Here is a 288,358-nt window from a genome sequence, read left to right on the forward strand (position 1 = left end):
CATTTCTTTTATCATTTCTTCTTTTATCTGGGATATTATTTCGAGTTTGAATTTCTTTAAAGCTTCCTGGAGTTGCTTGTCAACTTCAGTAGCTATTGTGTCTGATATATGAGGAGGATGGGATATATTTTCTTCTAAATACATTCCTCCTAGGGTTTCCTGAGATGGGCTGGAGGTTTGAGGTTGTAATTTGGTCTTTCGTTTTGTCATTTTCCTATATTTCTGTGTTTCAAGTGTTATTTGAAAGCTTCCTCAGGATCTGTTGAAAATCCCCTTCTATGTTTGCAGCTACTGAGACTCTGGCACCACTCTACCCCAGGCCATTGGGCCTGTAGAACCAATGGCCTTCCTCTGCTTGTTCAGAACTCTGCGGTTCCAGACAAGCTGGGCCTCAGGGACACTGTGCGCCCACCTGCCCCTTGGTAGATCCACAGCTCTTGAATCGCAGCCGGGTTAGGGTACTCACCACAGGTCGCAGTGCCTCAGGAGCCTGTGATCCCTCTCTGCTTGCAGAGATATCCACAGTCCTCCAGACAAAGGAAGGGCCTTCTGCGGGCACTCCGGATCCGCCCAGCTCCTCCTCTGCACGCAGATGGCTAAGCGCGGCTGGGCTCAGGGGATAGTGTAGGCCCGCCCACCCCGTGAGCTCCGCAGACCTCCAGGTGTAGCCGGGATGGGGAGGCGGCTGTAGTGGCCTCTAACCCACTGCTCCACTTCACTGCACCCAGAAGCCTGGGGGGTCCGGAACAGTCTGAGATTTGGGCAGACTGTGCTGGCCACTCACCACAGGCCGAGGTGCCTCAGGAACCTGCGATCCCTCCCTGCTTGCAGAAATATTCACTCCTCCAGACAAAGGAAGGGGCTTCTGCAAGCACTCCGGATCCGCCCAGCTCCTCCTCTGCACGCCGATGGCTAGGTGCGGCTGGGCACAGGCCGAGGTGCCTCAGGAACCGGGATCCCTCCCTGCTTGCAGAAGTATTCACTCCTCCAGACAAAGGAAGGGGCTTCTGCAGGCACTCCGGATCCGCCCAGCTCCTCCTCTGCACGCCGATGGCTAGGCGTGGCTGGGCACAGGCCGAGGTGCCTCAGGAACTGGGATCCCTCCCTGCTTGCAGAAGTATTCACTCCTCCAGACAAAGGAAGGGGCTTCTGCAAGCACTCCGGATCCGCCCAGCTCCTCCTCTGCACGCTGATGGCTAGGCGCGGCTGGGCACAGGCCGAGGTGCCTCAGGAACCGGGATCCCTCCCTGCTTGCAGAAATATTCACTCCTCCAGACAAAGGAAGGGGCTTCTCTATAGTTTGTTTTCAAAATGTGCACCTAGGTCTTTCTCTGAGAGCATAGTGTTACCGGAGGTGGCCACTAGGAGGCAAGCAAGAATGGGATGTCATGGCCCCACGTGGTGATGCACACCTGTAATTCTAGCACTGGGGAGGCTGAGGCAGGAGGATCACTGTGAATTCAAGGCCAATCTAGTCTACATAAAGGAGATCAAGGCCAACCTGAACTACACAGTGAGATTTTGTCTCAAAGAGAAAAAAAAGAAAGGAAGAAAGAAAGAAAAAAGGAAAGGGCAGTGTAGATAGAGAAAGTCTAGGTGCTGCACTGGAAAAAGGGGACGAGAAAGAGGGAGAGGGGAAGGCAGGCAGCACAGGCTCCCAGCGAGCACCAGGCAGCAGAGCCTTATGGGTAAGGGAGGTTGAAATAGTCTTGCTGCTGCAGTCCAGGCTCTGGTATTATCTGTGGTTGGTGAGTCTGTGTGCAGTCAAAACTTTCAACCTGTCCACGGATGAGGTCTGCCTCCAACAGATCCCTTATCATACCCCTCTTCTGAGCTGGGTTATTGGCAGCCTGACCCAAGATGCTGCTGCCTGTTGCCTTGAATATCCCCCATTCTGGCTAGACAGCAAGTGGGCATCAGGGGGTTTTGCCCACCAGTAATTCCCTGACCCTGGGATAACAGCACCTGACTTTGCCTGCCCTCTGGGTGCAGTCTTCTAGGAATTGGGTGACAGTATCCCCCACAACCCGTACCAGGGCTGGTGTGGGACTCAGCCTGGCAGCCTGTTTCCTGGGGACCAGAACCTTGAGTAAAACTAAGTGACACAATAGAGTTGTCACTAATCATTCCTGACAGTAACATCCCATGGAAGACAGTGCGTCATGTGGTTCTTGATGCCCATTTCTCAGAACTGTCTTGCTTCCTGACTTACTTGTGACCTGGTTGTTCAGCATTTGTTTTCTGAGACTTACCTGTCTCTAGAGCCTTCAAACAACTTCCTTAAAAAAAAAGCACCAGGTGTGTGTGTGTGTGTGTGTGTGTGTGTGTGTGTGTGTGTGTCCAAACATGTTAGCTGAGCGTGGAGGTACACACCTATGATCTTAGTACTCTTAGAGGCTCAGGCAAGAGGACCGCAAATTTGAGCCCAGCCTAGGAAATGTAGTGCTTTAGTGAAAGCCTGTCTCAAAATGAAACAGTAAAAAAAGGGTCTGTGACATCAGTATGAAGGCTCTGGATTCAATTCCCAGTGCCAAGAAGAAGCAACGGTAAACTGGGCACAGTGGCAAAGTATCTGCAGTCCTAGCACTCTGAGAAGCTAATGAAGTGCACAAATTGGAGACCAGCCTGGACAATTTAGTGACACTCTGTCTCGAGATTTAAAAAGTGCTAGGAATGTAGCTTTGATCCTAATCCTCAATACTGCTAAAAAATAAAAAACAAAAACCATCATCTGACTTCCTTAACACATGCAATGTTTATGATTTTAGGTACCAGTTAAAAATAAATGTCTTAAAAATAACCAATAATCTATAAATTCTATGAAGAAAAAAACGTCAGAATTTGTTTTGGTTCCTCATAACTACAGAAGGCTAAAGCAGATGGGCTTGGGCTCAAGCCAAGAAGGTGACACATGGAAAGAAAACTCGTGTGGGCCTGAAAATGAGTCTGAAGCTATCTGCACATGGGCAGATGGTGAAGTGGCCCATGAGGTGAGAACTACTGGTCCCCAGGAGTATTCAGTAGGAGCCAGCAGGGCAGGGACAGTTCCTCTCCTCCTCTAGGAGGGTGCAAGACCTGGACAAGCTGAAGCCCTGTCCTTGAAGAGGGGCTGGGACGGGGGGAGTCTGGCACTGCCATGAAAGGAGGGGTGCTGTCTCACTGTGTCACTCTGTAAGCTCTCTTCTGCTCTTGCTGGCATGCTGGGCATTGCTAGAGGAGACTCTGTGTATTCTCCTTCGGTTCTGTGGTAGGGCCTTCTCCGGATGGGAAGGGACTTCCTGGAGGTGGAGGCATCCAGGGGAGTCTAGCAAGATGTGCTGGAAGAAGTTAGCTACTCTGACAAGGGCAGGCGGGGGGCCTGGAGGGGACCAGAGTATGAGGGAGCCTCAGCTGGGAAAGAGCCTCAGCTGTCAGGGCAAAGGCACCATTGAAGGTTTTCCAAGAAGCAGGTGACAAAATGAGATTTGTATTTTAAAAGATGACCATGGACAAAGATTGTGGGGCAGAGAGAGGCTGGAATATGAGTCAGGTCAGGAGTTGGACAGAATGGTCCAAGACAGGTGAGAGGCACTGGGCTGTCATAGGACAGGGTAAGGACAGATGGCGAGCTCCTAGGGCAGTCTCATCCCCAGGCTAGGGGCGGGCTGGGGAACCAGCCCTTGTCAAAGGAGCCATCTGGCCATGGCTGCAGAGCCTTGGTAGCTGGCTACCCTGTCTAGGGCCTTTGATGCCACTTAGTTAGGACAGGCAGACCTGCCTGAACACCAGACTCACAGGGACTCCCTGACAGCTCCAAAAACCACTGGGCTCATTCCCATCAGGGAGTCAAATTTTAAGAAGTCGAAATCGATCTTCCAGGGGCCATTGTTCGTGTGTAGACAACAGGTCTCTCTCCACTCATTAAGGGCCTTGGAGCTAAACGTCCACAGAGAACAGCAAGGGAGAAGGAGGAAATGGTGGTATGGGCCTGGGAGGGAGACTGCGGGACATTTAGTTACACTCTGAGCAAGGTGCCAGCGAGGACCGTCCTGACCCTTGATGGGAACACTGTCTGCCTGTCTCCGTGCCTGCTTCCCGCCCCAGGAGGATGAACTATCAAATTCTTTCTTTGGCTTTGGTCTCCATTTCTCCTTGTTTGGAGCCGCTTACATCAGCTAACACCTTTTTGTACTACAGCTATTCATTTATTTTCCACACACTGTAAAGGTCAAGGGTATAAAAGTTGAGCAATGGATTTACATGTCACAGGGCAGAGTCCATTCTAAGAGCTCCAAAGTGCTATAACATTCCTATTGATAAAAAAATGTTTATGGATATTTTTAAACTAGGTTTATTTAACGCATGCATGGCTTGGAAAGAAACACTAAAACATTATTTCTGCAATAAGTCAGTGGCAGGCAAAAGAGCAAATGATAGAGAAGGGAGAGATTGTTCCAGGATGAAAGAGATCTGAGAGCTTCACATGCTCTCGATATGCAACATGAAGGGTTCTTTCAAGTCCAATTCAGACATGCCAGTCATAAACCAAAAATGTTAGCCAAGCATAGTGGTGCCTGCAATCCCAGCACTCAGGAGGCTGAGGCAGGAGGATTACTGCAGATTCAAGGCCAGCCTCAACTGCATAGTGAGTTCGAGGCCAGTCTGAACTGTACAGTGAGACCCTGTCTCAGAAAAACCAAAGCAAAACAAAAAATCCAAAAATGTTTTTGGAAACAGCTCTTGAGAACATTGTATTAAATTATGTCAAAGAACAACTGAATTATACAGTGTGATAGAGATAATATCCATATAGAAATAAAGGCTAAACAAGGTATGGTGGTGCACACCTGTAACTCAGAACTTGGAGCCTGGAGCAGGAGGATCATTGGAAGCTTGAGCCCAGTGAGTTAAAGGCCAGTTGAAAATGCTATGGCAAACGGAAATACTGAAACAACATCCAGAATTTGGAGGCAGATTTATTTTATGTCGATGGGCATTGATTGGGATCATTCCCAAAATAGCAGGCCCCAAAGGTCTAGGGAGGGAGGTTTTCATGGAGTTCAAAGGGGAAGTACAGAGGCAGAGTCCTTGGCTGTCCTTGACTGGTTCTTGCAATATGCATCATAGTGACAGTCATTTCTAGGAGACAGTAGTAACAGGAACTGTAACAGGAACTATTACCTAGGCAAGTATCACACTGGCTGGGGGCATTGTACGCTACAAAATACATAGGGAGATCCTGTCGAGAGAGACAGAGAGGCAGAGAGAGACACGCTAAACTATGTAGGGGTAAGATGATTCAACACTATGACATCTGGAACTTGTCTAAAAGACTTTTCTAAGAGAGGAAAACAAATCTTTGGCCATATTTTGATTATTGGTGAGTCTAAATGATGAGTATATGGGGGCTCATTGTATTGGTTCTTCTATTTTGCATATTCTCTCTCTCTGGTCTTGTGTTTCTGTATTGCCTGGGCTGGTCTCATACTCATGGGCACAAGAGACTCTCTTGCCTTAGCTTTCCGAGTGCCTGGGGGCTACAGGCATGCAATGCACATAGGTTGAAAATTTATATATATATATATATATATATATATATATATATTTTTTTTTTTTTTTTTTTTTTTTGGTGGTGGTGGTGGTGGTGGTGCTGGGGATCAATCTTGCATGTGCTAGGCAAGTGCTGTACCACTCAACTACACCCCAGCCCATCTATTTTGTATATTTTTGAAGATGCTCATAAACATAAAAAATTAAGAGGGATCAGATAGTATCAAAAATAAAAACTAAAAATTTTTTTGTCATTTTTGAGATAGGGTCTCGCTATACAATGCAGGCTGGCCTTGAGCTCACTTTGTAATCCAGGCGGGTCTCAAATTCTCAACAAGCCTCCTGTCTCAGCCTCCTGAGAAAAAGTAAATATTTATATTTACTTGCCATATAATTTTATTCTGTCATCTTTCGGGGACAAGAGAAATTTGTTTTCAGGTTGGGAGTAAGAACTTGTTGGGGCTAATTTTTCTTTTCTTTGAATCTGATTTTTTTGAGACAGTGTCTCGGTACATAGTTCAGAATGGCCTTGAACACACTATGTAGCCCCGGCTGGCCTCAGACTTGCAGTGATCCCCCTGCCTCAGCCTCTCAGGTGCTGAGATGACAGGTGTGTGCCACAGCTCTTGGCTTGATGTTAATTTTTCAACAAAGCTTTGTAAAAGATTGAGGACTCTGTGAAGTATGAGGCACTTGTGAGATTTTAGTGACTTCTTTCTTTTTTCCTGCTCTTTCTTTCTTTCTTTCTTTCTTTCTTTCTCTCTTTCTCTCTTTCTCTCTTTCTCTCTTTCTCTCTTTCTCTCTTCTTTATCCTCTTCTTCCTCTCCTCCTTCTTCTCCTTTGGTACTGAGAATTAAACCCAGGACCTTTGCACTGAGCTACATCTCCAACATTTTATATAGGAAGGTTTCACTAAATTGCTAAGTTCCCCAGGCTGGGCTTGAACTTGTAATTCTCCTGCCTCAGCCTCCCAGAGTTCTGAGATTTACAGGCATGTGCCACCACATCTAGCTAGAGACTAGGAAATTTTCAAGACAAAAATGAACATTTGGTCATCAGTCATCAGTCAACAGCTCCACCCACCGAGGGGGGCAGCAGAGAGCAAGAGTCCGAAGTCGGTTTCAGAGGCAGACACACTGGAGTCACTTCCTGTCTTCAGTCCTACATTTGCCACAGGACCTTTGAGAAATTGCTTACCTTCTGTTTTCTCTTCTCTACATGGAAATGATAATAACTAACTTGTACATGAAGTTCTATAAGTAGAGCTATTTCTGTGTCTTTTTTTATTTGTTTGTTTTGAGACAGGATCTTGCTATGTAGTTCAGGCTTGAACTCACAGGAATCCTCCTGCCTCAGCCTCCTGAGTGCTGAGATTAGTGGTGCGAACTGCCACACTGCTGAGCTATTTCTGTGCTCAGCATACAGTATTTACTAATCATTAATTACTATTCTTACTGCATTTGGGTCACTGATACCTTTCTTTCTTTCTTTCTTTGGAGACAGTCTCGCTATGTACTTCAGGCTGGCCTCTACCTTGTGGTGTCTACCTCCCCACAGCTGGGATTACAGGTGTGTGCCACTACACCCAGTTCACTAATATTTCTTTATCATTAATATTTTTGAATATGACTTTTGTAGTTCCCTGAAAAGTATTTACATAGGAAACAGGGAGAGGAAATTGCATTATGCAGAAGGCGGATGCTTGCTTACACAGGGGTCACCCAGGCTCTCTGTGCTTACATTTCTGTCGCTGACCTGTTTTAGGATCTGTGATGGAGAGAGATCCTTGCAACTCACAGGGAGCATGCTCAGAGTATTTATTTGGAAAGCAACCCAAGCATGTACTTTGAAAACAGAGGAAGTAAAGAAAATACCAATTTATAAAGAAAGTCAAACATTTTGAAAACAGGAATTATAGGGAACAAGTGAAGTATACATCTGAAAGGAGATTGAGAGACACACTCAGGAAGAGCGGGGTCGCAGTACTGGTCACTGTCCTTCATTCCGAGGACGTGCGGCATAATGTGCTCCGATTTGGAGAAGCTCACCTCCTCTTTGAGGACACACAGTCCATGAATTGATGTTTTCATTGCCCTGGAAGTAAAGACCTTATAAGGATGAGGGATGTGGTGAGAAGTGGCTACAGGTAACTGGACACAAGAAGCCACTAGCTAAAGTTGCAAAAAAATATCAAGAATCAGAAATACCAGCTGAGAGTGGTGGTGCATGGCTGGAATTCCAGCTACCCTGGAGGCTGACACAGGAGGATCATTAAGTTTGACACAAGTCCGGGCAGTTTAGTGAGACACTGTCTCAAAAAAATCTTTTAAAAGGGCTAGGGATGTGGTTCAGAGGCAAAATGAGGCTAGGCATCAAAGAGGCCATAGGTTCCATCCTCAGCCCTGCAGGAAGGGAAAAAAGAGGAAAGAATCAGGATCCTGTAAGAAGCTGGGTACAGTAATGCACACTTGTAATCCCAGTATTTGGGAGCCTGAGGCAGGAGGATCACAAGTTTGAGGCCTATTTGAGCTATACAGTGAGTTAAGGCCAACCAGGAGAACACAGTGAGGCCATGATTCAAAATAAAAAAGAATCCTGCAAAAATTCCCCACTGGAAAAAGCTAGGCATGATGGGTCACGCCTGTAATCCCAGTATTTGGGAGGCTGTGTAGCACAAAATGCCTTCCCCCATCACTGTACTTCACTTTCTGTTGTCCAGGTGACGTCCAGTTTACTTCAGTTCCTGTTACTTCTAGTTCCTAGCAACGGCTGGTCACTATGATGCACACTGTAAGAACCAATCACTAACTGTCGAACACTGAGCTTCTGTAACTCCCCACTTACAAACTCCACAGAAGTCCGAGACTATCAGAGATCAAAGCCTAACACTTTTTCTTTTTGAGATCAGAACCATGGATGTTAAATAAATCTGTCTCCAAATCCTGTCCGACATATTGGCAATTCTATTTGCTGGTGCAGCTGAGGCAGGAGGACCGCCATGAGTTTGAGGCCAACCTTAGCTACATAAGTGAATTCAAGGCCAGTCTTACATGGTGAGACCCAGTCTCAAAAAAAAAAAAAAAAAAAAAAAATCCCCATTGGTGTCCACTTGCCCATGTCCCAGCGTGTCCCAGCAGTTTTGAGGTGACAAGTTTTGACCACTGAAAAACATCCTATTTCTTCCTATTTTGGACCCACTCTTCTATATGCAGCCCCACCATTCTTCAGGGGTTCTTAAATGGCTCTTTGCCTCACTGTTGAACCCAAAGTCACTCACACTCAGTGCCACATGCAGTCTATTGCCTGTGCCCAAACTCAGGGGGTCTCAGGTGCCCCATGACGGAAGAGGGAGAATGAGCCCCTTGGAAAAGCAGCAGTCATCAGCCAAATGTCAGAATAAAGCTGAAGCTGTGGGAAGGCCCTGGCCTGAGTGTGGCTGCTGGAAGGTGTCCCAGGGCCGCCGCCTCTGCCAGGTGAGGGAGTGAGAAGGGTCACCTGCTGGGAGCAGCAGGGGCAGCTGGCTCCTGGCCAGGTTAAGGTGGGGAAGCAGCGTCCCCAGCTGCCGGCCACCTGACCATGAGGTGGGGCAGTTGGCCTCCTGCCTTCTCCAGTCCCCTGCTGGACTTTAGCCCAGGCATGTTTTGCAGAGGTGGCTCTGGTCACCTGTCCCTCACGGCCGCAGCTTCCTTCTGCGACAGGAACTAACTTCACACGCAGTGTGTAGCACCTTGCCTGTCAGACTCCCCAGAGGGCACCCCATCAAGGCCATGGACCCCCTTCCCTCAGTCCGGAGGGCCTCCTGATCCTTACCTATTAGGATGTGATCTGACTTGTCTTCCTCCCTTCCCTCCCCAGCTGATACTTCCAGAGTGCCCACTGCTGACCTCTAATGGCCAGCATTTTCCTGGACCTTTCTGTAGGATCCAGCCACTTTTTGCTGGCAAATTTGTTCCTTTTGGCTTCTTCACTCTCTTCTAAATAGGGCACTGTGTGTACACCTGTAATCCCAGCTACTTTGGAGGCTGGGGCAGGAGGACCTCTAGTCTATGGGCTATGTGTCTGTAAAATATAGACAGTGGAAAGTGTGGAGGCTTTGGAGTCAGACAGACATGGGCTCGAATACTGGATCTATTGTTATCTGTGTGTCTTTGGCAAGTTACATAACCTTTCTGGTATCCTCATGCATAAGCCAGGAATAACAATGCTTATCTGATTGAGTTATAAGCAGGATAAGAGAGCATATATGTAAATTGGCTGGGATACAGCAGTTCTCCAAAAGGAAACTGACTATGATTTAATCAGCACTACTGATGTCTACGAAAAGATCATTTATGGTTAGCATAGGCAATGGGGTATGTGAACTTTCTGCTTGGGAAGCAGACAGTGACACAGAGAGATGCGTAGGTAAAATGCAAAGCCTGTTAAATTCAATCCTGGCTTGGCAAACAAACCAACTCAAATGAGCTAAGCACTCCTTCAGCTTAATGCAGGCTGAAGATACTTTTGCTATTTTGCTTTTATTTCCGAGTTCTTGCTATGGAGACCCTGTCTTGTGGCCACAGGACTCAGGTGTGACATCCTGGACTTTCAGGAGGCTCACGGATAAGTTTTCTGCCCTCATCCCCCCATACACTTGAGTACCCGGTGCCCTGGCTTTCTGATCCTTCCAAGCAGGAAGCAAACAGCCTCACTGTGCATACAGGGCTCTCTTGGGTGATCAGGGTCCTCGGGCCCAGGATGCATCAGGCTCAGCTAAGCTCACAGGAAAGCAAGCAACAGAGGGACCCAGGCTTCATGCTAGCAGTTGCGGCCACTTGACGAAGCCACACAGAAACTTTTCCGTGAGTGGGCAGTGGCTGGAGGGGCACATCTTGCTGGGAACTGTGCCATCTACAGGGAATAAAGTTGTCCCTATCCGAGGTTCTTTCTGCCTCAGCCCTTTGAGGAAAGGTGGCAATCTCTGAGCTTATTGCTGTCCTCTGTGACTCCCCTCCTGCAGAGGTCAGTGGGGTCCTCTGCACAGCGCTGAGCTGACCCCACCCCATGCCTAGCATCCCTGATGGGTCGTACTCACTCGAGCGGCCTTCCTCAGGTCCAGGTGCTAGTCCTTCACCACCTTGCACACATAGCTGTGGTTCTTGGTCACATTCCACTTCTATGTGGGAGCTGACCTCCTCCAAAGGACCCTGGATGGGCAGATCTCACACAGCGGGCCCTGCATCACCCTCATGAGGAGGTTCCTGCACACATCTGCGGCACCAGAGTGTGGCAGCATCTCCTCTTGGTCTTCACCACTGTCCAGCACCTCTGGCTTCTAAACCTCCCAGGGCATCCAGCCTCCTGCTTGGGTTTGTCCAGCAGGGAAGCAGGAGTAGGCACCTCAGAGTTTCATCATGAAACAAGAACTCACCAAACTGCCCAGGCTGGTCTTAGACTTGCGATCCTTCTGATTCAGCCTCCAGAGCAGCTGGGCTGACAGGCACACCTGCCACCCCTGGGGAGAATGTGGTTTAATTTCCATGTCTTTGTGCAATTCCCCAGGCTCTTCTTATTACAGGTTTCTGTTTATTCCACTGTGGTTGGAGAAGGCACGTGCTGCAATTTCAATTTGTTTGTTTGAGAAGGTCCAGGTCCCGGGGAGAGTGTGTGTTCTGTGGCCGCTGGCAGGAACATACTCTGAATGCGTGCTGGGCCCTTTTGGTGGACATCACAGATTAACTTGTGCTTCCTGGTGCCCAGTTTTCTGGTTGAATAATCTGTCCATTGGTGACACTGGGTGTAGAGACCTGTGACTGTCATTGCGTTACAGCCCACCTGGCTTTCATGTTAGACCTGATAAAGTTGCTGCCAATAATCAGGTGTCCTGGTGTTGGGTGCACGTAGATTCAGAACTGTTGTTTGCTCTTGTTGAATTGATTTCTTTATGATTAGACACCGACCTTTCTTTGTCTATTTTACAGGGTTTGATTTGAATTCCATTTTATCTGATATATTTATAGTGCTGTTCATTTTGGTTTCTGGAGGCAGGATGTATCTTCTTTCATTTTGCCTATCCCCAATTTTTTCTGAAGTTTTCTGAGACCATCATTAAATAACCTTTAAATTAGGAGGGACTCTAGGCATGGTGGCACATGCCTATAATCCCAGCACTTGGGAGGCTGAGGCAGGATGATCGTTGCAAGTTCGAGACCAGCCTGGGCTACAAAAGAGTTCAAGGCCAGCCTGAACTTCATAGTAAGGCCCTGTTTCAAAAAATAAAAATTAAAGTCAAAAAATAAAATTAAAATAAAAAATGTGGAAGGGATAGGGATCAGGGTATGTGAGCATCACCAGCAAGGAGAGTGCTACTCGCAGTATCATAGCGCTTCAGTCCCTAGAGAAGGTCCTCGGTGTGGTGCTCCTCGAGCCTGGAAGAAATGCTTTTCCCACACCAAGCCGTCCTCTCTCCGTTCGGCTCTGGTTGTAGCTCACCTTGCTCCTCTCTGATCATTTTTCACTTCCCACCACTGGGAGGGGGCAGCACTAGATGGGTGCTGTGGCAGCGGCCATCTGTGAACAGAGACACTGTTTTCTAAGAGCCTTCTGGCTGAGGACAGTGGTACATGCCAATCATTCCAGCTACACAGGAGGCTGAGGCAGGAGGATTACAAGTTCAAGGCCAACCTGGGTTATTGAGTGAGACTCATTAAAAAAAATAAAGAAAAAAATTTAAAGGGGTGGGGATGTAGCTCAGAGAAAGAGCAATTGGCAGGCATCCAGGAAGCCCTGGGTTCCATTCCCGGCAATGCCAAAAAGAGAAAGAAAATAGCTTTTTAATATGTACCTAATCTTTGGTTTTTGTTGTTGTTGTTCTGTTTTTTATTTTTTGAAACAGAGTCTTGTTATGTGGTTCAGTATGCCCTTGAATTCACTATATAGTCCAGGCAAGCCTTGATCTCACAGCAATCTTCCTGTCTCAGCTTCCTGAGTGCTGGGATTCCAGGCATGTGCTACCATACCTGGCTGCATTTTTGAAATATTATGCTTGCTACTTATGTTGAGTTTATTGGGATGTAATCCTATAAGTCAAGGAACATACACACACATGCTAGTTAAGGTTGAATTATGTATACTCTCTTTACTTCTTGTTTTGGTCATATGAAAGCTTATAAAAGATTAATCCTTCCACCATAAAATTATAAAAACTGAACCAAATGTCCTCAAAATCACTGGCAGAACCCTGATACAGGCAGGACTTGGAGGCCTGCAACCCATGAAGAAGAGGGCACACGTGAGACAATGGGAGCCCGAAGATGATGGAATGGTATCTTCAGAAGGCTGAAGGGGACAAACTCTGGCAGCCTAAAACGTCATACCCATCAAAAATATCTCTCAGCCGGGCCTGGGGATTTAGGTCAGCAGCATAAGCATCTGCCTTGCAAGCAGGAGGTCGTGAGTTCGATCCCCGGTACCAATAAAAAGTTAGGAAAAAAAGTTAAAAAAAATATCTCTGAGCACTGGTGAAATAAAACTATCCTCAGACAGAAGTCAAGATAATATGTTTCCAAAAGATCTACACTGCAAGATAAAAGAAATTTACTCTTTATGCCAAAGAAAAATGATCCTCTATGGTAGCAGAGAAGCAAGAGGAATAAAGAGCACTGGAAAAAAAAAAAAAAAAAAAAACCCAAAGAGGCGACTGGCTGTGGTGGCACATGCTTTAATGCTAGCCACTCAGGAGGCTGATGCAGGTGGATCACAGGTTTGAGACCACCTTGAAGTCAACTGACCGGACTTGTGTGCTCTTAAACCAATTTAATACTTCATCTTATTGCATGCCAAGTCAGGGTTATGGGATGCAGAGATGAAGAACTTTGTCTCTTCCTCAAGTCTGGAGGCAGCATATGGGTAGGGCTTGGGAGGAGACAAACCTGGGAACACAGACTTATAAATACATTAAGTATAAAACCAGGGTTAAGTGTCTGAGCACCGTGCTGAGAAAACATACACAGGGCAATGACTGATCCCATACAGGAGTAAGTAAGACACAGCGGTGGTCTTAAAGGATGAAAAGGCACTGAGAAGTCCGGGCAAGGCAGGGAGAGTGTTCCTGGCAAGGGCAATAACACCTACCGAGGCCTGGGGTACTGAAAGCACTAGAACAGGTGTAGGAAAAATAAAACCTATATTCAAAGTGGCAAGGTCCATTCCTTCGTCACTCCAGCTATAACTGCATTATCTGGAAAAATTATTATCATAAAGTCATGGGAGGCCAGGCCTGGTAACACACTCCTGTAATCTCAGGACTCAGTACACATTTCAGTGCAGGAGCATTGTGAGTTCAAATTCAGCCTGAACTCTGTTGTAAGGCCCTGTTTCAAAGAACAGAACAAACACCGACTCCCCAAAAAACATTATAAATAAACAAACAAACAAACAAATTGAGATGGGATGGGGTATACACCTGTAACCCTAGCATTCTGGGATTCTGGGAGGCTGAGGCAGGAGGACTGCAAGTTTGAAGCCAGCCTGGGTTACACAGTGAGCTTTGGGCCAGGTTGGATGACACGGTGAGACCCCGAGGATTCTTTTAGGTGATGGCTATACGGTGTCAAGTGATCATGTTCATCATAGAGAATTTGTCCCTTACATGATATATCTTGCTTCTTCTTTTCCTATTCTGCTCCTGTCCCTTTACCATAGGGCGTTTCCCTGTACTTCTCACTTCCTTAGTTAGAGACTCTTCCTCAGTTAGAGACCCGGGTGTGGCACTGGAGCATGTAAGGCTCTCGATGTGAGCATTTGTCTCACGGTAGCCTCACCAGCTTTGTGCTTTCTTTTTCTTTTCTTTTTTTTTTTTTTTTTTTTTTCCTTTGGTCTTTTTGAGACAGGGTCTCACTATGCAGTTCAGGGTGGTCTCGAACTCGCAACGATCCTCCTGCCTCAGCCTCCCGAGTGCTAGGATTACAGGCGTGAGCCACCACACCCGGCTGTGCTCTCTTGTTTAAAGTGAAATTTGTGTATGTTGACCACATAGAACACACCCAAAGGCCTGGCGCCTCCTTCCTTCTTCAGGTGCTGAAAGAAGCCCATTCCCGTGTGCTTCTCGCAGACCTCTGGCTGCTTGGCCTTTAATCAATGGTTTGATAGAGGAAGAGGAACCAAGGTTGAAACTACACAAAGTCAAAAGATTTAAGCCTCCCCCCGCCTTTTTTTTTTTTATACAGGAGATGGAACCCGGGCTTTCCCACTGAGCTACATGTCCAGCTACCCCTCCCTTCCCATTTTTTCCCCAGACAAGGTTTTGTTAAGTTACCCCAGCAGGCTTTAAACTTGCAATCCCCTTCCTGAGTCTCATGAATGCTAGCATTACAGGAATGTGCTACATTTCTGAAGGAATCAAAGAAACCTAGCTCTCCCTTAGGTAATTCATTGTTCCCTCTGATCCTCAATCTCCCTGTCTTTTAATTGGGTGGATAATTTACACCTTCCGGGTATAGATTCTTGGACTCTGTATTTTGCACTGTGGCTTGTCAGGGCTCCAGTAGGAAAAGCCCTTCTTCTTGGGGTGAAGTGTACCAACTCAGCCAAGTCTGAGCATCTACTGTGTGGGCACCATTCCATATGCTGGGGATACAAGTCCTGAAAAAATCCAAGCTCCTGTGACATGACTTCTACTAAAGGGAGAGAGAGAACAAAGAGACAAAGCCAGACTAGGTGTGTAGCTCCATGGACAGTGTTTGCCTAACAGGATGAGGTCCTGGGTTCAGTACTGGAAAAGAAACAAGTTCTAAGAATTCAGATAGTAAACAATACTATGGAAAAAGCCAAAATGGATAAGAGGTTAGGGAGTACCAGGAGATGAGGGGAGTCTGTTATATATCAGAGTCAGGTGACATTTTGGCAGACCTGAAGGGAGTGAGGGAACCAGCCAGGTAGTTACCCATCTGGTAGAAGAACATTCCAGATACGCGGAGGGGTGAGTACAGAGACTGCCAGACAGGAGGGTGCTGAAAGTGGAGGCAGCGGTGTGGCCAGTGGCACAGGTGATCATGGGCTGGCATAACGATCCCGAGACAGGAGGTCAGGGCATGGCAAGATGGCTGAGAAAGCAGGCATGACCTATTAATTACAAGATCCCAGAACACAGGCCCACAACCATCCCCAGAGCCCTGCACATAGGTCTCTCCTGAAAACCCAAGTAGGTTTTCAACAGGACGGCCTAGAGCTGACATCAGCCTGAGGAGTGGGGTTCCACCATATATACATGTTCTCTTGGGTTTCCTTGAGATGTGGACAGGATACAGGACAGATGCCAAGGGGGGCTTGCTTTGGTGGCCTTCCTCACAGCAGCCACCCTGTGTCCTTAGGGTGCACTTATCTTGCTTTTTCCTCCTTTCCTCGGCCCAAGTTCACTCTGCAGAGCCAGTTTCCCTCTCATTCTTCACTTTTACTTTTTTGAATAAATTTTGTCACCATTTCTTGCTCATTTTGTTCAGTTTTTTGAGATGAAAAGAACCTGGAATCCAACTCCAGAAGGAGATGTGAACACCATAAAACTTGGTAACGTTTACTTAGTGAGCTGCTTTTCAAAGGAGCTACCCAGTAACAACTTGGCTTTCTTTCTCCCACTGAAATAGAAATCACTGGATGGTCTGAGCGGAACAGACCAGTCAGTGCCACTGGAGCTGTGCTCAACGAATGAGAGGTCTTTGGTTAGGTGGGCATCGTGGATTTTGGCCCTGGCATGAACCACAACCTCTACCACTCCTAACAGAGGGACTGTGGCTTCTCTAGTCTTAGTTCTTTATTTGGGAAATAATTCCAATGTTTTACCAGGGCACGCCTTCCTCCTGCAGCTAATGTAACAGGCCGAGCTTCACGTGGGCGGGCAAAGAGAATGTTCAGAAGCTTGGATGTTTAAGGTGAAATTGCCTATTTCCCAATAGCCACAGGGTGTGGGTACCAACACCTATGTATTCTAAGCCTCAGATGCTTCTGACTCAGGAGAGATGAGGATGGCCAATGAGTACTGATAAATCCAGAGACAGCCTCAGGTCGGTGGCCAAAAATGGAGCCACCTTGAGCCCTAAAAGTCTAGCCTGTGGATCCCACTCCATACAGGTCAGCTCCTGACATCTATCCATTAGGCTGCCCTGTTAGTTCTCAGGGAAGGCCTTTCTGGAGCTCTATTAGATTCTTTTGAGCACCCCTTAAGGGCACTACTCTTGTTCTTAAAGCATTTGGCACAATTTGAATAATTTTCCATCAATTAGTAGGAATCTCTGATTGTCACTCTTCCAGCAGTCTAGGAACTACCAGGCCTGGTGAAGGCTTTGTTTATTTCCTTCAGTGTTGTGTTCCAGGTACTTAAGGGTCACTCAGTCAATGTGTTGAATCAGTGAATTAATAAATGACAGGAGAGTAAGGTAGGTACTGCCCTCCACTTCTCCTCCCACTCTGCTCCTCCAAGGGAACTGCAGTCCAATCCCAGGTCCCAAAGGAAAGGACATTGGAGTGACAGCAAGAACAATAGCACTTTCAACCTACCAGACCCTATTCTTTCTAAACCCTCTGTGAGGCAAGTTGTTTTGTTTTTTGGTTTGTTTTTGTTTTTGTTTTTTTCAAAAACAACTCAAGGAGGCACATGGAGAGAAGCGGCAGAGCCCAGGTATTCCAGCTCCAAGGGGCCAGCCTGAGGCTGCCAAACTCGAGAGGGTTCTTCCAGCTCTGGCTCACTTCCACATCTGTGGATATAGTGGCTAACTTCTAGGATTGTGCAAGATTAATGCACCAGTCCCGGCACTCGGGAGGCCAAGAGGATCACCTTGAGTTTGAGGCTGATCTGGGAACAGTGAGTTCAGGGTCAGCCTCAACTAGGCAGTGAGAACCCACCTCAAGCAAACAAAGATTAACATATGAAAAGGACTTAAATTCTGTGCACTGCACATAATGTTACCTGGAAGTCAGGTCCTTTGACACCTCCTTGCTCAGTTCTTTGTGCTTTTGTGAGAGTTAAGACACATGGGCTGTGTGGTGTGAACAGGTAGGTAGGTAGGGTTTACTGTCAATCAGCTACAGAGAGATTTAAGCTTTAACCAAGAAGGCAAGCATGTAAGCATTTGGGTATCTTTTTATGTACATGAGTTACTCCTGGTGATGTTTATCAATGTTTTTCTTAGAAGTTACTTTAAAATAGTAAAATCTCTTCCTTGTTCTTTTCAGATGATCAGTGTTTCCTTTGGGGTTTTAATCTTGTAAGAAATTTATAAAAGAAAAGGTTCTAAACTAAATCAGATCTCACTGGGCATGATGGTGCATACCTATAATCCCAGCATTTGGAAGGCTGAGGCAAGAGGATCGCCATGAGTTTGAGGTCAGCCTGGGCTACATAGTGAGTTCAAGGCCAGCCTGAACTACACAGTAAGTCCCTGCCTCAAAAAACCAAAATAAATAAGTCCATAAAAATTAATTAATTAATTAAATAGAATCAGGCCTCAGCCTTTTTTTTTTTTTTTTTTTGGTACCAAGGATTAAACTCACAACCGTGCCTTGATAGGCAGGCACTTGTGCTGCTGAGCCAAACCTCTGGGTCCCAAATTGGGTTTTTAAAGAATGCTTTCCATTCTGATACCGCTGGGTCCTAAGCTACGGGGATCACGCCTAATCCCAGCGTTGTATTCTGCGGATTGGAAACAGATCACTAGGTGGCCAGGTACACATCGAATGTACACAATTGTGCACCATGGAGTCATTTTGGGTCTGAGACCTAACAAATCATTATAAATGCATTGAACCAGATCTATTTTTTAATTTAACTATAACTGGCAAAGCATGCTATTATTTGGACCTCTTTTCTCCTTCAGCACCGCTGATGTCCACCTGCCTACAAGCAGTATCAGTAATGTTAATTATTGATACTCCTGTCAAGCGGTTTCTCCGTGCACGGTACAGGTGAGGCCATCCTGCAGGCAGCCCAGAGTTACCGGGCTCCAAACTGAGTCGCACCCTGCCGGGAGCAAGCAGGATGAGAGTCTCGGAGACTGAGGTCCCACGCCCCGCCCCGCCCAACTTTAAAAAGCGAGGCCGGTCTCGGGCGCAGGCGCACATTGCACAGGCCCAGGCCTCGGGCCGCCGGTTCAGGGCAGTTGCTCACTCGCCGACCTCGCCTGCACATGGAGGGGCGTGCGACGCCCCCGACCGAGGCCCGCGCCCTCCCCAAGGCGCCCGTGCTGTTCCGCGGCCCCGTGGAGCCGCTCGTCTTCCTCGCTAACTTTGCTCTCGTCCTGCAGGGCCCGCTCACCACGCAGTACTTGTGGCACCGCTTCAGCACTGACCTGGGGTACAATGGCACACGCGATCGGGGGGACTGTGGCAACCACACTGCGAACCCCATCCAGCAGGTACCCAGTCTAGCCGCAGAGCGCGCCCGGCAGAGGACCGGCCTGGGCTGGAGCGCGGGGGAGGGGCGCGAGGGGCGGGACCCACTAAAAGGTGGGGAGCCGTGGAAGGGGGTTTGCGGTTGCATGGTGGGCGGAGCCGGAGCTCAGGGGTCTGTGGGAAAACCGTGGTCTGTGGACGCGGAGAAAGTCTGGCCTTCCAGGTTAATAAAAGTAGGGAAAGGAAAAGGAAAAAAAAGTAGGGAAAGATTGGTAAAAAGAGCGAGGTCCATTTCCCATTGCCCTCGAGTCCCATTTTTAAGCACTTTATGGAGCATCTCTGAGGTTTAAGGCTCCAAAGAAAGTCCCCAGCCCTGCAGCTCCCAGAACGGCACTGTTTGTAGGAGACGCAGGCACCTAGGTAGGCGCTGCACCCTGGTTACAACGCGTCTCCGCAGGAAGTGGAGACCCTCACCTCCCACTGGACCCTCTACATGAACATTGGCGGCTTCCTGGTGGATCTCTTCTCGTCCACTCTGCTGGGCGCCTGGAGTGACTGCGTGGGCCGCCGGCCAGTACTGGTGCTCACCTCGCTGGGCCTGCTGCTCCAGGTCGTAGTATCTATCTTTGTGGTACAGCTGGAGCTCCACGTTGGCTTCTTCGTGCTGGGCCGCATCCTTTGTGGCCTCTTCGGTGACTTCAATGGCCTCCTGGCTGCTAGCTTTGCCTCTGTGGCAGATGTCACCACTCCCCGCAACCGCACCATCCGAATAGCCATCCTGGAAGCCTGCATCGGAGTGGCTGGCATGCTGGCCAGCCTCCTCGGAGGCCACTGGCTGAGGGCCCAGGGTTATGCCAACCCCTTCTGGCTGGCCTTGGCCTTGTTGATAGTCATGAGTCTGTATGGAGCATTCTGCTTTGGTGAGACCGTGAAGGAGCCGAGGTCTACCCGGCTCTTCACTCTCCGCCACCATCTATCCATTGTCCAGCTCTATGTGAATCCAGCCCCAGAGAAGTCCAGGAAGCATATAGCTTTGTACTCACTGGCCATCTTCCTGGTGATCACTGTGCACTTCGGGGCCCAGGATATCTTGACCCTCTATGAGCTGAGCACACCCCTCTGCTGGGACTCCAAGCTGGTTGGCTATGGTTCTGCAGCCCAGCAGCTCCCCTACCTCACCAGCTTGCTGGGCCTCCGACTTCTGCAGTGTTGCCTGGCCGACACCTGGGTGGCTGAGATTGGCCTGGCCTTCAACGCCCTGGGGATGGTTGTCTTTGCGTTTGCTACCATCACACCGCTCATGTTCACAGGTAAAGTGTGGGCTCAGGGGCAGCTTGTGCTAGGGACAATAGTTGAAAACTAAGGGCAACCACTTACTGCCCTCAAATGTGGTTCAAGCCTGTGTCTTTGGAAACGTAGTTATGCCCAGCCTGCAATGGAGGACACACAAACAGGAAAGCCCAGAATAATGCTACCCTTAATATGTGGAAAGTATAGGTCTTCAACAGCCAAAGTACTTAATGCATTTATCAACCATAAATATTAGTAATATAGAGCAAAAGACAAAAGCATGGCTCATACACTAATTGCTTCACCCCTTGGCCTCTCATAGCCTGGTCATGGTGTTCTTAACAAAGTCCATGCCATTAATGCATTGATAAGAATTATAGGACCTACCTCAAATCATGGTCAGCTTCCTTGGGTTTTTTTTAAAGAGTCCGTCTTCTCAGACCACAGATACGAAATTCCTGCTTGCTAATTTCCTCTCCACCACTACCTCCTCCTCTTCTTCTCCTCCCCTCCACTCTCCTTCCCTTGTCCTCTTTTTTTGTGTGGGAAAGGAGGCTGGCCAGGAGATAAAGAAGTTAACATCTTTAAAGGAATATTTTACTTTAATAAAACCCTCAGATCTTTGGTATACAAAGTTGGCGGTTAAATGATCACAGATTTCTTAACTCAGCTGCTTCTCTGATAGTGAAGGGGCGAGGTGCCTTTCACTCATGGATGCTGCCATTGCTCATAGGAATCTTGACAAAGTGGAATTTGGGGGTATCCCTACCCTTGAAAGGGCCCTGGTGTGCCTCATCAGATACCCACTTTGCAAGATCCACTGTCTCTAGGAATTTGAAATTTTGTCTAGGAGACAGCAGTCACATGGGGAGAGGAATAGTTCTGAGAAACCAGGTATGCCTGTAAATAACTAAAGGGAGAGGGAAAATATATTTATTATCTTCTTACTAAACCATGCTCTTCATAGATGTTGTTCCTTAACCTTGTGTAAAAGATTGCTGTAACAAATTATGACCAACTTGGAGACTTAAAATAGCAGAAGCTTATTTTCTCCAAGTTCTGGAAACCAAAAGATCAAAGTCATACTGGGCTGAAATCAAGTTGTTGACAGCGTGATGCTCCCTCCAGAGATGCCAGGAGAGAATGTGTTTCCCTTTTCCAGCTTCCTGGGCCTGCTAGCACCCCTTGACTCATGGCCACATCAGCAGTCTCTGCCTCTGTGGTCACCTTGTCTTCTTCTCTTTGTGCCTCTTCTATTCTGTCTGCACCAAATCTTCCTCTATTTTCCTCTTATAAGGATATGCATAGCTGCATTTAGGGCTCACCCTAAGAATCCAGAATAATCTTTGTTTCTCAGGGATCCTAACTTTAATCACATTTGCAAGATCCATTTTTCTAATAAGGCATCAGCCTTAAGAACCTGATATCTCTGAGGGGCACTATCCAGCCTCCTATAATACAGAACCATCCTGCAATGAAGGTTTTATTGTCTTCCTTTCACAGACTGGGATCAGGTTCAGGGAGGTAAATTACCCAAGGCCATGCACATTGTAAGCAATAGTATCAGATTTTGAACTTGGGACCAGCTTCAAAACTCATGTGTGTTTTCTGGATCCTGCTATCTCTCTATTAAATGCTAAGTGGGTAGGTGATACCTGTGGTGGACCTAAGAGGTCTTCTGACAAGAAAGCTATTGATAGCCAGGCGTGGTGGCACATGCCTGTAATCCCAGCGCTCAGGAGGCTGAGGCAAGAGGATCACTTCAAGTTCAAGGCTAGCCTGAACTGCACAGTGAGATGTGTTTCAAAAAAAAAAAAAAAAGTAAGCCATTGGTAGCAACCAGCACTCATTCATGAAAGACAGCAGAGAGCTGAGTCTGAAGAAGGGCAGTCTCCGTTCCACTTTGATCACAGTCTCTTGCCACCCAGCGAGTTGCTGGGTCTAACCTGAGTTCCACGTCCTCTCACTAGGTACTCCTCTCCCTAACCCTATTTTATGGAGAGTTTTCCTTTCTCCACAGGATATGGCCTGCTCTTCCTGTCTTTGGTCATCACACCCATCATCCGGGCCAAGCTCTCCAAGCTGGTGGGCCACTCCGAGCAGGGTGAGTGTCAGGATCTCTTCAGCTGGTTCCTCGTGCCCAGTGTGGCCTGAACTGGGCAGATGGGCAGCCGTGGCTGGAGACCCCCCTCCCTTCCTCCCTTCCACCAGGGAGGAGAATGTGACCAAGACAGATGCGCATCTGTTTAATTAGCCAGGGCTGGCAGAGGATTACACTGCTTCAGACTTTGAGACCACAGAGCTGGGGTTTGCAGCTAGCTGAGCAGGATTGTGTGCTTTCTGGATAACGAGCATTTACTCTCTCCAGACCTGAGCTTTTCTATCTGTTAAGTGAGTGTGACTCCCGGGTTCCCTGCTTCATGAGGGTCAGAGTGTAGTCCAGGGGAAAGGAACAGCCTTGTGACATGGTTTCCTTGCCCCCAGCTGACAGGTGAAGAAACAGAGACCCACGATGTTAATGGACTGACTCATCCAGGGTCACTCAGAAAATGACAGAGCTGGGAGGCAAACCCAAGTCTGTTCTTAAGAGCAGTGGGTCTTAGGAGCTGGGTTTTGGTCCTGGTTCCCCTTCCTTGTCTAGGATGAGTAATTATCTTTGATGATGTCAACAGATGTTTTCAGTTCTGACTGAGTTTAATCTCAATTTCTATTAGGCTGGTGCTCATGCCCGCATAATTAAAAACAGCGCTTCAGACCTCTAGGTCTTTGTCCTGCAGTCTGAATGCAGCTCCCCTGGAAGAAGGATCTGATAACAACAGAAAGCCTGGTGCCATACACAGCCCACCATGGGCTCTGATGTGCTCAGACCACAAGGGCCTTGATTCACTCTAGCTTTTTTCCCAACACTTTTCACTGTGCACAGGGATGCCAAGGGCAACAGGAGAGACAAATGCCCGTTACTAACATGGCCATGCGCAGGAGGCCACCCTGTGATAGGTGCTGTACCTGTGAGCTTCAGGCTGGACAATCTTTGAGCTAGCTTTTGGCCTTATTTCACAGCAGAAGGAACAGAACCCAGGAGGATAAACTGCCCTTCAGGGTACACACAGCAGTGAGCATTAGAAATGAGAAGCAAACTAGTACTTCATCCCAAACGGGGAATGATTCCAAAGATAAAAACTCCACAAGCGCCATTTCTTGTCGGCTTTCACTAGAAGACGTAACTTAGACTTACTGTGGATTTAACAGCAGCCATTTATTTAGCAGCCCCTCTGTCCCAGGTCCTTTTTGTGCAAGACTTCATGAATCTGTCACGCGGGGGAGGGAGGTGAGATTTAGGTTGGGCGACTTGCCCTGGGTCACACAGTTGAGAGAGGGTGGCGCCGGGATTTGAGCCGGGGTCTTTTAAACTCCAGAGTGTGGCATTTCTTTCTTCACAGGTGCTCTCTTTTCTGCTGTGGCCTGTGTGAATAGCTTGGCCATGCTGACGGCCTCTGGCATCTTCAATTCGCTGTACCCAGCCACTCGGAACTTCATGAAGGGGTTCCCCTTCCTCCTGGGAGCTGGCCTCCTCTTCATCCCAGCCATCCTCATTGGGTAATACTGGGCCCTCAACCTGTGTTTGTAACAGAGCCCTTTATCCTGAAGGTTCCCTCTGCCTCCCAGCTGGAAATGGCAGCTTCATTCTGGGGCCTTTCTCGGGGTGCCCGGTCCCAGGCTGACTCCCCTCTCACAGCTGCCTCGCCCTCCAGGATAGTTCCACAAGGGCAAGGTGGCAGGCAGGAACATTTGGCAAATGCTGCCCCTCAGGGCCATTTTCCTTGCATCTTAGCCCCTTTCATCCTCCCCTGTCCCATTTCACAGATGGAAATATGGTAAAATCTCAGAAAACATCCTCAGCCACTTGTGACCAGGCCACGGGCCAGTCTGGCCCCCTGACTTTCCAAGAGGGTGGTATACTAGGAATCGAACTCAGCACCTTGTGTTTGCCAAGCAGGCATTGTACCACTGAGTTACATCTCTGGTCTTGACTTTTTCCTGATAGTCTGAAGAGTTATTTCCAGAGCTATCTCGACCTCTCAGCTTGGGGAGGTGGGACCCCTTCGCCCCTATCAATCCTATGTCAGTTCTCTGGACAGCGGTTTAGGGTTCCTCCAGGTCAATTCTGTACCCTCTCTCTGGTCTCTCACAGGATACTGGAAAGGATTAATCCTCACCCTGAATTCCAGCAGTTTCCTCATCGTCCCTGATGTGCCTGGGCCTGAGGAGCAGAGTGAGCTCGGCCTGACTGCAAATCCACCTTGAGATCCCAGCCTCTGTAGCACCTGCCCCTCCCCTTGAAAGACAGGGACCGTCTGGGACAGATGTGTTCACCATCTGAGAGAGGACAGGTCTTGTTGGAGGTGATACTTCAGGGCCCAGGTGAAGCATGAGGGCTGGCATCTCTCCAGCCCACACTGCAAAGTATGTGACACTAGTCCCCTCATGACTGGTAAATCTGCTGTCCCATAAGTGCTGGCCACAGTGGGGTAGGAGGCTGTGGGAGGACCTGGCAGTCCCTGGAAGGAGAATGCGCCTGTCACTGTGATTGGAAATTGATCCTGATTATGAACTGCCCACCCCTGGGTTTAACACTGCCAGTCATCACAATAAATCAGTTGAGTCATGCTGAAAATAACCTTCTGGTTATTTTCAGGCACTAGGCTTGGGGTCGTCTCTTTTCTGCTACTGGTCTGCCTGACAAGGGTCAGATACCTGCAGCCAGCTTGGGCAGGTGCCCCTAAACTGCCTGTGAGAGTGGCCCTGCGGATGTCCTGCTGGCTCATCTGACTTTTCTCAACCCTTGAGCTATGTGGGAGGCCACCAGGCTTGCATCATGCCAGAAGCATGGGGCAAGTGGCTATGGTGGCACATTCCTGTGGCCCCACAGGCTCTGCAAGAGGACTGCTTGAGCCCAGGAGCTCAAAAACAGCCTGGAGCAAGAGCTTGTGTCCAAACACAAAAACAGAAATGAGCTGGGGACAGGGCCTTGGCTGTCTGTTCCTGAGGATCAGTCCGACACAGTCCCTGGAGCTACCAATACCGGTCTTCCTGGCCACACCAGCCCACGAAGCTCCGATTTTGCTGCCGATCAGCCCTCAGATAACTCCATTGCTGAGCATCGCAGCAGAGCCATACACTGTTACTCTGGAGATCAGTGGAAACCCAGGAGCCAGTTTCTCCTATAACCAACCCATGGTCCCAGATTCCCAGAGTGAGGAGCCCATTCTTAGGAAGGTTGGAAGCTGAAAGACAGAATCTTACTCATAGTAAGGCACTGGCTTTGACAAAGGCTTTAAGCCCCCCAAGCAGACCCAATTCAGGGGTTGCTCAGCTCTTCAAACCAGAAGTGCCCATGGCAACTTGGCCCTGTCTTTCCCTTTTTTCTCTCTCACCTGTCCTGCAAGCTGGTTTCCTGACTGGATATCATACAAATGAAATGGGGGTAGCCCAGGGCCAGCTGCGCCCTCCACAGCTTGGACCCCTATTTCCAGACTCTTCCCACACTGTCCCTCTGTGGCTGGGAGATCTGAGTAGACAGGGCTTCCTCTAACCCAGCCACCATCAGGCCATGAGGTGAGGAGGGCAAAGATTCTGAGCTGGCCTCTGGCCAGCCTTGAGCAAGCCCCTCTAGGAAGGGCTGGGCCAGCAGTGCCAGGAGCTGTCTGATCTTGGGGCCCCCATCTGGTGGGACACGGTAGGAAGCAAACTTGGCAGATTCTCTGAGATCTTTCCACCCCATACAATCTAGAGTGAGAGGCCTGTCTTCTTGGACCTGGTTAAGGATGAATGAACTGTGGCTGGACTTTTGGACTCTGAATGCCCCTGAGGAGTTTGTGGCCCTTGGGAAAGGGAAGGTGAGGTGGGGTAGGGACCTCGCTGACTTAGCCCCAGTCTGGGGACAGCAGCTGTGCCCAGGCAACTGTACCTCTGGAGAAGGATCAGTCCTGAGGGGCTGTGTTTGGTAAGGGCAGCATCAAGCTAATGGTTTTGTCTTGGCTACAAGTGATAAATGTTGGCAAGAGGGCTGCCACCCATGAGCACATTGGCCCGGGTGGGCTGGAGGATGGGCTCTGCTTATCCTGGGGGACATGCAGGAAAGAGGTCGGCCAGATGGCCAGACAGTGGAGTGGACATCAATGGGGAGTATACTGGACAAAAGAAAACCCAGGAGCTTCTCTCAATACTACCTGTGGGGCCCTCCATGGGGAGTGGGCTGATTGAGGACAGAAGAAAACTTGCCCTGGGGATGCTCATCCACTCTATTGTGATTAACTGTATTCTGTGGGGGCAGCATCCAGGACAGAGCCTCTCCCTGCGCTGGCACACCTGTGGTAGAGGGCGAACTGCGCATGCTCAGAGCCACAGCCAGGCCGGCATGGAGGCGAAAGATGGGGTGTTTAGCAGGGAGGGAGATGGAAGGAAGATGCCCCAAGCCTGTATGAGACCTTCTGACCATGTGGCCCTAAAATCAAGGCACACCCCGGCATACTCCACATCTAAGATATTTGGGGTCAGTGCCAGCCTCAAGGTCCCCTCAGAGGAGAGCAACGCAGCAGGAACAGCCAGCTCCACCAGCCGGGCTGCTGGAGAGAGAGCACTTTTCCCCTTTGTGCTCCAGTGCAGGGAAGGGCACAGGGAATCTCTCATGTCATTTCTGTTTATTCCTGGGCTTTTGGCTGAAACCTGTCCCAAAGCCAGAATCTCTGAGGCAAGGAACAAACCATGGTCCTGCCTGGGGCACATCCCTCAGGATGAGACTCAGAGGACAGCAGGTTCACCAGTGACTGAGTGCTGGGAGGCCTGGGCCTGGATCCTGGGATTGCGTCTATGGCTTTGAGAACTGGGCTCACTCAGCCTTTTTCTTATCCATAAAGTAGGAACAACCATACTGACTAGGGTGGCTTTGATGATCAGACCCTCATCCCAGTTCTTGGGAAATGACAAGGATTCCGGAGGGACCTGCTGCTCGGTGTCATCAGCTCTCTTGGGAATCAGAAATGCCGACTCTCAGGCCCCACATGGTTTCTCCTAAACTGAATTTTACCAGGAGTCCCCAAGGATTTGAATGCACTTTATATCTGGCAAAACTGCCCTGCAGCAAAATCCTCCCCTTCCTGATGGCGACTCTCCCCACGGAACCCTAGTTTTCCCCAGGCTATTGGTGCTGCCAGGAGGCTGCCTGGTCCCTCTCTTTTCTGAGCAAGTGAGTAGGACGCTCTGGGAGTGTGAGGAGCTAGGGAAGCCAGCAGGCCCGGCCGGGCAGGAGCCTTAGGCATAGCACCAAGGCATGTGATAAGGTGGGCTTGAGACTGGCCTCCCTGCCCAATCCCAAGAGGTTCCTAGGCCGTGGACCAGCCAGAAGGCCAGCTCAGCCCAACCTTGCATCTGGATATGGCAAAGAAGGCTGTCCCCAGAGGAAGGCTGGGAGGAGCACTGAGTGTGACACAAGGCCACAAGGCAGCAGGAAACGGTGAGCCAGGGACAAGGACTGGCTGAGTGTGACTCTCATTCCTGCTGCCTCCGGAGCCCAGGCCCTTACTTGGACAGTGAGGCCCAGGCGCAGGAGGACTGGGCATTGCCCACATCCTACCTGTCGGAAGGTGCTGGGTTTCACCCTTCTCAGACCAGCTGCACTCTGGGTAGGAGACAAGACCTGCAGCAACCCACCCCCCACCTTCTGTGGGACTCAGTTGTGAGAGTGGAAGACAGGGAACCTAATGGCAGGGCCAGAGGGAGGAGACGGCCTCTCCATCCCCACACTTGGCTTCCCTCCCTTTCCACACACGGAAAGGGATAGGTTTAATGCGGGCCAGGAGAGTGGGGACATCGAGAGCTGTCCCAAGCTGTCCTGAGAAGGGCCCTGTCTCAGCCCAGACTGGCCAGGTGTACCTTCAGGAGGACATGGGAGTCACAGCAGCACTTGGGACCTGGGGACTGGTTAAGGTGGGCCCATGGGTGCAGCCCCTTCCAAACTAGTATCAGAGCCTGCAGAGGAGTCTCGGGAGGAGCGGCCCTGCAGGAAGCGGATGATCTTCTCAATGGTGGCCTCTTGGTACTCGTGGGACCACCTGTAGGCAGAGAGACCAAGTGGGTCAGAAGGCTGGGCAGAGGAAGCTGGCGTGATTGTACCCCTGTCCCTTGTCCCCAGGGCCTTGGGACTCACTTGATGCCATTGAAGGTGAGCACAGCCTGCATGTCCTCGGGCAGAGTCTGGGGCTCAGGCCACTCGAAGCCATCAATGATGGGCACAATATTCTTGCCACAGCTTAAAGCAGTAACAATCTCCTGGAGAGAGAAGAGACCTCTGTCTTAGGGACCCTAGGATCAGGGAGGTACTTGGCCTCTAGCCAGAGGAAGGTATTGGTCTTAAATGCACCTTGGTGTCTCTTTCACATGTTGTAAGAAAATCTTAGGGGCTGGGTGTGGTAGCACACACTATAATCCCGGCTCTTTGAGAAGCTGAGGCAGAAGTGTTGAAAGTTCGAGCCCAACCTGGGCAATTTAGCAATGAAGCCCTGTCTCAAAATAAAAAGTAAAGAAGGGCTGGGGATGTAGCTCAGAGAGAAGGACCTGGGTTCAATCCCCAGGTCTGCAAAAACAATAATAAACTTTGATGTTTGCCCTGGAGTAGAGCTGGAATAGAGCTGGTCCCGAGCTCCTAAAACCACTGGAGTCTCCTGAGTGATGAGGGCTTTGTGCTAATGACAGGACTCCCGGCCAGGGCTGAGTGAGTAGGAGTGGTGGTTCTGAGGGCTGCAGGATGTTGGCTGCTCACCAAGAGCTCAAGGCATGATTTGAGGATTGAGGCTTTTCTGCCACAGCCCACAGCCTCTAATGGGCTCCCAAAGTCTCTGTTTTCTAACATATAAAGTAGAGTTAATGAGAGTTCCCGGTGCATGGGATAACTGTAATAGTCCAGGGCCAGTGATCAGGGTAGTGCTTAGCATACAATGGATACCTCCTGCCTGGCAAGTGCGAGGTCCTGAGTTCGATCCCTGGTACTTAAAAAAATGGGGCTGGGGATTTAGCTCAGCGGCATAAGTGCCCGCCTTGCAAGCAGGCAGTCGTGAGTTTGATCCCTGGTACCGATAAAAAAGAAAAAGACAGAAAAAAAAAAAGGATACCTAAGAAATAGATGTGTTATTTCCTTTTCTGTGAAGTGGGAACAATAAAACCTGCACAGTTGTTCTGAGGATCTTGCTTATTAATATGTACTCTGGTAAGTGCCTATTGAATCATGTTTTTAAGGGCGATCACGGGGATGGGACTTTCTGGAGTGCAGTTCATTTGTGGTTTTCGATATTGATTGCCCGCTAAATGTGGCTTCAGGGAAAGGAGTACTGAAACCAGAAGCCATTAGGCACTAAAAACAACCAAAGAAAGATGACGGAGCCTTTGGGACTGGTCCAAAGGGAAGGCTGCCACCTCCCTGCCTGCTTCCTCCCTCCTCTCCAGCTGCTGGGATAGTGGGTGCCAAACACCCTTGTGGAGGCGGGGAAGAAGTCTGCATGACTTCATCCCCGACTGGCTTCCTCTCCATTTTACAGATGATGGGGAAAAGGCCAGAAGGGAAGGGAGGGACTTCCCCCAGGTCACATGATCACCCATCCAAAGAGGGGCCAGGCCTCCAGTTCAAGCCTTTAGAGGCCAAAACTAGGACCACTTTAGGCCTGGATGAATTCCCACCTTGCTGTGATTAATTTGGGAACCTTTAGACATTTGCTTCTTTTGGAAGTCCACAGATCCAAAAGCAGCACAGAGAATGGGCAAGAAAGGGCAATGACTTATTCAAGATCACTCAGCTGCATGGAGTGGTGGTGCATGCCTGTAAGCCCCGCACTTGGGAGGCTGAGGCAGGAGGATGGTGTGAGTTGCAGGCCAGCCTGGACTCTACAGCAAAACCCTGTCTTGAAAAAAAACAAAAACAGTTTAAAAAAAAAAATCACTCAGCTGGCTGTGAACAAAAATTTGATTAAGGTCAAGTCTTCATACCCTGTAAACCTAAAAGACATGGATCAGAACCATGCATGTGCTTAACCATCACTTCAGTTATGCTATAAGCTGAATCCAACCCCGTCTTACCTCCCACGATCCCAGATCTGTGCCATGGAACACAGCCTGGGTTTGTGGACACAGCGTGAGCTTTGGATCAGATAGGCAGGGATGGAATCCCAGCTTTTCTGTTTACACTAGCAGCGTGGGTGTGCAAACGTTATGCTACTTTGCGCTTCACTGCCATCTGTGTGATAAAAAGTAGTAACAACGATGCATGTAGGTGGTGGCACCTTCTCGTCCCTGGGATTCTTTCGCTTATGCCTTCTCTTCCACTTCCTCTGTGCCCAGTTTGCTGAGGGGTAGCAGTACTGGGGACTGAAGGAGCCTTTGCAGTGAGGTCCATCCCTAACCCATTTTTTATTTTGGGACAGGGTTTTATTAAGTTTCCCAGGCTGAGATGGAATTTGTGATCCTCCTGCCTCAGCTTCCCAGAATGCTAAGATGACAGGTATGTATCATCCCACCGGGTTGCAGCTGTGGCTACATACTTATTTCATCCTTCCCTGCTTTCTCCCTTCTGTATATTCCCTTAAAAAGTAAGAGGTTTACCTACCTGGATTAGCATGTGTGCCAACTCATATATGGTAATCCCTGTAGCACACTCGTATGTGTGGTGTGTGTGCGTGTAAGAGATAGGGTCTCTCCTTGGCTCAAGTGATCTTCCCTTCCTAGCTTCCCAGTAGTTGGTGGAGGAGGCAGTCATTGATAAAATGCTCACCTAGCCTGCGTAAGGTTGGATTCAATCCCCAGAACCACAGATAAACCAACAAATGACCATGAACCAAGTAGCTGAGACCATGGGAATGCAATGTGTGGCTTGATTCATCGTGGGCATATTCGTGTCTCCTTAGCTGCTTGAGGACAAGGACCTCATTGCAAAGGACCACAGCCTCCCTCAGCTCCAACCCCACTTCTTAGTGACTGATTAATGACTAACCATTAATCAGGTGGATCCATTTATCCATCTGTCCTGTAAGTATTCTAGATTCCTACCATGTGGCATGCAATGAAGGTGCAATTTAGCTCAGAGGCCTAAGCGTCTGCCTCGCAAGTACTAGATCGTGAGTTCGATCCCCAGTACCAAAAAAAAAAAAAAAAAAAAAAAAAAAAAAAAAAAAAAAACTAAAAAAACAGATGCGGAGGGATAATAATTATGTTAGTAATAATAGTTATCATTATTGAGCAGTTATCATGTGCTGGGTATTTTAAACACTTCTCGATTTAGCTCTATTGTAACAATATCCTAGGGAGTTCACTCCTATCATTATCTGTATTTTCCAGTAACAACAGAGTTTCTTGGGGCTAACTTGCCCAAGGCCAGAATCAGGATTCAAACTTACAGAGCTTTGTTCATTCTTCTGCTCCCTCCCTCCCCTCTTGCTCTTTTGGCTTTTCCTGTTCTTGCTCTCCTGGTTCTGGGAATCAAACCCAAGGGATGTTCTACCACTGAGCTATTTTGCTAAATTGCTTAGGCTGACTCAAACTTGCAATTTTCCAGCCTCAGCCTCCTAGAATGCTGGGATTACATGCACATGCTGGCATACTCTGCTGTTTTATGCTCTTTTTAAAAATTTATTTTATTGACAAAAAAAAAAAAGAAAGAAAAACCAAACACAGTAAAAATGTGTTATAAACAACTGTACTAACATAGGGGCTGGGGATTTAGCTCAGCGGCATAAGCACCTGCCTTGCAAGCAGGCAGTCGTGAGTTCAATCCCTGGTACCGATTTAAAAAAAAAAATTTTATTTTATTTTTTTGAGACAGGGTCTTGCTAGGTAGGTGAGGCTGGTCTCAAACTTGTAGCAATTTTCCTGCTTCAGCCTCCCCAGTGCTGGAATTACAGGCATATGCCACCATGCCCCACTTGTTTTGTGCTTTTAACAACTACATTATACTGTTTGATTATTTTTCAAATCATTTTTATCTCAGTCTGATATCATAATAATCCTACAAGGTGAATAGGGTAGGTAAGTTATTCCTATTTCACAGAAGAGAAAACTGAGGCTCTGAGTACCTAGTGGCTTGCTAAAGTGCTATTCCAGTCAAGGTTGTGGCTCTCGACTTCTAGCTGGTTCAAGGATGTGCAGACAAGAAGGGATGGAAGGATGACCCTGCCCCTGGGCTGCAGGCCAGCACTTGGAGTGCAGAGGACAGGTCAGCACCTACCTTGTGCACCCAGTCCTTGCAATCGTGGTCCTGCATGCACTTGTCCAGGGCCCCAGCCGACAGCACCAGCACGAAGTTTCGAGCACCCATGACACTCTGGATAAGCTTGTCCTCAAACTTGCCGGCTTCCAGCTTCTCCACATCGATGAAGACACTGAAGCCATGCAGCTGCAGGTGCACCTTAAGGAGGCTGCAGAGAAGGCCTTGTGGCACCACAGTGGCCGCGTGCCAAGGCCTCACGCCGCCCACCTGCCCCTCTTTACCTGGCCAGCTGAGAGCCTGAGTTCCTTCTGTAGCTGATGAAGACATCTGGGGTGTCCCCGCCAAGCTTGCCGCTGGTACATGGCAGCGGAGAGTGGAGCATTTCTGAGGCCAATGAGAAGCAGTGTGGTGAGGGAGCCCCTCCCCACCACTCCCCAGCTTCCAGCCTGGGCAGGCAAGGTGGCTTGCTTCAGAAAGGGCCACTGAAGTGGAGACACAGGACCTATCGGAAGGATGGCTCTAGCCTCTGCTGAGTCCCTCTCACAGGCACGTAATGGGATTTAGTGACAATGACATGTCCCTCCAGCCTTGCCCTCTCTCACCCACTGCAGACTTATGAAGCCAGCTGCCCTTGGGCCCGACATGCTCAACACAGCCCAGAGCATCCCAGTGCCCCCTCCTCCCATTTTCCACCAGAAACCTCCGTGCCAGCTCAGGCACGGAGCTAGTCCTTCTCTCAGTCCTGCAGAAGCTGGGAGGTTGGTAGTCACATGGTGGTAAAATTGGGGCCCATCCTTTCTTACGAAGCCCGTGCTGTGTGCCAGGCACAGTTCTCAGTGCTTGGGAAACAGTGGGATCTCTGCCCTAGTAGAGCTGACATCGTCTGTGGATTCCACTACTAGATACCCTAGGCCCCGGCCCCAGGGCCTTCCATGCAGGTCTCCATGCCAGCTTCCTTGATGGCTTCCCCAAAGCCAGCTAGGATTGCACACTGTGTACCACTTGCCACACCACCAGGGGGATTGTTCTAAAACCCAAATTTGAGAAGTCATTACCTCAATTGAAAAATTCCTTGGAGCTGGGTGTGGTGGCACACACCTACAATCCCAGTTACTCAGGAGGCTGAGGCAGGAGGATCACCTCAAATTTGAGGCCAGCCTGGGCTACATAGTGAGTTCAAGGCCAGCCTGGACTGCATAGTAAGCCCTGACTCCAAAAAGACCCAAAAAACAAACAAACAAATGAAGAACAGAAACAACAACAAAAACCAAAACTGCCAGGAGAAGCTATTTTTCCTTAGGACCTTCCTGTTTTTGTTGGTATTTTCTGGCACTACCATACCCCCAGCCTTTTCATTTATTTATTTTTTAGACACAGTCTGGCTTTAAACACTAAGTTACCCAGGCCAGGCTTGAACTTGCAATCCTCCTGCCTCAGCTATCCAGAGTGCTGGGATTAGAGGTATGCACCATCATATCTAACCTTTCTCCAGTTTTTAAAAAATGAAGGGGCTGAGGATTTAGCTCAGCAGCACAAGCCCCTGCCTGGCAAGCACAAGGTTGTAAGTTTGATCCCCAGTACCATAAATAAATAAATAAATAAATAAATATGAAACCTTGGAGTTGAATTGGAAGCTGCAATATAAAAAAGTTCTGGGTATGGAAGCACACACCGTAATCCCAACACTTGGGAGGCTGAGGCAGGAGGACTGCTGAGGTGGGAGGAATCCTGAGTGCTGAGATTACAGGGGTGTACCACCATGCCCAGCATCTCATGTTTTTTTTCAAACAAGATCTCACTGGCCTCAAACTCACAGTGATCCTGCTTCAGCCTCTCAAATGCTGGGATTACACATATGTACCACCACACTCGGTCACCTTGTGGGTTTTATTGACTCTGAGAAATGAATTTGAAATCTTCAATTTTTTCTTTTTTTTTTTTTGGTACTGGGAATCAAACTCACCACTTCATGCTTGCCAGGCAGGTGCCTGTACCACTGAGCTAAATCCTTGGTCCTTTAAAATCTTTAAATTTTAATTTTTTCACTTTTAGAATGCCAACGATGGAAATGTTCTATATTGATTTTGGTGGAGCTTATACAGGATTGTTTTTCAAAGCTCAAACTAGATGTGATTATGCTTATCACGTGCCTCTTTTATTCTTTAAAAGGTTTTGTTGCTACTTTCTTTTTCTTTGTAAAAAGGTCTTGCCACTTAGTTCACGCTGGCCTAGACTCACTTTGTAACCCAGAGTGGCCTCAAATTTGCAGCAATCCTCTTGCCTCCTGAGTGCTGGGATTATAGGCGTGTGTCACCACACCCGGTTTCTTCTTCTTTTTTTTTTTTAATCTTTTTGAGAGAGGGTCTTAATAAGCAGTTCAGGGTGGCCTTGAACTCACTTTGTAGCTCAGGTTGGTCTTGAATTTGCAATGATCCTCCTGCCTCAGTCACCTGAGTGCTGGGATTACAGGAGTGCACCACCATGCCTGGCTTCTTTAAAAGGTTTTTAACCCTGATTTTAAAAAATCTTAGCACTCACTGTACAGAATGCTTGTAGATATGATTTATTTATTTATTTATTTATTTATTTATTTATTTATTTGGAAGTGGTGATGGTGCTGGGGATTGAACTCAAGGCTATTCTACCCTGGGCTACATCCCAGCTCACTTTAAAAATTTATTTTGAGGGCTGGACATTTAGCTCAGTGGCATAGGTGCCTGCCTTGCAAGCATGCAGTCAATGAGTTCGATCCCCTGTACCAAAGCCAAGGAAAAAATTTATTTTGAAACAAGATCATGCTAAATTGTCTAGTCCATCCTGCAATTTGCAATCCTGCAGCCTCAATCTCCAGAGTAACTGGGATTACAGACATGCACCACCTTGCCTAGCTGAGATAATATTTGACAAACACCAGTTAAATAGTAATTAGTAAATGAAAACAAGTTGGTAAATACAGAGGGCCGCTAGAACCCTGGTCTCCACTGTAAAGCACCTGCGGAAACCATGCTTTGTAAACTGTTGGCTACTAGGGTAGGTCCCTTGGGTGCCCACCCATACCCTGTGTCTGAAGCTCCGTGCACTCTGCTGCCCCTACATTTGCACAAGCTGCCCCTTCTGACTTGGTTCCCCTCCCTGACATCCCCACCCCATACATTTCTCCAGACCTGGTGAGGCATCCCTTCTCCTTGCAATCTAGATCTGGGTGGGCAAGGTGAGCAGTGCTTCCTCCTCCAGTCTCCCTCTGGACACCTGGGCATGCTTCCTGTGAGGGCTGGCTGCCGCTTGCATACTTCCACTTAGTCACCCCACTTCAGACTGGGGACTTCTCCAGGGCAGAATGCACCTACTGCCCTGGCTGACCCAGCAGGGCTCCCTCTCTCCCTTTTACTCCTTGTAGGGTGGGTCTGGGTTGGGGTCCCGGAGGCGCAGGCTGACCTCGGGCAGCGGAGAGGATGCGAGAGCGGTGCACACCCAGGCGGATGCCACAGTCCTCCAGCAGCTGCTGCTCGGACACGCGGTGCAGCAGAGAGCGGTCCAGGCCACAGCTGACCAGGCCATAGGTGTACTGCCGGAAGCGCGGGTCCAAGCTGCCCAGCCAGTCAGCCAGGTTGCTGCGATCACAGGTAGCATAGTTGGCGAAAGTCTTGAGCTCTGTGAGCTCCCTAAAGAACCTGCATCGAAGGAGAAGACGCTCAGGTCCTGACTGAGGACTGCCTGGTAGCAGAGGGATGGGCAGACCTGGCGGGGTCGAGTTCGTACCTCTTGCGGATAATGCCCGATTTCATCCCCAGGTCAGTTTGCAGTTCCTCCTCCGTGAGCCGCAGAAGCAGATCTCCATCTACCTGCTGCTCCTGGGGAAGGGGTCAGGAGTTGAAGGACTCCCTTCTGCACACATGCAAGGGGAGGGAACTGGAGGTGGCAGTGCAGGGGCGGCGGGCCCCAGGGCAGAGGTGAGGGACTCCGAAGGTGGCTCAGGACAGGCTTTCCACCCCTAAAAGTCTAGCGGGCGCGCAGGCTCTCAAGGGACCCAGCTGTCTGTGCCCAAGGCGCCGGTGCCAGCTTGCAGCCCTGGAGGACCGGGTGCGCTGCTCTAAATCTGGAAGGCGGCCCCTAGCGGCTTTACCCGGAAGCTCTCGCAGTACTGGGAGAAGCCGATTTGCTGCAGCCAGGTCTGGACCTCCGCCTCTTTCCAGCTGGCCACGCAGGGCTGGATGCGCCGCGGCACTTCTTCACCCAGCAAGCGCAGGGCGCGCTTGGCCAATGCCGACGTGGTGCCGTTGGTGGAATAGGACACGAGGCGTTTCAGGCTCTGGATGGCACCGATGTCGCTGAACACCTGCGGAGAGGGCGGCGAGAAGACTTCTATGGTCCACCAGCCAGCCAGCGGCTGCAAACCTCCCCTCACTAGCCTTGCAGCCATCCACTAATCATTCAGTCCTGTAGATTCTCCCTCCTGAAGCAAAGGCCATTCTGACCAGGTCCCCTTCACCCGCCCCGGCATCTGCCCTGGGATAAAGTCTGAGCTCTGACTATGTGGCCAGGCTGAATAACACAGACCCCCTCTGCTCAAATCACACACCCACCAAGGCTCTCGAAACTCTGGGTCTCCACCTCTAGTGTTCCTGAACTCTGTAAATCTTCCACCCTGCTCTTGGGAATCTTCCTTACCTATCGGACTAGCATTTCCTGTGTGCAGCTCTGATTCCTCCACGGCTTGACTCATACTTTCAATTAGGACCTGGGCCACACTTTGAAGGCAACTAGTTGATATGGCAAATTTCACCAGACTGCAAGCTGAGGGCCTCTTTAGTCACCATTGGAGCCCTGTGCCTGGCCCAATGAAGGACATGGAGCAGGAGTTCAGCATCTTTTTTTTTTTTTTTTTTTTTTCCTTTTTATCGGTACCAAGGATCGAACTCACGACTGCCTACTTGCAAAGCAGGCACTTATGCCGCTGAGCTAAATCTCCAGCCCCAGGGGTTCAGCATCTTTGTTAAACTGCCCTCGCTTGGTCCTGGTGGGAAAGGGGCAACAAAGCCATTGCCCAGGTCCAATTCTGGTGGTCTTCACTCCCTAAAGTCCCTTCTCCCAAAGCAGAACGATGTGCAAGAAGGAAAGGCTTGTCATGGCCCAGTTCTGGGGCACAGAGAGATGAATCAGAAGTGCTTAAAATATTGGACGTTGGAAGACACAGACTCTTGGGATGAGTGGTGATCACCTGGGAGATACACTCCTCTGGGTATCCCCACATGACAACTGTAGTATAAACAGCTGTGCCAAAGACTGTGCACCCCTCCTGTGCATCAGGGCCCCCCAGAGGAATGCAGAAGAGAGGATAATGTTAGAGGGATAATATTGAATCTTTAGAATTTAAAAAAAAAAAACCCTATCACCTTTTAGTAATGAAATTATCACTAGTCACTGCTACCGTGGTTCAACTGCTTTGACTTTCCAGAGCATAAACATAAAACCAGGGCTGGAAAGGTTGCTTAGTGGCAGAGCACTTCACTTGCTACAGCATATGCAGGTCCAGGGTTCCATCCCCAGGACTGCCACAAAAATAACAATAAAAATAAACCATGAATCCAGGTGGCAAAGTTCATACAGCAATTTAAAGCCTGTGAGTTAGACCCTGGCCCCAGGGATCCTTTGGGGCGCAGGAGTGTTATTTGGCTGACACTGATATCCCAGATGTCTGCCTCTGTCACCATTTCCTTTCCAGGCTCCAGACCCAAGTGATTAAACTGGTCACTGAAAGTTTCCAACTGGGCATCTCTCAATCACTTCAAACTGAGTCCCACTGAACTCAGCCCCCTCCCCTGGCCTACTCCTTAGCCGGTTTACCTGATCCAGGGTTGTCTAGGTTCATAGCCAGGAGTCACCCTCACGTTCTTGCTCACCTTCTCCTGGTCCTAAGGCCACTAGGTAAATCTATCTTCTTGAATCTGTCTGCTTCCCCCTGTCACCGCCAACACAGTCAGCCTCTCTCAGTTCCCTGTTCCTGAAGTTAGCTCCCATCCCATCCCCCTGCCCCTGGTCTCGTCCTTGCCAGCCCCCTTTCTATACAACAGCCAGGGTGATCTTCGTAAAACACAGGTGTCCCCTTGCTTATAAGGCTTTGTGTCTTCCGCTTGACTCCAGAGGCCAAGACTAAAGTTTGGGTCTTGCCTTTGAGTTCTGAATGACTTTTCTAGCTTCACCAGTTTTTATGTGTACCTCAAGGCCCAGTTCAATATCGCTTTCTCTGGGAAGCCTTGCCAGAGCTCTCTAGACTTAGACCTAGCCTAGGTGACACCCCACCTTGGTCTTGCCCTGCAGGCTTTTGATAGCAGCCTCCACACAGAGGTAGAAAGCCCCGATGCACTGAGCCTCCAAGCGCGACGAGTCGAGCAGCGGCACGAGGTGCTGCAGATCGTCAGGCCCGCGGCCCTGGCTTGTGTCGCTGGCGTCCACCAGGCAACGGGCGAAGCGACCCGGATCCAGCGAGGCCACGAGCGGCTCCACCAGCGCCAGCGTGCCCGAACGCTCCACTTCGCGCTCCACCTCTTTGTTGGTGGCCAACACCGCCACCGCGAGGCAGGCGTGCAGCCTCAGCAGCTCGTCCTCCTTGGAGAAGGCGAGCGGGAAGAGCCACTCGGCGGCGCGCTTCTCCACCATGCGCCTCTGCGCCGCCTGGCCGCCGTGCAGTGCGCAGTTGGCCAGCGCCAGCGCGCAGTGGCGCAGGAGCGCCGGGTCCGTGCGGCGGCACCAGTACAGCACCGCGTCCAGGCCGCCGGCCGCCACCAGCCGCTGGCACGTCTCCTCTGAATGCTTGAACATGTGCTCTAGGATCCCTGCCACACTCCGCGCCAGTTCCACCGGCTCGCGCTCCTTCGCCAGGTTCAAAACCACGCCCAGTCCGATGCGCGCCACACGGTCCCTGCCAGGAGAAAGAGGAAGGGACCGCAGAGTTGCGGGCAGGGGAGCTTGGTTTGCTCGGTGGGAGCCTAGTCACTTAACCTCTCTGGGCCGCTGGAGTGTCACATGAAACTAAGGGAAAAGCATTATTCTCCTTGTCTCCCCCTCGGGCCTGGCCACACGTCTTCTCTGATTTTAAAGATGTAGAAGTCCTGGCCACAGCTGTTTCCTCCATCACTTCCTCTCCTTGAGAAGCACAGTGCTTCCGGCTCTGGCCCCCACGCTGCCCCAGCCTGGTTCCCTTTTTGTTGTTTTCCAACTATGGGACCGTGGGCACCTGCCTTTATCCTTTGTGTTTAGTTTCTGCATCTCATAATTAGGAATATAACAATACCTACCTGGCAGGATTATTATCAGGATTAATAAAATAATTCATAAAGAGTACTTGGCATAGTACTTGTCACATAGTAAAAGCTCAGTATTATCCAATATCTGATCACCCTCAGTTTTGCCTTCAAACTCTTTTCTCACTCAAAGTTCCATGACTGTGACCCTCATTCAACAGGTATTTCTTGAGGACCTACTGTGTGCTGTGCTCTGTGTTAAGGAGCCTGATGTTATACAGCGACTAAACCTGACTGGAGCAAGTGTGATGGCACATCCAACACTCTAGAGGCTGAGGCACGAGGGTTACCATGACTTTGAGGCCAGTCTGAGCTACAGGGTGATTTCAAGACTAGCCGAGAATACACAGCAAGACCCTGTCTTTAAAAAAACAAAACAAAATAAAACGCAACACAACAAGTCTCACTGGACCTTACCCTCTGTGAATCAGAGGCAACACTAAGCCAGTAACTAAACAGTGAACAAGGTAATGGCGCTCTGGCCACGATGTTAGCCAGAGTGCATGATGTAATGCATGCCTGGTGGATCGACAGCGCTAAGCAGGTGACAGCTGGGAGTCCAGTGTCTGGGAAAAGAGCGTAACTGGGGAAGAGAAGAGCCAGGGACCAGGGCCCTGAGGCTAATGAGGTGGCATGTTGAGTGGTGGGGTGGGAAAGGGCAGCCAGAGATGATGCAATGTCTAATCCTAGCCAGGAAAAACAGAAAATTAGCAAGGGATTCATACAGAGATTATATAAATAAGTGTTCAAATTAAGAAGAAAAAGGGAGTGAATTCAATATAAAATGAGCAAAGAACATACACTGGCAACTTAAATGAAGCTGTGTGCTTTTTTGGGGGGTTGGTTTTTGATGCTGAGGATGGAACCCAGGCACAGGTGTAAGGACAGCATCCTTATACCTCTCTCCTGCCCAGTCTGTCTACGTATTCTCTCTCCACTATGACTGGTCTTGAACTTGCTGTGATCCTCTTGCCTCAGCCTCCCATGTCTGAGATAGGTGTGCCACCATGCTCAGCTTAATCCCCCACCCCGTACTAGGCATTAAGCCCAGGCCTTTAATTACATTGCCAGCCCTTTTAAATTAGTTAATTAATTAATTTATTTTGAAGTCATTAAATTGCCCACATTTGGGCTGGATGTGGTGGCACATGTCTGTAATCTCAGCACTGGAGAGACTGAGGCAAGAGGATTGCTATGAGCTAAAGGCCAGCCTGGGCTACAAAGTGAGTTTAAAGCCATACTGAATTACAAAGTGTGACCCTGTCTCAAAAAAAAATGCCCACACACAGCTCAACGCTGCAATCCCCTTCCCTCAGTCTCCTGAGTAGCTGAGATTACATTATGTGCCACTGCACCCAGCTACTCTTTTGGAAATCCAAAATGCGAGCAAGCAAGAAAATAAACACTTTAACCCATCAGCAATTACAGAAATAAACACTAAAACAACAGCTACTGCTTTACCCCTGTTAGATGGGCAAAGTCAGATATTAGGTAATACAGAGGGTTGGCAAGGTATAGGGTTACAAATGCCCCAAGCACTGTGGGTGGAGGTGAATGCTGGGGCCATCAATATGGAGACAATACAGAAGGAATCTCTCCAAAGAGAGTGTCACACACAGGGCCCCTGCACAGTATATTCCCCCACTGGTTTTTTAGGGTATGAAGAAGTTGAAGGCCATCATCAAGTCTAAGAGAGCAGAGATAACATGGAGAAGAGCCCACTAAAGGACTTTGGAGCAGTAACAAGAGACTGAGTAGATGACAATACTGCAACATGAAGAATCTTAAAAACCTAACACTGAGTAAGAAAAAGCAACAGAATGTGCTGTATAACACAGCACTGTTTGTGTAAATTAAAAGCACCTGCACACAAAGCAGGGTGAAAGATTTTACCAAACCACAGACTAGAAGCATGCACATGAAATGTGTTGTATGATTGCCCGTGGGGCTAGGTCAGAGGATGGCGGAGGCCCTAGCTGAGAAGAGAAAGGGTGACTGCATGCACATACAGATCTATGCACAAGCTTGGAGGGGGCAGAGAGTGGTACCCTTGGGAAGCTGCCTGTGTGCCCATGTGGCGAGGCAGAGGATGCATGCTAGTTGTGATAGCTGTTCATTCAGCTCCCAGTTCTGTGGTCTGAGATACTGTGGGTCTGATGAAGTGGATACATACAGGTGAAGATCTGGGTCCAAACCCTAACTCCCAAGGAGGAATGGTTAGATAGGTAGATAGATATAGGTAGGTAGATAGATAGATAGAGTCCACCAAAAATATGTATACACACTTCAGCAGTTTGCTGTGCTAATAAATGTCTAGAACCTTGTGTTTTTCTGATTTAGTTAGTGATGCTTCTCAGTAACTCTTAACCAAGCCAGATGCACACTTTGAGCACCTCATATACATAGCTCCTGGCACACAGGAGGCTGAGGCAGGAGGGTTATCGTGAGTTTGTGTCAGTCTGGGCTATACAGTAATTCAAGGCTTGTGTCACAAGATTTATCTTAAAAAAAAAAAGTGCTTGTAAGTGCCTACACAGGCTCTGAAAGGATACATAAGAAACTTGTAAATGGGAAGGGGACCAAGGGATGGAAGGAGGGGAACAGAAAGGAGAGGGCGGGAGAGGGGGAGTAAAAACAATTAAAACGTGTTATGTGCATGTTCCAACTCCACAATGTGAATGCAATCATTATGTACCTCAAACATGTATTAATAAAAATAAAAAAGAAGTAAATAGAAAAGGAATCTACTTCAGTGATTTTCCTCCAAAGAAGGGGTCTGGCTGGGGAGAAATTTTGGCTGCATGCCCTTTTTGTATGCCTTTGCACTTTTTGAATTCACATGCAAGTCTCCTGTTTTTACGTTTTAGAAGGCTTGTCTCTTCCCTCTAGTCATTACATGTGACTGAGGAAGGCTTTTACCCTCTCTGAGGATGCATGCATTACATGGTCCTGATGAGGGTGGGTTGTGGACTTACAGAGCTGGCAGCCAGAGGCACCCTTACTGATGTTTTGGAGCCAAGTTTGGAGTCCCTGCCACGTTGGACTTATCCTGGTAGCTGAAGGGTGAAGGAAACTTGATCTATACTCCTGGCCAATGGGTGCAGCAGCCCACTAGGAAGAAAAGAGCTATGGCTGGGCATGGCGGGGCCCCACCTATAACCCCAGCACTGAGGCAGGAGGATCACCATGAGTTTAAGGCCAGCCTGCACTACATAGTGAGATCCTGTCTCAGAAAGATGGAAGGAAGGAAGGAAGGAAGGAAGGAAGGAAGGAAGGAAGGAAGGAAGGTAAGAGAGAGAGAGAGAGAGAGAGAGAGACAGACAGACAGACAGACAGAGAGACAGAGAAGAGCTCTGAGGAGATGGACGCCCATATAGAAGAACCTTCTTCAAGAGGAGGTGGGGGCGTGGGAGTTGACTGGTTGAAGAGGAAAAAGGTTTCATAAACACAAACTGTCATTGCATCACTCTTCTTATCTCGTTCCCAGCCCTGTTCAGGGCCATCTAGGGGCGGGACAGAGATCCTGAGAACCTTGGGAAGGATTTTGATCTTTGAGGTAACGGGCTTCGCTCTGTCCTTGGTGCTGAAGCGATACGCAGGCATATGTGTTTTTCTGGTTTAGTTAGTGATGCTTCTCAGTAACTCTTAACCAAGGACCGCCACTTGCAGCCTTCAGAAATACTAATAATGTTTGCATCTTGCAGCCCTCCTCTTCTTATGGTGCTGGTTGTACCCACTCTCAAGGTTCTAGTTACAGCTGCCCCATCTTATATTTCATAAGGGGGCACCTGCTAGACCTGGGCCTCACCACACTTAGTGAGCACCCACTCCATCTGCTTGCCCTCCAGATTCATGGAGATCAGGGTCCCTGATATTGAATGGTAGGTCAGTGACCTGCTAAACAATCAGAACTCTATCTTGGTCTCCCACCCTTACTTCATTCATGCATTTTTTGAGAGTTGTATCATTTCTACTAAGAACCAAGTGTTTTTCCTGTCTCACTTTCTTTTTAAGATGGCAAGGAAAACCATTCCCATAACTCTCATGAGGGCTGCATCAGCTGTAAGTGACTCTTCCAAAGCTCTTCTAATCTTGAGGAACCTAGGAATTCAGGGAGAGACTAGACTGAGACTTCCTGGTCTGCTCCGGCATCAGGAAAGAGGAAAACGAGTCCTCGGGGGTCCGGATCCTCCAGGGGGTTACCAAGAGGCACGCAAAGACTGCTGTTTGACCCCACTTATTGCATTTGGTGCTATGTGGGAAAGGGGAAGAAGATGCACACTTTGGCCCCTGCCTAACTCGGCACCTCAATTTCCTCTGCCCCTTCTCATTCATTCCAGCAGACTTTCTGTCTCGATCAGCAGCTGCAGAATGAATCACGTCTAATCAGGAGAGAAGGCACTCAGCCACATGGGGCAGAGAACTATGGGTTTGCAGGCCATCGGCTGTAGGATACTATCTCAGTCCATAGAACCAGGGGCAGCTCCTGTCCTATGACTTCATTCTTCCGTTTCCTGTCCCCATTCCTTACCCCACTAGTCCTGGCAGTGATCCTCCTTGCACTATTAGTTATCTTTGTGACACGTGTGACGCTGAGCAAGTCACTAAACTTTCTCAAGTCTCAAGTTTACTTCATTTGTAAAATACACGTGCTGATACCTAATAGAGGGGGTAGCTCAATGGGAGATGCAATGGGGTTAAGGCAAAGACCTAGTGCGAGGCACGCGGGAGACCTGGACACTCGATTGCCCTTATGGTCCCACACCACCGGGCGTCTCCCCCCGCCCCACCCCGGCCCGGTGCTCTCACCGGTTCTCGGCCACCAGGATCTGCTCCAGCAGGCGCGCGGCCTGCACACGCGTCTCCAGCTCTGGCGCCTGCAGCAGCCGCAACAGTAGGTCGAGGCCGCCGTCCAGGCGGATGGCGTCACACAGACCCTGGGCCACCTCGCGGCCCACGGCCGGGAGCAGCCAGGCCTCCTCCACCAGCTGGAAGACCTCAGCGAGGCCTGCGCCCACGGCCCGCGCGGCGCCAGCCTGCTTCAGCCCCGACAGCGCCTGCTGCAGCTCCGGCAGCGCCCGCTCCAGGGCGCTCTGCACCTCGGCCCCCGCCCCGGGCGACACCTCGCGGGGCCCGCGGCCGCCCGTGGCCCACCATGGACCCGCGCCACCGCCCCCATCCGACCTGGGCACCGTCAGCCTCTCGCCGCCGGCCCGTGGTGCCGACATGGTGAAGAAGCGGCACAGCTTGTAGGCGGAGAGGAGCAGCGTCAGGACCATGGGCGCGGGGCTGCGGGGGACATTCCCCGCCTGGAGGGGCGGGGCCGGGCGGAGACCCGACCGGGGAGAAGCGGCAGCGGAGAGCGGGCGGCCGGGAAGGGAGCGCGCGGAGCGGGGTGCAGAAGACTGCACCGCAAGGAGGCGGCCTGAAGTTGGAGGAGGGGGAGCCCTGGTTCAAGGGCAGCCGCTGGGGAAGGGAATGCGAGCCCAGATTCAGGAAACGGGCGAAAGGCGGGATGGGAAGGCGAAGGAAGCATCCAGACGCGGGAGAGAAGGCAGCGGAACAAAGCACGGTTCTAACCCGGGCTGGGCTGGGTGGAGAGATGCGGGGCGGCAGCCACGCCCCAGAGCTGAGTCTGGAGCGGAGGCCCCGCCTCTGGTCTCCAGGGACTCCGCCCCTCCGGTGCACAGCCCTGCCTCTACCCCTTCGCGAGCCACGCCCACACCCGGGCGCCCTCCCTACCCCTGTCCTGCTCTGGTTGTGGAAGAAGAGGGCGGAAAGAGGAAAGCCGCCGAGTGTGCCTTCCCCCTCCTAGTGGTTAAAGCAATGGTAGTAATTCCATAGACTTTTATGGTTTGTTTTTGCTTTTTCTGTCATAGTAGGGATGAAACTCAGGGCCTCACCATGCTAGACAAGCACTCCGCCACTAAACTACATCCCTAGCCTTTGTACAAAATTTTTTTTTTTTTTTTGAGACAGGGTCTCACTATGTAGTTCAAGCTGGCCTGGTCCTGAGCTCACTTTGTAGCCCAGGTCAGCTTCGAACTCACAGCAATTCTCCTGCCTCAACTTCTGGAATGCTGGGATTAGAGGCATGCATCACAACACCTGGCTCCCTGTGCAACTCCTGAGGACATTTTATGCATGATTTTCAGTTAAGCCTCACAACACTCCTGTGGGGTAGGATTGTTATCCATTTTACAGATGAGATTACTGAAACCCACAAAAAAGAGAATGTTAAAGGCATACTCTTCTTTGAGGACAGAAGAGGAAAACAGTTTAAAACTCAAGATCACAAGCATTAGGTGGTGGGAAGGCTTTAGAAGCCTGTAGAGGTCTGAAAATAAAATTTTAATGCAAAAATCAGGTGTTCTGTGCCAATGGGCATGTTCTGGGTAAACAGATGATACTTCTCAGAAAACTAAAAGTGTGCTAAGTAAACTCACTCTCCACAGAGCAGCAAACTGACGATGGGCCAGGAACAGTGAATCAGTGGAGGTTTCAGGAATCTAATCTGGTCTAGTGTGATCGGTTTTGATGTTTCCTGTGCCTTGAAGACCATTTTAGAGAGACTGATGCACTCACAAAGATACAAATGAAACTCTGTATTTTTACAATAAAAAAAAATTCTCCAGAGATCGTAATCTCTCCCACTGTGGGTGAGAATCTGGCCAGAGATGGGCCTAATCAAACAAACCATGGATCAATAACCATTTATGGGAAGAAATTTAAAGCTACCCTGGACATTTTGTCTGGTCCAGCTCATGTAATCTTTCAACACCTCATGAGGCAAAGTATTATAGTCCTGCTTTACAGAAAAGAGACCCAGGACCCAGAGAGGTGAAAAAGTTTGTCCAGTGAGTGACAGCATGAATCTTCTGCTGTATTTTACGGAATTCTTGTCTTGATGACCTGATGACCTAGAGTTTAGCAAGCGTTCTGTTTCTGAGCTCTCCCAGGTCCAGGGTTCTGGGAATGTGATCCTTTGAAGCAGCAGCCTCTGGAGCCAGGAAACTGGGGGCTGGTTTGAGGTTAAGCAAACAGAACAACAGAAAAGGTCGCTCTTCCTTTCCAGTTCCCTCCCACCCTATCTGACCTTGTCTTTTCTCCAGCAAGAGAGCACAGATTTCAGGAGCTCAGAGCCCAGCTACCCAGGCCCTCAGCTCGAGGTCCTGTCATGGCACACCGGAGGCCTCTTCTCCTGCTGGCCCTGCTGGCATGGGTTGCTCTGGCCGACCAAGGTGCAGGAGGGGATTGGTGGCAATGAGGGGTGGGCGAGGGTGACCCGGGCTTGGCTGCATCAACTAACATTCCCTCTCCATAGAGTCATGCAAGGGGCGCTGCACAGAAGGTTTCAATGCTGACAGGAAGTGTCAGTGTGATGAGCTGTGCTCTTACTACAAGAGCTGCTGCAGTGACTACATAGCAGAGTGCAATCCCAAAGGTGTGTTCTGAGCCCAGGGGTGAGGGCCTGGGAGCCCCTCTGCTGTGGGAGACTCACTACTGCCCACTCTGCCCGCAGTGACTCGAGGAGATGTATTCACTCAGCCGGAAGACGACTACAGGTTCTATGATTATCACGAGACCAAGTACAACACGAAAGACCTCACACAGACGGAGAGTCCCTCCAGGAGTTCTGACTTGCGCACCTCACCTGAGGCAACTTCTGAGCCAGGACCTATCCTGAAGCCTACAAAAGAGGCTCCTGTATTTGAAGCAAGCAACCCTACATCTGATGTGGTGACTTCAGGGGCTGAGACCACTGGTCAAGTAATCCTGGCGTCCCCAGCAGAGGAGGAGCTATGCAGCGGAAAGCCCTTTGATGCCTTCACTAACCTCAAGAATGGTTCCATCTTTGCTTTCCGAGGTGACTCCAAGAGCAGGTCCTGGAGGGGTGGGGGTCTACCACAGGAGCACCTCTCCCTCACACAGCTTCCCCCGCTCTAGGACAGTACTTCTATGAGCTAGATGAAACAGCAGTGAGGCCTGGGTACCCCAAGCTCATCCGGGATGTCTGGGGCATTGAGGGCCCCATTGATGCTGCCTTCACCCGCATCAACTGTCAAGGGAAGACCTACCTCTTCAAGGTGCCAAACCTGGGGGCTGAGGGGCAGGGCAGCGGGCAACTGTGGAGGGCTTGGGAGCTGGTACACCAAGGCTGTGGTGGGCAGGAAGGTCAGAGCCAGAGCACTGTGGAACCTGCCCAGTGCTCTGAGGACAAAGTAGGATGACACTCCAGGTTCTTGCTAGTAAGCCTGGAGCTGGAGACAACTGCCTAAGGTCCGGTCCCCTGCCTGTGTACCCAACCATGGCTGGTCATGTCTACATTTCACCTCCTCACTCCGTTTCATCTTCCCTGCCTCTTAGGGTAGCCAGTACTGGAGGTTTGATGATGGTGTCCTGGACCCAGATTTCCCACGAAACATCTCTGATGGCTTCATCGGCATCCCGGACAATGTGGATGCAACCTTGGCGCTCCCTGCCCACAGCTACAGTGGCCGGGAGCGGGTCTACTTCTTCAAAGGTACCCAGGGGGTGGGAAGAGAATGTGTAGATACAGTAGTGGAGGGACTTGGTTTCCTCCCATGATTCCTTGGGGACAGGTCCCAGCATACATGCCCTGCCCTGCACTGGGGGCTTCTAGCTTCAGCAGCTCCTGGGCCCTCCAGCCTTGCTTAGGCCCACCCGTTCCCCGGATTTCCCCAGGGAAACAGTACTGGGAGTATGAGTTCCAGCACCAGCCCAGCCAGGAGGAGTGCGAAGGCAGTTCCCTGTCGGCTGTGTTTGAACACTTTGCCCTGCTGCAGCGGAACAGCTGGGAGGACATCTTTGAGTTGCTTTTCTGGGGCAGACCCTCTGGTAAGGGAAGCAGGCAAGCCTTGCTTCTGCCTCAGGAGGGCTGGAACCCCCCGGGCAGAGATGGGTCTGGGCTGCCTGGAGGGGGTTGTGATGGTTGGGCTATCGATCAAGAACTGTTTGCTCAGACTGGACTTTGCTTTTGTTAACCTTTGTGGGGAGGCTTGGATCCACTTGGACCCCTCAGTTTGGACTTTGCCTAGCACAGCCAGCAGGGGGAGGGACTGTGGCCGAGAGGCTACTGTGCTCTGGGGTCTGGGGAGATGTCTTGGACATGGTGAAGGGAGGACACAGGAAAGAACATTGAATGTGGAACTGGGCTCTGTACCATTTTGTTGTGGCAAGGCGTCGCCCATGAGCTCCAAAGGCTCCGTTGGAGAGGGCAGGGCCTGGGCTCTTAAAGTCCCCCCCCCCCCCAACCTCTTCTCTGCCACAGGTGTTGTCCAAGAGCCCCGGTTCATCAGCCGGGACTGGCACGGTGTGCCCGGGAAGGTGGATGCTGTCATGCCTGGCCACATCTACGTCTCAGGCTCTGTGCTCCAGCCTCCCCCGGCCAAGAAGCAAAAGTTTAAACATCGCAGCCGCAAACGCTACCGCTCACGTGGTAGCCGCGGCCGCAGCCGCAGCCGCAGCAGCCGCCAGAGCTCCCCAAGGCAGTCCCGTTCTCTGTTCCTGTCCTTCTTCTCCAGTGAAGAGACAGGGCCAGTAACCTACAACTATGACGACTCCGACATGAGCTGGCTTGTGCCTGCGGCCTGCGAGCCCATTCAGAGCGTCTATTTCTTCTCGGGAGGTGGGAGCCTCTGCCTCCCCCGCAGCTGGTCTGGCCTTCCCCGCTAGCCTTGGTCCTCATGGTCTGACCACATTCCGCAAGCAGTGGCCCAGGAGGCTAGGCCAGGAGCCTAACTCCATGGCAGCTGCGTTGTAGACGGTCATTTTCCCTTCGGGGGGGGGGGTCTCCTTTCTCAGGCCAAGGGCAGGCAGGTTCAGGTTGGATCTTACACACCCCTCCTTCTCTTTCAGACAAGTACTACCGAGTTAACCTTCGCACACGCCGAGTGGACACTGTGAACCCTCCCTACCCACGCCCCATTGCCCAGTACTGGCTGGGGTGCCCACCCCCAGGCCACAAGTAGAAGTTAGAGCCCACACAGTTGGGACTCCATAGCTCCCCCCTTCGTCTTGCTCCTCCCAGCCTAATAAAAATCCTTTGGCCCTGAGTTTGAGACTTCTTACTGTGTTGACTGGGGTAGTCAGACCCCTGCCTGGGTAAAGGAGGGGAAGTAGGCTGTAAGGGCAGTTTGAGGGGAGAAAGACGGAAGGATCTTGCTGTGTCCATCCCCTGCTGGGCTCAGGCAGTGGAACAGCTGGTTAGACATCTCTGATGAGTTGCTTTTCATGGGTAGATCCTCCGATATGGGAGGAGGGCAAATCTTACTTTTGTTTCAGGAGGGCTGGAACCCCTAGATAGAGGTAGGGTCTGGCTGTCTGAATGGGGTTATGACTATGAACTGGAAAAGCTGGGCTTTGGGAGGACCTCGTGAGAGCGACCCTTTGTCCTGAGCCTAGCAGCCTCCAATACCCGACTAGCGGCTAAGTAGCCACTCAAAACACTGATGATGGCATATGCTACCTCTTTCCTAGTGAGATTTGCTTTGCCCCTGAAATTGACTAGGGTCTTGATGGAGAGATGGGGTAAGAAATCATAGGGTTCTTGTTCAGTTTTTCTTCCTAGCCTGAGTCTGGAATCCAGTTAGCTCCTAAGCACTTGAGGGACCAGCTGCCACTCTCCTTCTAAACTACCCCTTCGTGGGCCCTTTTCTGAGCTCTCTGTCCTTGGTTTCAGGCTGAAGTCTGGAGAGATACAGCACGACAGGACTGAAAGAAAATTCACATGTAGCCCCTGAGCAAAGCAGCCCAAAAGGCTTCCCAAAGATGAGAACTGTGTAAACTATCTTTCTTAATCCCCCAATGGTGCCTGTGGGATGTCCTCTAGTTTTAGGTTTCTGGACCTCAGGAAGCCCATCTGGACTCTTGAGTGACCAGAGTTGGTTAGATGCAAGCAAAGATCCAGAGCAGCCCCAAAGGCAATCTGGTAGTGACATCTGTTGCCTAGCTGTGCTGAGAGCTGGTGGCTCCTGCCCATCTGCCGCCTCTATTATTATTCTTATCCTGTCTAGCTAGCTTCACTGGCCAGTCTTAGGGTTGTGGTATAGAACTTCACACACTCTCCTCTGAAAGCACCAGGACCAGGGCATTAAAGGCTCCAGAGAGGGCATTCAAAGATCTGGAGCACTGGAAATATTTCTGTGGCTTCCTGGAAGGGGTTTTCAGGATGTTTAGGAGAGCACAAACCGGCTGCCAGAGGCTGAGGTTTGAGCTGGAGACTTGGGCACCAGCTCCCTGGGTGGAGCGCAAAAGGGGCGGGGACATTCAAATTTACCTTACCGACCGCGCTGTCAGCCTTGATCCTGTCCTTGGCCTCCCCTTTTCCCCTGAACTTCTCTGATTTGCTTCAGCTGGACTCTTAATCCTCTCCTGGGGGCGGGACTAGCCACTCAGCAGCATAAAGCCCTCAGCAGATGGGTGTGGTGTGGGCACAACCTGGGCATGGCCCTCTGGCTCCTTGCCCTCTAACCACCCCCATGGCCAGCCCCGTGGAGGCATCTGCAGCAGGTGACCTAGTGGGGAGAGGGTGGGCAGGGCAAGGAGGGGGCAAAGTTTGGTGGGGAAGGCTGGAGAGGTTGGGTGTAAGCTTGTAGGATCTGTAGAAAGCTCTGAGGCTAGGTGGAGGTGCTTACAATGAAGTCCTGGCTTCACTCCCAGCCCCCACAGACCATGCCAGTGAGTTGGGTCCACACCGGAGAAAAAGGATCACCTTCAGTGTTGGGCAGCTGCTGGAGTTGGAGCGGGTGTTTGCAGCATGGCCCTATCCTGACATCGGCACTCGAGAGCACCTGGCCCGAGTCACCTGCCTGCCCGAGGCCAAGATACAGGTGAGCTGCGACTCCCTCAGGACAGGGTACTCTCAGCCAACTCTGAGCTTGACCTGAGCCTGGCCTTCTCAGCATCCCACCTGCAGGCTGTTTTCCTTGGCGCAGGGGAGGGGTGGTGGGAGCCAGAATAGACGCTTTTGCCTTCCCTACCAGGTGTGGTTCCAGAACCGCAGAGCCAAGAGAATCAAGCACAGGAAACCAGGAGGACTTCATTCCAGGCCTGAGTGTCCCCAGAACTGCTGTTTTCTTCCAGATGCCCCCCAGCAGCCTGGTGCGCCCCAAATGGTGGGCCAGCCTCTACCTGTCACTGGCACAGTTCACTGTGCCTCGCAGTGTCTGCAGGCTTCCTGTAAAGCTCCCATCTGGGGTCTAGGGCAGGGCTGGCCAGGGGCTAAAGTTGCAGCCCAACGGGGACCAGCTGGGGTTCAAGGAGTCCACCCTTCCTTGGAGCGAGCCATTCCTCAGACCTCCCTGGGCAGCCTGTCTGACCTTCTTTATACCTCAGCCATTGTCACCAATATGGATCACTCTTAACCCCGAGGCAGAATTTGTAAGATTCCCTCCTCCTGTAACTCACCCCACCCCGTTTATGCGAAGTTCTCCTAATGCGCATTTAGCCCACTTCCACTGGCCTCCAGGCCAGCCCAAATGCAGGTCACCTGTGGTGACTGGGGCCTCTGCAGCTGCCCCGCACCCTGATCTTCCCTGGGGGTAGGTGCCCACCATCTTGGTAGGTTATGTTACCCCCTCAACTGCTACATCTGATTCCCAATTCTCATCCCAAGGGAACTTCCTATTCAAAAAGTTTGATGAGGGCCATTTAGGTGGGCCAGTTTGATGAGGGCCATTTAGGCAGGCAGTTTGATGAGAGCCATTTAGGCCATTACCTAACTAGCTGCTGAGTGAGTGGCCGAAGGGAGTGCTGCTCCAAATCTGAATTGCTGGGGATCTGTTTTACAGTTTGGGGCCCTTTCCTGACCTGCCACCTGGACAAATTAATCAGTACAGATCTGAAAGACAGTGATACGAAAGCAATAAAGTAGAAACAGGAGCTGGGGCTTAGGGTGATTTAATTTTCACAAAGATCGCATTGGCTGTTCTCTGATGTAGGCCTGCGGGGACCTGGCAGATTTGGGGTGGAGGGGGTAGAGTAACAATGGATTTTGGTATCCTCATCTGTAATACCAACTAATCTCTAAATAAAATCCAACTCTGTACCTTAATCTGGATTGTTGTGTACTGCAAATGAATGGGGACAAGGGCCATTTGCCTTGGAAATTTATCTCCATCACCTAATCCCTAAATAGGGCCAGGTTCCATACAGACTGGGTGGGAGGTTTTACAGAGGCTTCTGCTGGGATTAAATGGGAGGATGGTTAATTGAAGGTTTTAGGGCTCTGTTAGACCCTGTGGGTAGAAGCCTCTGCTGATACCCTGTCCTAGTCCCAGTGTTTCCAGATGCCTCCACCTCTGGGGTAGCTCTGCTTTGGGGAGAAAAGCAGTTTGTGATCAGTCTGTGCTTGGATTCAAACACTATCTCTGTGACACAAGTAGAAACTCTGAAACTTACTGAGCTTGAAAGGCAGGATGGTAATACTTTCTCCCTATTTTAGAAATATTTTAAAATTGGTCATGAGTCGTGCACATCTTTAATCCTAGCACTTGGGAGGCTGAGGCAGCATGATGGCTATGAGTTTGAGGCCAGCCTGAGCTACACAGTAAGTTCAAAGTCAGCCTGTACTATATGAGGCCCTGTCTCAAAACAAACCCCACCCCCAAAGTAGAAATTTTTTATGTATACTGGCATATTGTAAAATTCAATAAATGCTAGTTCTCTCCACTGCTCCAGCCAGGAAGCTGATGAGGCCTCAGACTTCTCATTCCTCTGATCTCCTGCCAAGCACTTTCTGGACCCAGGGTGTACAGGAGAAAGCATGGTAAATGCAGAGGAAGTGGCTAAGGCAGAATTTCCTTCTCTGTGCAAACAGGACACCTGATTCCTAAACACAACTCTGCCCCTGCAGTTGGAACCTTCCTCACACAGTGGCTATTTGGTCACTACTAGACAGGAGCCAGGTCTTTTGCCCCTTTATCACCAGACGCTAGTAGTGCCACATCCACCGTAAGGACTCAATGCCATAGAGGCCTGTGGGCTTGTGAGGAAGGAGCCGAGTCCAGTGGGAGACTCCATCCTAATCAATGGTGAGAGGGGATAAATTTCAATTTCATTATGAGATTGCTCCTCCCCAGGGCTGGAATCTGCTTGAGATTCTGATAAACTTAAAATGTCTTTCACATTTGGAACTCCTTCTTACCTAATATCAAGTGTTCAGGCTAGGGTGTGTGGAAGCTTGGGGCCACATGGCAGTGGAGCCCAGAGTTCAGACATGGGAACAGCCGCAAATCCCCACAAGGCTGCCCTGTGGTGTTCCACCCAGTCCTCTGCCATTCAGGCTATCAGGACACTGTAAAATGCCACTCACATTTTCTCCCAGCTGACGCTTCTCTCAACCAATGGAAACTGGCAAATTTTGTTAAGAAAATGTTTATTGAGCTGGTGAGTGTATAATTTATTTTTTTGGTACCAGGGACCAACTCCCGACCTGCTACTGAGCTAAATCCCTGGCGAGTGTGTAATTTATAAAAACAGAACAGCTTTGGAAAAAACAAAGACTACAGGACTATGTCAAGTGCATGAATACAATGAAGAGGAAGACAACTCTACAGTCAGCAGATGCTGCACAAGTCTTAGAAGTATGGAAATCTCTGTGCTTTGTACTATCACCAACTTCAAATAAGAATACAACTGGACACAATAAATATTTATTGGATAAGTGACTGAGGCTGACACCTTTTAAAGTGTCTTAAATAGGCAAATTCTGTCATCACACCACTTAGGTTCTCAGAAGTTTAATATTACACAGAGACATCCAGACAAGGTAGGAGGCTTTGGGTAAACTTAACAGAAGGCTCACAGCTGGTTATTTGATCCCTCTGGGTCTTTTCTGCCTTCTGGAAAAGGGGGTTAATACCATTTCCCTGTCTAAAAGACCATCCTGTACAAAGCTGGTTTTCTCTTACTGGGTATCTGTGCTCTAATCAGTTCTCCTTCCAGGACACACTGCAGAGATGAAGGCTTTTTCTTTCTTGGTGGCTTCTGCTCTCAATTACCACCGTGCTCCAAGGCATGAGCATTAGGCCAGGTTCGAGGCAGCATGGTCTTACTTTTGGGGAGGCCTGGATTCCATTTATTCCTGATGGAAAAAGCCCAGTTTTGGCAGTGCTCAGAATGGACTGGGCAATGGGTTCAGGAAAAGATACCGAGAGACCAGTTCTTTTAGTTTAAAATAAGTATCATCTGTATCTCCTCCATTACTTTTTCTGGAAATTTACAGAAGACAGGACTCCTCATAGAAACAGCAGGTGGCTGGTTTGGTCCTCTAACTAAAGCTGAGTAAAAGAAGTCTCACAGGATCACTGATTGGCAGCTGGAAGCCTGATGATCCCAAAACCTTCTGCAGACTCTGATGAAGCATCCGTCACAGCTCTCCCAGTTCGCCTTCCACTGCCCGTACCATGACATACAGTTCGGCGAGACCCACCACTGAGGCCACAATCACTGCAGCCAGCACACGCTGGGCAAGAAGAGAAGCAAGCCTGGGTGATACAGAACTCCCAAACCAGCCCCTAAATTGGGGGGAAGGGATCCTGGATTCTCTTGGGGTTACTACCCACTCCAAAAATGCTGAAGGGCTCAAATGTTCTCCTTGTTCACTGCATAAATATGCGCTCAATTTCCTACCTATGCAAGGTGCTTTCAATACATTCTCCCTTTTTCACTGACACCCCCACCTGCAGCACTTTGCCTGCCCAATGTCTGTCTACTCACTGAGGCCATTTCTGTGAAGATGTACTGGCTTCCAAGGTAAGTACAGACAAACGCAGCTGCCACCGTCACAATGAAGTTGAAGATGGTGATGACCAGAGCCTTCACTGATCTAACTTTGGGGAGAAGCCCAGAAGAAAAATCTTTAGGTCAGCATTCTCCAGCAAGCTCTCTTACTTCAATCAATCGAGTTGCCTTAAAAGAATGTGTCTGAATAGCTTGGCCTCTAGCCCAGGATGCTGGGATGGGAAGGAATGTCACAACCCATCTCGGGGAGAGGCGTTAGCAGCCTGGTTTCCTAGTATCTTACCTTGCTTTCCCAAGTCATTGAGAGTCCCACCATGCCGAGAATTCTGGGTAAAAGCAGATGCAAAAGCAGGTAATGTCAGAGTAGACGCAGCTCAAGGGTAACCCAGAGAGGTCCCATTTATTGGTCTGGGCTCAGTTCTCTCTATTCCTTAATAAACTCTGCATTCTCCACGGATTCCTTTGTCTAGAATCAGTCTGCCTCTTTTCTGCACCATAAAACAAGCATTCCAGAGAAGACATAGGTTCCTAATAACCATATGTTGTTGTTCTGGTTCAGGGCAGAGGCACATGAGCAAAAAAGTAAGGAGTTATGTTATAAAAAAATACACCAAGGCTCAGCCCTACAACTTCAATGTTTTAAGACTTAATCGTCCTATAAGTCAATAGTCTCAGAGAATGAGTTGGGAATTACATTTAGTTTGTAAGTGGCACAGAGCTCCTAGAGTAGTATACAGAATGGTCCCAGAATAGTATACAAACCAAGTTCTTATGTTGTTTTTTCCTCTATACTTTTTTCTAGGACAGGGCCCTGTTTTTAGGGGTAATCAGTCCATGTTCTTAAAAGCAGACTTTTACCTGACAGGTGACATTGCGAGTGATCCGTTTATATTCTTCATTGGCCAGATGTATCTTAATCTTCTCCAGTCGGGCAACTAACTCTGGGTTCTAGCACAAAAGAATCACATGAAAAGAACATTCTTCTACACACTTCTTACTAGAAAGTATGTCATAGTCATTGATTCCAAGGGGCATAGAGACCCATGTGCTTGCCAGTCATACCTCCACTGCTTTGGATTGTTAAATTATTCTTTTTTTTCCTTCTTCTTGGTACCCAGGATTGAATTCATCACCTCGCTTTTGCCAGGCGGGCACTTATACCACTAAGCTATATCCCTATCCCTGGCCTCCACTGCTTTGGAAACTGACTTTTGGATATAAGTTGCCCAAAGCTGTCAGATACAGAAAGTCCTCTCATCCTAGAGCCTGAAGATTTAAAACAAATTTTCAAGCCCAAAGACTGATTAATAAATTTGATGTACAACTCAATCAATAACCACTCTCACAAATATATCCTTTACTTACCCGAGGAGGCTTCACAACCTCTGGAAGATAGAGTTCACTGCCTTCTAAAAGCTCATGAAGATACAGTGTGGAACCTGGGGGAAAAAAATGTTTCCACATAGTAACCCACTGAACTGAGGTTGAAAGATTAAGATCAATAAAGGGTTTATCAAAATAAAACCAGACCATCTCTATGTAAACCTATCCCAAGGATGATTTTCAAACTGGGGAAAATTCTACCTGTTTTCTAATGCTGCAGTGACTTTAACTGTCACTTTACCCTACCAAAGTGACCACCACCAACACCTAATACTTTGCTTTTGGCTTAGGTCATAGTGATGGTAAATACTAGATGAGATCATCTCTTTCTTTTCTTTTTTTTTTGGTCTTTTTCGTTTTTATCGGTGCCAGGGATCGAACTCACGACTGCCTGCTTGCAAGGCAGGCACTTATGCCGCTGAGCTAAATCCCCAGCCCCCAAGATCATCTCTTTTTAAGGTTCTTTTTAGTTCTAGTAGTTGGGTCTACTTTGCACTTTTGGCTGGGCTATGCAAATCCTGGCAAAACATTTTACTGCAGGTTTTTCTTTCTTTCTTTTAAGATAAGAAAACTGAAGCTCAGGGAAAAGAAATGACTTCTTCAAGGGTAATTACCGGAAAGATCTAAGATTAGTACTGATACACTACTTCTACTTCAGATCTTTCAAGTTAGATTTTGTCACGCTGTCTTAGACATTATTGAGATGGAAAGAAACCCAAATTCACAAACAGGGCTAACTCAGTAGCTAAGCTGCTTCCTACTGTGGTGAAAAAAGGAAGAAACTGAACTTGGTAGAGGTGATTAGGTTGGAACCTCAGCTTTCTTGAGGATCAAGTGGGCAAAACAAGACTCGGGAAAGTCTGCACAACGCAAGTAAATTTTGTCATCCCGACAAACGAGTCGAGAAAGGAGTGGGTGGTCCTGGGATTTGTGAAGAGATTTTTGGGTTGGCCGCATGAGTACACCGCAGGCATGGAAGCGGGATGAAAATTTCTCAGAAGAGAGCAGATCTGGAAACAAAGAGGCGATCTCGCAAATGAGATGGTCTCACCTCTTTCTCTGAGATGCTGGTGCAGCTCTCGGATCAGACGGAAGGAAACCAAGCGTCGAGGGCCATCGGGGCCATCAGCATTCGTGTGCTTCTTTCCCAGCGCGGCCTCGAGCTCGGCCCGCAGCTTCCGGGGCAGCTTCTCTGATTCCAGCTCCCCGCCAGGCCTCAGAGCGCGTACCAGCCGTTCACCTACTACTAACGAAGACGCCATATCTAGCCCGCTCTAGGATCACGTGATTCCCCAAACTCGGACTTCCGGGTGTGCGCCGGAAGTAGCTCAGGGTTGGGGGCGGTGCGAGGCAGGGCACGGGGCCAAGGGGGCGGGGACGCGACGCTGGGCAGTGTGGGGCGGGGGCGGGGCGCCGCCCGGCCGCGGGTCGGGCCCTGTGTCAGCAGCCGGGCGGGCGCTCGGTCCGGACATGGCCGCTTGTGTGGCCCGGCGGGCCCTGGCCGTGGGCAGCCGCTGGTGGTCCCGGCCGCTGACTGCTGCCCGAGGATCAAGGCCGCTCTGTGCCGCAGGGGGAGCACCGGCCTTCCCATCTGCGACGACTACGACTGCGCAGAGGCACCTCTCGTCGCGGTGAGACACGGAGCGAGGGGGCGCGGGGACCGGGCCAGGAGTCGGGGATCGCGTTCGTGGCCAGTAAGGAGGGTAGGAGGCCGGGTCGTCCGAGGGTGACAGTAGTTGGACCTGGGAGAGAGTCCCGAGCAGGGAGCAGACGTGCTGTGCCGGGGACATGTGCCAGCAGCAGGGCAGGGAGCGCGGCCCAGAGCTTGGCCGTGCAGGGCAGCCTTGGCTAGCAAGGCTCCCAGCTCGGGTCCCCAGCTCCGCTGTTAGTGGGCAGCCTTTTTAGTGCAGCCCGAGAGCTTTTTTTTTTTTTTGTTTTTTTGTCTTTTTCCTTTTTATTGGTACCGGGGATCGAACTCACGACTGCCAGCTTGCAAGGCAGGCGCTTATGCCGCTGAGCTAAATCCCCAGCCCCTGCCCCCGAGAGCTTTTGACTTCAGCCTCCAGCGCTTGTTGGGTCACGGCCTCCCTTATAAAGATGTTAGAGGTAGGAAACAAGTCGACTTGAGTGTGGGCCCTTTTGGGTCCCAGATTTCTCTATGTGACCTGGAGAAAGGGATTTGAGTCACGATGTTGGTGTGAACAGTGCCACTGGGCATGGGACAGATGGATCAGGCTGGGGCCAGTGGATCAAGTTTGCACTTCCAAAACAGAATAACAGTGCTTTGAAAGGCTCCTAGAAAGAACAGCGCTGTTTGGAGAGGTAACTGACAGAGCTGAAGTTACAGAGGCTGAGATAATACAGTTACTGATATTTGGGAGAGGTAATAGTCATCTACAATTTAAGGCCCTTAAGAAAACTAATGTAAACCTGAACAGAACTATATGGAGAGGCTGCAGGACTCAGTGGAATGCATGGAATACAGTAGAGAATCTGTTAAGATGTTTAGGTTCTTGAGGGCAGGTTAAGAATAATAGTTTGGAGGGAGGTAGACTTGGAATTACGGTACAGATCAGGAATTTTTTGCTCATATCTTTTACACCAGGCTCTGAGGACAGCACAGGCATCGCTCCCAGGGAACTTCTAATATCTGTTGTTGATAAGACAGGGACATAAATAACTGAAATACAGAGTGAGAAAGATGTTTTAATTGCTGTCAGAGGCCAGGATAGTGGGTTAAAGAAGAAATGGTGAAAAGGGTATGAGGGCATAAGAGGAGTACCGAGGAAAGAGAACAGAAACTGTGAGTTGGGAGCAGTCAGATCTGTTACTGGGAGATTTGGAAGGTTTCCACCAAGCAGCAGCCTGTGAGTGCCCTCAAAGGAGAAAAGGCAGCTGTTTTGTGCTATTGTGGCTTAGCAGGTCCCTCACCTGCTTCAGCTGGCCACACTGCCCCAAACCTCTCTGCTGTCATTGTCCCGGCTCATGAATATCCTCCGAGATTGTTTTTCTGATGGATAAGAATCATTATCCCCTTAGGAATGGGTGTGGTGGTGCCCTACCCGTAATCTCACCACTTGGGATACTGAGGCAGGAGGGTCACTGGGAGTTTAAGTCCAACCTGAGCTCCATGGTGAGTTCAAGGCCAGCCTGATCTATATAATGAGACGGTTGGGGATGGGGTGGGTAATCATTACCCATTCAGCTTTTCTTTTGCTTATTTTTTCCCTCCTAATCAGAAACCGAGCAGAGGGCAAAGTGTTGGAGACAGTTGGTGTGTTTGAGGTACCAAAACAGAATGGGAAATACGAGACCGGGCAGGTAAGTGTTGGGCCCAGTTAGCCTTCATTTTCAAGTCAGCTTTTGAACAGAGTCACATTTGGTGACAACTCTTGAGTGGGATTTTCTGAATATTTTTCTGAGTATTCCTTTTTCTTTTTTGGGTGATGCTGAGAATTGAACCCATGAACATACAGTACTAGGCAAGTGCTGTACCACTGAGCCACATTCTTGCCACCATTCCATCTTAATATTTAGTACTGGGTAAAAATCAAGGTTTCTGTTTCCCTGGATTTTAATGCATTTAATGTATCAGTGGGTTCTCTTTCCAAGTTAGTGTAGAGAGAAACTGTTTACTTGTTAGTGTAGAGAAGAGAAAATGAAGTTGCTGAAGACTCCCTCTCATGTCCTAGATGGTGTGAAGGCAGAGGAGAGAATGTTCTGAAAAGCAAACCTTTGATGTTTCCTTAGCAAACTGATTACAGTGTGGTAGGCTCTAGAGATAAGCCTTTTTCTGTTAGCTTTGTTCCAGGTCCACTGGGATAGATTCAGGCCCTTTGTATTTAGGGAAGACTCTTTGTTTATTCAGTTTTGTTGAATTCGTATGATGGACCAGACAGTATGTATTAAGGCAAAGAGCAGGTAGACTTGGTTTGGGCTTCATGGAGTTGATATTCTAAAAAGGGATTAATACCATGTCAGTGGCTCTCTGATGTGGAGGAGTGGGATGAATATAGTCAGCCAGGTGAACAGGGCATGTAGTGTTCCAAAGTTTGTTTGGAGATCAAGAGCAAAGGTGGCAGGACCTTGCGCTGAAGTCTCAGCGTGCACTGCTTCACGGTCAGGTCTCACTTGGCTGGATAGACCAGACTGTGGACTTACGGAGGCCTCTCTTTCCACCTAGCTTTTTCTTCATAGTATTTTTGGCTACCGAGGTGTGGTCCTGTTTCCCTGGCAAGCCAGACTGTATGACCGGGATGTGGCTTCTGCAGCTTCAGAAAAGTAAGTCCTTACTATTAGGCCCACAGTGGCCTCAGGAGGCGGCACAGCCTATCACAGATACACGAAATTAGGGTCTCCCGGGGGACAGTAGCATCCTCCTGGGTCTTAGAACCAGGCTCAGAGCACTTCTTTGGCACTGATGTCCATGCAGACAAAGGGCTAAGTGCGAGGGACAATTTTAAGCCAGTGGGTCCCTTTAGGTCTCCTAAGTACCCCAGTGGACATTGAGGGCTTAGTCATCTTGGTTTCTTGATGATTTAGTTGAAATCTTTCACTTAATCATCATCACTGGAGTATATTAGAAAAAGAAAAGGAGTATCTCCATTAAATGGTTGGGATGTGAGAGTGGAACTGTACTTTGTGTGCTGGGGGACTGGATGGCAGTTGGATTGTCTCAACATGGGCCCCTTCCGAGAGGCACCTAGAGGGTAAGGCAGAAGATGGCTCACAGCCCCCGGCCTCTGCTGTTTCCCTGAGCCAGCTGTCTGGCTGGGTGTTGCTGATCAGGTGCCCGTGGTATGAAGTGTCACGAATCAGCCGGTTTAGGGGAGGGAGTAAGGCACAGCTTCCACTCCTTTCAGGGTGGTCTTAGGTTTCTCTTAACCCACAGAACAGAGAATCCTGCTGGCCACGGCTCCAAGGAGGTGAAAGGCAAAACGCACACTTACTATCAGGTGCTGATTGATGCCCGAGACTGTCCGCATATAGTAAGTAAGCAAGATGGCTGGGCTGGGGATTTCCTCCATGGAAAACCAGTGGGGTCTTAGTCCTGGGCCACAGGGTTTCAGGACTGGACAGTAGCCAGGAAAGCCACTGATGTTCTTTATACCTTAGTCTCAGAGATCTCAGACAGAAGCTGTGACCTTCTTGGCTAACCATGATGACAGCCGGGCCCTCTATGCCATTCCAGGTGAGGAGTTAGCATCTGAATGATGCCTTTGAGGCAGGGGACTGGTGTGTACCTGGGAGAGGATTCTGATGTCCTGTCACTTGGAGGAAGAGGTTAATGTTTCTTTTCTTCCTGTTCTTCCTTTTCTCCTGTGTGTGAGCCCTACTCTTCACTGTCTGCAGGCCTGGACTATGTGAGCCATGAAGACATCCTCCCCTACACCTCCACCGACCAGGTTCCCATCCAGCATGAGCTCTTTGAAAGATTTCTTCTGTATGACCAGACAAAAGGTAACTGTGTCACAAGGGAGGCAGGAATGGCAGGCCCTTCCTTCCAGGAGAGGCCTGCAGAAGTAGTTTCACAGTTGTCTAGCTGTCTTTCCAGAACCTTTGCAGCTTCTTGTTAACTGACAGAGATAGAAACTCAGGCTTGGGAATGATGAGCAGTGACTCAGAAGTTGCTAGGTAGCAGCAGCTGGAGGGAAAAACCAGGGCCATTAAAATGGACTTGCAGTCCATGTTCCTTCCTATGGGATTGTACTGATCCTCAGAGGTTACCCTTGTACTGCTCTGTGCCTTCTTCCAGCCTTGCTTTGTTTGTTTGAGGAAGTGTCTTGCTATGTAGTTCAGGCTGGCCTTACACTCATGGCAATCCTCCTGCCTCAGCCTCCTGAGTGCTGGGATTATAGGCGTGCACCATCAGGCGGGGTCGCAACCTTGGCTTTGCTTTGTGTGTGTCCTGTTTACCAGGGCCACCACTGGGAAAGGGTTTCTAGGAGGGGCAGTTGGAGTACAGCACCCTGAGCTCTGGCTTGGGCTGACCTGTTGGCACTTGTTCCAGCACCCCCTTTTGTGGCTCGGGAAACACTACGGGCCTGGCAAGAGAAGAATCACCCCTGGCTAGAGCTGTCTGATGTCCACAGGGAGACAACTGAGAACATCCGAGTCACTGTCATCCCTTTCTACATGGGCATGCGGGTATGTGTCCTGCCTGTGCCTCTTCCTGCAGGGCTGGGCCTGAAATTCTGGGTCATATCCCCAGGGTGAGTCCTGGAGAGGTGTAAATCTGAGTGTGTCCAAGGGCTCCTGTGTTGGGTAGGGTTGAGTAGTTTAGCAGTGGTTCACACCAGGACCCACAGGTCCCAGGAAGGAGTCCTCTACCCCTGCTCTTCTTCATTTCCTTGGGCTCAGAAGGAGCCTTGCCTTGCTTGGGAAGAACGTCCGCATACTTGCCTAAAATAGCGTGGGGTCATCGTCACACTTTTTATATGGCAGCCACATTGCCCCGCCTCACTCTTAAGCCAGGCCTGAGGGGACAAACACAAATGGACACTAGGCCTGCTTTCCATGCACTCATGGTTAAGGGAGAGGTCAGGCTCCACACAGTACTGCAGTGAGATACTGGGAGGGTGGAGGAAGACGGGGCCCTAGCAGCCACCGTGGGGCCAGCACTGGCAGGGAGAGAAGGTAGCACATGGTGAGAGAGGAGGGACTTATGGCAGGTTGCGTTTGGCTTCCAGCTCAGTTGGCAGTCTGGACAGGACAGGGAGGACTGAGACCAGGAGTGCTTGTGGAGGGTGCACCCTGGGGGTTGTCGGTAATAGTCCATCACCCCCCACCCCCACCCCCACAGATGTCCGCAGCACAGTCCTGCCTTTGCAGCCTTCCTGGAATGCTTGGGCTTCTCTGAGACATGTCAGTGGACAGACTTGGTCTTGCCTTGCTGGGCTTAAACTCTGTGTTTTTCTTCCCCCAGGAAGCCCAGAATTCCCACGTCTACTGGGTGAGTGTTTTCCTGAGGACACGGCAGTGCTCAGGGGTGCCTCGGGTCAGGCGGGGGAGGTGGGGGCCGGTGTACCACAGCACCAGCCTTTATTGCCTCTGCTCTACAGACTGTAGGTGGGCACCACAGGGTCTGTTTGCTGTGAATGTGGACTCTCCCCTTCTCTCACAGTGGCGCTACTGTATCCGCCTGGAGAACCTGGACAGTGATGTGGTACAGCTCCGGGAGCGGCACTGGAGGATATTTAGTCTCTCAGGCACCTTGGAGACCGTGCGAGGCCGAGGGGTGGTGGGCAGGGTGAGTATCACTGGCCTGGCCCTACCCAGAGACCTGAGGGGCTCCATGTGGTTTTCTTCCTCTCCTGTAGTTACAGACAGAGACTCACTATTGAACACACTGGGTTGTCTTGGGCTAGAAATCTACAGCATCCCTGAGACACAGGTTGCCTGCAGCATATTTCACAGAAGAGAGTGACTGAGAAGTTACTTGATGAACCTACAGTCTCTTTGCTGTAGTGACAGGGCTGAGATTTCAGTCCAAGTGAGTCTGAAGTCCAAGCTCGTATACTTTTGGTTGAGCAGTGTATACACTCCTTTGCTGATTATTGATTTATTTATTGTCTTTTTGAGACAGGGTTTCACTATGCAGTTTAGGCTGGCCTTGAACTTGCAGTGATCCTCCTGCCTCAGCCTCCTGAGTGCTTGAATTAATAGGAATGCACCACCATGCTGTGTTTCTTTTGCTGGTGCTTAAAGAGATGCAATTTTGTCTCCCTGCCTACCTTCCCCTGTTGTCTGAGAAATAAGGTCGCAAGAAGTATTAGTGTTAGGGCCCATATCTGTGAGCATTTATCCATGGTTTTTTTTTTTGGTCTTTTTAAGACAGGGTCTCACTATGTAGCTCACTGGCCTTGAGCTCACTTTGTAGCTCAGGCTGGTCTTGAACTTGTGACAGTCCTCCTGCCTCAGTCTCCTGAGTGCTGGGATTTACAGGTGTGAACCACCACACCCAGTTTATGAAGTAGCCTTTTTTTTTTTGGTATCAGGGATCAAACTTTTGACCTTGTGCTTGCCAGGCAGGCAGCTAAATCCCTGGCCTAAACATTCTGGGTTTTTTTTTGTACTGGGGATTGAACTCATGGCCTTGTGTTTTCCAGACAGGTGCTTATGCCGCTGAGCTAAATCCCCAGCCTATCCATGTTGACTGGCATGAACAGTGAGTCAGAGTAAGGATTGCAGTTACATAGCCTGGCTTCTCATTCCAGCTGTGTGCTCACTGCGTAACTTTGGGCAAAGAGATCATATGTAAGTCACTTATGATCTCCAGGAGAATTAGCCAGCAGCAGTTTACAGAGTACCCGCTGAGGTGCTTAGCTTTTAGCTGTCATGTGTAGGTACTGAAAGTGCAAGAGGTAGGCCTTGTGCTCAGCATCCCTGCTTAGTGTCCTCAGTCAGTCAGACTGAGATCACCTTTCCAGAGGCACAACAGAAGGCCAAGCCAATGACCATGGTGTAGGAGGCGGTGCTGGGGGATTGTCACTGTGGAATGCCTGCCGTGGTTGTCACTTGGCTGGCCTGCAGTCACTGATGATGAACTGGCCTCTAACTACAAGAAATGTGTCCGTGGAGCTTGGCCTGACCCATCTTGCTTGAATCCTTACAGGAGCCAGTGTTGTCCAAAGAGCAGCCTGCATTCCAGTATAGCAGCCACGTCTCCCTGCAGGCCTCCAGTGGCCACATGTGGTAAGTGGACATGTGTGGGGGTAGGCACCACTCAACCCCATGGACAGAGCTTGAGGTCAGAAAACTGAGAGCTTGTGGTGCATGCAGAGCCAGTGGTTAGCTCTGGGCCAAATCGTGTCTGAGTTGGAACTGCATCTGCTACCCCCAATGTTGTGTGGGACTTGCCTGTTTTTTTATGACTGCCTGTTCCAGGTTCCCTATGATGTGGACTGAGGACCTAGGTCTAGGACAGTGATGGGGAACCTTTTAGAGCTCTCAGTGATACACACAGCCCACTGCAAGACGAATGCCACAGGTTCACCACCACCGGCCTAGGGGTTTGATGCTACACCGAGTTGCTCATGCAGGTTTTCCAAGTGTTTCAGACTTCACCCTCAGAGTGCAGTTAGATAGCTCATGCAGTATGCATTGAGGGCTAAAATCTGAACAGCTGTGATTCTTCTTTTCATGTAGGCCTAAGAAGGGTTGTTGGGTCTCTGGACCAGTCATCCTATCAGGAGTTAGCAGAAGGGAGCCTAGGCCTACCTCATCTTGCTAGGGCTCTGGAGCTGAGGCCACGGGCCCACTGCAATCCTCAGCCCCCACGGTGTCTAAGCCAGCTTCTCTGACCCCCAGGGGCACGTTCCGCTTTGAGAGACCTGATGGCTCCCACTTTGATGTCCGGATCCCACCTTTCTCCTTGGAAAGCAATAAAGATGAGAAGACACCACCCTCAGGCCTTCACTGGTAGGCCGGCTGAGGCCTCGGGTGCCTAGGCTTGGCCCCTCAGAAGATCCGTTGTAAACCCACAATTGCTGCAAAACTCTTTTCTCCCCTATCATGGCCCAAATGGGTCTCTTCATCCTTTGTGCATTTGATTGTGGGGCTGTTTTTTGGGGAGTGTAGTATGTTTTTTTCAGAAGACCCATGTAGGACTCCTTTAAAGCTGGCTGGCTTCCTCCTAAGCCTGCCGGCACTACGTTCCTGTAAACCTTTCATCAAGGAACTGTTCAGCAGCCACAGGCCTGGAGGAGTTTTCTGACCTGTCACAAGTTGTCTGGAACATGAAGTTTGGTTAATAAACCAGCGCACGCTTGGCTACCCTCACAGTTTCCGCTCAGGCTCCCTTTCTGACCCAGTGCGGGCCCTCAATTGCTTCCCATGCAGTCACTTCCAGGGAGCCGCCTTCTCTGCCAGGGTTTGTCTTTCTTTCAGCCTGGAGGCTGGGTGGACATGTGCAGGCCCTTGCACCTCCTGCCACCAAGTGGGTGCTGCACTGGACTCTGGTTCTTTTTTTTGCCTCTGTGGAATAGAAGTGGTGGCCAGTAACAGGGCTGGAGTGGCTTAGCTCTTAGCATTGACCAAGCACTAGCACCTCTGGCCTTGCCAGGATGGGGATGAGAGAGGAGTGAGGTCAGCCGGTTGGCTTTCCAGGCACCTTGGGTTTGCCTGCTGTGCATTCCACCGAGATGCAGGAAATCGGTTAAGGAGAAGCTTAAGGTATGGACAGTGACCAAGCCGGGCCACTTTAAGAGCTTCTCTCAGGCCTCCAAGAACCAGAGACAAATCAGGCAACATTTTGCCCCATTTAGGATTCCTTCTCTCCTGCCACTGCAGTGACTCTTAAGAGGTAGTTTCATTCTTGAATTAATATTAAAATTGCAGTTCCAACTCTCGTGTAGTTCTTATGACCTAGCTGGAACAGGAAGTCATATGGGAACCGAATGTGAGAATTGAACCCGCAGCTCTGAGCTCTGAGCCACTGTGCACATGTAAACACGGCTGTGGACCATCGCAGTATAACAGTTTTATTACAAGTTAGTGTTCACTTCCCTCAGACTATGAACAAAGGATTGCAGTTATGTGACAAAAGAAAAGTTCTCTCCTGCCAGGATTTGTGCCATCCTTTAGGCAGACTATGGTCACACATCAAACTCAACAAAAACAAGCACTGGTCTGTGTTAACAGCAAGCTTCCAGTTTTCTCAGACACCAACAAGCAAGTCTGGCCTTAATCCATTCTTTTGTTTCTCCCTTGCTTGGCTGATGTTCAAAAATTCACACTGCCAAGAGCTGTTTTCTTGAATGGGGCTAAGAAATCCCCCAAACTGTCTGATTAAAGAAGCCAAGATCATGTCAGTTCAGTGTTAGTGTTTTCCTTAAGATCTTGGAGATAACAGAAAACAAAAATGCCCAGACCAACTACTGTGCTTTCTCAAGATTAAAAGTAGGTATCACTGCTGTGGCAGAGGCCTGAATGACAAAGACTAATTAGCAGGTGAGGGGGTGCGGAGGCTGAAGGACAAGCATGAAAATACCTGGGGGAGCTGGGAGTTTATTAAAGGGCTTGATTAGGGCCACTGAGAAAATAAGTGTGTTGGCCTGAGGCTGAGGCATGCCAGTCTCTAGTAAAGCCACAAAGCCAAAGCCTGAATCTGGCCAAAGAAATGGATTGTCATTTTAACTCCAGTGAGGGCTGGAAGACTGGTAGCTGGTTATTAACACCTGGCCTGAGAGCTATTTATACATTCAAGAGTGTGACTAACAAGAAATGCCTGGTTAGTAAGTCACATTTGCCTTGCCCATCCTGTCATTTGGGCCCTTGTCAGTGTCCAGTGCTGGGGCTAGTGTTTTTCCAGAGGCCCTGCGATCTGCTGTGAGCAGCCACTTAGCAGTTTTAGGGATGGGCGAGTCTGGCAGCCGTGTTCCTTCCTGAGAGTGTGAGACTGGCCATGGTCACACTGCTCCCTCCCTGACAGCATTCCTCTGCAGAGAATACGCTGTCTGCTGGGAGCCAGGCCAAGCAAGGGGGCAAAACCGAAGTCCTGAGGGGGAATGCACTCTGGCTGGCATGCGGCATCCCACGGCCAGATGACCTAGCAAGTGGAATGAAGGTCTTCAAGGGGCATAGGTTGTTATGGTTCCTTTGCCCAGAGACTCACCATTGAGCACAACCACCTTCCCTAGCCAGGATTTAAACAAGTAAATAGCACGGGTGTCAGGGAGGGCAGACATATGGACAAGCCTCGGCCACTTGTACCCATGCCAGCACTGTGCGGGGTTCACAGGTTTATGGCCTTCCTGGTGCCTAGCTCCACACCTGTTACCAGCCTCTGGCATTATGGCCTGAGAGGACAGCATCCTGGAGGACCAGAATCCAAAGGTGCAATCCTGTTGGTCCCTGCAAGCTATGGGAGTGAGATGTCTCCTCACAGAATGCTGTTCACACCACAGGTCCCAACTTTTACATTCTTCCTTCCTTGATGCTCTTGGCTGGCCAGGCTGGCAAAGCTCAACTGCCTGGTTTTGAGGATTTTTTTTTTTTTAACTCTTTTTTTAATTTTTTTTTTCTTTTTCTCGGTACCAGGTATCAAACTCATGACCTCCTGCTTGCAAGGCAGGTGCTTACGTTGCTGAGCTAAATCCCCAGCCCCGAGGATTTTTTTTATTGCTTCCTCTTTATCCCCTCCCTCAGACTAATTCTGCTAGAGGAGATTAGGATCATAAAGACATCGGTCAGGGTAAATGACAAACCTCCTGAATATCAGTACAAAGTGCTTCAAAGACAGATCCCAAAGGTATCAAGACGGCCTGAAGGCTCTGGCTTCTCCAGGGCCCTTGCACTCTGAGGGGTAGCAGAAATGTCTAGGCCCTTTATTAGATTTAAAACTGTTAATTTCCTAAACTATTTAAAAAAATCATCAAACCTGTGCTTAGACACCTTAGGAAAAAAGAAGCCTCCATTCTGCTAAAGTCTGGGCTTCCACAGCACCAAAAGCCACCTTGCCGCCTAGAATAAAGCTTCTGGTGGGCCTCAACTGAGAAGGGGGCACTGAGCAAAGGGCTAAGGGAATGTTCTTGGCGGGAGGAGGGGGGGCAGACCGTCTACCCCAGAGCAGAAGCAGCTCCTCGTGTAGAAAGAGAGATCTGGAAGTGCCTGGGGCCAGGACAAGCCACGGCCCCTCGCTGCCTAGGCCCTCTGACCGCCCAGCATGGCCCATCATGCCTTCAGGTGCTGCAGCAAGACAGCCAGCAGCAGTGTGGGGTGGCAGCTGGGGTGGGCCTCCCTAGGGTCTTGTCAGTCACGATGGGCTGACTGGTGGCCAAGCTGCCGGTCGTCGTAAGTGCTGTAGCGCTTGACGTGGATGCGGCGCACTCGGTCCCGCAGTTCGAAGGTCTCCTCATCCTCACTAGGGGAGGCCTGGCTCCGGCTGCGGCTCGTGGCTTCCAGCAGAGAGTTGTCAGGGACTCGAGGAGTCTCGTAGAGCAGGACATTGAGCGTCTCCTCATAGATCCGGGCCTCTGGGAACTCCACCTGGGGTGAGGGTGTGGGGCCAGGTGAGGTCTCACCTCAGTGAGGCGCAGTGTCAGGGGTTGGCCCTGTGCTGCTGTGTAAGGAGAGCGACAGATGGCAGTCTCCCGAGGGAAGTGGGTCTGGAGGAGGTGTGAGGAGATTTCAGGCCTAAGGGTACCGAAGGGGAACACCAGCCTCGCGGGGCACTGCCTTCCAGGTGTCCAGGCAGTGGGCTTTCGTCTAAACACTCCCGTTTACTAGGGAGGGAACTTGGGGCTAAGGTTTCAGGGCTGCAGTTCCTGGATGTCAAGTGATGGTTAACAGCTATCTCTTCACCAAACGCCTGACATGCAGTGACCAACCCAATAAACCCGAAACACACACCTATAATCCCTGCTGTCTGGGAGGCTGATGAAGGAACCTGTAGATCAACACCAGCCGGGGCAGTGGCTCCGATCCCTGTTTTTATTTGTCTATCTTTGCAGTACTTTGGATTGAGTCCAGGGTGTCCTCACTGAGCTACAACCCCCCCGTTAGGTTTTATGTTGCACCTGGCTATTCCATTTCCTTTTACTGCTTACCTCGCCCCCTGTCGAAGAGAAACAGGACGGCAGTGAAGGCCTCAGAGTTATACTAGCAACCTTGCTGCGCCACAGGGAGCTTTTGTGCCCTCATCTAGCAGAGGAGAAGGGCGGCTCTGGCCTGCCAGCCTTGCAGGTATGCTGTGAGCGGTCGAGGGAGCTCACGCACAGGAAGACACTTAGAAATCTGACAGGACACACACTACCACTGCCACACCTCAGCAGCCCTGAGCCCTGACCCCACTGACGTGACTGGGAGCCTGTGCTAAGTTTCTCGCTCCTCCCCTTCTCTGCTGATCCCACTGCCAAAGCCTGCATGGGGAGCAGGCTCCCCACCTGTCAGCAGTCCTTCCTCAGCCTCAGCAGACTCCCACACAACTAGAGGCCTGCAGCAACCTGGGGGCCAAGACCATGCTGCTCGGGCCTCGATATCCTTAGCCCTTCACACCCACTCGGCCTCCCCAGGTGGACTGCAACTTGCCCAGGCCCTCAGGGGAGACAGCGCCTCTGGCCAGGACCCCTGCTTGCTTCCTGGTAGAAAAGGGCTGCTTTTGTAGAAATTGTCACCTGTGAAATGTCTGGTAACTGCAGGAGCTAAGGTGACTGATCAGGCGTGGAACAGCATTCTAACTCCAAAGCTCGGTGATGTCCCCCACGCCACACTGCTTTTCTAAGCACTGTCTCATTTCCAAATCTCTGTTAAATTCATGCTCTCATTCCGCTGTTTGCAAACAAGGAAACTGAGGAGAACACCACAGAGCAAGGTTGGGAAAGAGAACAGAATGTGAGGCCTTTTTGGGATCTTGTGGGAAGGGCTCAGCTGGGCAGCATGGTGCTGTGCACCAGGGCTCTGGCTGCTGTCCTGCCCCTGAGCAGAACAAGGCCACATACCTTGGTCTGCTTCTTCTCTGTGGCATACACGATGGAGGTACAGCACACCTCTGCCAGCTTACGGCCCTGGCCATAAAAGGACCAGCAGCAGATTTCGTCACCAATGACATCCTTGATGAAGAGCACTCGGCCATTGAAGCGCAGGGACAGCTTATCAAATAGCTCGATGTTTTTCAACAAGTGGTCATCGGAGTTGCTGAAAAACCCAGCGGGCCTGGAATGAGGTTCTGGCACGAGGGGGCGCTGCTGGGGCAGGATGGCTCTCCCCTCCCCACTATGCCCATCACCCTGAAGTCAAGTCAATGAAGACAAGTCAGGAGGGCGAGGGGCAGGGAGATACAGGGTTATGGGGCACCCTTGGAATCTGAGTGTCTGAGGAAAAGGGACTGAGCTGGTTCTAAGTTGTGTTAGAGAGAAGTGAGGGAAGAGTAGCCTCTCCATAAGCTGGAGGATGAGTCACACTGCTCCCTCAGTAGGTGGTGTTCTTCCCTTGGGGGTGACCCTGGCAATGTGCCGGCCTACGGGGACCATGGAGAGAGTGTAAGACTTGTGTATCTAAGGGTGGCCACAGGGAAAGTCAGTACAAGAGTCCAGAAGGTTTAGGGGGACTCCTGGCCCACTGGCTTCCCAACACCCTCCTCCCCTTGGTAAGCATAATCCTGACATGACACGTGTGAAGGGAGCAGTTCTTGTCCCATTGCTGATACTCCACAGGGCCCCGGGCCAAATCCCAAAAGCCTCTGTGCAATCCCCTTCTCCTCCCTCCTCTTCCCCTTAGCATAAGCGAGTCTAAGACCCAGATGCCATCCACACCAGGAGTATGAGCGGCTTCCCTCGGGCCTGTGGCCAGCCAGCCGCTTAGCCTCTCGACTGCTGCCCCCTGGGCAGGCCCCGCCCTACCTGGTGTAGGAGTACTTGTTGTTGCTTCTGTTGTACAGCAGCTTCACCACAGGCTGTGGAGGGGGAAGACAGTGAGCACCAGCCCCAGGCCCTGGCAGCCCCAGGCCGCCGCCCTCCGAGCTCCCAGTACCTTGGTGGAGGATTCGATGAGCCTGTCCTCCTCCCTCAGGGACGTGATGATGGGGATGTTGCACACAGGCTGATAGGAGTCCTTCTTGTCCTGGGTGGTACCCACACACAGAGCGGAGAGCTCAGCCAGGCACCCACAGCGCCCCTCTGCCTTAGCTACCCCCTACTTGGTAAGGACAGACAGACAGAGTTCGTGAAGCACCTGGTAACAGACACTGCCTGTTAGCAAGTGGAGGCGCCTGTCTAGGAAATCTGAAGTCTGCGCATCCGGGCACATGACTGAGGTAGGGCCTGTTCACCATGCTGAGTGGGACACCTGGCTACCAGCTTGCTGGACCACAGCCACACCTACTGTCCTAGCGGGTGTGGGCCCATCAGCCTCACTGCCAGCACAAGGAAGGGGGGGGGTAGCTCCCTATGCATGAGGCCCCTCCACCCCTGCCCCCGTACCTGCAGGGCCGTCTGGCACATGTTCACCAGCCCCTGAATGAGGTAATACTTTGCTTCAGCCATCAACTCCTTGATCTCTTGCCGGTTTTGAGGGAGGGTGATGGTGTCATCCCGGAGGTAACTCAGAATGGTGCCAAAGTGCTTTCCACATCGGTCTATAAGGATCCAGCCTGGAGTCAGGGATTCAGACAGGCCCCGCAGAGTTACTGTTTGCCTCGGAAGCAGGCAAAGGGCACCTGATCAGGCAGGTGGTGGGCAGCAAGGGATATACAGCCCAGGTCCAAGGTGACAGACACAGAAAGGACCTAGGGTCCATGGCTGCCTTCATCCTTCCTCCCTGCACGCAAGAGCTGTGTGCCTCGGGAGACGCAGGCCCATGAAGGTCTGACTCAGGAGCTGCAGCCCACCCTGGTGACCCAGAGACCACCAGCCCTTAGCATTCTCCCCTCTGCTCAGACTCAAGTGACAGCTTGGAGACTTCAGGCTCGAGGTGGCAAACTTATGGCACACACAGGCCGTGTCACTGAAAGTCCTAAAAGCTTTGCCATCACTGCAAGTCTAGTCCGATATGAATATTTAAAAGGTATGAAGCTAGGCATAGTGGCACGTGCCTGTAATTCCAGCATTCTGGGAGGCTGAGGCAGAAGGATTTCAAATTCAAGCCCAAAGCCTGGGGATACAGCTAAGCCTGAAGACCCTAGGTTCACTCTATCCATCTGTACCATCACAAAAAACAAACAAAGCAATAACCAAACAAAAAACAAATGGCTCTTCTCTCTAGAAAATAGATAAGCATATGACACTCTATGCGTATATACATATGTATTTTGGTACCGGGAGTCGAACTCAGGACCTTGCACTTGCCTGGCAGGCGCCGTGTCACTGAGCTATACTCCCGGCCCATCCTAGGTATCGTTCAAAGGACTCTGAGGCTCCTAAGGACAGGCGAAGAAGTTTTACACTCTGTCAAGGGGAAAGGTGAATCTGGACTCCAGATCCAGCAGGCCTAACCCAGTCCTGAAGTCACTTCTTCAGGGCCCTCTCTGCTCCCGCCCTGTCCTCCGTGCCCCGATGCCTCACCTTCCTTGTCAGTCAGCACCTCCATGCGCCCGCTGAACATGGCCTTCAGCATGGTGTCGTGCCGCGTGAGCGCCCGCACGGTGGTGTAGTACAGGGAGCCGCCCACGTTGAGCTGCACATACTTGTTGCCCAGCCCTCCTCCTTTGAAGTTGCTTAGCTTGGGCTTGGCCCCTGAGGTGGGGCACAAACAGGTGTCCCCAGACATCTCCCGCTGCAGGTAGATCACCACACGACAGGAGGTGGGCTTGGAAGGCTCCACTGTGGTGGAAGTGGTCACAGGTGAGGCCAGAGCCTCATACTCTCAACTCTGGGAGCAAGAGGAAAAATAGAAGTCAGCGGAACAGCGACCTCAAATGGCAGGATGACAGCAGTGGGAGCTCTGGCTGCAGTGACCCCTCTTTAAGGAGCCCAGCACTCCCAGCAGGCTCAGTCCCTAGGCACCCAGAAGAAAGGCTCTGCAGCTGTTCCCTTTTCTGCAGCAGGAGCACGGTCTCCCAGAGCCCTGCCGTGGTTACATCACCAGCTTGAGACTCCGCTCAAAACTGGGCGGCGGAGAACAGGCAAACTCTGGAATGAGGCAGAGAGGGGCTGGCGAACAGCTCACTGCAGAGACCTACACTTAGACCACAGCCCAACTAAGGGAGTCCAGCGTGCCTAGGGCCTCCCAGGAGCCAGCAGGACAGGATGCGCTTCCTTCCTCAAGACTACAGCCCAGAGGCAGCCTGGCCAGGGCTTAGTTAGCATTAGGGGAGGGAGCCGGGCTTCAGGAAGGAAAGAGAGTGTGGTTCTTGGAGGATGGAGCCAGACAGCTTGCAGGCAGCTGGCCAGTGTGCTTGGCAGAGGTTACCTGGGCACCCACTGGCTTTCCTGGCCTTTTCCTTTCTTGGCACCAGCCTTGCCCCCTGGTTCCTGAAATTGTCACCAGTTTTCAAGGCAAAATAACTACAGAATGGTTATTTTTGCTTCTTTTTCCAAGAGGGAGCCTAGCCCTATCTTCTCCTCTCTTCCCTCCCACTGAGAATGGGAGAAAGGACCAGAAAGACCAGATGACAAATATAAAAAAGGTTATGTGAAATTTGTGTGTGGGGGGGGCAGTACTGGGGATTTAATCTAGGGTCTCTGTACTGAGCCACATCTTCACCCCTTAAAAATAAAAAAAATTTTTTTTTCTTATATTTTGAGATGAAGTCTTGCTAAATCACTAAGTTGCCCAGGGTAGGTGTCAACTTCCAATCCTCTTGCCTCAGCCCTCTGGAGTGTTGGGATTATGAGAGAGTGCCACCATGCACAGCACAGGAATTAACAGGGTAATAGTGCACAGCTTTCTTGTAAGTGGCCTGAGGTAATATGGGAAGATAGTTTGCTGCTCTTGACCTAGAAAAACTCACAATATCATGCAAATCAAAGACAGTCAAATCTTCTTGCTCACTTTAAGAACACCTGAAACTGCCCAGGCCATCAAAGCTACGCATATCCGAAAGCCACCAAGTATATGAAGGATGTCACTTTAAAGAAGCAACTCCATGGAGCTGGTGGGTGTGCCCGGGCCAAACAATGGGGCCAGACAGGGTCAGTGGCCCAGACAGAGCGCTGAATGTTTGCTGCACATGCTTAAAAATGCAGAGTAATGCTGAACTTGGGGTTTAGCTGTAGATTCTCTGGTCACTGAACATATCCTAGTGAACATGGTACATAAGACACGCTGAGTACTTAAAGAGCTCATGGTTGCATTAACCCATTGGAGCACTGTCCCTGCCACACTGAGACCATCCTGACTGAAAAGGAACAAAACCAGTGAAGGAAGTTGTGCAGAAGAAAAAGCCCACAATAAAGTAAGCAAGAAAAAACTTATAGCATGGAAATGAATTAAGCATGAAACAAATGCAAATAAAAATTTAAAATAAATTCACAGAACCAAGAGATGAGGAAGTCTCTCTCACAAGTTACATCTTAGCCACACCCCACCACCTTGTCATTTATATTATTCTAGGTCCCAGAACTGTGGGTTCAACCAATAGTAGGCTGCAAGTATTTGAAACAAGCCAGGATGTGGCGCATGTCTATAATTTCAGCACTGGGAAGCTGAGAAGGTGGAGCATTCATGGATGTTGGTATCTGTAGAGGTTCTTAAAGCAATATTGTAAGACAAACATTTATTTTGGCTATCTAAAGAATCACTGAGGGGCTGGGGATGTAGCTCAGCAGCATAAGCACCTGCTGCTGGCAAGTGTGAAGTCCTGAGTTTGATCGCCAGTAGCAAAAAAAAAAAAAAAAAACCCAAAAGCCCCCACTAAAACTCAATGAAGAAAAACCTACAACAGTTACCATTCACTGCATGCTTGCTGTAAACCAAGTATAAACCAAGTCTAAACATTTAGTATATGACTTATTTGACTCATTTAGCAGTAGAACTACAGAATGCCTACTATGTTAAACAAGTGGGCATCAGTGGGGAATCATGCAAAGATGCTGTCCTTGTCTTAAAGAACATCACAAAGCTGGGCATGGTGGTGCCTATAATTCTAGCTCTTACGAGGCTGAGGCAGGAAGACTGCTCTGTGTTCAAGGTCATAGAGGAATACATAGTGAGATGCTGTGACAAGGGGAAAAAAACCAAGAACCAAAAACAAACAGACAAAATCCCCAAAGGACATTAGTGCCAGGCACTGGGAACAAAGAACAAATACAAAGAGTCATTTTCCTCATTCTAGAGGAAGGAAACAAGCTAGGTATGATGGTGTATGTCTGTAATTCCAACACTCTGGAGGCTGAGGGAGAAGGTCTGAAGTTAACTCGAGGCTAGCCTGAAGTACATAGTAAGATTATGGCTCAAAAAAAAAAATACATATATATATATATTTGGAAGCAAGCAGACAATTGTGAAAGGTGTAAGCTGATAAATGCAATGAAGAGAACAGTGATAAGAAGAGTGATTAGGAACAGGTGGTAATTTAGAGAGAGGGACAGGAAAAGCCTCTGGGAAGGTGGCACATTGGTATTCCAGGTGGAAGAGTAAGTACAAACCTTCTGTTCCAAGTTTTAGGAGCAGAAATAAGAACATGACTCCTAGTGTGGAGAAAGCAGGGGACAGGTAGTTTGATGCAAAGCTGGGGAAACCAGGCTGTAGATGACAGTAAAGAGTTTGGTAGGCTGAGGCAGGAGGATCACTGAGTTCAGCCTCCTGAGTGCTGGAATTACATTTGCCACTGCCCCTCAGCATTGGGTTTTTTATTAATTGTGATATAATTGCAATATAGTATGAAGAATCAACTGCCAGGCTTCAAGCAGTGATGTGGTCTGATTTCTTTATATTTAGCAAAGGTAACTGTGGCTAAGTAAGGAAGGGACTGTAAAGATGCATGAGAAGAAATGGGAAGGTCAGAGGAAGTGGTGGTTCTGGGAAAAAATGACACAGGCTCAGACCAGAGCAGTGGTAATGGAGACAGGGGAAAAACAAGTCAAATTGCCTCATTTCACACTCATAACATCAGAATTTCCAGCTGCTCATAATCTAAGCGCAAGTTGGAGGCATAGCACTGGTTTCCCCAAGTTTACTGCTCTCTGCTCCTCAACAGTGCCAGGTACATTTTAAGCTTTCAACATGTCAGTTTATCAGACTAAATTGTTCCTGAAGAGATTTATACAGAGCTGAGTGTGGTGGCATACACCTGTGATTTTAGTAATCTGGGAGGCTGAGGCAGGAAGATTGAAAGTTCCGGCTCAGCCTGGGCTATTCAAGAGATTTAGTGGGACTCCCCTTGCCCCCCGCTTCTTTTTTTTTTTTTTTTTTTTTTTAAGACAGTGTCTAGCTAAATAATTCAGGCCCATCTTGAACTCAATATGGTAGCCCAGATGGCTTTAAACTCAGGCAATCAGCTTCAAAAGTGACTTATCCCTTACCCTGCTTGAAGGTAAATTTCCCCTCAAGTCTTTAGTGCAGTAGCACTGTATTTTTTGATTGTTTTTTTTTTATACACTGGGGATCGAACTCACCATCTTGCACCCACTAGGCCGGCAGCTTATACCGTTGAGCTAAATCCCCAGCCTCCTGTTTTGTTTTTTGAGACAGTTTTGTTCTGTAGTTCAGGCTAACCTTGAACTCATTATGTAGCCCAGGCTGCCTTGAACTTGCAGTGAACCTCCTGCAATGCATGCACCACCACACCTGGCCGTTCAATTTCAAAATGAAAAAATATTAAAGGATTGGGGATCTTGTTCAGTGCAAAGGTCCTAAGGTCAATTTCTAGTGAGACACACACATTCACACTGCACATGCACATACATATTTAGGTAGGTCCCTGGGAAGAATGCTCAACAAGGGCCGGAGCTAGTCCTGTGCCTTTAGTGGTTTGTCCAGGAGACAAGAAACTACCCAATGACTAACCTATACTAGAATGGTATGAGGTCACCTGACCTTCTTTGCCCACCCTAGAGGAGTATGTCTAATTCTGAACAAGTTTTAGCAGACTAAATATCCCATAAGAAGATATTTCTGTGTTCAGTTCCAGTTTCCCTAAGATCAAAGAGAGCACACATACAGCTGGACCTGGTGGCGACTGGTCAAGGCCAGCCTGAGCAACTTAGTGAGACACTGTGTCAAAATAAAAGCCGAAAAGGGCTGGGCATACAACTCACTGGTAGACCTCCCCCTAGGTTCAATCCCCAATATCACAAAAAACCAAAATCCAAACCCCAAACCGCACGCCCCCAAAAGCAATACACACTCTCTTGCCAAGTCAAAGGAACTCAGCGGAAGGCTTGCCAAGACAAATCCTGAACTAATCTATTCTTTTCCTACAAAGCAATTGCTTTAAACCCCGGGTGACGTAAGGGCTGATTCCATTCAGACCAATGGGTTTCAGGAATCCCGTGGCAGGTGACGCCCCAGAAAGTAATTCCAGCGAGAATGAAGTTTCCACCAGTAGCCTCAGCGCTCTTCCTTCCGGACTCTGTGTGTGGCTATTTGGGGATGCTAGGGCTGGGGGCGGGTCCGTGTTTCACGCAGAGAAGCCAATGGGGACCCAAGCAGAACAAAAGACAAATAACTGCGGCGGTGGAAGGAGGTGAGGTCCTAAAGGGAAATGGATCCACAAATCCGTCAAATAATGGGGAGCGGCGGGTGAAAGGGAGTTCTTGGCTAAAGACCGCGGGGCCGAGCAGAAATCTTGCGGTGAATCTTAGGCTTCATCCAAAGGGTCTTGAGGATACTCAGCAACAACCAATCTCTCTGGTGGCCAGTGTAGGCTCCTTTCCAGCCCGCAGCCGTCTCTCACAAAACCAACATCAACTGACACTCACCCCTCAGTGGAAGATTTAAAATCTCCACCTTCCCTACCTTGTCCCGTGGCTTTTGCCCAGGTCCCGGCATGGGGTTCGAACACCTCTTTCCCTACGGCGGCTGTAGGTAGCTCTCACCGTCCCGGGGGCTCTTCTGCTTTCAGCTGAGTGGCAAGGGGACTCCGTACCGCCCCAGGCCCGTGGCCACCTGCCCGCTCGCGATCCCGGACTGTGAGCTCATATCCTGCGCCCGCCGACTCCTCCCGGCGGAGAGGCCAGCCCTGCCTACGCTGGAAACTGAGACTACAAGGCCCGTCATGCATAATACTTTTTCTGCGGGCGGAGACAGAATGCCCAGTTCCCCACCCCCACCCCGCCCCTCTTTACGACAAGGCAACTACTTCCGGAGACCTTGTTGGCGCAAAGGTCTCTGGGTCTTGTAGGCAGCTCCTGGACTCTGTTTCCCAATAGGCTCTGTGGGATGGGCGGGGGTAAGTGCTTCCGGTGTCTGGCGTGAAGTTGTGGGTAAACAGGTCCTGTAGCCGTGGCAGCTGCCGAGGCGGGCGGGTTGGCTGCAGCGTACAGGAGAGAGGAGCTGTGTGCCCACAACAGCAGCAGTTACTGGGTCGACAGGTAGGCCGTGACTTCGGGTCGGAGGATGCGGGCAGATTAGGGGCGAAGGGGATGAAGACAGGCTCCCGCTCTGTAAAGGCAAACCCAGGTCAAAAGAAACGTGAACGTTTTCCCTACGAAATTCTTAGGGAGTGGTTTCAAACCCAGTTTAGTTAAGCTTGGTGCGTTGATGTTCGCAACGATCTTATGAGGAAACTGCTGCTCGGGTAATACAAGGGGATAAGCACCAGCAATTGGGCTTCCGCCTTTTCTAACTTTTGCCAGGTGGATCCATCCCATGGATGGATCTTGTTCGTAGTGCCTAGCATGGATCTGGGAGAACCGAGGCACCAAAAGCGTGTCTATGCCTCGGGAGCTCAGTTCTGGATCCCCGCGCCCACTATTTTCCAGTGCTCAGTCACGTGGGTGGTGGGGAGTTGGGAAAGTCTCGAAGTCTTCTCCTGTGAACCTCTGTTTACATACCTCTTCCATCTTACTCATCTCGTTAAACTATGCTCTCCCGCCATACACTTGGTCCAAGCCAGATTTCTGGGAATCATGCCTCATTCTCTTGTTTACTCACCTCCAAACCCCCACGTTGTCATTCCATCACTAACCATACCAACTCAACTCAGAAAACGTCTCAACTCGGAACACTTGTTTTCACTTGCAAGTCTGTTAATGGCTTCCTGTTTTCACAGTCATTCATTCTGCATTTATTGAGTGCCAGTTATGTGCAGGTAGCCTGCAAGGTGCTAGGGTTGCAGTGAGGAATCAGGTAGTTGCTCTTTTGTTCCATCCAGTATAATCTCTAGGCCAAGACAGAGTGATCTTTTAAGCTGATAGTTACTCTGCTGAGAACCCACCAGCTGCCATTCCTGTTATAAATCCAAACTCATCTGGATGTGATGGTGTGTGCCTGTAATCTTAGCACTCTGGGAGGCTGAAGCAGGAAGTTTGCAAGTTCAAGTCCAACCTAGGTAACTTAGTGAGAGATCATGTCTCAAAAAAGAAAAAAAGGGCTAGGGATGTGGCTTAGTAGTAGAGCCACTGCCTTGCACATAAGGCCCTGGGTTCAGTCCCCAACACCCTTGCCCCCAAATGTCTGAGGATGTAGCTTACTGTTGAGGCTTTTGAAGCCCTATATGATCCAACTCTAGCTTTCCTCTCTGGCTTCATCCTGTTTCTCTCTCCATTTGATCACACTAGCCTTTAAGCTCTTGGGCAGATTTCCTCTAGCCTCAGACTCTTCCCACGATTTTCTTTCAGCGTAGAATATCTCCTTCTGCTGTCACTTAAACTTCTGGACATCCTTTATGTCTTTATTCAAACATCACTTACTTGTTTTGTTTTTTAAGATGGGGTCTTGCTATGTTTCAGTATGGTCTTGACCTCACTGGGTAGCCCAGGTTGGCCCTGAACTTCTGTTGATCTAGCCTCTTGAGTGCTGGGATTACAGGCATGTACCACCATGTCCAACCAAGCATCACTTTTTTTTGGGGGGGGGGTACTGGGGATCGAACTCACAACTGCTTGCTTGCAAGGCAGGTGCTTATGCCCCTGAGTTAAATCCCCAGCCCCAAGCATCACTTTTGTAGGTCTTTGTTGATACTCCTCTGTTGTATGAGTTTTGTTGTCATGCTGCATATTCACATAGCATCAGATGCTTTTCCACATCTTATCATCACAGTGGCTGTTTGTTTACTGTCTTTCTAGAGGCATTTTCTTCACTGCACTACCAGAGCAGGGACTCATTTGAAGGGAAGCAGTGGAAGTTGAAGCAGTGTTTCTTCCAGAATTGAGGCATCCTTTGGACCAGGAATGAAGGGCCAAAGACTTGGGGAGGCAGAAGATATCTTTGTTGGTTCTCTGTTGCCTGAGATAAAAATCTATACACCTTACCTTGGTTCACAGATTCTTTGATCTGGCCCCAATCCATTTTTCTAGCACCATTCTTTTTCCTTCCGTTCTTTGGCAGGACAGGCCCTTTCAGTGACACTGGGCTCAGGTCCATGGTGTTTTCTCTGCTAGGCACGCCTTTACCTGGCCTCCTTACTTGGTACGTTCTTGCTGGTACTTCATTCCTTTTTGTTTTCTGATAAGAGACCCAACTTGCATTCCTAATTCCAGAAACTGTACAGTATATTCTGGCATATATTTTAGCTAATATTACGTTAATTTTTTGTGATTTGTTTTTTAACCATAATTTTTTTGCTCTTGTTTTTTACATTTTAGTTTCTTTTTTAGTCTTTTGAAAACAGGTCTCACTCTGTAGTTCACATTGGCCTTGAACTTGCAATGTAGCCCAAACTGCCCTTGAGCTCATGGTGATCCTCCTGCCTCAGCCTCTTAAGTGTTGGGATCACATGAATATGCCTGCACCTCTGGACAGTTTTTTTTTTTTTTTTTTTTTAAGGAAAATGTATTGGAGAAAAGGAATAGAGAACAGTAATGGGGGAATGGGGAATAGGAATAGCTCCTGAGACAACAGGGGTCCTGAATGGGTTGCCACATCTGGCTTATATTTACCTCTGAGTTTTACTTCATCCAAGTTTTCTTTTGTTTTTTGTGTTATTCCAGTGCAAACCTGTTTGTGTCCTTTTGGGTACATAACTGGGGATTATAAACATGCTTCTAGTTCACAACTTAGGCCAGATGCCACTCACTTAACTGCTTTGTCCTCTTCCTGCTCTCCTTTGATGTTTCTGAAAAAGCATTTAACGCAGCGTATTTTTCAGCTTACATGTCTATCTTCCTCCAGCTGAACTATGTGCTCCTACGGGGCGGGCATCATGTGGCATTCATCTCTGTACCCCCAGCATCTAGCAGTCCTGGCATGTAGTAGGCACTCAAGAAATGTGTGTTGAATGAAGGATGTCTGTGCCAAGCAACTGGACTTTACTCTTTCCCGACCCTTGCTCCTATGACACACCTCCTCCTGACTGCCACTGTCACCCCTTCAGAGCAGAACTTCCCTAGGGAACCTCGGAGGGAAACAGGTGAGGCTGAGAGGTGGAGACAGAGGGAAAACAGGGGCCTTGGAACTTGTGGGGTTTGGGTGTTGGTGTCTGGGGGAAGGCATGGCCTGGGCTGGAGACATGTCCTTGGGTGATGGGAAATGACTGGGTGTTCGGACTGTTTTCTTTGCAGCCATGGCCAAAGACATCCTGGGTGAAGCTGGGTTGCACTTTGATGAGCTGAATAAGCTGCGAGTGTTGGACCCAGAGGTTACGCAGCAGACCATAGAGCTCAAGGAAGAGTGCAAGGACTTTGTGGACAGTGAGTACCTTTGCAGGAGACAGGACATCACTCATCTTTGATCACTTCCAGCTGCTCCACCCCAGCTCCTGCCTGCAGCTCTTAGCCTTGGCAGAATGCAGCTGCTGACTCCATGGAGGTTGAGCCTGACCTGAATTCCGTCCCCTCTTCTGATGCCCTCAATAGCCCCACATTGAGCCAACATTGGAACAGGAGGGGTTTTTAGATGTGCTATCTACAATTTTTTTCCCTATTTTTTTGCTCAAAAACCTTCAACTTCATGGGGCAGAACCAGTGGTTGGGGGCAGGATATGCAGTTAGGTATTTTGACTTGACTTCTTGGTGGAAATGGTGCTCTTAGGGCAGATTCTCCATTATTTGGAGTTAGACGTAATAAAGTTTCTGAAGCACCTCACCAAACTTAGTGGAGTTTGGGCTAGAAATCTCCAAGAAGTTGCCTGGCCCACAGGTATAAGATCAGTGTCAGTGGATAGAGCTGGATCTAGCTAGAATAAGTGATTCTGAGCCTTTTGGGGCTCCCTGGGCAGTGGAGTTTGAGAGGTTGCTTGGATTCCACTGCCAATCTTCTGTGATTGCTATGTAGATGCTAGATCTTAGGCTCCCCCAATAAAGTGGGGTTCCAGCCTACCAAGGTCATTAAAAATGTGAATGAACACCTGGCACTCAAATGCTAGGTGCTCTTTACTTTGGTTACAGGTGGAAAGTTCCCACCCCCACCGACACCTGTTGTGTTGTGTCCATGGCTACTTGAGGCCACATGTTCTGAGACAGTCCTTTGGGAACTCTTTTTGTGCTTCGTGTGGGAGGGAGGGTGGGTTAGGGTATGTCAGAACGGATCCACCTGGAGCCTGAGGTAACAGCAGGTGGCTGGCTTGGTGGTGGTTCAGGGTCCAGATATACTTGGTCCAGCTCTGGGTACCTGGCCACCTGCTGTAGGTTCACACTGAGCAGGGGAAACTTAAGCCAGAAGGCACCAGACTCTTTTGCTATAAACTAGAAGGGGCAATTAGCTCTACTCTCTTTGCATCAAGGGAATGCTAAAGATGAGAAAATAATTTATTTTTTGTTCTTTCTTTCCTCAAAAGAAATTGGCCAGTTTCAGAAAATAGTTGGTGGGCTAATTGAGCTTGTTGACCAACTGGCAAAAGAAGCAGAAAATGAGAAGATGAAGGTAAGATCAGCATGTCATCTATCTTGGCCTGGGACCTCTCAATTTGCTTATGGGTTCTCTTATTTGATTAAAACAAGATCTTCACTATTTCTGGTCCAGTTTACCTGCTGATCTCATAGGCCAGTCTACTTTGTCATTACTTTCTTTGACCTTCACATCAGCATGGATGGGTGGTTTTCTCCTTTCACAGTTGGAGAAAGGCTTGCATGGTGTAGATGTCTGGAGGAAGCATACAGAGCTGAATGTTGCTACACTGTAGGCCACTGAGTACTTGCAAGCATGGCTCTGGGAGTTCTGCTGGACCTCACTTGAGTTGCAGGCCAGTTCTCATCAAACACTTTGGGAGCAGTAGGTTAATCTTTCTGATTAAGCCCAAACGCCATGGGGCAGCACCTTCTTTGCCCCTCTGGAGACTGACATAACTCTGAAACAGCCCTTCTCCACTTTGAGGACTTCCTGCTGTTGGTGGGTTTAACACATTGTCAGTGGCTTGGACTACTGGTGATAGTACTGGTGATGACTGTATCATCAGGTCGCTTGACCACTGGTGGTACAACTGGATCTGATCACTTTTATCAGTCTTTTCACTAATAAAATTAATCAAAAGCCGCCTGATGCATGTATCACACCAGTGGTTCAAGTTGCCTGGCAGCAGGACATGGATTATGGCCCCTTTGTGACTGTGTTAATGAGGCCATGACCTTCTCTGGAAATACTGTTTCTTAGGCCATTGGTGCTCGGAACTTGCTCAAATCTATAGCAAAGCAGAGAGAAGCCCAACAACAGCAACTTCAAGCCCTAATAGCAGAAAAGAAAATGCAGCTGGAAAGGTAAGTCATATTGTAAACCTGGTTTACTCCACTAAATTCTGCTTTTCCTTGAATGATCACCTCATCTTATTCTTCATCATTTTCTGAGGAATAGCATCTCACTTACCTGATTTGGAGATTTTAAAAATAAATTTGATCTCAAGGAAAACTGGCTAACATCAAACACCTTCTAATAGTACTTTAAGCACGAAAGTTGAAATAGCAAGGGCCCACAGCTGCCTAGCCCTCCACAAGAGGCCCCTTCCCAGGGCTGCAGATTTCTCACGAGCGGCCCTGGGAAGGACTTTACCTGTCTCATTTCTCTTTCTTATCTTCACTAACTTCACCCTGAACTCATACCATTTCTTGCAATCATTTAAACCTCTATATTCTTTTGTAGAAGAATTAAGCCTGTGGTTTATTGCATCCTTTTCAGGGCTTCAACAATTTTGTTTTTCAGGTATCGAGTTGAATATGAAGCTTTGTGTAAAGTAGAAGCAGAACAAAATGAATTTATTGACCAATTTATTTTTCAGAAATGAACTGAAAATTTCATTTTTATAGCAGGAAGGCAAAAAAAAAAAAAAAAAAAAAAAAGTCCCTCCAAACCAAAAAACCGCTACCATTCCAGTGACCTGACTGATGACCTAAGTGTGTAATGAGGCGGTGTGTAAGGAGCGCAGCCCCAAAAGGCAGTAATACAAATCTGGGGGAGCTGGTATTAAGTTTTATCAGTGCTCAGCACTGCTGGTGGCCACACAGGGCAGGTCCTCACCTCTTGTATTCTTAGTATGAACTAAGCGGCCTGTAACCTTGCTCTTTTTTGTAAATTCACAATACTTTGGAAGGAAAAGCAATAAATTATTGTTTTCAAATCGTTTGATTTACCTTTCTTCCCCAGTGCCTTGCCATATGCTTAACCCCTTGTGATAGGACCCTGGATGGTCTAGCCCCTGTTCTACAAAACAAACCAGGCAGTGGCTGCAGCTATCTTTATTTAGACCAGACACACACAGATCACAGACACTATACCAACAGTCAGAGCAGTGTGGGTTCTAAGCACAAAGGGCAACACAGAATTGATGGGAACCTGCTGTTTTCCATCTTTGCAGGTAGGTCTGTTATTGGGTGCACTGGACTGACAAGACAGGAAGGACAGGACTGTATTAACAAGAGCAAAGTTATCCTTTAGGAAGCATACTTCCAGGTCAAGCTTGACATGCCACACTTTAAAGAGGATTATCTCAGGTGGTCTCTAAAAATAGGGAAGGCTAAGATTTTGAAATAAGACTACAAGTGACTACTACAAGTACAAAAAAAAAAAAAATTCTTGGGATGACCAGTTTAAGCCAGAAACAAAAACACTTTCCAGATGAACCTATTTCTGACTGAAAGTCACACAAGGGCAACCTTAAGGCTTAAACCTCTTGCATATTTCACTTTTTCCCCAGGGCTAGGAAGTAGAGAAGAAAAAAGTGAAATTTTTAATGACCATTAAAGATACATAGTTTCTAATTTTTTCATGAAAACTTGGGGAAAAAAAAAAAGATCCATAGTTTCTACTTTTAAAGTAGCCTGAAGCATTCCATTATTCATTTGGTTGACTAGTGATATCTATAGAGAATTGCAGTCAAGGGCTTAGTCATGGCTGCTGGCTCTGTAACAACTGAGAATGTGGCAAGCAGGCCATGTTTTATAGGTTACCAAGTCTGTGTTCTGGTCCTGCCTTTGTTCCTCCTGCACTGGATCTTAGGTACCACATTCCTGTAATATGGCCCACATACCCCCACCCTTGCTAAGTGGACATGACTCTTGTGCCACCTTGCTCTCAAGTATTGTTGCTCGTGTTTTCAAATGCCACTGAAGCCATGAGTTCCAAATAGTTTTTCTGTATTGAGTCTGAAAGATGCCCATATAAGGCACCTCTCTCCTTGGCCAGCAGTTATTTCCTCATTTTTTCTTTCTTTTATCCTCATGATTGTAGTAGGGGTTCCGCAACATGAAGACCAGCAGTGTAAGAGGGATGAGAAAGTAGGGAGCATAGATGCTTATGAGGGTGAGTCGTTCACTGAAAGTGTGAGGTCCTCGTCCTTTGAAACGACTAGTTTTGGAGAAATCGTCACATAGAAAGGAGGCAAGTATTGGAATTAAAGTTGTCATAGTGTGAACTGAGTAGATGATGGCGGGGGTACGGATCCACCTGCAGCTTCCTGCAGAGAGGGAGAGAAGATGGCTGTGTTCATGGATCATCTGGGACATCTCTACCCTGCCCTCCTCAATTGAGTCACTACCCCCTGCAGGCAGAAACTCAGAACAAACAGAAAACTGGATTTCTGCCGGTTAGCATGCAAACTTACATAGCAGCTGGGATCCTAGCTCACTGCCAAAGAACTGAGGAAGAATAATAACTTGGAAAAACCATCTGGCAGTAAAACTGTCGCCACCAGTGTGGCCTAAAATGTAAGCAAAGGGGAATCGCTGGCAGCATCTGTCTGTGAAGTAATCATATGTGGGCATGGATCCAATAACTTGCAGATGCCAGTGTGGGATCAGTATTTCCAGCTGTAGGAACTTGGTTACCCAAGTACAGAGGTATGGCCACTTTTTTTTATTCTTTTTTGGTCTTTTTCCTTTTTATTGGTACCGGGGATTGAACTCATGACTGCCTGCTTGCAAGGCAGGCGCTTATGCCGCTGAGCTAAATCCCTAGCCCCGGTATGGCCACTTTTATAAACATACTAAATAGCCAGGTGTGGTGTGCATGCCTGTAATCCTAGTACTTGGGAAGTTAAGGCAGGAGGATCACTGAGTTCAAGCCCAGGCTGGGCTTCACAGTGAACCTGGCCAGCTTAAACTACGCAGTGAGACCTGGTCTCCAAAAAAAAAAAAGTTTAATGTATGTGAACATTAAAAATATTTAAATGAGAAACCTTTTAGGGATTAGCTTGATGCTACTGCTTATAAATCAATAGGATATCATCCAAAGCAGGAGAATAAAGCCAATAATAAATTCTGTGTGTTGGGGGAGGAGGGATAAGGGAGTAAGCTCTTCTTTTACATGGCCGCTGGTTTCATGTGTATGAGACTGCAGACATTTGAGGCAGCTGTGCAGCCTGGCTGACCAGGGCATCAGCCTGAACCACACTGCTGTCTCTTTACTGAGTCCTATGGCACGCTCAAGCAAACTCCAGGAACTCCTTTTTCCTTTGGAGATACTTTCCCAAAAGATTTGTGAGAATGGGGGTCTTCCCACCATATACCAACCTTTGAAGAAGGCATATGCTGCAATGGGAAAGAACGGCAGCTGAAACAGCAGCTCACAAAACAGAAATGATGTAAACCACAAGGGGGGGTCTTCCATCAGGTAGTCTTTGAACTCTGCAGAATACCACTTCAGCAGACTTCTAACCTGAAAAAAAGACAATGAGCCCTGTAAATCACAGCGGCCTGGCTAGGACAAGCTCAGCAGCTCCTGAAGACACCCAGACCAAAAAAAGACACCCCCAGACAGTCCTCACTGGCTTTTGTGATCAAGCCAGATAGTCACTGAATAGAAACTCACTAGCTCTAATTCAAATGTTACTTTCAGTATGAAGTTTTCTTCAACTCTTTCAGTCCCTTCTTTGCACTACCTGGCATTTGTTCACAACTCCTCAACACAGATGCAGGAGTGTTGCTCACTGTCGAGAACAATGATAAGTATCTAGCACTTAGGCATTCTGATGTTTGCTGAATGAATGGATGTGCCATATCTGCCAACATCATTTTTTGTAAGGAAATGACAAGTATGAAAAGCATCCTGACATTTTCCCTTTGACAGCAATTGTATAACTCCAAAGATCATATTCCCTCAGATAGAAAAATACATTGAATTTCCTATTTTTGGTGAGGAGAAGGTGGTGATTAAAGGGATGGTAAATCTAACTTCTGTGGATATGTAGCTTATTTTTTACTTCTATCAGTATATATTAGTTGTACTTCCATCCATGCCTACTACATATATTAGTCATAATTAATCACCCCTGCCTGGGCATCTTGTGACGATGTAAATGTTGGACTTTGACTCCAACTTGTGAATGAGTTATTCATTAGTCTTTTTCTTTGTTTTTGGCTTTTCAAGACAAGAGTCTGGCTGTGTAGCCTAGGCTGGCCTTGAACTCATGATGATCCTCCTGCCTCAGCCTTCCAAATACTAGAATGACAGGTATGCACCACCATGTCTAGAATTACTTATTTTTAACTCCCTTAATTCTATTTTCTTTTGGAAACCAGTAGGTTATTTGTAGAAGAACAAACTGCTCCAAAGTGTGCAGCTTTTGGGCTACAGCAAGGCTTGAGTTAGCAGTTTTTAGCTCTAGCTTGGGCCCCATCCTTGTAATTACACTGTAAAAAGGGTACAGGTCAGGTTGATGTGGCTACATGGACAGGAAGGAGGCAGTAGAGTTTGAGACTGCCACTTTGTGCTTTATAAGAACTCAAAGCTTTGGAGTATGATTGTCCCAGCACCCATACCTTCAAAGCCAAGTAAGTGTCTTAACATGATGAATCAAGCTACTTTAAGAATTCATTTTAGGATGCTAAGTCCAGGAATACTTTCCTGTTAATTTTTAATCGGAAGATTAAGGTTCACTGTGAAATAGAGGCCTTGAGGCCACAAAGCAGCTGTGAGCAAATATCCAGAAACAAGCATTCTGTTAGCAAAATACTAATTTCAGAGAGTTCTGGCTAGATAACCAGTTTCTAGACCAGTGACCTCTAATAGTCCTTGATGTGAATTTGAATTCATGGCAACACTGCTTCCTCCGAAGCTCTTTCCAGGACATTAACATGGTAGGAAGAAATACATATAAAGGGTAAGTCACTGCCCCTCTCTGCGGCTCTGCTTCCTTACCTTATGTAAAAGGAGCAACTGAGACTAAATGCTTTCTTTCCTCTTTAGAAAGAACTAAAGGAAACTACCTGCTTGCAAAGATTTACAGCAAATCAGGCCTGGTGACACACACTTGTGGATCCCAGTACTCAGAACAGAATCAAAGCGAGGAGGGTCACCATGAATTTGAGACCAGTCTGGGCTACATAGTTAAAGGCCAGCCTGAACTGCATAGTGAGAGCCTATCTGAATCTCCAGGGTGCCCCACAAAAAGTTTTACCACAAAAATTGAAAGGCATTCTATACCATGTGAACTTCATTTTTTATTCAACATGTAAAGAATCTTTGAGAGTTATTCCCCTCCTAAATTAAGATTAACTTGTATAGCACTGTAATGGCTAAGGGCTACAGGTAAGATTGGCAAAATTTAATCTCATCACCAGGCTCTCCTAAGTCACCTGATGATGGTGGACTGAGGTCTGGACAAAGCATGAGTGGAAGAGAAGGCACAGGCCTCCAGGGAGTGGGGAAGAAATACTGAAGCCAGAGGCACCATGCCTGGCCCAGTGCTGGCTCCAGGCACAGCCCTTACTCTCACCATGCTTGTTTCTCTGTAAAGTACAGCCAGCAATAGCACCTACACCTTACTGTTGTTTTTTTTGGTCTTTTTCCATTTTATCGGTACCGGGGATCGAACTCACCACTGCCTGCTTGCAAGGCAGGCGCTTACACCGCTGAGCTAAATCCCCAGCCCACCTTACTGTTAAGATACAGTGACTTAATACACGTCATCTTTAGATCAATGACCAGCATATAAGATTACTTAAATTAATATGTAGCTCAAATTTAATCCTAGTAAAATCTCAGCATGTTTCCATTTATATCTGATGCACATTTGAGAACTTATCATGTTACCCATTAAGAGTCATCTGGCCAGGGTAGGGATGTATTGCTTGCTTAGCATGTCTGAGGCCTTGGGTTTGATTCCTAGCACACAAAACAAAAAGCAAAATAAAACAAACCACACAGAGTTTTCTAAATAGGATCTCCCTTAGATCCTGTATTTCAATAGGACAGACTGATTTTAGAGCCAGATGCGCACCTGTTTTTCCTTTCTTGAACAGGAGCAATTTATCCAGTTGCAAATTATATGTTTCCTATCTCCCTCCTAGATTCTATCCCAACTAAATTCTTTTACTGTTTTACAGTAAAAGCTTTTTCCAAGGGCTGGAGATTTAGCTCAGCGGCATAAGCACCTGCCTTGCAAGCAGGTGGTTGTGAGTCGGATCCCCGGTACTGATAAAAAAAAAAAAAAAAAAAAAAAACCAACCAAACAAACAAACAAACAAAAAAACAGAAACAAAAAAGCTTTTTCCAAGTGATTTGATTCAGACCAAGAAAAAAGTTTCATTTGCAAATTTCAGCCAAGCCATTATGTGACTTCTCATAATGCTTTTCTAGTTCTAGGAAAAATAGATGTTAAATTTTGGTATTTTCTGAAGAGAAGCTGGGACTGAAAGTTTTATTTTCCCCATAAAGAAGCAACAGACATATCATTCCACTCAAAGCAGTAAGAGTGAACAGGGATATAGACCTTCCAGGCCAGGATGACCCTTAACGCCTTCAGTCAGCAACATCACCTCAATTTGGGCTTCTGGCCTGGTCCTAATCCTTTTCTAGTATGTTTAAAAACAAAACAAACATAAAAACCCGATTATTATTATTAGTATTATTTGGTTCTGGGGATCAAACTCAAGGCCTTGCAATGTCAGGTACATATTCTACCACTGAGCTATTCTAGACTCAAACCAGAAATTTTTACCAACAAAATATATATATTTAAATAGGATTTTTATGATGTTGGCACATTGTAGCTTGTTTTTGTTTGTTTTGAGACAGGGTCCTGGTATGTAGCCCAGACTGGCCTCAAATTCCTGGCAATCCTGTCTCAGTCTTCTGAGTGTTGGGATGCTTTAAAAAAAAAAAAAAAAAAAAAAAAAAAAATATATATATATATATATACACACACACACACACACACACAGAGCCAGGTATGGTGGTGCACGCCCATAATTCTAGCACTTGGAAGCCTGAGGCAAGAGAATTACCCAGAGTTCAAGGCCAGCGTGGTGTACATGGTTCAAGCCCAGCCTTGAGTGACTCACACTATGAGAGGAAAAAAAAAAATAAAAAATAAAAAGCTGTACACTACCCATTAGTTGCCCTAAAGAAAGGAAAACCTGCTCTTACTCTGACTTTCAAACCCGAGTCTATTTACAGTCTCTTTAATACTTGGTAATTAACATATTTGCTCCCTTTAGCCATTCCAGACTTACTAGCTGTTCTTTATTCCTCCTGACTGCCATTCTCCCTCCTTGCTCACCACTCGAAAATACAGCTAATGCCAGGAATGGTGGCGTGCTCAGGGAATCCCAGACACTAAAACTTGAAAGAGACCTAATTCTGCTCAGATTTTTTTCTTTGGGAGGACTGGGATCTTAAAGTTCTTTGGAAAATCAGCATCAGAAAGAATCCAACATGTGATAATGGTCACTGGTTCATTCAGGGTACTTCTTTCAATCACTGAAAACTAACCACCGGCGCGACCGTGGGTGCCTCAAATTCCTATTTTTTTCTATTCTTTTTTCTGTTTTGCTTTTTTAAAATAAGATTTAAAAAAATGATTTTAAAGAGAACAAAGTAGCCGGGCTGAGGCACAAAGATCTCAAATTCGAGTCTGGCCTGCGCAGTTTAGCGAGACCCTATGTCAGAAATAAAAAATAAAAAAGGGGGCTAGGGATTTGGTCGGCGCGAAGGGCTTGGGGCTTAATGCCCACCACGGGGAGGAGCGCGCGGAGCAGAGCGCCTGTCCTCGGGGAGGTGGGCGTGGGGCAGACGGAAGACGCCGAGTTCAAGCTAGAGGTAAGGAGCGCGTGGAGCCAGGAAAGGGGAGGGACAAGGGAACAGAACTGGCATCTGGCGGACGAGGTGACCCGGCGGACGAAGAGCGCCAGGGCTGCGCGTAGCGGGGCTTCAAACTCGGCGGCCCGCCGCGTCCGTTACCCATCCGTCGCTCCTCACCTGGTCAGGGAAGAGTTCGCGCGGCAGCAACCCCTGCAGGTCCAGGAACAAGGTGATGGGGATGTGGGAGAGGAAGTAAAAGCCGAGCAGGTACTCCACGCAGCGCCTGGCGCTCACAGCCCCCATGTTGCGGTCTCGGGCGGAAGAAGCCAGACCAAGCCCACCAGAAGTCCAGAGGTGAGGAAAGGCGGTGAGCTCGCGCGCCAAAATGTCCCGCCCCCTTGAGATCACGCAGGCCGCTCCATGGCTGGCTAAGCCGAGGAGGCGGGACTCCTTCAGAGCATGCCCATTGGTTCCTCTGAGTACAACGCGTTCTGCGAACTTCCCATTTGCTGTTGGGAGAGCCGCGTGAGTGGGTCGTACTGCGCGGAAATCTGGTTGCTTGGAGATATGGGGCGCACGTAGGCGCGGATTGGGTAGAGTACTGGGCTGCTCAAGCAGTTCTTTTCTCGGTGGCCCCTGTCACCTATTTGCTTCTGTTCGCTTTGCCCGCACAGTTATGTGCGGGGCTATGGGGCATGTGGAGCTGACCTTCCTTACGCCTTCAGTTTGTCGGAGGCGGCAGGCTGGTCTTTTCATAATGCTCCCTGTCCGCAGGGTCAACTCGGTGCGAGTTGAGGGCTTGGGGAAGCATTGTGAAGGATGGAAAAAGCTAACCAACCTCAAGACAAGTGTCTTAGTTACTTTTCTCTAGTTGCTGAGACAAAATACCCGATATCCAAAGTTAAGGAAGGAATGGTTTATTTAGGTCACGTTTTGTGAACGTTTCAGTCCGTACTCGGCAGGCTCCAAGGCAGTGTGGCATGGCACGGGGACATGGTTCACGGCGGCAGAAGACAGCAAAAGCAGCAACAGCAAAAGTGAGAAAAAAGGGGCTGGGGGTTTAGCTCAGCGGCATCGTGAGTTCGATCCCCGGTTCCGATGAAAAGGAAAAAGACCAAAAAAAAAAAAAAAAAAAAAAGGAAAAAAGCAAGCCTCTTTTCCTCCCATATATTGTAAAGCAGGCTACCACCCCTAGCGCGGGTGTAGCACACTGTCTCTGTGCCCTCCTCTGGCACTGGGTGAGGATATTTACAAAGTGAGGACCCCTGCTGAGTTGCTTCATTGAACTTCTAAACTTCTCAGGTTGACACAGTGTATCTACCATTACAACAAGCAAAAGGGGCCAACTGGGGGATAAGGTAGGAGATAAAATTGACAGGACTTGATGATTGGCTGAGGAGAAAGAGAGAAGCAGGGATTCATATTTCATTCAGCAAACACCAATCTTTATTCTGGGTCCAGGTAGGCTTGGGAGATGGGTTGGTCCCACTAAGAATAAGTTTAAGGGAAGATAATTCCGTTTTTTTTTTTTTTTTTTTGTACTGGGAATCCAACTCATGACCTTGTGCTTGCCAGGCAGGTGCTGTGCCACGAGCTATATCTCCCGCCAGTAATTCAGTTTTGGCCTTGATACTTAGCTGTCTATCTCTGTAGCAGCAGAGTGGAATAAGCAGTTGGATGAACCTGGTGGACTAAATTTGGGAGACATAGCATTTGATGGGAGTTGAAATTTTGAGAGCAGAGGATCTGGAAGAGATCTAGAGGTGCTCCAACCCCAGGAGTCATTAGGGTAACTGTGTTAGGGCAACGTGGGTAGTGACCACTGTCAGTTCTCTCAAGAGCAGTCATGGGGCAGGAGCCTGATAGTAGAGTAAAAAGGGGAATGGAGCTGGGTGTGGTGGAACATCTGTTATCCCAGCACTTGAGGCTGAGACAGGAGGATCACTGTGAGTTCAAGGCCAGCCTGGGTTACATATATGAACTCAAGGCCAGACTGAATAACACAGTGAGACCCTGTGTCAAAAAAAATTTTTTTTTTTAAAAAAAGACAGGTTGTCTGTAGAGAAGGAAGGGAGCAGGAAATGTGTGTGAAGGCCTTTAGGAGGTAGGGGGAAGGGAGGGATTTTGGTTTAGTTCAGGTGGGTTGTTTGGTGCTAGGACAGGATTGTTGGTGGGTGTGGGGGGTAGTTGGCAAAGGAAAAGGTAGTTGGGCTCATCCCAAGTGGGTTCAGGAAGGCAAAGATGACTGAGGAGCTGAACATCAGAGTGGCTGAAGTGATGGAGCATTCGATTTGAGCTGGATGGGGAGCCTGACGTCAGGCCAGTGGGGACATCAGGGAGAAAGTGGAGAAGGGAGCAGAGTTGAGGCCCTTACCAGGGAAGCACAGGGCTACAGTGACATCACTGGGTTGGAGCTTGGGAGAGTAGGATGAGGGTATGGTGCCTGTATTCCTGGTATTAGGACATGGTTTTGCTCTTAGGAGGGCGTGGCTAAGGTAGAGAGAGAGAGAGGGCAGGTTTGGAGAGGGGGTCAAGAGACAGAGGACCCATAGCTCCCAAGGGTAGCAGTGGCAGTTGGGTAAGAAGGCCTGTTTATAAGGGGAATGATCAGGAGGAAGGCATGTGTGGGGGTCTGAGGTGTGCCTTGGCCTCAGGGAGCTTTTGTGTGTGCTGGGCACTCAACCCAGGGCTTCAGTGTGTAGCCAAGTCCCCACCACTGTGTTCTCCGCCAGCTTTTAGAGCCTGAGAAACAAAACTGCTTATAGTGTCCCATTGTTTGGCAACCCAGGATTTGTGTCTTTCTTTCTGCTTGAGACAGGGTTTCACTATGCAGTTCAGGCTGGCCTCAACTCACAGCCATCTTCCTGCCTCAGCCTCCCAAGAGCTGGGATTAGCGGCGTGCACCATGCCCAGCAACCCAGGATGTCTTTATGGCCAGGAACACTGTGCCATATTTACCTGAGATGTCTAAGAAGTGTGTCTTCTCTAAATGGATGAATAGAGGAAAAAGGTTGATGTTTGAAAAAAACTTACACACACACGTGCTTCCTGCGAGTCTCTATTTATGCCATTAAGTGTCTCATTAAAGAAGGGTCTCTAATTTATTTACTCTTGCCATCAGACATTATTATGCAGCCTGTGTTTGCTTGCTCCCCACTGCATGTTTACCAATTGCTTTGTTTCCTATTCTTGTGCTGGAAATCTGCTTGTAGTTTTTCTCCTCTGTTACGGTCTTAGGGGCTGGACCTGGGATCATGTACATGCTAGGTACGCACTCTACTGCTGAGATACATCCCTGACACCTTTTAAAACTATTAAATCTTGAGACAGGGTCTCACTACATTGCCTAGGTTGGCCTTGAATTTGTGATCCTCCTGATTCTGCTTCCCAAGATGCTAAGGTTACAGGGATGTGCCACTGGACCCGGCTCTTTCCTGCTAGATGTGATTCCCCTCTAGAACTGCCTTCAGTAAGGCTCTGTGGACAGAAAAGTATATTTGCTTTCTGAAAAGTGTAATTTAAAAATTCATGTGAATTTTTTCTCCTTTAATGTTTTTATTTTAATATAAAAGTAATATATTAAATTACAACCTAGGAAAACTTAATTTCCAACAAGAGATTATTTTCATCTTTTGGGGTCTTAAACTGCAAACAAATTGCAATGGATCACAGCCCCCTGACTTAACTGCCCCTTGTGACTCTACTGGCCTTAGACATTCCACATTTTACAATTTCCAACAAATTCAGATAAATAAGACAAAGATTCATTGGTTCATTAAGCAGTATCTATGAACTTTAGCTTCAAAGTTACATGTACATTCAAAATGCACATATTAAAACTTGTTTTCTTATTTTAAGCATTACTACAGCAAAGCTTTCTTGTAATTCTTGCAATTAGTAAGTATTTAGGTTTATTGAATGAACAAACTGATTTTTAATGAACAAATATGTGTATTTATAATAATTTATATAAGCAAGAACAGAACAGCTCACTTCTCACAGGTACAGAAAATTTTTTTTTGCAAAATCAAAAAAATATAGGAAAAAGTAAATGCCATGTACAAACTCAAGAGTAATACTGTAGTTGGGCATGGTGGGACATAACTATAATCCCAGCTACTCAAGAGGCTGAAGCAGGAGGATCCCAAGTATGAGTCCCACCTAGGCAATGTATTCAGACTCTGCCAAGATAAATAAAAACAATAAAGTTAAGCTGGGTGGTGTATGCCTATAATCCAAAACACTTTCAGAGGCTAGAGTAGGATGATCACAAATTCAAGCTCAGATTGGCCAACTTTTAGTAAGGCCCTGTCTCAAAATAAAAAATAAAAAAGGGCTGGTGATACATAGCTCAGTGTTAAGCCTTAGGTTCAATCCCACTACTGGGGAGAGAGGAAGTCTGGGATACAGCTCAGTGCTAGAGCACGGACCCAATGTTCCTTCATGAGGTTCAATTCCCAGTACTCAAACAGTGACACTGCTCTGGCCAGCCTTGGGGAGCACATCCTGAGGTTAGGTAGTCTGGTTTTGGGTCTGGATTGTGCCACCAAGGAGCTGAAATGAGCTGGAAGCACCTTTGGAAGTACCTTTACTAGGGCAGGAGCAGGAAGGAGGAGGAGGCAGGATCCAGTCCCTTGGTCAGCGGCGTGGAAAGCCATCTCATTTAATGCAGTGACTCCAATATACTGGTGTAAAATTTCATATGAATACAGGGTTTTTTTGTTTTTTTTGTTTTTTTGCCTCAAAAGGGAGGAAAAAGGCTTGACAGCCACAGGATTCAGACTAATGTCTAGAAAGACTTTCATGTTGAATATATTTAAATTACATCTTTTGTATGAGTAAAATTTTGAATATTTTTTTCTAGCAACCTTAAGTTTCTGGGTAAAATTTTTTTTTTTTCTTTTTCATTTGTTTATCGGTACCGGGGATCAAACTCACGACTGCCTGCTTGCAAGGCAGGCGCTTATGCCGCTGAGCTTTATCCCCAGCCCCCTTTTCTGGGTAAATTTTTAAAAGACAACATCTAATCTCCTCAAAGATAGAAAAGCAGAAATATAAAGAGCAAATCTCTTAAAAGTCTGCCATTCTGGTCTCAACACAAGCTCTACTGAAGAAAAAACAAAGGAAAAAAGAAAAAAGGAAATAAAATAGACAACACAACTTTTTCAAATGTCACATTTAATGTTTTCACCACTGTACTTCAAATCTACATTGTACAAAGTGACCAGAAAGTGTGCCACGGTAATTGACCAACCTCTGAGATTGTACCTTTCACACCAGTGTCTTCTCGGGCTCTTTTGATACTAAACACGTTTCTCATTCAAGTGAATTGAAATGCTTCAGTTGGGTTGATTCTCAGGAGCCTCATAAAAAAAAACAAAGATATTGCACCATCTTTGTTTAGTAATTCAATGTTTGTTTCTTTCACAGCAAATAATTACTTCATTGAAGTTAAAACTTCCAAACATAACTTATTAATAGTCTTCAAATTCAGCTCAGATCACTCAAGATGAAAATACTCTGCTAAATACAGATAACTTACAATAACTTTAACAGTTAATTGTCCATAACACACACCAAGGTTTTTCCTAGACCAATTTTAAGACGATCCATTAGTATTCCTTGTACAGGTGAAAAACAATCTTCGATTTTCTTGTCTTTTTATTTTTAATATAAAAGTTGGAAGGGACATTCAAGTTTCAAGTCTCCACATTGAACTTAAAAAAAAAATAGTCATCATCAGCATGTGGAGGTAAACAAGCCAAGTTGTATAACTCCAGGAGGTAGAGGCCTTCAATTTGTATTCATATATACATATGCACAGAAGAATTCAGTGTTCAACAGAAAAAAGAATTTGTCAAAAGTAATAAGTTATTACTACTGTGACATTTCAAGACTCCCACAGCTTTGCCTAAGGACACAAACACATTTGACATAATTCCCTATGTGCCTTTTTTTGTGGCTTTAAATTTTTTAAAAAATTTGTTTTTGTCTTTTATTTATTATTTTTTCACTGTCCAGTGCAGGGAAAAGTCTCACAAAATTTCACAGACCTAAAATGTGCAAGCTAGTTCTCTCTCTATACAGCAATGTTAGAATTCTTTTGAAATTAGCCCAGAAATGAATTATTTATACACACATGGAAGATGCATGCTTGGGGTTCTTTTATGTAAGAAAGAGCAGAAAAACTTCTAATAAAAATAGATTAAATATATATATATATATTTATACTGGGTAAGGAAAACAAAAATTTAGTCTCTCCTAGTCACAAACTCATTCTCTCTACCCACAACATTGGATTTAGACAGCACACATCACCATCACGGCTCTAATGGGAAGCTAATTATAGGGCTTGATCATCAGGTGGCACGCCTGCCTCCCAACCCCTCCCCCGGTGCCGCCACAGTCACACGTGGCTCCATGATTGGTCGCAGGCAAGGTTTCTAGATTCTTCAGTTTTAGAAAACCCCAAATCTTGAGGAATGGCTCAAATATGAAAATGTATGACTGTCTTGTGTGTGTGTGTGCGCGCGCGCACACACACACACAGGTGCATGTGTGGAGTGTATGTGAACAATCTCACTTCATTTAATAAAAACAAAACAAAAACCCCAAACTCCCGAATTTGGTTCAATTCTCTTTTGTTCTGAGGTGAGCCATAACAGCTGCACTAAATTCACAAAACATGTGCAACTCTGGGTAAAATATTTTTTCTTCTAAAAGCACAACCACTTTACAAGATTAAAAGTCTAGTAACATTTCTAAATATTATTCATATCATACAAGTAGTGGTTGTTAATTTAAAACTTCATTAGTAAAATTACAGTACAAGCATGATTAACCTCCAGAATTGCAAATCCCAGACTCCAGTGGAAAGCTACGTCACATCTTCAGTAGTACACTATCTCCCACTGTCACTCCCACACCAGAGGAGACGGCGGCATCTCAGACGGCTGAGCAACAGTGGAACTGGAAAAGAGTGGAGGTGGGGTGAGATTAGCTGTTGGCACTGCAATGGGCAGAAGGGCAATGCATGACTACCTGTTCTCTTCCCTTAAAAAAATTAAATAGTCCATTTCTAGAATTTTAATCTACTTTTTAAGTATTGCTGAAGTCAAAACTGTTGCAAATTTTTCATTAAGGATCTGTTACAAGGAGCTAATATGGCATAGTGGCCAACACACAGGTCTGAAAACACGTTATTTATTGGTTATCTGGATCAAGCAAAGTTCTTTCTCCTTTGAAAAAATGTTGTGTATTTCCTAATATATTGTGAAGAATAAAATACTGTGTGCAAACTTTTCTACAGTGCTCACTTCATAATGTAAATATTATAGGTAATAATATCTATACTTAATTGGGAAACAACTTTTAAGATGCAGAATGATCCATCTGAAAGTCTCTCTCTTGAAAAAAAAATAGCCTCTCAAAATAGTGACTTGAAGTGTAGGGGTCTAGAAGGGGTGTCATATATGTTTTCTTTTACCAAGTATTAATACAGTAGGATGAATAATCGTTTAGCACTTGTTACCTGAAGAGCTGTTATTAGACACTTCCCACATCTCAGGCTGCTAATTGGATTATGAGTTTATGTGCATGTACGAACACTTTGCTTCCCCAGAGGCCAGGATAACAATAATTTGCACGTAGAAAGTGCTATAAAACACCTGACTGGGTCATTAAGTCTTAGATCAAAATATTAAAGTAATTTAAAATCACAAAGAAGCAAAAATAGTCTGAAGCTTTTTATAGAAAAAATATATGGAAGAAATCACTTTATATACTTTAAACAAAAATTCTTGGACTTCCGGGAGAACATGGCGGACAGATAGCAGCAGCTACGGAGGCTTTCTGAAAGACTCGGCTTAGAATTCAGGAATGGTGCAGAATAAGGAGTCATAAGCAGGTGGAGATATGTTCTGCTGACCCAGGAACGAACTGGGCTGAGAGAAACCAACTTGGAATGCAGTCCTGGTGCTAGAACAGGAACAGAGGAGCCTCAGTGTGGAGGCTGGAGCCCGCGCCATTGGAAGCCGCGATTTGGGTTTCCCGCCGCGGCGGCTGCGTCTACATCGGCTCGGCAGGGAGAGAGACGCGCGGGAGCTCTGAGAACGGGAATCGGCGAACGGAGTTGAAAACAGGACGGGCGGGGAGCTGTGCATTGACTTGTGGTGAGGTGAGTGAGAGAAACTGACACACTTCCCACGGTTTGGGAAACTCCAACAGAGGACATTTTGAGACTGGGCAGACTTGCGGGAGCGGGGCGCTGCAGCGACTTCAGCCATGTATCCCCCTCTCAAGCGGGATTGGTGAGCAGTGCCTAGCTTACGTGACGCTGCTGGCGGAGACCCAGTAGGCTAATACAACCCAGATCCCAGACCCTGAGGGTGGCCTGGAGGGGCAGGCCCCGAGTAGGCTGCCTGGTCCGTAACTCCCTGGTGTGCTGCGGTGGGCAGGAACACCTAGCCGGCGCAATTCGATCAGGCTGTGGCTGACAGGGAAGGAAGCTGGGCCTTCTATATAAGCTTGCATATATAAGGAACAAAGAATATGGGAAGAGGCAGCAACAAGAAAGGCTCCTCGGCCCCCAATCCTGAGAAACAGGCAATAGCGGACACCACACCAATAGACATAAAGTGCCATCTAGAGAGCCTCATAGATCAGTTCAGGAATGAAGTTATTAATGACCTGAAGCTAGAAGTAAGCAGAATAGTTAGAGAAATGCTAAGCACCACCCAAGAAAAAACAGATGGTGGAATGGAAGAACAGAAAAAGAGGGGAGAATTGTTTGATGGAGAAAATAGAGAAAGCATAGAATACGTGAAGCAGGTTCAAAGAAACTACCAGGAAACTAAAAACTATCGAAAACTGGCATAACAGCTTGAAAGAAACTAAGGACAGACTATCTGAACTGGAGGGCAGATTTGTAATATGGGAGAATGAAATGAAAAACTTCTTAAAAGTAACAAAGAAACAAACAGCAATAATACAAAGACTAGAAGATAAGCGGATCCATAACTTAAGAATTAAGAACATAAAAGAAGAAGTAGGGACACAAACAAATGAGCTACAAAAGCTACTCACAGAAATAATCCAGGAGAATTTTCCTAATTTAGCAAAAGGTAAAGATACTCAGATGTATGAGGCATACAGGACCCCAGCCACCTACAACCCAAACAGAGCAACACCCAGGCATATAATAATAAAAATTCCAGAAATTCAATACAAGAACAGAATATTAAAAGCTGTCAGAGACAAGAAACAGACCACTTACAAGGGAACACCCATCAGAATTACAGCAAACCATCAAATCACGTACAGTGTACAAACCATCAAATCACGAAGACAGTGGGGGGAAATAATTCAAGCTTTGAAAGATAATAATCTCCAGCCACCACAACTATCCCTGGAAATTGATGGAAAAACAAGGTGTTTCCAGGATAAAGAGGAACTAGGGGAATTTGCGACCACCAATTCAACTCTACAGAGAATACTGCAGGATATTCTAAAAAAGAAAAATACAAAGAATCCAGAAATAGTGGCAGAGAGGCCACAATGAATGGAGCAGAAAACAAAATGAAGAAGACAAACTGACAACTAATGACAGAAAAAGAGCTCAACAGAAAAGAGGCAGAGAAAATTGGATGACAGGAACAGCTATTTTGGAGAAAATGACGTCTTAATAGGTAATACTGATTTAGTATCATCTTGTTTTGAAGTCTCATCAAGCTTTTGTTCTTCTGTCTCCATTGGTCTAAACAGGTTGTATCTTATTGGATTTTATTATGTACGATAGTATAAGCAAAAACTTTTAAAGACAAGGAGATTATACAGAAACCATTGTTCATTTTCTGTTAGTTGATTCTAAATATCCTGTAATGCTGTCATTCTCTTAAATGGTTTTACATTGTTTTGATATATTTGATGCTACAGTATACGAAGTTATACTCAAAGATTTCAAGGACAGAGACAATATGGTAACTACTTTTATGTCAGGACTATCTTGTGGTGAAACACTATTCTGCTTAAATGGTTATGTTTTGATCTGCGCTGTTTTGCTGTTATGCCCTCTTTTATCTCAATCTCCACTTCATTATTTACTTTTTTATTTTTATCCTTTTAATTAAAGGAAAAATAAATAAAGAATAGCAGGATATATTATAGTAACCCACTTTGACTTTCCATTATCTTGATTTAAAGTCCTGTATTACTCTCACCATCTTGTTTTTGACTGATGTCCCCCTATTCTGTTTTGCTTGATAGTACCAGGTTCGAAAGTTTAGGCAACAGCTGTGAAGATAGTGAGATTCATTATGACGCCCATTCTCGATGACTTTTATCTACTTTTGAAGACCTATAATGTCTCCAATGTTTTGGTTTTGTCAGTTTTGTTCTTTACTGTTTTGTTCAATTTTATTGTGACTGATGATATAGGCAATTCTATTAGAGATAGCGGGAGGCATTATGGTACCCATTATTGATCACCTTGTATTATGCCTTTACATTATCTATTATGTCCACCCTTTTGATTTGATTGACTCTGTTCTGTTAGGTCACATTTGGTTCTACTCCCTTCCAAAAAAGTAATAAGAACTGTGGGAGCAACAAAACCCAAAATGTGTAATTGTCATTGTACAAAAGAGAGGAAAAGAAAGTGCTCTAAACGATATAACTGCATGTATATTTAAGTGTATAAGATAGAAAATGATATCACTGAGTTTTATTGGATCATTGAACGGAACTGTTTGTAGTCTCACTGTTGGAATGTCCACTTTACAAGCTTTAATTTTGTGACTTGAACAATTATTTATAGGATGACAATATGTAATCCATTAACTAGTGATTTCCTACTGTTTATTTTTTTCTGTAAATCTGTATAACTTGTACCCTTTCTCTGCTTTTTTTTTTTCCTCCTTAAATAAAATTTAAAAAAAAGTCTTAATTTTGGTTCAACTAATTTAAATACCAGGTAGGAGAGGAAAAAGAGAAACAGGGATGGGGTCAGAGATGCAAATTCCTCCTCTGTCCGCGTTAGTGATACTGGAATAGGACCTGCCACAGGTCCCCTTTGCTCGCAGGCTTACTGTTAGCTTTGGTCAGCAGAGGGCGCTGGAAGCAAGGGTTCTGCAGGGCTCTCGGTCACGAAGCAGCTTCCCTTCAGCGCTTCTGTTGGGTATTTATGGACTTATTTTTGATGAGGAACTACTCCTGTTCTCTGGCAAGGTTTTCTGCAATCAGCAGGCCTCTGTGATGGACTTGTTCTGCCTACTCTTCCCTGCCTTTTTGGTGTGAAATGGGGATCAGTACCAGGGAAGCTCGACACTGAGCTACCTCACTAGCCCTTTAAAATTTGTTTTGTGATGGGGTCTCATTGTGTTGCTCAGGGAGGACACCGAGATCCTTCTGTCTGAACCTCCCAGCAGCGTTGAGATTAGAGGTGCGCGCCATGGCACTCAGCAGCGTGCACGTCACCACCGTCATCTAAGCGTTCCGGTGGCTGCCACTCTGTCTCCAAAGAGGTCCCTGGGTGCAAGGGCTCGTCTAAGTTAACTCCTTACACAAAGTAGCTGCTTTCTGCGTTTGCCACTTAGGATCCTTCCGGATTCCTTTTATGTTTTTTAGTAATGAATTAACCATCTTTCCCTAGTTAAGAATTCCTACTAAATTCTCCCCATTCATATTCTGGGGTAGTTTCTTCCTTATGACTGGATGCTGACTGATGTAAAGGTTAGGGGGAAACTCAGGAGAAGGAAAGAACAAAAGGAGACAAGAAAATGACAGAGATCTCAGAAGGTTCTGAGCTTCCATAAGTTAGTTGGCTACCTTTTTTTCTTTTTTTGGAGGGGGCAATACTGGTGATGGAAGCCAGGGACTGTGCACTGAGCTACCTTCCCAGACCCTTTAAAAAGGCTTTTTTTTTTTAGTACCAGGGATCGAACTCACGATCAGGCAGGTGCTTATACTGCTGAGCTAAATAAATCCCCAGCCCCCCAAAATTTAAAAAAAAAATTTTTTTTTGAGACAGGTTCTCCCAAAGCTGCCTATGCTGGTCTCAAACTCACAATACTCTTGCCTCAGCCTCCCAAAGTGCTGGGGGTCCCATATGTGTTCCACCACACCTGGCTGGATCTTCCTCTTAAACAGGCCACACTAACAGTCAAACTGAAACGGTAGGACCACCATGGAGGTGGTCAGGCAGCACAACGATCATCATCAGGGAAAAACTACAGTGAATTGGCACCAGTGTAAAAAAAGGATGCTTACACTTTTAATCACTTTTGACCAAAACTCAAGTTTGTAACAGAAAGTTTTCCAAAAAATTTAGACAATCTTGCTATGTAGCGCAGGCTGTCTTGAACTCACTTAAGTAGCTTAGGCTGGCCTCCAACTCACAGGGATCGTCTTGCCTCAGCCTCCTGAGTACTGGGATTACAGGCAAGGGACACCACACCCAGCTCATAATAGAAACTTTCTATTTGTTATCTCAATGAAAACAAATATGCTGAAAAACACAGTCACAACAACTGTTTAACAAGAATATTAGCATAACATATATACATATACATAATTACCTAATAAAGCTCTTAAAAGCAGCAGACTGAGGGTTGATGCAGAGAGGCACTCTGTTTCCTTTCTGCTGTTCCAAAATGAACTGGTGAATAATTTCTGTGGAGAGAATAAATATCACACAAGCCATTGACAATCTGGAGGCCTGGGAGCAGTAGATTCTTGGCTAACTCTAGCCAGCATCTGAACAGAATTTCCTACTGGTTTAGTTAAATCACATACACACATCCATCATCTATATTGCAGAATCCATGGACCCTTCCTGAAACCACAACGATTGTTGCTGAACACTGGCAAAATCTTCAGCAGTGGCATTACAGACTGAGAACCCCATCAATGGGAGGAGTAAACTCCATGGATTTGAAAGACTTCCCACAGCTGGCATTCTGGATGGTTTGTTATAAATGCTGGTAGTTACTGCCTGTTTGAAGATCACTTTAGAACCTCATTTGGTGTTTAGGTACAGATAGTTTGAGCTGGTATTTTGGGGCCTATCCTTTCTTCTAAAATGTCCTCGAGCAGATGCTAAAATCATTCAGAATTCTGAATGTCATTATTCCCATCCCAATAGAAAATCATGTCATGTAATTTTACGAGTTAATTATCAGAATTCCCCCTTTCTTGTCACAAAGAATTATTCCCTTGTGAATTTTTATCCTTTAAAAACTTCCAATATGTTTCATTTAATGAAATGATATTGAATGAATACAAATTAACTCTATTTGTGGTACATTTGTTAAACTGAAAATAAGGACAAAAATATTCATTCCTCTGGCTTACCTTCCCCTGGATGTAATATTAAATCAGCATTTTTGTAACACATAGCTTTCTTGGCATATATTCCCTGGACAAACAGCTACATGCAAGGTTGTAAAAGAAACATGGAGGAACTCGGGTCAGCATCCGGACCTTGGATTTCTGGCCATACAATGAAAAATATTACTGGTCATCTTTCCAGTGGCAAAGGTCAAAAGGCACTCACCTTTTACCTGTCGAACAGAACTGAGGTTCTTCTCAAAAGTGTCATCAAATTTGGGATTGGTGACGGGCTCAAAGTCACTGGTATAAACTCTTCCGGTAGAGGTGGAAAAGCAACATTTACACATACAGGTGTGGTATCTTAGGCGCCCTTCATCTAGGTAGGGGTGGGCTAAGGCATCCTTAGCGGATATTCTTTTTGACTGCAATCAAATTTAGAGACCGGAACATCAACACTGAAGATAAACATGAATGTCCACACAGGATCTTTGGCAAGACAAAGTTACTGCTTTACACAGCTTACATGTAACATATAGAACATTCTGCGCAGAGAGAGAGAACTGAATTGAGGGGGAGTTTATGACCTAGGACAAGTAACTACTGTTATTATCCACCACTGTAAAGCACATACAAGGCTTTTTCTGGTAAGATTCTGAAAAGTATCGAGTAAAAAATGACAAATACAGCTGGGATGGTGATATACACCTGCAATCCCAGCACTTGGGAGACTGAGGCAAGAGAAGTACACCACATTTTGAGGGCAGCCTGAACTATGTAATGCGACCTTGTCAAAAAAGTAAAAAACTAACAAAACCCCCAACAACCACCCGCCCAAAAAACAAATCAAAAGAGACAAAATGACACTGAAATGTGTAACGCTTTAAATGCTCTATAGGGGCTAAGCTTACATTTTAAATGACAGGCTACAGTTTAAAAATATGTGACCACATTTCAAGGAGACGTGATGCTGGCAGTTTTACAAAACTGCTTGAAATTTTTATTCTCTTCAAATCTGAACAGACCAAAGCACACTCCCATGTTAAGAGCTATTAGAGCAGCGGACGATGGTCTGCTGCTGCACTGGGAGGGACGGCTCCACATGAGTATCAGGAGAAGCCTGCACTGGTTTTTCTGTCACTTTACATTAGAATACTTAACGCAGAAGTCTCAGGCTTATTAACACTAACTTTTTAGCTCATTACTTTATTAAAACTTTAAAGGAAAAACTGTCCCTGTGCAGTGTTCAGTGATCTCTCAGCACTACTAAAAGAAAGCAGTTTTTACAGGATTTAAGGATGGATTCAACAGTAGTAAGAATAAAACCCAACATTGCCCTGCTCCAGGGCAATCACTTGTTTCATAGAACACAATTTTAAGAAGAAAACAATTTTGTACTAAAATAAAAAATAACTAGACCATTCTGACTGGTTCTGGTCCCCCAAACAATAAAATGTAAGATATTTTCCACAAACCCTGATTTCCCTCAACCCCTACCACTTATTTTGGTACTGGGAATTGAACTCATGGCCTCGTGCTTGCGTGGCAGGCACTTACACTGCTGAGCTATACCCCTGGCCCTCCCCCTAACCCTTTTATCTCTTATTTTTTTTTTTTGCCATGTTTATATGCCCAGTGGCATGTCATGACCTTTCAAGATAAACACAAAAGAAAGCTGCTGTGTGCACAACATGGACAGACAGAACTTGATAACCTCGTGTGTTTCTGTTTGGTTCCTGTATCTGCTGCTCCAGTCTTTCTGTCCTCAGACTCCTCTCTATTCTTAGCAAGTAAGCTACTCTTTCCTTTTTCTAAAAAGTCTGAGTCTCTGACAGCTCTTCCTAGCTATGGCAGTCCATTGCCCTAGAAGTTTGCCGGTTGAACCCGAAGGCACAAGCAGGCAGACAGAGCACTGTGCCTGGTCCTGAGTCCTCTTGTCCTTGCCTCCCCTTTCCGGGTGCCTCTGGCCGGTCCCCGAGCACTCTGGGTTTTGTATACTAACTATGGCTATTAGCCAGCTCTGTGGCTGAGCGTGACAATTGTTCACACAGGGCAGCAGTGATTGAAGCTAGGTTTTAATGCTATCATCTGACAATTAAGTCATTCCTGTCAGGTGGCAGATGGCAGACACTGGGTCCCAGTCAGCTGGCACTAGCAGCTGGACTCTGGTTTCCCTGTCAGCCTCTTTTGCCTGCACATTCTGGTATTTCCTGAAATTTGAGAATGCAGAGTTGAAAAGATTTAGGTGTTTTCCCCAACAACTGATAGCACCTCTGTGCACACCAAGTAGAGTTCTTCTTTACCTAAGAAGACAAAAAGTAAATCAACACCCTGGCATGCACAAACCAAATTCACATCTCTAAACAAATTAATGTCTCTACAGGCCTCAAGTGAGGCTACGGAAAGAAGACGATTGTTTCATAAAGGACGTGAACACTGAGAAGAAATTACCTTGCTAAGTTGGAAAACCACAAATTACTCAAATTTTCAATAGTGGTGTCCTTCTGTACACTTTTTAAATCTCAGTTATATATTGCACTATCTTGTTTCAACTGACCAGTGTTTGTAATAGGTATGGATGCTATGGAAATAGGTAACAGGATACATATTTTTTACCTAAATTTTGTTGCTTTGTTAGCTTTTGAGCAGAAGTTCACAAAATTCTCCATTCCACAAATACAAAACTATTTGTAAGTCACGCATGGTGATGTTAAGTCTGTAATCCCAAAACTCTGGGAGCCTGAGGCAGGATGATCACAAGTTTGAGACTAACTTGAGTTTTTTTAATTTGTAAGACTCTGTCTCCAAATTAAAAAAAAAGTAACGAAAGGCTAGGGGGGCCCTGCATTCAAGTCCCAGTACAACAAAAACAAGAATAACAACAATGGCAACAAGCACTAAAGGTGCCCCTGGTACAGGGGACTGATGTATCTTTTGGCTTCTACTCTAAATAGAACATAAAGAATAAAACATTTCTAACACACAGAAGGAAAATTTAAACCTACGGCCTTTACAAAACCCTCTATCTACAGACAGAAATTATGTTAGAGGAGTGAATTTCCTGCAGCTCTAGTTTTATTAACCATATAAAAGGAGGTTCTTTATGTATATGTATTGATATCTTTGTAGATAAACCTGCAAAATAAAAGAAATTATCACACTAATGATACTAAATTAACTAGCTCATTATGTAAACTATGTGACCAAAATTGTCCTTAGTGATGGGAACATGACCTAAAGGAGACCACAGGAACCACAGCTGCCTGTGTCTTAATTCTAATATCACTATGTACATGGCACACCACAGTAAAAAAAGAAAACAAAATAGCCTTTCACTGTAGTCATGCCTGTAGTCCTAGCTACTAGATAGGGAGGCTGAGTCGGGGAGATCCCAAGTTTCAGCCTAGTCTGAGCAAGTTAGCAAGACCCTGTCTCATATAAAGAATAAAAAGGGCTCAGTGGTAGACTGTTTGCTTAGCATCTGTGAGGCTCTGAGTTCAACTTCCAGTATTGTAAAACAAAAAGCAAAAACAAAACAAACAAAAGTAAAATAAAAACAAAAATTCACTTGGTACTAAAATGTCACAACATTAACATGAGTCACCTGGGTTGTTTCTGAACTCCCCAAATAATAACACCTTGACTAGTTCTTACAAACGTGTACCTCAGACAGAACATGCTTTATCTTTAATTTCATCATGCTGATGGCTGAAAGTATGATCTCTGTGGATTGGATTACTCATGTAAGAAAGTTGCGCTTATCAGGAAGAGACCAATGGAAGCTTAGTAACTTTGGTAATTCGGTGATGTTTTTACTCCTTTAAAGACCTGTTGTGTTTTATATTTTGTGACTTCTTTGTGCTACTGTCAAGCAACATTTTCTTTTTTAAGTGATGCTGTATTTTAAATAATTAAGTTTGTTGGTACGTTTTAGCTCTACACATAATGACCACAGTCATCCCAGGGAATCTGTACCTGCACGTGATGTAACTCCACACTTTTTTCCGTCTCTTCAACCTCTCTTTTCCTCCTTAATTACAAAAGCTTTGCTTCCATATTTTTCTTGTTTTCTCATTTTTTTTTCCTTTCTCTTCTTCCTTTTCCCTTCTCTCTCGCTAGTTCCCATTCCCCGGTGAATATTTTCTTCCTATTTCCCAATACCTAGTATACATTTTAGTCCTTATTTATACATTTGGTTTCTCATACCGGAGAAACAATGTGGTACTTACACGTGTGCCCTATTTATTTCATTAAGTGACACCATTCTTGAGTCTTCTCTTTCAATAATTACTGGTATGAATATGAATAAAATAAATATTCTTTGGATGAATGAATAAAGAGACAAACTTACGGTCCAATTTGTATTATGTAACAAAAGACTCAAATCTAGAAAGAATTTAGAAAAACCACCATCTTTTTTTGTGGTACTGGAGACTAAAGCTAGGGCCTTTATGCTGAGCTACATCCCTAACTTTCATTTTTATTTTAAGACAGTGATATGTCACTAAGGTGCCAGGCTGGGCTTGAACTGAGAATTCTATGACTAGCCTCTCATTGTGCTATGATTATGTACCATCATGCCCCAAAGAAAAGATACCAACCCCACTAATCCCCCCCAAAAATCTAAAGACAACTGCATCCTTTTGCAAAAACGATGGGCAGAGTTTTTCAATGATCTTGAAAAATTTTCCTCCCGATTCAACCTGGTGTGAACTTCCCTTTACAAATACTGAGATAAGAACGGCATAGTTCCTGCTGGGTGTGGTGGGGCATGCCTGTAATCCCAGCACATGAGAGGCTGAGGCAAGAGGGCTGCAGTGAGTTTGAGGTCAGCCTGGCTACATTTTGAGTTCAAGGATTGATAATATGAGTAAACATGATTGAGATCAAAATTGGGGAGTAAAACATCATTTACATTGCCAATCTATTAAAAGCAGAATATTTCTCTTAGGATATGTATATTTTTAAAAACATAAAAACCAACACTACTTACTGGATCAAAGACCAACATCCTGCAGAGGAGATGAACAGCTTCATGTGTAGCTTGGCTAGACAGGGTATAGAGTACAGGAAGAGATGGCTGTGGGAAAAAATTCAAACATTTCATTAAGACTTTGTGCATCTAGATGTGGAATACAGCCAATTTATACAAGGAGCCAGCTCAAAAGGCAAGTGTACAGATAAGTCTACAATGAAAAGAAATGAAGCCTCCCCTCACTTGTCTGTCTTCACAAGCAACAATGGCCACTGACTTCCAGCAGAGTAGGCCACTGCAGGATGATTCACTATAGGTCAGAACATGAAAGGCCTATGAGAAATAAAACTGACCCTATATACATGGTGGCTCCCGTTAGTCTTGTATCTAAGTGCTTTGGCAAGAAGGAAGACCAAATATGCGAATGGGTAGGAAAAAAGATTCAAATTTCTGACTACACTTAAAGTCAGACATAAAGTAACCACAATAGTGCTACAATAGTTCTAAAGGGAGGGGCTACAGGGTATAGGAATTTACAGGCTCTTCTAAAGAGACCCATGTTTTGAATCTTTTCCTTTGGACTTCCATTACACTGATTTCTCCTGCAGACATACCCCTGAGGCCATGCCCTGTCTCCTCCGAGGAAGGGAGCCAGCTTTGATGAGAGCGACAAGGTGGGCATCACTGCCTCTCATACAAGTAAATTCTTTATCCAACATAAGAATGGAAGAGTTATGGAAGGTCACACAAATGTTTATATGCACCCTTTTTTCTGGAGGTTGAACCTTTGGCATTCTTTCCCCTCACCAAGTCTCAAAAATTCTAAATTCACAGCCTCACTTTCATGCCAGGATTTTCAAACTACCTTTTTTTTAAAAAAGAAATTGATTTCTTGGGGGGGGGGCTCCTTTCCTAATGGTGTTTAGAACTGTTTCCTACTTGTGACCCTTCAGTGGTCTGACAAATCTGGTAGGCCAAAGCCTAGGAAGAATCAGCTCAGGTAACAACAAAGTCAAAAAATGATTAAAGAAACTAATTTGCTGGACTGAGCACCTACTAGGTGGCAGAGTTTCCCCAGCAAAAGTCCTTGGTTTCATTTCAAACAAAACCAAAAACAAAATAACTAATTTAACTCTAGAGGAATTGACTTTACCTTTGGGAAGTGCAGAGGCTGAAAGTAACAAACTGCATTTTACCTGAACCTGGTATCTTCCTATTGGCTGTAAATATTTCTTCAGAGGTCGCTGTAAAACTCTAAACTTCTAGGAAATGGTATCAGACTAGAGGAGACTTTTGTAGTTCTCTGGGGCTTCCTATTTTATACAATCGCCAGACTGCTTCATTATGATTATACAATAATATAAAAACTTAGGGTTGTTCCAAACTATTTATGAACACAGTAGTATCTCCTTCATCCAGCCTTGCTCTCTCCAGCAGGCACTACTCATCACTGTTTTTTTTTTTTTTTGTCTTTTTCCTTTTTATCGGTACCGGGGAACGAACTCACGACTGCCTGCTTGCAAGGCAGGCGCTTAAGCCGCTGAGCTAAATCTCCAGACCCCTCATCACTGTTTTGAAGGTGTAGCATTTACATTTAATGGAAGAGAAGAGCCTCGAGCAAGTGAGACAGAGAGAGAGAAACGGGGAGAAGATGACAGTGCATGCCAGATAAAAACAGAGATAGGAGAAAGAAGAATGACAGACAGACAGACAGACAGAAACAGAGACAGAGAGACAGAGGGGGAAAAGGAGACAGAGACAAAGAAGGAAGAGAGAGATGGCCAGAAGGGGGGCAGACAGACACACAGAGATGAGAGTGCAACAGAGACAGAAGGAGGGAGGACAGGAAGGAGGGGGAGGGGCTGAGACGGACTGACGGTAAGGACAATCGGACCACTAGCACACACTAGTATTAATTTAGAGGCAAATCAGAAGCAGCTCCTACTTGCAAACTCTTCTGCAGTTCCTGTAGGGATCCTGTCTTGTATTTCTAGGTTATTAAAAGTTCAACCTAAAACCTCCTGCCAGAATGCAGGGAGGACCACCACTAGTGGCCACATCAGTAGTTTTCCTGTTGGTCAAACTCTCTGTGCCACTGAGAACGAGAGAGGCAGGACCCTGGAAGATTCTACTGGACCTTGAGCACAGCCTCAAAATCCTATGACAACTATCAATGCCACGGATTTCACATATCTGCCTCCTTCCAACAAAGGCTACACTGGAAAAGTCAACAGGAACAACGGGGCGTTTCAGGGTTGGCAGGAGGTGATGGTTAGCCATGCAGACGTTTTCTTCAGATAAGATTAGCTGGGGGCTATGGGTCTGTCTTGTTATTAATTAGGTAAGCCAGTATGTCTGGATCTCAGTATCCTTAAATACCAAAGCGAGAAGGTTGGACTGGATAATATTTGAAGTTCAGTTTAATTCTAAAACTATCAGACTTAATGGGATTATTACAGGTAGAAACCATTAAATGCATAGGGCCCATGGTATTTAAATATTTGTAGGTCAATGTATTTATTTATTTATAGTACTGGCGATCGAACTCATGACCTCGCACTTGCCAGGCAGGCACTTATGCTGCTGAGCTAAATCCCCAGCCCCTGGTCAATTTATTATTCCTTGGTGCATTTACATGTTTGCAGACAGAGAAGTATTTTTTGTTTAAAGTTATGTGAATCACTGTAGGACTGAAATCATCTGTAGGGCCTGCCTGGCAAGTGTGAGGTACTGAGTTTGATTCCCTGTACACACACACACACACACACACACACACACACACACACACACCAAGAAATCATCTGTATTAGTGAAGATACTGGGTTAAATTGGGAGTGGTGGTGGCACATGATTGTAATCCCAGCACTCAGAGGCTGAGGCAGATGAACTGCCACAAATTGAGGCCAGCTTGGACTATATACACAGCGAGTTCAAGGCTAGCCTGAACTAGGTAAGGGGATAAGTGGACAGAAAATTTAAATGAACAATTTAATTTGTTTATGTTTTATCCATGAAGAAATTTTTGTGTGTATAAAGATATGTAATTTGTAATTCTTGCAAGATTATTGGGTTGACTTAACTACTTACTCTTTTTTCCACTGGTTTGGGAGTCAAATTCTACACAGCCTTTACTAAGCAAAGTAAGTGGACGAGTTACCTTATTTTTATGGTAGAATTATGTTATAATTTATGGAGGAATACTGGGGTAAGTATTAGAAGGTGTGGGCTTAAATACTAATTCTGCCATTATTAGATTTTGTTATTTGAGCCTTGGATCTTTTATCTATCAAACAACTGTATTAGCACAGGCATCCTTACCTGCCCACATTATTGCTAGCAATTTAGCATTCACCAAAATGTTTATGCCCAGGTTAGGTGCTTAGACAACAAAGGTGAATAAGGCCTCTTTGGTGGGCAAGAAAGACAGGTAAATAAGTCCAGACCCACCAAATGGAAGGTGGAGAACAAATTAGAAGGCAGTATTTGCAAAACTTGAAGATGGCTAGATACGGTCAGAGGGCTTGAGAAATATTTAAATGCACCCCCATTCCTCTTTCTTTATAGATATTACCCAGCAAACACACTAAATTTAGCCTTGAACAGTCCTATCAGAATGCCAATACTCCTTCAGAAATATAACCATTAATAATTTAGTTCCTAGCATTGGTTCCACAGAGAAAGATGCATGCTATAGATGCTGTATTTCTATTTTCATTATTTTCCCTGTATTCTGCCAACTTTAAAACCAGCTGAGTCTAGGATATCAGCAAGAGACAAGAAGTCTTTCTCATCTGTGTAAGAGAATCATCTTGAGTAAGACAAAAAATAGGACGCTTAGAAATCTGTTGTAGTAACTCATTTGGATGTAAGTTTTAACTAGTTCTCCCAGCAATCACAAGTACAAAATTTCTCTTTAAAATGACCAATCCACCTTATTTGTCTTCCAAGTTTACATTACTCAGCAATGGAGTTGAGAGTAGGTGACGAAGTCCTAAGGACAGGAAGGTTATAAAGAGTGCTCTACTAATGACTGTGATCAACTGCCAGGGATGTGAAGCAAGGGTGAGTCTCTAGACGTGGGCGAGAAACCATAGATGCTATGCCACAGTCATCATAAGCTAAATGCAGGGTGCTGGTCACAGTGGAGTTGGCCAGGCTGGTCAAGTAGCCTAAGCAGATGTTCCTGTTAGTTCTCATCAACTACATACAAGTTTCAGACTTTAGCTGGCCGCAAAGCAGCTCCGATGAGCTGGTTGTGGCGGTACATGGGAGGCTAAGGTAGGAGATCAAAAGTTTGAGCCAGCTTGGGCCATTTAGTAGCATCCCATCTGAAACTAAGAAGGGCTAGAGATGCAGCTCAGTGTGCAAAGGCCATAGGTTCAACTCCCAGTATCCACTCCCCCTGCCCTGAGCTGCTGCAGCAGCTGTGGTAACTCAGCAACATTAACTGAGCGTACAGCAGTATGGTTCAGGGGTGATGTAAAAGCAAAGATCAATTTGAACGTAGGCCTAGTTTAGGAGACTAAGCTTCATAATATCTAGTATTTCTGTCTGCCCGGAATTCCCTGACTTTGTGAACCACCGCTATTTTGATTGGGTTGATGTCAGTCTCCTAATTTCAAGGACAGGCACCTGACCCAGTCCTGACCAATCAAATGGTATTATTTCCTAAGCACCATTACTGCCCCAGGATGGTAAATGTTCTAAAACCCACAAGGGATACACAATGGAGTGGCTAGTCCAACATAGACCCCAACCCTCTGGCTTTAGTATTTACTAAGCACCCCCCCCCCAAACAAAACACAAAACAAACAAAAAACCAAAACAAAAAGGAAAGGTAAATACTCATTTTTTCAACTCATTTTATATCTGGGAGGGTACATAAAACAGTTCTAGATGGCTACATGCGAGCAGAAGTATGCTAGGCTGCTTCAGGGATACAAAGTGTCTATGTTACCCTTTTCGTTCACTTTGTTTTGAATATGAATGTGATTTCTGGCTAAGCTGTAGGTATTCTGTGACCATGAGTTGGTTAAGTAAGAGAATATAAAGTCAGTATTATAAAGCTAGTTCACAAAAATGAGTTTAAACCAATGAGTTTAAAAACAGTGGTACATGCCTGTGATCCCCACTTGGGAGGCAGAGGCAGGAGGATCACCATGAGTTCAAGACCATTCTGGGATATAGAGTGCATTCAAAGTCAGCCTGAATCACATGAAACTATGTCTCAAAAAACCAAACGATAAAAATGAGTTTTCTGGAAGCCAGGTGTACACAACAGTTCCCAGAAAACTCATTTTAAAAAATCACTATAATTAAATTTTTTCAGTGCTCATAATCAAACAAATTCCTATCTGAATCAGAAACTTGGTGCATGTCTCTAATCCCAGCTATTCAGGACACGTAGGCAGGACTGCAAGTTCAAGGCCAGACTGGGCAACTTAGTAAGACCTATCTCAAAAATTAAAAAAAGAAAAAACATAATATATATATATATATATATATATATATATATATATATATATATTGCAACAGGGCCTGAACTCAGTTGACTTTCCAGTTTTTACATATCTTTGCTAAGTCAGTTTGCATTTAGTTTCACTGGAATTTTGGCTAATGTACTACACAAAAGTATGAGTATTAACCAAGCAATACAAGTAAATTAATCTGAGGCAGTAAGCTGATTTTCAAAGGATAATCAACTGGATTCTCCTACATATATATGTGGGGATTTTTTATTGTCCTAATAAACAGTAGCACATATTTGTTTATATATATAATGAATAGAAAAATTTTCAGAAAGATATTCTCACTTAAGTAGCTACTCAAAGTTGGATACAAATAAACATTTTTGTTAGTAACAATTTCTAATAGTAATTAGTAGAAGTTTGCTTTATCTTAGGAATTGTCCTAAAGGCTTCTTATGGATTAGTTCATTAAATGCTCAAAACAGCACTGTAATATATATTATTCCTTTTTACCCCTGGGAGATAGAAGATTCGGAGGTTAAATAACATGCTTAAATTGAAATCCACATTTCAAAAATAGGTTTCTCTAGCTCTAAAACCTGTTTTAAGCCAGTGTATATTATCTGGCACCTCCACAGGAGATATTTTTAAAAAATCCATTTATATATATGAAGTAATATGTAAATACATATAAAATGAAATAAAATTGTACAGAGAATTTCAGTCATCTTCAAGCACCACCCTTAATTCCAGTCTCTACTATTAATTTGAGAATATCTTCTTAAATGAGAGCTAGTTAAATGAAGCTTAGTTTTTTAAATAATTCAGACTCAAAAATTTATACTGAGTTTTTTGAGATAGGGTCTCACTGAACTCAATTTGTAGCCCAGGCTGGCCTGGAACTCGAAGGGATCCTTCTGCCTCAGATGCCTGAGTGCTGGGATTATAGGCATACACCACCACATCCAGCTATACTGACCTTTTTTTTTTGGTACTGGGGATTGAACTCACAACTTGCCAAGCAGGTGCTTTGGCCACTGAGCTAAATCCCCAGCCTTTATACTGACTTTTTAAAAGTATCACATACTAATTTAAATATAATTTAATTATTATTTTTTTAAAAAAATGGTCATGGAAAAAAAAAGATTATGGGGACTGAACGCGGAGCGTCATGTATGCTAAACAAGTGCTCTACCACTGGGCTACATCCACAACCTCTAAATTAAGTAACGCAGAGTAAATACAGTAAGATAGAGCTTGCTGCATGAAGACTTCCGATTAGCTTAACCAGTTTCATTGATGATTACTAGTTTTTTCAAGAGGTAGAAAGAACAAGCATTTTCATTTGCAGAAACAGTAATATACTATATATTTCATTTTTCCTTGTTTGTATGCTTAAAGGAAATTTACTGAAAAATTTCAACAGGCAGACATTTCTTATATATTAAGGCATAAAGGACTAATCTTTATCAAATGCTTTTTCTGCATCAACTAATGTACTCCTAAGTCGAGATGTTAAAATGTTTTTCTATAGATGAGCCATCCTTGCATTTCTGGGATAAACCCCAGCTGACCATAATGTGTAATTTTTAAAAACACAAGACTTTTTCTGTTTTAACGATCATGTTAATGGCTAACACTTATTGTGTAGCATGTGCTAAACAGTATTTTACACTCTCCTTGTATGCACATTGCATTATTACTATAAGAACGAAGTAGCAAGTATTTTTATCCCCACTTTACGGATAAAAACACTGAGGTACACAGAGGTTGAATAATTTGCGTAAGGTTATAAGGTGAGTTACTGGTAGGGTCAAGATTCATAATCTATCTGAAAACTATATTGTACAACTCCTGGGACACCATTCAACATGTGTTCAGTGTGCTAAGCCTGAGACTAACACCACAGCCTTAATCACTACAGCCCAGAGAAACATACACTGAATGAATACCTTGTGTTTAGCTCTGAGAGAGAGCTTTACACATTTTGCAGAAGTCATGGTACAAAAGCTATACTGTGTATCCTGAGGACCAAATTAACTTTCTGAATTTGAAAAAAATCCATCTGGCTATATATAAGAAATATGCTTGGGTGTGTTGGTATTTGTCGTCCAATCTCAGATGTGAAAAGTTGTAACATGAATACTTCTGAGCAGCTGCTAACAGGCCAAGGTGTAAAGAGGATGCGCTGCGGGGCAGGGAAGGAGGACAGTGGGCCAGGGAAGGAGGAAGTGAAAAGGCCAAATCTGACTGGTGACTTGGAGTTTCAGAAGCTCGTTAGCTTCTTGAGAGCAGCTACAGTATAAAGATCAAATAGTGAATGTAGACTGAAAATAATGCCTACACTGACTGAGCAACAGTGGAACCATTTACAGCCTAAATGTGCCTGTCTCTGTCTGTCTCTCTTTCTCTCTCTCTCTCTCTCTCTCTCTCTTTCTTTCTTTCTTTCTTTCGAGTCTTGATATGTAGATCAGGCTGGCCTCAAACTTCTAGCAATCCTCCTATCTCAGCCTTCCAAGTGCTGGGATTACAGGCACCCACCACCACACCTGGTTCAGTTTATACTATAAAAATCTACAGGGTTAGTAGACAGAGACTATTAAGACCCACCAAGAGAGATCATTCCCAGCACTGTTTAAAAGCCATCTAAAGAGAAGACTCTAAAGTCTGTTTAGAGTATATATCATATCTAACTTTTGAGGACAAATGGCCTCCTAATTATAAGCCTTTCAATTTTCTCTTCAAAATCAAAATACTTATTCTGACACCCACACTAGCCAGGGTTACCACTAATTTCTGTGGTGCTCCCTTAGGCCATTAAGAAACTTAGTGATAAACAAAATGGTAAGAAGCTTAATAATAAGCAAAACTTTAAACATTACTATTTATAGGCTAATTCATGGAAAAACTTAAAAGAAAGGATTCAGCAAACATCTTCATCTATTTAGTTAAAAGAAAAACAAACCGGCCCCCACAAACCTGTAATCCCAGCACTCTGGGTGGCTGACGTAGGATGATTGGAAGCTTAAACCCATTCTGGGCAATTGTGCTAGACCCTGTCTCAAATAAAAAAGCGCTGGGGATATACTTCAGTATGGAAGTCCAGGATTTAATCCCCAGCACTTCCCTACTCCCTAAAAAAGGGAACCCGAAGTATTCCCTCCCTTTCATCTTTTCTTTTTTTTCTTTCCTTCCTTCCTTTTTCTTTCTTTCTTGTCTGTTTGAGACAGGGTCTCTATGCAGTTCATGTTGGCCTTGAACTCACTTTGTAGCCCAAGCTGGTCTTGAACTCACAAGGATCCTCCTGCCTCAGTTTCCCAAGCGCTGGGATTACAGGTGTGTGCCACCATGCCCAGCAATTTCAGAAAGTTTGATATTCACTATTTTTATTTAATTGAAAACTCTAGGTTTTAAAAAATTCCAGATTTTAAGATTTCTAAGACTAAAAGGATCACTTGCCTGGAATGTGCAAAGGAGTGCACAGTGATTTTTGGTGCAGTCAGATATTTTTGAACTGTTCTAGACACAGGAAGTCCAGCTCTCTCAGCTGCTATTTTGTAACTCTGACACACAGGATTAATTAGTTGATGACCATAAGCAATAGTTGAAATGCCTCAAGAGATGGAAGAGTAGTACCAGGTTGTCTGATCTTCACCACATTTTATTACTAACTTTTCTTTTTCTTCTTCTTTTTTTTTTTTTTTAATTGGTACTGGCGACTGAACTCACGACCATGCACTTGCAAAGCAGGCGCTTATGCCACTGAGCTAAAGCCCCAGCCCTTTTTTTTTTCTTCTTTAAAACAAGGTCTTGCTATGTAGTACAGGCTGGCCTTAAACTCACAATCCTCCTGCCTCAGTTTCCCAAGTGCTAGTCTCATTATGGGCTATCTTTACCAGGTAAGATTTACTATTTGAGGAAGTCTGTAAAAGAGGAAAATTATTTTGCTACTTTCAGGGATACACTTAAAGTGAGCTACCGACAAATTAATGTTTTTGATGCTGAATAATAAACAGAACATAAATGGATCTGTTAGTTCATTCTACAATATAGAAGAACCTCCCTATAGACTAAGATTTACTATGTTATTCTAAGAGTGCTGACACACTGAATTATTTGATAATTTTAAACTAAATACAACAGAAACATGTAACTGTCAGGGACCTTCCCTCCCCGCTTCTGTAACACTAGGGACTGAACCTAGCTAGGCCTTCATACTGAGGGACATTCCCAACTCCTCTTCTTATTTTCAAATAAGATTCTTTCTCATTCAAGAAAGAGATAATAAATGAATATACCAAGAAAAGTGAGCATTTAAGCAAAAGTGTGAGAGTGAGGGTGGGGGAAAAATCAAAATTGTAAAGATCAGAGCAGAAATTAATAAAACTAAGCAAAAAATACAAAGAAAAAAAAAAGATTCTTTCTCAGGCTGGGACTGAATTTGTAATCTTCCTGCTTCAGCTTCCCAGAGTGCTGGGGTTACAGATGTGTGGCTTTAAAATATAAGCATGATTCTCTATTTACTAGCCTGGCCTGGTCTTAGACGAGAACATACTCCTTGCCCTTCATGGCTGAAAACTGAGACTCTAGACTTAACTAGAATTACAGAGTAGGACCTGTAAGGGAAAGGCAAGACATCTGGCTAGCAGCTTGAGAGGATGAGTATCAGTCTGCTATTTGGTACTATCAATCAGATCATCAAAATATCCAACTTAAAAGAAACCAAGGCAAAACTCAGGAAAATTAAACTAACTGCCAGCTCCTGAGTCTAAACCTTATCTGTTTAGCTTCAGTTTTGGGTTCCTAGGAAAGTATTCCTCTTATTATTCATATCATTAAGATGTTTTGTCCAAAGGAGGTCAGGAAAGTGCTTTAAAAAATGCTGCTAAATCAAGAGTGAACATAAAAAACCATCTTGCCTTTCTCAGTAGTGATCTGGTTGGTTGTAAGTAATATCACTAACAATCTGGCAATTTGTCTCCATACTTCCTTTCTAACAATATTCACATCTGACTTTGTTAGTGGCAAGAGCACAACAGTAATTGCCAGGCATGGTAGTGCTCATTTGTAATCCCAGAATTTGGGAGGTAGAGGCAGGTTGATTGCTGAGAGTTTGAGGCCACCCTTGGCTACACAGTAAACCAACCTTGGCCATACACTGAGCTCAAAGCCAGCCTGAACTACATAGAAAGTTCGTAGCTCAAAAAAAAAAAAAAAAAAAAAAAAAAAAAGGAGTCAGGCATGGTGGTGCATGCCTATAATCATAGCACCTTGGGAGGAGGCAGAAATATCACCATGAGTGTGAGGCCAGCCTGGGCTACTTAGGCAAATTCAAGGCTGCCTATACTACATGGTGAGACCTTTCCTCAAAAAAAAAAAAAAAAAAAAAAAAAAAAAAAAAAAAAAGAAAGAAAGAAAGAAAAAGTACAACAGTAATAGTTTCAAATTCCTTATTAAAGTAAGATATATCAGAGAATATTGGCTCAGTATTTGGAAATGATATACATGTACTTAGGTCAAATCCCAGCTTCCAATAACTTTTCCCATACATATCATCAATAAATCAAGAGACATAAAACCAAGGATCATTTATTAGCAAGTGTTATAAAATATGCATTTTTCTCCTGTGATATTAGGAATGCCTATATTTTATTGGTTTGGCAAAATTCAAACATTTTCTTCTTTAGGGCCACAATAAAAAAAAAAAAAAAAAACCTACAGTACCTCTATTTAAAAACTCTCAATAAATTATTCTTTTAGAAGAGAATTCCTGCCCCAACAGTCGGTAAAACCTTCCCCTCATTTTACCTGCTTATGAGGACCCCTGAGTATGTGTGCCTTAGCGCCTTCACAAGCTGTCCTCATCGCTTCCAGTGATGGGGTGCCCAACAGATCTGTGATCAAATCCAACTACAAGGAAACATGGGATTGAGATGGACAGGTGAGTGCCTGGAAACAAGCTTTCAACACTTTTAAATCACTGGCTCAGAAACAAGGATCGTATCTGGGGAGAAACCTTAAAGCAAGCAAACTCTAGATTAACTCACAGGAGCCTTTACTTGTACTTTGTGGTCTATTCAACCAACCAACCAACCAACCAACCAACCAACCAACCAACCAGAGAGGACATTAGGAATCCATGGGATAAAAATAAAATAAAATAATAAAATAAAATAACATACGCTCCAGCAAGCATGGCATACAAAGGCTGGAGCAATGCATGCCCTACTATCCTGATAGAACAGCACCTGTGATTCTGGTAGAGGTGAAATGCTCTTCTCATGCTGGCTAATGATTGTACTTTTCAAATAGTTAATAAATGGATTCTGATGCTTCAAATGGATTCTAGCTCATTAAAAGGCTAATCCATAATCAGACATATGTGACTTCATAAATACTCAAAGTAATCGTATTTGAAATGAAAGATAAGCTCTCAATGTTTGGGGCAGTACACAAGCTTTATATTCTAGTCACACTACAAATCTCTCACATCAGCAGAAAATTGTGGTACTTAGAAAACTTTGACACTGTATAAGGCCACATTTAGCTAGCTGGGCAAATAAATAAGACTGATAAAATGGCTTTTTGCAAAAAAGTCTTTGTAGGTAGCAAACTACCTTATCAATTTTCTGCAATGCTACAACTGTTCTAACAACATAACCTAATTAACAATAGCCATTTTATTCGGATCCCTCCAGGATGGGAAATTCTTACCCAGAGAACACAATTTTCTGCACTTATCTAAACCATGGGGCATCCATTAGCTTCACTGCCATCTAGGGTGATGGAGATACTTAAGAAGCTTGCTTTTCACAGAGAAAATACCTCATATATGCTTTTCTCTGGGACAGGTGTGGAGGTGATACTTTTACACTACACTAAAGGCAGAAGGAAATACCTCACGTTGGGAAACAATCAGAACATTGTCCAAAATGACTCATACCTATTATGAAGTCTGCTGGTAGTTTAGTACTTATTTCCTCTATGATACAGAGAAAGTGCAACAGAAAATAACCAGTTTCTTATATACGTTAAACTCTTTTCTGTACCTTGATTTCTCACTCTAAAACACAATAACAATAAATACATATGCATACTCCTTTAATGGCTATGTTAGACAGGCAAGCTTGAGACCTATGTATTTCTGTACAAAGTAAGAAATCTGAATCCCATTCCAGTTAGTCTGCTTGCCTTTACATATTTTTTTCAACATCAAACCAAAAATTCTTGTTCAACACATAGGATTGGAATATCTGTATTTACTGTCTTTATTTAAGCTTTTCTGTAAGGTAACAGTCACATTCATTTTACAACAGTTTATGTTCATACATAACTGTCTTACATGTAAATCTGTTACACTTTATTTTAAAGAAACTCAATTGTAATGTGGCCAAGTGCATCAATTCATTTATAAAGTTGCACAGTAGCCATTCCTGGCTCAAAATGCTTACGTAAAGTCCAGAGTAATTCTTTTATCAGATCACCATGGGCAGGCTCTTTCTCTTGCCCTCTGACATATCCTATCCATACAGGCTCTTCCTGATCATATCATCCTTTCAGTAAGCTACACTCTTTCCTCTTCAGGGGCTACATTATGGTAGTTGTGTTGCCTTTCTTGGAATGTTATTCTTCAGTATCCTATTGTCTCATTTCAGTGGATGAATGTTAACCTCTCAGGCAGTCCTAGTCACCATCATTCCTTATCCCTAACCTGGTATCCTTTTTATTTCTTTTTTTTTTTTTTTTGTCTTTTTTGTTTTTATCGGTACCAGGGATTGAACTCACGACTGCCTGCTTGCAAGGCAGGCGCTTATGCTGCTGAGCTAAATCCCCAGCCCCTTTCTTAGATTTCATCATTATTTGGATTATATATTTTAATTTGTTTTTGATACATGGTCTTGCCTTGAACTCACCATTGTAGCCCAGGCTAGCTTTGACTTTGTGGTGCTTTTTCTGCCTCAGCCTCCCAAATGCTAAGATTATAAATGCACACCACCATGCCTGGCTAATATATTTATGCCTCATGTGAAAGTTTCATAAAGGCAGGGATAACTTCGTTTTACTAACTGCAGTATCTACAACATCCTGGCACATCAATAACATCATAATTACTAACATTCACTGAGTGCTTACTATGTGCCAAACCTTACTTTTAGGTTTGCTATTTATCTGCAGTGTTAAGAGATTCTACCTCCCTGCAAAAATAAGTAACTAAGGATTAGAGAGGTTAAGTAACTTGCCCAAGGGGCCAGGGATTTAGCTCAGTAGCACAAGCACCTGCCTGGCAAGTGCAAGATCATGAGTTCAATCCCTGGTACCAAAAAAAAAAAAAAAAAAAAAAAACAAGAAAGAAAAAGAAAAAGAGAGAAAAAAAGAAACAAGCAAGTTGCCGAAGATATACCATTAGTAAATGGCAGATTAGGTTTTGAACCAATGATTCCACAGCCTGGGCTTGCTGTTACATCTTTTCATGCAAAGAATAATGTTAAATGTTAAAATTAAAGAATAACAGTAATTATGATATATCCCAAGAAAATGTATATTAAATTAGCATAAAGGTGATTAAAAAGATCACGTAATATGAATAGTCTTTCTCTTCTTTCTATGGTGCTAGGGATTGAACCAAGGGTCTCATGAATGCTAAGTGCGTGGTCTATACTGAGCTATATATCTTCAGCCATATTTCAATCATTCAAGGCTATATTTCAGTCATTTTCTAGCGTATTGTCATATTTAAGCCCAACAATAAAGATTATAAATTTTCTTGATGTTCATAAAACACCTAAGTTTAAAAAATACACACTAAAATTTTATATTCTAAGTACACAGCATAAGTATATTAAGTTACCGAATATATTCTCCAGTCAGAGTCATTCACTTAGAAAGAACAGCAGCCCCCTAACAACTGAAGATTACACCTGTGCAAATTGTTACAGCAGTCTGCTATGCATCAGTGCATGTAATAAAGTCGACACTTCTAATAGGCTCCTAAGTCACAAAATGAATCTCTCTCTCTCTAATCTTCAGCTTTATAACTATCTGAATTTTAAGTGAACCTGATTTGCTAAAAGCAAATTAGACTGTACAACAAACAAGCCCAGGGCATGTGTACAGAATGCCTTTCTCCTTGACATCTGTAACAGAATTGAAGGCTTACTAAGCCCTTAACCTGAAATTATACCTGCTGGATGGGACTTTGTGCCTGAAACAATATTCTTCGACCTAGTAGTTCTGCAAAGATACACCCGACAGACCAGATGTCAATAGCATTGCTGTAATGACGACTGCCCATCAGGATTTCTGGAGCCCGATAATACTGAGTAACAACTTCCTGAGTCATATGACGGGATTCATCTAGTTCTTCCACTCTGGCCAATCCAAAATCACAAATCTAAATAGAAAAGACAAAACATTATCAGTCAGACAAATACATTTACAGATGGGAGAATGGGAAACTAAACACAAAAATCCTGGTAAGACCCCTGAACTTTGCTAAGTTTTTAACAATACAGGTAGAGTACATCTATATTAAGTATACAATCGGTCTTATTTGGACTTTTCTATACAAAATGATGCCCTCACTCATGTCTGGTGTTTTCAGACAAGGTCTTGTCATGTAGTCCAGGACAGCTTTGAGCTCACTGTGCGGCCAGCTGGCCTTGAACTCACAATGATCCTCAACCTTAGTCTTCTGAGTGCTGGGATTACAGGTGTATATCACCATGTCCAGCAAACTGAGGTTGTTTTAAAATTTTCTCTCAATCTGTTTTCAGTTGATAACAAAGAGAAAACCAAAAGCCCAAAACCAAAACAAAAAATGAACAAACGAAACAAAAAACACCAAAAAAACCTAACAGTTGGATACATATTTCTAGGATGTAAAAGCCAAACTGTCTATTTATGAGCTGGGCCTATATGCTGAGACTCTGTTCACTACCTTTATGGTCTCTGTACACACACACACACACACACACACACATACACACACACACACACACAGTTCCAAGCTGAGATCTGTTGAATTCAGTTCTACTGAAGTAGGAGTTTCAAAAACAATTTATCCAAACTTTACATATCTATTTAAAATACTAATTCACAGTCAAACATGTAAATATTTGACAAAATGTAGTGCTCTGTGGAATATGATGCTGTGGATCAATTAGTTCTTCATGCTACATTTGTAAGTACTTGAGTATCATTTGTATTTTAGACAGCATCTGGAGACATAGTAATAAATAAGAAAGACCAGCTAGATGTGTTGCTTGGTGGTAAAGTTTATATTTAGTTTATGCAAGGCCCTGGGTTAAAAGATTAATATAAAAAAAATAAAAAAGCTAGCTTGGTCAGTTTCGCTGCAGACCAGTGGATAAATCCTTTCTTGTTATTTTTACATAACTGAGAAGTTGGGTGAGGTTGCAAGGCAACTGTTATTAAACCACAGTGGGTCAGAGCAGCAACTTCTGCTTATCTGTAGGCATTAAGATTTTCTTGATACTGCGCAACCAAAACGGACGCTGGAAGCACTGAGCATGAGCTCACACAGCCATGGCCACATAAGCTCCGATATTCTCACTGATTAACTATTAGAAATGGAAAAACAGAAACAACATTTTAAAGCTTTTTTAAAAATGAGGTGCCAGAGTTAAGATATTACTTGAAAAAGTGTCTGGCAGATTTTTTAAAAGTTTGAAAACCACTACTTATTCGTAATTTTTGGTGATCTGTTTCAGACTTGAATCTATATTTGGTCACATCGAACAGATGCATGTGTTGATAAGATGCCAATATCTTTAAAACTTAAGAATGAAGGAAAAATTTCTATACAACATAGAAGAATTATATAACAACAACAACAAAAGCTCAAATTTACCACACTTCCAATGGCTGGTATTCAAATAATATACACTATCTTAAAACTATTATATTAAGGTGGTGTGCCATGTGCACACCTGTAATCCCAGCACTTGTGAAGCTGACGCAGGAGGATCACTGCAAACATGAGGCCAGCTTCACTATATAGTGTATTCAAGGCCATCCTGAGCTACCCTGTTTAAAAAATCAAAACAAAACTTTAGTCTGAATTAGTCTTTTTAAGCAACTGAAAGACAATTTGAGCCCTATACAAGAAGGTTAAAATTATAAAATAACTAAAAAGATACTGAAATTATCCAGTTTGCACATAGCAGGAAACAAAATACATTCAGAATATGAATGAAGATTTATTCATTTATTTATTTTGACATAAATATGCATTCATTTTATTCATAAAACAGCCTGACTTCTTAAAACAATACAAATGCCATGTTCATCAGCAGGAAACTGGCCATGGGCAGGGGCCCAGGGAACCCCTTGCTACCAATCCCCATGTGGCAACAGGGGATCACGCAAAGAAGCCCTTTCTTCTGCAGCCAATAGCAAAGCCTGAAAAAAGGATACTTTTCCTAAGGGCACTAGCCAGGATAGGAACTATGGAGACACGGGCTTGCCAAATCTCAATGGATGAATGAATAGAACTTTCATGTCTCCAAAATCATCTCTGTTGTGGTGGAGGATCCCAGTCAGGGCATAGTAGTGGGGCAGAGCTAGTCTGGGCCTAAGGATGAGGGATGGGGTTCCTCCCTCCAATGAGCTCCCACCAAGAGCTCCACTTGGGAGGATGAGTACAGAGAGGCTTCTACATGGTGCCACCAACATTCTCTTTACAAACGTGAGTGGATTCTCCAGGCATACAATGTACTATTTGCATGGTTGGAAACAATCAAAAGAAGTTTAAATGAAGGTGGAGTTAAACTGTGCTAAATTACAGTAGTGCTTATTAGTAACCAGATTTCAAAAAGTTATAGGAAATTTACATTCTCTACACAAAAACAGCATCTTCTGCACCAACAACATTGACACTGACACAGGAAGGAGACAGATTGTGAATGGAGAATAGCTTAAAACAAATGTGTTGTTACTGTTTCCCTCAATAAACTGGTATATTTGAGAAAAGACAATTCATGTCTGTAACCTGGCTTTAAAAAAGCACGCCTAAGGATGAGACAAAGGAGCAGAGCAAAACTTCACTTTGTTGTGATCCGTGTCATGTATTCAAATGACACTTTTCTTTAGTTACTCATTCATGTGTCCAGAATTCACAATACTGTAATAGCTTTTGACTTGAAAATGGGACTTCAAGCAGTTAATGGCATCAGTAATGACAGGCTCTACCGAAAATCTTTTGTAAAGTCTTCCAACCAAAAACTCAAATATAAAGAAAGTGGTTTGGGGCCAGGGATTTAGCTCAGTGGTGTAAGTGTCTGCCTGGAAAGCACAAGGTTGTGAATTCGATCCCTGGTACAAAAACAAAACAAAACAAAACAAAACAAAACAACCCAGGAAAGTGGCTTAAACTGTCCTAACACTGATTTGTTATGAATAAGGCAAAACATTCTTAACTGTAACATTTTCAATTTCTTTTAATTAAAATGAGTTAAGGTAGTAAACTACATTAAAAAGTGGCAGGTGGAGAGACTCAACTTTGAGGGGAATATTTTAGTAGATCCTGGGGGTTAACAATTTCACTAGAAACAAAAGTTACATCAGCTATTTTCAGAAGAAGTATGAAAAACAAGTTTTTATGTCATTAGAAGTAAAACAAGGTCAGGGTTGTTCACGGACATAATAAAGAATTTACATTCACAAGCAGTTGGACCCACTGACTTAATAAACAGAACTGGCCTAGAGTTCAAAGAAAACACTTAACAACGAAACTTATACATTTGGCTGTGTGCTACTCAGTTCAAATGCTAACAGTGTAAGTAATTAGAATGGTCTTGATGACTTTTAAAGTAACATTTACAAAGGTTTTTCCTTTTCAAATGTATCAGTTGAGATGTTAAACTTACTGTAGACTTAAGTACCACATACTAAGATTGCCACTCCTGACATAAATCAGAGTTCATTGGCTTACAGAAAGATGACCCAGCTCTAGGGAGACCTTATCTCTAATTTCTTTTTTTTTTTTTCCTCATAAAATGAGTTTGTAAATTATCTCTAATTTCTATGATTAGGAAAAACACAGTGGATTGCTAACTGTTCAGGAACTCCCCCAATATGTATCTGTAGCAGGAGTAATGTTTACATGTAGATTTTGCTATTAGTGATCTCTTCTAACAAACAAAGAACAGTACGTGGCACTAGGGAGAGAAACAAAATTGAAATTGATGGTTGTGTGTGTATTAAATATAATTAGTACAGCAATCATTCCTTTTAAGGGCAGTAACTAAGGATTGGCTAGTCTGTACTGTGGAAATACAACTGATAGGTACACATGCTCTTTTTTTTCTTTTGCTTAACATTTTCACTTTTAAACGTTTATGCTTTCTACTTTGCTACTTCAAATACCATATATAAGGTATAATTTATTTTATTTTATTTTTTTGGTAACGGGGATCAAACTCACGACAGCGTGCTTGCAAGGCAGGCGCTTACGCCACTGAGCTAAATCCCCAGCCAAGGTATGATTGTAAAATACAGTAAAAGTTTAAACTTTAAAAATTTATAGCATAAGGAAGATTGTCATGCTGGGCATGCTGACGCATGTCTTGGGACACCTGAGGCGGAAGGATTGCATTGAATTCAAGGACAGCCTGGACTATATGGGGAAACCCTGTCTCAAAAAAACAAGAATGCTACCGTGAATCTCTTTCTAAATACCCCTCTTACTCTGAGTAACACCTGTTCCATCATTTTTGCCACCTTCTTAAGCAATTCTGGAAGTCTTCTTTTGTGTCCTTAGTTGTGTTGTTGTGGCAACCTGAATCAATTCAAAACATCTGCATTTCACAGTGATTTTGACTCTAGGAGAGAGCTGGAAGTCACATGGCGCCGTATCTGGTGAATAAGATGGATGGAGACAGCGCTGAGTTTTATACCTGTCTTTCTGGTGGAAAGCCCTCAGTGGCAACCTTCACTGTGTATCTGATCAGACCTCAGGAAAAATAACTTCCAGAACTGCTGCATAAAGTGGCAGGAACAAAGAGCTAAGTGTGGACAGGTATATTCAAAGAAGGGGCATTAATGAAAATGCGTGCTTTCCTGGAGGACTTTTAAATTTAATCATTTATTGTATTTTCTGATCACTCCTTTAGAAATGCTGACTATACAAAAATGTAGGCAGCCTACTTAAATCCTACTTCATTCTCATATTAATAAACCTAACTAGTCTTTATATAGTTCTTCTAATACTGCCTTTAACAACACAACAACAAAAACCATCCAAAACAGCAAAAACCAATGTAACAATATGAAAAGATATCAGCTTCCCTATTCTTTCTAGTCATGTTTTAATTCTTGTTTCAGTGTTTCCAAAACACAAACAAAATATATCAAAAACAGGAGTCAGGGATGCACTTCAGTCACTATGGTCACAGCTAGTGATAGAGAAAACTTCGTTCTTTTAATTTTTAGTAAAGTAATGAAAATAAACTGCTTTTACGTCTATCTTAGGCCTGATGTTCTGATTTTTCCTCAGATCTTTAAATAAACTGAAGAATACCTTTAGAACACAGTTGCTGTTCACAAGGAGATTCCCTGGCTTAATGTCTCGATGCAAAATGCCAGCTGAATGGAGATATTTCAAACCTGAAATAAGAAACAGATTTAATTGTAGTTATTTAATTTCCTTTCCTCAACCAATGATCTGGGAAAAACCTTAGAAGAAAAGAGTGTAGAGGATTTTAAACTGTTCCCTAAATAACTGTGTAATGAGTATTATTAAAAGCCTTAGTCCCCACTCAAAAAATGGTAATTTTGCTGCAGAAAAATGTCTCGAAAGGTTTGCATAGTCTGAGACAATGTCTATAATTTAAAAGATTACACAGACTTAAGCATAGATAAGCTTCTTCTGAAGCATTGGAATGAAGCCTGACTGTGCAAGTACCCTTGAATAGCTCATGGCCACTGGAGTCCTGCTACTGATATTCAACCTATGACCCTGAATCTGTTCCAACAAAATACTCTGATTAACCAAAAGGGAGCCTTGCCCAGGAGATGCTTCACTGATTGGACAAAAGTCCGGAGCTCGTCCAGATTCGTCAATAGCGGATTCAGCATCAGCAATCAAGAGTGTAGTTCATCACTTTTTAAAACTTTGGAACTTGGGCACTGTTAAAAGTGATAACTTGAAGGGTGAGCTTTAAAAAAAACAGCAAATCATATTTTTCAGAAGTATAAAACGTACCATGCTTTCCCATTTTCCCCTACCACCGAATATCAACAAATTAACAAATTGATTGGAGGCAAACATTTTAGTTTTAATAACAATGGTTAATGTGTTTTAATCCTTTTAGCAGATACTATTCAGACTCTCTGAAGGATCTCCTAATTCTATGAATTCTGTGAGGAAGTCATTTTACTAGATAAAAAAGCTGTTTCATCTTTAAATAATTCTCTATCAGTAATAGTAAGCTTCTAAAGAACATACCAGAGCCCAATCACTTCTCAGGTAAATTGGTGCTCTTAATGAGGCAGTCTGGAACTATTTAGCTGACTTCATCTACTGGTCCTCTCTATCTGATTTGCTTTTAAGGGTATTTGGTGTCTCTACAATTGGACTCAGAAGGACCCACTTACTGTTGGTTTGCAGAATGGGTGTCATCTATAGGAGACACAGTCACTTTCCTGTTCTGTGAAGAACTAAAGGTTATTTAGTGGATCTATAACAAACCACTGTGCTTATATACTTACTTTCCTAGATTAAGCCACTCAACTGTGATGAATTTCACAAGGTCTCTTCCATCATGAAAATAAAAAAAAAAAGAACTATCCGATCACCCTAAAACTCTTACTTAATAACAAATATAACAATAGTAAGATACACCTTGGTCCAAAGGAAAAAGGACTTTAAGGAAGAAGAATGCCTTGGAAATCCAGATTAAAGTTCAAATGAAAAAACCATTTCATATATATTATGACACTGTCTTTGTCTTCATTAAGAAAATCTTACCTCGCAAAATCTGATAAAGAAAAACTTTGACATGATCTGAGCTGAGTGGTTGAGGAGAGACGATAATTTTATGTAGGTCACTCTGCATCAATTCTGTGACAACATATCTTGAGGTTTTACGTTAAGGAGAGTTCAAGACTTCAGCCCCAATCCCCTCTAAAGAACAACTTCCACTCTCAAGGCTGGATAAGTTTAACGAAAGAAAGCTTCTAGACAGCATGGTAACAGGTGAGAATTCCAGCCTTCATGAGATAAAATATTGCCAGAATTAAAAGAAGGTACAGGTTTAAAAGTTAGCAGAAATAAACAACCCAATGACTTTCTTATAATCAGCATTTATAAAAGAGAAACTATTTTAATAGACAGGCCAGGAAAAATGTGAAGACCAAACAGTCTCAAAGTCTCCTAAGATATGCAACTAGATCGTCCTTTAAATCCATCCAAACACCTCAAGGTTTACCCAGACAAGTAACTGGAAATCTGAATTCAAACAAAGAGGGTGGGGCAGGGGTTGGTGATCTCATCTTAGGTCACCTTGGGAAAAGATAGTGAGGTCAGTGTTAACATGGACTACACAGCAAGACCTTATCTTAAAAAAAGGTTTGGGCAAATTTTATGGTTCAACTATGACCTTCCTTAAGACAATTTCCATTGTTGACTTGGGAGCAGGGAGAGTTACCAACAGCAGCATGATACAAACAGCTGAAAACTCCCTTCTCTTGACATATTTCTGTACCCGGCTTTAGGATACCAAGCTTCTCTTCTTCCCTTTCCTCTCCAGCCATTTAATGCTGAAATGCCCCAGGGCTTGGCTCTCCACCCTCTTCCCTGGCCACCTCACCCTCTTGTGTATCTGAATCCAGTTCTACCCCTTTAAGTGTCCACAGTGAAACTGCTTATATCACCAACCACTCAACTCACCATTATCCTCGGCATTTGTCTGTCTCACTCCCGCTCCTTCCCATAAGAAAATCCTGTTGGTTTAACTTCAAAATTTAGCCATAATTAGGTCACTGTTTATCACATGCACTGTTCTTCCTGTGCCCAGGACCTCTTGGCTTCTAAAATAGCAGCCAGAATAAATCTTTTATTGGTTTTTAGCTATATGCTTATTATAGAAAATTTTTATTATATTATAATCTATATGTTTATTAATATAAAAGTTTTTATATTTCTAAATATTTTAATCTTAAGTTGTTTCAATTAGCTTCTTTCTAAAGAACCCATTTGCCTCAGTTAAGTGTGAAAATGTGATTTGGTAAGTGAGCATAAGTATTTTCCACTGCATAGTTTTCAGTGACATCTCGGAATTATTCTATAAAATGATTCATTGTTAGGATATTACCAGTTAAATTTAGTTTTTCTTAATAGCTTTTATTAAATTTTCATAAGAATTTTTAAACACACAATTCAAAATTCTAAAGGATGAGTGGCCACTGCTTAACCACCGCCTCGAAGCTATCCTGCGTATTCTGCCGTATTAGTCGTACCATACGTTCATCTACTGCTCTTTCCACCCCTCAATTCATCTAATTTTTGGATGCATTTCAGAGTTATTTTTTAGGGTAAGGCCAAACGGTGTCACTCTTCTGCAAATTCCTTTCTACTTCATTCTCAGTAAAAGCCCAAGTCCTTCAAGTGGCCTTAGAATCTATAAATAATCTGGCCATCTCACTTCTCCAACAGTCTTTCCTATCACTCTCCTCATGGCTATTCTCTGGACATACTAAACACACTCCAGTCTTGGGCTTTTGCTCTAGCTCTCCCCTTGGCATAGATTTTAATTTCCAGTATTTACCTACCTAACTCTTATACTTCAAATGATGCCTACCTGGACCAATCCTTATCCAATTGCTACCTTCTTGCATAGTTCTACGTCTTCTTTTTCCCTTAGTTCTTATCCTCCTATATAACTTATTATATTTATTGTCTTTTGTAAACTCACGGACTCTGCTCCATGAAAGCAAGGGCTTTTCAAACTCTCAGAAACAGTACCCAAATATACTTGAGCACCAGGTGTACAGCTAATTGTCTTAAATATATCATCTTATGCATAATTCACAGCAACCCTACAAGATAGGGTTCACAGATGAGGAAATTGAGGCTGACATCTTCCTATGGCACTGTATAATCTTTTATACAATTTTTTGGGGGGAGTACTGAGAACCAAACTCAGGTCCTTGCACTTGCCAGGCAGGCACCATGCTGCTAAGCTACATCCCTGGCTCTTATATAATGCGAAGTGGTTCAATATTTCTTTTCATGTAACATTATGAATTGAGCAACCCCTATCACAGGGTGTTTAGGCCATTACTGTTTCAGCATAATGTAGCTCTCTGTGGAGTGCTTAGAACTTTATGGTATTGCTCATGAGAGAACCTCAATTATGTACAAATTCTCTCGTGTTAATCTATTTCTCCAGAAGAGAATCCTCTAATTTTCTACTGTAGGAGGTACAGGTCAGGCTACCATGGAACTATGTGAGTAGGTCTAGGAGCCAGAGCCAGAGATAGCATAGATAACTATACTGCCTTGGGGAACAAACCTTCAGTCTCCTGTGTGGTAGAGGAGAAGAAAAGATCATCTTAATTCTTAACACAGGTTTAAGCCAGGTGTGGTGGTACAATGCTATATAATCCCAGCACTCAGGAGGCTGAGGCAGGAGGATGGTTGGGAATTCGAGATCAGCCTGGGCTACAAAATGAGCCCAAGGCCAGCTTGACTCATGTAGCAAGATCCTGTCTGAAAAAGACCAAACAATTTTTACACAGGCTTATAACCTATCTTGTGTTGAGACCCACTTGCATCCCTACAGAGATACTTTGTGCCTCTAATTTCTAAGACTTTCGGTGTTCTGTAACGAAAATCAACTAGTCTCTGGCATCACACCACAGCCTGTTTAATTTTCTGTTATCTGAATTTTTAACACTTTATTGATATTTTAGGACTGCAGGAAGGGTTGGCAGTAAATAGCTGTAGTCTACCAACTGTGTTTTCAAGTTGGAATCATTTACATTTTATTGGCCATGTATATGTGTGAGCATAAGAGATACAAAAAGAAGGAAAGTGAGAATGAGGGCAAACTGTTTATGTTCTTTGCTTAATTTTCTACTGGTGAGATAATTATTATTTGTAAGGCTGCTCCCTTTATTAAGGGCATTAATCCTCTTGTATATACTGAACCCACCACCCTACCCCACAATCTCAATCACAGGATAAAGACAGAAGAATATTCCTATTTGCATCAGTAAGTCTTAACCATAAATCCCAATATTCTCTTCCCCCACTCCTGCCTGGTACTGGCGACTGATCTCAGGGAGCACTGAGATACATCCCAAGTCTCCTCCCCAACTTTGAGATAGTGTCTCATTATGGACTTCACGCTGGTCTCAAATTTATGGCAATCCTCCTTCCTCAGTCTCTGAGTGCTGGGATTAGATGAATGTACTACCATATCTCAATATTTTTGAACTGTACTAATTCCAGAAATCTGAAGGGACAAAAGCAAAGGAATACAACATTAGAAAGAATGCAATAACAAAACCAGGAAAATTACACAACTGCCATTACTATATTAAGTGCTGTTCCCGCAGTCTCAATGCTTTCTTCCTCCCAAAATTCCTGTGTTGAGATCGTAACTCCTGAAAGGATAGTACCAGGAGGTAGAGGTCTTTGGGAGGTTACAAAGGCAGAGCCGCTATGAACGGGCTCATGCACCTGTAAGAGGCACAAGACAGCTTTTTTACCTCTATCTATCTATCTATCTATCTATCTATCTATCTATCTATCTTGTTAGTCCTTCTCTATCCATCCATCCACCCACCCACCTACCCACCTACCTAGTTAGCTATCATCTTGTTCTTAACACAGTGTCTTATTATGTAGTTTGGGATGGCCTCGAAACCACTATGCAGCCAGCCTAGCCTTGAACTCATAGCCAACTTCTTCTACTGTTTTAGGTTATAGCAAAAAGATTACATGAACAAGAAATGTGCCCTCAGCAGACAACAAATCTATCATCTTAATTTTGGACTGCTGTACTCCAAGAAATAAATTTCTGTCATTTATAAAACTACCCAGAGTATGATAATTTTTTCTAAATTATCATTTAGCAGTCTAAATGAACTATGACAGTTGTCAACTTGAAATTTTATCCAGAAAAAAATAGTCCTGGAGAAAGAGAGTATGAAGAAGCACTTATCTGCACAGGATGTCAGTCATGTCTGCCGAGTTTACTGACAATTTTTTTGCTCCTGCCAGTACTAAAAAGTTTTTGCCTGGTTATGAAGAGGAGGCTATATTCTGTTCTGCTTCGCATATCTATAAAACTGGCAGCCAAGATGTGATGCCAGGAGCTTTACTGTTAGTAGTGACAGTTGGTATGCATAAGAACAGCAGAGAGAAAACATCTTAATTTTCAAGTTATCAGGTTGAATTTGGAGTGTTGACACTTGGAAAATCTTGCTTTGACTTCTAAAAGGAACAAATTGGTACAAAAGCCAAAAACAGAGTAAGTATGAAATAATGTCATATGTTTTCTTCTAACAGTAACTTCATTTTCAAAGAAAGGAGAAAAGGAAAACTTTGGAATAGGCACTGTTCTATTTTATAACTAGTTACTCATTTTAGATAAAAAAAAAAAAAACAAAAAAACTCTGCATTTTACGTGGCATTACAAAACACATCAGGAGTCTAGGAACCAGCACCATGCACGGGCTGCTGCAGAACTGGGATCAGCCAGACCCAAGCCTTTCCCCTGATCTGGAGCTATTTTGAAGACATCAAAAAGCATTAGGGCAGGTATTACATTGAGGGTACTTACCAGACCAAGCCTAAAAAATGGTTATTTTTCTTGATTATTATTTTTTTCATTATTTTCTCCATACTGGTTGCTATACTGGTAAAAATCTACTACCAAAGGAAAACATGGAGAACTGAAGACTATATAAGTGATGAGCATACTGAAAGTGAGAGTGAACCCAAAGGCTCCAAAGGCTCAATCCAAGCTTTGCTATCCAAGCATGGCAAGGATTCTGTGATGCCACACCTTTCAGAGCATTTATCTTCAGTGGACAGAAAAAGTGGAAAAGAAAAAATATGCACTATCTTATTTCCTGGAAGTCAAACTGATGTATTGCAGCTTTCAGTGCACCAAAAATTAGACATTTTCATGTACATATAACATATATATCTATATATATTTATGATTCTACATATAATTTGTAAGAAAGACCCAATTTTATATTACATTTTTATCATATAAAAGTTATTTCACACCGTGCTAGCTGGAAGTCACTAATTCTGTTAGTAGGCATGATATAGGAGATGTTATAATAAACATAATGCCATGAAAAAAACCCACAAAACAAAACACATTAGTTCCTGATGTTAATTACTTCAGACCTAAGGAATGTGAACTGACAAATTTGACTACTTTGGGATCAAACTCATGACCTTGCACTTGCCAGGAAGGCACTTACGATGCTGAGCTAAATCTCCAGCCTGGACTACTATTTGACCAAGAACAGTTTCATATGGTCAACCTAACACAAAGTATTATCAGGTATCAAAAAACTAGGGGAAAGCTTTCATAATCAATATAAAGCATGATTTTGAATAAGTCAATTCCTCCATATGAAAACTATTAACTTCTCACAAAATATAAACAAACAGGTATTTTCTCTAAATGCAAATGACTATCATCACTGTTTTCAGGATCCATAAACTTGAAAAATCTTTCACTGAATCTTCTATTAAAATATTTAAGAAAAGAGAGTTTTAAAAAATGTTACTTTGGTATCTCTGCTTGAGAAGATGACAGGTTGGGTTAAAAAAGAAGAGGCAAATAAATAAATTCTAATTACCAAAGTCTTGGGCAAAAACACACAGAGCACTTCTCAATTTTACCATCTTCTGTTTAACTTTGTGCAAAAATGCTTTTCCTTTTAATAGCTTCTAAATACAAAAGACTAAAAACATTCTAAATACAAGATTTTTTTTAAAACAAAGTAATTAAAATAGCCTCTTTGTTGAGAATAAGTTTTATGCTTCAGTTCAGCGAAGTAAATTCCTAGGGGAAATATATTTTTTATTCCAGGAATAGAAGATTTTTTTCTACACACACACCCTAAGAAATCAGGCCAATTTTTCAAAATTTTCTTTGGAAAATATAATTCCTGAATGTTAAAATTTAACACTGTATTGCAAAAATTTAGAGGCAATATACACCACTTTATAATAAGGTTTTTGCTCTGCTCTAGCAGAAATCCTCTGAAGTCTCAAGCCCCAGCATAATGTCTCCCAGATGTCTCCAATAGTTGCCATGCCAACTAAAGCAGCTTAAATTAAATGAGGGGCTGAAAAGGCACCTGCATCACTCCAGGTCTGCTGTGCATTAAATAAAGCTCTCTTGTCAGGGACTCAGAGGTGCCATTAACTTGAACAGCATCTATCTGATTATTGTTTGAGTAATTCAGTGAGGGTCTCCACCCAAGAGTAAAACAGGGTGTTCTCTCCCTCTCCTGGTCTTTCTAAATGGGCCAGCCGCCCCAACAGCTGGTGGACCTACTGGATCAATGACTTTGTTATGGTCTTTTAAGTTACCATTAGGTAATGATAAGCTACAGAACCAAAGTTAAGAGTTTTCAGGAGAATATTAAAACGTGTCATTAAAAACACGATCATTAAAAACATGGTACACAGTAGCTAACCTCAAATGATTTGAATAGCCTTGCTACAAAATACACTGCTGCTGATTGCAGCAATTAGTTAAGTAGCTCCATGAAATATGAATTTCAAAATGTACTGATTTGCTTCAGAAAAATGAATGATGCAAATGAACAATTACAAATATATTGGAGAGGGAACACACTGCATCTCTGGTACATCAGTGCCCAAGGGAAACAACGGTGACTCTTGTGTTGCTTTAAAGAATCTTTTTTTTTTTTCCAGTTAACACTTTATGCTTCTTTACTGCTTTCTCAAAATCAGTTATTGTAGATCATCACTTAATAGAAAAAGCCAGGACCAGCTTAGGTTCCTGGACTCCTCAGCCAGTGCTCCCTCCACAACATCAAGCTGCTTTCCGAGTGACTTTGACTTTCTGAGTCCACATTCCCATTTCCATTTTCTTTTTCTTCAGGACTGGGGATCACACCCATGGCCTTGTGTATGCTATGGAAGCATTCTACCACTTAACTCCCATCCCAGCATTCCCGTATCTTAAATATCACACTATGCAGATCTGAAATGAATGAGAGCCGAATTCTGTATTTTTAATTATGGGCTCTGAGGAGGAATAAGATATAGTATGCCTTAAAAAAAAAAAAAAGCTACAACAAATTATCTAATCTAATCCTAAAACTCAATCTGTAACTGTTCCTCTTTACAACTGAACACACTGAGGTTGGGAGAGGTAAAGGTGCTTGACACAGTACTTGGCCTCAATCTAGGCTGTAATGATTCTGAAGTCTGGCCCTTTGCTTTCCTACTGAAGGAATGTTAGACTGATGAGCCAAATAATAACTCTTCTTTTGCCAATAACTTAAAAAAAAGTTAAAAATCATAAGAAGCCTTTTGTTGTTTTTATTTCACTCTTGGTCTGTGTCTCTTTTCACCTCCTGAGTATTCAGTCTGTTTGGGTCTTCCTGATGTTCTTTAGTCCAGTTGTAAATTAAATTTGCCAATTTAAAAAATATTTTTCCTCCACCTATGAATCATATAAGAGCACTTAAATAGTTTAATATTTTTTAAATGGATGAGAGGAATTTTAAAAATGTTAACAGAAGAGATTCCAGGCTAATTTTTTGTGTGATAAGAGTGCTGGGTTAGTGGCCCTTTATAGGTAAATAGCAAAAAACAAAAAACAACTGAATTAGACACCGCTGGAAATATAGGACAGACATCTGATAGGAGGTCAACGCCAAGAATGTAAGTTTGGGACTCATTAGACATGAAGAACTGTGTTGATACCTCTACTTTCTATTAAAAGAAAAGTGGACAGACAAGGGCATTAATTTTGTTTTTGGTTAAAATCTTGTTTTGTTTGTAAAAAAGTTTTTAAAATTATGTTTTCATTTTCCTCTTCATATATTGAAAGTATTGGAAATTTAAGTTATACAAGTGTATCACGTAATGGTGATATAAATTCAACTTCAATGGCTATAAATTCAAATTCAACTTCAAACTTTTTAGAATGATACCATCAGGGTGAACAGCAGAGTTGTTGGTGCATGCGACAAATATAACCAGGAAATGTTACCAGCCATCCACGACAGTTGCTCAGAAAGATGATGTCTTCATGGAAGACACAATTAGAGGCAGGAAGAAGCAAGACAAGGAACCTTCAGGGAATCAAGGAGATGAGGTGGGAACATAAGAGAGACACCAGAGAGGCATAGAAAAAAGGGAGGTGTTAGAATTAAAAACAAATTTGTACAATTTTCTAATGTAAAAAAGATATGGGCAAGAAGACTAGGAAACTAACCTAGGCCCTGGCAGTCAACTACACTCAGTGCAGTGTTAAGCCTCCCATGACCTCTTGTGTCAATTAAAGTAAATCTGAACTATGATCAGTATTTTTTAAACCTATCTCTATGATGCTGTATTTATTTTTGGAAGTAATTTAAAAATGATCATCAGCCTCATTGCAGAAAAATCTTGACTACCCAATTGTCAAAGATAATTTTGCAGAAAAAGCCACACAATTACCACAGAAACAAATGCTGACATCAAATTCTGACCTTCAATTATGAATAGAATGATGAGTATTTTTCTCATGATTACTTAAGCAGTCTCAGAGGATGCAGGACCAATGCCAATAGCATCTTTGTTTAACTGTCATCATTAACATCAATAAATACTGACTGGATACCAAGTGGGTGTTGAGAGCACGCTAACTCAATGACAAGAGAGAGAAAAAAGATAGATGAATACAAGGCCACGGTGAAGGAATTAGAAAAAGACTGACATTGGAAAACAAAAGCCAAGTAGATATGACGAGAGGGAAGCAGAAAATTTTAATGTACACGGACACACAAGTTTGATCAAAAAAAGAAACAGTTGATACTTGTTCAAAGTTTTCTATGTGTTAGGTATTGTTTTAAATTTATTTTTGCCTAATCTGCTTTTAATTACCCTAAAAAGTAAGTCCTATTATAATAATAAAGGATCAAAAAGGTTTAGCAAGGTGAAGGTGCTAGTCAAAGGTCTCAGGGTTTAGTAGAGGTGCCCCAGATCCCAGACCTTCTTCTCTTTTTGTGGTGCTGGGGGCTGGACCCAGGACCTTTACATGTTAGATAAACGCTCTACCACTGGGCCAAATCCCCAGTTGGGTATTTAAAAAACTCAACAATTTTTTAAACCTGTACTCTCTCTTTCAAGCAATCAAGTATACTGCAGAAATATAAAACCACAAACAAAACTTCTAACAAAGTAATTCAGAAGAGAGAAGGCCTGGAAACTTTAAAATAAGGAATTAAATAGATGTAGCAGTAGAATGCAGTATGATGTAGGTTTTGGAGTCAAAATAATCAGGGTTACGATCTTGCTACTTACTAGCTTGATAACATTTACCAAGTTACACAGCTTCCCTGTACCTGCATTTGTAAAATAGGTACAGTGACAGGATTATCGCCAGCATTTAGATGTATGGATTTAGAATCAAATATGTCACACACACACACAAAAACCAAACCAAACAACAACAACAACAACAACAACAACAAAACAACAGGGACTAAGTGGTAGACAATAGGTCTGATCCTATTTGGACACTTTCTGCCCTAACTGCTGCCTGAGCTTCCAGAATGGCTCTGCTCAGCCACCTGACCTGTGGAACAGTGCCTATTTTGCTAGGACATGGCACAATCAGCCCACCGACGGATCACATGGCACCCACAACAAAACCCTAACCATGACCATAGGCCATCAGCCTTTCTTCTCCTCCAATCCCACACCTCTCCCCAGCTGAGCTCGTCTCATCAACTCCCTTAACCCTATTCATAAAAGACCTTGCTCAATAAATTTGACTTGGCCTCTCCTTTGGAATTACTCCAGGAGTTCATGCCTGGAACCCAAAATTCAGGTAAATTCTTTTACTGAGTCATCACCATTTACCTCACAGTAGCTATCATCATCATCATCATCATCATCAGGAGGAGGAAGAGGAAGGGTATAGTTTATTAAACATCAGTACTCTAGGTGCTGTGCCAAAAGCTGTAATATACATTAACAGCCCTGAGAGGACAAATATTATCACAGAGAAAATTGATGATCAGAGAGAGGTATCAAATCACTTTTTTCAAGGTCAAAAAGCTGGTAAGAATATGTGTGTGTATGCGTGTGTGTGTGTCATGATTTGAACTCAGGATGACGTGAAAGACTATATGATCTTTGCAGGATATAACTGTGCTTTTAGTTCTTCAACATCCATGCCTGGGAAAAAAGAAAAAGCAAAAGACAAAATGAAGCTGGGCATGGTGGCACTTGGGAGGCTGAGGCAAAAGGATTATTTTGAGTTTGAGACCAGCATGAACTAAGAAGTGAGCTCAAGGTCAGCCTAAACTGCATAGTGGGCTCCTGCCTAACAAAGGAAAAAATCTCCAAAAAGAACAATCACTCAGAAAAGTGCTTTTAAGCCAATGTGATTTCAAAAAGAAGTCTCATGCAATCTCAAAAGGCTAGCACCACTAAAGGAAGGCAAAATTTTTACTTATTTCTTATTAATGCAGTGTTGCTGGCACTGGAAAACATTATGTCAATGACAGTCACATTCCTTCAAAGTTCATTCATATGAAGACAGGAAGTCCTTTTTTAGACAAGGAAAGTTTTCTGAAGGACAAAGCATTTTTAAGAAGAAGCTACATGGTTGGTTTTGTGTAGACTGGAAACTCAAGGGAATAATTACAAGTGTGAATCTCTGTGAAACCTCTGAGGACCTGCACACAGGGGTCTTGTAGTTTTGGTAATGAGCTTCTAGTAATCTGAAAGATTTCTCAATCTGGAGCTCTGAGTGGGGAAAGTAGTTATCAGATTAGTATCCGGTAACTGATTAATATTCCATTTATGAAATGCAAACGAAAGAACCCATACACATATACACTCATGCACAAATGAAAACACACATAAAACCTCAAAACTGCTTTCTCATGCAAATCACACTTCTTTTGGAAAAATGCCATTTTAATCTAACATTTGGTTCTCTTGCTACCTCTAAGTAATGTATCAATAAAGGAAAAGACTGCCAACTAAACATGTAATTATTAGTCTTACTGCCAATAACGGTCCAATTCAGTGCTTTTGCTTAATAACGACATACACAGAGTATGCAGAGAGCAAGGTACTAAGCAGTACATGAATAAACCGTATGCTGGCTGAAATGGAGATCTGTGTTAGTGTTTCCTGAGGTACTGCCCTCAAATTGAGTTGTTATCAGGAGACTCAGCTGGTCTGTGAAGTGGCTAAAAGCTCTACTGATTCTCTATATCCTTCAATTAAGGCAAGTTTCATATATTCAGTCGCTTCTGAAACCCCTAGGTCTTCATATTAACACAGGCCTCCTGCTGTATAGCAATCTTAAAAAACAGAAATAAAGTCAGGATAGTACAATCTGACAGAAATGATCAAATACAGTCCCATGAATGCCCTTAAAACCTCACCCTGAATCAAATGTGTCAAGCAGCTAATAATCAGAAGGTTAAGCAGTTCAGGGCACTGATACTGGGGTTCTGAGGCTTTTCAGAAGCTCAAATTAGGTGTGGCTTTGTACTTATTTGATATTACCCTTCAATGGTTGGGAGTCCTGTCATATTTTACTCTCATCACCTGGGAAGTTTTAGTCATGTATTTATTTTTTAATAGAGACGTGAAGAGACTAGAGTTAAACTGCGGAATTTTTTTCTCCCTTCACCTCAACACAGGTGTTTCAAAGAGCACTGTGAAAAGTTGCTCCAACTGTAGTGACTCTCTTATACAGCAGAAGGGAAACATATTCCAACCAAGCCGGAACTTTCAGCAGTGTTTTTTTTAGAACAACCTTAGGATCTGTAATACCTTAAAGCTTAGGTGATCTTCATGCAGACAGGAAGGGCTTTCAAAGGAACTATAAAAGGAGATAGGATTATTAAGGGGACAAGAGCACTAAGTGCCACATATTGTTCTGAGCACTGTATCCATTCACATCATTTTAATCACCCAAATAATTGAGGCAGGTACATTCTGATTTTAGTAATGAGGTAATTGAGGCACAGAGAAATTAAGAAACCTCCCCCAAGATCACACATGTATGAAGCTGGGATGAGAATCTAAACAGTCTAGTTAAAAACTCCACAGTCCCTGTCACCGTCATAGATTTCCACTCCATTTTTTCTAACTAGCAGAATACTGGTGACACAGGCCCTGAATCACTGATAAAGATTTTGAAATAAATGCATGATAAAGACCTTATTCCTATTTTGTAATGTGACAGTAAGTAACTAAACTAAAAAACATGTCAGGATGCAGATCTGAGGGATGATGAGAATGTGACAGAAAGAAAGGAGATGGAACTAATTTTAGACACTGCTGTTAATTATGCTCCAACACCAAGACTTTGCAGGAAGAAGAAAGGGAAACACCTGGCTGGTCTAGTTTCTAAATGTAATAATACGCCAAGAATACAGGATGAAGGTCAATTTTCCACATTCCTATGATCAGGTCTCCTGCCTTAGATTTTTCTCACCTCTCAGACAAAAGATAAAACTGATTCATTACACAGAATTTAGAGAATCAATAAGAACTGGAATTCATAAACTACCAGGAATAAATTTTTATTACTGAGTGATAAAGTGTTATACAAACATGTCATAACAAAGCACTGCTAAGTAAGTGCTTTAATAATAGAGAGCAAACCATTCTGGACAGCTCAAGTTGTTAATGTGTGAAAAGTTGTCATTGTCTTATGTAAAAAGTGATCTATAAAATTCAGAATGTCTCATGATCTCTAGTTCAGAATTACAGTGGGTGTGGTGGTGTACGCCTGTAATCCCAGCATTTGAGGGGCTGAGCCAGGAGGACTGCCACAAATTCAAGGCCAGTCGGGGCTACACAGTGAGTTCAAGGCCATTATGGACTACACAGCAAGACCTTGTCTCAAATACAAAACAGGGGCCAGGGATATAACTTAGTGGCACAGCGCCTGCCTGGCAAGTGTGAGGTCCTGAGTTTGATTCCCAATATTAAAAACAACAACACCCAAACCTGGGTGTGGTGGCACACACCTGGAATCCCAGCACTTGACGGGCTGAGGCAGTAGGATTGCTTCTAGTCCCAAGGCCAGCCTGAACTACTGAGTGAGTTCAAGGCCAGCCTGACCTGCGTATGAAAAACCTGTCTCAAAAACAAACCAACACCCCACAAACCAAAAAACAAAACAAAACAAATAAATCAGAGCAGACTGTCTGCCTGTTGAACTGAAGAACACATTTAATGATCTATGTGCAGTGAACTACTGATGCTGAATGGCAAACTGTCAATGCTGTATTAAAAGCTTTCACAAAACAAGATGAGGGCATTTAACAGATTAGCTGCGCTGGGAGAAGAAAATGGAAAATGTATTCTATCACAGTATTGCCTATAAAATATATAGGAAGAGAAAGCTTTGAAACTCCAGTTTTAATCCCTACATACATAAATACAAGGATAAGTTAAAACATACTTAAAACTTATTTTAAGCACTAATTCTAAAATCCTTATCATTCCTGGTTGAAACAAAATTCCACAACTATAAATATGTGAAACTTAATAAAATCTCTTTCCCCACATTTTTTTCTTCCAAAATCAGTTCCATAAGCAAAGAAATTTCAGCCTAGATCTTAGGCATGAAATTGTCTGATCTGAAATAAACATGAAGATACTGAACAGCTATGAATAAGGAGAATACTGTTTGTGGGTTTTGTTGATTTTAAACAGCGCTTTTCACATGAAAGAAAAACAGCAATGTGTCAGAGAGTGCTCTGTGTTCTCTCGTAATAAATGGTCAGCTCTAAATCTCATCATTTTCTTTGCAACAAAAAGCATGGATGCCTTTGCAACTAGAAAAAGATCGGTGTGTGCTTCAATTAGACTCACTGACCTTTTCTGAAGCATGTCTGTGTTTCTCTATAGAAATCAATGGAATGAAAGGTCATTTTGTTAAGATGTCTGAATACGGTAATCTCTCTTCCAGGCAAAAGCAAATTCATTTTCTTTTAAAGCACCTAATTTGTTGTATATGATGTCAAAAATTAAAACCTTATTGCAATTTAAAATCAGTTTTATCACCAAAAGCAGCAGCAGCAGCAGCAGCAGCAAAGCTGTCATTCTACATAGTCTATCATGGCCTAGAATATTGCTGGATGAGTATTTGTTGCTAAAATTATAAGCATGTACGTAATAAACCAGAGGAGAATCCTAAAGAAAACCATGTTGTTTCAAATCTCAGCTCTCTTTCAAAGTGCTCTGGAAAATGCCAAGGCATACTGTTTGTCAAGTATGGATGGTGAAGTATAGTCATTACTAATCTCTTACCGTCATAATCCTCTGAAACAAATGCATATACATAGAAACTCAGCCATATTTGAAAGATGAGCCTCTACCTATATTAGGAACATTCTACTGCTCAATTTTTCATTCATGAAGAGAAAAGGTAAAATTTTCAATTACTTAATTCAGAGAGTAAAGTCTACATACACTTCTTGTTCTCAATACAATGCATACTAACACTTTTTCCAAAAGCCAATGAGACCTCAAGTTAGACCTACAACCCCTTAATGGCAGGGAAAAACTTCATTTCTATGTGCAGACAATTTAGGTTTTTGTTTTTGTTGTGGCTTTTTTGAGGGTAGGGTGAGAGGTGGGCTGGGCTTGAACTCACTCTGTAGCCCAGGCTGGCCTCAAACTCCCAGTGATCCTCCTGCCTCACCATTCTAATCCTCCTGCCTCAATCTCCCAAGTCTGACATTACAGGTATGCACCATTATGCTTGGCTCAGACAATTTAGTTTTAAACGTTATTCTGACCAATAGAATTTGAGAACACTTACTCCAATCTTACTTGTGTAAAAGCATGCAAATGATGTCATGCAAACCCCAGAGCAGATTGTTTAGTGGTATAAACAAGCACAATACCACTTTGTGAAGGCAGCAAAGGTCTCTCAATACACCAATACACAGGCACTTCTAGATCTACCCAGTACTACCCATCACTAGCAGTTCAGTTTCTGGCTAGAGATTTTAAAACACATTTAAAGGGCAGAAAAGATTCCAAATATATGAAGAACAATAACTCTACCTAAGTCTAGGAAGGGGGTATCAAAGAATTACCTCTATTTTTTTTATGACAGCTGGGAAGAGATGACATAAAAGGCAGAACATGATCTGACATAATGCCTCATCTGGTTACAGTACACACTTCCTAAAACTTACAAGCTACTATTCACTCATTAGCATAATATATGTCACTCATTAACATTCTTTCACACTGTTACTTAAGAGTACCTATGCCAAAGGGTTAAATGGATCTAGGAAAAGGAATCAGGCTTGGCTTAAAATACTGTGGGAAAAATTAAGAATAATGACTGGCAATATTGAAAATATACTTACCCAATAACATATAACTGTTCTTGTTTAGGAAGAACTATAGAGAATGTTTGATATGCAAATTACAATTTGCAGGTAAGTTTTCTAAGCTTCTTCTCTAAAGAGTGAGGAGAGAGGGAAGGGCAGGGTGATTTTTTATCTGTAAGAAAACTCAGTTGATATCTCCATTACACAATGGATTATTCTGATATTATAATTATTGGAAAATACCTATCAGTCTTATTAAATCTTAAGCTCCTTAAGGGTAGTGGCAATGGCTGTTATATTTTAATCTACATCTTTGCTGAGAGTTAAGTTCAAAAGTCTACACATAAAACACTGAGCATCATGAAAAGCCATCTGGGAAGACATCAACATTGTTCTTTTTTCATTTTACAACTGTCTGTACGTAAGTCCCTGCCTCTCAGCCTCAGAAGGAAGGTACTTATTACAGTATGCCTTGCTTCTGTTTCTAATTGTGGTAAAACATATACAACACAAAATTCATTAGGATATAGTTCAGTGGCAGTTAAGTACCTTTGGAGTTACATAATCATCACCACTACACATTTCTACAACTTTAAAAATATTCCTAAAAGAAACTTCTTGTTAAGGTTCACAAGTACATTTCTGATTTATTCTGTTTGTCTACCTGTCTATAGTGCTGGGGACTGAACTCAAGAGGTATTCTACCACTTTATTATTATTATTATTATTAAAACAAGATCTCTGCTGGGCATGTTGACACACATCTGTAATCCCAGCACTTGTGGGGCTAAGGCAGGATGATTATTGCCAGTTTGAGGCCAGACTAGGCTACAAAATGAGTTCAAGGCCACCCTGAACTGCATAGTGAGGCCCTGCTCAAAAAGCCAAAAAAAAAAAAGGCAACAAGCAAACAGTAACAACAATAACCAAACAGACAAAGTCTCACTGAGTTGCCCAGGGAGGCTGTGAACTTGCAGCCCCCTCGAGTAGCCCATAGGATTACACATGTGGAACACTGCACCTGACTGATTCTGTCATTCCTCATCACAAAAATCAATGACAAAGCCCCCAATGCCTACTGATCAGTTTCCTGCTGTCAATAGTCAAAGCCACTGTAAGTTGATCACAACTAGCTTCATTTCTTGTTATTTGTACATGCTAATCTTAATCAACTGAATGATTAACCATTGCCTTAAACTGCTCCTGGTGTTTACTCCATATGAAATATCCAGTGCGATCTCTCCACATTCTTTTCCTCCTGCATGGATCATCTGAAATGTCTTTCCCTCCAGTCTCCTTATTGTTTTGTTTTGCCTGAGGGAATCTCCCTGATTAGTCTACCACCACCTGCCTGCATCCTTTTGGCATATCCTGCCATGTGTGAGTTATTTTACATCTTCTCTTGTCCTCATGGATTGGATCCTCTCTGGAGAAGGAAGCACTAGGAGTCACCAGAGGACAGCAGGAATAGGTTATAGACACTCTGACCCACTGGATGAGAAAACATATGTTCAAATCACAGTTCTGTCACTTCTAAGTAAGCCTGGACAAATTATTTTTTTTTGAAAAATAATTTTTTAGCCACAGATTCTTCATCTTAAAATGGAGATAGGAGTAAAGTATTTAAGATAGTACCTGGTACATCAAATTTTTTAAAAATGTGAATGAATGAAGAATTTACTTTTGTATTCACTACAGAGATTAGCCCAATGTCATATACATATGAGTGCTAAATGTTTCACTTATGAATAAACAAAGCTGATGATCCTGTAACAGCAAAGTGGTCAGGAATTTAACTGTTCTGGATTGCTCTATCAAAATTTTTTTTTTCCTTGGTCTGCATTTCTGTTCTAGGTTTCTGAGGTAAAAGGTCAGGACTGGTGATAACAGATAAGTGATAGATTTGGCTTTAAACCATCAAATGCTTTTCAAATAATACAGCTTGGAAGCCAAAATGGGGGAAAAAAGTAAAAATCAAACCCCAGTGTTTCAATGATTTTTTTGTTTGTTTGTTTTGTGGTACTAGGGATTAAATCCAGTACTGTCAGACTGAACTACAGTCTCAGCCTTTTTATACATTTTTAATTTTGACACAGGGTCTAGGTTATGATGAACAAGAAATTCTTGACAGGCACAGTGTCCCACACCTATAATTCTAGCACTCAGGAGGCTGAGGAAGAAGGACCATTACAATCTTGAGACCAGACTGAGCTACAGAGTGAACTCAACGCCAGTCTGAACTGCATAGTGAGACCCTATCTCAGAAAGACAAACAAACAAACAGACAGACAGAAATTCTTATAATATGGGAAATCTTTAGGATATAAGGCTGGGCATGGTAGCATACTTCTGTGCTGTAATCTCAGCACTCTGGGAGGCTGAGGCAGAAGAATTGCAAGTTTGAATCCAGCCTAAGGAATTCAGTGAGTGAGATGCTCAAAATAAAGAAAGGGCTAGAGATAATTGTGAAGGTGCTGGGTTCAATCCTCAGTATCAAAATCAAGCAAGCGAAAACACTTCCTAGGACAGATTTTCAGACATTGCTAGTACTGCTGCTGCAGAAAGAGTACATTTATATATGCACATGTACATCTTATTTGTTTGTTCTTAGCTCCTCACCAACCCCCTGAGGCTTACAGAGCTGTTTTATAGCACTGGGGCTTCTAACTGGCTAGAACTATCTTCATGACAAAAGATTAGTCCTTACACACTGCTTGCACTACTGAGATCTATCATCCAAAGGAGGACTGATCTGAGCATGAAGGAAGTAACTTAGTAATAATTACACAAGGATTTAAGGTTAAATCCTGAGAAGCCAGGACACATGGTCAATCCCACCAGACTTCTCTTTTTCACAGGGTTTAAGGTAGAACTGCTTCTAGCACAGGGGACCCTCACCACTCATGCTTTTCCATACAATTCTAAGATTATGTCTCAAGGTAAAAGTAAGCTTTTCTCAAAACAAACCGAATTTTAATCTCCAATCCAGTAAACATCCAGTGCTTTTTGGGAAGAGGGCTATTCATGAGTACTGTGCAGAGTCCAGAATCTTGACGAAAGCAAAATAAATACTGTTTTCCACACAATTAGAAATCCAGTATGAAGTTTTGGTAGGCTCGAAGTAATTAAGCACCAAATTCTTTTTATAGATACTTCCTCATAGAAACTTCAAGTACAAAATGAAAAACGTGATCTTTTAAAAAGCTAACATGGGTGGGGCTGGGGATTTAGCTCAGTGGCATAAGCACCTGCCTTGCAAGCAGGCAGTCGTGAGTTCGATCCCTGGTACCGATAAAAAGGAAAAAAGACAAAAAAAAAAAAAAAAAAAAAAAAAAAAGCGCTGACATGGGGTCCGGGATATAGCTCAGTAACACAGTGTCTGCCAGGCAAGTGCAAGGTCTTAAGTTCAATTCCCTGTACCAAAATATAAATCAATGAATGAATGAATAAATAAATAAATGCTAACATCAGCTCAGAAAAATGTACTATCTTCAAAATTATTAACCCATGGGCTGAGGATTTAGCTCAGCCACATAAGCACCTGCCTGGCAAGTGCGAAGTTGTGAGTTCAATCCCTGGTACCAAAAAAAGTTATTAAAACACATTTCCTAGGTTAATATATTACATTAAAAATGATAAAAAAAATAGAAGATACAGAGATCACAGCAGAATTTATTATTGTTTTAATACTGACATATTACAGCTGCTGCATCTTGTAGGCAGATTCACAAATGGTTATGTCTAGATATTGTTCTATTTTTAGTCGCTTGAAAAATTATTTAAAAATGCATATATTTCAAAACCCAAGGTAAATTTCTGGTAGACAACGATAGTTACCTTTTAATTACAGTTTCAATCTCTACAAATAACTGTATAATACTGTATGCTTATACTCTCCTTAAACACTTGATTATATTGACGTGCTCACCGAACTCAGATTTTCTAAAATATATTAACTATTCATCTAGGTTTCAGGACAGCTGATTTAAAATGTCTACCTATTAAAACTTGAATATACACTGTAACAGCACACTTTTTCTAATCCTTGAAAAAAGTATGAGGTAGTACCAATTTGTATAGTGGAAGATTACTTATTTCCTCTTATAACTTAAGTAATATAAATATTTATTTTTTATTATATTGATCCCTTCAACTAAGTACATCCATTAGTTAGACAGCAACACACTTAAAACTTGCCTAGCTCAAACAGGCCCATATGTGTTTCTTAAAAGCACAATTCTTTAATACCCTGCATTCCAATGCTAAGTCATTCCTTCCTACAAAGTCTTCATAATCCTATGCAGTTGTAGTTATAATTCCATTTTATGTTAAATGGATTTAGTTTTCACACAACACCTCTATTGGAAAGCACTTACCTTTCTCTGGAATTTTACATTATAAAATACAAAATTGGAGTTTAGGTTTGAGAGCTTTTCCTACCTGTAGTCAACTAATGAGAATAATGTGTTAATTTTTTAATCTGAAGCTAAAAATGAAAGCTCTAAGACAAAATAAAGAAGTAGCATTTAACTAAATGTTAACTAGAGGGTTCCATGAATATTTCATGACAAAGGCTCTTTATGTTAACACTGATGAACAATTCTAGGCATGGAATTTCATAGAAACATTCTGCTAACTAATAAATGGGCTAAAATTAGCTATTAACAGCTAATAAATCATCTGTGCCACATGTGATTTTAAACTTTAATTATACTAACCTTTCCTCTGTTCCATAAGTATTTAAAATAATAATAAATCAAACTCTCTCAGATGCAATTAAATTATGGTCAATGATAAGTGATTGAGAACTCTTATCTTCTAGAAGCACACACAGGGCTGTTTTGTTTTTTCTAAAGGAGTGACAAACCTACCTACACAAAATTAATGCTAGATAAAAGCAATTTCTACTTGAACTATAACATATAAACAAGATAGGTGTGAGTTACATAAGGGTTCAAAGAAGATATATATATATATATATATATATATATATATATATATATTTGGGATTTATTTCACACACTATTCCTCTTTTGTCTCAAATGAAAACATTCTTTCCCTACAGAATGCAGGAAAGTCAGCAGAGTTGGACTGCCCAAACTCTGTATGTTTCCAAAGACTCAGGACTTGTTTCTGGGAAATAACCTTAGGCCACTCTGCCTGATTACAGGATCCTGGTACACGTGGGGGTTGCATTTGCTAACAGATTTATGGTGAACCCATGTTTTTGTCTGGGTTATACTATATTCACTTACGGTGTGTGTGGGGTGAGTAGTTAAGGTCACACAGGGATCAGGAATCCCTGCCCATGTAACTGACCCACCACATAATCCCTGAACACCGAAGCTCAGGTGAGCCTCCTGGGTGGGAATGGCACTTGCCCACACTGTCATATATCTAAGCCATGTCTCCCTGCCTACAATTCTACTGGAAAAAACAAATTGACAACAAAACAACAGAAAAATCGACTAGAACCTGGCACCAGGCCTATGTACCCTTTATCATTTGTTGATTTTAATCTATAATCTTTATGCTGTAATAAACTGTAACCATTAGACAGTAACAGTTGTTTTGGGTCCTTTGAGTCCTTCTAGTCAATCATCAAACCTGCAGATGATCTTGGGAATCCCTGATAATCTATAATATAGTAAAATCTATATTTAATATTTAACAAAGGTAATTTCTTGTAATTTCAAGGTTTTGTTTCAACAACTTCATTTCGAAACAGAAAGAGTAGCACACAGACAGCAATGCCTTCTGGCATGTGGACTTCCTTCCCATCATCTGAGGGTTAAAAAAGGTAGCTCTTGGCGTACAAAGGTCTTTTACTGAATGAAACAAGTGCCGCCCACTCCCATTTCCTCCACGGTGAACCCAGGTCATTTTCACCAAGTCTATGAAACAGAATAGTTAATGCTTTTCCCTTAGACACTATTACCGACCTAGAGCGGAGAAGAAAGGAATGTTCTTATTTTTTCTATCCATAGGTGAATTTTGTACTTTTGCTTGTTTTTTGAAACAGCGATTCATTAAGTAGCTCAGGCTGGCCTTAAACTTGCTATGGTATTCCAGGATGGCTTTGAAGTTATGGCAATCCTCCTGCCTCAGCCTCTTAAGTGATAATATTACAGGTATGTGTGTCCCACAATGCCCCGTAATTTTGTACTTTCCTTAGAAAAAAGAAAAAATAGAGTGTGTCAGAACTATCCAGACCTGTGCTAAATATGACATACCCAAAAGCACTTGTGTCAGTTAAGAGCTGGTCAAACGCTGGGTCTTTCCTCAGAATGGACAGTGCTGGTGCACCCCAAATCCACTACATTTTACTGCATAAAAGGATGAATTCCATAAAGGATTCACAGATTAAACTATTACCAAGAATTATAGCATTCAAGAGTTGTATCAGATTCAAACACCCCAGCACTGTGGATCAGTGACAATTCTCTCACCTTACAAGTTTTCCCAATTCTCTAGCCAGCTGAGCTGTGCTCTTTCTCACCGGAAAGCTCTTAATTGTTGTCAGTTTCTAAGGAGATTATAAAAGATGATTGTCTATTATAGAATTACCTAACACCTGTGGGAGAATGTGATTTTCATTAATTTCACTGTTGAAACAGAAAAAAAGGCAGCTGCTGGACACGGTGATGCACACCTATAGTCCTGCAACTAAAGAGGCTGAGGCAGAAAGATCACTAGGAATCTGAACCCAGTCTCCAGGTCAGCCTGAACTACAAAGACATCCTCTGTCTCAAACACAACACAACACAACACAACACACCACCACCACAAAAATCAAAAAGAATCTATTAGATTGGTTTCCACTTTGAGTAATGGACCTAAAGTATAAATAGCAAGCCTACTTGAATAAACTGGACTCTATCATGAACTCACTGAATTAAATAATTCTGGATTTCCTTTCTTTAAAGCATAATCAAACTAAGTACAGAATAGAAATTGGTGACATTTTGCCTACAAATGTCAAATAAGCTAATCCATTCTCTATTTTTTTCACACACAATCTCAGGAAATATTACCATGCATTATTTTCCACAATATCCAGCATACTATTTTTAGGCATTCATAGGAGTAAGAAGAAGACATTAAAGCCTCTGAGAAAATAATATAGATGGAGGTTGAAAACAAGGCTAGACTGCCCAGAAATAAATTTCAATCCTACTACTGCCTGGCTCTGTGATCTTGGTCAATTTCCTTAACTTTCATGCCTCAATTTTCTCTTCTGTAAAATGGAAATAATCATTAAACCCCCCTTAGAGGATTGTTGCAAGAATTAAACACATATGTGTACAGAACTTTGCACTGTGTCTGGCATCTGGTATAAACTATAATAATGGCTATTATTATCACCATTACCACTACGACTCCATTTATTCCATGGAACACAGGACATTTAGGTTACTTAGCTATTTTTATCTTACCTTAAGTGTTATAATGGACCACACTATTATTTTCTTAACTGACAGGTTGCTACATATGGCAAGAACACTTTATTGAGTTGTACCTCCAGCATGGCTACTTCACTGGTTCCATTTGCAAAACGGGGTGGTAATACTGTCTCATAAAGCTGTGTGGGCATTAAATAAGGCATCTGCTCAGATGTCCTGCTCCATGGTATTACCACACAGGACAGGCTGACAATCCTGAGCCTTGTCAGATACTTGAGCTTTCAAAAATTACCTGGTTTTAGGTACTCAATCAACTCTGCAAGGATGAGATTTAATATATTTCAAGGCATGAACCTCAAAATATGCTAGAAGAACAAATTAATTAAAAACTGTCCCCTTCTTTCACATTCCCTGGTTAGGATACATTTCTTCAAAATAGTCAATGTGTGGAGGTTGGAGTATGTCAAGGGCAGAGAGTACCTGAGAAAAAGAAAAAAAAAGTCAAATTTAGAGAACTAAAGAAGAAACAAAATTCTGCGTAAATACCACTAAATACTATTAACCCTTTAAAAATTTATGGCTTAGTTATTATTGCCCACTAAAATTAACTAAATTTAATCAGTAAAGAAACATAGTTTTAAACATTAAGGTATATTTGTAAACTTATTACTTAAAAGACAATTCTAGCTAATTCAAAATGAGAGAGGTAACTGGGTTATATATGCTACCAAAATTCCCTTCCAGAAGAGTGGAAACAAAATGCCCTATTTTTAACAACTGGTATTGATCTAAGAGCATGAGGAACTATATTTACTATTCATTCCTTTATTTCCTTGTTCAATGTTTACTACACACATTCTACCTGACAGGCACTGTGGTAATCTCTTGGGTTATACAAGTGAACAAGACAATTATCAGCTCTGCTTTCATGACTAAAAGAAAGGTAATAATGAAACTGATAAGCAATTAGTTGCATAAACACATAATTATATACCGATTATTATGAAGGAAAAACATAAAGAGGGGTGGAAACAAAAGGTTGCCTGAAGTCACACTATTTCAAGGTTTTAAAGCTGGGTAGGAGTTGATCAGTCAATGAGCAGGAAACGTGAAGACATTGAGGCAGTTTATAGAAACAGAAAAGCCAGTGATGATGAACATGGTAGGAGGAAAATTAGTATTAAGCAGAAGAAGACTGGAAATATATCACATAAAATCTCTAATCATATTACGCACTATAGATTTTATTCTAAGAAAAGAAGTCACCAGTGTGGAAATAAAGACTGTAAGGTAGCTGAAATTTAGGTGCTTTATAAAACAAGGGTACTAACTACCAATGTAACTTGACAAATAGGCCCACTTGCCCTCTGTGGTGCTATCTGCTCTTTAAAGTTCCACGTGTGGCATCACACCTAAGAACCTGAGTCCATCTAGCTAATGAGAAACATCAAGTTCAAAGGAAATGAAATAAATTAATAGGCAATAAACTGAGAAAAAAGTCAAATTTAGAGAACTAAAGAAACAAAATTTGACATACATGCAAGTAAATACTAACTCTAATAATTTATGGCTTAGTTACAATTGCCCACTAAAATTAGTGATTCAAGTTCATATTTTTTCATCTTGACCTTAAATTTCTTAAGGAATATATATATTTCAGTATTGTGGAGAATTTCAAACATAAAAGTAGATAGGAGGCTGGGATTTAGCTCAGAGGTATAATGCCTGCCTGGCAAGTGCAAGGTCCTGAGTTCGATCCCCAGTACCAAAAAAACAAAACAAAAGTAAATAGGATAATATAAAAAAATACTCACTAATCAATACTTGGCATTAGTTATCCACATGACCATTCTTGTTTTATCTATTACCTCTATCCCCTACATAATTACGAAGCATAAACCAGACTTTTCCCAGCCATGTAAGAATCAGGTATTTGGGCTGAGGATTTAGCTCAGCAGCACAGCACCTGCCTGGTAAGCATAAGATCATGAGTTCGATCCCCAGTACCAATAATAATAATAATAATAATAATAATAATAATAATAATTACTGAATTGAAAAATCTGGTATTTTTATTTAGTCATTTATTTCTTGCAGTGCTAGTAAGCAAACCCAGGGGCTTATATATGATATTTTAAAATATTGAATATCAAGGGCTAACATTTTTAATTATTTATGTACACCTGTTTATTTTTTCCAGCCAAAAAGTTTTCACTTTAGAATTAGACTTAAATTATTTTATTAAACTAAAACCTTCTTTAGTGAAAAGGCTTCACTCATTTTATACCCAGTTAAACAGAGGTTTTTAGTTTAGATGTTTTTGTATGGAACACAATTTCCTTTTTGAATTAAAATGTTTATACTTAGAATTTTGATATAAATAGAAAACAGCAGGTTTTCCAATTTCTTCAAAGAAAAAGCATGTGAAAGATAAATTATTTTTAGCATGTGAAAGATAAATTATTTCATTTCTATATTTTTTAAAGACTATAATTAGCTAGTCACAAATTCACATAAATTTGTTTCTCATTATGTGATAAAAATTTTTTTTCAATGTGAGTATCTGAAGTTTGAGGAAGACAGAAAATAGTGTTTTATATGACATCTTTCGGACTCCAAACTCTGTATCTGAACAACATACATCCTGTCTTGGAGGAAAATAGAATGCAAAGAATGACAGCGTCTATTAGGCAAAGCTATTTTATACTTCAAGTCTATCTGCTATAATTAGAGGTTATCCAGAGGGAAGTGACAACCACACATTTCAAACCTTGAGAGAGGAGAATGAAGCTTTCTCATTCCGTATTTGATGAGGCTTTTCATAGAAAAAGCCATATAAAACAATACTAGACATTTGCAGGATACCACCTGACTGCGATTGTTAGCTTTCGAAGTATAATATTTTAAATGCTACCTGAAGTATTTTCCCTCTGTGGATCTCATCCTGTCCTGCCTGGAATATTTTTATGCCTGTTATTTTATCTTTTATCTTTTTTACCCTAAAATGTCTACGAGAACACAGAACTCCAGTTATTTCTACTTGGTAAAAACAGTAAGCAGGAAACTATCCTAGAATCCAAAGTCATATTGTGATGGAGTAGTAACAGGCTTCAAAAGCCAAACTTTTAGGCTGACTCCCTATTTTATTTTATTTATTTTTGACTCCCCATTTTAATAGCTAGGGTGTTTTTTTTGGGTCATTGTTTTATTTTTACAATCTCACTGTTTGAAGGAATAAAGTATAAGTGAGCAGTCTTACAGTATAAATAGAAAAACTCCTGTAAAACTTTGGCTTATAAACTGTCAAAGGATGCCAGGCACAGGGCTGAGGATATGGTTCAGCAGCACAGCGCCTTGTCTGGCAAGTGTGAGGTTGTGAGTTCAATTCCTGGTACTAGGAATCCAGCCAGGCACAGTGGAACAAGGGTTAGTTGGAGGTGGGGGGCACATGGGGGTGGGCAGCAGCAATCGAGAGGCCAGACTGGGCAAGACCTTGTCTCAAAAGGAATTTTTTCATTAACACTACATTTTTCCTCATATCATTTTCTTTATTAGTGCACATCTGTAATTCATTATTCCTTGTGGGGAATTGGTACAGGTAGGTACATAATATAACTTAATTCCTTTTTTCATCTCCCTTTCCTCCCTCCCTCAAAAGAAAATTTTAAAGCCAGATGGGGATTTGGCTCAGTGATAAAGTACTTGTGCTTGCCCAGCATGAGTGAGGCCCAGGGTTCAATACCCAGGAGTGGTTTAAAAAAAAGTCAATTTATCCTCAAACAACACTAACTCTCTGAATGATCTCAAATACAAAGAAAGTGAGCAGACTTAACTAATTGAAAAATGAATTAAAGTTATGTCCTTAAATGATGATCACTACCAAATAATGTCTCACCCCCACTTCTCAGCTCAGTTCTTAAAAAAAAAGAACTGAACAAAAGCTTATTATTAGCTGTTTTAGAGGATTTTAACCTCCATGTTAGATGATTCACTCTGAACTCTACATGATAAGCGAATGACCTAGTTTCAACCATCCTACTGTCAATAAAACAACTGCTGTGAATATTCTCAGCCCTAAATATAAAATAAGAAATTTAACTGTTCATTAACAGAACATTAACTGAGTTTCTACTCTGCCAAGGACTCAAGAAAAGAATAAGACATTTAAAAGAAGCCAGTTAAGTCTTGTTTAGCAAAGAAACGACCTACCATTATCTAACCCCTAACAGATGCCAAGTTCTTCATGTGGAGATGACCTTATTTTAATATTAAATATTAAAATTTAAATATTAAAATTTAAATATTAATTTAATATTTAATAAAATATTTTAATACAAAGTACACAAAACCTAGGAAATAATTTGATAAAAGTTTTGTTTTGTTTTGAGACAGGCTCTCACTACATAGTCCAGGCTGGCCCTGAACTCCTGGTGATCCTCTTGCTTTAGGCTCTCAGTGATCCTCCTGTCTTAGCCTTTGGAGTGCTGGGATTATACAGGCGTGTGCTGCCATGCCCAGCTCAATTTGGTAATTTTAATATACACACACGTCCACATAAACAGCCTTCAGATCAAGAAATTAAGCATTTTGATGCCCTAGAAAGCCCCCTTGCCTTTTTCTGTCCAAACTCATCTGCTACCCATCACTTCTGCCACTACAGATTCATTCTGCTCTCTGTTCTTGAACTTTACACAAACTGTAAATACAGTCTTCTGCTTACAACTTCTTTCATACTGGTTATGCATGCTGCTGGGTGGATTTGTGACTCATCCTTTTTATTAATGTGCAGTATGATATTATGTGAATGGAATACACTACAATGTACTTACCCTGAATACTACTGGCAGACTTTTCATTGTTTCCAACTTCTAGCTATTTTTAATAAAGCCTCTATGAGCATTTTTGTAAATTTTTTTGTAGATATATGCATTCATTTCTCTTGAACTTTTAATAAAGAGTTGAGTAGGCTAGGACACTGGGTAGGTTTAGTGGAAACTGCCAGTCTTCCAGACTGGTTATGCAAACTTGCATTCCCACTAGCCATGAGACTGACTCAGACTATTTACTGAAATGGTCGGCGTTTCCCACTGGCACCTCTACTGCAAATCAGGTAAATGTATATGCGTGTATCAGATTACAGATTGCCTATTTTGTTTCATTAATCTGTTTACCACTCTAGTACTTAATACTTAAGTCTCAAGACCTATTATATGGTGAAATATCTGTGGTATGAATTTCTAACTATTCAGCTTCTGAAGAAGATTTGACTATTTTAAATCTCTTTTCATTTCATAAATTTTAGAATACATTTGTACATTTCTATAAACACTGAAACAGAAAATTTTGACTGATTGAAATCATAGTAAATATATAGTTCAAATTGGTGAAATGGCCATAATGACTGCACTGAGTCTTTTATTCCACAAACATGTGAGACTATTTCAAGGATATCAATAAATTTGCCCCGTACCACAGACTTGCAAATAATCAAATCCACTAGAAAGTTAATATACCTGCCACCTGTGTGCTGAGTGCTCCTGCCTAAAGCCAAGAGAAAGCCTGGGACTAGTATTACAGGGTCTCCTGGCAAAAACCCACAGACTCTAAAGAGGACTCTAATGGACTTTGGAGGGAAAGCGAAAGTCTAAAATGACACAAGAACTGTGTGTACATGCATTTTTTCAAAATGGCTTTCATGAGATTCTTAAAGGACAACAGGGTTAAAAACCCAATCAATGCTTTCCACTGATGATAACTATCCATATGTAGTACGAAGGGGAGTGAAGGAGAGATTATGCTAGACTTGGTAATAGCTCAAAGTCTCACTGGACGCTAGTGATAAGTCTTAAAAACCACCCATCTTTAGAAACAGGATTCATTTGTTTCCCTAAATTACCATCAAGGTGAATTTACTCTTTAAGTAGCTACTCGGACAAGTGTGTGTACATGTGTACGTATAAATTCAGTCAGATCATCTGAAATCAATGATTCTGAAGAAGTGACTTTAAAAGTTTCTTTCATAAGGGAATCCACAGCTTTAAGGCATTATAGCTGTTCTCTGACACAGAACAGGTATACAAATTAAAATCCAACTTTCCTACAATGACAGGTTAATCTTTCTAAATACTATCTTTAACATGACATTCCTTTCCCCCCCTCTATTCAATCAAATCTTATTCTCAAAAGACTTATCTCAAGGTTTACCTTTTTTGTGTTTGCAGCATCTTTGAGTTTTTAAGTCCACAATAATTTTTCTTTTCCTAATATTCTGATACTTGACTGCTATTATTTACCTGAGAAGCTTTAAAAATTACAGATACAGAGCTGGGGATTGAGCTTAGTGGTATAAGTGCCTGCCTGGCAAGTGTGAGGTCATGAGTTCAATTGCTGGTACCACGAAAAACAAAACAAACAAAAAAATTACAGATACATGTGTCTCAATCCCAGAAATTCCAACTCAGTAGATCTGAGGTAAGAACCATGAATCTGTGTGCTAAAGTTCTCCAGTAATTCTAATATCCTTTTAGGTTTGGTTGTGCAGCTTTCTGCTATCTATTAATGTTTACAGCATTCTGCATTGATGTTTAACCATGCAGGCAGGCAGGCCTCCATGGCACCTTTATCATACTTTTTATTGCACAACAAAAACTCTTTGAATCTACTTGAAGGCAGAATTCCTGAGCAGCTCACGTAGTTAGACATACAGGGTGTATTACGGTTTACAGCCCAACTCATAGTGGGGCTTTGGGGAGGTGACTGGATCAACAAAGCATGATATGACGCTGGTAAGTAGATTAGTTCACTGACGAATTTACAGTGAATTGGGATTCTGAGAGGTAAAGCCACATAAGAGGAGGTGGGTCACTGGGTGTGTGGCCTGGAAAAACCTATCTAACCCCTCTTGATCATTCTCTTTCTTTCTCTGCTTCCTGCTGCTATGCAATGAACTCTTTTTTTTTTCTCTGCCATGCCCTTCTGCCTTGCTGCCCTGCCTTGGAGCCAGTTGACTATGGAAAGAAACCTCTACAAACTGGGAGACAAGGGGCTGGGGATTTAGCTCAGCAGCATAAATGCCTGCCTTGCAAGTGTGTGGTCGTGAATTCAATCCCTGGTTCCGATAAAAAAGAAAAAGACCCCCCCCCAAAAAAAAACTGGGAGACAAAATAAACCTTTCCTCTCTTAACATGGGGGTACTGTGCTCAGCAACAAGAAAGTAACTAGAACAAGATGCACAATAAATGTTTACTAAATGAATGACAATGAGCTCTAAAGCTAGGCAAATTTAAATTCTAATCTGTGCCACCTTTGTCCTTGGGCAACATTAACTCACAGTCTCTGGGTCCCTTGTAAAGCAGGGTTAACAAGTCCTATCTGACAAGGTTAAGGAGTAAGTGAATTAATGTATGTGAAGTATCCAGCATACTTCCAGACACACAGGGAATGTGTTATGTATCTGGTCTACCCTTTCAAAAAAGATAGTATTGTAAGGTTTTTTAAAAAGCCCTCCATATGACCTAGTGCTACACTCTTTCCATGGGACATAATTAACAAACATTATTTGCCTTAACTTCATCAAATATCAGTTGCCTCTTAACACTGGGATTCCACACAGTCCAGGTATTCTGGCCTCTGATGCTCTTGGAGGCAGACACTGAGCACTGCAGGAATTCATTACATGTAACAAAGTGACACCACACCATTTTCATCTCCAATTATCTGCTTCACTTTCAAATACTCCTATGGAGGGCACAGGTACTCTCATTATAAGAGAGTTCAGTAGTTTCAAAGACTAGTTGTGTTTATATGCTTTTTAAAAATTTAATTTCTACAACAGTCACATAGTCATTTCTTTTACTGAGGAAACCTGAACCTTCCAGAAAAGTTAAGGCCCAAGAGACACGATTAGAAAACAAAACCATAATTCAAATCTAATTTTGACTTTAAGGTCTACTCCTTACGAACTGTATTAGATGACTGGGTTTTTGTTTTTTTGTTTTCAGTGTTGGGATTTGAACACAGGGCCTCGTGTCCTGTGTGCTCGGCAAATGCTCTACTACTGAGTCACATCCTGAGCCCGTTCTATGGGTTAATGCATGCGATTTTCAAGATTTTAGTTTACTTTTTTTTTCTTATGCTACTCACTCTGGTACTGTTTTTGGAACAAGCAACGATATCCACTAAACAAACAGCAGTTCATTTTGTTACCTTTCTAAAAGGAAGCCAAGACTAGGCTAAAAATAAGAAACCATCAAAATCTTTAGTAATGAATTTCTGAAGGTATCCTGGAAGTATTTCATCACCATAGATACTTTTAGCTGAGTGTCTGACACTGTATATAAGGTCTGTACTCTTCAATGGTTGAGTGATATAAAGGCAAATTTAAGAAATAAGTAACTAAGCAAGCTCTAGGCATCATTCTATTTATTTACACATTTATTTAGGTACTGGGGATCAAACTCATGACCTCATGTTTGCCAGGCAGGTGCTTACACCATGGAGCTAAACATCTGGCCCTAGGGATCATTCTACATTAAGTATCTAAAATCTGATGATAAAAATAGCAACTCTAATGCTTATTATTATTATTTTGTCTTTTTGAGACAAGGTCTCACTATGCAGTTCAGGTTGGCCTTGAGCTCATTTTACAGACCAGGCCAGTCTCAAATTTTGCTAGATTCTCCTGCCTCAGCCTTTCAAATGCTGAGATTACAGGCTGTACCACCACACCCAGTTTCCAATGGTTACTTTGAAAAACACATTGCTTGGTAGTTCCAATGGACTAAAAAATAGCAGTTTTTGTTAGGGAGTTAAATTCAGGGCCTTCTGCATGCTAAGCCAGTAATCTACCATTTAGCTACATCAGCCCACATATCTTTTTAAGAGTTAAAGAGAAAGAGATTTCAAGAGACAAAATCAATAAATTGTAATTTCTTAAAATGGGAGCCACACTTGGGACAAAGTTATAGAGGTTTTTTTATGCAAATGAATGCCTAGAGACTCAAGAAATCTGATCCCCAAGTATACACTGGGGATTGAACACAGGGCATCAGGCATGCTAGGCTAGCACTCTATTACTATTCCCCAGCCAAGGCTACCCACCACCCCGCTACACGGCCCTGGGAATTAAACCCAGAGCCTTGCACATGACAGGCAAGTGCTCTAGCCCTGAGCTACAGACTCAGCCCCAAGAAACCATTTTTTGAAGGAAAAATTTTACTCTGGCAATTATAATAGCACAGGTTGAATACTACTATTCAAAGAATTGGAGGCAGGTTTTGTTTTACTACGAAACTGAAAACAAAGTTCAATGCCGATGATCTCCAAGTAAAATTTACACGTAGAGATACTATCTCTCAAAACACCAAGGGTATATTTATCTACAAGTCCTTACAACTGTAAACACAGCCAAAATAAATAAATAAATAAACTAACCCTTGTTATTCTAAAAGGCTGTACTGTTTTGTTAAAGAAACTTTTCCTACATCTCTAACCTGATTAAAAATAATAAAAGAATAAAAACAAAGCAGGGCCAATTAGTCACAAGTATTACACTCTATTTTTATGTTGAACATTAGTATTATTCTTCATTATATACCAGTATTTTCTTTGCATCAATTAATATTTACCTGTTAATTGATAAGCCTTACAATTCTCTTAAGTTTCCTAATTGTTAATCACAAAAAGGGTATAATTTGTGTCAGATTTCCAGGCCCCTTAACAACGTCTATTTTCCAGGAAAATACATTTTCCTTTTCTGTGGCTCTGTGTAAGAATTTACAGTCTTAGAATTAAAAAAGGCTGCCAAGTGCAGAGTGCACATCACAATTCTGACGCTGAGCTGAAACTTAACAGGTGTTTTGTTTTCTAATTTGAGGCTGGGCTTAGTGTAAGTCATACTAATTTGGAGTAGATTTTCAAGCTGCCAAACAAAATTTTGATAAAATAGGTTCTCTAAGTGATTCTAATATGCTACCAAGCCTAGAAACTACTGATCTAAATAGTGAAAATTTAAGACAGTCACAGAGAATAAGAACTATCTATGAAAGAAAAGCAAAACAATGGAAGAAATCACTTAGTACATTGTCTGTGTAATACATATGCGAATGTTCCTGCCGGTAAGAATGTGTGAACTAAAAGCCTATTAACAGGTATTCTATAACCTTACTGATATCATCCTGCTTTTCAGTTGGCATAAATCTGTGGCTGATTTCCAAATTTTACTTTAGAGACCCTTCAGTCTCTTTTGCTATTTATTAAGTCTGTGAATTAGGCTTAGAAAATAGCCCCTCCTCCCAAATTGTTTCCCCAAAACACCAATTTCACTTACATTATCATGTTTAAAAAAACACAACATCTTCAATTCTCGGAAGACTCTTTTGCAAGAGACCAGATTCTGGAAGACGTTGGGCATCTTTTTGAGTGCTACTCTCTTTCCATCTCTTGGATCTGTTACTGACCTAAAGAAGCAATATTTGGGGGAAAAGAGAAAGAAGAAAGAAAAAAGTCAATTCTAAACCTTGTTCTCCAATGTTTCAGATCATAACAAGTATCTTTATCTTAAAACACTTAATATTAAATCCACATAATAATGCTTAAGGCATCAGTGAGAAAAAAAAAAGATAAAAGAGTACATTCAAAGAAATGCTCAGCTACCCAACTCATCTGCCAGGTTTTCTTTTTAAAATCCTGCCTAAAGTTCTAGAAAACACTTTCAAATTTTCACTATTGAGATCAGTAGTTTCTAGGCTTGGTAGCATATCTGATCACTTAATACATTTGTGGAAGGTGTAATAGTGTCGGTGACAAAGTCATTTTAAAGAAACCCAAAAAAGCAGCAAGAAAATTCACAGCCAAAGTCACAGTAGTTTTACACTTTACTTTCACAATCATATTCAAGATGGAAGAGATGTTCCAACAACAATGGTTTCTAGAACATCTTTCAGTAACTGAGCTAACTGAGCAATGTCCTCTCCTCAGAAGTTTAAATGGCAGCTCGGGGATCCTTCTAGTTCCGGAAGTGGTGAAGATCTCTCCCCTTTTGTTTCCCAAGCTTGCTAGTGTTCCTCTTTTAATAGCTCAGTGTCCCCTACTGTGCCTTTGTTATTATTTTGGCCTTTGAACTGTCTCACCAATTACATTTCTCTGTTTAAAATACCAGTGTGACTTCCATTTTTTTTACTAACTGGATTTAACTGATACATATTAAACTAAATAATTAAAAGAAGCAAATCAATAAACTGTGTGAGTTGGCAATAAACCAAGATTTTTCTGTCTTCTGTTTTGTTTTTCATCCACTCATCACCTGAGGGACGGCTGTTCTTGTAGGATATATTCTTGTCTGACTGACTTACCTAAACTCCTACTATCACTTATTCTAACTACCATTATCTTTCCTTTCTTCTTGTGATTATGCAGTACTTATTTTTTTTTTTGTACTGGAAATCAAAATCAGGACCTTGCCCTTGTTAGGCAGGCACTTGGGCCACTGAGCTGTATCCCTGGCCCTATGCAGGGGCTTTTAGTATCCTTCCTAAATTTGATTCATTTTTAAAAATTGTTTCTTGTTTTTTGTTTTTTTGTGTTTTTGAGACAGGGTTTCACTATGCAGTTCAGGTTGACCTTGATCTCATTATGTAGTCCAGGCTGCCCTCAACTCAGTGATCCTCCTGCCTCAGCCTCCTGAGTGCTAGGATCACAGGTGTGTGGCACCACACCTGGCAAGATCTGATTCATTTTAAATTCTGATCTATGTGTTATCAATGTTTCTAAGTTATTAATCAAGTTTAGAATAGGACTGAGAATATGAATGTAAATCTTAGCAACAGAATAGCACTAGAAACCACCCGTAAGACTATCAACCAATCATTCATCTTGGGTATGGTTATTCAATCAACTACCCATTCAATTAACTACGATTACTCAGTCTTTTCATCTTGTCCACAAAGATATCAGACAATCATCAAATTATCTTCCTGGAAATAAAACATTTCTGTTATCCCCCCATCTAAAAACCCTAACAAACGTCTCTGTGAAATCCTTTTAGTGAACACTACCTCCTTCCCAGAGTGATTATGAAACTCTTACATGATGCATCCTAGTATTTTAAAACCACATGAAGACTTCTTTCTACGACTGAATAAAACCTGGTAAAATAATTATTTTAAAATTTTAAATAATTTAAAATTTAATAATTATTTTAAAATGTGACTCAATTAGGCCAGGAGACCAAATATTCAAGAACATTACTTAGTAGTGACCAAAACTTTCAGCATTGCTTAAAACCCACATAAAGTAGACAACTAAAATAAGCAGATTGAATAAGAGTATATTCAAACTGTTAGTTTAAACTACTAGTTGAAATGGTTGCCAACTGTACTATAATAATTTTTAATATCTTTAACAACCTAACACAATAAATACTGATCTTTAAAAATGAATAAATTGATTTAACACAATTCCCCTTCCAAGGGCATCATATAACAATACTCCCGAACTTCTGTTTGTAACCGTCACCTCACTGGTCACCTTCTGGTTCAGAGACCTATTCTCAGATAAACCTAATCGACTCAGACTCAAGGTTAGCACTGTGCCTTGTAATATTTTAAGGTAAATTTCACAAAATAGCATTTTATTATTCATGCAAAAGTCAGTCATGCCTGTGGCTGGTAACAATGTAACTCTAACGAACCTGAATGGCAATGCAGAAATTTCACGCAATGTTGAGTTTGTTCTCTCTCTAACTTGAGGTAGCAGATGCTGTAGCTCAGCACAAAGGGTATCCCAGAGCACAGTAAGTGTGGAAACACGCTACACAGGCATTCTTTTATCTCCTTTGTTATACAAAGGCTTGCCATGCTTAGTTCTGTGCTATTGCAATACTCTGGTTATTCCAACTGAACTTGCTAATGAACACCCAGCTGCAGAGATAATAACATTTAGGGCAACTTTGCTCATTTCAGGGAAAAGGAGCCATCCTACGACTTTAATTCACATGCTGGGAGTTACTCACTGCTAAATACTAGACACCCTACATAGCCTGTCTGTCATTTCACCTGATTACCTTCCTAGGCATAAGTTATATTAATAGGTGCTTTTCTCCAAAGTTTTAAATTAATAACTGAATTTTCAAATTCATCAAAAATAAAGTTTTAAGGTTATGAGAAAGTGTCTTTATATTAGTCCAGAGTGTATCAATCTTTCTCTGCAATTAGAACACAAGTGTAACTGTTTCTTAAAATGCCAGAATCCAAACTCCATTCTTCAGAGAGATGTATTTTGTCAAGAGTATAATAACAAACAAGAAACCTTTTAGGTCTGTTATGGTCATTTTGACACAAATTTTCTTAACCCCAGGAAATCCTAACCACTACTACAATCTACTTAAATTCCTGACAAGAAGAAAAGTTGGAATGAAGATTTAGAAAAGAGTTAAGACTTACTACTGGAGATACTTTTTCTAGAACCAAAATGTCACGTCGTAAAGCATCTCTAAATTAGTAAAACTAGTCAGCAAGAATTTCTGAAACACTGTGAATTTCTTTTGTTGGAATGGTACTAGGGACTGAATCAAGGACCTCTGCATCCGAGGCCAGTTAAAATTTTGAGACAGAGGCTTGTTTAAGCACTAAATTGTGCAGGTTTGAATATTCCCTCCTCTTGCCTCAGCCTCCCAGAATGCTGGGATTACAGGAGTACACCACCATACCCAGCCCTCATTCATTTGTATGTGAACAATCTACTCTCTACTTATCCTTAGCATGTATGTTCATGTTTCTGACACAAGTTGTTAGCTATTCAAAAGCACATAATTTATAGTAAGAATTCCTCTATTTGGATTAAGAAAATCAGGTTCTTCTATTCATGTACAGTTATCAGCAAATCCCCATTTTTTGCTATATATACTCTACTTACTGTACCAACTGTACCATTACAGGATACATCTCAATAACACTCTTAAAGATTTTTGCTTTCCTGTTTATTTAGAAATTTCTTTCTTTCTTTCTTTTTTGTAGCGGGGATTGAACTCATGACTACATGCTTGCAAAGCAGGCGCTTATGCCACTGAGCTAAATCCCCAGTCCCCAAATTCGATTTCTTTAAAAGTTATTTTTACTTATATTTAAATTAATTCTGCTCAAGAAAATAGTAAACTATGAGACAATTTTTTGACAAATAAGTCTAGAAAGGGTCAGGGATTTAGCTCAGTGGCTTAAGCACCTGCCTGGCAAGTATGAGGGAGTTCGCCATAAACAAAAGTCTAGAAAATACACTTAGTTGTACCCTAACCTTTATTAGGTATTCAGGGACACATAGCAATTTAAGGAATAAATTAAAGAATAAGGAATTTATTTTCATGCCTCTCTGCTCTTTTTGACCAAAATTTTAAAAGGCTATAATTTAACAGATTATACACTGCCATAATTTACCGAAGTATCATTTTGAAGAACAAATCCTTCTAGCCTGACCCCATCAAAAATGACAATCTAGACTCATTGTTCATATTTACATTATGTGTTCTACAGTTGAGTTTGATTTTTGGTTTGTTTACTTACATTTGGTATTTAATGGGTTTTCTGTATGCATAAGGAAGTAATTTTTTTCCTACATAAAATGACCCCAAACTGTTAACTTATCAGAAAAAAAAAAAGGCCTTACACAATAGCTACACTAAGGCTATGGTGAGATACTTTACTCTTTTTTAAAAAAATACATCCTCCTAACATTATTCAGTGGCAGACACAAAACATCTATAACTGAAAGAGTTAAATATCAAGCATTCTCTAATTCTGTGTTTAAATAAATGCACTCGGCCATTTTGATCTGTAGTGAAACACCCAAGGATACTACTGACAGAGGAGGAGGGATAAGGAACAGGGAAAGCCAAGTAATACCAGAATATCATTTATTTTCAAATACTACTGCCAAGACATTCTTAAGACCCTTTCAATTACTCCACCAACAATGCAGGCTGAGTTAAAATACAACTGGAAATCACTTCATGTTAACCTTGTGGTCTTGTTCTTCACACCATGAATTAACTGGTTCCATCCATACTGTATCTGCTGTAGAGATACAAAGACTCTTCCTAGCAATCACTGTCAAGTATCCCTGCGATGACTGTGACCTGCCAGCACAAAGTGCCACCCCTGTTTTTCAATGGGGGATTTTCTCATGTTAGGGAGTGAACATGATACAGCGTAGTACGCCAAGTCTGGGAAGTTCTCATGGTCCACCAACCACAGTCCTCTTAGAAACAGATCTATGAATATTGCATGGGGAGGAAAACTAGTTGCAATGAAGGAAAGGTTTCTGCATAAAGCTACAAAGGAAACAATTCCCATGCTGCTACTGGATTTTAACAACTTGCAGAGAGGTCACAAAGGGTAACTAAAATTGTCACACAAAACTGCATTTGTTTTTAATTCCATTGATGACTTCCTGAAATTTATGTTTAGTAACAGATGCTGAGGAATATAGTTAAAAAAAAAAACAACTAAAGACTCATCATTCTTGTTGCCCATTAAATTTATAAGGATAGAAATCACCACATTGAAGGAAAGGAACAATTTTATAAATGTGGTAGGTTTGTAAAATACTTTAATGTGGGGTGAGAATGTAGCTCATTGGTAAAGCATTTGCCAGGCATATTTGAGAATGTGTGTTTAGTGCCACTATGCCTTTTCCCCCTCAAAAAACAAGGTTTAGTGAATTTTAAAGTTTACAGAGTCAGAAAAAAAACCTTTGACCTTGCCATAAAAAACCTTTATCATTTAACATCTTAGTGGCTAATTTAGTATTTTAATACAAAATATGACTCAACAGGCTGATAGTTAATATACAGAAAACATGTAATATTAAAAAGGCTTTTTTAAAAAATATATATACTGGGGATTAAACTTACAAATTCGCGCTTGCCAAGCAGGCAGTTGTGCCACTGAGCTAAATTCTATCTCTAAAAAGGCATTTTGAATGAAGCTTAGAATTAAGGTTATACATAAATATTTGTATTTTCTAGAGATTTACACCTAATTTATATGGCCTGAACGTGAATGCACGTTGTGTGAATGTGTGTGTGATAATAACAGAGGACTTGTTTTAAAACACTTCAGCTGGGTGTGGTCGTGCATGCTTATAACACCAGCACTGGGGAGGCTGAGGCAGGAGAACTGTAGCAAGTTTAAGACCAGCCTGGGCTACAAAGTGAGCTCAAGACCAGCCTGAATTGCATTAGTGAGACTCTGTCTCAAAAAGACAAAATAAATAAATAAATACAATGCTTTAGTAGCAACAGTAAAAAGGGATAGTGAAAAATGACATAATACGGGCAATTATCAAATCTGGGTGATGGGTATAAGGCTGTCTAACTACATAGAGGTAAAGAAAATAATGTTGAGAATTTTAAAAATTGAAATAAAATTTATGAAAAACTTTATGATAACATACTATATAAAAATACAATATAAAAATTCAGTATTTGGAATTAAAGCTAAAAAATGAAGGGTAAGACTTCTACACAAAACAATAACAAAGAAAATCTTGAAAGATGCTGAAGAATATAATGTTATTTTCAGGGACTAGAAGACACAATATTGTAAAAATTTCAATTCTCTCCCAAGTGATTAACAGATTAAAACCACATCTTCTTGTGAAACTAAACAAATTACCCAACCCCACCCCAGGGTGGTAAAACCCTAGGCAGTCACAGTGTTTCTCAGTTATATTCTCAGCTCCAAATTATTTCTAGACTTTTTTTTAATATGCAAAAGTGCTAAGAATGGCTAAAACACTGTTGAAGAACAAGATGGAAAAAACTGCTCTGCTAGATATGAAAACTTAGCTACCATCACTTACACAGTGTACTTTTGGTCTAAGTATAGACCAAGGAAAGAACTATGACCTAGAAATGAAGTCTTCCTCAAACGGACACTCTTCTTACCAAAAAGATACCTCTGCAGAGTACAGCAAACAGGAAGGCTGTGACAGTTATTAAGTTACTGTCTCTTGGCTCCAAACCACCTACACTTGGCCAAACACTGCAAACCACATTCTGGCTTTGCCAGCTGGTTCACTGGTGGGCTCTGCCAATGGGGCTCTCAGAGTGAGCTGCAAGGCTGGAGGAGAAAGAGGCTTATTCCCTCTCTCCGTGGGCTTCCTTTCTGCTTCTTGTTTCTGTGTGGGTGCCACCCAGCAACACTTCTTCCTCCTAGCAGTGCTAGCTGCTTCCCACAGGAGTGGCTGAAACTAGCTTACAGTTCTCCCAACTCTTGCAGAGCTAGCCTCACTGCATCTTCCACCCTAGACACCAACACTAGGGAGCAGTATCCTTTCCGTTGACAGCAGGATTTCTGCCACGTGGGACTGTAAGTTTTAATAATTCCGAAGTCTTTCCTATATTCTCCTGGGTACGAAGTGGAAGCTGCTATCTCTGTGATATCTCAGTGTTCCTTTTTTGCCTTTTTAATTACCAGTTGACAACTTTTTAGCTAATTAGCATATTTTTCATATTAAACTGTTTGACTCACTGGCTGCAGGTTCTTTTCCTGACCAGACACTGGCAGATACATCAGGCTTTAGTATGTACATTAGGTATTCATATGGAAAAGCAAAGTGAACATTTACCTCTACTAAGCACATGACTAAATTCCAGATGAGTTAAGATACAAATGTGAACTGCAAAATCAAACAGCTTTTAGAAAATAATCATACCTTCGTGATATTGGAGCAGGGAAAGATTTCTTCAATATGACACAAAAGATACTAATCATACTGGAAAGTACTGTACTGATATATTTGTATACTTTAAAATCAAGAATTTAGCTGGGCATGGTAGCATACATCTGTAATCTCAGCACCTGGGAGGCCGTGGCAGGAGAATCCCTGCAAGTTTGAGGCCAGCTTGAGCTATATAATGAGTTCAAGGCCAGCTCGGACTACACAGTGAGATGCTGTATCAAAAAAAAAAAAACAATCAAGAACTCCTTTTCATTACATTGTTAAAAGAGGGACTGGGATAAAGCTCAGCGGCACAGCACCTGCTTGGCAAGTGCAAAGTCCTAAGTTAATTCCTGGTATCAAACAACAAAAGGCTAAAAATGCAAGTCACACAGAAGATGCTTGCAATGCAAGGAATACACACACACACACACACACACGCACACATATCCATTTTTTAGAAATACAACAATTGCAAATATTTTATAAAGATGTGGTACAATGGCTATTCTCACAGGTTGATGGAGAGAAGTGTGCATTACTAAATCAATTGGAAAACAAATTGGCATTATCCATTAAATCAATGATTCATACTCCTTTGGCCCTGTAATCTGACTCTGTGATGTATATTCAAAAAAATGTGCATGTGTATAAACTCTAAAACACACAGGGTGTTCATGCAACACACCTGTAATCTCTTTAGAACTGGACACAATTAAAATATCCATGAACAGTAGTAGAATAAACAAATGGTTGTATATACACGCAAGGGAATATTCTACAGCAATTAAAATTAACAACAGCTACACACAAAACCACAAATGAATCTCACAATCCTAATTTTGAAAAAGGAAACCAATCAAGATCAATATAGACTGCAGGATTTCACTTGCATATCAAAAACATAAGCAAAGCTAAAGTCTAATGTCAGGGATATGCATGTAGGAGAAAGAAACTCAAGAAAAGACAGGTTCACTATAAAAGTTAGGATAACAGTTATCTTTGGGAGGCAGGGAAACATGGTGAGAAAAAACACATGGAACTTCTGGGTTCTGATGATGTCCTATTTTTCACCTGAATAGTAGTTGTAGAGATTGTGTCTTTGTGATAAATCACTGAGCTGTACTTTGATTTTGCATACTGTATGTTTTTGTGATATTATTTAACTAGAATTTCTCCATTTAGTTTTCTAACATCAAAGTACTTTAGCTTAAAATCTGTGTAATGCATGATTTTTAAAGAGGATGATTCATTATTTCTCGTGTGGGTATATATATAGCTGCCCAAAAGATTCTGACATTTCTTTCTCTGTGCCATAAGTTCATTCTGTGGAGAGGAGTGTGCTAAACATACTTTCTTTGGTAAAATTTTGAAGGAATTTGTTTGTCTAAAAAAACAAACATTTTCTTCAACATTACACAGGAGTTATGAGATTAGAAAGATTCCACAGGACAGTGGCATCAGATGAGTTTGGGACAATTATACCTTGAGTCTAACCACAATCTCCTAACTTCACCCACTGTGAAGCAAAATGCAGAAGCAACTACAACACATACATATGCTTCAGGTTTTCTAACTAGTTAACCTGTTAAGAATAACCAAACCTAAAAATATTGCAAAAGCAATATAGGAGGAGGCAAGACTTTTCGCTGTGACAAACTGCAAGTCAGAACTCTTTCCTTCAAAACAAATGTAAAACAAGGGACCAGTATCACAAACAAACTTTCCAGGACTCTAGAAAATGACTAAAATCAAGTAACAAATTTGTTGTTTATGTTTTTGTCTTTTTGAGACAAGAGTTTCACTGTGCAGTTCAGGCTGGTCTTGAACTTACTATGTAGCCCAAACTGGCCTTGAACTCAGAGCAATAGTCTTGCCTCAGCCTCATGAGTGCTGGGGTTACAGGCATGTGCCACTACACCCAGGAAAGTGATAAATATAGAAGTATTTATGAAAAATCATTGAAATCTGAGTCCTGACAGTGGGAATCAGTGGCAATACTGCTTAGGGCTTGTCTTGGTTACTTTTCTCTTGTTGCTGAAACAAAATAACTGGTACCGAAAATTAAAGAAGGGAAGGTTTATTTAGCTTATACTTCTTGGAGGTTTCGGCGTATACTCAGCTAGCTCCAAGGCATGGTGACTGTGGCTAAGGGGCAGCCATTCACGGCAGCCGGAAGCAACAAAAGTGAGCAGGGTAAAAAAGAGAAAAGCACACCTACTTCCCTCCCTTAGAGTATGCCAGTCACCCCCAACTCCCCAGGACAGGTGCAGCACTCGCTCCACCAATCCCAGTGCTAGACAGTGAGCCAGTCATAAACACTAGACTCGGCCACCCTAGAAAGGCCCGTCTCCCACGACCGCATGAGGCTTTGGGAGTCATTTAAACAAACGGCTACAAAGATGCACCCAATTCATGCAATAATGCTACCTGGACAAGGTTGGTGATGAAAACCAGCAGCTGTGCTGCATAACGGAGATGACAACATCGGAAATGAAAAGCAAAAAATCCATACCAGTAGCCATGTGGGAAAAAGCATCCAACTTTACTGGAAAAGAACAGAGAAAACCTATAGCTCTGTTGGCCCAGGGCAGCTCCCCCAGGTTGGAAGGCAAATAGACTGACAGAGCCCAGAATTTTCTTGGGAGGCTGAGGCAGAAAGACTGCTGTAGATTCACGGCTGACCTGAACTACATAGTGAGATCCTGGAAATGAAACAGTCATAGAGGGGCTAGATAAACTCTAAACATTCCTGGCTGGATGTTGAGTACATGTTGAGAACAATTAAAAATCCCGGGCGCACTGCTGAGGTAGGCAGACAGAAAGGGGACCCTAAACAGGCCAGGTTAAAAAAAAAACTGTGGAGAGATCTGAGCAGCAGTACTCCCATGTGGAGAAATTCTTCCCATTATATTAAGTTTAGGCAAGTTGCTTGAAAAATAAATACATATAGCAACCATAATGACAACCCTAAGAAAAAGGGGAAAAAAATCAATCCAGGTTATTATACTATGTTATCCAATATGTGCAATTTTAATACAAACATTTTGAGACATGTAAAGAAAAAGAAAAATGTGATCTACACAAACAAACAAACAAAAAGTCAATCAATAGAAAACTATTTCTGAGTGAAACTCAATTATATTCTAAAGAAGACTCCAAAACTAGCTAATATAAAACCAGGTATGGTGGTGCATGCCTGCAATCCCAGCACTTGAGAGGCTGAGGTAGGAGGATAGCTTCAGGTTTGAAGTCAGCCTGGGCTACACAGTAATTCCAGGCCAGCCTTAACTACAGAACCAGACCCTGTTGCAAACAAACAAACAAACAAACAAACAAACAAACTTTAGTGTTGAAAAGTACAATATTAGAAATAAAAATATCAATTTAATTGGCCCAGCAGCAGATTTGAGAAAGGAGGTAAAAAAAGAATCAATGAATGTGATGACAGACTGAGGAATTATATGATCTGAAAGCGGGAGGGAAATTTGAAACAAATGAACAGACTCTCAGGGACCTATGCAGTAGTACGGAGTGGGACAAAGAAGGGAGAGAAAGGGGCAGGAAACATATTTGAAGAAATAATGACAGAATCTCCCAAATCTAATGAAACATAATGTATGAATCCAGATTAAAAAGAAAAGAAAACCCCAAAAGGATAAACACAAGAGATCCACATATAGACATGTCATTGTCAAACACATTTTAAAGGCAAACAGGAACTCCTCAAATAACAAAATTAGGGCAATAATAAATGACTTCTAATCAGAAATATTGGAGGCTAGAATTCAGCAGATGCCTATGTCAGAGGGGGAGGCAAATGAACACAATAGAAACAAAACATGAGAAATGCAGGAAACAGCAAGATGGCAAATGTAAATCCAATCGTATCATTAGTCACACTAAACACTAATGGACTAAATATTTTAATCAAAAGACAGAGCTTGACATTGATTGATTGACTGTCTTTTAAAAACTGTTTCACTGGCAGTTCAGGCTGAACTTAAATTCACTATGTAGCCCAGGCTAGCCTTAAACGCATGGTGATCTTCTTGCCTCAGCCTTCCAAATGCTGGGATTACAGGCATGTCTTACCATGCCTGGCAAATGACTGAATTTTAAAAGATTCCACTACATGATATCTATAAAACACATATTTTAGATTAAAAATTACAATTAGTACAATTAAAAATTACAATTAAAAATAGTTTAGAAGAAAACCATGGAAAGAGATAGTAACTCTGTTAGACAGCTATAGAGGTTATAAGACAAGGGGAGAAGGGATATAGTTCACTGACTTGCCTAGTATGCGTAAGGACCTGGGTTTAATGCCCAGCACTGCAAAAACAATTAAAAATTAAAACAAACAAAACCCCACAGGCAAAATAGAACAAAAAGTATATATAGTAAGAGTAAATGTATCACGGAAATGTAACAACTACAAATTGATATACACCTAAAAAATAGGACTCTAAAATACTTGAAGCAAAACTTGACAGAAATGAAAGGTGAAACAGACAATCCAAAAATATTTGATTAAGGCAATCTCAAGTTCAAGGACAGCCCTTGCAATTTAGACCCCACAGTGAGAGGCATGGGGGAGAGGGAGAGGGAAGAGAGGAGGGGAGGAGAGGAAAGAGGTGGTGGTGCTGGGATGAGGCTCAATGATAAAGCACTTACACGCTCAGGGCCTCGGTTCCATCTCCAGCACTCCCCTGCCAAAAGCCCATTTTATCTACACATAACGCCATGGAGATTTTAATACATCATTCTCAAAGCCAGAACACCTAAACAAATTATACTTGGGGGTGACAATGCACAATGTATGTACCATTGATGCCCCTTTCATTACTATTGTGTTTTTTGGTATCAGGGATCAAACTCACAACTGCGCGGTTGCAAGGCAGGTGCTTATGCAGCTGAGCTAAATCCCCAGTCCCTTCATTAGGGTTTTGAAGCAAAAACAAACAAAACCCCCACAAATCGTAACACCATCAGCCAATTTGACCCATCTTTTATTTATAAGACATTCTACTAACAACAGCAGAATATACATTCTTTTCAAGTACACAGTTTTCTCTAGGAAAGAACAAATGCTAGATTAAAAAAGACATTCTAGTAAATTATAAATGATTGAAATCAGCCAAAATATGTTTTTGGTCTACAATAGAGTAAAATTACAAATAAAAATAAATTTTGAAATTTCTCAAATATTAATACATTAAACTATACATATCTAAGAAACATCAAAGAAGCCGAGGGAAATTTTAAAAATATTTTAGGTAACTAAAAATTAAGGTGTAATTTGTCAAAACTTATTGGTACAGTTAAAGAAGTGCTTAGAGGGAAAATTTGTATCTTTAAACATCCATGTAGGAAATAAAGGTCTCAAATTTGTAATACCTTAAGTTTCTGCTTAAAGAAATTAGAATCTAAAACCTAAAGAAAGCAATGGAAATGAGAATTGAACTCAGTAAAAGAAACAGCAAAACAAATCAGGAAAATCAAGGAAATGAAAGACAGTTCTCTGAAAAGTTTAGGAAAGAAAAAAAAAAAGAAAAAAACCTGTTAGCTAGACTGCTTGAGAAAACTAAACAAAGTTAAAGTCAGTAATGAAAAAAAGAAGCATCACTACTGACCATAAACAAAAGAATTAAGAGATGATTAAGAATATTTGTATGGCAAGAAATCCAAAAACTAAAATGAAAGAGGAGAATTCCTAGAGAGAAGAGTTACTAAAAATGAAGAATCAGAAAATCTAGTTAGGTGTTGCAATGTACACTTGTAATCCCAACACTCAGGAGGCTGAGGCAGGAAAACACTTTCAAGTTTGAGACCAGCCTGGACTATGAAGTGAGCTCACGGACAACCCAAACTGCACAGCAAGACCCGGTCTCAAAACAAAAACAAATAAAACAATGGTGTCGCCTAAGAGAAAGAATAAGGCAAAAGTGTCTGTCCATAGCATGTCTATTCAAATTTACTAGGAAGTTCTTGCCAGTGGAAAAATGAAAAAGAAAGGTATGGTAGTCAGGGTTTGCAAGGAAAACAATTTAATACAGGATACAAAATTAATTTCATAATAGTCACCCAAAGAGTCAAACACAAAAAGTACAGGAAATGTCCACACACTACAGACCCCAAAGAATCCAACTGAGGGCCTGCATTCCGTGGCAATGTCCTGCATGAGTCCTGCAGAAGACAGAGTCCACAACAATGACTCATGCAACTCTGTTTCATGAAACTGCACTGGGAAGGCCCAAAGGTCAGGGGTGGAAGCTAAAAAGTCTATGCCAGCAGGAAAAAGGATCTGGGCCAGTAGGCTGTTGGTTCTGCACTGGAGCCAAGAAGCAGCTGCAAATAGGGACCAGAGCTCCCTCAGAAAGTACCACAACCATCCTCAGCAACGACAAGGTCCTGAGCTCCTCTGATGAGAACAGCCGAGTTCATGTCAGGAAGCCAGTGTGACAAGCTTCTCCAGGAGAACCAATGGCAGTAGGAGAACCACCAACAACCAGGAAAACCAACACTCCTCTTCCTTCCCAGTTCTCCTTTTTATGTTAGTAACATAAAAAGGAGGGCCATCCACACTCAGCATCACCCTGGTTCAGTTCAGCTGGGATTTACAAGTTGACCACCAGTTATCAATCCCACCACAAAAGGACTCAAAGGTATTCAGATCGGAAAGGAAGTATCGGTACGGGTTTTACTTGCAGGTAACATGAATTCCTAAAAATTCAAAGGGAGAAACATACGAAAATACTAGTGTTATGGTTTGTGTCTGGGTGTCCTCCCAAAGCCTCTTGCAGTCATGGACAAGTGGCTGAATTTAGCATTTGTGATTGGTTCATTGTCTAGTGCTAGGCAGTGTGAGTGCTGCACCCACCCAGGGGCGAGCAGCGGGCGTACAACATAAAGGAGAGGAGGAGGTGTGCTTTTCTCTTTTGCCCTTTTGCTCTTGTCACTTGTGGCCACCATGAATGGTTGGTTGCCCCTTACCCACACCACCTTATCTAGGAACCAAAAACTGTAAGCTAAATAAACCTTTCCTTCCTTCATTTTGGATGTAGCATTGTCCCAGCAATGAGAGAAAAGTAACTAAGATAACCAGGAACTAACATAAAGTTTACCATGTTTGCAGGATCAAGATATAAAAATAACATAAAGTTTACCATGTTTGCAAGATCAAGATATAAAAATCAATTGTAAGAGGCACAGTGGTATACATCTGTAATTCCAGCCACTAGGGAAGCTGAGGCAGGATTGCAAATTTGAGGCTAGGCAACTTAGTGAGACTCTTGTCTCAAAAAACAAAACAAGGGGCTGGGGATTTAGCTCAGCGGCATAAGCACCTGCCTTGCAAGCAGGCGGTCCTGAGTTCGATCCCTGGTACCGATAAAAATGAAAAAGACAAAAAAACAAAACAAAACAAAACAAAAACTTGGGCTTTGGACTGGTAGGATATGGTGCTTGCCTAACATATACAAAGCCCTAAGTTCTCCCCCTGTATGCAGGAAAATAACAACTGTATGTCCATCCATTAGCAATAAACAATATGAAAATGAAACAAAGAAAGTAATTCCATTCACAATAGAATAAAAAAGAATAAAATATTTTGGAATACCTTTATCAAATGACATAAAATATCTGTTGTAGCATAATGCAAATGAAAACACTGCTTAAATAATTTAGAGAAGATTTAAGTAAATGGGATATTTCATATTCAGGGTTAGAGAAAACTCAGTATTGTGAAGACGGCAATATTCACCCAGAGTGATGTTAAGACTCAATGTAACCCCCACTAAAATTGGACCATTATACACAACTGGTGAGAATGTAAAAACTTCAAAGTCATTTGGAAAACAGTCTGGTTAAATATTTAAAAGTTAAACATAAACTTACATGACCCAGCGATCTTGGGAATCTAGACAAGGGAAATGAAAATACACGTCCACACAAAAACTTGCATGTGAATATTCACAGAAGTACTACTATTCATTACATACAAAAACTAGAGTCAGATCCATCAACTGGAAAATGCATAAACTATACCATACCTATACAATGCAGCAACTACTTATTAACACATGAACTCTGAAAGTGTTATACTAAGTGAAAGAAGCCAGATGTAAAAGGCCACATGTGTAAGACACCATTTATAACAAAATTTTTAGAAAAGACAAATATATAAAAACTGTTTCAGTGGTTGCCTTGAGTTTAAAAGTAGAAATTGTTAATGGATAAGTTTTGGAAATGATAAAATAAAATATTCTAAAACTGGGTTGCAGTAATGGTTGCGTAACACTATAAATTTACTAAAAGCCAATGGATTATATATAGCTATGATGGATGACTTTTATGGTATATCACAGCTGCCTCAAAAAAGCTTTTAAAACAAAACTATAATCACACACTACCAAGTGCTTACAAATTCTAGGCCTTCTTCTAATTCTATTCTATAGTTTCTCCCCTTTGTATTTTTAATATTTCAGGTAGCCAGTACAATTACTCAAAAAAAGTCACTCATTAAACAAATACAGAATTTTCAGTTACTTATTCAAACAAATACAATTTTTATTTCTCTTCTTTTGACAATGCTTTGTCTAACTCATTCATCTGGAAACTCCTATCATATATGGTATGAGTTTATAACTGTAAAAAGTATGTATCAATTTTTGGAACTACTATTTTGTTCTAAGATATACTAGCTTATTTTTCAACCAGTTTTTTTTTTTTTTCTGTTGTTTGCTTTTTTAAGACAGAGTCTCACTATATAGTTAAGGATGGCCTTGAACTCACTCTGTAGCCCCAGCAAGCCTAAATTCAGCAATGCTCCTGCTTCAGTCTCCCCAGTGCTGGGATTACAGGTGTGTGCTACCACACTCAGCTAACCACTTTTTATCCAATAAAGTAACTAACCCTAAGGCTGGAGGTGTGGCTCCGTGCTGTCCTATGTGCCTAGTATGGGTAAAACCCTGGGTTGAATGTCAAACAAAGGGGCTACTAACCTTTAGCACAAGAACTATATCACTATGCGTATCTTTATAGCTAAAACTAGCACTAGCCTAGATCTGTGACCCATCCCAGGACAATAAACACTGGCTCAGTTGATTTTACTATTTCTCTTAGTACTAGAACCAATTAATAGCTGGGCTTAAATTGACTCAATCTTGTATTTTTATACTAAATCCCACTTAGTCTTGGTGACTTTTTTTTAATGTAGAAAACTTTTCAGTGTTTACTGTCAAGATTTTTTCCTTATGTTCAAGATTGCTTTTTAATTTTTTGCATCAGCCTTAGCAGCCACCATATCTGTCTCATATAGGGAGACTTCAATATAGTTCACAGTATAAATAATAATATAGGTATTATGTCTTGAAAAATACCATATTTTGTGTTCCCTATTGTAACTTACTTATTCAAAGTATCTAGTTTCATAGTGTTTCTAAATTTTTATTTAATAATGCTTTAGAAGTTTCATCTTATTACTGTTTTTTTTTTTTTAAGGTAATTTTGAGATGAACGCTTCTTTTTTTGGTACTGGGAACTGAACTCAGAGCCTCACTCTTGCCAGGCAAGTGCTGTGCTGCTGAGCTGTATCCCTGGCCAGAGATGAACTATTCTGCAGTTTTTTGCCTTGTTGAAACAGTCATGGAAGAGCTGAACAAAATTTTAACTACCAATTTATTAGTCAGATAATTAGTGATAAGAGTTCTCATATCTTTCAAATAGTACATTTTTATACTACTGTATTTATTTTCCCTGCCCGTCTTTTTTTTTTGGTACTGGAAATTGAACTCAGAATCCCCTGTCTGCTATGTATTGTAAATTTCCAATCTTGTTGCATTATAATCTGAAGATGCTGTATGTAAAATTTATTTTGAATGTATTTACTAAAAATTGAGTGTATTTAAATTTGTGCATTTAAGAAAAGCACATTTGCCTACTATTCTATTTAATCCCTGTCCATATTATTACATTGCTGAGGGCAGTTAATTTTTTATTTGGATGGGAATTCTCACAGTGAGACAGACACTGTCTCCAACTTGCTGACTGTTCTAGTATACAGCTCTTGTATGTATCGGCTTGTTTCTCTTGTCTTCCTATTTTCTGGAACACACAGGCTGGCAAATAAGCACACTGTACATGACATATACCAATCTAACAAAAGAAATTTTAAGACATATATTTTGAGTGTTTTTATTATACATGAATGAAAATGCTTCTAAATGGTACTATACAGAAAAACTTTTTATATAAAAATAAGCATTATAACAATTTAAAAAGTTCTAAATATTAAAAAAATTCTAAAAGCTAAAAAAAAAAAAAATCAAAGCTGTTGGGGTATGTTTTCAACAAAATGGGTACAGTGAGGTACACAATCATTATTCTATGTATTTCGGGCTGGATCTTTTAACCACAACATAGATGCTTTAGATGCAGGATAGATTTTTAGAAAATGTATTCCAAAACATGCAGTGGCAAATAATGTAATTTACACCTGATTTTTAATTATGGTAAACACAGCAATAAAGGAATGTAAATAAATAATCCATGACAGCAACACTATAGTACTTTGTTTTTGCAAGTTGGTGTTGACACAGGGCTGCAGTCAGGGCGTATAAAACAAAAAACACTATAGGGCCGCAGTCCTGGCTCTGAGCACTGAAGCTTGATGGCATGATGCAGGGAGCAGAATAGTTTCAAGTGAGTAAGGTGATCACAGTTAGCTAACAGGTACTCCTGACTCATCTGGGGAAATGGGGGTGGACTCAGGAGTGCTAGTCAGTGTTATCAGGGGCATTCTTCTGTGGTCAGTCTGTGGGTCAGTCATCAGGTATTCTTTATAGCTTAAGAGGGTCAGATACGGCTGTTTATCATATGACTGAAATCTTACTTTCACTCAAATCTTCTTTTTAAGGCCAGCAAATGGCATCTGCAAACCTTTCAGGAATATATTTTCTCTCATTTGAAAAGCTAGCTGTTGGGGAAGGAGATGAAGACATCATCCCAGGTTTATACCTGAAGCATACTAGCTTTTGGATCAAACAAATAAATAGAATTATAAACCATAAAACCTCTGCTAAACAGGAATATATTTCCCTCAGCTACTGCTAATTAGCCATAGAAAAAAGCCACCTGTTATATACCACAGCTAAAATTTCAAGTATGTATTGCATGATAGGATTTTAAGTCCTCATTTAGGTTACAAATTTAAAGGACAACTTTGGATGAAAGAGTTATCTGTTTCTTTTGCTTTCAGCTTGAATGAAGTTGAAGATTTAAGGTAAGAACCAGAGACAGTCTTATAGATTGTAGTTGAATATAGAAAAAAATGTTCTGTGGCCTGGCATGTTATTGAGGAATTGAACCTTAACAGAAAACCACCTGATGGAAAGCTAACTAGGAAAGCAAAACTGCAACTGGAATTCAACAATACAAGTTTTACTACTGAAAGTGTAGAGAAGGTAAGCAAGGAAGGTTATAAAACGGATTTAGAAATAGGATGGCATCTTTATTCTCAATCTCTTTATTACTTATATACAGGAGGCTTTTCCTGAATCTAGGAGGTTTCATGTAAAAACATTTCAAGCCATTAACTCCCCAGTCCCTTACTAGATAACTGCATACAAGATACTTCCACATGGATCCTGATTTCTGAATCTCTCCCTGAAAGCCTTACTCTCTGCTTGTTGTCATTTTGCCTCTGAGGAATGAATTAAACATCAGAGAACAAGTAATGTTAAGGGTGCTTCCCAACCAAAGTATATCTGCAAACTTCCATTTTCAATATTCAGTAAAAATAAATAAAACCTGGTCCCTTTTTTCCACTGACTGACCCTACTTTGATAAAGTAAAAATTTTTTATATATAGCAATTTTTATCAGGCCACAAATCCCCAGGAGAAACAAACTGGAATATGAGAAACTGCCAAGATCTAATTGAGAAAGAGGTTAGAAAAGCAGCTTTACATACATTTCAGGACTATATCTAAAAATCCCTTGCTCTGCTTTTAGAGAACCTACTAGTTTTACAGAATAAAGTAATAAAGAAAGTATCAGGTAAGAAACATATTTATCGCTATACAAATGGTCAACAATTTTTTTTTCAAGTTGAAAAGAAATTCTGAAATGATTTCTCTATTAAATAGCAACTATATCCAATAAGAGTATACACAAAATGATAAATGAGCCAAAAATCAACAGGTAAAGTGGTCAAAATAAATTTTTCAAAAATGTTAATCAATTTTGAAAAACTATTGTTGCACTTGGAGCCTTTGCCTAAATCTTTTACACTTTCAAATTACAAATTTTAACTAGATGTTAAGCTATAGGGAGAATATTTGCTAAGCTTGAGATGTTAAGATTTTTCCTTGCTTTCAAAGATATTTATCAGAACTCAGTTTCAAAAGCTCATTCCTAACATAATTTTCTATCATTGTAATAACCAGATAAAATTTAAAAGATAGTGTTTTCCAAATTCATTATCTCATCTGCAAGTACAAGTCTCTTAATGTAATCTCTAAAGCTTTAAATATGTAATTTGAAACAGTTCTTTGTGTGTTCTGTATGCATTAATGGCTGAATACAAACAACTTTCAAATAAATTTCACATTGCAATTGCAATCTTAAAAGTTCACTGCACAAGACAAAGCATAGTCTTAGAAACTGAGTGCAGTAAGATTCTAACTCATGGTTAAAGCACATAAAATGTATAATCTCAGTGGTAGTTGATTACTGGTCTTCCTGTTATACTTTGAGAGAGCAGAAATACCAGGTTCATTCTTCTTACTTTCAGAGGACATTTTAAACTATTATAAACTTGCAACAAACAGCAGGAATTACATATAACAAAATAAAACTTTGCTCCACTTCACCATTCTTGAACTTTGTTCCCCATCATTTTCCTCAGAGAGATAAAAAGTGTACCAACAGGGATCAATATTACCAAAAGGCTGAGAAGCTACAGTTGCTCTACACAGATGCTGTGATTTGCTTTATAGCAGGGAGAAAAACCAGAATTAAGGCCACCTGCAAAATATTTATTCTTTCTAGAAACTTTTTACTGGGTACCTACAAATGAGCTATTCATGGCTAGACACTACATGACACAAAGAAAAGCCAAAAATGGTGTTCTTAAGAAGACTTTTGTAATAAATGAAGTTTGTTAGACTTTCTAACTTCATTAAATCAATTTTGCTACCAAATCATGTCCCTCAAAAATCACAACTATCCAAATACCCATTGACTGAAGGAGAAAAGGTATTTTTATCCTTAAGTATAAGTCAACAATATCCAAAAATGTTTGATTACTCTTAGGGTTTGTGTGTGGATATTCTCCCAAAGCCTCATGCAGTCATGGGGGCAGGCTTCTAGAGTTTGTGACTGATTCACGGTCTAATGCTTGGCTTATGGGTGTGAGGGCTATGCCCACCCTGGGCAGGTAGCCTGCATACAATCAGACAGAGAGAAAGAGGCTTGCTCCTGAGCTTCTCCCTTCTTGCTCTTGTTACTTTTGCCATCTTCTGGCTGCCATGAATGTTGTCTTTTGCTGTGTGCCACTTTGCCTTGTAGCCAGCTTAGTATGAACTGAAACCTCCACAAACTGTGAGCTTTTTTTCCCTTCATTTTGGGCATTGGGTATTTTGTCATAGCAATGGGAGAAAAATAACAAACACAGAACATGGTACTAGAAGTAGGGTCCCTGCTCTGACTATACCTGACCACATGGTACAACAGCGTTTGGGAATGGCTTGTGGGAAGAGTTTGGAAAGGTTCAGAGACATTCCGTGAATGAGCAGTGCTGGAACACCTCAGGCTGACAAAAATTCTGTACCAGGTTTCAGAATGGTAGTGGTCTAGAGAATCTGTTCTTCCGAATTGGCTTCAGAGTGCCCCCTGAGGTACTCGACTCCTACAGCCAAAAGAGAAAAAAGCTTAGCTACTGCTCCAGCTGGAAACAGACCTTGGCATCATCCACGTAGTAGCACTGGTTTTAGGTGCATGCAGAATTCAAGAGTTACGGGGTTAAGAAGGCTTGTACTCTGATTTCAAAAAGCCTGCAAGGCCAGGCAGTGTGATGCTAGAGGGCAGTATGTGAAGCTGTGAAGGTGAAGCCAAAGATGCAGTGGACCTAGAGACAAAAAGTAGGTTAATGGCTGTTTGGGGCTGGAGAGGGGTGGGAAGACACTTTTTAGGGTGACAGATTCATTACACTTCCTGGCTGTGATGCTGGGTCCACAACTATATATAATTATCAAAATTAGCCAAGCTGTACACTTAAAATGGGTGAATTTTATTGAATGTAAATAAAACATTAATTAAAAACAAAATTGAGGGGAAAACAAAGTGTTCTAATACAGTAATAAAAGAAATGAAATTAATGCATTGAGCTATTATTTTTTTACAAAATTTGAAATGACTTTTTTTTTGTCTTTTTCTTTTTTATCGGTACCGGGGATCGAACTCGCGACTGCTTGCTTGCAAGGCAGGCGCTTATGCTGCTGAGCTAAATCCCCAGCCCTGAAATGACTTTTTTTCAAAAGATTATTTTGGTGGTAAAGGGTATTAGTTAGTACAACATTTCTGGAGAATAATTTGGCACTGTATACCTAAATCTTAAAATAATGAATCGGCTTTTGACCTAGCAATTTTATTTCTGGGGATTTTATGAAAGAAATTGTCAAATTAAGTAAGAGTTATATATAAGAACAGTATTGGAAATTTTTTCATAATCATGATATTGGTTGGGGAAAAACTCTGTGTGTCCAAACTTGGTGACTGATTAAATAATGGAACAATTAAAATGATGTGGCTGATCATACACATGTGCCCTAAGGAATGAAGATGTTCTCAATGCCAAAACTGTCTTTCTCTTTCCACATTTTATACTATTACTTTTTATAAAAACATTCACCTTCTACTTGTGGGAGTTATGGTACAACTATATAATGATGATCACAAGAGACTTCTATTACAAGAATAATTCACCGTTCCTGCTCATTTACCCCACATGAGGCATATAAGGCTACATTTTCTGCTTAATTCTTATGATGAATCAAAAAACTGTCTAGAAAGCCAGTGGTGGCTCACGCCTGTAATCCCAGCACTCAGGAAGCTGAGGCAGGATTGTTGTAAGTTCGAGACCAGCCTGGGCTATGAAATGAACTCAAGACCAGCCTAAACTGCACAGAGAGATCCTGTCTCAAAAAGACAAGACAAAACAAACAAACAAAAAAACTGCCTAGGAATCAATCTAACAAAGGAAGTGAAAGACCTCTACATTGAAAACTACTCTGAAAAAGATTGAAGAGGATATCAGAAAAATCAAAGAATATCCTTTGCTCTTGGATAGGAAGAACCAATATAGTGAAAATAATCATACTTCCAGAATTGTTATACAAATTTAATTCAATCCTGATAAAAATTCTAACAGTATATCTCACAGAATTAGAGAAAACAATCCTAAATTCATTTGGAACCAGAAGAGACTTAGAATAGCAAAGGCAATTCTGGGCAGTAAAGGAAAGACAGGGGGTATCACAATCCCTGACTTGAAATTATACTACAAACCTACCATGATAAAAACAGTATGGTACTGGGTGGGGAAGGGGGAACCAGACCCGAGGATCAATGAAACAGGTTAAGATGCACAAAGAACTCCAAACAGTTTGCCACTTTGTCTTTGACAAAAAAGCCAAACACCTGAAAGGTAGTGTCTTTAATAAATGGTGCTGGAAAACTGGTTTTCCCCATGCCAAAGATTAAAACTAGACCCATATTCTTCACCATGCACTAAACTGAAATCAAAATGGATCTAAATATTAAAATAGAAACACTAAATCTGCTGGAAGAGAGAACAGGTAGAAGTCTTGAAGATACTGGTATAGGCAAATACTTTATGAACAAATTCTGATTGTGCAGGAACTGTCACCAAGAGTCAACAACTGGGATCTCATCTTATTAACTTTTACCCAGCAAGAAACACACCAATAGAGTAAAGAGACCACCCATGGTTTGGGAAAAGACTTGAGTCAGCTCTTCCTCAGACAATGGAAAAAAAAAAAAATCAGACCTTGAAATGTAAAGACCCAACCTAAAAATAGGAATCTGAAGTGAATAGACACTTCTCAGATGAAGAAGCACAAACAGCTAATAGATTTATGAAAAAGTATTCAACATCACTGGTCATTTGTTCAAGAGATGCAAATTAAAACAATGCAGAGATTCCATCTCATTCCAGAAAGAATGGCTATTATCACGAAATCAATGAATAAGAAATGCTGTCAAGGCTGTGGGGAAAAAGGAAGCTTCTTCTGCTATTGGTAGGAGTACAGACTGGTACAAACACTGGAAATCAGTGTGGAGAGTCCTCAAAAAACTAAAATTAGAGGTTCTATTTGATGCAGCTATTCTCCTTGACAGTATCTTCTGGAAACAATTAAAAGCATCATATCACAGCAATATATGCACGCTTATGTTTACAGGTGTGTACAATTTATAATAGCTAAATCTTGAAAACAGCCCACATGCCCATCAATCGATGAATGGATAAAGATGTAGTTTTTAAAAAAATATAATGCAGTAGTACTCCGCCATAAAGAGGGATAACTTGAGACATTTATAGGTAAATAGATACACCTTGAGATCATACACTAAGTGACATAAATGGGACACATATGTGTAAATACTGTATTACTTTTCTGGCATGAGAAAGCAGAAGTGCAAATAAGGGCTAAAATGTATACTAGTTATTGTAAAACAGAAGGAAAGGCTCAAATGGGAAGGGTAATGTGAGAGTGAGGGAAAGGGAAAGGAAGGAAGGCAAAATGAAAAATGAGAAAAGGAAAAAATGGAAACAAAGCTTTTGTAAATAAAGCGGGGAAGAGGAACTGAAGAGAGGTTAGGGGAATGGGAAAGAAAGAATCAAGTTTATTGCTGATCGTGGCTGGGGACCAAGCACTCGAGTGATCACAGTTTTCTAACAGATGACTGAACGTGTCGTGATTAACTCTTAGGTCAATGCTGGGATTAAGGGTGCTGGGAGCTAAATAAACCTTTTCTTCCTTAACTCGGGGCATCTGGTATTTTGTCTCAGCAATGAGAAAAGTAATGAAGACATCACATACAGGCACAAATACCCTAGGATGAATGCGATCATTATGTACACCTAAAATATACCAATAAACTTTAATTTAAAAAATCCAATTGATATCTTAAATTACAGATGACAAATGTAAAGTGCCAAGAAACAAACTAGTTAACTAATAAAGTATTCATTTATAGGGGAGAGAAAGAGGATACTTACTAAATCCGGGTGAATTAAACTCAGGGAACACCCACTTATAACATAAAATGGAAATTCAATCTGTTATGGAAACTAAGGCATGAATCACATATGAAAAACTCTACATCCTTAACAGCTTCCTAGTTGCTAAAATTTAAAGTCAATTATTTTACTTGAAGATACTGAAAATGTACACTTATCTGTCATTATAACCATACTGGAATCAGATTAAGATGCCTAATACTGGCTGAGTGTGGTGGTGCATGCATACCTGTAATCTCAGCACTTGAAAAGCTGAGGTAGGAGGATTGCTACAGTTCAAGACCAGACTCGTTACAAAGTGAGTTCAAGGCCAGCTTGAACTGAGTAAGGAAAACACTGCCTCCAAAAGACAAACTTAGATGTCTGATACTTACATAACTACAAATAGTTAGCATTCTTTTTCTATTTTCTCAAAATAAGCATATCTTTGTACTATAAAAGATTGCCTGAATTGACGAATTCTTGAATCTCACTATTTAATGAAAGGTATCATCACAAATGTGATATTATATTTCATTTGTGAGAATAGGCACTGGCATCAGAAAGTAAGACTTGGATGGAGGGGATGGGGATTTAGCTCAGCGGCATAAGCGCCTGCCTTGTAAGCAGGCGGTCGTGAATTCGATCCCTGGTACTGATAAAAACTGAAAAAGACAAAAAAAAAAAAAAAAAAAGACTTGGATGGAGAAATGCACAGGTAATTTCGAAACAGCTAAATTCTCCATTCTGGTTTTATGATTTTAAGATAAGTGCAAGTTAAAATACACAACCAAGAAGAAAGGATAGGAACATACTTTAAGATGACTTTTCTATTTGAGCTAGCTATTTTAGAATAATCCTAGAATACAGTGAGCCTCAGGATGCCATCTGGCTGTACTGCTGAGGTACATTTTAATAGTAACTTCAAAACCTGATGCAGATTTTCTTTTGTAAAACCAGACACATTAAATGTTACACCAGAACAATCTGAGATGGGATGTGGGGAGCAGCCCAACTACATATTTTAATTGCAGAAATTGGAAACTACCAAAAATACTCTATAGCCTGAGCAATAAGTGAATTTTCCTGGCATCTTTTTTTTTTTTTTAAAGTAAAAAAGTAGCCTTTATTCTAAGGACGTGGAGAGGATTCTATGACCATGACGGATTCTATGACCATGGACGGTCTAGCCACCTCTCTTACAGAATTTTTTTTTTTGTACTAGGGATTCAATGCATGACTTCATGCTTGCCAGGCAGGCATCTGTGCCACTGAGCTAAACCCCCACGGCCCTGGCATCTTGCTTTATATAGTAAAGCTCCTAGAGATTGACAGTATGCAAAACCACTACAATCCTGGGCCGGGATTTAGCTCAGCAGCATAAGCGCCTGCCTGGCAAACGCAAGGTCATAAATTCAATCCCCAGTGCCAAACCCCACCTCCCCAAAACAAAACAACAACAAAAACAAATACTATAATCCTGAGCAATAGGATCGTGCCTTGACAAGTGAGTCTTGGACAGAAGGGTGCATCTTTTCCGATAAAATCTGTATTTCTATACAAATTATAGTATGAAAATTACAAAGGAAAAGAGAAGCAGAAGTACAATTCCACTATGTAAAAGCTCTTAATCTGAGTTAGGAACGGGATTAATCAGGTAACTCTGCCATGTAGAATTTTCAACAAACTGTTCCCTACAGGCCAGGACACTGTCCAGGTTGGCTATGTTCTCTGTTTGAGGGATACTGCACAATTTAGCAGAAAGAGGGAGATAAAACAGGAGGACCAGGAGAGAAGGCACAATAAAAGTACAGCATGACATTGGCCTGGACCATTAGTAACTAGTCTCTTCATCTATGAAGCTAATCTTTTTCTGGCACTCAAAGTAAGAATTTCCACTGGAGGTGGCTATTATTTTTGTCTGCCCAATCAATGTGCCCTCCCACTTCCTTCTGCTGGTAAACAGATTACATCCCTTGTCACCCAAAACTAGACCGGAATTTTGAAAGTTTGAGAAAGGTTCCTTTTCCGTTTTGGCTGAAAAATTAAGAATACAGTTCGTACATAAAGTAGTAATTGAAGAGCATTCAAGAGAAAATATACAATTTATAGAGAAAAAAAGGGAACAAGAGTCCTGACAATATTCACACCTGGCTTTTCAAATCCATCTAAGGTCCACTTTACTTCTATCTGTCTTAAAAGTCTGGTTATGTGAACCAACAAATCCTAGTAGGAATTTGGTTTGCTCTTTTGTAATGCAAGCATGCCAACTTTTACACTCACCTTTAATAAATGTTCACTTCTATCTATACAAAAATGTATTTTGTATTCTTTCCCCTCCCTTTTAGTCTGTAAAAAGGGAAAAAACAAAACCAAAAACCTCCCACAAACTCCCACAATACTGTATTAGTTCGCTTCCTGGTATATGAGCCCTGGCGAGGGTTAGGTTAACGCTGTGCTTATAAACATATCCACGATGCAAAAGGGAATGGCAAGCCAGGGGTGGCAGCATACATCCATCACTCCAGCGCTGGAGAGGCTCAGGCAGGAGCACTTATAGAGTTTGGAGTTTGACACCAGCCTGGGCTATACAAGGCCAGCTAAAACTACACAGTGAGAACTTGTCTAACAAAACCATGAAACGAAAATAAACAAACAAACTGAAAAGTGAAGAGAAAACTAAAAAGAACACTTACTTAAAAAGTGTTCATATTTTCAGGATGGAAATCATCAGCATTAACTCACAAACTACTTTGTTATTTTGGTTTTGTTTTATCGTTGATTTTTGCTCATAAATATAAAGAATATAACCATACAACTACATAACGAATTCCAGGAATTTTTCAGAGACCTTACTTCTCTCATATAAATAAAAACTAAAAACTTATTCAGAAGTTATTAAGTATCATTTGATAAGAATATGACTTGGCAAAACTGTGAATCATGTTCTAGTAAAAATGCTGTGCATCCTTCTGCTACTGTTATAATTAAGCGATTGTTCTTTTTTTTTGAGAACTTTGTCATTCTCTTTTTTTAAACATAGTTGATTCAAATTCTACTGTATTATAATGCAGACCATATCCTGATTTTAGGTAGTCTGACAGCAGAATAAGGACTGACACAATGTTCATCAGCTATTAACAGCAGAAACTATCAAAAGAGTCTAGGAAAACTCCAATAAACTAGATAAATACACAAAATAAACAAACAGTAAGGGCCTCTGATAAGCATTTTTAATAGGAAGGACTGTTGCCTTCCCTTTTCAAACCAGAAAACTGATGCACAGAACTTAACAAACTTGTCCTGGACACAGAGAATAAGTAACAAAACTGGGACTGTTGGACTCCATAATACGTGTTCCTTGTACTGTACAGTAGTGTATCAGCCTTCTTCTGAACTCCAAAATTCTATGAAGAAACCATCACAAATCTTTCCCTCCATACCTTCCAAGGACTTTTGACCACAACTACATTTCACAGAATTTTTTTTAAATTATAAAATGTTACTCTTAGCCAGGCGTAGGGCTACACACCTGTAAGCCCAGCACTTGGGAGGCTGAAGCTAGAGGACTGCTGTGAGTTCGAGGCGAGCCTGGACTAGAGCGGGTGAGCCCGACTCAACAAAACAAAAACAAAACAGAACAAGCCCCTCCATGTAGGCCTGGAAGTTAAGAGGAATACATAATGAGGGCATGGAGAGAGAGCTGACAGGGATCGCCCACAAAAGCTCTCTACTTTTGGAAATATTATTATATATAGATCAGCCTACTTTAGGAACACTCAATTTTGGTTTCATTAAGTATGTAGGTATTTCAGAGCCAGAACTATATTCAAGGAGCCCACTGTATATTTTTTCCAGCATACTGTAATTTTTTGACCATAAGAATATTTCAAAGAAACCATAACCTTTTATCTCATTAATAAAGTGTCCCTTCCTCCCTCTACCACTCCTCCAGAAGTCATTATTCATTAGTTGGGAGAAAGCATTTCTCCAGAAATCTGGTGTAGGAAAACTTTAAAAATACAAGAGAAAAGACGTCTTTTAGTTTCTTAGCTGTTTCTACATGGGGCAAGACACAGTGTGTTTTGTTTCATTATAATCTCTCTACCACTTGTTACACAATAGCTGTTTGTTGAAACAGAGGGCTTTACTCACAGAAACCTAGTGAGGAAGCAAGTACTTTTATGAAATACACTTAACTGAGCTTGGGGATTAAATAGTCTTTAGTAAGAAAACTAAAGATCCTATAGTACTCCTTCAAAATATTTATGCTCTTAATGGAAACAAGAACATTTCCAAACTATGCTTTTCTAAAAGAAAAATAAATATCAAATGTAAGAATCACCACATATCAAGTAATTATTCCAGATCATTTTTTACCTCTTGTGAAGAAATGTGTGCTTCCCAAGTTTCCTGTATTTCAGTGGTCTAAAGTCTTTTTAGAAGACAAAAATATTGATTAGCATTCCACACCCTTCCTCCCTCTTTCTTTTTATTTTTAAGCTATGTGCACAAACCAATCTTAATGTAGTAAGGCCGAGATTATGAGACCAAAGGAAAGTCAGTGCTGACAGGGGTATTTTATTACTTCTCATTAGGATGGGAAGAAAAGGCTGCTGTGTAAGCGCTATCTTCTGAAAGGTTGTGCCCTTTGGAGTACGCTTAAGGGAAACCTGGATACTGTTAGCTTTAATGATTTTTAGGTCTTTCTGTTCAGAAAGGGGTGCTTATCTGGCAACATTTCAAAAGAAGATGAAAATGAAATTCAGGATATAGAAGTTGGGGTGGTTGTCAAACCTAAAAAACAAAACAACAAATCTTAAAAAAAAAAAAAAAATCTGGTGCCGGCATGACAAATACTTTCACTCTGAAAAATGTGTAAGAAGTATATTAAGAAAGCAAGCAAGAAAGCAAACAAAAAGGTAAGGGGACTTTAGCCAGCATGTGTTTTAAGTGGACGTGTTTTCTGCAGCACTTCAAAGTGAAGTCAATGAGGGTCTTCAACAGAAAGAATGGTCTCAAAGATCAGAGAGCTCAGTGGACTCTTCCCTAAGAGTATGGTGGTTCCTCCTGATCCATGGTTTTGATTTCTGAAGTTCAGTTAACGACAGTGAACTATGGTCTAAAAAATATTAAGTAGAAAATTCTAGAAATAGCTAATTCATAAGTTTCATATTGCCATTTTGAGTAGTATGATGAAATCTTGTGCCTTGCGACTCCATCCCTGAGATATGATTTAATCCTTCATTCAGCATATCTGTGCTGTTTATACTACTTGTCCAATAGTCAAATTAGTGGTTATCTGGACTGTAAGAGGACATTCAAGTAATCTTCATTATTCAATAATGGCCTCTACAACAAGAGTAGTGATGGAAAAGGAGGCACACCAGTAAGACAAAATTGCAGTGCAATGAAAATATCAAATAAGATTAAACCCATAAATTAATAATAAAAATATTAAAAAAATAAAAATATTGATCACTGTTGAAGGATACTAGTGAACCAGTTAATTATTTTGAAAATGGAAACAGTGAACAAATTATACATTAAATACTATCTTTGTTTCACTTAATAGGTATATTTCAGCTAATAAAGGAATGACAGAATATCACCATTTTTTGCAAACATTAATGAATTAATGGGTCTAGCTATTAATCATCTCTATCTATATCAAAAAGGAGAGACAATCCAGTATTATACACCTCTTGATTCAGTACAGCAGTGCTACCTAATAAAATTGTTGTATCTACCCACTAAAACCCAAACAAAATCCATAAATGTAATTGAGTCTCCTGATCCAACTACCAGTGAACAGAAAATATAACAGAATAATATGTTCACCACATTGAATGCAACCAATAAAACCTTGACTATATGAAGTCTAAGAAAAAAATCACAATCACCTTGATTCCTCAAAATAAAATTCCAGGAGTTGGGTATGTTGGCATATGCCTATAATCCCAGCATTCTGGGAAGCTGAGGCAGGAGGACTGTTGTTAACAAATTTAAGACCAGCCTGGGCTACAAAGGGAGCTCGCAGCCAGTCTAAACTGCATAGTGTGACTCTGTCTCAAAAAAACAAAACAACAAAAAAAAGATAAGAGAAAGAACCATTCTCTGGATGTTGGCATTCTCAAAATTCAACCTTCTTTTTATTTCATTAACCTGATGACTTCATCTACTGTGATAAGCTATAAATCTTGAATAATTAGTATTTCATGTTGGCACTACATAGCTGACATGTCTAAAACCTCAACTGCAATCCAACCTCATTCATAGGTTGATTCATAGTACTAAAAGGAATCTTAGCAGTCATCCAGTCTTCCTAATATTACACATTTAATGCAAACTTCTTCTAAATCTTTAAGCAAAAAAAGAGTAAAACCACATTTCAATGTAAAGACTCACCAATTGTCCTTACAAAAATCACTTTGCTTGCAGTATATTCAATATCAAGTTAAATTTCATTTTTCAGTGAGACACAAGTATAACCAGGGTATTTCTAACTTCATCAGAATTCAATTATACATGGTTGGTAAAAAGTGTCAAAATTGTAAAACTGCTAACTTTATACACTGTTGGTGAGTACAAATCAGAACAATCTTAGGCAAATACTTTTAGTTGCTATCTAATATATTTTACTCTGAACTAGAAAACAGAACAACTTTTTTCAAGGTAGCAATGGATTCAACTAAAAGGTTGTATTTTCTTTGTCTTCAACAGCTATTATGGTCTGTGATTCAATTTTGGCCAGTGAAATATAAACAAAATTATAGTATGTGATTTCCAGGAAAGATCTTTCCTTACAAGGAAACCAGTAACATGTTTTTCTTTGCATCTATGAGAGGTAATCAAGTGACTAGAGAGATAAATTCTAAAAACTCAGTAAACTTTTGTAATCTTTGGATTTTAAAATATGTATTAAACACACATGTTTAAAAAAACTAGTTATTTTTAAAATCAATTGCTGATTTATTGATGAAAAATGGCAACACTGTTATTTATAGAACATTAAAGAGATGTCTGTTTGGATGTCAAGAAAATTAACTACCATTGATACACTACTATGGTTTGTATCTGCCTCATATGGTCATAAGGGGCGGGCCTTACAGAGGCCACTAAATCCCAGAGATTGTGACTGGTTCATTGTCTAGTGCTGGCATTGGCGGTATGAGTACTGCACTGGGCGGGGATGGGTATTCTGTGCAATACAAGGAAGGGAGGGAAAGAGGCTTGCCCTCCCTTCTGCCTTCTTGCTTTTGTTGCTTTTACTGTCTTCCTCTGCCTTGAACTGTTGCCCTTTCAGGCATGCCACTCTGCCTTGGAGCCAGCTGAATACCACTAAAACCTCCACAAACTGTGAGCTAAATAAACCTTTTTCTGTTTAATTTGGGTGTCAAGTATTTTGTCTCAACAACAAGAGAAAAGTAACTAAGACATACATATACCCACAACAAAGTAGTAGTAATTTATAAAGTAACATCAGACCCAGATAAACAGTCCAGAACTTGGTATCTTATAAAACAAATATTCCAAACTAATACATTTGAGTCCACACATGGTATAAATTCCAGTCATTTTTCTAGAACAAAACCTAATAAATGAAAATACATACTTCCTTCTCCTGGTTGCATTTAAATTTAATTATGTACTTGCAAATAATGCTTCAAAATATGCCTTTTATAAGGAAAGGAACAGAGAAACTTCCTTTCTGCCAGCTGTAGTAAACTACTCCATGTGTATCAATCATAAAAATTTGCTAACAGAATAGTGTCCATGAGATGATGAGAAGTGCAGCATAAAATATGTGATCATTTTAACATAGTAAAATAAGTTAAAACTTTTAAACCGGCATGGTGGCGCACACCTGTAATCCCAGGGCTTGGGGACTGAGGTGGAAGGCATGCTACAAGTTTTAGGTCAGCCTGGGCTACACGGTAGTTCAAGGCCAGCCTGAACTACACAGTGAGACTAGACTGGCTTTCAAAATTAATTAATTAAATTAAAAAATTTAAGCACTTAAAGAATAAAGCAATTTTTCTCAGCAGCACTTTTTTGATTAGTCACAATGAATTTTAATGTACTGAAATTAATTTATATAACACGGAACAATATTGTAAAAAATATAAAAGACAATAGTACAAAACTTACACACAATCTATTGACAAATCATAGTCCGGGCTTTACTCCCATTACATCTTCCTTTTGGACTGACATTTAGGAGGCTGTGCTTTTTCCATTCCTGCCTTTATCACTCACTAGCTTTTATACGTTGTACTAGACACATGAAAATCGTATATTTGCTAAATCAAGAAATTTTCTATATCCTTATCAGTCACTGAAGGTTACTGATAAGTGAATGATGCAACATTTACTGACAACCTATCTTTATTATTATGTACCTTTTCCATAAAATATCTCTTAATTTTTATAATAAAAAGGTAAGACACAATCATTTACTTTCACCTTACGGATGAATAAACAATAACCCAGCGGTATTAAGGAAAGTGCTGCTCAATGTCAAACTACTACTTGGTACTGAGTCAAGCTGATGATGCCTCTGAATCCAGTGCTAAAACCACCACACTTAACTCCACTGGGCTCCTCAAACATGGGGCTGCTGGATATTCCTCATATAGTCAGTCCTAACTATTGCCACCATAATACGGCTTCTTGCACAGTTGTCTCATAGCAGTTAATCATTCTTTGTGCAACGTGGACTTTAATGTATAGTATCTGGAGCTTTAAACAGGTCTTGTGTACATTATTTGTTTTAAGTCTTGCTGATCATTCGATAACACTCACTATAATCACTGGTAGAGATTTTAAAAAATGGACATCTCTTTCACTCCTAAGATTTAGGTTTAACAGATCCAGCTGTGATGCACATTTCTAGCTAATATTCACTACAAAGGTTTGTATTTCTATTTTAACTTTATGCAATAACCTTGTAGAGGGATCTTTTCTGAATGTGATATAAAAATGACTTCCTATCAATATCACATAAAATTATATTTTTTATATTCCAAAACCATATTTGGTTAAAAAGCAATCAAAATCTCAACATACAAATTCATGTGTTACTCATAAAAATACAATAAATATATTACTTATTCAACAAATATTTATCTAGGCACTGTCACATACACAAAAGGGACAGCCACCCATTCTGATATAAAAAATTTAATAATTAAATTAAAGTTGAAAGATCAGGCTGCTTCACTGGTACATATAATTCTGAAAATAAATGGAAGACAACAGCCAATTTTACACACAAGTAGCAGAGGTTATGGTATGCTACTGACAGTAAGAAAAAAGGCAGCCTTAATAAAGTCTTTTTCCTCTGCTTATTTCTAAACCAACTATTATTCCAAATAGCCCTCTGAATGCTTAGTTATTATTATCAACTAAAACACTTTTAGCAAAGACCACAATAGAAACCTGGATATTAAACTACATAGCAAAACATTCTGATGCTAAATTTTCCTCCTAAGTGACTCTTTAGGTGCAATTTTTAAGATAAATAGGAAAATGTTAAGATGTGCATCTGCATATGTTGTACGACTTCCTCATTACAAACATGTTATTTCCACTATGCTTACATTTCAAAGCTTTACAGGCAAGTATTCTACTTGATCAAAAAAACTGACAGCCTTTAGTGAAGACAAATAAACCTCTTTTAACATCAATTTTAGAGGTCACATTAAATTCTGCTTTTCAGCTTCAGCTCACATACTCACTGATCCTGCAATAAGGGGATTGTGCTTCCCTTTTAGCCCCATCTACCATTTCCTTGACTTTCTATTCACAAGGGTAGAAAGACAGTCCAACTTTAGACAAGAGGTCTTATAAGTGTAGGGTAAACATTATTACCAGAAACTCGTATTAGGCATCTGTGATGTGCAAAGATGCATTCTGCCAAAATATTTTGTTAAAACTTTCTTTTATGCATCATGTGAGACACACACACCTTTAAAAATAACTATTAGTGTTCAAAAACATAAGATCACAAAGAAAAGTATTTTTCTTGCTAGGCTTATCAAAAGAAGACATTCTTAATACACTGCAGATGTAACATTAAGGAGTAATTTAAAAACTAGCATAAATGTCTATGATTTGCAGATTTTCTAAGCTTGCAGACCCACAGGTTAAAAATCCCTAATACTGGGGAAAGTAGATATCCATATACAAAAGAATGAAGTTGGATACAATCAACTCCACATGGATTAAAGATCTTAACAATAAGACTCCTAGAAAAAATGTAGTGGAAGAGCTTCATGATATTGGGTTGGGCAGTGACTTCTTGGATGTAAAACCAAAGACACAGGTAACAAAAGCAAATAATGAATACACAGGCCTACATCAAGCTTTAAAACTTATGCTTAGCAATGAAAACAATCAACAAAATGAAGTCAGTCTATAGAATGAGAACAGAATGAAAGAAAATATTGGTAAAACTAAGGGTTTTATTCTAGAATAGATTAAAAAGTAGATGACTAATTTTTGGAACATATAAGGAACTCATACAACTCAACAACAAAAATAACCCAATTGAAAAATCAGTAAAAGACTAGATGTTTTTCCAAAAACAAAATATATAAATGGTCAGTAAAAACATGATAATATGCTCAGTACCACCAATTATCAGGAAAATCCAAATCAAAACCACAATAAGATATTCCTTCACATTCATTAGGATAGCCACTATTCAAAAGGAAAAATAAAATTAAGGGTTGGGGATGTAGCTCAGAGCACCTGCCTAGCATTTACAGGCTCTTGGGTTTGATCCCCTAGTGCCACCAACCAAACCAAAACACTGGAAAGAATGAGGAAAAACTAAAACCTTTGCATATTATTAGTGAAAATGTAAAACAGTACAGTCACCATGGAAAACAGTACAAAAGTTTCTCAAAACATTAAAAATACAATTACTGCTGAGTCTGGTAGTGCATGTCAGTAATTCTAGCACTCAGGAGGCTGAGGTGGGATGACCTGGTACAAGTTCTGTACCAGCTTAGACTACATAGTGAAATCAAGGCCAGCCTGAACTCACTGTGAGGTCCTATACCAAGAAGTAAAAGAAATAATAAAAATACAGTTACTATATTATTTACTAGTCCACTTTGTAGCACATTATCCAAAATAACTGAAAAAAAGTTTTCCAAAAGGTATGTGCATGCTCATGTTCACTACCGCGTTATTTATAATAACCATGAGGTGGAAGAATCTATCTGTCCGTCAATTGACAAATGGATAAAGAAAATGCAGTGTATACATGCAATGGAATAGTATCTAGTCTTAAGTAAAAAGGTAATGCTGCCATGTGTTACAATATGGATGAACCTTCAGTAAAATATTCCTGTCAAAAAAGGTAAGGACTGCAAGATTTCAGTTAAGAGGCGTGCTAAAGTGGTCAAGCTGACAGAAACAGGAGAATGTGGTTACTTGGAGCTGAGGGCAGAGGGAAAATGTGCAGCAGTTGAGCAGAGTTTGCTCTGCAAGTAAAAAAGTTCTGGAGAACCATTATGCACATACAATAGTTGACAATACTGTACTGCACTTCAGTTAGGGTAGTAGGCTTGGGTAGTTACATGGTAGTTTCATAGTTAGGGTAGTAAACCTTTTAATCATAGCTTTTATTTATGTGGTTTTTTTTTTTTTTTTTTTTTTTTTTGGATAGTAAGTATTATCCAAAATGCTTAGGACCAGAAGTATTTACTATTTTGGAGTTTTCAGATTTTGAAAGATTTGCATAGACTTTACTGGTTGAGCATCTCTAATCCAAACATCTGAAACTTTTGGCCATCAGTTCAATCAGTAAGTTTTAGATTTCAGGGCATTTTGGATTTCAATGCCCTGATTAAGAATGCTCAGTTTGTACATGGAATCCACAACAGTCCAATAAATCTGGAAAGGGAGACTGAGGTCCTTTTCCAGACCCTTTGATTCTTTCCCAGGGCTATAGATAAACCTTATTAACAATTCAGGGAATAGCCCATTCTTCAGGCTGGCACAGCATAAGGCACGTTACATGCATAACCTCAGTCTTCCAATAGGCCATACATAAATGCAAAAATAAATGAAAAGTGAGCAAACTCGTAAGAACAGGTAGGAAGATGCTGAAGGAATTCTGGCATAAAATTACAACAGTGATAAAAATTACTGGCACCATGCCATGACTGGAATGATCTCTCAAGGTCTTCAACAATTTCTTGGGGCAGGCATGGTGGCGCACTTCTGTAACCCCAAGTTGGTGGGGTAAGGCAGGAGGATTGCTGTGAGTTCAGTGCCAGCTGGGCAACATACTGAGTTCAAGGCCAGCCTGAACTACACAGTGAGACCTGACTCAAACCAAACCAAACCAAACCAAACCAAACCAAACCAAACCACACCAAACCAAACCAATTTCTTGACCATGTTCAATTCTGCTACCAAGAGGAAAATTATGTATGTTTTGATTCTATTCGATTTCTTCTTTTCATAAAATAACAGTATCCCTGGTGGTCTAGTGGTTAGGATTTGGCGCTCTCTCATAACAGTGTGATCATATAATCCAGCAATTTGTGCTCCTTGGCATTTATCAAAAGGAACTGAAACTTAAATGTCCAACACAAAAATCTGCACAAGAAAGTTTACAATGGATTCATTACTAATTACTAAAACTTAGAAGCAACTGATACTTTTTTTTTTTTTTTTGGTACCAGGGATCAAACTCATGATTTCACACTTGCCAGGGAGGCGCTTATGCTGCTGAGCTAAATCCCTAGCCCCAATATGTCTTTTAGTAGGGGAGCTGTTAAGGTGTGTTACATCCACATAATTGAACACTGTTCAGAGTTAAAACAAGATGAACTATGAAGTCACTAAGAGATATGCAAAAAGCTTAAGTATGTATTAACTAAGTGAAAAACAAAATAATCTGAAAAGGCTACATACTATGTAATTTAAACTATGACATTCTGTAAAAAACAAAAAATATCAGTGGTTTCCAGCAGTTTAAGGGGGAAAGAGAGAAAGATGCATGAGGCAAAGAGTATTTTTAGGCCAGTAAAACTAATTTTTTTTTTTTTTTAAAGGCAAAGAGTTTCACTATGCAATTCAAGCTAGCCTTGAACTCACTTTGTAGCCAAGTTGGCCTCAAAATCACAACGATCCTCCTGCCTCCTGTGGCAGGATTACAAGCATGTGCCAACACACCGGGCTCAACTGTTTGACATTTTAAAGATGGATGTATATCATTATGTGTGTCAACCCTACAGAATGCATAATACAGAATAAAGCATAATGTGAACTATGGTCTATGGGTGACAGTGATGTCACTATTGGTTCAACAAATCTAAAACAATGTACCACACTGGTACACAATGATATTGATCGTGAAGGTTGCATGTATGTAGCAGGGAACAGTAACTGTACTTTCAGATCAGTGTTGTGAATCTAGTCTTTAAAAAAAGCCTATCCTTTTAAAAATGATAACAGTATCTATTTATAATAAAACCAGAGGAAGTTTTATGGTCATTTTTTATTTCAACACTTGAAAAAAATGCACATTACTTCAGGCAAACTTCTAGTGATTAAATTTTAATTCCCTTCCACTGGACATGGAAGGACCTAAATCCAACTCACCTGCCTACACACACATACACACACACACACACACAATCATATATGCTTTGGAAGTAAAAGAAAAGTGTAGAGATACACAGTAATTTCTGCGCTGAAGTAGTACACCACTTTGTAATTTTAATTGAATAATGCAGGTATTAATAAGCTTCACCGAATAAGCCTTTTTTTTTTTTTTTTTCCATTTGTCTCCTATTCCTGAAACTGAAAGACACTGGTGTCAGCCAGTCATGTGTCATAGGAATTGCTGTGGCACTAGAATGGAACCCATTAGCTACGACCAAGTTAAAAGGTTACGAATAGTGCCCGGCATGGTAGTACAGGCTTGTGACCCTAGAATCTAGTGGGCTGAGGCAAGAAGACAGCCCCATATTCAAGGCCAGCCTGACTAAACAGTGAGACCCTGTCTCAAAAAACCAAAAAGGTTACAAAGAGTAGCCTCAATGCCACTTTTCTTACTTACTCTTTTCAATGTGGAAACAACCAAGTATACTTTCAGATGAAATATTTTTGCAAGAACTGTTTCATAAATTTCACCTACAATATGCTTGAAAAGAAATGGAACCATCTGTGAGTCTTCATAAGAGTCTTCTTAGCCGCATGACTTCTTAGTGGCGCATGACTGCAATCCCAACACTCAGAAGGCTGAGGCAAGAGGATCATTGCAAGTTTTGATCAGCCTGGGCTACAAAGTGAGCTCAAGACCAGCCTAAACTGCACAGGAAGACTCTGTCTCAAAAACACAATTAAAAAAAAAAAAAAGTCTTCTTTCAAAGCTCATGAGGCAGATGCATGATGTCAATGTAATTTAATATGTGAATACCATAAAAACATGAAAAGCAGGAGTTAGTGTATCATCTCTTGTATGAATGAACTGAAACATCACTGGCAAGATGAAATTGAAGTTCCCATTTTCTTATTCATTCTCTCTCCATTAATGCAAGATTTAAATGTCCACTGTATCAAATTGATCAAGATTTTTAATCTTTATATTAATGCTTTAAATTTCTATAAATGGTATTACCAGATGCTTAAAGACTTAAGTATTCCAAGACAATGAATTCTTAGGAATGACTTTTCCTAAACAGCTAGCAAACAAGAAAAGGGAAGAGGCAGGAAAAGGAGTACTTACTGTAAGAACAAGAAGTGCAAAGGAAAGAGTAAAGAAAAAAGGAGTATGAATAAAAGTGCCAAGAAAAGGAAGCCACAGAAAAAAAGGCCTGATAAGACACACGGCATTAAACTAGCATAATTCTCCATTGTTCAATATAGCGTTAAAAGGCAAAAGAGAGAGAGAGAACAAACTATAGTGAGATGAGTCTAATTACTACTTTGGACAATGTGGTTAGGAGACAGTGTTTGAACAAAGTGCATGTACTAACGAATGATAGCTAACTCCCGACTATTTCTTTTCTTCCATTTATAACCATCGGTTCTGTCTTTTATTATAATAAACTTTCAATTTAAAACAAACATACACAGATACACCATAATGAGGGGAATACTTCTCCCTTTTCCATTCTTAGACAAACACATTAGGAGAAAAGCACCTTTTCTGTTAGAAAAGAATGTAGCTCTCCTGTACTATTTGAGGTTACCAGCAATAACTGCTATGGACTGACTCTCTCTGTAAGCCCAAAGTTTCTATTTTGAAACCCTTAACACCAGTATGATGATAGTAGGAGAAGCAGCCTTGGGGAGGTGATTAGATCATGAGAACGATTGTAACTGGCATTTACTGGTCCTACAAAGAGGCCCCAGAGGTTGCTTTGCCCCTGATACCACATGTGGATAAAGAAAGCATACCGTTTACAAGGGGTTATCAAAAAATACAGTGAGTGTTACAAAACTTTTAACAAGTTATTACAGGAAGACGCATTGCTGTTACTATTCCCTCAAAACAGTACACCTACTTGGCTTCAAACATACATCATTTTTGCCACTTTCTGAAGCAGTTCTTGGGAGTACTCTTTCGTATTTTTAAAAGATGGCATCAAAATACTGGGGGTGCTGCTGCACAGAGTGCCACCCAGTGGAAGCCTAGGCTTGTCAAAACATCACTGCCAGACATGGTGGCATGTACCTGCAATCTCAGTGTGCTGAGGACAGCCTGGGCTGTGTAAGCAAGTTCCAGGCCAGCTCACACTATATAGTGAGAACCTGTCTCAAAATAACAAAAACCAAAATCAGAAACCAAAAACCAAAACCCCCCAAAATTACTGTGTATCTTCATTCACCTTATTCACTGGACCTGGTACCATGCAAATTCTAGTTCTTCCCCAAAATCAAAATGACAATAAAAGGTGGACATTTTAAATGGACAGGACACCAAGAGAACTGCAGCGCAATTAAAGACTTCATGTAGTCTCCGGAACTCTAAGAAATTTCTGTTGTTTACAAGTTACCCAATATAGCACATATATTGTTACAGCAGCCCAAGTGGTCTAAAATGGCAACTAATTTTATAACCACCTAAATGTTTGAGTTTCTTAAAAATCCAGTGTTTATAAATAAACTTGAAAGAGCTCACAGTTCTTTTTAGCCCCCAACACTAGAACCATCACAAATGTCAGCAAAACAAAACATCTTAATTCATTAAAAAAGAAAGAAGAGCTGGACTTTCCACTTTACTAGTTTTAATTCGCTGTTTTCACTGGAAAAACACAAAACATAAGATTTTGTCTGTTAATGTTTTTAGCTTTTATTTATATCCCACCCCATTCCCAAACAGATGGAAGGCAGCTAAGATGAAAGCATACAGTGTAAGACTTAGAGAAAAGATGAAGAGGGAAGAAGAGAGGAAATAAGGGTCTGAGTGAGGGGAAAAGGTGAGCTGGAAAGTGGGGAAATGAGGGTTAAAAGGGCTGGGCATGGTTGGTGCATATCTGTAATGCCAGCACTCAGGAGGCCGAGGCATGAGGATTTGCAAACTCAAGCCCAGCCTAGGTAACAAACTGGGTTCAAGCTAGCCTGAACTGCATAGAAAGAAAAAAAGAGGATGAAGGGACCTAAAAGGTGTTCTGTACCCAAAACATAAACTGAAGTAGTCCTTTACTAAGAAGGTTGTACCTTAGACTCTGGATTTTACAGAAGCCAAAAAAAAGAAAAAAACAGGGAGGAGGAGAAAGGGGAGAGGAGGGGAGGACGAGCAAGAGGGGGAAAAGACAGCCTAACAACAGCTGTTAAATTGAGACTTTTTTGTTTGTTTAAATGCCCAATTTTGTGAAACCAGATAAACAACTCCATGGCTCAACAGTTGGGTCAAAATTCCAAAGAGATTCAAGAATTGAAAACAGATGAATCCGAGGCACAAACTAGACAGAGATGTTGTCTATGCAAGGCTAAGAAGTTGCTATGCAAGTTGTTCTTACCTAATAAATAATTTGTGCATGCTTCCAGGAATAGCCCCTCAAATAACAGGGTTGGGGAAAGCTTACTTTCATTTCTTTTTAATGATTACTTGTATCTGATTCAGAATTTGTGTCAACTACAACCACATCTGTTCAGCAATGGATCTTAAAAAAGTAGTTGTTAGTTTTACACAAATCAGCTTACAGAGATGTTTCTATTGGACTAACTTCAGAGTCTGAGGTTTGCATCAGTTTAATGCTTAACAATCTTATTAAATGTTTAAAAAAACCAAATTGTCTGTCAGATCACCAAGTGTAAACCAAGACTAACACCTAACACCACCAAAATTCCTTACGAGCAATATAGAAATATATCATACTTCGTTCACTAAAAGATGTCATCAATGTTAAATAGGCATTATTTTATATACCACTGAAATGGAAAGTTTATTAAGCTATGGAGTATGAATGATTTTAGGGAACCTCCTGGTTCTGGAGATGAATTGAAAAAAGGGTGTAGTTACTAGGGTGCACACCTGTAATCAATCCCAGTACTTGGGAGGAAGATCGTGAATCTAAGACCAGCCTGGGCTACACAGTGAGATCCAGTCTCAATAAACCAAAACCAAACAATAACAGCAGCAGCAGCAACAATAAAAGTAACCCAAAGGGCAAAAATTCCTCTTGAAGTTCCAGATACAAAATGCCTAATTTTCAAGTGAGTTAAGATTTTGGAATTGGGATATAAATCTCCACTGGTTCCCAACTCGCCCCCTCCCCGGTTCTCTGGCGATTGCACAACAGGTAACACTTTAACCACACAGTAGGGTTTCCATAAAGGTGATGGGCCCAAGCAATTTACCTAACACCAAATAAAATTATCTTCAACATGCTAAGCTTTCATTGCTTTAAAAGTTACTTTCCGAAAACTAACAACAAACAATGTTACAACAGTCCTAGCTAGAAGTTTAAAATGGCAAAGGCAGATTATAAAGCTTTTTGAGGACTCAGTCTGATGGGATGGTGATGCGTGTAACTCCAGCATTCAGGAGCTTGAGGCAGGGGATCCTGAATTTGAGGTCAATTTGAGCCACGATTTTTTTCCTTTTGAGAACTCAACAACAAACTTTAGAGAATGACTATCACATGCTAGGCACACAGAACAAAATAAAATTTCTGTCTCTATCTTTGTGTGCATAGGATAACTCCCCTTTTAAGAAAAAGCTAGGAAAGAATTGTAAGACAGTAATTCATGCCATTTGAAGGTATAGACAGGAATAAGAATAGAATAGAGAAGAATAACCAAAAGAGAGAATAACCAAAAGAAGCCAAATATGAAAAGTAAAACAAGAGGAAGCTGCGTTTAACAACTGAAATCCAGGAAAGCACATTCTAAATTTGGAGATAGCAGGGTGTGGTGGTCTATGCCTGTAATTCCAGCACTCAGGAGGCTGAGGCAGGATGATCACTGTGAGTCTTGAGGCCAGTCTGGGCTACAAAGTGAGTTTAAGGCCAGCCTGAACTGCACAATGAAACCCAGTCTCAAAAAGACAGACAGATGGAAAGAAAAGGCAGAGTTCTATAGATTTAGATAAACTTGGAGACAGGCCTAAATATGGACTTAACTTTTCTCCTAATAATATATTGTGTCACATTTCAAAAGTAGCATAGAGAACTCCACCAAAATGCAATGCATATAAAATATAAGTAAGTTGGGTTGAAAAATACACAAGAAAGATACTGGGTATTTTCATATATATGACCAGTATTGGGGAAAGCAAAAGAATTCCTGAGGACAGAAGCAACAAGAAAATATAAATTCACAAGCATAGTTAACACTATATGTAGTTTTCCCTGAAATTACAGAACAGACAAAAGTCGAGGTTTTGGGTTGGGGATTTAGCTCAGCAGCATAAGCGCCTGCTTGGCAAGTGTGAGGTCGTGAGTTCGATCCCCGGTACCAAAAAGAGTCCACGTTTTAACAGGTTACTTTCTGAGGTGTCAGGAAATCACCTAGAAGGCAGACAGCTGGGTTAACACCTTTATAAATAAGCCAGGACCTCCCTCCCACCAAAGGCTTTCTTTATAGTGAATGAAATGCAGAGAGAGGGAAAAGTGAAATACAAAGAGAGGGAAAAAAGACTTGGTTCTTTAGTGGGAGATAATGTTAACAAGGGTCTCCGTGGCCTTGCTTTTGGGTAGAACAGTAAAAATAGGAAAATGCCTCCAGTACAACCCCTTCTCCCATTCTCCCATCCTGCTGGCCTTGAACTACTTACTTGTACAGTAGCCCACCAGTCTGAAACTGAGATGCTACTGGTCAGAAAAACTCAAGTCTAACACTTACGTAAAAGTCAGTGCTACACCTGGATACTCAAATCTAAAAAAAAAAAAAAAACAAACCAAAAACTGTCAAACTAGATTTTATTTTGGGGGGGAACCAAGGATCAAATTCATGACCTCGTGCTTGCCAGGCAGGTGCTTATGCCACTGAGCTAAATCCCTGGCCTTCAAACTAGATTTTAAAACTTAATTATACATCTTTACCAAAAAGATATAAAATAAAAACACATCAAAGGCTAAAAGTGAAAAGATAATAAAAGATATACTGAAACACTAATCAAAGAAAACTAATTAACCATTTCAGTTAGAATGAAGAAAGAAACTCAAGAGATTTTTCCTTAACAAATTAAAAGGTTAGGAAAACAATTCACAGTTTTTGTTGGTTGCTTGGTTAGTTAGATGGCTATATACAATAAAAGAAAAATCATAAATTTAACTTCTTCAAAATAAAAATTTCTGCTTATTAAAAGAGGCCATAATTATTGTATTTTTTGTACAAGGGATCAAACTCATAACCTCATGCGTGCAAGACAGCACTTATGACACTGAGCTATAAGAGACCAGTATTAAAATTAAAAGGCAAGTTACAGACTAGGAAAAAATATTCACAATATACTTATCTGTCACAAGACTAGAATCCAGAAAAAAATATCTTACAGTGCAGCAATAATATTAACAATTCAATATTTTTAGTTGGGCAGAAAAATTGAACAGACATTTCATAAAAAGATGCCAACAGTTGATAAACACAGGAAAATGAGCCAAACATCATTAGTTATCGTGGAAATGCAAATTAAAAGTAAAATGAGTGGCACATGCCTGTAATCCCAGCACTGGAGAGGCTGAGGCAGAAAGACTGCTACCAGTGTAAGATTAGTTCGGGATACTCAGTGAGTTCAAGCCAGCATGAACTTCCTGGGAGACTATGTCTCAAAACCAACCAACCAACCAACCTAAAATGAGACACCACTTCACATATACTCAAATGGCTACATTCAGAGACTCAAACGTTGTTAGGACACACAGTGAATTTGAACTTTGACCTTTGCTGGCAGTAGTACAAAACAGTAAAACCATTTTGGAAAACTGGCAGTTTTACCGAAGTTAAACATATGGCCACTGTACAACCCAGCAATCTCCTGCCTAGATATTTACCCTCCATGAAACAAAAACATATATTCACAGGGACTTAAGAACATAAGACTAGCTGAAACCAGAAATAATGCGGTGGATAAACTGTGTTATATTCACACACTGAAACATGATTCAGTAATAAAAAAAAAAAATACAGATGGATACACGTAAGCAGCATGGCTGAACTGCAAAAACACAGTGTGCAAGCTGCCTGGAAGAGTACAGCTACACACACTGTATCATCTTATCTACATAAAACCCAAGAACAAGCACAATTAACCCAGGACAACAGAAACCAAAACAGCGTTTGCTTTAGGGACTTGGGTGAGAGGATGCACAGTGGAATTCACTGGACGCACAGTGAACTTCCTTGACTGATTACTGAAATGTGATGAAAACATTCTGCATCTTGGTTGGAATGATGCTTATTATGTCAAAAATCATTCAAATAAATATTCTATGATCTGCACAATCTGTAACATGTAAATTACAACTATAACTTTTAAATTAATTTAAAGAAAACATAGCAACTACATTAGTAAGAAATAAACCTGTGCAGAAAGTTTTTAAGAATAAGTACATATTCAGAAAGCTCAACAGAAGATACAACTTCTAAACTTGTATGTATATAACAAGAGCTTCAAAATATATAACCAAGAAGAGGAGAAATACTGAAAATTCATCATAGTGATATTAACAATACACTTATCAATAGTAAGATCATGCATATAAAATAAATTTTATAATATTTAATACTCTTACATATAATATTTAATACCCTTAGCAAACTTTAGTACATATATACAAAACACTATAATAAACAGGATAAACATTATTTCAAACACAACAATATTTATAAAAATAGATTGCAAACAAGTTCACAGATGAATCTCAACAAATTTCAAGAAAATTATATTAATTATGAAAACTATTCTAATAACAAAATTATACCACAAGATAGTATAAATGGGTTATTTGGGGGGGGGGGTTTGGTACCAGAAATTGAACTCAGGACCTCATGCTTGCCAGGCAGGCACTATGTCAATGAGCTATGTCTCTGGCCCAAGGTAGTAATTTAAAAAATTTTTCAGAAAATTAAAAATGTATACCAATATAATCTATAGTAAAAGAGGAAATGATATCCACATAGCTGATTTTTTGAGAAAAGCGCAAAGACAAATAAATCAGTAAAATGTAAGCTTTTAACAAATGGGGTTGGAACAACTGGATAGCCACGTTTAAAAACAAAAACAAAAAAACTCTACCTGAACATCACACCTAAAACAAAGTTTAACTCAAACATGCAACACAAATTACAACAAGAAGCATTCGACCATACAACTTGTAGAAGAAAACACTGGAGAAATCCACATGATCTAGTTCAGGCAAAGATATAACACCAAACCATAATCTCCAAAATGAAAATATTTGCGCTATCAAAAAAAAAAAAAAAAAGAGAGAGAGAGAGAGAAAGAGAGACAGACAACTACAGAGTAGGAAAAAAACATCTGCACAGTGTGTATCTGAAAGGGGACTTTATATCCAGAGTACTATAAGGCATGCTCAAAACCTAGCATGAGGCTGGGGTTGTAGCTCAGTAGCAGAGCACTGGCCTAGTATGTAAGATTATGGGTTCAATATCTAGCACTGCAATAAACAAAACAGAACTCTAATATTAAGGAAACAATTCAATTAAAAAATGGGCAAAGGCTTGAGCAGATACTTTACCAAAGAAGGAAACAGACATGGCTAATGCACTTGAAAAGATGCATATCATCTTCAGTCATTAGAGAATGCAAAACCACAGTGAGACCACCCTATATACCTATTAAAATGGCTATGGCCAGAAGGAAAACAACAGACATTCCCAAATGCCGAGAAAGATGTGGGGTAGCTAAATCCTCATATTTTGCTGGTGGGAATGAAAATTGTAATCACTTGGAAAGAAAGTATGGCAGTTTCTTATAACCTTAAAAGAGATGACCCTGTCATTATATTCCTAGATAAGAAAGTCCATGTCCAAACAAAGATCTGTAAATAGCATTTGTTTCAATTTTATTTGTAATTAGCCCCAAACTATAAATAACCCAAATACCCATCAAGAGGTGAAGAGATTTTAAGTCACAATATAGGAATACAAAGAAAGGATACATGGTGATACACACAACACAGGCCATAAGGACTGAAATGTACCCTGTGGGTTTGGTATCTAACTGCTAGTTACAAGATCACTGGCCATTTGTTTGTCAGAGCAGTTTAAACTGTATCACATATGCAGTAAATACTTGTTCAGTGACTGGGAACAAGTGAGAGGTGAAGCAGCATAGAAATAATTTAAGTTTACTCTTTCAAGGAACCTGGCTGTAAAAGGAAAGAAGTTAGGTTGCTACCATTGAAGATTAGGAGAGCTCAACTTAGGGGTGAGCCTGGGGCAAATTTATAAGCTAAGAAAATAGTGTGAAGAAGCAGAGGTTAAAAACTAGTGAGAAGCGGGCGTGGAGGCACACACCTGTAATCCCACTACTCAGGAGGCCGAGGCAGGAGGCTTGCTGGGAGTTTGAGGCCAGCATGGGCTACAAAGTGAGGTCAAGGCCAGCTTAAACTGCATAGTGAGCCCTGTCTCAAGACTAAACAAATAAATAAATAACCTAAAGAAGAAAAAAGACTAAACCACTTGGAAAAACTGGAAGAGAACAGGATCTAGAGACAGAAAAGTAGAAGTTAAATATTTGACATAAATTTGTATGTGGGTGGAACAGGAAGTTATTCAGTTCCTACATCCTTTAGCTTTATTTTCACTGTAAAATAGCAGATGAAGTCATCTGCAGACAGGGAGGAAGAGGTGGATTAGGAATCTGAGGAGAATGGTGGAGGAGTGAGCTAGTTAAAGGAAAAGAACAAGAGAAGGGTTGCCAGAAAACATTAAAAGCCCAGCAAAGGTTATAAACTATGAACCAAGTAAGATTACCTACCATAAATTTCTAAATGTAGAGATGAACCTCATGCAAGTTATAGGGCAAGGGGACATGCATTTATTCATCACTGCCAACCTGTAATACACTTTGAGTTTACAACAAGAGTAATCCTGATCTAGACTGCTAAAGCTATCTTCTTCCAGTTTCTGTATCTGTTTCTACTCCAAACCATTCTTAGTATACTGCCTGAGATATCCTAAGAGTAATGTGATAATTTTAATCATCCATTAAGAGCATTAAATAGTATCCAAAATCCATATAAAATATGAAGTCTTTATATAGCAAGCAAAGGCGTAGTAAAAATGATTAAGATGCAATATGTGTATGTACTAATTCCCCAAGATGAATATAATTATGTATCACAGTTATAGTCAGGGGTTGCAAGGAGACTCAGAATTTATAGTATTACTTTGTGATGGTCACCCAAAGTTAAATACAAGAAAGTACAAGAAATCTGTCTACAACAGTAATGACCTAGAAAATCCAGCCGAGGGCCTGGATTCCACAGCAACGTCCTGCATGAGTCCAGCTGAAGACCTAGTGCCCATGACAATGCCTCCCCCAAGTCCACCTGGAGACCCAGAGCCCATGATAATGACCCATGTAAGTCTGTTTCATGGATCTGTGCTGAGAAGGCCCAAAGATCAATAGTGGAAGCCAGAAAAGTCTACGCCAGCAGGGTGAAGGATATGTGCCAGTAGGTTGAGGGTTTTGCCCTGGAGCTGAGAAGCAACGCTCAAAATGATGACCAGGTTCCCCTGAAATGTACCACAGCCATCCTCAGTGACAACGGGGTCCTGAGAACAGGTTAGTACACATCTGAAAGCCAGCAAGACAAACTTCTTGGAGATTAAACGGCATTTTTCCCTCCAGAGCCAGGAAACGATGCTCAAAGGACCAAAGCTCCCCTAAAGGGAACCACCGCCACTTTAAGTGACAAGGTCCTGAGCTCCTCGAATGGTGATGCCACATTCACATCAGGGAAGCCAGCAAGACAAGCTCTTCCAGCAGAACCAATGACTCCAAACAACAGCAACCCTCTGGAGAAACCACAAGACCATACTCTTCTCGTGTGTCCTTTTTACGCTGGCAACAGGTGGGCCATCCATGCTTAGCACCATACTGATTTAGTTCAGCTGGTGTTAAGCTGACCACCTGTTTTTAATCCATAACCACCACAAACATGTATTAATTTAAAAATTCACTGCATTAACTGCCAAGGGTACCATTCAAACTGTCCCCTTAGAATTGTACGAAGTGAGGCTCTGGGTATACCACCTTCTCTGTTTTCCTAGAGTAAGCAATGGGTATATATCTGTACCTTTATGAAAATTAATGTTTCATGTCACCTTTCCTGCTTACCACTATATTCTGTTCCCAAAATATCCTCAGCGTTCAAACTTTAGTACACAAATCTTTGACAAATGTTTGCTACCCTAACGATAATGTAAAGATTCATAGTTCAGATCTTTACATTTACCCTTACTAAATTTCTGTTTGTGAGTTCCTGAGTCTCTCCTACTACCTGCCATCTTTATGTCAGCCATCCTTCCTGGCTCTCACCGACCTACCAACCTGATAAGCCTTCTCCGTCGTCTCTGTCGTCTTTTAAATTCTCATAAAATGTTGCAAACTTCTCATTTAGGCTCAGAAATTGTTTCTGACATCTTAAATGTATACATTCACCTAACTACTTAATGGAAATCAGTTATTTAAGCTGTTTAAAGGGCTAAGGAATAGAAGCATTTCCTTGGTAGGCTTCCCATAAAACATGGTATCACCAAACTTTCCCAAAGTTTGCAGCTTTTCAAAAGGTAAGTCGACGCTCTTTTCCCACTTTACTCCATTTAACTGTTTCTTAGTTTCTAAATGCACTTCTGGGTTTCTCATTTGGTCCTAATTCTTTCCAGCTACCCCTTCTATTAAGCGTAAAGCTCTCAACAGTAGGAAATAACATGTTCCATATTACTAACTGAACTTTTCTAAGAGTTCCATATTACTAACTGAACTTTTCCACAATTTGACTCTACAAACATCTTTGGAGACAGGAATTAAGAACTTTCTATGGCACAAAATATACAGATAACATAAAAGAATTATTAGACCATAAAACTCCTCCCCTTCAAGAAGGAAATTCAGTGAATACTTTTTAAGAAATGTAAAGTTCAATAAAATGTGTTGTTCTTGAACCTCAAGAAATAAGATGAGAAAATGAAGGGATTATGCAAAAACACTGTGTACATAAAAAAGCCATTCTAAATTTTAAATTATTTTTTCCATTTCGTTGCCACATTGAACTTTATAATAATTATGCTACCAACAGAATGACAGTACTCACATATGTCTACCTGAGGGCTACTTTTTCTCTTTACCAAACTGACAATAAGCAAAAGGTGATTTCTTAAAGATAAAAACAGCTGTCATTTTCAACTTGAAATTTTTAAATTATTTATCCCAGTTTCTGTGAATCACACAACACACATAGCTTATTTTATTTTTTGGTACCAGGAACTGAACTCAGGACCTTGCACTTGCCAGACAGGTGCTGTGCCATGAGCTATATCCCCAGCCCCAACACACACAGCTTTAATGTTAAACTTTCCTTCATCATCCAAAGACAACTATAGTACATTTTTGTAAATTTAAGAATGTTTACTTCAAACATGTAATTGTTTTGATTTTTTTAAAAAAATCTATAATTTCAGTTTAAGAGTCCTTAGTCATCCTCAGCTTTCTAAGTGTTAAAGGAACTCAAGGGCAGTATATATATTCAGGGAAGAACTAAACAAAGGAAAATCAACAAAGAATTGGTCTTAGATGCACTCTTTTCACCATGAAGACAGTAAAACAAAACTACTGAACTGGGAGAGGCTGTAATGTCATCCTACCACTCAGGAAGCTGAGGCAGAAGGATCGTAAGTTAGAGGTCAGCCTGGGCAAATCTGTGGGGCTGTCGCAAAATAAAACATAAAGAAAGGACTGGGATGGGGTTCAACGTCAGGGTCCTGAGTTCAATCTCCAGTACAAAAAAAAGCCTCTAAGGGAGGTGTATCTAAATTTTGGACTTGCTTATGCTTCACTGAGTGAAGAGTTATTCTGGGCCAAATATGAAACATAATTAACATATATATAAGTACTATGGAAGTACATAACTTTAATGCTTTATATTATTCACACACACGCACATGGGGAAAGCAGCAGTCTGGCACGCTGTAGGTTGGATACATCTGTACTAAATGAAGATCACAGATTTGCCATCCTATGAATTCTGAGAAAAATGTCAACAACCTGCCCTGTCTATAATCGCTATACTTCTCTCTTTCCTTTCTGAAATTTTAATACCCTATTCTTATTTATGCATCTTTTAATAGGCATCATCTCCCAAACATTTCCCTACTAAATTATATAACAAGTTTTTAAAAACTTGATTTTATAACAATTTCAACAATCCCCTGCTGTGGGATAGTAAAACTAAAAGCAAGAATCACCCTAAGACCATTAACCTATTAACACTAATTGCAATTTTTTGAATTTTTACATGACATTCATGTATGTTCCCTAGAAAAATTCAAGGAACAAGAATTTGCAGTGAAAAAATTTTATATGTTCCACTGTTATGGACTTCAAATAATGGAACACTGGGCACTGCTGGTTTACTCCAATGTATTGGATGGAGTAACTTCTTTGTTTCTCTACATAAGGAGCACAAAATAAGGCTTTCAAGGAAATAAAGTTGCATTTCTAGTTCTTGGAACAATGGACCCTCATTAGGACTCTCACATCACTAGCATTTAGCATATATGCAAATACTACAAGGTCTTGTCTTACAGCTGAGATCTCACAAATCATGTGACAACTTATGTGTAATTCTCAAATCAATGCAGAAATTCAAGTGATAGCTTGTGCTACTTCCATCCCTAGTATTGTTGAATCTTAGTTAAAAGCAGCACAACTATCTGTGGGATCATTCAAGAACATTTTTAAATGCCTTTTAAAACTCTGCTTCTAATTACAAGGTTGACTCCTTTTAAAACTATCTCCTAGAAGCCCGATGTGGTGTCGCATGACTATAGTCCCAGCACTCGGAAGGCCGGGGCAGGTGGGACTGTCGAGAGTTCGAGGCCAGCCTGGCATACACAGTTCAGGGACAGCCTGAATTATGCAGCGAGACCCTATCTCAAAAATAAATAAATAAATAAATAAATAAATAAATAAATAAATAAAATCTCTTAGGGCAACCCACTCAGGACCCCTTCTATCTCTGTCTCAGACAGAGCTCTCTTCCTCTCAATAAATATATTCTGCTTTTTTTAAAAAAAAAATCTCTTAAGAGTTACAGAAAGATAAAACCCTGAAACTGGAAAACCCAGTAGTTTATCTACAACTCTCAACAACGTGAATCATTCAAGGAGTGTAAAATTAATTGGTGCTATTAACATTTCCTATACACCACATTCCCACAGCATTTTACAAGAATTATTTCTCTGAGAATGGAGCTTCGGATACTGACCAGTGCTCAGTACAGAAATAAAACTGCCCCAAACAGTGATTCAAGTTTAATAAAAAATATTTTTATCCGCAAGCGGGGTAGACAAAACAGTGCAACTTGTTTGAAATATATTTGATGCTATCATGGACTCCACAAAAAGATGGCTAAAGCCGGGTGTGGTGCACTCCTGTAACCCCAGCACTTGGGAGGCAGAGGCAGGAGAACTGTTTGCAAGTTCCAGAACAGCCTGGGCTACAAAGTGAGCCCAAGGCCAGCCTGAACTGCATAGCGAGACCCTGTCTCAAAAAGACAAGAGGGAAAAAAAAAAGTTGGCTAGAAAGAAATTTAAAAGTATGCCTTGGGCCCGGGGTTTAGTTCAGTAGGTGCCTGCTTGGCAAGCCAGAGGTAGTGAAATCAATCCCCAGTAACAAAAAAAAAAAGGTATGCCTCAAAGAAGCATTTAAACATTTAACCTAGTTTGGCCTTCCTCCACTTTGAGGAGCTGGAATTAATAGCACAATCATGCTCCTAAGTATACGTCATATATAGATTCTACTGCAGACCCTTATTCAGCTCCTTCTTCAAAGATCCATTGAAAGTTGACAAGTAATAAAACACTCACTTCAATGATCTTATCTATTCATTAGAAAAAGGACACAAACTTATTAAATTCTTCTGTATTCTCCAAACCACTCTCTAAGGCATTCGAAGTATTTTTAAAGTCCATTTAAAAAAGAAAAAATAAAACAAATTCCATTTATTCTTTACAATTTGTATAAAGCCCCAAAATAAATAAAACAGAACAATATAGTTTAACAAGTTTGGGGGGAAAAGATACAACTGTTCTAAAGCTAGATAATGGCAACGATTGTGCTGCTTGTAAAAACTCACTGAATTGAATACTTTAAATGAGGAAATTGTGTTTTTGGGTTTTTTCCCTTCTTTTGGTACCAGGAACAGAACTCAGGACCTTGCACTTGCCAGGCAGGCGCCTGTGCCACTGAACTATATCCCCAGCCCTAAATAGGAGAATTGATATAGTGTATACATTACACCTCAAGCAGACGTTTTAAAACTGAAGCATTAAAAGAAGAGAAGCCACACACTGGGAGATCATATTTTCAATATATACAGTTGATAAGGAACCAGTCTCTAGATTACATAAGGAACTCTTCCAATTAAATAACAACAGAGAAACCTACCTGGGAGGTGGTGGCACAGGCTTGTAATCTTAAAACTCCTTTGAGGCAAGAAGGATCACAAGGCCAAGCCCACCTGGGAAAGTTAGTGACATGAGGGACCCTGTCTCAAACAGACAACCTCTAAAGGTGCTCCCCAAAGAAGACATGTAAATGAAAAAAAAGATACGCCAATAGCCAATAAGTGCATGAAAGTATGTTCAACATCATATATCATGGTATCCGGGATACATCTCAGTGGCACAACACCTGCCTGGCAAGCACAAGGTCATGAGTTCAACTCTCAGTACCAAAAATACCCCAAAAAACCAACAAACAAACAAAAAACCCAAGGAAATGCAAATTAAAATCACATCGAGGGCCTGGGATTTAGCTCAGCAGCATAAGTGCTCACCTGGCAAGCATGAGGTCCTGAGTCCCACCCCCCCATACCAAAAAAAAAAGAAAAAAGAAAAAAAAATCACAATGAGGTACCACTTCGCACACACACTGGAATGATTATAATAAAAAGGACAACTGGGCATGGTGGCACATGCCTGTAACCCCAGCACTCGTGAGGCTGAGGAGGAGGATCGCTCGCAACGAGGCCAGTATGTGTGACCCAGTGAGTTCAAGGCCAGCCTGAACTGCACAGTGAAACCATGTCTGAAATAGAGGGAAAAAAGGACAGATAACAAGGCTGACAAGGGTATGGAGAAATTAGAATACTCACACACTACCAATCATAACAGAAAATGGTGGTGCTGCTTTGCTGTTGCCTTCTGGCAGTTCTTTAAAAACTTAAACAGCGTTATCAAATGACTGAGCAATTCTACACCTAGGTATATACCCAAGAGAAAACAGATGGTTATACAAAACTTGTACACGAATGTTCACAAAGAGTACTATTTATAATAGCAAAAAGCAGAACAATTCACATGCCCAACAATTGTGAACAGAGAAAATGCGATATCCACACCACGGAATATTATTGAGCCATAAAAAAATGAAGTATTGATACATATTACAAAGTGGATGAACCTGGAAAACATTTTGTTAAGTGAAAGAAGTCAGTGACAAAAGACCACATATGGCTCTGTTTACATGACACACAAGAGTTAAATCTATAGAGACAGAAAGTCAAATAGTGTTTGCCTAGCCTTGGGGCAGTTGTAGAGAATGAGCAGGTTACTTACTAATGGATAGTTTTTTTTTTTTTTTTTTTTTTTTTTTTTTTCCTGAGGAAGATGAAAATGTTCTAAAATCAAAATGAAAATCTACTCTGGGAAAACAGTAAAAAATCATTAAATTGTATGCTCTAAATGGGCACTGTGCTGATAATGTGAGCTGTATCTATAAAACACAATTCAAAAAGTCACAGTAAATACAAAATCTAAAATGCAGCCAGGCATGGTGGCTCACGCCTGTAATCCCAGCACTTGGGAGGCTGAGGCAGGAGGATCGTTGCAAGTTCCAGACCAGCCTGGGCTACAAAGTGAGCCCAAGGCCAGCCAGGACTATATAGCGAGACCCTGTCTCAAAAAGACCAAAAAAAAAAAAAAAAGAAAAATCTAAGATGCTAGTTTCTTCAAGGCAAGGGACACAATGGGCAGAGACTGGTGGGGAGGTGAATATGGGCAGCTGAAATGAGTCTTTATGATCTTTTTTTTTTTTTAGGCTGGGCACTACGTTCATGGACATTCATTTTTACTGCTTATAACCCTCATCAGATATTTTTACATAGTGACTTAAAGGTGCACTTCCCTGATACACATCGATGCTGATTATACTACCCATGTTTGTAAGAGCCAAAGTGGAAGCTCTATTCTGCTACCCAAATATCAGTGTGTGTCCTTAGGCAAGTTACTCAGCTGCAGTAACAATCTCTAAAAATAGCAACATTGTCCTGTACCTTCTTTAGAATAAGGAAATCTGTGGGGTTCTTGTAGTAACGGTTATAAAATTTAAAGTGAAAATGCACCGAGATTCCATCTCACTAAAATAACAGGTATCTGATTGATACGTGTCTGTATAGACTTCTCTGAATGCAGAACTATTGTATCTTATGGGGACAACCTTTGATATTGATTTTCACTACAATTATGGGCATCTTTAAAAGATATTCCACTATACACAGACATCTACGTTGCTTTCAATCTGGGAAGATTATGAGTAATATTAAATGAACAATCTTATAACTTTGTATATCTAAGCTCAATAATTTCTTCAGTCAAAGGGTGAGTGCATTTATTTTTGAGAAACTTCTTCCACCAAGGGTTCATGCATCTACCTTATCATGAAAATTCTGAGGTTGTGTGCTTCAGTACATCTGCAAAAACTGGGAGTTACCTCCTATTTTAAAATGTGAATCTAGTTGGTTAAAAGCTGAGTGTGGTGGTACACACATGTAATTTCAGCACTTTGGAAGGCTGAAGCAGAAGGACTGCAAGTTCAAACCCAGCCTGGAAAACTTCGTGACTTTCTGAGACTCTGTCTACAGTACTGTTTTTTAAATTATTTTTATCTTTTTTTTCTGGTCACAAAATAAAAGGTAATAAATACTCAGACGTCATCACTCCTTAATTCTTTTACTATGGTTTATACTTTTACGGTTATTTAAATCTATCCTACCTATACGAAAAAACACTACAAAGTGATGTGCTGCCATACCCTTTTTCAATTCAGTGTTTAGTGGCCTCACATCAGTAGCTTGAAACTGGCTGTTACAGGAGTAATTATAGTACAAGGGGAAAAGGATCTACAAACCCAATACAATGAGGGTTTTTTATTTTTTAGAGACTGTTGTTAAACATATACCAGTACCAGAATGCACTACTCTTTATAAAAGGAACTCTCACACGTAAAAAATTGCTATTTATTCGTAAAATTATAAAGTAGAATAATGAGCTTAGAATTGAACATGTTTTTGTTTTCTGTGCTAGTATCACAGACTGCTTTGGTATATTCTGATGTATCAGATGAGAATGGACACATTCTCAATGTGTTTCCCTCATCTGACTTTCTGACACGATATCACAGCACTACACTGTAAACAGTATTTTTCCTAAAAAATTTGATAATATTTTGTATAGACTATAGAAAGCAGTCATATAAATAAAGGACTATTTTCAAAATAAAGGACTAATTTTGGAAAAGAGCTGCTTACCATATTCTTTTTTAAATTAGGGTTCTAACTTAAAAAAGAGCCATTGCTATGGAGATTATCTAAATATCACCCTAAGCATTCCCTCATATAAATTCTGCCACTGCATAATGAAGCAGGGATCTTGAAACATATATGACAATCTTTTTGTTTGAGTTATCGTCATGTACAGACTCAGCATTAGGAACACTAAACTCAACCACAAATATATGCATCCAGCGGGGGACTGTGCGACGCTCTGAGGGAGCAAATGAGACACAACCAGCCTTGGACATTCATCCTGTGCAGTGGTCAGTGGGTAGACATGCGCCACAGTGGAAGCATTTTTTTTTTTCAAGTACTGGGAAACAGACAAACATAGAGATTGACTGTGATTTGTCTTCTAAGAATAAGCACCTGCTTCAAGAGGAAAAGGAAATCAAGGTAGAAACTAGTTGTTTAAGGCTGGGTGTGATGGAGTACTCGATAATGCCAGTAAGTTCGAGGCCAGCCTGGGCTACAACACAAGTTCAAGGTCAGCCTGAACTTCATAGCTAAACTCTGTCTCCAAAAACAAACAAACAAAAAACTGGTGATTTAAAGCTTGCCCACCTATAAGCTAAGAAACGTTGCTAACTATACTCTCAGCACCTACTCAGTTAAACATATAAATGTTCCTGCTTTAATGTTTTCTCGCTGAGGTACTTTAAGTGATTTACAGTATCTGCAGACACTGATTTCAGCTGCATCAAGTACACTGGCATCTGTGCGGGCTATAGACATCCTTAGCAATCACTACCATTCAGGTCAGAATTCCAACTTCTTCATCTTAGGCAACTGTATTATGAAGCCATGTAATATAAAGGTTCAGTTGACAAAAGAGCCACTCGTTTTTCACCTAACCTAATAAAACTCCCTGCTATCAGTTGATTTCTAGTAAACTTAATATCTCATACTGTAGCCTAGGGAGTAAACACAGAGCAGCAGCCCTTTCATACACATGGTTGTGGCCTGAGATACACAGAGTGAGGGTTTCAACCATTTCTAATCACTTAACAACATCTGAGACTTTAAAATCTATTCCTTAGGGCTTTGTACGGCATACAGAAGGATCATCAGGGAGACAATGGCTCGTTTACTGAAAATGAGTTTAACAAAGGAATTATTTGATACTGGAAAATACAGAGCAGTAAACTGAGTGACACAAATCATCAGCTCGTGTGACTGCATTAGGATAACTTACTTCAAAAAAAAAACCCATAGTAACTTAAAATTTAGCTTCAATAATGGCTTGAGTCATGTTCTCTGTCACAGAATTGTGACACTGTACCTTAGGAGTCTTATTTTGAAAATGTTCCTTTAATTTTCAACCTAAGATAACCACAAAAAAAGTATTTTCTTTTCCAGAATGGACTATTTCTATTCTGTCCAAAGCTTAGTTTAGACTGGTTCATGTTTCAGCTACACATTTAATTCACACTGAATTTTGTTTTTCATATTAAAAGAGTAAGTGGCATTTCAAAATGGTCACAAGCTTTAAAACTTGAAGTTCCTTCTATAGTTGGAGAGCTTGCAAAACTTATTACATGGAACAGTGAGTTGATACAGTGGTCAGATATTTCTTAACGTTGTAAATCTAAATTTAATCAAAACTCAATCTCAAGATCTGTAGAAACAGCCTCAAAGCAGAGAAAGCACAGGGGCTGGGATTTAGCTCAGCGGCATAAGCGCCTGCCTTGCAAGCAGGCAGTCGTGAGTTCGATCCCTGGTACCGATAAAAACGAAAAAAAAAAAAAAAAACACAAAGCAGAGAAAGCACAAATCACAAAGTGCTAGCCTAAGAGAATACTATGCTGATATATCAGTGCTAAGAGTTCACATTTCTTGGAAAACAAGAGTGGGGCATGTATTCCTCAAATAGTCCATACCGTGAAACTTAACGTAGAAAACTGAATTGTTCTTCACCTAAAACCATGGAGCTTGTGATATTAAATCAGAAAACTCAGGAGTCGCTTGTATGTACTAACCAATAGAGCATTTTAAATATACTTCTCTGGTTTTTCAGATGCACTGTTTCTGGTCTCATTTATAAAGTTTTATTTCTTAATTTGTTTTGCTATGCTTTTCATAAGAACACTTCCTCCATTTTCAAAGGATATTTAGCTGTGCAAATATTACCAGTAAAAGCAGTAAAATAGCAAAGACTTTGGCTCAGCCCTCAACTAACTACGGGACCTTGAACAAACCTTAGCTTCTTTGGGTCCCAATTCTCCCATTTATAAAATGAGATAGATTAAATGTATTCTAGAATATCTTCCAACTCTAATTCTTTTCAGGTAGACCTCTAGACTTGTACGAATAAAAATTCCTCAAAAACAAATGCCAAATGCTACTGAAAAAATAGAATAAAAAATTGTAAATAAATAGTGTGATGATTCATTTTTTTCTCCTCTCTTTTTTGTGGTACTGGGAATTCAACAAGGGCCTTCATATTAAGCTACTAAGTACTTTTATTTTACTTTGAGAAAGGACTTTACCAAATCATTAAATTGCCCAGGCTATGCCTGACCTTTCAATCTTCCTGCCTCAGTCTCCCCGAGTGACAGGATTACAAGCATAAACGATCACATTCAGCTATGATCTTAACTCTAATAACAGCTCCACACTCCAGGTAAAAACACTCCTAAGCAGGATACCAAAATGCTATCAGTGGCAATCTCTGATTGTAAATTACAAACAACTTTTTTCCTCCAGGCATTCCTGTATTTTTCCAAATATCCTACAGTAAACATACTACTTTAATAATGGAGAGACAGTTAAAACAGATAAGACAAACCCTTCTTATGTGCTAAAGGAAATTTACACTTGGAAAGCATTCTAGAATTTAAATGAATTTTTCAAGTAACAGTTAACCAGAAAAAATTTTCTAGTGATAGCACATACTTGAAACCTATCAACAATCATACAAATCCACTAGTGATTTTTTCTAAATTAACAAGTTTTCCTTTTTTTCACTTATACAGAAACTGATAATAATGATAGCTAGCGTTTACATAGTGCCAGGCATGATTTTAAGACTTTACAAATATATTCCCACAAATCTCTACTATTACTAAATATACTGTTTTATACAAGATGACAATGAAACACACAGAAGTAAAATCATTCACCTACAGCTGATGACAGGCAGGGTCAGGATTTAAATAGAGACAGTCTGTCATCAAGATTACAGAATCAACTTCCAAACCCCACTGTTCATCTATGCTTTACATGCTGTTCCCCTCAGACTGGTCCCGCTTTGTAATCAAAGTTCTTTTAAACTACTCTTCTTAAATAAAAGTGAAATAAAAGGTACTGGGATAAAAAAAAAAAAAGGCCAAAATTTCAATTGCTTAAAATTATGATTCATTTCCAAGTCATTACTTCAAAGCTACAGGAAATATAATTTAATCTCCATGCATATCAGTAAGTGAGTAATACCATAACATCTGAGGAATTAAGTAGCATTAAGTTTAATACTGGAATGTTTAAATTGGGTTTTATTTTTATTTTTTGGTACTCGAAATCAAACTCAGGATCTTGTGTTTGCCAGGCAGGCACTTGTGCTACTGAGCATGTCCCTAGCCTTGGAATGTTTTAATAAAAAAAGGCACTTTACTGATGGACACTGTTTGTCCTCATGACTCTGCTGAAAAGATTCCCCAAAAACCTTTCTAAAAGTTTTATCCTACTGAAGTGACAATTTAGTCAAGTTACTAGTTTGTGTCTTTAAAGGAATGCACATCAATGTTTACTCTGCACTGTGACTATAGTACACACCCAGTTAAGTGCACACTAATCCCAATTATTATAATGTACAGAACATAGGAAAATGAACATAGTGAAATGTGGTTACAGATTCTCACATAATGCTCAGGCAACTTGAACCCAAACTAAGTACAAATGTACCACCTTTTCTGCACAATATCCATATTATCTTTTCTTTTGTTTTGTTTTCGAGACAGGGTCTCAATCATGTAGTTCAGGAAGGCCTTGAACTCACTACATAGCATAGGCTGGCCTCAAACTCATGCAGTTCTCCTGTCTCAGCCTCCCAAGTGCAGGGAATACAGGTGTGTGTTCCACCATGTTCGGTTATCTATTTTTTTTTTTTAACTTGCCCACTTTTGTAGGTTCTGGATTCTTCTAATAAGCTCAAATTTCACCCATATCTGTATTGCTAAATATCCAGTTCTGCTAAAGTAAGCAGAAAAATCATTAGTTTGGGGGAGTGATAAAGAATTAAGGTATGTACATGTACCAGCTCCCCACACTGAACATAATCATTATGTACTACAAATATGTACTAAAATAAATTTAAAAAAATTTTTTTAAACTGCACAAGGTTGCCTGTTAACTTAGACATGCAGTAAGACAATCGCCTGATAATTGCACCCTTTGGGTACTGCCATACTTGTAAGATGATACAAAGAAATAAAGTCACCTGATTTATTTCAATTTATTTACATGATTTGCAAATCTAGCTCTCTGCCATGGTACATTAAGACAATTAGCATATAAGAAAAAAATCACCTGCTTATGTAAATTGGAGAATGATTTTTATCCATGCAGATGGGAAAAGCTGCAATCTGGGTCAAATGACTAATTTTATCTATTGTTCAAATGTCTCTCCTCATCTTTTCTCCGTAGATCAAAACAAGGAATCTGAGAGCATGGAACAGATAAGTTTCTGTGTTGTTTATTTCCTCAGTAAAAAGTTAGCTGCCTAATACCACTAGCTTTATATTCCTTAAATTGAAAACAAGATTAAGAACCTTATCTGGATAATAATTCCATAACACTAAGAAAGTTAAGGAAAGAAATCAATATGAGAATCTGCTCTAATTGGGAAGGAAAGTAAATATGGTAAAGATCAGGTGCCAATTTTACCTTCAGCTACTTTAGACAAAACAAAAAAAGGAAAAAGAAAAATACCCCAACTAACTAAAAGAGACAGCACAAATTCTCTAAGAAATATTATTTCATTTGTTTTATAAATATACCTGGTCAAGTTCTCTAAGTCTGCCGTAAGTTAGGTAAGTATGTTATCTTGGTCACGAATGACAGCCTTCCCAGCATCCTCTGCTTTGCATTCATTCTTCCCACTTACAACTAACCCCATCTCATGGTCAAGAAATCCTATCTCCATTAACAGTGACTGGTTCAAAAGAGAATACAGAATCCCAGAAAAGCCAACAAGACTATAACTGGTGAACAAAGCAGACAGTACATGTGGCTACTGAGCACCTACAATGTAGTTAGTGCAAACTGAGAAGGCTGTGAGCGTTAAGATACAATCGGATTTCGCAGATGTAGTATGAAGAAAATGTAAAATATATATCATCATAATTTTAAAATAAAGGTATTATTATAATAGTGATTACAAGTTGAAATAAAATGTTGGATAAAATGAATTAAATAAAATATATTACTAAAATTAATTTCAACTGTTTCTTCTTAGCTTTTTTTTTTTTTTTTTTTTTACCATGCCTGTCACAAAACTCACATGTGTGGGTTTTATTATTTATCTACTGGACAGTGCTGCTGGTTTGTTAAGAACTTCTCTAAATATGCTCCCCTCCTCTTATAAAAAAGCTACAGGAACCACTCCCTGGGCACCGTATGCCCCAATCTGCTATAGCTTTAAAAGGATGTTAAGGATCATTTTCTAAAAGGTCCATCTGTGAATCAGTAAGTCTCTTACCCAATTTCAGAATTTAAGAAAGGGCCGCGTGTGGTGGTACACACCTGTAATTTTAGCACTTGGAAGGCTGAGGCAGGAGGACTGCTATAAATTTGAGGCAGTCCTGGAGTACAAAGGGAGTTTATAGCAGCCTGAACTGTATAAGGAAACCTTGTCTCAAACAAAACAAAACAAAACAAAACACACACATTCAGAGTTTAAGGAAGATTTTAAAAATTGATTTGCAAATTAATATAAACATTAACTGCAAAACTGTCATTACCCATTCCTCCCCCCCATAAAAGGACACAGTATTTACCATGGAATTTTATTTTAAAAATTTAAAATCTGCGGGAGGCTGTAATCCTAGCACTCAGGAGGCTGAGGCAGGAGCATTGTTGCAAGTTCGAGGCCAGCCTGAACTGCCTAGTGAGACCCTGGCTCAAAAAGACAAAACAAAAAAAATTAAAACTTACATCCTCAGCAATGAGTATGTATATTAGTGGCAGAACACTTGAAAAACAGTACACTTAAAATCTGATTTCAAATTTGAAAACTAATAGTTATGACACTGAAAGAGGGTGACATTTATCTCACTTTTTCCTTTAACAATTTTAGAAGTTATTCAACATCTACTTTTTTTTTTTTTTTTTTTTTTGGTCTTTTTGAGACAGGGTTTTGCTATGCGGTTCAGGCTGGCCTTGAACTTACTTTGTAGCCCAGGCTGGCCTCAAACTCACAGCAATCCTCCTGCCTCAGCTTCCCAAGTGCTGATTGCAGGCAGGTGCCACCACTTTCAGCCTAACATCTGTGATTTTGAAGACAACTGTCTTGTGGTCACTAGCAGATTTTACTTGCTCACAAATAATGCCACTAAGTCGTACAAATATCAGTGTCATTTTGTAATAGAATCTTAGAAAACACAGCAATATATTTAATCATTCATTCAGCATTGGGGTTTGGACTAAGGGCCTCGCACATGCCAGGCAAGCTACACTAAGCTAGATCTCCAGCTTTCTATCTCCCTCCTCTACCATATTTGTTTTTGAGACAAGGTCCTATTAAGTTGCCCAGGCTGGCCTTGAACTTGGGATCTTCCTGTCTCAGCCTCCAGAACAGTTGGGATTTCAGGGGGCTGCCACTGTGCCCAACCTAGAACAAACTTTATAAATGAAGAAACCAGGGCTTAGAAAGCTTAAATAACTTTACCAAGGTCCTTAGACTGTTGGCAGCAAGGCTAGAACCAGGACTTTGGCTCTTAATGAGCTTAGTTTGGTATACTGTTGTCCAATCATCAACAGAAATAAATTCTTCCCAAAGAAACAGCATCTTGAATTGATGAGTCCTTTGATCTACTAAAGCAGAAAAAAAGATTTAGATTTTATTACCTATTAAAACAAAGTGTTAATATTTAAGATATGCCTTGAAATCAAATTGGGGGGGATGAGAGAGAATCGGTCATTTTCTCAAAAGCCATCAGTGATCTACTTGATAAATGCAGTGGCCTTTCCCACGCTCACTTTCTTTGACTTTTTATCTGCCCCAAACATCATTCCCGTCTTCCTCACAATCTTCTGTCATATTGACTTCTCATTCACTTTGAACACAGTTTCCTATCTGATTGTGGTCTTGTTTGACTACCAGTAACTTCTATCCACAACAGAATATGTCCTATGACTCACCAGAATTCAAGATACCCTTCTATTTACACATTCAAAAAGAATTGAATTTGGCCAGGGATTTAGCTCAGTGGCATAAGCGCCTGCCTGGCAAGCGTGAGGTCATGAGTTTGATCCCCAATACAAAAGAAAAAAAAAAGAATTAAATTTGATCAAGTCACTCTTAAAACCTCTCAGCAGTTGCCATTTGCAGGGTTTCACCTTTCTTCATTCTTACCCTCCAAGGAGTCTTTAAGACATCCCCTGAATCATCCCCCTTATGAAATTTTAATACCACAGATATGCAGTATATCTCATGTTCTATGTGACTATATATAGAGATATATATGGTTTATTTATAAAATAAGATTCTTACTCTCTATTTCCTGCCATTTCCAGTAGTGCCAACTCTTCAGATAACACTCCAGCCTCTTTATGATCTCGCTCTAAAATCTCCTCTTATCCTATGCATTGCACTTACAGCAACTCTAGTCCTGTGGTCTTCTGCACCTGGGCCCAACTACCTCATTGGTTGATGCTTTTACTCTTTTAAAACTTTATAAAAAAAAAAAAAAAAGGTAAAGGACTATCAGGAAAAGTAGTACAAAATTTACACGTAGGAAGAAACTGACTACCCATTTGACCTCCCAACTTTTTAAATTTTGTTTTTGTTTTTATTTTTGTCTTTTTGAGACACGGTCCCACTAGTTTGGTATACTGTTGTCCAATCATCAACAGAAATAAATTCTTCCCAAAGAAACAGCATCTTGAATTGATGAGTCCTTTGATCTACTAAAGCAGAGATCCCACTATGCAGGTCAGGTTGGCTTTAAGCTCACCTTGTAGCCCAGGCTGGGTCTTGAATTCACAACGATCCACTTGGATCCTCCTGCCTCAGCCTCTCGAGTGCTGGGATTACAGGTGTGTGCCACCATTTTTAAAAAAATTATTTTACTTCAAAGTGAAAAATAAATCTCAAAACAACAATCAGGGGATGACAATGCTACATACATTGTGCCCTGCCATCCCCAAATCAGTCACCCAGAGCAAACCTTTCTCTTCAATGCACTCAGAAAAATCAGTAATATAACTATCTTAACTTTATTTCATAGATATACATACACATATATTGTTTCAGCTTCTCGCACTAGTGAGACAATATGATGTTACCACATGCGTGTCTGATTTATCTCACTTGTGAGTCTAACATCCCAATTTTAAAGACAACCTTTTCTACAAAGGATCTGTACCTTCCACACAAACCCCTCCTTGTACTCCCATAATACGCAGGACTATCTCTACAGCTATATTTATGGCACTGAATTATAATTATCCATTTACAAATCTATCTCCCCCACTAGGGAGATTAATTTTATTTAATCCCTATCACGCAGCGCAGTGCCTGGTAAACAGTCAACACATAATGAGTATTGTAAGAACGAGTAAAAACAGTATTCCTTAAATATTAATTTAATGGTCTCAAATTTAGTTTCACTCTTCACAAAGGTTATGGACTCTCTGAGAATAGAGACGTGTTATTTTTCATACTGTTTACTTGACTGCAAACTACTTTAAGGTGAGATCATGACCTAACTATCCCCGTATTTCAACACAAACTTCAATAGGGATAATAGCAAAAACTTCACAAAGGTTTACACAATTGTGCATAGAACTAAATATCACTATCTACAAGAACACTGGTCAACAACAGGTTGGCGGAAACACATAGACTAGTGGGTGTCCAAACATTTCACTGTCTGACTGTTCACATGATAAGCCAAACTGAAACACAGATGTTACACTGGTTTGGGGGAAGGCATGCATCAGTACCTGCCGCAGACACCCTGCTACACACTCCCTCTACTCACACCATTACAACTGTTCACGTTCAGTCTCAGCACACTTCCCTCAGAAGTTACTTTTCCATTATGTCAAAGTGCCAGAATGTCTGCTGTTTCTTGGTGAGGCACCTCAGAACTACTCAAGAGAGCTATGCCTTGTCACATGATCACTGACAGTATTATAACTACGGCCTCAGGCACTTTCTGTGTTACCCTCAAGCCACCACAGGATCAAGCTGACAAGCCATTTTAGTTAGGGGATCATTGTTGATCTGCATTAGATGACCCAGTCAACAAATCATTTATTGGAGCACTGTGGAGGCGCTGGGAATCAAAACTAAAAGCCAAATATAATGTTGCAGTGAAACAGTTCCATCCTCTATCTTTATTCTGTTCACTGGTTAGATAATGAACAGACTTCCTTGACATTGATAATTTCCATTAAAGAAACCAAACCAGGCCGGAGATGTAGCTCAGTGGCACAAGTGCCTGCCTGGCAAGCAAAAGGTCCTGAGTTCAATTCCTAGTATAAAAAAAAGGGGGGGGGGAGAAAACAAGATTTAACTCTAATTCTGAGTGACAAGAGAAATTTTAAAAGGGGCTGGGGATTTAGCTCAGTGGCACAGCACCTGCCTAGCAAGCGCAAGGTCCTGAGTTCGATTCCAGGTACCAGAAAGAAAGGAAGGAAAAGAGAAAAAGAAAAAAAGAAAGAAGCCAAACTAAGGAAACACACAGTAGTATATGAACAGTTGTTTCTTGAATTGTTAGGACATTAATAAATCTAATAAACTCACCAAGAATAGTCATTCAATTACACTATAGAAGTCAGTAAAACAAAAAAACTTGATGCTCCATATTGTAAAGATAATCAAACATTTTGGTATTCCAGTTGACAACTTTTTAAATTAAGGTACAGTTGCCGATGATATGAGAAAAAAAATCCAGAATTTAGATTCAATCACATCAAGTTAAAGCATTTTACAAATATTCTTTTTCTGTCAAAAAATATGAGAGCTGGGTGTGGTGACGCGCACCTGTAATCCCAGCTACTCACAAAGTTGGAGGAGGAGGATCGTAGCAAGTTCAAGACTAGCCTGGACTGCAAGGTGAGCCCAAGGCCAGCTAGGCAATTTAATGAGACCCCATCTTAAAAGAAAATATTAAAGAAGGGGTAGAGACGTAGCTCCAGGGTACAGCCTTGTGTCCTGTGTTTGAGGCCCTGGGGTCAGTCCTCAGAACTGATGAGAAAAGGAGAGGGGGAGAGCAATGTTTCTAAAATATCTTTAATAAAAAATCTTTGCCTTTTTTAAAGCTGATATTTAATAGTATAACATGAGAGTTCTCCTCAAGAATAAACTGTTTTGCTGCAGTTTTTTTGTTGGTTTGTTTTATTTTTGTTATTTTGAACATAATTTGGATACTCTTATCAGAACCCTAAATCCAAAATGACTTTCAGTGCTGTGGACGATGGAGTTTCAATCACCAGGAAAGAAATGCAGTATCATCAGACTGGGTTACGCATCCTCTATTTCTTTTTATTCTTTATGACTATGAACCTGCAGTTCTAACAGCAAATTCGTCTGTGGTTGAAATTAACAATATGGATTTCCACATTGCTAGTTTCACACGGATGCTTTGTTATGTCTAGCAGAGCCACCGTTTGCTTTTTATGGTGCAGGCTCTGCTTCTTCAAAGCTCTTTTCACAAAGCAGACCCCCAAAGAATCCAGCTGTGGCTGTTAATCTTGGCTGATACTGGAGAAACTTCTCAACACTACGGATCCTTAACCTGTAAAACACAGTGAATAACAAAATACACTTTGGTATACTCCTCTTTCTGATGCAACTAACTCCAGGATTTTCCCCCAAAAATATTCCAAAAGCATTCTCCATTTTTTTCAAATTTCAGTTTGCTATTTATAGGGAAGAGGATCAAAGAAACACACATTTCCCTACCTCACTGGGGTCTTCTAAGCAATTTACACTCTTTCATCTAGACACAGGTAAAATACATTTCCATTAAAGCTGAACTTTGACAGTAAGGATGGCCTTCACTTGCAAAATTTTGAAAAGAAAAAATTAATTTCCTTCACAGTATATAAATTTATAATACCTTCTAAAACAGCGCAGATGCTCTGACTAGAACACCTAACAAACCCATATTAGCATGCACCTTTTGTTTTAATTAATTATGAGAACAGGACAGAGTATTTTGCCCCCAGCTCTAAATTCAATCTTTTTTTTGTGTGTGTGTGTGTGTGTCTCCCTGGCATATTATTATAGGAAAACTAAGAAGATACTCCATGATACCTCCAAATAATAGCCTGCACATTGATTTCATCTGGTAAATCTCATAATCATGAAGACTTTTGCATGAACATTAATTAAAGAGTTTGATTTTTCCACCAACAATACAATAAAAACAGCTAACATTTATTGAGGCCACACTGTTTTACACAGTGCATTGATTGGTTTGTAAGTATTACCTCATTTAATACCTATACCAATCCTGAGATAAGCACGATTATTATCCCCATTTTATAGATGAGGAACAGAAAGAGTAAACAATTTATCAAGATCATAGAGCTAGTAACTAAGTATCACTACAGTAAAGTTTAAATTTGGAAAGACATGAAAATAACTTGAGGGTATTAGAATAACAATGTTCAAACCTTTCCAGCTCTCTTAAAAGTACAAAGACAACAGACCACTTGAATCTCAGGATCTTTGAGCTCTTAATCAGATAAATCTAAAACCCAAACACCAATTTTATAAAGTAATTTTTTCAGACTCACTTTATCTAGGCAACACCTACCATTAATCCAATATACATCTTATAATGCCAATGTCAAAAATTATCTTGAGTTCAGTCATCCTTAAACTGCTCTCACTATCAACTTTCTCCAACTCTTTAAAAGTATACATTTCATGAGCCTCTGAAGCTCTTTGTCCCAGTGTTGTTACATTGTTAAAGACCAGCATGTTTCTTAGCAAATATGAACTACAGACAAAAAGGTACACTTGTAATATCTAAATAACAAGTAACCAGTTATTTGGTGGTTGTCTCATTTTGTTTTTACATTGTTACATATGCGTGTCCAGAAGCCTTGATACATAACAAAGTTCAAATCATACAGGATGTTTTGAAAACCCATTAACAACACTATCATTGGCAATGAATGGATTTCAAGCTACCCGTGATCACATTACCAGGTAAACTGGAACCTTCCTTTGAGATAAAACAGCAGACAGTCGTTAATGAAACCTTAATTGAACTGTCAAAGTACCATCTTTACTAGCAAGCTAATGGGTAATTCACTATTTTTACACAACTGTCCAATACTGATAAGTTATTCCACTAGATACATTCAGCAGAAAGATAAATCAAGTCAGGCAGATTAAACTGTTCCACAAGAAATCTAGATGGCAAAATGCTGCATCACTTCTACAAATATCTCTTTCTCGTCTACACTGAAGAACAATATCCCTCAAATTTACATGCTGCTTTTTTAGTCGTAAATTAGTACCCCTGAGTGCATATCCAGAAAAAGAAATTGGAGCAGGTATAGTTCGCTGTCATCTGATATGCCAGGTGAATACTTGCAAAATAATCTGAATGAAAATATGTTAGAATCTAAGTCAATTTTGCATTATTCAGGAAGTTCTATGGTGTGCACAATGATGTAACATTGAAAGAATACTTTTTATGTTCCATTATAATTATTTTAGGAAGTATTTTTCAGATTTATGCGCTTTTTAAATTAACAAGAAAAATCCTACTTCAAGTAGTTAAAGGGTGGAGGAAAAGACTCACTAATATCCTGAGTTTCAGAATACCAGTTTTATACTGGTTTGGTTTTTAACTGCTAGTTTTAACAACCTAACTTAGGTCACAATGCAGTTAAACCCTAAATAGGCAATTCAGACAGCAAGTCATCAATATGTAAATATAAAAATAGAAAAGTATTTGCATACTAAAAACACACACCTGGAACTCTTTCCTTTTTCATATTAAACTGTATTTCACCAGAAACAGCTGATAAAAACATTCAATGCAGAAACCAGAAAAAATTGATTAAAATACAAAAAACTAAACCATCTGAGGACACAGCATGTAAGGGACACAAGACAACAGCCGAGGAGAGAATCTCAGAATAAACCACACCTGCTATCACCTTAATCTTGGATTTCTAGCCTCCAGAACTGTGAGAATAAATTTCTGTTGTCCAAAAAATAAATAAAGGATCTGACTCAAGAGATCGAGTAATCAGGGAGCAAAGATACCGTGGTACTATGCTAGGTGCTACAAAGAAAAAGTAGTAGTTCAGTACATAGTCCTTACCCTCAAGGGGCTTACAAAACACACTAAGAGACTAGGCAAAGGTGTGTACAGTAGAAGACGGTGTACAGGGGCCTACTTAAGTCCAACAGTACAAACTCCACAGCTGGTAAAAGGGGTCAATCAATGAAACAATAGAATAGAATCAAATCAAACATTTCTGGATTTTCAGAGATGAGGGTTCACAGTGCCCACCACCAGAATGTCGGCTGTCAGATATCACAGCACTGTTGCTCTTTACCACTCTTCCCTTTAAAATCTTTTGCCTTACCAGAACTTGAAGTTAAAACTTCTAGAAGTTAGCTGGGTGTGGTGGCGCACACCTGTAATCCCAGCATGCAAAGGTTGACATAGGAGGATCCCCTGTTCAAAGAACCTGGAACCTGGGCTACACAGTGAGTTCAAGACCAGCCTGATCTATACACAAGACCCTTTTTTAAAACAGAACACTTCTACAAGTCTCATCACTTGTGGTAGAAATATAACACAATAATTCCTTTAGAATATATTCAAGAATACAGCAATAACATTGCCTTTTCAGTGTCTCTAGTTCTTAGCACTGTAACAACACTAAAATGTCAGCACATTTAGACAGAAAAAAATCCAAATTCTCAGTTAGTAAATGACCCAATTCAAAACAAAAAGCAACCTTTCACTTATCTCATCCCCAACCCCCGCAGCTTGGAAATCCTCAAGAGTTAGGCAACAAATGGAAGTTCACAGTGAAATCCCTACAGAAGGGAAAAGAGGAAGGCAGGAACACACAGGCCCCGGAGGAGGAGAGGACTGAAGAGGCACCATTATTGGCTACACTCTTTCCCATACACCTTGGAGAAGGAAGAAAGCAGCAGCAATCTCCTTAGGCAGCAGCTGAGAAAAACTGGATTCTACAAGTTAAAAAGAGAAAAGGAAGAATAGAATCAAGTCACCTACTTGTCTAGGTTATAAAATCTGAAACACAAAGATGGCTAGCTGGAACATAAATGATACTCACATCAATTTTAGCTTCCATAACAAGGACGAAAGGAAATATTTACCAGGACACTTTCAAGGAGTTTATTTTCCAGTGGTGATGGGGCTTTTCTAGACATTAACAAGAATCTATTTTTAAACGCAATGAAAATATCAATTCATTTATCCACACTGGTCTCTAATCCTTGAATAAAACTCAGTTCTACCCTGGACAGGAATACATGTTATTATCAACTTCTAATCTTCCTAAGAGGAGCAAGTAGAGTAATATGCTCCATTTAAGAAACACTTAGACTTCTAAAAGTATCCTAGCACTAGCAAAAGTAAAGCAGTTTCATTTGTTTAAAAAGTGTGCTTTCTACAACAGCAACTGACCAAAGAATAAAAGCAACTTAAGAGGCACTGAGGGACACTAAAACACTGCACTGAATGTGGGCCACTGCATAGTTACAGTCTACTAACCTCATTTGTGGTACTTGTGTGATGCTATATTTAATGCATTCTTATCAGAAGGCTAAAGCTATGGACTCTCCAAATGTGTAGTGCTATGGTTTAAAATAAAACAGTCAAACAATGATTTTAACCGGTTCAATCATGAATCCTACCTTCTTTCCAGGGATCAAGATCATAAAAAAATGTAAAGGCTAGGAAAGTAATGACATATAGTCGAATGACAAGACTATTACGAGGGAATCAAGTCAGGTCACTCACTGACATTTGCTGTGGTTGGACAACTGATCCAAACTAAATCCAAATGAGAGATGATCAAGGTCTTTGTAGGACTAAGTATTTCACACATTCATCTCTTGATCTTACACTGGTAGGCTGCTTAGATTCTGAACAGGAAAGCCTGGTAGTCAGCAAACTTATGTGCGTCACTCATGAGAAAGTGCTCCACCAAAATTTGCCATGAGTCAAAAGGATAGGCCTACATGGCCAACGCATTAGGCCTCTTTACCACGAAGGGAGGGTGGCTGCCTACAGTTGGGTTGCGCTGCTTGTTCCACTGTGATCAACATGGAAAAAACCATGAGCAGTGACCTGCCCAATCAGAACCAAGAAGAGAGACCACAAGAAGTTGTGTTTGGCTTTTGATACTCACCAGACAACGCCAAAGGCTCCATATCCAATAGGTCTATCCGGCTCAATATCCAGCTGCTGTTGTGGATGGTGGGAGTGCTGATGATGGTGCGCCTTAACTGTAGCAGCTGCCGCAGCCTGTACCTGAGCTGGGGCTGCTGCAGCTGGTCCAGGAGCCTGACCCGGTGCCGGTGATGGGAAATATGGCTGCTGTTGCCCAGGGTTTAACATGGCTGCAGCTGCAGCCGCTGCTGCGGCTGCCGCAGCTGCCGAGGAGGTATGCTGCTGCACGGGGTGTACGGCAGCAGCCGACCCCGGATGAAGATGGTGTTGAGGGTGGTGGTGGTGGTGAAGGTGAGGAGGAGGAAGGTGTGGAAGGTGATGATGATGGTGGTGGTGGTGACCTGCTGCTGCTGCAGATGTACCGCCATTGTAAGCCGCCATCATTTTTGCGTTGGCTCTTGCGCCACAAAGAGACATTCAAGAAAATGCTCTTTGATTGGAAAGCAAACTGGGTCAAGCTGTCATTTGGCCATTTAAAAATGAAGAAAAACCACTCACTCCACCTCAAAAAACATAGAGCGTTAACTGGCTTTATGTCTTCATCAGTCAATCCAAACAAGAGGATCTTGGTGTTTGGTTTTTGGGTGAGTGTGTGTGGAAGGGTGTAGGTTGCCAAAAGGAAAGAAAAAATAAAATAAAAATAAAAAAGAAAGAAAAAAGAAAAGAAAAAGGGAAAAAGGACCCCTTCCCCCCAGGATTCCTGCCACAAGTGGGTACTAAAACTCCATTCTTAATTTGGGGGAGGTTCCAACTTTGAATGTGGGAATAAAGGCCAAACCTCCCGACCCCCTGAACTCCACACAGGAAAAGGCTCAGGTAACACACCACCCTTGCAATCTTGTAAGAGGGTTGACTCATCTACCCCTTCCATTCCCACATCCTTTTCTAAACACCTACCACCTCCTCAAAAACACGATTTAGAAAAATTCCAACCACGCTAAATTTAAAAGATGGGGGGAAATTCTCAGGGAGCTAGCTTCCAGCTTCCCCCCCCCCTCGAACTCTCAGGCCTTCCTACATCTCCCCCTACTACTAGTCTGCGGACCTGATGGGGTGTGGGGGGGTGTACCACCAAACTTTGCTGGGCAGAATGAGCCAGGGAAGGAGGTTGGAGGGATACAGAGGAGAGGAGGTGACAGCCAGGGCAGAGAGGAGAAAGAAGAGAGCCGGGGTAAAAGTGAAGGTAAGGAGGTGCAGGGAGGAATGAAAGAGGTGGGCAGCACTCTGACGCCCAGACAGAGGGAACCGCCCCGGGAGGAGGTTAGGGTCCCGGGGCCAAAGAATAGGAGCCCCGGGAGGCGGGCGGGGTACGGTCTGAAGCGGACTGAGTCCTGCCCCCGCCGCCGGCTGCTTCTGCTGAGGGTTGGGGGGGAGAGCGGGTGGGTCCCCCCGCGCGACGGCCCCTGCAGGGCTCAAGGCTGTTCCGTCTCCCCCCCTCCCCCCCACCCGGCTTCCGTCTCCGCGGCTGCTTTCTCTTCAGCCGCTGCGGCCGCTTTCTCCTCAGCCGCCGCCTCCTCAGCCGCCGGTGCCGCCGCGGCCGGACTCACCTCCCCTAGCAAAGCCGGATAGAGCCGAGCCAGCGGCGGACACGCGCAACCAGCCGCCGAGGCCCCGCCCCCGCCTCACACTGACCGGCTGCCCTAGCCAATCCACGCCCACTTGTCCGTGTCCGCCTCCAATCCTGGGCCGGGAGCTTCAGACAGGCGCACTGTTCGACCAGTGACAACAAGGTGTGGGTCTTCTGGGGAAATCCCGCCCCCAATTCTGGATGGGCATATAGATAGACCAATAAAAAGGTAGCATTTGGTCTGACCGACACAATTGAAAACCAATTAAAAATCAAAGATCTTCGTGACTTTTTTTTTTTTTTTTCTTTCGCCTCTCAGCTCTTTTCTTTTTCTTCTTTTATTTTTTTTGGCAAGAGCAGGAAGCTGCGTGCTAATCCCGCCTGCAAGAGCTGGAAGAAAGGGGCGGAATAAAATAACCAATCATAAGCCACGAACGAAGGACCAAGCAACCAATCCTTGGGTTGAAAATGAAGTGGGATGGAATTGGGACCAGATAGGCATATGATTTAACAAATGATAAAAAATATTAGCCGAGGTCCCGCCTTTCCGGTCTCCTATAGGGTAGAATTACGGAGAACTCGTTGTCATATCAGAGACCTCTCCAAGGGGCGGGGCCACTCGAAGGGGTGTGGCCTATGGTGGGGCGGGGCCGAGTTGTAGAAGGCGGAGTCCAAATGGTTTTTGGTCCTTTGATAAGAGCCGTGTACAATCCCTCTGAAGATGTCAAACGTAGAAAGATGAGGGGTAAGAGATTTTGAGCTCTAGAAACTCAAGGCTCGGTCTTTAACAAGAACGTTCTTTAACAAGAGTACAGTCACATGACCAGCCTGGGCAATTTAGGGAGATTTTGTCTGAAAAATAAAAATAGAAATAAAAAGAGTTAAGGAAATACTTAAGGGCAGCCAAGTATGGAGGAGCCCCAGTGTTCAATGAGGGTAGGGGCTGTCACTGAAGAAACTTAGTATGTAAAGTCTATGACTGGACCTTCATGATTAATCTTGATCTTGGAGGAAAAATAGTTATCAGCACTCAGAAATATCTTTTAAACTGCATGGTGGTGCAGCAGGGGGCTGAGGCAAGAGGATAGCCTCCGCTGCATAGCGAGTTCAAGACAAGCCTGAACCACATAGCAAGACCCTGTCTCAAAAAACAAAACAAAACAAAACAAAAACCCTCTCAACAGAAGATAAAGCTGTTGACACAAACGTAAAAAAAAATTTCACCCACAAACATAGTAATTTTTCTCCAATACTTTCTAATCAACTAAGTTTTGATCTTTGAAATCTTACTAAAATAACATCATTCTTCCACAGTTTCACTTATCTGGACTTATTCTTGTAAAATGTAAAATAATAGGCTTACCGAACCACCTTCCCTTCCTTCTCCTCCTCTTTCTCCTTTTCTTCCTTTTTTCCCTTCTCTTCCTTTCCCTTCTACTTCTCCTTCTAGAGGTCAATCCTAAGGCCTTGAGCACCCTAGGCATGTACTCTCCTACTAAAGTGCACCCCAGCTAGCCCATGCCTTATTCTTCATAAAACTGTGCTCAGCAACCTGGAGGTCATCTTCGATTCCTCTTCTGCCTGTCTACTCTCTTCCTCCCAATCAATGAGCAAGTCTTAAACACTTCCCAGCCCACTTCTCTCCCATCCCCACAACATTACACAACTTTACATCATTAGTATCGTTATTACATTCTGCTGCCTGCAGTCTACTCTGCTTTAAATTATCCTAGAGTGATGGCCTTTTAAACTTTCATCAGCAGAGAAGGAGTCAGTATGAAGGACAATTGCTACCACAATTTCCAGTGCTTTGACATCCCCAGATGCCTAGTTTTCCAGCCAAGCATCCGAAGTTTCACATTGTTGAGCATTTCTTGTTTTCCTGGGGTTTTCAGTTTTCTTTAAATTTGTAGTGGTTGAACCAAGAAAGAAAACATATGCAGAATTCTACAGAAATTATGATTCCATGAAAGATTCTGGGACGATGAAGAAAGGTGGTATCTTTCAGAGTGCAACATGATTTTGGAATATAAAACATTTCTTTGGATTGAGTTCCACAGAAGTTTCTTACTGACTTGTGTTCTAGAATTTTGAAATGTGAATCTATGGGGTAAAGAACTATTTTTCCTGATAAGTAAGCAATTAAAACTAAATCAATGAATAAGAAATGAGGATATAGTAGTTGCCGCTTATCTGAGGTTTTGCTTTCCACCAATTTTACCTATGCACAGTTCAACCCAATGCAAAAGTATTCAGTGGAATGTTGCAGAAATAATTTCTCTAAGTTTCAAATTATGTACTATTCTACATAGTGGGATAAAATCTTAAGTCACACATTGTCCTACTGGGCATGTAAATCACCCCCTTTCCAGTGTATCCACACTGTATATACTCCTTTCCTGTTAGTAATTTATTAGCCCTCCAACTAATTAACTGCCCAGTGTTGCTTCTATTCAAGTAACCCTACATAGGAGTCTACTGCTATGCCACAATGCCAGAATCATTTTCCTCACTTCATCTCATTCATCACTAGGCATTGTATCATCTTAAAATATCTCAAGAAAAAAAGTGAGTACTGTACAATGAGTTATTTTGAGAGAGATCACATTCACATAACTTTTATTACAGTATATGAGTTAAGTATCCTTAATCTGAAAGTCCTAAACTGAAAATATTCCAAAGACTTTTTCAGAGTCAACATAATGCCACAAGTGGAAAATTTATTCCTGACCTGATATGACAGGTCATACAAAACACAAGGACACTGATAACGTATAAAATTACTTTCAAATTATGGGCACCTTCAAGTTATGTGTACAAAACGTAAGTGAATATTGTGTCAGAGTTGGAGTCCATGCTCAGGATATCTTGTAATGTATGTGTTAATCTCTTACTGTACCTAATTTATAAATTAAACTGTATCATAAGTATGTGTCCATCGAAACAGCAGAATATATAGGGTTAAGTACTATTCACAGCTCACGGCATCCATTGGAGGTCTTAGAATGTGTCCTCTGTGGATACAGGGGAAATAGTGGACAGGTGTGACTATGCCTTTACCCTTGTACAAAGTCAGTAAATCTAAACATCCTGGCATGACCTGATTCCTTTCTACTTCAAGGGTCCTATTCTTTACACTTCTTTATAAAGACTAACTATACTATCTATCCTTGCACCCTCTATACTTGTAGCATTCTGAACTTCTTTCAGTTCTCAAGTGCTTTTGTTTTGTTTTGTTGAGACAAGGTCTTGCTGTGTAGTTCAGAATGGACCTGAACTCACTATGTAGCCCTGGCTGGCCTTGAACTCATGGCAATTCTCCTGCCTCAGCCTCCCGAGTGCTGGGATCACGGACATACATCATCACATCTGGCTCAAATGCTTTGTTGCCTCTAAGCTTTCATTGTGTATCTTGAGCTCAGAACATTTCTCACTCACCCTCCATTCCTCTCATTCATACTCAGGTCCTCATGTAAATTTCCTCCTCCTCCTCCTCCTCCTCCTCTTCCTCCTACTCCTTCTCTTTCTTCTCCTCCTCCGCCTTCTCCTTCCCTCCTTCCTTCTTTCCTTCCTTTCTCCTCCTCCTCCTCCTCCTCCTCCTTTTTCTTCTTCCTCTCCTTCTCCTCCTCCTCCTCTCCTTCTTTTCCCTAGAAAGTTTTCACTACTACTGTTCTGGGCCATATGTCTCTGTGAGGTATCTTTGTGGCATGTCACCCTCATCACACTGAGAACTCTCTGTTGCTTACTGAGTTTGCTCACATCAGAGTTTATCTGCCTCACCCGGAGCTGTGTGCCCAGTTCCTAGAACAGAACCTGAAAAGATGAAGACACTGCAGATGAGCATGAGTAGCTGATTGCAGGAGGAGCAGGTACAAATCCCAGCCTGTCACTGACTAGCTGTATGACATTCAGTCATGGGACACCTTTTAGAGCTTTCCAAGATACAAACAGCCCTCGGTGGCACGTGTGTCACAGGTTTGCACCACTGAAGCCTATTTAGCTCACCTTTTTCAACCTCGGTTGCCTCACCTGAAATAATATATACTGCATGAAGCTGGTGTGAGGATTGAATGAGCCGATGTACTTAGAAGTACTCAGTGGAAGAAAAACTTTTCAATAATCCTCTTCTAGCCTCATTCTTACATTCTATTTGGGATATCCTTCCAGTTTTCCAGTGTGTGCCAGACTTTTCTAAAGTGACTAGTTTCTTAAAAGCAGTTTCTCTTTCTCTTTTTTCTCCTCCTCCTTCCCCCCCCCCTTCTTTGTGGTACTGGAGGTTGAACTTGCTGCCTTTATATATTTTATTTTGCAAAAGAAAGTCCCTAAATTACCCAAGTTGGCCTCAAAGTTGCCATCCTCCTGCCTCAGTCTTCTAAGAAGCAGAATCACAGATGTGTGCTTTTTTTTTTTTTTTTTTTTTTTTTTGAGACAGAATCTTGCTGTGTAGTTCAGCCTGGCCTTGAGTTCACTATGTAGCCTAGGCTGACCTTGAATTTGTGGTAATCCTCCTGCCTCAGCCTCCAGAATGCTAGGATTACAGGTGTATACCACCACATCCAGCCAGAGGCTTCTTCAACATGGAAATTCTTTGTTTTTACCCCAGACCAGAGGTAGGAAAGAGGAGCAAGAGTCCAACAAGCCCTCCAAGTGACTCTTTTTTTTTTTTTTTTTTTTTTGTCTTTTTGAGGCAGGGTCTTGCCATGCAGTTCAGACTGAGTTTGAACTCACTTTTGGTCTCAAACTCACAGCAGTCCCCCTATCTCAGCTTCCCGAGTGCAGGGATTACTGGAATGTGCCACCATGCCCGGCTTCCAGATGACTCTTACACTGAAGTTTGAGAAGCACTGGCCTTGAAATAAGGGGCTTAGTCTTCTTAAATTTTATTTTTAGCACCTAGTAGAGTATCTAGCACATAGTGCTCAGTACACGTGAAATGAATAAAAAATCTAACGGAACAGAAAGATATTGCACAAGAATTATTCCTTCCACAAACATGCGTTAAGCACAAATTACCTTTCAGTATGGTGCTAACTTGGACATGGGAAAGGGGAAATATGCTATAGTCTTTGCCCCTCAGGAGTTCTGAGTCTGTCTAGAGCAGGAGTTTCACAAATCAACTGTGCACACCCCAGAAGGTACACGAAGTGACCCATTGGGCTCTTTGAAAAAATTAGTATGACTTCTATTTCTATTTGTTTTTATTTCATCCTTTAAAGCATCCATTTCAAGCTAGGGTAGTGGCTCATACCTGTAATCCCAGCACTCAGGAGCCTGAGGCAGGAGGATCATTGCAAGTTTGAGACCAGCCTGGGCTACAAAGTGAGCTCAAAGTCATCCTGAACCACATAACAAGACTCTGTCTCAAAAAGACAAAATAAAATAAAATAAAATAAATAAGAATAAAATAAAATACCTATTTTGTTGATATTAGTTGAGGGTTTTGCTCAGTGGTACCTGGCAAGCATGAGGTAATGAGTTCAATCCCAAGAAAAAAACATTTTTTCAGTGTTTGATAATGTACATAATATTTTAGAGTAGTGTACATGTATATACCTTTTTTTTTTTTTTTTGGCAGTACTGGGTATCAAACTCAGGGCTTACACATGCTAGGCAAGCACCCTACTACTGAGCTACAGCACAGCCCTATATAATTTATAAATTAACTACACAAATTGAAAAGTTATGATCAGAAATATAAAAAATATCAGTAAGCCATTGGTCTAGTGAGCATCAAATGTTTGTGATTGAGATCAACAACTCCCTCGACAGAAATACAAAAACCATATACCAAATTTTAAATATTCTAGTAATTGCATTTAAAGAGTAAAAAAAGGGGAGAGAAATATTTTTAATGTATTTTACTTAACCAAAATATTGCCCTCTTAACATGTAATCAATGTAAAATGACACGTATATGTATATTCCTTCTGTTTTCAAAATCTAGTGTTTACTCAGCAGGTAAAAACAGTACCACTCACTTTAATTAAAAGTTCAGTTTCTTCAGTCACCCTAGTCATATTTCAAGTATTCATTAGCTACATGTGGCTTTTGGCTGCTGTATTAGACAGCACAGATCTAAATCATAGGTTTGAATCCTAGCTCTGCACCGTGTTAGCTGTGTGACCTTGGTCCAGTTCTTTAACATATCTCAGCATCAATGTTCTTATCTGTGAAATGAAGAGAGTCCCTGGCTCTCCAGCCATATGATTCAGAGACAATAAAAAAGCACACAGCCCCAGGCCTGCTCCTCATCAGTGGCCCAGTGGTGTGGTTATTATTAGCATTACAATCCAAGGCCACGTGTCCCAAGTGTCAGCTGAGAAATGAACTTTGGGCATGGCTAGTGTTCCCAGCATTCTATCTATGTGGGGTGCCTGTGCCCTTAAACTCCTCTCCAGATAGTACAATTTCCGGCCCTTTTCCATTTTCGGGAGCTGAGCATGATGAAGGAGAAGTCAGTCGGAAGTGAGTCAGCGGGATAGTACTTAGAGCCTAAAAAAGTAAGCAGGACCTCAGAATGCATACGCAGGAATATAATATGCGGGAAGCGGGAGGGGATTTTCCCTTTCTTCCTAAGAACTGGTTTGCCACATGAGTTGTCTGCAAACTCTTTGTAGAATTTGGACCCAGCCGGGTGGGGGGAAAGGATGACCGAGAGAACCCCTGGCATTCAACAGTGCTGGACGCTCTATCTGGTTTAGCCCATGGTGGTCTAATCACCTACCCATCCCATTCTGCAAAGAAGGGACAGACACAGGAAGCCCAGGTAGCTTAGGGAAATTCTCTGAGCTTGTGAGGGGTGCAGCTGAGACTGGTCAGCTCCTCAGTGCCCATCTCTCCTTTCTGCTGCACCCCGCTGCTGGAGGGAATGGCCAGGAAGTGTTGTTGGGAGGTCGTGGGGTACAAGGAAAACTTCAGGCAGAAGATTCTGCCATTTTTGGTCTTGGCAGCCAAAAGAACTTCCCTCACTAGGCACGTGATACCTGCTAAACAATTTTTACCCCCAAGCCTTACCTCTGCCCTCTGGGTTGTGCTTCTTCCAGGCCCTGGCTCCTCCCTTTGGGCCAGGCTCACCCCTTCCACCTCCTCTGTGGGGAGTTCTGCTCAATCTCAAGTCTCAGCGTTCGCACCTTCAAGATCTTTCAAGAAGCTTTCCTCTGACACTAGGGCTTCTGAATTCCTTGGAAAGCTTAACGATCCAATGCCTACCACATTTATTGGGACCACGTGATGCTGCACAAATTTTCTAGATGTGTGACCATGGGCACCTAACATTTTTGAGCTTTGCTTTCTTCATTTGAGTATGGGGATCGTAATAGTTACTTTAAAGTGGAAAGTAATATGAGAGGATCTAATAAGATCCCTGTCACTGTCGCTGGACTGGACCTGAGGAGGTTCCCAAAGTGAAAACGGGGAACCCAGGCCCAACGTACATGTGGAATAAAAATAATTTTCTTTTTTTTCCATAATTTTTTTTTATTTCAAAGAGATTAAGATAGAAGAGGACATAACAAAGCAGATCAGAAAAGAACAAAATTAAGCAACACAGTATTTCACCACAAGACAGCCGGATACCACAGTAGCTATCATAATGTCTCTTTCCTTGAAATAGTTGAGCATACCTTCATACACAATAGTATCAAACAAAACAAAATAATATAAAACCATTCAAGAGAATGAAAGTATCACAGGGCATTCAGAACCAAATAACAGAAAACGAACAATGATTACTATATTATTGTCTATAAAAAATTTGTTTATACTAAAAATAATTTTCAGGACAGATAATTAAGAAGCATGAAGGGATTCATTAGGCAGAAATTTAAAACTACATGCCCAGAAAAACAGAGGGCAGGCCCTTGTAAGAAAGAGACATGTTACAGTCTGGAGCTGGGAATATTTATGTGGTTTTGGGGGTGGATATATGTGGAATTTATGAGTTTATAGGAATTTATGAGTTTATAGGAAGTTCTATCTTTTTCTTGGTTTACAGGAAAAGGTCGGCCCACAGAAAGATAATGGCCTGTTTTACAGGTGAAAGGCATGAAGGCCACCAATTTATTTCCCCCATTGGTGTTTTTATTTTAAAATCAGGTTTCTGCCCTCTACTTCTAATGTATGGATACAAAGTATCTTTGAAGGATTTTGGGTATGATGGGCCTGGAAGAAAAGAAACAAACAAACCTAGAGAGTATTGATATCAATAATCTTAGTAACTTTGTGTCCTGGAGTTGGAGTCTTTTTTTTTTTTTTTTTAACCCTTTTTTTTGTTTGTTTTTTTGAAACAGGGTCTTGCTAGGCAGTCCTGGCTGGCCTTTGAGCTCATTCTAGCCCAAGCTGGTCTCAAACTCACAATGATCCTCCTGCCTCAGCCTCCTGAGGGCTGGGATTACAGGTGTGAGACACCACGCTTGGCCGTTTTTTTTGAGACAGAGTCTCACTGTAGTTCCACCTCGCCTTGAACTCGAGTGTGTGTGTGTGTGTGTGTGTGTGTGTGTGTATGTGTGTGTAGGTCTTTTTGAGTCAAGTTCTCCCTATGCAGTTTAGGCTGGCCTTGAGCTCACTTTGTAGCTCAGACTGGTCTTCCAACTTGCAACAGTCCTCCTACCTTAGCCTAACCAAGTGTTGGGATTACAAAACTATGTCACTACAATGGATTTGAACTCACTTTTTGGGCTGACCTCTAACTTGCAGTGATCCTCCTGCCTCAGCCTGGGATTGCAGGCGCACATCACCATATCAGGCATGCTGTTTTCTTAAAAGTACAATTTTTTGTCTGCTTTCTACCCATCTTTATTTCTTCACTCCTACCTTATTACTGTACAAATCATTTAGCACAGTGTTTGTTGACCTAGCTACTCTGGGTCAACAGTATTCCACCCAGAGTAACCACTCAATGCAGATAGTTTCTTTTTCTCATTTCTATATATTGTTACTTTGTCATTTTTTCCCTGGTTTCTCCATTTTCAGTGCTTTACTCTTTGGGAATTTGGTTGTTGGGGGCAGGAAGGATGGCACACTTAAATCTTTAAAAATTTTTATTAGTGTCTTTGTACTACGTAAGAGTTACATTCATTATGTGGAATTGGTACATGTACATAACTCATCTCAAATCTTTCTTTCCTCTTTTCCTTCCACCTTTCCCCACTTTTAAACCAACATTAGATTTATTTATTTTTTAAATCTTTTTTTTTTTTGTACCAGGAATCAAAATCATGACCTTGTACTTGCTAGGCAGGCGCTTCTGCCGCAGAGCTAAATCCCTGGCTCTATTTTTAAAATCTTTATCAAGATACTGGAATCTGGCTGGGAGTGGTGGTACATGTTTGTAGTCCTAGCCTAAGAAGGCTGAAACAAGAAGGTTGCTGTGAAGTTGAGGCCAGCCTGGGCCACATCGTGAGTTCAAGCACAGTCTGAACTATATAGTGGGACCCAGTCTCCAAAAAACTTAAATCTTAGTAAATTGTCAAATGCTTCTTTCATTTCCCCTCAAATTGAGGCCTGATACGTGGGAGTAAGAACAACAACAATCTTTTTAGACATTTCAGTAGCACTGTGGAACGCAGGGCATGTCCAGGGTCGGCTTTAGCAGTGCCATTGGAGAACCTTTTAGAGCTTACAAACAAACAAACATCAGGCCACGGCACACATGCCATAGGTTTGCCACCACTGAGCTATGGGGAGGCCCAACAAGACAAGACCAAGAGGTCAGTAGAAGAGTCACCTAGGAGCTGCAGGGAGTGGGGCGGGGCCAGAGGCAGGAGCACAGTGTCTGGAGCAGAGAGCACCTAAGAGACAGGATGTGGCTGTGGACTGGGGGAGGCTGGGAAAGCCCAAGTTCATGCACACCCTAGGCCTCCTTCCCCACCACCGGGGCCCCTGCTGTCTCAAGAGCACAGTCTCTGAGTTCCAGAAGAGTCTTTAGCCTCATTTTCCTCTACTCGGTTTATAGCCCCTGGGTGGGTGTTCATCCTAGCTTCAGACCTCAGCCCTGACCTCTGGCCAGGGGAATTGGGAGGTATCTCAAACTTTGTTTCTTCCTAGGTGAATCAGTGATGAAAATTTATCTTAATTTTTAAAAAGGTTTAAAATATATTATGAAATCAGCTGGGCGTGGTGGTGCACTCCTGTAATCCCTGCACTCAGGAGGCTGAGGCAGGAAAATAGTGGCAAGTTTGAGACCAGCCTGGGTTACAAAGTGAGCTTGAGGCCAGCCTGAACTGCATAGAGAGACCCTGTCTCAAAGACCAGATATAGATATAGACATAGACATAGATATAGATATAGATATAGATATAGATACAGATACAGATACAGATATAGATATAGATATAGATATGGATATAGATACAGATAGATAATGAAATCATCATGCTAAACATTTGCAGATATTTTTTATTATTTTGATTTTTTAAGGATTTTTTCTGTAGTATCTGGACTCGAACTCAGGACCTTGCTCTTGCCAGGTGGGTGCTGCACTGCTAAGCCATCTCCCTGACCTCTTTTTAAAATCTTAATAAGTGAAAATGCAGCACGCATTGGCCATAGCACTAAAACAAGAGAAGTTTCATGTTAGATGGAAACTGTCCTGTGGATTCATTTTCAGCGTAGATTCCAAACACAGCATATTTTTCATCAAAGGGGCAACAAGAAGCCATGCACAAGCTTTTAACAATTGTCTGCAGTCTTCCAAGTTACAGAGCTTAGCTTCTAGAACAGAATAAAGATTGCCCTCTGAAAAGTCACCAAAGACAGTGGTCCTGGTTAGACAGAGCTCCAGTCTTAACTAGCTATGCCGAGTCATTAGCTAAAAACAATCCTCTAAGGCTAATCTGTTTTAAAATACTAAATTCACTGCCTGAGCAAAATGTGGGCCAAGACTAAGCTGATGGTGGTTCCCAGAGCTTGCTGCATGTTGGAATTACCTGGTGGCTTTAGCAAACACAGGTTCCTTGGACTGGGGATATAGCTGAGTGGTACAGCTATTGCCTAGCACATGTTAGATCATGAGTTCAACCCTCAGCACCACAAAATAAATAAAAATACTGATTGGCAATTGGCTATTTAGAAATAAAAATGTGCATCATGACTGTAGCTAATGCCTGAGGTATAAAAACTTCCACCATAGTTGAATATGAGCTACAAGAGGGAATCAGTGAGGCAGTGTCAAAGAGGTACATGTAAAATGATTCAGCCCACCAGAGCCTGCCACTCTCTTTCCATTTAGTAAACGAGGAGTGTGACCTAGTTATAAAGATAAAGCTCCCAGGCTAGGAATACAGCTTGGTGGCACAGTGCCTGCCTGGCAATTGCAAGGTCATGAGTTTGATTCCCGGTACCAAAAAAAAAAAAAAAAAAAAAAAAAAAAAAATGATCCTAACATATAGCAAAGTTGGGAACCACTAGGCCAAGAGGCCTCATCATAGGGTCCTGGAAGAGCAAAAACAAGTCATTTGTCTTCCAGTGATATTAGCAAACTTCCACAGAAGAGGAAATCACCAGCAGGAAGGTTGCTTAGTGGACGTGGTCTCAGCATGGATTGGATGCAGGGTGGAAACGAGATTTACAGGGGAGACTGTGTGACATCCAGAAGCCAATGTCCCTGTGTCTTTGCAACTGTCTGACTAACATTGCCTGACTAGAAATTCCTGAGGCTGCTGGGAACACTGAATTCTTGCTCCATAACACTCCTCCAGGGATATCAAGATCCTTTTATTGAAACTGTCTTTATTCTGACTGGGTGGCAAGTGCTTGATTTGCTTAATGCTGGATCCTTATCCCTTAGCTTAGTTGACTGCCCTTTAGTCATTTGGCTTGAAATGTACCTAAGCTTCTACAGGGGAGGTGAAGCAAGAGTGACACTGTCATCTTTGGATGGCTGGCTGGGCCCCACCTCTGCAGTTTTACAGTCCCTCTGCTCATTTCCAGCATGGTGCTTGTCACACGACCTCGCAGCCGGTCACTGTTGTTTTTAATACTCTAGGGGGGATTAACACTCTAGGAGCTCAGTGAGAAGACCAGGCCCCTATTTTAACTGTTCTGTGTCCCTGGTGCCCAGTGTTCATTCTTAAAATAAACCAGCCAGGTGTGATGGCACACACCTGGGATCCCAGCACTGTGAGCCTGAGTAGGAGGTCCCTAAGTTTAAGTTCAACCTGGGCAATTTATCAACTTCACAAGACCTTGTCTTAAAAAGAGAAAAGCAAAACAAAAACAAAATAACAAAAAAGAGTTGGAGATGTAGCTCAGTGGGAAGGTATTGTGTTCAATCTCCAGCACCCACTCGTGTGAAGTAAACCAAGGTCTCCAATCACACTAGAAAACATTTTGTCTTACTTTTTGAGACACAAGACACAATAATTCATGAATAGATTCTCATAGGTGTGTAACACCATGCCATGAGTGTTTAATTTTAAAAGACATAGCCAAATTATTTTTCATGGTGCTCATATCATTTTACATTCCCACAAGCAATGTTGGAGAGTTCTAATTCTCATCTTCACCACCCATAGAATTGCAGTCTTCTTAAATGTAGTCAGCCTTGTGGTTTTAATTTGTATTTTCCTTATTATTAATGATGGTAGCATCCTCTTTGGTCATACATATATTTTTGGGGGGTGGCAGGGTTTTGCTATACAGTTCAGGCTGGCCTTGAACTCACTTTATGGTCTGGGCTGGCCTTGTACTTTCAGTGATTCTCCTGACTCAGCCTCCCAAATTCTGGGATTACAGGGGTGTACCACCACACCTGGCCATTTGTATATATTCTTTTTTTTTTTAATTGGTACTGGGAATCGAACTCACGACCACCTGCTTGCAAGGCAGGTGTTTATGCCACTGAGCTAAATCCCCAGCCCCATTTGTATGTATTCTTTTGTGAAGTTTCTATTAAAATCCTTTATCCACTTTTAAAATTGAATGTAACTGTCCTTTTTACTGTCTAAATATAAGTTCTTTGTCAGACATCTAGATGTATAGATATTTGTCCCAGTCTGGGGGTGGCATTTTCATTTTCTTAATGAAAATGCTACTGTCCCTTTTTAGAACAGTAGTTTAACTCTGAGTAACTTATAACTTGTCAGTGTTTTCTTTTATGGTCGTGCTTTCATGTCCTAAGAAATCTTTAGCTATCTTAATGCTACAAGATGTTTTCTAATGTTTTTACCTTTTAATTTAAGATTATGATACATTTATTAGTTTATTGTGTGTGTGGCATGAGGTAAGAATAAAGGAATATTCCCACATTTAAATATCCAGTTTTTCCAGCATAATTTGTTGAAAAGATTACCTTTTTTCTATTAGATTACTTTAGCACCTTTGTTGAAAATCATTTGGTCAAATGTATATAGGTCCATTTCTGAAAACACTTTTCTGTTCTATCAAAGTGTAAGTCTATACCAATATCACATTATCTGGATTAATACAGTTTTGTAGTACCTTTTGAAATCAAGTAATTTAAATCCCCCAGCATTTCCCCCCAAAATTACTTTGGCTTTTCTGTATCATTTGCACTGCCATATAGATTTTAGAATCAGATTGTAATTTCTACCTCTCTTTCTCCCCCCAAAAAATCTTGTGGGCATTTTGATTTGTATTTCATTGTGTTTATAGATCAATTTGAAAATAATTAGCATCTTAACAATATTGAGACTTCCAGCCCAGGAACACAGTATATCTCTCCACTTGTTTGTTTTTGTTTTGGGAGATGCTGAGGGCCTTACACCTTACGCCTATCAGGTAAGTGTTCTGTCACTGAAGTATATTCTCAGGGGCCCTAGGTGAGTTTTCAAATTTTTTCCTGTGCAGTGACTTGTGTAGTTTTTAGTTACATTTCTGGAAGCATTTCAAAATTTCAAAATTATCATAAGTAGTAGTGCTTTTTAAACTGCATTTTCCAATGATCCATGTTGATATACAGACATATACTTTAGTTTTTCTTTCTTTCTTTTTTTTTTTTTTTTTTTTTTTTTGTCTTTTTCCTTTTTATCGGTACCAGGGATCGAACTCACGACTGCCTGCTTGCAAGGCAGGTGCTTATGCCGCTGAGCTAAATCCCCAGCCCCTAGTTTTTCTTTTAATATATTAGGTTTGTATTTTGTGGCCTTGCTAAATTTATTAATTCTAGTAGCTATTAGTTTTAGCAATTCTTGAAGATTTTCTAATCTTATTACTCTGTGAATAAAAGGTTTTGTTTCCTTCCACTATTTAGGTCTTCATAAAATTTTTCTTGACTTATCACACTGGCTAGGATTGCCAATAAACTGTTCAATAGGAGTAAACTGTTCTCAGTCCTAGGAAACAATTTTCTGTAATTCATCATGAAGTATGATGTTATGGGTAGGTTTTTCATAGATCTTTATCAATTTCCAGAAGTTTCCCTCTAGTTTTAAACTATAAGTACTATTAGTTCCAATTATTTATATTTCACCATGCTAAATGATACTTGGACTGTAATCCTGGGCTCTCTTTTCTCTAATAATATTATGTAGAGAGCATAGTTTTAGAGTCAAATAGTCTTGCACTCTGCCAAATCCTCTTATTTTCTGCTTCAAATTCCTTACTTGGAAAATGAGGATAATGACTCTTACTTTTCAAGATTATTGTGAATGATACTGGGTTTGTTTACATGTGTGATAGATGGTAGATATTTATTCAAAATAGTACTTTTCTCCATCCCTTATATTTTCTTAGTAATATATTTAGTAATATATACATATATATTACTTCATACTGACATTTATTTTGTTTGTCTAAGTTCACAATAGTTTTTTTTTTTGTTTTGTTTTAATGGTTATTAGTCATAAGTGAATATCAGAATCTCTTCTCTGGATGATACCTTCTCTGGGGATTGTAATAACATGCAATATCCAATCAGGTACTTGCCTCTGCTGACTTCAGGCTCCATGATTATTGCAAGGCTAGGGCTTCCTGGGATTAACATACTGTCCCGTCCACTACAAGAACAAATGCACTATTCCAAATGATACCCTAATTATATCATGTTCACTGCTTTTAATAGTATATCTAGAAAAATGATCCACAAGTCTTGGCTCCAAAGAATTTTTATTGTTAGTCCATACCTGTGTCTTCTTCAACATGGAATTCTCTAGCTCTGAACACAGCAGGAGTTGAGAGTACAAGACTAAAATGTATAAAAATGATGCTATGATTCTCAGAGCTGTGATTCCAAATGTCAGCCCCAAAGCGAGTGCCTGATAAAGTGTGTACCACAGATCTCTATAGAGCAAGAAACGTAAGGATGATTTGTGAGTTCTTCACAAAGCTAAATGTACTGTCCCATATTTTGAGATTGCATCTCTTCTGCCTTTTGGGTGTGAAATGTACCTATATTTGTTTTTGTTAATGATTATCTATCTTACTTGATATAAGTTGCAAAATTACCTTAGTCTCCTATATAGCAATAATTTTTAAGAAGTAACTAGCCTGAAAACTAGCCAAGAGATATTAGGATGCCTAGATTTGTGTTGAGGTAATACAGCGACTATGACATTTATTTATTTACTTATTGAGATACAGTCTCTATGTGCAGTTCAGGCTGGTCTTTAGCTCACCGTGGAGCCTAGACTGACCTGGAACTCATGACAATCCTCCTGCCTCAGCTTCCCAAGTGCTGAGATTATAGACATCCATCCCCACACCTGGTTTATGCCATTATTAAGTAGAGCAACCATGGACTCATGTAGGGTTACTTCTGAATTCCAGACTCTGTTATGCAGCCAGGGGGACTGTTGGCTTCTGTGACAAAAAACTGCAAGGGACTGAGTACACAGGGCCTGTGCTGCTCTAGCCGATTAAGATCAGCCTCTCCTAACCTGGAAAAGTATAATGATCAATTTTGTGGCTCAAAACTTGGGGAAGTTTTGGATGAGTTGGGGGTAAAAAAGACATCGAATACATACTGAGAGGGCTTACACCAACATGTTGAGTATTTAGGGGAACCTAGGGTTTGGGGAGAACCAATAGGGAACCTATTTGGGGGGGAATGTAGCTGCTAAATAGAAAGGATCAGACTGCTTTGCCTCTCTAGGATGTTTGCTTTCAGACAGAGTGATAACGGATAGAAGAGCGCTTTGCAAACTGTGAGCATCCCTGGCAGATTTAAGAAGACTCTTTCACTTTGCGGAGGGTTGAAAAGACAGCGATTCTAGACTCATGACATCGCTCCAGGCAATCCCCTCACTGAGAAGTGATGATGGAAACGTGCATGGCCTGCAGGCTAAATACTGTCAGGACATGTTATCACCAAATAAATCTGGACAATTCTATTTTTAATGTTATGCTCCCAAACCTAGTAACTAAGCAGAGAGGCTCAGTTCTAGTGAGATGCTGGGTGCAAAGCGAGGCCAAAGGTTCGCAAAAGGACAGCCGGGGTTGTGTCAGCTGCTTATGTCTCCAAGTTCTGAGTATATTTCTCAGACAGTATTTGGGCTTGCGTGATATGCTGGTGTAAATTCAGAAAACAGTTCTTCTGAAGACCCAGCATGAACAAAACCTGCAACCAACAACACATAATATTCATTGTCCAAAGATCTATGTTCTTAGAATACATTCAGGTCATAGTCACTTATTTAATGCACTGAGTTTTACCTGTGCAAGGGGAATATTTTAACTGCTTCCATGTATTATCTCATATAATGCTCCCAGAACCTGTATGAGCAAGGTGCTATCATTGTCTTCATTTCTGTTTGTTTCTTGGTGTTGGGGATCAAACCCCAGGCCTTTCACAAGCTAGTTAGGTACTCTGCTGGTGAGCTGTATCTTACCCCCATTGTCTTCTTTTTCATTCATTCATTCTTTTTTTTTTTTTTTTTGCAATACTGGGGATATGCTAGACTTGCTAATACTTGCATATGCTAGACAAGGCCCTGATCTACGTTCTCTGCCCTTTTTATTTTGAGTCAGGATCTTACTAAGTAGCTCAGGCTGGCCTTGAACTTGTGATCTTCCTACCCAGTCTCCCAAGTAGCTAAGATCACATGTTTGTGCCATGGTGCCTGGCTCCCGTCGCCTTCATTTTTAAAATGAAGAAGCTGAAGCATAGAACTAAGCATCTTACCTTGACTTTTATCTCAAGGTCATGTTTGTAATAAATGACAGAGGTTGGATTTGTACAGGGTTGCTTCGTCCCATGCCTCACCTCTACTGTACTTCAATTTTTACTAAATACAGAACTCTGTTACAAGCACTGGACTGATAAGCTAAAGGGAGTAATAAAACCAAATCTATGTCCTCAAAAGTGCTCAGTCTGAGGGGAAAAGGAAGCCAAGATAATTATAGCCTAATAAAATAAGTATTAAAATAGACATGCTTATCCCTCTGACTTTCTCCAGAGCATCCTTTACTGTCATCTAGCAAATTATGTATTTACTTGTTTACAATTTTAATATGTCTTCCTGCCCTGAAACTTTTAACTCCACGAGGCTAAATTTTTGTTTTGTTCACTATGTATTCCGGTACCTAGAAGCATTCCGGGGCAGGAAATATATTTAGGAATCAACTTCAAGGAACAGGAGTCGAAATAAAATCAAAATAAAGGCGAAATGTCACCAAATATCACAGGATTCTTCCTTGGTAATCTGGATTGACAGAATCCACATGGATTGGAGTGTGACGGAAAGCTCCTGGGAGTAGGAAAGACACCAGCTGTAACTCAGGCAATGGAGTTGCCCCTCGAGTGTCCCCAAGTTGCCTGCTGGGTTAGGTGTTTGTGCTTCTATGCTTAGGCCACGACTCCCCCAAGCTCCTCTGGCCACACGGAGCATTTGTTACTTTCCACAAACTTTTGCAAACCCTCACCCTTTCCTAGAGGGCTTTCCCCTGTTCCCCTCCTACCCTTTCCTCCTTTCTTTAATGCCTCTATTGTATCCTTCAAAACTCAGATCACTGTCACTTTTTTACGGAGATGTCCCACCTTGTGTTCCCATTGCACCCTCTCTGCTAGTGCTAGAAAAACACTGTTTTTCTTGTCCCTGGACCTGCACCAAAGCCTCCTTGAGAATTCAACCAGTATTTCGGGGACCAAGCACTGTGCCTGGCATGAGGATGACACCATATAAGACACAGTGTGCTTGCCTATAGCCTCGGTACTCAGGGGGCTGCGGCAGGAGGATGGCTTGAGGCCAGACATTCAGGGGCACCCCGGGTAGCACAGACAGACCTCATCTCTTAAGAGAAAAGAAAATGCTTAGATTTTACCTCCAGATTGGCCAAATGAAAAACAGTGTTAAAATTCAGCGTTGATTATGTTACAGGGAAGTGGCCACTCATGAATACTGATGGCCAGGTCTATAACTTTTTGTTTGTTTTTTGGAGACTGGGTCTTGCTATGTAGTTTAGGCTGGCTTTGAATTAACAATGTCACCCAGGTTGGCCTTGAACTCTTGCCTCGTGTTAACAGATGTGACCCACCGTGGCTGGCCAAGACTATAAATTCTTACAGCCGTTTTGGAGAGTGATTTGTTAATATTTTAAAAACATTAAAATATTTTTGATCCTAAAATTCTGAATCCTAATGAAAAACTCATAGATAAATGCAAAGCTGTAAATTCATTGTAGCACTCTTTACAAAAACAGAAAGAGCAAATGAAATGCCTAACCATAGGGGGTTGGTTATTTAAATCACAGAATAATTATGCTGGAGAAATTGGCTTTAAAGAAACATTGTAGAGATGTGGCTTTCAGAGCCTGCTCCCAAGGATTCCGGAGAAACTCCCTCAGGGTCCTCCTGGAAGGTAATGAGACCGGTAAATGTGGGGCTCACAGTCCCCCCTTTCCTGTCAATTGTAGATATTCAGGTTCTGAGTCCGGATCCATAACTATCATTGTAGAAAAATGTGTTTGAAGCCGGTAACTGGTCTTTAGATAAGTTGTTCAACTGAACTGGGCCCCGGTTTCTTGACCTATAAATTTTTTTTCTTGGTCTTGAGGAAAACAGTGAAAGTCTTTGCTAAATAAGGATCCTAGGAGGGAGGCTAAACTTCCACTGCAGGTACCAAGTGATCAAACCCGGGTCAGCCCTTGTGTTCCTCCCCTGCACAGATCTTCTTGGACAGCACCGCAGCAGCAGATTTCCTTCCGGACTGTCACGGACACATCGGAGCCCAGCGCTTTCCAGAGGTGACAAGGTTTTGTGTGTGAAGTTCTGTTTAAGGGAGCCCACACAGACAAAGCCATCCAGGACTCTGTACGGGCATGGCAGGGTGAGAATGTGTTATTAGCCCTGATTGCTGCGTCCTTTTTACCTTAGATTTACAAAAAATATTGCAAAGATAGTACAGCGTTTCCATCACTAACATTTACAATACTCTGGTACTAGGGATTGAGTCCAAGGACTTCACACTGAACTGCATTCCCAATCCTTTCCCTTTTTTATTTTTAGATAGACTGTAAGTCATTCAACTGCCCAGGCTGAACTCAAACTTTCGATGCTCTGTGTGAGTTTCTCAGAGTGCCAGGAATTGAACTCAGGACCTCCAGCTTGCCAGGCAGGTGCTGTACCAATGAGCTATGTCCCCAGCTCCTTTGATCACAACGAAGACACCACCAGCACATTAATGTTAACCAGACTTTACACTGTCACCTTTCACCGATTTCTTTCTAATTCCTTTCCTGCTCCAGAACTTCACTCAGGATCCCACGTTACATTTAGTTGTTATGTCACTTCAGCTTCTTCTGGTCTGTGGCAGACTCTCGGACTTATCTTGTGTTTGTGACCTTAAGGGTTTTGAGTGGTACTGGTAACATAGAATGTCCCTTGATTGGGCTTGGTCTGTTGTTTTCTCATGGTTAGGTTGGGGCTGTGTGGCTTTGGTGGAAAGGGAATTCTTATCCTACCCTGTCTCGGAGGCCTGCAGTCAAGATGCCTTCTTTCTGTATATGTTGGTCTTGATCACCTGGTAGGGTACGGCCCACCATGTTTCTCCATGGCAGTGTGCACCATCTACCTCCTCCCAGAACAGTAGGCTTTGGAAGTTAATCAGTGAGCGGGGCCCACACTCAGGGAGGGAAGATATTATTCCTTTCTTTTTGATGTAGCTCCCTGATTAATCAAGGTGTCTCCCATGGGAACAATGGCACTTTGGTATCCACTCTGAGACAGGTTGCTGAGGGCTTATGAATGGGACTTTCCAGGACGGCGCTATGTAAAAGTCTTTAGGGACAAGGCTCAGTCATTTGGGTTTCAACCTTCCTTCTTGGCTCCCTGCTTTTATTCTTTCTTTCTAACTCCCTTCCTCCTTTTGTTGTTTGTTTTATAGCTGCCTGAGCCTAAAAGAGCTCTAAGGAATCATAAATTCTCAGCAGCCAAGTCTGGGTCCTCTTTTTGTATTTTGCCCCCACCCCTATATATCTGGTAGGGCTCAGGGAATATTTATTGCCTGAGGATTTTAAAACTTGGAATTACTCATTTTTTCAATGGCAAGAATCTCCAAGTCTGTACGTTGGCACAGCTAGCACCGTTTTTAAAAAAATGACATTGATGCATACTCACTTAATTGTATTAATGTGCCTATCTCAGCTACTTCCTTTGACTACATGGACAAGCTCATGGTACAAAGCATGTGACTCTAATATTTAAAAAAATAAGCTATACCTTCAGGAACTATGCTGATGCATTTGTTGCGAGTATTAGATGAGATGACACAGAGCATTTTATCTGGTACCTGGCACATAGTTAACACTTGATGAATATAAACTGTTGTTACCAGTTTTTTGCTTAAAATTTTTTTTTCTTGGCATTTGTCAAGTTATAGCATTATCCTGAGGCTTGAATGGATAGTAGGCCTAAGGAGATGAAGGGGAGGGGAATTTTACGATACATCAAAATTTGAATACAAGAACCTTATTTCTCACAAAGGAAAAAGCACTAGAAAGACAGTAATTAAGAACAGAACAACAATGTGCATCTGAAAGTGGTGTTAAAAGTATCTAGGAAAGGTCAGCTGGACCTAACCTTGCATTTCATTTTGGTTATTAAAAATATTTAATGAAAATGTACTATAAGTCAAGCATTGAGTTAGATGTTAGGGACACGAGCGTAAAAAACAGGTTTGGTTCTTGCCCTAATGGACTTCACTGTTACTGGGGACACAGCAGTTAATAAAGAATAAATGAATGTGTAATTACAAATTATGATAAACTGTACCCATGTTATTCAAATCAAATTCCTTTTTCCCTTTTGCTTTGTCCAGTGTTTTCTATTTCTGCAAATGGTATTACCATCCAGCAGTTACTAAGGTCAAATACTTCGACGTGATCTTTGATTGAGCTATTTTTCATACCCCAGACAAGCCTATCTTTTGGCTCCACTTGAAAGGTATCCTTATTCCAACCTCTTCTTGCCATTCCTAAGACTGTCCTATTGTCCAAATCACCATCTTTTACCAAAAATACTCAATACATCTTCCTGCTTTCACTTCTCTTTCCTCTATAAAGTCTTTTCATACACAAGTAAGAATGGTCTTTTAGCCACCCCAATCCATATATGATCTTGGATTTGACAATGTACTCTTAGATAGGACACAAAAAAGCATGAGCAATAAAAGAAAAAAATGGATAAGTCAAATTTCACAAAAATTAAAAATTTTTGATTATCAAAAGGTGTTATTAAGAAAGATGTTATTAAGAAAGCGGAAGTAATTTACAAAATGGTTAAAAATATTTGTAAATTATATGTCTAGTACAGAATATATAAAAAACTCTTACAATTCAACAATAAAAAGATAATTTAAAATTGGGCAAAAGTCAAACAAGATGGTGCATGTCTGTAATCCCAGCACTTGGGAGGCTGAGGCAGGAGGATTGCATGAATTTGAGGCCAGCCTGAGCTACAAAGTGAGTTCAAGGCCAACCTGAACTGCATGGCAAGACCCTGTCTCAAAAAGACAACACAAGCCCTCCCCTGAGCCAGCCTACACCATGGGGGTCAGGAAGAGGCTCAGCAAGAAGCCAACCATGCCTTCTCATGAGCTCTCGTACACTTACTGGGACACCGGAAGAGTGTATGCCCCACTTGTAAGCAACTGGCTGTTTCAGAGGAACTCAGGGTAAGAGATAGCAACCAAGGTCAAAGGCATAGCTTAATGCTTGTGTTTTTTGATTGACTCTGCAGGCCTGGGGCTGATGGTCTGGGCATCTGCTTGGAGGATGGCAGTGTGCACTGTGCCACCTGTGGGGGATTTCCTCCTGTCTTGTTTTTGAAATCCAATGTCTTGTTCCATTTTACTGTTTCGTTTTATTCCTGTGACTGACAACCTGAGCAACTATTTTGAGGATAACAATATGCAGTATAACAAATATTGTTAAATTCCTATCATCTCATTTTGAAAAAAAAAAAAAAAAAAGACAACACAACACAAAACAAACCATGGGCAAAGCACTTGAACAGGCATTTCTCCAGAGAAGATACACAAGTGACCATCAAATACATGAAAAGATGCTCAACATTTTTAGTCATTACAGAAATGCCAATCAAAACCTCAAGGTACCCCCCTCACACCTCAGTAAGATGATTTTTTTTTAAAAGCAGATAACAAGGATGTGTGGGGAAAATCCTCTTACATTGCTGGTGGGACTGTAAATGGTTTAGTCAGTGATTCTTCAAAAAGTTAAGCAGAATTATATAACCCAGCAATTTCACTGCAAGGTAAATTATCCAAAAGCATTGAAAACTGACACTCAGACAATCCATATGCATGCGTGTTCACAGTAGCACTGTTCACAATAAATCAGCAGAAGAACAGATGAATAATTGTACATATATATAATAGAACATTATTCTGTCATAAAAAGGCATGAAATATTGATAAATGCTGCAATCTGTATGAATCTTGAAAATGGTAAGTGGAAGAAACCAGGCACAAAAACTTGTATATTGCATGATTTGGTTTATATAAAATATTTGGAACTGACAAATCCATACAGGCAAAATGAGGAGTGGCAGTTGCCAGTGGCTTGGGGAGAGAAGAATAATGAACAACTGCTTTTTTTTTTTTTTTGTCTCTTCAGGACAAAGCTTCACTGGTGCAGTTCAGGCTGGCCTTGAATTTACTTTGTAGCCCAGGGATCTCATGACTCAGTCTCCCAAGTGTTGGGATTATAGGTGGATGCTGCCACATTCAGCCTTGAGCAAGTGCTTAATCAGCAGGAACTTTCCTTTTGGGGTGACTCAACACTTTGGAAGTAGAGATAGTGATTGCACAATTTTGGAGATGTTGTATATATCACTGAGTTGCTCATTTTATTTTTTAAAATTATTTATTTATTGTCTTTTTGAGACAGGGTCTCCTTATACAGTTCAGGCTGGCATAGGGCTCACTTTGTAGCCCAGGCCGGTTTTGAATTTGTAATGATCCTCCTGCCTCGGCCTCCCAAGTGCTGGAATTACAGGAGTGCATCACCATGCCTGGCTTGAATCATTTACTTAAAAAAAAATTTTTTTTTGTATGTGGAATCAAACTCAGGACCTTGTGCTTGCTAGGCAAGTACTTATGCTACTGAGCTATATTCCCGGTTAAAATGTTTGTTTTTATGATATATGAATTTCATCTCAAAAACGTTCTCTTTAAAAATGGCTAGTTTGGACCATATTAGGCAAGGCCTGGAGCTCATGCTTCATGGGTGTCAAATAACAGTCATCCCAGTCCAACGATTCTCAGGGTTAGAAGCAGGGTTTTGTGGGAGCTGAACGGACAGTGAGCCAAAACCACTCACGGAACTTTTCTGAACTTTGAGGTTGACGTGCTCCCCTCAGCCCCACATACATTAGCATAAGTACTGTAGACAAACTCTGCGGTCAAGTCTGAAGAGCTTTCTCTTTCTGTCCCAGTCCTGTGAGTAGTACTATCATGTACTTTAAGAAGTTGCTGATTCTGGGTAGAAACTTGCCATACATAGACCTTTATCACAGAAACCGTGCCTTCATCTGTGGAGCCTGAGCTCAGCTGCCTTTGTGTTCCCACTGGGGACTGGGAAAGAAGGGGACTGCAGAAAGCAGGAGCTACAAGGCAGAAAGAGTCTTTGTCCCCGCTGACTATGCCATTCCTCCACCTCTGCAGCAAGGGAGGTTGCCCACGCTGCTTTGTTCTGTTTCTTTGAGACAAATTCTCACTCTGTAGCCTGGGCTGGTCTCCGGCTCACAGTGATTCTCTTGCCTCAGTCTCCAAAGTTCTGGGATGACAGGTGTGCACCACAGCACCTGGTAACGCTCAAGATTTTTAGAAACTGAAAGGATGAATGAATTCACCATCGCTTTTGTGTAGCCACGGAAGGTAGAGCATACCCGAAATCCCACCCAGCACTTGAGGGCCTGAGGCAAGAGGATCACTGTTTAAGGACAGCCGGAACTCTGTAGAGAAGCCCTATCTCAAAAACAAACAAACTCCAGCCCAAACTAAATAAAAAGCACTTTGGTCACGTAGATGTAAAGACAAAGATTGAATGGGTTTTACAAATGGTCAGAACCCAAATCACTTGCATTCTGGGTGGGTAAGGTCAGAATGCAATGCCAACTTCAAATTCTCCAACCGTAGACAGTGGTGCTTATCCATCGAGATACTCTCTGCTATGGGAGACGTGGATATAGGAGGAAAGAGAACGGTATCACTGCTGGCGTGCTAATAACACTGAATTACCCACTTGATTTTTTTGAGTCTGGAAAGCAATCACATATGAGTGGTTTTTAGCAATGGAATGTTAAGTCTGTCTTTATGTCAGAGAGTCATTTCAGAACAATCCACTAGTGCTTTTTATTTCCTTTTTTATGACAGTAAGAACATCCCTCAAAGCAAAGACTACACTGAGAACTTCACCCTGACCCGTGGCCAAATCAATACAGCCTGGTGTGATTAAGTTTTTCAGAGTTGCAGCTTCCCAAAAGGAAGTGAGTCTTTGGCAGACATGGGCAGGTGTGGCAGCCTTCCGTGAAGCCAAGCAAAACTCAGGGAGGGGTTTGTTTTCTGCTGAGTTTTGTCCTTAACAGACTGTTTACACTGACTAGATGTGGTGTATAGAAATCGTTTGTTTGTCCTAAACAAAATATATTTTTAAATTTTAATTTGAGCCAATATTTAGAAATATTTATAGTACTTCTATAGAAATAGTACATATAGAAATAGTATTTATATATATATGTGTGTGTGTGTATGTACAATACACAATGAATATACCATTGCTACCTACTAATTTCATTTTATTTTTTCTCTTTAAAATAAAATAGATTAAAAAAAAAAGAAAGAAATAGCTCGCCCCTTCCCACCCTGAAATCGTAAGCTCTGGTAACGCCTGCATTTCTGCACGGTGGGAATGGACTGGAAACTGAGACGCGGCATCTCTGTGCACACAGTTCATCTTGGCTCCCGCCACTCCATGGCACGTGAATGTGCACTTGTACTCAAGGCCTCTCTTAGTGTGCAAGTTGGCACAAATGTGTCCCAGACCCCTCCGACCACTCTACTGCAAACAAAAGAGGAAGAAGCACTGGATGTCTCTCCAGAAAAGTCCAAAGAGAACCTACAGCCTCCCTGTGTGTGCGACAGGATGAACATAGGAAAAGTTCTCCAAGATGCATTAGAAGACCTTCAGAAAGGGGCACCAGATAGTGGAGGAGGTGGTAACGGTGCTGTAATAACGCCCAAGGGGTTAGCACTGACCTCTGAGGAAACAATGACTCCTTCAATGAATTCGTTTCTAGGCAGACTGGATAGTCCCACTGTCATGTTGCTGAGGTTTTGGGGTTCCTGGAATTGATAAAGATCACTACCCCTGATTTTTTTCATTTTATTAATTTTTCTTTTTCATCAGAAAAAGAAATGCATTTTATTTCAAAGAGAAAAAAATTCAAAATTCAAACTTCAAAACACTAATTAGGGGGTAACAATGGTATATATATATATGTAGTATATTATGTGTATATATATAGTATATTATATATGTGTGTATGTAAATATACATATTGTTTCTTTAAGCTCCTCGTACTGGTAAAAAAATATATTGTTTATAAATGTGTGTCTGATTTATTTCACTTATGAATATTGTCTCAAGGTGCATCCATTTAACTATAAAAGTCTTGAGTTTATCCTTCTTTATAGCTGAATAGTACTCCATTATGTAAAAATACCACGTCTTTTTTATCCATTCCTCAGTCGGTGGGCATTTATGTTGTTTCCAAGATCTGGCTATTACAAATTCTGCTACTACAAGCATGGGTGCACATATATCATGGTGATATGATGTTTTTAATTCTTCTGGGAAGACACCCAGAAGGGAAATAACTGGGTCAAATGGAACTTCAATCCTAGTTTATTGAGGAATCTCCACACTGATTTCCACAGTGGTTACACCAGTCTACACTCCCACCAACAGTGGAGAAGTGTTCCTTTTCCCCCATAACCCCTCCAGCATTCATTATTGGTTGGTTTCTTGATACTAGCCATTCTTCCAGGGTGGGGTTGGAATCTCAGTGTTGTTTTAATTTGCATTTCTTAAATGACCAGTGATGTTGAGCATTTTTTCATGTATTTATTTGCTGCTTGTATTTCTTCACCTGAGAAATGTGTGTTCATCTCAGATGCCCTTTTTTGGATTGGGTTTTTAAATCTGGGAGGACTGATTTTTTGAGCCCTATGTTCTTGATAGTAATCCTTTGAGAAACAGCTGGCAAACATTTTCTCCCACATTGTGGGTTGTCTCTTCACTCTGGTGGTGGTTTCTCTTGCTGTGCAAAAGCTTTTCAACAAGATGAGATCCCAGTTGTTGATTCTTTGTGATAATTCTGTGCAATTGCAGTTTTGTTTATAAAGTCTTTGCCTACACCAATGTCTCCAAGGGTTTTACCTGCCCTATCTTCCAGCAGATTTAATGTTTCTGTTTTAATATTTAGGTTTTGATCCATTCTGAATTTAGTCCAGTGCATGGTGAAAGGTACAGGCCCAACTTTAATCTTTGCTTGTGCAGGACCAGTTTTTCCAGCACCATTTATTAAAGGGGTTATGTTTCTTCCAGTGAATGTGTTTGGCACTTTTGTCAAAGATAAGGTGGCTATGGGCCGGGGATTTAGCTCAGTGGCCTAAGTGCCTGCCTGGCAAGCACAAGGTTATGAGCTCAATCTCTGGTACTGCAAAAAAAAAAAAAAAAAAAAAAAAAAAAAGGTTAAGGTGGCTAAGTATGTCTGGAGTTGTTTCCACATCTTCTAATTTGTTCCACTGATCTTTGGGTCTGTCTTTTGTTTTTTTCTTTGGCCAGTACCATGCCGTTTTTATCACAGTAGCTTTATAGTATAATTTCAAGTAAGGGATTGTGATGTGCCCATTTTGCTTTTGCTGCCCAGGATTGCCTTAGCTATTTACCATTCCTGATTGAAAATCACTTATCTATCCACTTTTCTAAGTGCTGTGCAATCACTTTTTGGGCATTCTATTTCTTTCTTCAAATTTTGCCTCAGCTCTGAGCCCCTGAGGATTATTTTATAAGTAAAATCAGAGGGGGAAGCTCTGAGGCTTATAAAGGCTGCCCAAACAATGGTCTCCAAATCTGTGCATCAGAACTGCTTAGAAATTTTTAATAATTCAGATTTCAAGATTGTCTTTCATAACTGCTGCGTTTGAATGTTTGCCGAGTCCCAGTATCTGTATTCTTCACATGCTCCCTAAGTGATACCAATGCAGCCACCCCAGCTTGGACCAGTGCTTCTAAGACAACTTTGCAGAGGTTTGTTTCTACCGTGGAGGGTGCTCTCGAACCTTTCACATCCATACTGGAACCAGAATCTCCACATCTAACCTTCAGGTGCTACTATACCTGCAAAGCCTTTGCCTATTGGGTTCCCGGTGCTTACCACCCTATGTGGAAACTGAGTGGTGGGTAAGTCTGGGCCCCTTCTCAAGGGTCAACATCCCCATCCATGAGTGATGACAGTAAAACCTGCCTCCCAGGACTTCTGTCAGGATGCCTTGAGACAACATTTGTAAAGCACCTGATGGAGACTGGTACATATGTAAATGCTAGCTCACTTTCTCAGCCTCCTAGAAGGGAGGTCAACTGAGCATTCTTTTGTTTTCAGTTGAGTATTTCTGGGATTCTCCATTGAGATCTTCCATCAGGCACCGTACTACTAGAGTTCTATGTCAACTCAGGACCCAGCTCCAATTAAAGGAGCTGCAAAATCAACTTGCTGCTCTTTCTTTTTGTCTTTTTTTGAGACAGAGTCTTGCTATGCAGTTCAGGCTGGCCTTGAGCTCACTTTATAGCTCAGGCTGGTCTCGAACTCGCAGTGATCCTCCTGCCTCAGCCTCCTGAGTGCTGGTATCACAGGCGTGTCTACCATGTCTGGCTTTGGCTTGCTGCTTTTGATATTCTTAGTCTATATGTCAAAATTTTAAAGCCTACTGTAATTGTTTAAGTACATATTCTTCACTTTGACTCCTTTAAACGGAAAAAACCCCACTCCCTAACAATATCAGATATTATCTTCTCTTTCCATTATCCGTGTTTGTTTCTAAGAGAGAAGATAAAGGAGAGAAATTTAAACTACATAGTCTCAAAATAAGACTGTACACCAAGCCCCACCCCAAATGTGTCCTTAATCCCTTGATAATTTGTAAAAAGCTGAGGCAGCTGCATAAGCATTTTCCTAAGACATGGAGAATAAAGTCAGAGGGAATAAAACTACAAGCAATATTAATTCCAACCCAGTAGGGGCTCATTTAAAACTTTAAAAAGTTATACTGTTTGCAAAACATAAAGTTTATGTCATAATCTGCCTCAGTAGGTAACTGTGTAACGTTTCCTCAGATGATGAAGTCTGTCACACAAGTTTACATACCTGAAAAAGTTTTTAAAAAGTGTTGCCTAATCTGCCTTTTTTTTAATTAACTTTTTTTTTTAGACAGTGTCTCCCTGTGGAGTTCAGGTTGGTCTTGAACTTGCTATGTAACCCAGGTTGGCCTCACACTTGTGGTGACCCTCCTGCTTCAGCTCTGCAAATGCTGGGACTAGAGATGCGCACCGCCATGTCCAGTTTACCACACCTATGGATGTTAGCCCAAGTACTTAAAGCCATGGGGGATGGAAGGCTCCAAGAAAGGCAGAGAAATCCTGATCAGAACCACGGGCAGAGCCAGGTTCTGGAATTAGAATTAAGGAAATCAGGAGGAAGGAGCTGTCCACGTACTTGGTGCTGATGACCCCAGCAGGTTACCTAGTGAGGCTGCAGACAGAAGTGGTGTATTAGACAATCTTGGGGTCATGGGAGAGCCTCGTAGTAAATTTATATATCTCTAATGGGATGAGGGTATTCCTAGGTCAGGTTAGAATGCATTTGGATCAGGTAAGGCTGTCAAAGCTTGCTATCTTTGCTCTGCCCACATGTGTGGCAAGACTCACAAACACACCAGGAAGTGAGGCTATCACACCTCTAGACTGTCACAAAGGACACACAGTATAACACAGACACTGAGTAAGCACCCAACCACTTCTTTTAGGGTCTTACTTCCAATCACTCATTTTAATCTTAAAAGACAAGCATCACTACTCTTCTTTGAGACTGGGAGACCCAGGACTCAGGAAGGTTAAATAAATGTATTTAATGTTTCTTTCACACCTAAGAAGTGGTGTCATTCTCCCTGAAGCTCAGCTTCTCTTTGTGAATCTGTCTAACTGCCAAACTGCATTCATTTTATCAAGGTGAAGTTTACCTAGTGCTGAAGCCAAGATCTGGGCAGAACCAGGCCTATTGGAAGGGAAGGAGGGGGGATATGGAGAACTGCACTCTGGAAGCAGGTATTCAGCTCACAGTCTGGGGCACCATGTTAGCCCCATTGCCTCTCTTCTTTCTGAGGAAAGCACTGCTTACCTTTTTCACACCAAATGACAGTCACTAACCAGATGCTTATCAGTGAGATCAACTAACAATAAATGGAGTTGATCTCAACTCTAACACCTTTTCCCCTACAGGGAGCACTGTGGAAATTTAATACGTCCCTAATGAACCAACCCCTCACATTGTTCTTTCCTCTGATTTACTCTGTCTCAGCTGTTTTTCTAAACCAAACGGTAAATGTGAAATCCATATTTGACAGTGTTTTCACTCTTGTCCACCTTATCTTCCTAAGACCCACTGCTCCGTGTCACCTTCATGGATCTTTTTTTAAATTGTCACCAGGAATGGAACTCACGACTGCGCGCTTGCCAGGCAGGCGCTTATGCCGCTGAACTAAATCCCCAGCCCATACCTTCATGGATCTTTTCGTGTTTGCCATTTCTACTACCACTACTTTGATTCAGCTCATCATTGTCTCCTGCTTAATCTGTTGCACTAGATTCCAAATGGTCTTTCAGTTTTGTCTCCCAAAAGCCTGTCAGAGTGATCTAAAGTGCAAATCTGACCATGTTCTTCCCTTACATCTAACGTAGTGAACATTTTATGGTGCTTAAGGGTGAGAGCTTTGGGGCCAAACTACCTGGTTTTGAATTCTAGCTCTACTATTCATGTTTAGCCCTGAACATGCTACTGCTTAACTCTCTGGTCTCTGTGTCTGTAAAATGTGAGAGATAACTCAATGGTGGCTTCTTCAAAAGTTGCACCAAAAACTAAATACAATAGTATTAATCACTGTCTTTTCTGGTCCCTTTTATAGCAAAACTCTTGGAAAAAATTGTAAACATGAATTCAATTTATTCCTTTCTTTTGTCTTTTCTTTTTTTACTAGAAGCCTTTTTTTTTTGTCTTTTTGACAGAATCTCTATGCAGTTCAGGCTGGCCTTGAGCTCACTTTGTAGTCCAGGCTGGTCTTGAGCTCGAGACGATCCTCCTGCCTCAGCCTTCCGAGTGCTGGGATTACTGGCATGAGCCACCACATCTGGCTCAGAAATCTTTTTATTAAAATTTCAAACATACACAGAAGAGAAGTGGTTTGATATATTCCCAAGCACCCATCACTCAATTTTCAATAATTATCAATGTATGGCCAGTCTTGTTTTATCTTCTGGATCATTCTTCTTGATTATTTCATAACAAATTCCAGACATGGAATGGCCAGGCATGGTGGTGCCCGTTTGCAATCTCACCACTCAGGAAGCTTAGGCAAGAGGCTCGATGCAAATTCAAGGCCAGCCTGGGCTACCTAGTGAGTTCAAGATCAGCCTGAACTACACAGCAAGACCCTGCCTCAAAAAACCCAAAACCCAAACCAAACCAAATAAACAAGCAAACAAACAAAATCCCACCCCAAACAAATTACAGACATCTAATTTCATCTTTACCTCTAAAAGAAACTACAAAAAAAGACAATACTAGCCAGGCATGATGGTGCACTCTTGTAATCCCCAGCACTCAGGCTGCTGAGGCAGGAGGATCATTTCAAGTTCAAGACCAGCTTGGGCTACAACGTGAGCCAAGGGCCAGCCTGAACTGTGTAGCGAGACCCTGTCTCAAAAACAAAAACAAAAACAAAAAACAAACAAACATAAAAAACCTAAACAAACCAAAAAAAGAGACAATACTATATTACACCCAACAATAACAAACATTTCTCTATATAATCAACATCTCAGTTGATCTTATTCTACTTCTTGTATTGGATGGAATTTGAACCCAGGACCACGCATGCTAAGAATATACAGGTTTTTAATTATTTCAAATTTCAGTTTGTTTGTATGACTCAAGATATAAGTAATTTGGTTTAATTTTAATTTTTTTTTTTTGATGCCGGGGATCAAACCCAGGGCTTTATGCATGAGCAGTAAGAGCTCTACCTCTGAGATGCGTTCTCAGCCCTCTTACTTTTTTAAATTCACTTTTAAATATTTTCAAATCTAGGCTTCTCTCCCCATCGCCCTCCCCATTTTTACAATGATTTTGTGGAGGGAATCAAGTAGCTTTTCCTGTAGCGTTTCTCACGGACTGAGTTTTCTCGTTGTATCCTCTAACTGCATTACTAAATGGGTTCCTCTCTGTGGTTTTGGCGAGTTGACAGATGGGTACACAGGCTTACCAAGAATGTGGATTCCTTTTTATCTGGGACCATGTGCTGTCTTATCATAATGCCACTGCTGGGCATGGTAGCGATTCACTCATTCTTTAGGAGCTGCAAAATGGTGATTCTCTAGTGTTCCTTTTTTTTTTTTTTTTGTCTTTCTGAGACACGGTCTCACTATACAGTTCAAATTGGCCTTGAGTTCACTTTGTAGCCCAGGTTGGTCTCAGATTCGCAACCATCTCCCTGTCTCAGCCTCCCAAGTGCTTGAATTACAGGAGTGCGCCACCACACCTGGCTTTGTTCCTCCTTATTTTCTTTTGTATTTTTGAGGCAGAGTCTCACTATATAGTGCAGGCTGGCCTTGGACTCACTTCATAACCCAGGCTGGCCTCAAACTCACGATGATTCTCCTGCCTCAGCCTCCTGAGTGCTGGGTTTACAAGGGAGGCCACCACGCCTGACCTGAACACTGTTTTTATCAGAGGAAACTTCTCCTCATTAACTAGTTGGTTACTTTGAGCAATTTTATTTTCTCCATTTGTTTAATATTTTTCAAAATATGAGTTTATGCATTCCCATTTTCTCTTAAGTCTACTCCAATCAGATTTCACTCCACCAAACCACTCAGTCTACTTCCGTTGAGATACCTATGAACTCCGTGTGGCTAAGCTCAAAGTGAGCTCTCATTCCTCATACAGCTTTTTTTTTTTTTTTGTACTGGAAATTGAACTCAAGACACTGCGCTTGCCAGGCAGGTACTGAGCTACATCCCCAGCCCTGTCATCAGCCTCTAACATGAGCGTTAACCTCTCCTTTCTGAAATATTCATTCGGTTCTGAGGACGATACCTTCTCCTGGCTTTCATCTTATCGCACTGACCTTTCCCTTTCAGTCTCCTTTGCTGATTCATTATCACCACTCCAAATTTTTATCTTAGAGAGCTGTCTTTAACCTTTTTATTTCCCTACATATTCAAGCTCTTTGGAGACCTCGTTCAATTTGATTATTTAAAAATACCATTTCTGGGGCTGGGGATTTAGCTCAGCGGCATAAGCGCCGGCCTTGAAAGCAGGCAGTCGTGAGTTCAATCCCTGGTACCGATAAAAACGAAAAAGCCAAAAAAAAAAAAAAAAAAATACCATTTCTGAGCTGGGCGTGGCCTATAATCCCAGCATTTGGGAGGCTGAGGCAGGAGGATCCTTGTGAGTTCAAGGCCAGTTTGGGCTGCAAAGTGAGTTGAAGACCAACTTGAACTGCATAATGAGAACTTGTCTCAAAAAGACAAAAAAATATAATATATATAATATATATCATATATATATAATTTTTATTCATCCATTCTGGGGCTAAAAATCTGGGCCTTTACACTGAGTTACATTCTCAGTTCTACTTATTTACTTAGCGGGAAAGATTTGCTGATTTGCCCAGTCAGGACTTGAACTTGGGATCCAGCCAGCTCAGACTTCCAAAGTGTGGGGAAGTGTGTGCAGTCTGACCCATTCTACTATATAGTCTCCAACGACCATATTTACAGCTCTCTACTTAATATCCCCAACCACAAGGCTGTACTTCTCACACTTAAACTGTGTGAAACCTAACTCCCAGGCTTTTCCTGAAACCAGCTTCCTTCACACTCTTCTGTTGCAGTTAATGGCAACGTTCTTCCAGTTGCTTGGGCCCAAATGTTTGGAGTAACTCTGAGGCATTTTTGTCTCTCAAATTCCAAATGTAATTTGTGACCAAGTGTGTTAATTCTCCCTCCACAATACACCCAGCTTCGTGTCACTTCCCACACCTCCCACTGGTAGGGCATCTCCCCCTGCATCACTGCACTAGCTTCTGTCTGCCTGGCCTTGATCTTCAGATTCCGGTGGCATCACTACTGTTCACAATTTGAGACCCAGTCACCCTTCTGCACACACGGTCAGAGCATCCTGTGAAAATGTCAGATCACAGCACTTTCCTCCTTCAACAGAAATGAGCTGGTACCAGCCAGCCCCTTATTAATGGCCACTTCTTTTGTTGTTGTTTTAAACAGCGTTTCACTATGTATCCCAGGTTGGCCCCAATTCGAGATTTTCCTTCTTCAGTCTCCAGGTGCTGGGATTGCACCCTGCTAATGGTCATGTTTTACCTCAATTTGAACGCCTGAGTTATATCCAGGAAAGTTTTCCTCTCCACTCTGAGCTGTTTCTAAGAGTTGTGTTTTGGCTTAGTGTCTTCTCTGCAGGAAATTCTCTCTTCCTCTTCTCCATTTTCGTTTACACAGCTGATGCTAAGCTCCACTCCTGGGTCAGGTCCTCCCCTGGGTGCTCATTACCTCTGTCCTCTCCCTCCGTCAGGCACAGTTCTTCCAAGGTGTGTCTGAGACTGTGGCTGAACTTCATTCGGAGACCCAGAACTTTCTGTTACAGGCTTCTCAGTGTAACTGTGCCGCGAACCGGTCAAGCTACCCATTTTGCCAAGGGCGCTTCCCTCCCTAATCTGAGGCCTTTGAGTTGAACATTTGCACTTCCTGCCTCTCGTCTCTTCTCCGGAGCCAGTTTGATTGCTCTGCCTTAGTCCTCACAGTCCCAGTAGGACAGGGAATTTCCTGCTATGGGGGATCCAGATACTAATCCTAATTGTGTAAGCAGACCATGCTGGAATCAGAATGCAGCTCCATCAGCATAGGAACCTTTTGTGTGATTTCATTGAATCTCTTTCAGCCTCGGTGTCTTCATTTGCGAAATGGGAGTGTCCCAGTGGGCAGGACTCCAAGGAGGTTTAAATAAAGCATGTCCAGCCCAAAGGAGGAAAGGAGGGAGGGAGGGAAGGCGCAGCTCAGTGGCACAGTGTGTATTTCCTGTGTGAAAGGCCTGGGCTTCACAAAGGCCAAGTCAAGGGAGGAGCTCAGAAAAATGTTTTCTCCGCTTCCTGCCAGGTGTGTTTAGCTACTGGCATGGAGCATTCATCTGAATTCCCTGGTTTCCGTGCCACCGTGAGCAATTTTAAGTTGCTCTGTCCCCAGCTTGTGTGATGCTGGTCCTGCCTCTCTGTTAGTCTCCATCTCCCTCCTAGGTCCTCCTGGTTTCAGAGAGAGGGCAGGGAAAGAATCATTGTTTTGGTTCAAGTGTGATAAACAGTGACTGACAGTCCTGAAAAAGACGCTGTTGAATGAAGAGGGAAAAGCCTCTAATTATTCCCCTGACCTGTCTGTTATCCCGTCTGTTCAATTCAGTCTCTGACAACTGCTTTTCCTCCCTGCGTTAGCTGCTTAGGAATAAATTATTTGGAAGAAATGTGTTTCCAAATAAATTTGTTAAGGCTAAAATGTTGACATTTGGGAAATTCTCTATATTCTAAACCTGAGCTCTCCCATTCTCCGCTAGGGATGGCTCTTGGGGGAAACGTGGACCACAGAAGCTAATAGAGGGCTCAGGTTTAGGTGCGGGGAGAGCAGCCAGAGAAACCCTTGGGGATGTACCTGGAACCAGGGCGGAGTAGGGAGGATGGAGGAAAGGAGGAAGGCGGAGGCTCTCAGAAAGAGAGACAGGGCTGGGAGCCCAGAATTTTACCATGAGAATGCAGTCTTGAGTTTGGGGATCACTCTCGTGTCTCATGGTTATTGCTTCTGTACTATATCACTGCTCATCTTCTGCCCCTGCTGCTGGGATCTGGGGACCCACAAGTTACAGTCATAATCATTGTTAACAAAGTGGGTTTAATCCAGGGAGTAGTGTGTCAGGGTTGTGAGTCCATTTTGATCTGCATGATGTCCCGGTGGGTGATTTCAAGAGAAGGAGTTTGAATCAGGAGTAGCGTGTGTGTGAGGAAGTTTTACCTAATTTTAGAGTCAGTTATTTGGAGTTAGGCTAATGATTGAGCAGCACTCCTTAAAAGGAGATGAAGCCAGGTTATGGTGGTGCATGATTGTACTCTTGGCTACTTGGAAGGCTGAAGCAGGAGGGTCTCAAGTTTGGTGGAGTACTTGCTTAGCATGTGCAAATCCCTGGGTTCAATTCCCAGTACTGTAAAAGAAAAAAAATGATCTGAACATTTGACTAGTATATAATACTGATTTTGAGCCTTTTCTTTGTGGCAGGCAGGGTTCTCCAGGCACCTTCCTGATCCTCAAAAAAATAGATAAAATTGGCCACTCCTTATGGGACCAACTCTGTAGCCTGTAGAAATGTGAACTCCTCCCCAGGTTTCTGTGGTTGGGTATGTGTGTTCGCAGGGTCAAAAATGCCTTCGCTCCTCCGTCCTCCTAGGTGGCCTCACTCTGGCTCTAGACACCCCCCCCCCCAGCATTCCTGGGTCACCGTGTGTGTGGAGGAGGGTCACTCAGGGCATGTGGCGTTGCCCTCTCCCTTTCCTTTGGTTTCTTCTTCTTTCCACTCCTCCCCACCCACTTTCCTTCTCTCTCCCTTCTCTGCCCACCCTGACCTGCCTGGAGACGTTCATAACCTTTCCATAGTTAGGAAAACTGATCACTAAATGCAATGGGGTATTCTGGAGTGGGTCCTCGAATGGCTAAAAGGAACATGGGCTCAAGCTTCTATGCTCATTTAATAGAACTGCAGCACTCTGATTTCTCGCTTTGACAAATGCATCAGGTTAACACTGGGGGAAATGAATGGAGAATGCATAGGAATTCTCTGGACGATCTTTGTAATTTTTGTGTAAAACTAAAATAATTCCAAGACAAAAAGTTTATTTTGAAAAAGTAGGTTCCCTTCTCTGAGGATGTTACAGCCCACCTTTCATGGTGCCACCTTCCATCCAAGCCCTTTCTTGGGCCAGTTTCTTAGCAAATACAGTTTTTTCCTTAACACGAGTTCTAGTGTCAGTTGTTAAGATGCTGCGATTTTCTCTGCCTTGCTTTAAATGTACATTATCTTACCTGACCTGAACAATGACCACCGTGGCAGATACTACTATTCCTCTGTTCCCCAGTTCTAGAAATTGAGGCTCATGGTAGTCTATAGCACAGCAAGCAGCAGAGATGAATAAATATCCACATTTTGATTCTAAAACCTGTGAGCTCATTCACTGAGTTAGCCTTCCTTCCTGTTCTTTTGGGAAGAATCGTATTCCAGCATCAGTATTTAACCTGCTCATATTATAAGTAAAGCCAGCCACCTGGACAGTCACCTTCAGTCCATCTACCTACTTGTCATTTGGCAAACACATACTAAGTGTACCTTACTGTGTACCGGCTGTGTTCCAGGTACCCGGGCTCCAGAAATAAGTCTAAGGCAAGATTCTTGCCTTCAAGGGGCTTCAGTCTGGTACAGGAGACAGGAAAACAAATTGCAATGCAATTAGACAAGGCCAGCGATATAAAGATGAGATGCTATGAAAGAGGGAATCACTTACCCCTGGGGCTCCAGGAAGAATGTTATGCAGAAAGAAAGTCTGGATTTGAATCTTTAAGGATGAAAAATCATTTTCCAGGAGGAATCAGAGGGCTAGAGCACTGCAGGCCAAGGACACAGCAGGAGCAAAGACAAGGAGGTGTGAAAAACACCCAGGAGCTGTCGATCTGCAGATCTGTAGCCTGCTGGGAACACACAATGTCCAGGAGGGGAGGGGGCTGAGGTCAGCAAGCCGTAGGAGTCCAGTGATGGGGACCTTGGGGCCATGTTAGGGAGATTCGACTTCATTCCACATGCAATAGTGGAGGGCCAGGGATGAGTCTTGAGAAAGAAAGTGACATGGCTGGATTTTCCATCTGGCTGCGGGGAGAGGAAGGATTAAAGGGACAAGTCTGCAGCAGGAGACAGCCAGTGAGACTCTCTGGTGTCCTTAACTGGGAAAGTGGAAATGGGGATGGAGAGGAAATGGATACAAGAGAAGTGAAGAGTCCCGACTCCACCTGGCCCCAAACTTGAAATTTCCCTTTATTCCTCCTTGTTCTCTCACTTTCCCCCAGACAATCTGGTAGCAAATCCTACAGGCTCCATCTTCACCTTGTGCTTAGCATCTGATCACCTCTCCCCGACTCTGCTGCGGCCACGTTAGCCCCAGCTACCACCCCTCTCACTTGCTTGCGTGCAGTGGGCTCCTAACTGACCTCTCCCTTCCTTGCTCCACACAGTGGCCACTGTGGTCCTTCTGAAGGTCAGCCACATGGTGCTGCTCCCAGCGGCTTCTAGTCTCACGCAGAGGGCAGCCTGCCTTCCAGTGGTCCACAAGGTCCTGCACGGGACTGGGCCCCGGCCACCTCACAGATTTCATTCTCTACCACTCCCCCCATTCATCGTATTCAGACCTCACAGGCCTGGATACATCACCCTCCAAGCTCTGTCCCAGTTCTTCCAACACACCAAGCTTGTTTCTGTCCCAGGGCTCATACTCACCCTTCCCCCTGCCTGGAATGCTCTTCCTCCAGCTACCTGTAGGCTCCTTCCTTCACTTCATTTAAACCTCTGCTCAACTGTCACCTTGTCTTGTTTCAGTTTTAAGTTTTGTTTGGACGGTTTTTTGATGGTACTGGGAGTTGAACTCAGGGCCTTGTGCATGCTAGGCAAGTATTTTACCACTGAGCTACATTCCTACCCCTTAAGTTTCTTTTTTTTAATTAAAAAAATTTTTACAATCAGATTTTGTTGATCTATTTTAGGTACACATAATGATTTCCTTGAGTGTCTTGTATAAAAAAGCTACATGCTATTTGCAACTGCCTTACTCTTTTTGTCTTCGAACGTAGCCCCCAGACGTGTTAAATATTCCCTTATTTTTCTTACTGCCTCTATTCTTATCTCCCCTTGGAAAAAGAGCTCCACGTAAGTGAGCACTCTCTCTGTTCTGTTCCTTGTCGTGTGTCTGTGCCTAGAGCAATAGTGGACCACAGTAGATACTCAGAACTTTTTGTTGAAGCCCTTGTTTAAAAGTAGGATTAGCCAGGTGCAGTGGCAAATGCCTGTAATCCCAGCACTCAGGAGGCTGAGGCAGGAGGATCATGGTGAGTTTGAGGCTAGCCTGGGCTACCACCTGAGTTCAAGGCCAGCCTGAAATATATAGTGAAACTTTGCCTCAAAAAAGACCAAAAAGTAGGATTTCCAGGACTTGGTGATTGTTTGAATATGGAAAACAAGTCACCGAAAGAGTAGAAGGTCTTCTCAAATAATTTATGTGGTTATTGTGAAACAGTTGTTGTTTCCTGACCCGGCTTATCTTGGACACCATAAAATGTCGCTATATGGTTTGTCCCATCAAAGATTCACCAATGCAAAAACTCAGACTCCTGAGGAGCAAAGCATGGTGGTAAATCCACTGAGCCAGGCAGGAGAACTGTTCTCCATAAGCACTTAGCTGCCTGATCTACTGTGAGGGGAGCACGGGGTGGGGTGTCCGTCTACTGTGCCCACTCAGGACTTCATCGTGCTAGTGTGCTGACCTGCTATGGACGGCAGCCTGCTGACTCCCTTTGTGAAAGGTTTATGAGAGTGTAGGTGGCAGGAAATTAAAAAGAGCAGAGAGCGTGACCAAGTACATGAAGTGCGACACAGAGCAATTGGCTCCTTTGCCAGGGCTCACCGAGAGAAGAGGGGAGACCGAGAGGGAAGAGCGTTAGTGTCTGCACGCTGCTCTAGCAAAGCACCACAGGGGCTGAGGCTTAAAGCACTTAAGACACTTATTCTGTCCCTAGAAGCCCAAAATTAAAGTGTCAGCAGGGCTATGGTGCTGCTAAGATTCTGGCTAGAGTCTTCCTTTGTTTCTTCAAGGGAAGCTTATGATCAACTTCACTGTGTCAGAGGAGAAACCCAACCTGAGCATCAAGGAATGAGGTCAAAACAGAGAGAAATAGAGTGGAGCCAAAGAAAGAGTAACAAGCGTCACTCAGAGACACCATCTGAGCCTCAAATCCAGATGTGCTCACACCCCGTTCCATCCTTCTGAATTATATAACCAGCAACTCTTGTAAAAGTAAGCTCCTATAAGTCAGGTTTTTTCTATTTTCATCCAAATCTTTCTAACATATACCCCAATACAATATATATATATATATATATATATATATATATATATATATACTATCTTTTGAGTAATTTTCCCTTTTCTTTAGGAAACTGGATGAGTCTATAATTCACTTCCATAAGCCTATTTTTTTTTTTTTTTGGAGACAGGGTCTCACTATGTAGTTCAGACTCGCTTTGAACTCACTATGAAGCTCAAACTCATGGAAATCCTCCTGTCTTGGCCTTCTGAGTGCTGGAATGAGAGGTGTGAGCCATCATGCCTATCTCATAAGTCTTAACAGAAAGAATGAGAGAGGCATCTAATTCCTGATTTTATAGTAACCACCACTTAGCAGCCTGATTATTTAAATACACAATGACCAAAAATTGCATTTCTTGTCAAGTTTTATAACAGGAAATATAGAAATGACAATTTTATCAGATTTATTCAATACAAGAATAGTCTGGTTGAGCTGGGGATTTAGCTCAGTGGCACAGTGCTTGCCTGGCAAGAGAGAGGTCATGAGTTTGATACCTGGTACAAAAAAAAGTCAATTGGCTGGAAGGACACCCTCTTGAGTGACACATGGGATAGCACAGGAACAAATGTGCTGCCTGAGTGACACCAGGCTAAACTGGTAAGGGATTAACAAAGCTGACTAGGAAATGTCAGAACTACTGTGTAAACCTAGGACTCAGAGTAGGAATCAGAATTTTTTCTTTTTTAATCAATGTATTCCATCATATTTCCCTAGGAGATTTGAGGAATGATTATGGATGAACTACGTGTATCCTAAACCCACATATCATCTGTCAAGTTACAGAAACTCTCTGCCTCGGTTTCCTCTTCTGTAAAATACATAACGTTACTAACTCAGAGAATTGCGGGGAGAATTAAATGAGATTTTAGATATCGAGGTACAGGTATTAGATATTGAGGGGTAAGTATTAAATATTGAGGTATAGGTATTACATGGAGAGACACAGAAATATGCACGATGCATAGTACAGTGTCTGGCCCGTCAAAAGCACTCAATAAATGTTAGTTTTTATTACAATAATTATCATTCCCACTATCATTATCATTAAACTCCTGGGCTGAAGCCCAAAGCCATCATCCATCCGAGCCGGTGCTCCTTGTCGTTAGCAGGACAGCTGCCCTTGCTTCTCCAAAGGCTCGGGATTTGGCTGCTGCTGGCAGAGCTCTGTGGTTTCATTTCCGTCATTTTGTTGTACCTGTCCCTGAGGTGGCGGAGCACAGAGATTCTCAAGGAATAAAATAAGCTATGAAGAAGCCACCTCATTATTCCCTACTTTTAGGCTGTTTTTCAGGGTGTCTTTTGGGTAAGCAGGGGAAGCCCATAGTCCCTCTGATCAAAGCACAGGTTGTGGCCCCCAGCGGTGACAGGTTGGGTAGACTGGGCCAGTGGCTCATAAGGACGATGCAAGGAGGCTTGGCACACAGCAGCCAGGACAACAACACAGAGGAAACAGTAGTTTTTGAAGATCACCCATGAGTGAGAGTCATAGCTATTCAGAAGCCAGCTTAGCCAACTTTGAAGATTACTTTTAACTACACACAGCAGACAGCCGGGCTGGCTCCTCTGGAAGCTTGTCAGTCTCAGCAAATCTGAGTTGGAGTCCTAGGGGACAGCAGGGCAAATGGTGGGTCAGGGCAGCGTCCTTCTTGGGTATGTGACAATTGAAGAAGAACCTTCAGGCAGATCTGTCTGTGGATGGCACCACCACAGCCAAGAGAGACCTGCTTTCCGCCAGAAGGATGTGTTCCAGCTTTTTACCTGCTCCTGCCCTTGACAGGTGAAATACTCTTTCAAGTTCTGACCCATTTGGGTTGTCTCTAGCTTCTGCTCTTTGGAATTTAAAGATGATCTTCAGCATCTCTACTTTTACTGTTAGTGGTTTCAAGGGCTGGCCTGTGTCTGCAATCTGTCTATCTGCTTTACATAAAATCCTACCTGTCTGGAGTCTCACCATGCACGGATCTTTCCTGATTCTCCCATAGTCTCATCAAGGAATACTCTTACTCTGATCTCTCTCCCAGAGAGTCTGATTAGGCAGGGGCTCAAGCACCTGAATTTTAATGAGTTCCTTCGATGATCTGGTACCTTTGTGTGGATTACAGATTGTGTATGTACACATTGCTGCCCAGGTTCTTGAATGTTCCCTTTTGTATCTTCATAACCTGTACAAGGACTCTATTCACTTTAGTCATTGCCTTTTAGGTTATATAGAGGAATGGACTCAGGTTGCAGAGATTTGGGAAATGTATTGTCTCCAGGAAACCAAGAAGCCACAGAGGAGGACATGATGTGACTTCTCAAATTGATAGATGTGATTTTACAAACATTACAAATAAGTCTCTACCACTATCATCTGTTCCATTTCTTCTTTATTCAGTCTCCCTGAGTCTCATAAAAACTCCTGTCCCGTGATGAAGGGTAAAAGAGAATGTTGTAGCCAAGGGTTGTGCAGAGAACAATTGGAATCAGGACATGGAGATTATAATATTATTTTTATAATGGTCACCAGGAGTTAATACAAGAAAATGCAGGAAACCTATCCACAACACCAAAGACATAGAATAGTTAGTCAAGGCTTAAATTCCATAGCAATGTCTCACATGAGTCCAGATGAAAACCCAGAGCTCGTGACAATGCCTCCCAAGAGTCTAACTGGAAGTCCAGAGCCCACAAGAAGGACTCACGCCAGTCTCTTTTATGGATCCGTGCCAGGAAGGCCCAAAGGTCAGCGGTGGAAGCCAGAAAGTCCATGCCAGCGGGGTGAAGGAGCTGTGCTGGTGGGATGAGGGTTCTGCACTGGAGCTGAGAAGTCACACTCACAACAAAGACCAGGGTTGTCCTGAAAGGCACCATAGCCATCCTTAGCGACACATAGAGGCCCTGAGCTCCTCCTTCGACAAGCACAGTCCGGTACATGCCAGGAAGCCAATGTGACGAGTTCATCCTGGAGACCAAGCGGCACATGTCTTCCCCTCCAGAGCCAGGGAGCAATGCTCAATGTGAGGACCAGAGCTTCTCCAAGAGAACCAACAGCTCAAACAGCAACTCATAGGAGAACCCACAATGCCTCAGTGCGTCAATGCATTAATGCCTCCTTCTCCAAGTCTCTATCTATGCTGGCAACTTTCTGCAGGTGGAACATCTACACTCAGGGCCATGCTGATATAATCCAGCTGGCCTTAAGTTGACCACCAGTTCTTAATCCATAACAGAGTCATAGTCCACCTTGTAGGCTTGAGTCCTTCTGGGTGCCTTACAGTGGAGAGCATCAATAATTTTGCCCTGTATTTCAGAGATTTCCATCACCTTTAACTTCCCCACTATCCTCTAAAGACTCTTGAGTTACCTACCTTCTTTACCCGGCATCAGGATAATTTAAATTCCATTATAGGATTGTAAAATACTTTGGATGAAAAAAAGTTAAATTGTAGTAGATATAGGGGGAACAAAAGAGAAAAGAAAAGCTACCAGGTAAACAACAGGTAATTTAAGGTTATTCCATTTTGAGGGGGGAAGAATGGATGGTCACTTAAGACACAGGGGGAAGGGAAAATGATAGTTTTATGCCCAGTAATGTAGCTTTTTGTTCATTTCTGTTTCATGATCAGACATCCATATGGTTAAGACTGGATGGAAGTAGGTCTTTGAGACTCGATCACTTGTAATACTCAACTGTCTTGTTTGATCCTTACAACTTCAGAGTTGTCATCAAATCTGAAAGTTTTCATTAAGTTCTTAATATGTGCCAAGTACTCTGTGAGGTTTTTGATGTATGCAGAGGTGACTGAGTCAGACAGAACTTTGTTCTTGTGGAACCTGCAATCTAAAGCTTCATTTCTTGGGGGGAAACCAAGGAGTAGACATACTCAGTGACCTGCCTAGATTTACAAATCAAGCAGTGGAAGATCTATAACTGGAAACCAAGACCTTCTTCCCCAGTTTTCTTCTCCATAGAACGTGGTTACCAAGATCATAATTTCTTATTCTTGACATTTTGAGGTGTGAGTACCGGCACAAGGACTTGATTCTTTTTTTGGTGGGATTCTGGGAATTGAACTCAGGACCCTGCACTTTCGAGGTAGGTGCTGTGCCCTGAGCTATGTCTCCAGTCCCTTGGGGCAAGATTTTTCCTGTAGTGGAGCAAATGTGGAGTCCCTTGGGGCAAATGGTTTTTCTTTTTTTTTTTTTTTTGTCTTTTTCCTTTTTATCGGTACCAGGAATCGAACTCACGACTGCCTGCTTGTAAGGCAGGCGCTTATGCCGCTGAGCTAAATCCCCAGCCCCAAAATGGTTTTTCTATAGTGGAGTCACAAGACCCCAACTTTCCTGCTCTCATTTCTCTAATCTCCTTTCTCCTGCCCTTGTACAGATCTCATTCTCTTAAGTGGTTACTGATCATGTTCTAGCAAATTAGGCTACAGAAATGATAGGCTGGCACTTCTGAGATTGTTATAAAAAGACTATGGTTTGCATATCATCATCTTCATTGCATATGCTAGGGAAACAAGCAACTCTTGTTATAAGCAGCCCTATGGAGAGGCTCATGTAGCTTGCTGAGGACCTATGGTCTTCAGTGCAATAGCTCCCAAGAAGGTGAAACCTTCCAACAACCATGTGAGTGAGACTGGGATTGGATTCTTCAGCTCAGTTGAGTCTGCAGAAGTGAATACATCCTTGCCAACAGCTTTCCTGGAGCCTCATTGGAGAACCTGAAACAGAGGCACCCTGCTAAGCCACATCGGATTTCTAACCTGTGGATACTGAGAGATAATTGCTTTTCGTATTGTTGTTGCTTTAAGCCACTAGTGTTAGGGGCAATTTATTGCACAGAGATAGACACTGCAGCAATTTTGCTGCCTGGGCTTTTAATTTAGTCCTTTCCTGCTTTGGGCTTCTTCAAGAGCCCACTCAGCCTGATGTTAATTAGAACTGGTAGCCAGGAGTGTGTCGAGGGCACTGGAGTTGGACAAGAGTGCCTAGAGCAGCAGAAAGTGACTCTGTGATGACCTCATCCCTAAGAGATTGACTGTGGAGGAACACAGGGCTGGAGAATAAAGCTTTTCTGTCATGCAAGTCCAGCTGGGCTGGGCAAGGCCTCCATGCCAAGCCTGGCCTGAAAGTGTTAAAGACCGTGCACTTTGCTTTGCCAAGATTGGGCCTCCCAGCAGGTCACAAGGGAAGCGAGGGGGAACTGGGGCAGCCGTACTGAGATCGGAAGCTGTTTGGTTCCAGGGACTAAACTCATAAGTTCTGGTGCCTGGCAGTTGTATAGCCTTGCAAAGTGTTTAACTTCTCTGAATAGTATAGTATCCACTTTGTAATAATAACTACTTTAAAGGGTTATTTTGAAGATTAAATGGGGAAATGTAGGCAAAGCTTTTCACAGAATGCAGGCTGATTATTAGTGGAAGGGCCCCAAGTTGGCGGCTCTACCCAAGTGTTTTTATGTGGGGGTCTGAGTGTGTAGAAAGGGTCAGCTGGACCCTCCAAAACAGGGGTGTGAAGGGTGATTCCGTGAGTCTCTTTTCAAAATAAATGTATGAATAAAAGGTCCGTGGAAAGATCACAGGATACCTTAAAAGAGCATTGGAACATCAGAGAATTTGACTGAAAAGCCTTGTTACCTTCTGAGCACAGAGTAAACCTTCAGAGAGAGCTCAACTGTCATTTCACATACTCTTTTACAGAAGCTTATTCCAAGGTATGTATGAAAAAACAGGCAAAGGTTCTCATCTGGAAGTCATGACTCAGAGTTCTCCAGAGAATTCATACAGGAGCAAAACCCAGGAGGGTGAATTCACACCTCATTGATGTCAGCAATTTCACACTGAGAGAAAGTATCAGTCCGATGGAAAACCAGATAATATTAGAAGAGAAATAAAGTTTCAGAAATGATATGAAAGGTGCTTTTGGGAAAAAATTACAGAAAATATATGATTATAAAGGATAATGTGACTGATCATAGGTAGGTATAAAAATTTAAAAGGGGGGAAGGATTAAGTAACAAGAACATATATTGCCGAATTCCCAATATCTGTGAGGTTTATGTTTCTGAGCATGCTACATTTTGCAAATTACACACATATTGACATTGCATGTAGGTATCCAAAATAATTCTGAGATAAAATATAGTACACAAGGCCATGTAGAGTACATGACATAACCGAGTTATCGATATATGGTCAGTCCCTAAAGTTTTTTAAACATTAGTAATTAGAAGTAGAAAAGAGCTCATTTTAAATTTACAAAATAAATAAATAAAATTTAGGGATCATTTTCTATTTCTAGATTTAAAGACCTAATCTATCTTTGGAGACAATTGCTTTTGTTTTTTTCCTGACAATTTCTTCTTTAAGAAAAATCTCCAAATGATCCTTTAATTATCCAGATGTAAAACATTGAACTCATTTATTCTCCTTGAGGGAAATGGTGACATCATCGTGAAACTACTAAATATAGCTGTGGCTAACGTAACTTACAGCTCTGCAAAGCTACATTCATTGAGCTTTTAACATGAGGTCATAAGAACTACTTAGGATGCTTATTAAATATACAGATTCTGAGCTCCTTCCTGCAAATCTGATTTAACAAGCTTTGACCTGAAGAAGAATCCTTACACCCTACACACATACGCTAGTTCTTACGATGGAGCAAGTTTGGGAAATGGTGCTTTATATAATTTATGTCCATTAATTGTTACTTACCCTCTGAAGCAGGTACCTAGCAGTAATGTCTCCATTTTACAGATGAGAAAACTGAGTATAAGAGATGATATACTCAAGCCAAATAGGTAATGAACTGGGGTGCTGCTGACACTAGCATTGAGGGCTGCCTGTCCCTAGAACCAGGTGCACAGTCCTCATAATGCACAGGCTGGGGGTGTGGCTGAGCTGGAGCCGGAGCTCTTAGCTGGTTGGCTGATCTCACCTAGGCTCTCACTGAGTGAGGGGTGGCAGCTCCTCATAGGGGCTGGATGACAGAGGGCAAAGAAGATCTGAAAGTTGTTTGGAGAGAAACTTTATGAACTGTGAGCTCAGGAAGTGCTTCATTGAGATCTAGGAGACAAAATATAACACAGAGCTGGGCTCTGGACTCTGGATAGTGGTGCTATTGAGTGTACCAGGAGTTAGGACCCTCGGCAGCTCACTGGGGGTCTCAGAAGGAGCATCCAGGGGTTGGGAGTGTGGTTCATTAGTGCAACATTTGTATTTTATGAGCAAAGCCTTGGATTTGAGCCATAGCATCAAAAGAAAGGCAGAAAGAAAAAGAAATTAAGACAAAAAGAAAGAGAATCTAAGAACTTCCTTTAGATGCTACCAGAGAAGAACACGGTTATGGCGTAAGTAGGTGGCAGCAGCACCCCAGTTCTATGGCAGCAATGGTAAAACCTTTTAGAGATGGCTGCCCAAAATGCAGCTCTAAACCTACTCCTTATCACAAAGTGCCAGGACTGCAGTTGAACCTGAATACTAATATTTTAGTTTAGAAACAGGAACTCTTACATTAACATCTTTTGTCTTAAAAGAAAAACAAATAACACACATACCATAGGTTTCCCACCACGGTTGTATGGGCGTAGAGGACATGCTTGTAGGAGCTTCTTCAATAATCAGGGGGCGCCTTTTTTAAGAGAGCTTGAGATCAGGTGGGGGCCCAAACCATTGTCATGTGAGCAACAAAGTTTTTGGGACCCCATTTTATGCTCACGGGTTGACTGAGACCTTGACACTTACATGACATAATTGGGTTTTCAAGGCATCGAGATTTTCTAATGTTTCCTTAAAAGCAGGTGATATAATGCAGTGCCCAGCCCAGGGAGCCAGATCCAATAAAAATTTCTTTTATTGAACTGAGAAAGTTTGAGTTTCACAGGTCTTCCTTTTCACTAACTGTTCCTCAGTTTTCCCCTTCCTTCCTATTCCACAACCCAGCTTTATTTCTGGCAAGGGCTAAGATCTAGACCTTTACTTTCATTTTTCTCACTTTTTGGAGGGAGAGATGATTGAATGATAAACACACACACACACACACACACACACACACACACACACATGCACACATGCACACACACACACGCACACAGAGGCTCAGTCTTCATCTCCACTCTGAAGACACTGATCGTACATGATACTCAGGTCTCCCTCACCCTGTCCCTGGATACAGGGAAATGAAAGTTTCATTTTGAGAGCCAAATCGTTTAGATCCTGATGCAATGGATGAGAAGAGACACTATAAAGTAAAGTGAAAACTGTCTGAGAAGATGTGAGTGAGGAATGTGAGGCCTCTCAGTTCACTACCTCTTAATGCCATTGGAGACAATGAAGGAGGCATCCCTGGAGGGCTGTCAGTGCAAAG

The 288,358-nt window shown here is 42.0% G+C and overlaps 10 protein-coding genes and 1 non-coding gene across 17 annotated transcripts; 5 read left to right on the plus strand and 6 right to left on the minus strand.

Moving 5' to 3' along the window:
* The first annotated feature begins 18,605 nt into the window (after window positions 1-18,605).
* On the plus strand, window positions 18,606-24,856 carry Slc46a1 (solute carrier family 46 member 1). Its single transcript, XM_003469564.5, has 5 exons — window positions 18,606-18,911; window positions 19,346-20,198; window positions 22,199-22,282; window positions 23,619-23,775; window positions 24,371-24,856. Exons 1-5 carry the CDS (start codon window positions 18,684-18,686, stop codon window positions 24,426-24,428), a joined length of 1,380 nt encoding a protein of 459 aa, XP_003469612.1. The 5' UTR covers window positions 18,606-18,683; the 3' UTR covers window positions 24,429-24,856.
* Sarm1 (sterile alpha and TIR motif containing 1) lies at window positions 23,414-45,358 on the minus strand. Of its 2 annotated transcripts, XM_063251184.1 has the most exons (10): window positions 44,536-45,358; window positions 38,726-39,344; window positions 36,549-36,761; window positions 36,185-36,276; window positions 35,861-36,096; window positions 32,707-32,809; window positions 32,444-32,633; window positions 28,385-28,506; window positions 28,111-28,289; window positions 23,414-23,794 (listed from the first exon to the last, which is right to left on the minus strand). In XM_063251184.1, exons 1-9 carry the CDS (start codon window positions 45,003-45,005, stop codon window positions 28,160-28,162), a joined length of 2,175 nt encoding a protein of 724 aa, XP_063107254.1. In that variant the 5' UTR covers window positions 45,006-45,358; the 3' UTR covers window positions 23,414-23,794; window positions 28,111-28,159. The 2 variants fall into 2 exon arrangements, with proteins under 2 accessions (XP_063107254.1, XP_003469614.2); XM_003469566.5 differs by having other exon boundaries at window positions 23,414-28,289.
* A 1,399-nt stretch (window positions 45,359-46,757) lies between these two features.
* Vtn (vitronectin) lies at window positions 46,758-49,802 on the plus strand. The gene is made up of 8 exons (XM_003469567.4): window positions 46,758-46,967; window positions 47,051-47,170; window positions 47,249-47,593; window positions 47,674-47,813; window positions 48,094-48,250; window positions 48,433-48,585; window positions 49,019-49,375; window positions 49,606-49,802. Exons 1-8 carry the CDS (start codon window positions 46,904-46,906, stop codon window positions 49,716-49,718), a joined length of 1,449 nt encoding a protein of 482 aa, XP_003469615.1. The 5' UTR covers window positions 46,758-46,903; the 3' UTR covers window positions 49,719-49,802.
* A 1,265-nt stretch (window positions 49,803-51,067) lies between these two features.
* Window positions 51,068-52,801, plus strand: Sebox (SEBOX homeobox). Its single transcript, XM_003469736.5, has 3 exons — window positions 51,068-51,258; window positions 51,409-51,578; window positions 51,732-52,801. The coding sequence occupies exons 1-3, from the start codon at window positions 51,165-51,167 to the stop codon at window positions 52,110-52,112; spliced, it is 645 nt and encodes a 214-aa protein (XP_003469784.2). The 5' UTR covers window positions 51,068-51,164; the 3' UTR covers window positions 52,113-52,801.
* A 1,584-nt stretch (window positions 52,802-54,385) lies between these two features.
* On the minus strand, window positions 54,386-58,173 carry Tmem199 (transmembrane protein 199). 2 transcript variants are annotated; one of them, XM_003469737.5, is made up of 6 exons: window positions 57,926-58,168; window positions 56,857-56,930; window positions 56,350-56,439; window positions 55,775-55,817; window positions 55,468-55,580; window positions 54,386-55,213 (listed from the first exon to the last, which is right to left on the minus strand). In XM_003469737.5, exons 1-6 carry the CDS (start codon window positions 58,134-58,136, stop codon window positions 55,118-55,120), a joined length of 627 nt encoding a protein of 208 aa, XP_003469785.1. In that variant the 5' UTR covers window positions 58,137-58,168; the 3' UTR covers window positions 54,386-55,117. The 2 variants fall into 2 exon arrangements, with proteins under 2 accessions (XP_003469785.1, XP_063107255.1); XM_063251185.1 differs by lacking the exon at window positions 55,468-55,580 and having other exon boundaries at window positions 57,926-58,173.
* A 92-nt stretch (window positions 58,174-58,265) lies between these two features.
* Window positions 58,266-66,656, plus strand: Poldip2 (DNA polymerase delta interacting protein 2). The gene is made up of 11 exons (XM_003469738.5): window positions 58,266-58,505; window positions 60,114-60,195; window positions 61,058-61,155; window positions 61,766-61,862; window positions 61,990-62,065; window positions 62,227-62,334; window positions 62,885-63,021; window positions 63,800-63,826; window positions 63,998-64,123; window positions 65,489-65,568; window positions 66,184-66,656. Exons 1-11 carry the CDS (start codon window positions 58,345-58,347, stop codon window positions 66,296-66,298), a joined length of 1,107 nt encoding a protein of 368 aa, XP_003469786.1. The 5' UTR covers window positions 58,266-58,344; the 3' UTR covers window positions 66,299-66,656.
* A 683-nt stretch (window positions 66,657-67,339) lies between these two features.
* On the minus strand, window positions 67,340-79,457 carry Tnfaip1 (TNF alpha induced protein 1). Its single transcript, XM_003469739.5, has 7 exons — window positions 79,207-79,457; window positions 73,872-74,178; window positions 72,792-72,961; window positions 72,343-72,432; window positions 72,213-72,265; window positions 71,313-71,508; window positions 67,340-69,861 (listed from the first exon to the last, which is right to left on the minus strand). The coding sequence occupies exons 2-7, from the start codon at window positions 74,074-74,076 to the stop codon at window positions 69,625-69,627; spliced, it is 951 nt and encodes a 316-aa protein (XP_003469787.1). The 5' UTR covers window positions 74,077-74,178; window positions 79,207-79,457; the 3' UTR covers window positions 67,340-69,624.
* Window positions 79,458-79,622: 165 nt separating this feature from the next.
* Ift20 (intraflagellar transport 20) lies at window positions 79,623-85,894 on the plus strand. Of its 5 annotated transcripts, none has more exons than XM_003469740.5 (6): window positions 79,623-79,781; window positions 82,522-82,759; window positions 82,911-83,039; window positions 84,125-84,210; window positions 84,937-85,040; window positions 85,480-85,894. In XM_003469740.5, exons 2-6 carry the CDS (start codon window positions 82,684-82,686, stop codon window positions 85,559-85,561), a joined length of 477 nt encoding a protein of 158 aa, XP_003469788.1. In that variant the 5' UTR covers window positions 79,623-79,781; window positions 82,522-82,683; the 3' UTR covers window positions 85,562-85,894. The 5 variants fall into 5 exon arrangements, with proteins under 5 accessions (XP_003469788.1, XP_013007612.1, XP_013007610.1 ...); XM_013152156.3 differs by having other exon boundaries at window positions 79,634-79,781; window positions 82,580-82,759; XM_013152157.3 differs by having other exon boundaries at window positions 79,642-79,781; window positions 82,724-82,759.
* A 103-nt stretch (window positions 85,895-85,997) lies between these two features.
* On the minus strand, window positions 85,998-93,195 carry Tmem97 (transmembrane protein 97). Its single transcript, XM_003469741.5, has 3 exons — window positions 92,971-93,195; window positions 88,284-88,428; window positions 85,998-87,229 (listed from the first exon to the last, which is right to left on the minus strand). The coding sequence occupies exons 1-3, from the start codon at window positions 93,094-93,096 to the stop codon at window positions 86,970-86,972; spliced, it is 531 nt and encodes a 176-aa protein (XP_003469789.1). The 5' UTR covers window positions 93,097-93,195; the 3' UTR covers window positions 85,998-86,969.
* Window positions 93,196-97,954: 4,759 nt separating this feature from the next.
* On the minus strand, window positions 97,955-240,050 carry Nlk (nemo like kinase). Its single transcript, XM_003469742.5, has 11 exons — window positions 238,418-240,050; window positions 165,859-165,988; window positions 155,956-156,011; window positions 132,548-132,654; window positions 131,099-131,184; window positions 125,741-125,950; window positions 122,368-122,469; window positions 111,110-111,196; window positions 106,343-106,541; window positions 105,366-105,459; window positions 97,955-99,762 (listed from the first exon to the last, which is right to left on the minus strand). Exons 1-11 carry the CDS (start codon window positions 238,873-238,875, stop codon window positions 99,708-99,710), a joined length of 1,584 nt encoding a protein of 527 aa, XP_003469790.1. The 5' UTR covers window positions 238,876-240,050; the 3' UTR covers window positions 97,955-99,707.
* Window positions 204,357-204,481, minus strand: LOC111756789 (small nucleolar RNA SNORA54). Its single transcript, XR_002791206.1, has one exon. It is a non-coding gene; the product is annotated as a small nucleolar RNA SNORA54 (small nucleolar RNA).
* Window positions 240,051-288,358: the final 48,308 nt, after the last annotated feature.

The sequence above is a fragment of the Cavia porcellus genome, unplaced genomic scaffold, assembly GCF_034190915.1.
Source record: "Cavia porcellus strain 051 isolate PalLab524CR breed Dunkin Hartley unplaced genomic scaffold, mCavPor4.1 scaffold_6, whole genome shotgun sequence".
NCBI lineage: Eukaryota > Metazoa > Chordata > Mammalia > Rodentia > Caviidae > Cavia > Cavia porcellus.

Excerpts from the sequence above, each read along its gene's own strand:
- Tmem199 (XM_003469737.5), bottom strand. The coding sequence starts at position 58,136 with ATGGCGTCTTCGTTAGTAGTAGGTGAACGGCTGGTACGCGCTCTGAGG. Across the intron at positions 56,440-56,856 it reads AGGTTGTGAAGCCTCCTCGG|AACCCAGAGTTAGTTGCCCG; the intron begins GTAAGTAAAGGA and ends CTTTTGTGCTAG. Across the intron at positions 55,214-55,467 it reads TCTTCACAGAAATGGCCTCA|CGTGTGCTGGCTGCAGTGAT; the intron begins GTGAGTAGACAG and ends CTTCTTGCCCAG.
- Ift20 (XM_003469740.5), top strand. The coding sequence starts at position 82,684 with ATGACACACCTCCTCCTGACTGCCACTGTCACCCCTTCAGAGCAGAAC. Across the intron at positions 82,760-82,910 it reads GGAACCTCGGAGGGAAACAG|CCATGGCCAAAGACATCCTG; the intron begins GTGAGGCTGAGA and ends TTTTCTTTGCAG. Across the intron at positions 84,211-84,936 it reads CAGAAAATGAGAAGATGAAG|GCCATTGGTGCTCGGAACTT; the intron begins GTAAGATCAGCA and ends ACTGTTTCTTAG.
- Tmem97 (XM_003469741.5), bottom strand. The coding sequence starts at position 93,096 with ATGGGGGCTGTGAGCGCCAGGCGCTGCGTGGAGTACCTGCTCGGCTTT. Across the intron at positions 88,429-92,970 it reads GCGAACTCTTCCCTGACCAG|GTTAGAAGTCTGCTGAAGTG; the intron begins GTGAGGAGCGAC and ends TCTTTTTTTCAG. Across the intron at positions 87,230-88,283 it reads AGCATATGCCTTCTTCAAAG|GAAGCTGCAGGTGGATCCGT; the intron begins GTTGGTATATGG and ends CCCTCTCTGCAG.
- Nlk (XM_003469742.5), bottom strand. The coding sequence starts at position 238,875 with ATGTCTCTTTGTGGCGCAAGAGCCAACGCAAAAATGATGGCGGCTTAC. Across the intron at positions 165,989-238,417 it reads GGAGCCTTTGGCGTTGTCTG|GTCAGTAACAGATCCAAGAG; the intron begins GTGAGTATCAAA and ends TTGCTTCTTTAG. Across the intron at positions 131,185-132,547 it reads TCTTTATCAGATTTTGCGAG|GTTTGAAATATCTCCATTCA; the intron begins GTAAGATTTTCT and ends TTCTTATTTCAG.
- Sebox (XM_003469736.5), top strand. The coding sequence starts at position 51,165 with ATGGGTGTGGTGTGGGCACAACCTGGGCATGGCCCTCTGGCTCCTTGC. Across the intron at positions 51,259-51,408 it reads CGTGGAGGCATCTGCAGCAG|CCCCCACAGACCATGCCAGT; the intron begins GTGACCTAGTGG and ends CTTCACTCCCAG. Across the intron at positions 51,579-51,731 it reads TGCCCGAGGCCAAGATACAG|GTGTGGTTCCAGAACCGCAG; the intron begins GTGAGCTGCGAC and ends CTTCCCTACCAG.
- Poldip2 (XM_003469738.5), top strand. The coding sequence starts at position 58,345 with ATGGCCGCTTGTGTGGCCCGGCGGGCCCTGGCCGTGGGCAGCCGCTGG. Across the intron at positions 62,066-62,226 it reads GGCCCTCTATGCCATTCCAG|GCCTGGACTATGTGAGCCAT; the intron begins GTGAGGAGTTAG and ends CACTGTCTGCAG. Across the intron at positions 64,124-65,488 it reads GCCGAGGGGTGGTGGGCAGG|GAGCCAGTGTTGTCCAAAGA; the intron begins GTGAGTATCACT and ends GAATCCTTACAG.
- Vtn (XM_003469567.4), top strand. The coding sequence starts at position 46,904 with ATGGCACACCGGAGGCCTCTTCTCCTGCTGGCCCTGCTGGCATGGGTT. Across the intron at positions 46,968-47,050 it reads GGTTGCTCTGGCCGACCAAG|AGTCATGCAAGGGGCGCTGC; the intron begins GTGCAGGAGGGG and ends CCCTCTCCATAG. Across the intron at positions 47,594-47,673 it reads TTCCATCTTTGCTTTCCGAG|GACAGTACTTCTATGAGCTA; the intron begins GTGACTCCAAGA and ends CCCCCGCTCTAG.
- Sarm1 (XM_063251184.1), bottom strand. The coding sequence starts at position 45,005 with ATGGTCCTGACGCTGCTCCTCTCCGCCTACAAGCTGTGCCGCTTCTTC. Across the intron at positions 39,345-44,535 it reads ATCCTGGTGGCCGAGAACCG|GGACCGTGTGGCGCGCATCG; the intron begins GTGAGAGCACCG and ends TTCTCCTGGCAG. Across the intron at positions 36,097-36,184 it reads TCGGGCATTATCCGCAAGAG|GTTCTTTAGGGAGCTCACAG; the intron begins GTACGAACTCGA and ends CCTTCGATGCAG.
- Tnfaip1 (XM_003469739.5), bottom strand. The coding sequence starts at position 74,076 with ATGTCTGGGGACACCTGTTTGTGCCCCACCTCAGGGGCCAAGCCCAAG. Across the intron at positions 72,433-72,791 it reads TGTGCCAGACGGCCCTGCAG|GACAAGAAGGACTCCTATCA; the intron begins GTACGGGGGCAG and ends GGTACCACCCAG. Across the intron at positions 71,509-72,212 it reads AACAAGTACTCCTACACCAG|CAACTCCGATGACCACTTGT; the intron begins GTAGGGCGGGGC and ends TGGGTTTTTCAG.
- Slc46a1 (XM_003469564.5), top strand. The coding sequence starts at position 18,684 with ATGGAGGGGCGTGCGACGCCCCCGACCGAGGCCCGCGCCCTCCCCAAG. Across the intron at positions 20,199-22,198 it reads CACACCGCTCATGTTCACAG|GATATGGCCTGCTCTTCCTG; the intron begins GTAAAGTGTGGG and ends CTTTCTCCACAG. Across the intron at positions 23,776-24,370 it reads ATCCCAGCCATCCTCATTGG|GATACTGGAAAGGATTAATC; the intron begins GTAATACTGGGC and ends GGTCTCTCACAG.